This window comes from Pteropus medius, unplaced genomic scaffold (genome assembly GCF_902729225.1).
Source record: "Pteropus medius unplaced genomic scaffold, Ma_sr-lr_union100, whole genome shotgun sequence".
NCBI classification, from domain to species: Eukaryota; Metazoa; Chordata; class Mammalia; order Chiroptera; family Pteropodidae; genus Pteropus; species Pteropus medius.
The window spans coordinates 18,905,923-19,135,121 of NW_024342473.1; the positions used below are offsets into that span (position 1 = coordinate 18,905,923).

At 43.3% G+C, this 229,199-nt stretch overlaps 1 protein-coding gene, 1 long non-coding RNA gene and 4 pseudogenes across 3 annotated transcripts; 3 read left to right on the forward strand and 3 right to left on the reverse strand.

Annotated features, from left to right (window-relative positions):
* Positions 1 to 28,059: 28,059 nt before the first annotated feature.
* On the reverse strand, positions 28,060 to 172,319 carry CGNL1 (cingulin like 1). Of its 2 annotated transcripts, XM_039865488.1 has the most exons (20): positions 172,118 to 172,319; positions 168,226 to 168,339; positions 117,692 to 119,272; positions 116,837 to 116,931; positions 115,122 to 115,227; positions 112,154 to 112,255; positions 111,447 to 111,595; positions 110,158 to 110,293; positions 102,209 to 102,421; positions 60,148 to 60,354; positions 59,117 to 59,221; positions 53,810 to 53,962; positions 52,715 to 52,885; positions 48,949 to 49,110; positions 45,947 to 46,036; positions 34,700 to 34,783; positions 33,858 to 33,982; positions 32,783 to 32,891; positions 32,250 to 32,413; positions 28,060 to 31,174 (listed from the first exon to the last, which is right to left on the reverse strand). In XM_039865488.1, exons 3-20 carry the CDS (start codon positions 119,255 to 119,257, stop codon positions 31,045 to 31,047), a joined length of 3,867 nt encoding a protein of 1,288 aa, XP_039721422.1. In that variant the 5' UTR covers positions 119,258 to 119,272; positions 168,226 to 168,339; positions 172,118 to 172,319; the 3' UTR covers positions 28,060 to 31,044. The 2 variants fall into 2 exon arrangements, with proteins under 2 accessions (XP_039721422.1, XP_039721421.1); XM_039865487.1 differs by lacking the exon at positions 168,226 to 168,339.
* On the forward strand, positions 108,286 to 108,404 carry LOC120604703 (uncharacterized; annotated as a pseudogene).
* On the forward strand, positions 116,929 to 122,892 carry LOC120604598 (uncharacterized). Its single transcript, XR_005653382.1, has 3 exons — positions 116,929 to 117,031; positions 120,020 to 120,206; positions 121,510 to 122,892. It is a non-coding gene; the product is annotated as an uncharacterized LOC120604598 (long non-coding RNA).
* LOC120604686 (uncharacterized) lies at positions 152,061 to 152,179 on the forward strand (annotated as a pseudogene).
* On the reverse strand, positions 170,343 to 170,461 carry LOC120604797 (uncharacterized; annotated as a pseudogene).
* A 41,572-nt stretch (positions 172,320 to 213,891) lies between the features above and the next one.
* On the reverse strand, positions 213,892 to 214,010 carry LOC120604674 (uncharacterized; annotated as a pseudogene).
* Positions 214,011 to 229,199: the final 15,189 nt, after the last annotated feature.

The following is a 229,199-nucleotide window of genomic DNA, read 5'->3' on the forward strand; positions in this document are numbered from 1 at the left end:
TTTTCTTCAGGAGAAGACAATCTCTCTCCACACATCCTTCAAAGTCCAAATCAGACACTGCCTCCCCACCAAACTCTCCAGGATCCTCCTGCCCTGCACAACCACACTAGTGAACCTAGCAGCTCTTTAGGACTGTATATTTTGTAAGAGTCATCAATATGTGTGTGTGTGTGTGTGTGTGTGTGTGTGTGCGTGCGTGTGTGTGTGTGCTTGTGTCCCCTTCCCCAATTGTGAGCTTCTAGACCATTCTGAACCCTCAGTGTGGCACCAATATGAAAGACACTCAAGAGATATTGCTAAACAGAATTCCAAATAATCCTGTGAAACTTGCTCCTTCTGTAGATGAGGAAACTGAGGTCATAGTATAAAAGTGACTTTCCCAAAGTCACACAGCTTATACTTTACCATCTGTCATCATCACTGCCGCTATGCCTGCGTTCTAAGTGCTTTATATGTATTTTATCATTAAATTCTTGCTATTACTCAAAAAGGTGGATACTGCTATCATCCCCATTTGCAAATGAGGAAACTGAGGCCCAGGAACATTAAGTCAATTGATGAATTGCTGGGATTAGACCTCTAGTCTAACTCCAGGTCTACTGCTTTTTACTGCACTCCCCACTGCATCCTTCCATGCACTTACTTCCATGCACTTCTAAAAAGAGGTCATTCATGAGAGGTGTCTATCTATTTCCACACAGCCCCTACTCTTGTGAGAGTTTTGTAAGACTAAAATCTCAGTCTGCTCTCAGTAAAAGCAGTTAAAAAGTGGTTGTTGAAAGCCAACATGGTTTAGAAGTATCTGCATAGTTACTTCAATAGAAAAAGGCTAATAGTTATTATTGTTTTGTTACATTGCCATGAGGAGAAAGGAAATGAGCTGCTGTTCAGAATCAACATAACTTGGCAGCACCAACGTTTATTTATATTATGGCAACCACCCAAGTGACCACCCAAGTCGGAGTCATCATTTGAGAGGAAGTGTGGCCCATGGATTTATTTTTCTTCCATCTACCCAAGTTTTTTCAAACTGTTAATATAATATGTTTCACACTGTATTATGGTTCAATAAAGCAAAAGACTGCACATCTGCTTTGTGAGCTCTTTGTAAAAACTGGATCTTGTTTGCATCTCTGCCTGCCCAGTACCCAGAACAGTAATTGGCATGGTGTAAGTGCACAGTATATGTTGAATGAATGAAGAAATGATGTTACAGAGCAATATTCCAACTCATTCATGGTCAAGCTAAACAGAAACCAAGATCCATCTCAAACCAGCTTCTAAGGTAGGCAAAGGTCTCCAAGCTGGCCAGATCCCCACGATGGTCCCAGCCAGGAAAGCTACCCCTGACTGACTGTCACTAAGGGCTGTAAGTGGTGGGATTGGGTAGATGCCAGCCTTTGGCTTATGTCACCGCCCCTCTCTGCCAGACCAACACATGAAGAACTGCAAGAGATAGGAGAGTGGGGAGCCCCCAGAAAACGGGAAAAGAAGAATAGAAAGAAAAATGGGAAGACAAGTAGGGATTGAGAAATCAATGGAAAGATGGATCTAGAAGGGAAAGGAAAAAAGTAAAAACTAAAGGCATAATCCCACGTTTCTATGAACCGTTCTGGGAGAAGATAAAAAGACATAATCAATTCTTTTTGAAAGGCTGAGCATTTCTGCCCCAGCCAGAAATCCTCCGTGGTCTACAGAACTGAGAGTCAGAGGAGGCAAACGTGAGAGGAACAGAGATAGGGCGCTGGTTCACCCTGTTCTCTTTCGACATTGTTCCAATCTACCCCAGGCCCTCCCTGAGCATTGGTGACAGAGGATTGCCACTGCTCAGGCTGGAGGGCACAGGAGCTATGACAGAACTGTCTTAGCTGCCATCCCTTCCTATCCACAGTACTAGCCACAGATTTCTAAGAGGTGTCCTAAATTTCTTAGCTGTAGCACAGGTTTGTAGAAAATTCTAGATGTCTGTATAAACACCCTTCATTTTCTTGAAATTAATTACTAAATTGCACCTACTTCTCCCATCCCACTCATGGAATTCTCTCTCATATCCCCCCAGCCTCTCCTTCCGGAATTGTCCCTGTTGCCCTCTGCTGAACTCTGTCCAAACTCTCCATCAGCATCTTTAGCTAAAGAGCTTGTCAAGGAACCCTTTATCCAGCAAAGTCCTGAGTGGCAGACTATCGTTGTTTCTTAGCAGAAACAATCAGGAATTGAATCATTGGATAAGGACACAGAGTAGGTGAGCCCAAGCAATGCCCGGCTTCCTGATATTTCATGCCGTCTTCACTTTTACACCTCTGAGGCTTTCCTTTTTTCCCTCTTTCATTCAGGTGTCACATCATCCCGAAGTCCTGGCATGTTCTCCTATTCTGAATGCCAGAGACCAAACTTTCACAATGAAAAAAGGACATGTTTCCAACCCAAGGACAAGGGTATTGAATGACAAAGTTCCTCTGGATAAAGCAGAACAAGAAACACCCCATATTCATAGGGCGTCAGAGAAGCAGAGAACAGAACCTAGAGATAAGGAAAACAGACTGAGAGGAATCGTACACCCTGGCCAAGTCACCCAGATACACAGCGTTTATAAACATGTCTAGACATGGGGGCTGGAACCTGCTGCTGGCCCACACTGGGGAATACAAGCTCATTGAAAATAACCCTGTCTCACCAGTTAACCCATGGACAAATGAACCACTGACAGGGTAATAAGAAGCCAATACATTGAATAAATACGTACCAAGCCCCTACTATATGCCAGGCACCAGGGACACAGAGATGAATTAGACAGCTAACACAATCAATTTGGGAAGAAAACTATGTACTTAGCAAAATGATAGCTCACACTTATTCAGCCCTTACTTTGTACAAAAGGCTGAAGATACACCAACTCATTTAATCTTTCCAACAACTCAGTGAGGCAGGCACCATTATGTCTCCTATTTTGCAGATGAGAAAGACACATCACAAGGAAGTAAAGTGACTTGCCTATGGTATCAATGCTAGCAAGTGGTGGAGATAAGTATCAGCCCCAGGTAAGGTGGCTGCAGAGTCTGTGGACTTGACAGTTCACCTCCTATTCTAGGATAGGAGCAGACTTGAGATATGTCCAAGGCACTGCAGTGGGCAAAGGAGGAGAACATCCAAGTTCCTGCTGCAGCAGAGAACAGGAAAGACTTCCCAGGAAAGGCAGCATGGGAGCTGGCCTTAAATAATGAGAAGAAAAGGTCAGAGTATTTGGGGCTGAGGGCTCAGAGGAAACCGTGAGGTCAGAGGGTCTGGGAAACATGTGTTAGCCAATTAACCAGAGCTTCAGGGCAGGACGGAATGGCCAGAGACAAAGTGGGGTGGGGTTAGATTGCAAAGGGATTTGAATAAAGTTGAGAATCGATCTGCAGGTGATGGGGAACTATTGAAGATTTGCAAGCAGGGCGATGACATGATCAGCTAGCAGAGAGGCAAGTACAAATGGAAGGCAGAGACTACAGTTGACTCTTGAACAATGGGGTCTTGCCAACCCCACCCACCCACAAACACAGTTGACAATCTACATGTAACTTTTGATTCCCTAAAAATTTAACTACTGGAAGACTTACTGATAACATAAGCCTTACTGATAACATAACATAAACAGTCAACTAACTCATATTTTATATGTTATATGTATTATATACTATATTCTCATAATAAAAGTAAGCTAGAGAAAAGAAAATGTTATTAAGAAAATCCTAAGGGGAAAAAAACACTTATAGTTTTATTGAAAAAATCTGTGTGTAAGTGGACCTGAACAGTTCGAACCCATGTTGTTTTAAGGGTTAACTGTACTTTGGCAGCTACTGAAATAGTACTGATGTGAGATAAAGAGTCTCTAAACTAGAGCAGTCAATGGTGGTGGAAAGAAGGGGACAGGTGCAAAAGGTAGAAAATCAACAGAATTTAGTAACCAACCAAAAGTTAGAGGATTTTTGTGAATTGTAGGTCACCTTAGTGAGTAGTCAACCAATTCCTCTAGAGATCCTGAACGAATGAGAATCAATCAAGAAAATGGATGGTTAAAGGACAAGTGATTCCTTTCTCAGCCCCATGCAAACCTGGCCGCCTAGAGGAAGGCATCTGAATGACTTCTCCAAGTAGCTAAGTGGGCTTGTACTAGAAAACTTGCAGGTGCAAAGGCGGAAATCTAACGTACTTATTTTTTCAGGAAGACATCCTGGTGACTGTCTTTAAGAAGAAGCAGGCTCCACCCAACATTAAAAAAAAATAATCACAGAAGGGAAGGAGTAAGTCAGATGAGAAATGTTAAAGGAATTAGGGGCCTTCCTAGGCAGTGTGGTACAAAGAACACCGCCTTTTGTCACCCATGTGCTTCCTTGAGTAATTTAGGAGATTCATTCCAAAAGATACTGAATTGGTGACTGGTCAGTAAATCTCATTTGGACCAACTAAAACATAAGTAATACCTATATTGGAATTTATACCCAAAACAGAATAGCTAATCTATAAAGGGGAATTTTTTTTTGGTTTTAAAATATAAAAAAGTCATGAAATGTTTATATATGTATGTTCATGTAGAATGTCTGATACATCTTTTCATGCTATGACTACCAAATTACATCAGCTTTTCCCAGAAGCAGACTCTGAGTCAAAATCTCACGTGTAGAGGATTATCGAGAAGGTGCTTGTAGGAGAAACCAGGAAGGAAGTGGAGGAGATCCAGGAAGGGAAAGAAGTGAGCAAGGGCACCATCTTAGGAAAAGTTCTAGATCCAGCCTGATCCCATTGGCAGCTCTGGAGTGTAAATTGCCCCTCAGAGTCAGTCCTGCCTCTAGACAAAGGAGCTGGGCATTTACTCCTATACTAGTCAGCCATTCCTTCGTATGGAGGTGGAGGGCAGGGCTTGTATATCACTCCCAGGCACTGTGGCACTCCACAGGGGCAAGGAACATCTATATCCATGGAAAATCTTCTGAAGGTCACAGGTACAGGCTATTATCATCAAATCACAAAAAAAGCCAGGGAAACACAGAGCTGGTACAAGAGGACCAGGAAGATTTGTGTCCACTACATCTTGATATCATATCTATATAAAATCTAGATACACATACAGATATTATATATTATATCACTGCTCAGGGGCAAGATTTCTGGAATAACAATAATTATGAACCGCTGTGTCGCCTGCAGAATCTGGTATAAAACAGTGTGAATACTGACAGTCTAAAAGAGTCAGAGGAAGAAACACTCGATCTACTGATGGAAGAGTCAGGGTTCAAAAAAATCATGAGTCTGGAGCAAGGAGCAGAATCTGACAAGATTGAATCTGTCAGGAATAAATCTATGGTTCTAACTTGGGTCCAAAGTCAATAACAGCACCAGTAGAAGGCACAGGAGACCCAGACCCAGCTCAGCAGCGTCATGTATAAGGATATCTGTGGAACTCAGCTTGATCAGTAGCTCCACAGAAGCCCACCCTTCAGTGACCCAGAGCATCTCATCTAATTTCAAGTTGCATTCAGAGGAAGGCAGGTCTGGAACCAAAAAGGCAAGACTCCCTGCAATGTGGTGCTGGCCCCACCATGCCTGGAATGTGGACTTCAGTTCTGGATGTCACGATTTAAAAGGACATAGGCCACCCAAATGATTCCAGAAGAACATGGCACAGATGGTATAAGAACTTGACACTAAATAATGAGAGATGCAGATACATAACTGGGAATATTGTCTCTAGAGAGAAAAGATTGGGGGACACATTAAGTCACTTCAATTCTTAGGACTGTCACTGTGTCAGAGGTTAGACTTGTTCTGTATAACCTAAAGTATTGAGTGGGGCCCAGTAGATAAAAGCTACAAGGAGATGGAGTTCAATGCAATCTAAGGAATACCTTAATAGCCACGGCTAGGCAAGGAGAGGGAATAAAGAAAAGAAACTGGGAAGGGTGGAAATGATGGTCAAGGCTAACTCGAGAGGTAGGCAGGGCATCCCCCATCACTGGAATGTGGCTCTATCAGTGGTCCCCAAACAAAACTACACACCAAATCCACCTGGGGACTTGCTAACAATACTTTTCTGGGCCCTGACGCACAGACATTATGATTTAGTAGGTCATCCAGCATTTGTACTGTGACCAGTGTCTCGGACCACTGGTGAAGACATGACACCTGAAGACCTCAAGTGTCATGTGGGGGAGGGGCGTAGAGTAGATGTGTTTATTCCCTTCAAATTCTAGAATCTGTGGTCCTAGGATCATGAAATGCTAAGTTTCATATCAGAAGAGTCAGTCTGAGGAACACTTTTTAATAGAGATCGTGGGCTTTGGAGACAAACTAATCTGAGTGTATATTCAGGCCCTTCTGCATATTAGCTGAGAGATCCTGGGAAAGTTATTTCCACTTTCCAACCCTTCTTGCCCATAAAATGGGAAATAAGAGCCCCAACTCCTTGGGTCATTGTGAGGCTTGAATGAATATATAAAATATAAACCGTATGCCTATAGTACATCGTGAGGAATCTTCTAAAGAAAACTGTGAATTGTCAGGTCATTCTTTTGGCTAATTCTGAGTGTGAAAGAGGATGGAACACTCCTTTAGATTTGGAATAACTTCTTCAAAGCAAATATATTGACTGTTCCATACCAATGTTAACATAAGATATTCGGAAAAGAATAAAAGCCATTCTTTTCCTACTTTGATTTGCTCTATTAAGAGATTAATAGAAATAACTTATCTGCCCTTAGCATGGAATGGGAGAGGATCACATAACTTCAAAACAAAACAGCATTCATGTTTTTTAATTCTAAGAAGACCAACAATACTCCCTAACATTATTTTTCTACCTTTATACCACTAATGAACTCATGTAAACAGGCTTCCATTATAGCTGCTGGGGCAAATATAAAGTTCTCTATTAAACATGACCTAGGGATATGAACAATTACTTCTCTAAGTTCTGTTTATTCTGCCCCATGTATCCACCTGGCCCCATCCTGCCTGCGGGGCTCTTTCTAACCTGCCAATAGCCGCTTCAGGCAGGGCCTCTGTCTGCAGCACCAGGGCTTCGGGCTGGAAGGGCTAGTGATCCCTTTGACAAGCTGTGCCCCAGCAGGGGTCTGTGTCTACTACAGGAAAGGTTGTTGTTTCTAATTCACACACAGCCATCTTGACTGGTGTGGCCCTGCCTACAATCAGGCCGAAGTTATGGGAGTAGCTCAGAGACTGTTCCCTGGACACGTGGGCTTTCGCTGCCTTCCACACAAACATATCAGACAGCCCCTGATCCATCAACTTCCTCTCAGCCAACATCCCGTCACCATAACTCTTCTTAAGAGCCAGCTCTCCTTATGCCTGTCAGAGCAGAGTGGGTAAGGATACCCTGGTGCTCTGGTTACTTGAGTCCATTCAGGGTATGGGATGGGATGGGGTCAGGCTCTGCTCAGAGGAGCAGCAAGGAAACATCAGGGTCTGCCCCAACTGTGGGGCCACGAGGAGACCGAGTTTAGCTGAAAGGTGGGAGAAGGGGTGGGCATTTAAGCAACTTGTGGTCACAGCCCAGACCATTAATCTGGAGCAGAGAGTTGAAGGTGAAATAGCTGTGCATTCTACCAGGCGGGCGGAGCCCAGCAACAGAGAATCCCAGGAGAGGCCTGGGAAGCACCAGAGGCCAGGGAGCTGCGGGACTGCAGGCACGAAGCAGGGCTCAGGATAGATGACCAACATGTCCCAGTTTGCCTGGAATTTTCTCAGCTTTGGTACTGGAAGTCCTGCATCTCAGAAAAACCCATCAGTTCTGGGCAAACCAGGACTAACAAACAGGGAGCAAAGCCACAGAAGAAAGGCCAGATCCAGGTATGCAGAAGGGACACTGGGGACACACAGAACAATGACTCCAGGAGAGCAACCCAGACAAAAAGCCCAGTTGTAAGAACCAGGACAGAGGAAAGAAACTAGGCTCAGAAGGAGATTAAGGGGTGTTCCATGAATATCCCTTAATCAAGGAGAGTAAGAGGTGTTCCATGAAAAAAAAAAGTTTCAGTAGTCAAATAAAATTGAGAAAATCTGTTAAACAAAAGTAGTCAGGTTTAAGATAGGATAAGACTTAGAGCTCTAATGTAGATGGAGCATCTTCTAAAGACAAATAACTATGCAGGGTTGCTCTAACTTAACTGACTACAGGCCCCTCTCCAGTCCATGGAATAACTATTACATCTAGCTCATAGGAGGCTAACAAAACACAGATCCCAGCTGAGGAGACACTGCTCTAAGGCAGCTTAGGAACATGCCTAATCTGGAAAGAGAAGTTGACACCAGTCTGATTATGTGAGTTAATAATTGTTGAGCCGCGAAGTCAGATGGAAAGACAAAGTCTCAGTTCTAGACTGTTATAACAGCCCAAATGAAGCACTGCTGTCTCCAACACAGCAATGGGTCTAGAGTCACACATTCCTCAGAGGTTAATGTACTGTAGCTGAGGACTGTTATTTGTTATAACAAGTTCCCTGGCTAAAGGTCAGCGTACCTGATAACCCTTTTCGTAGAGAAGGGAGGGGCCGAACTCACCCAAGGAGTGTGGTGAAGAGAAGCCGCTGACCCCATAGGCGGAGCCGGCACCAATCACTAAACAGGTGTGCGAACGGGCAGAGCAGCGTGTGATTTCTATGGCCTCCACATTTACCTTGAGCATGGTTGAAGGAAAAGCAGCTGGATTTGATCTGATAGAAAGTAGGAAAGTGCAGAAGGTTCTGGGACAACGCTGAGCTTTTATGTGCCTGGCGCCAGCAAAACAGGCTCACTTTGTAGGGCCTTGTGGGGAACTGCCATAGTCCTTGGGGGATCTTGGTGGCAGTCTTCTTCAAGGGCATTTTGCACTCTGTGGACAAGTCACTGTCGGAGCACAAAGACAAGTGAACCTTCAAGGGCTTGAGTTTAAGTTCTTACTAGTATGAAGTATAGACCTACTGAGGAATGGCGGAAAGGCCAAAGAACTGGAGACCAGAAAACCTAGGTTCTGATGGTGCCTCTGACACTATCTGCATTGTCACCTCTCTGGGGCTTTATACTTCCACATGATAACTGGGGACCTTTGGACTGGGTGCACCTAAGGCTGATTTTTATCTTTGACATTCTGAAAGCATCGATAAACAAAATGACGCCCAAACATTTCTTTGTTATTATTTATTCAGGTTATAAACTGCCATTTCTCAAAATCATAAGCAGTGTACTCTTAGATTAGCTCAGGCCTCTGTGGCACTGGGCAGTTGTAGGCTGCAGAAAACTAGATACGGTTCCTTCTCTGATATTGAGAAGGAGCTGCCTATATAGTATGCTCTTAGTTCCCTTCCCCCACCTCCCCCAATTATACAGGTTGGCAGCCTTGAACTATTTTCACTTTCTGGAACATGCTGTATACCTTTTTACCTCCATGCTTCTTTGTATCTTGAGTTCCCTGGGATAAACACTCTGAAGTCGGCTTGTGTGCAGAAGGGTCTTGGAGTAAGCAGAACAGGATAGAGGGAGGGCTGACCTGAGATACAGTCACACTAGAGGACTCAGCTGGTCCCATGGGGTGCCCTGGAGCTGGATGGCCCTTCAAGAGCTGTGCTCGACTGAGGCAAGAGGCTGAGCTTTTGCACTCAGCTGCCCCTGGGAAGGGGGCCTAATATTGGGCAAGGCGCCTCCCTCCAGTTGAGGGCATTCTGGAAAGCCATTAGCATCCACCCCTCGCTGCAGCTGGAGAAGTGAGAGGGCTGTGGGCGGTATCCCCCACAGTGCCTCTGCTCAGGTCCTCCCTCATCATCCCTTATCTTCCCCCACCGTGAGACCTGTGTCCTGTTTCAGATGTCATCGATGTCTTAGCCCTTCATCAGGATGTTATATTCACAAAGATGTATGAAAACACTATCTTGACTCTATTATCTTCCCCAGACAACATTCTCAGCAAATAAGCAGACAGACATATCATAAATGCCAGGCATTTCCTCCCTCCTCAGTTTAGATTTTAGGACAATGCATTTATCACTGTTGCATCACATGGGCCACCACATATACCTCTGACCATAGGAAACAGCCTGAGCAGAAGGGGCTGCAGAGCCTGGCTCCCCTGCATCCTGTCTCCCATGGGGCCAGGCTGGGCCGGATACCCGACTGGAAGCCCACTTCCACACTTTCCATCCCCTCCCTCAACAAAAGCATCAGGAGAGAAATATTTTTCTGTCTGGGCAGAGAGAACCTTTTGTCCTGCCTATGTGAAGGTCAAAGGGGGAAGATACGCCATGACTAGACACTTTTAACTCTCCAGGTTTCCTTGCAGATTTCAACACAGCCTCCTCTAACATGACTCTGTTCAACATGTTTCTATGTGGATTGTGAGTACTTCATTTTATATTATGTTATTTTATTTTGCTTAAAACCCTACAGGATACAAACAAATCTGAACATAGCAGGAGTTATAACTCCATAGAGCAGCACTATTTGTTATAAATACTTGATCAAAATAAAGGCTCCTCAGTTCGGCTGGCCTGGCATATAGTTCAGGCCCATTTGAAATAGGGATCAAAATAGAACCCACCATCAGCCAACTGAAAACTAAAATAAATTGTACTGCTTGGCAGAACTATATACCTTTATCTATTCACTTATTTTGCCACCTATTCATTTACTACTAGTTCAATGGTAAATGTATTAAGTACATTACATCTGTCTGCAGTACTTTTAATGTGCCAAGCATTGTTCTAGGGCTGTAGGAAATTCAAGAGTGTGTGAGAATCATCCCCTGCCCTGGAGAAGCTTACAGCCTAGGAGGGGCGGTGGAGAACAGGAACAAGGCTGCATGAAAGAATTATTCATTTGTAGCCTAAGATGGTAGCAGACGATGTGAGGCAGGAGAATAGCAGGGAAGGTGGCAGGGATGGCTTAACACTAATATATACACAGAACCTTGGTTGCCATAAATTTTGCCATTAAATTGTATCCCAAATTTTAAAATGCCACTGAAGCGCATTAAGCAGAAGAGTTCCACAATGACGTGTCTCCATCAGATTGTGAACAGCAACTGGACACATAAATGCCAGGCATTTCCTCCTTCCTCAGTTTAGATCTTAGGACAATGCATTTATCACCTTTGCATCACATGGGCCACCACATATGAACAAATGAGGGATAAAGGCAAAGAGCATATGGCTTATTCGGTTGTATATCCCCAGCCATCAGCACATACCACACAAATGAGACCCAATAAATATTTGTCAGAGGATGAATGAGTGCATGGAGGTGTATCAGAATAGCAAAAGAGATAGAATCTCTGGAGATTAGAGAAATTGGGACCTTGCGAGTTTTGGAAAATGTTGGAATACCCACAATATGATTCCAAGAGAAAATAATCAATGATGGATGAAACAATTGCCAGGCTACTCAAATCATTAGCCATCCAGGAACTATAAATCAAAACCATAATAAGATAGCACTTCACGTATATAGAATGGCTATAATCAAAAGACACATAGTAACATGTGTTGGCAAGGATATGGAGATAATGGAACCCTCCTACATTGCTGGTGGGAATGTAAAAGGGTGCAACCACTTTGAAAAGTAGTTTGGCAATTTCTTAAAAGGTTAAACACAGCCCTGACATAAGATCCAGCAATTCCACTCCTAGTTATATACTTAAGAGAAATTAAAACATATGACCATTCAAAAATCTGTAACACGAATGCTAGATGAAAAATGGAAATGACCCAAATGTCCACCAATGATAAGTGAACAAACAAAATGTGGTATGTTCATACAGTGGAATTCTTAGCTACAAAAAGGAATAAAGTGCTGACATGTGCTACAACATGAACAAACCTTGAAAATATGTTAAGTGAAAAAGAAATAGTCAGGAAAGACCACCTATCATACGATCTAATTTACACGAAATGTCCAGAAACAGGAAGACCTAAAGAGAAAAACAGTAGATTTGTGGTTGCCTGGGGTTGGAGAAGCTTGGAGAAAAATGGAGACTGACTGCAAAGGGTGTCGGGTTTCTTTTGAGGGTCAGGAAAATCAGTTCTAAAACTGATTGTGCTGATGGTTGTGTCACTCTGTGAATACACTAAAAACTATAGATTTGCACACTTTAAATGGGTGAATTGAATGGTATATAAATTATATCTCAATAAAACTGTTACCAAAAAAAGACACACTGACACACATATTTGTAGATAAAAACTTTTACATGCACACACACACATGCGCGCGTGCACAAACACACACACAGAGATGGCTAAGCCATGGAATGGTCCAGATGGGAAGCATGGTGGTGACTGTAGCAGGGACAAGCAGTCTGATTCTTAAGCTTTCTCTGAGCAAGTGAAAAAGACAGAGCCAATAATAACTAACAATAGTTAACCGTTGCTGAGAGCATCTGTGAACTGGGCACCATTGAAAGCTCTAGCCACATTATCTCAGGATGTGCATATATACATATATGTAATTACATATCATATCCTTTCCAGTGAGGTAGGTGCTCTCCTAAACCCCAGTTTACAATTATAAAATTGTAAAATCTTCCGCAGTCTTATAGGTTGTAAGGAAGGTGCGAGGACACAGCCCAGGCAGCCTGCGCCTGAGCACATGCCCTCAACTTCTGGTCAATGCCGCCTTCCCTGAGGGTGAGGGCTGGAGACGTGGGTGAAGGTCAAGGAGAGTGGGATGTGAGCACAACGGGAGGGCCCAGGCACCTGTGGTCTCGCCGAGGGTGAAGAACTGGTTCTGTGAGTGTGACAGTGGTGCGAAGAGCTGTAGCATAAACTAAGGAATTTGTGGTTAAGACTCTGACTTTGTTTTTGGAGATGAGATAGTTTACAGCTTGGTACATTCCAAGGTGTGAAGTAAGTGGGCTAAACAAAGAGCATGGGGTTGGTTATGGAGCTTTGACTGTGATGACAGTTGCTCATCGTCCCAGATGGTAAAATAACTTAATGCACCCAAAATTCAAAATGCTATGAATTTTTGAGGGATATACATGCCAAGAACATATTCCTGGGGGAATGTTAAAGGGAATTCTGTCACTTACCGACCAAATATGGAGACAAAACATGCAAGAACTAGAACCTTGAAGACTACAATTCCTTCTGTCAATGGTTTCCATCACTGATTACATATTAAGGAATAATTAAATTGTTTTCAACATTTTCACTAATCAGATAGATTTATAATCGTGAACTAGAGCCTCTGATCAACTGAGACCACTCACCTTGCCTGGCTGGGTTGCTTAGAAACCCCAAGTCAAGAAACTAATCTTGTCAGCCGAGGCAGCCGTACTTGGGAAGCTGTAGGATGTATTTCTGTCAAGCTGTCCAGAGTAGTGGGATAGCCTACAGGTCCCCTGAGGGAACACGGGCCCGAAGTCAGAAGCATGGTCCTCACTCTGTCTCCTATGGTTAGGGCTGGCTCGTTGCAGGCAGTGCCAAGGGTTAGGGCAGCTGTGGATTGGGCCAGAGTTTGGGACCCTGGAGGACAAGGTGCTTAATTAATTTACTAAATGGAGGCTAAGGCATTGAGATTGCATTAACACCTCTCCCCAACTTTCTAGAGTAGTGCCACACTGTGTGATTTTGTATTTTTCAATAAAGGCAACGCATGAGGCCTAAAGTCTAGATTGGCGGCATTCAATTGAAATATAATGAGAGTCATTTTTGTAATTTTTAATTTTGCTAAGAGCTACATTTTTAAAACGTAAAAAGAAACAGATGAAATTAATTCTAAAAATATTTTATTTAACCCAAAGTATTCAAAATATTAATATTAATGTTACGGTCAATAATAGTGAAGTAGTAATGAGATATTTTATATTTGAGGGAGTTAAGTCTTCAAAATCCAGTGTGTATTTTACACTCACAGCCCATTGCAACCGGACTGGCTACATCTCAAGTGCTCAATAGCCCAACTAATAAGAGGAATCAGAATTGGAACACCTTCCTCAGACCCTAAGTCAGTGCCACCTCTGTGGCTACACAAGTCCTATGTTTGTTCCAACACAAGTAAATAACTTCTCTGAAGATCCCCTTAAAGATCCAGGATGTGGCTGCCAGTTGCAGCCTGGGGACAGTGTGGACATCCCAGCACAAGGCAAAGCCGCTCAGGGAAGCCAGCACCCAGGGACCTGAACTCCATTCACTAAATGACCCACTTTGAGCTCCAAAAAGAGCATGTGTTTCCCAGAGGGACCACCCTTCTCACTTTCCAGAACTTGGCTCTCTCAAGTTCTCAGGCCCTCCCAAGAGTCTTTCTAGCTGCTCCATTCAAGTACAAACTCAGTGGTTATTTTCTACTCTGAGGACTGAGAATTAGCAAAACAAAGCAGACATGGGCAGGGGGAATCACAGAGAAGCAGTGGAGAGAAAGAACTTTCCAGGTTCCCCATGGAACCCCAGTCCCTGATTCAAATTCCTTGCCTTCAGGCCTCTATGAGACACCCCTCTGACCCCAGAACAAGTTCTCCTTGTCACTTATGGTAATCCCAATGGCTTTAGGGTGCTTGCAGTTAACAACCCAGCTTTGCCAACAGACCCCAGAGCACATTCCTACCTGGCAGAAGTCACAGGCTCTGGGAACCTGAAGCCTTTGCTATGGTTCCTCTCTAGACAGCAGTGGGATCAGTCCAGATTCTCCCCACATCCCCTCAGCATTTCTGAGATTTTGTGAAGTCTCATTCCAAGCCCATTTCAGGGAGAAGGGCAGAAAAGGACATGTGAGCCCCCTCTGGATGGTCTGCAGGAAGCTCTGGGTTCTATGCTCCTGCTATGTCCTCTGCACTGCCATCCAGGACCCGAGGCTCTGTGGGCCTCTGTCCTGTCCCCCTCACACCTAGAGCTCTGTCTCTGCTGTGAGCCCCAAGCTGCCCACCAAAAGTCCCCAGTCCCCAGGGCGTATCCTATGCTCCTTGCTCTGCATTCCCAAACCCGTTCCATGTTTAGCTCTTATTTAGATCCTTCAGCTTCACTCTAATTGGGAAGACGACTGTGCACAGCCAGCTGCCTTACTTGGTTTGAACTCCTAAATGGCAAGGACAGCATTAATCACCTTTTATTTTCTCAGGTTCCTCCTACTGACCTCCCTACCTGTGCCTAGTAAATAATAGATGCTCAATACATGTTCATCGAAGGAAGGAAGAATGAGGTGGAAGGAAAAATGGAGGAAGGGAGAACCAGAAAAAGAGGGATCCATAGGCCAGTTATTTAAAGTAAAGACAACGTCTAGTCACATTAAATTCTGGACCAGGCTTGGCTCCAGCAGGACCTCTCCGAGGAAACCCAGCCAGCCATTGTTCCCATAACTGGAACTGCAGCCACCATGGTACAGTCAGGGGCAGCCCAAGAATGGCATCTTTTGGAGGGAAACCAACAGTGAGCCCCCGACCTTCAGATCCTGAGATTCCTTAGGGAATCCTGCAATTTCAATTTCTTTCTGTATATGCATCTGCTGTGATGCTCACGTCTGTATGCAGGACAGAGACAGCCTTTAAAAGGGGTGTTCAAGAATCAAAACCAACATTTAGAGATTTAGAAAATGGATCTAAAGCAAAGTAGATGTTTTGTGAGAGCCTACTTATTCCCGGTGGTCTGCTGGGTGCTGGGAAGACAGTGTTCAGTGAAATAAGCACAGACCATACCCTCATGGAATCTGAAGATCGCTGGGTCATTTGCATGAAGCAGACTCTAAAAACTATCAGAATCTAAAGGCAAATAAATATTAAGTATTTATTTTGAGAGGCAAAATTGAGATAATTGAAAGAGGTTTAGCTTCAAACAGAATCAGTTTCAAATATTGATTCTGTAAACAGTAGCTGTTGATTTAATTTAAAAGAAGTAAAAGTTATACATATACATGGTTTTAAAAGTCCAATGGTTCTACAAGCTTTATAATGAAAATGAGCATTTTCTTATTCCATCCTCTACACCCCAGCTGCCACTCTCTAGACATAATCACTTTTAACTCCTTTAGCTATTTCTTCCCTTATTTATCTCTAAGCTGTAGTCTCCCTCGCCTGCATAGAATTCTTTCCAAGACCCCCAGTAAATGCCTAAACTGATAGTACTGAACCCTCTCTATATATGTACTATACACGCATACATACCTATGATAAAGTTTAACTTATAAATTAGGCACAGTAAGAGATTAACAATAATAACTAATAACAAAATAGAACAATTATAACACTATATTATAATAAATTTATATGACTATCACCTCCCTCCCTCCCTTTTGCCCTCCCTCCCTCTCACTCTCTTTCTCCTCTTTCTCTCTCTCTCTCTCTCTCTCTCAACCAGTCCAATAACTAGAATGGCTATCAAGTGACTAAGAGGCATGTATACAGCATGGATATGCTGGACAAAGGAATGGAGTATACCTCAAGATGGATCACCTGCTTCCTTTATCTTATGTCTTCCTCTTTCTTAGATAACCCCTTAATTTTGGAGGAACATACCCTGGGGTAAACAGGAATTAGTTTTCGAAATTTTGCATTTCTGAAACTGTTTTGATTGACAGTTTGAATGTGTATAGAATTCTAGGTATAAAAAAATTTATTCTCTCTCAGCATTTTGAAGGTTTCCTAGCACCGAGTGTTGTTTTTGGAAAAGTTTGATACCATTCTGACTCTGATATCCCCTTCTCTCCCCCCAGAAGCTTTTAGGGTCTTCTCATTGCCCTTCATGGCCTGAAATTTCACGACTGCATGCCTTGTTGTGGATCTATAGTCATGTAACGTACCTGGCACTTTATAGACCTTTTCCATCTATACATTCGTTTCCTTCATATATAAGGAAATTTCCTGAATTATGTCTTTGATACTTTTCTCCCCTCCATATTCTCTATGGAACTCCTATTGTTTTGGGTATTAGACCACCTAGGCAGATCCTGTAATTTTTTTATGTTTTCTCTCCTACTTTCCATCTAATTTATATGATTGTTCTATTTTCTGTGTAATTTCTTTAACTTCATTTTTTAACTCCTTCGTTTTCTTTCTGCTCTCAAACGTTTAAGTTCCAAAAATTATTTCTGTTCTGTTCCCTTATTACAACCTCCAGCGTTTGGTATGTAAACCAATCACAGGCCCTTGTTTCTGCTGTGGTGGTCCTTTCTTTCAGCTGCCTAGCTTGCCTGCTAACACCTGAGTTCCTCTTTGTTTTTCCTTTCTCTTTTTTTTCTCCATCTCGGTTTCTCTCAAATGCCCAATGACCCTTGGCTGTTCACTTACATTTGAGAGTGGGGTACTAAGTAGCTGTTGGGTAGCTCTTGAGTGGGAATGGGGTCCAACCGTGGGATTCACCAGAATATATGACTGGGCACTTTCACTGGGGAACTCTCGACCCTCAGCACCATTAAGTTCTTTGCCCGAAGACAACCATCTTCTCCACAAAGGAATCCTTCGGGCTCCTGCCTGGAAGATATCAACGTGGCTGCAGGTGCGCGCTAGCATCCGGGTGGGGGCAGGGCCGGCGGTCTCACCATTCAGTGTATGGACTGTCACTCGGTCTCTGGGTAGCACAGGGCCCCTCTCCTTAGATATGTCACTGCCCAAAGCCAGCAGCTCCACGGAATTACTGTCTAGTCTTCTGCTAAGATGAGGGAGAAAATCTAGGGGATCTAACTCTTTCACACACACATTTTCAACAAGTTTTATTTTTAGCCCCATCTGGACCTCTTTTTCAGAAGATTCTGCATACTTCAAACTTCCCTCGCTGTCTGTCTAGGTTGCACAATTCTCTGGTCTGTTAAATTGACACTTGGCATCCATTTGACAAGAGTCTTTTGCAAAGGCCATCCTGAAGAAGCCGTGGTTGTGAGGAATGCTCTCTCAGGCATGGAGAACTGGTACATGGACAAGGAGTGCACATAAACAGGAACTGCCCTGTGGGAGAACTAACTGTAAACCCCAGAGGCTTCTGGATCCTGGGCTTAGCACCACTCTCTTGCTTCTTCCTTTACACATTTAAATATATAATCAATGTGTAGGATGATTAAAATAACATAAGCAAAAAGAAAAATTCCTTGAAATCCTGCCACCAATCTTAACTTTTTCATAAATGATCTTCATATACATGGAAAGATCTAGAAAAATCTTTTGGTTTGAACATGGTGCTGCATTCCTACAATAATGCCAGGCTTATGGCCTGGTCATAGAAGGGAAGTCTTGGAGGGCCAGATTTGAGAGGGCCTCAAAAGCTATGCTACTCTGTTGTAGGGTCTGGCACTCTCACCATCACACATTCATTCACACTAGCAAATATTAGAACTCAGTGAGACCACTATGAAAGGCCAACATCTTATTGCCCATTAACACACCTTAGTAGGGCTTACTGTGCTTTATAAGGCCAAAACCTTGAAAGCAGAGCACAAGGCCCTGAAGGAACAGAGAGCAGTACAGTGCTTTGTAAACTACAAAGAACTGTACACATTGCTATTATTAGTCTTAAGCAATAGGATTCTAGGTAAAAGTGTGATAGAGCCTCTGCGCTGAACTCATAGGTCACCAATGCCAATAAAAGTCAGATATCAGTAGGAAAACTATGAGCCACCAGGGACGATTGTCCAAACAACGTGTGCAATCATGAGACATGAAGATCTAGCATACCTGTCAACTTATATTGCAGAAAGGTAACAGCTGGGTTGAGACTTTCCTCTGCGCTACAGAATTGTGATCTGGGGATTCAGTGGACCAGGTGGCTTGTGACGGCCTGGCTTTTCGAGACTATCATGATAAGTACAATGGAAAATGCATGAAACCCTCCTATGACCCTGGTATGACTATAAAATTAGGCAGCCACTTTGGAAAAGAGTTTGGCAGTTCCTCAAAAAGTTAAACATACGGTTAGCTTATCACCGTATTCCATACCTAGGAATTCCATTCCTAGGTATACACCTAAAAGAATTGAAAACGTATGTTCACACGAAAACATTATTTATAATAGCCAAACAGCAGAAACAACTCCAATGTTCATCAACTGATGAATGTACAAACAAAATGTGATATATTCGATGCACAATGAAATATTACCAGCCATAAAAAAGAATGAAGTACCCATACATGCTACAACATGGATGAACATTGAAAACATCATGCTAAGTTGAAATCAGACACACAAAAAATGATACACTGTGTGACTCTAATTGTATAAAATGTCCAGAATAGGCAGATCTACAGACAGAAAGCTCATTTTAGTTGCCAGGGCCTGGAGGCCAGGGTGGGGGCCGCAGGAAATGAAGAGTGACTGCTTACGGGCAGGGAGTTTCTTTTGAGGGATGATGAAAATGTTCTGAAATTAGATAGTAGTGATGGTTGCACAACTCTGTGAATATACTAAACATCAGTGAATTAAACACTTTAAATAAGCGAATTGCATGGTGTGTAAATAACATCTCAGTAAAATTTAAAAGAAAATATGGAAAACCCAAAGACTGCTTCCCCGCTCTGCCCCCCGCTGTTTGGTGACTAGAAAAGTCTTAGCCTCCCTTCCAATATACCAAATGTATATCAGTAAATAGCCTGCAAGAAAGGATTGGGGTCTAGCAGAGTGGAGTAACCTGGGCGGGAAACTACTCCTTTGTGAAGTGGCCAACGCCATTTTTCTTTAATAACTAACCACGAACTTATGTAGACATTTTCCTTATAGACAAAACAGCAGAATTAGAGGTACAAAACCAGCCCCCCTGGTTTTGGTTGCCTGTTTCAGGAAGGAAGAAGGCCAACTCCCTGGCAGGTGTGTGGAGCAGGAAGAGAAACAGGGAAATGTTGATACTGATGGAAGAGACAAAACCACACAAAGCCAGATGCAGCTTATCTGCCACATGGCTGAGTTCCCCTCAGCCAGGTGAGGAAACAGAATGGAAAAAACCTGGTCTGATGCTAGGAGCCTTTCAGATGGGTCTCTTCCCAATCAATCCTACCTTCCCCTGACAATTTTACCCCTGTATACACGGTGTCAAGCAAAACACTCGGCATATGTGGGAGCAGCATGACTATTTGTTTAATGAATTAATAGCAACATCACTTATGACAGCAAACAAAAAAGAAACAACTTAAATGTCTCACGACAGACCATTGGTTTGTACGCCTTTACGATATCCCTATAATTAGGCAAGTTATTTAATCTTTCTATGCCTGAATTTTTCTTTTTGCTAAAAGGCAGAGAATAATGGTACCTATCTCATAGGGTTGCTGTGGGGATTTAAGTGAGCTGAGATATGTAACCTAGCATATAGTCAGTACAAAATAAATGTTAACTATTATTATTATTCCATGGAATACTGTGCAGTTGTTAAGACTGTGCTGAGGAAATACATTTTAGACATGGAAAAATTCATGGTAATTTGAAAAGCAGGTTAGGTAATAGTACAAACAGTATGATTCCAAATTTTACATAATAAACGAAAGCCAAGGCAACATACATAAAAATATTTATCTCTAGATTGTGAAACCAAGGGTGATTTTTCTCCTTCCCCTCCTCCTCCTCCTTCTCATTCTTCTTATTATTATTTACCTATCTTTATTTTTTTTAACAATGAGCATAAGTTATTTAAGTGAAAAAGTTAATAAAGATTCCACTTGAAAACAGAAAAGCGTTTGACACAATAATTCCAAGAAAACAATCCCAAATACCAAAGAAAATATTGCCTGTAAGAATTAGGTAAAGTATATTTTCTGTACATTATAAAATAATACATAGTGATTTTAAAAGATGTTCAGAGTATTAAAAATGTTCAAAAATGTTAGAATAATGCTTTAAAATATTAGAAAATGTTACCAATATTAAGTAAACTAACAAGGATAAAAATAATTGGTATCTGATCTCAAGCATATAAAAAATGTGAATAAATAGCATTGACTAGAAAGAACTAGAGAAAAATATTAACAGGGAAAATAAGTCATCAGCAGAAGGCATGTTCGACTCTCTGTTCTTTGTTGACTAAAGTTAACTCCATTTGTCACCTTTTGACCAGAACGGGTTGGATTCTTTCTGTGATTCACAAATTAACTTAGAAACCTCTAGACTTGTTAGACTGATTATTCTTCCTTGGGTGGAGGGTTGCCCTCTGATATAAAAGTAAAAGCATTAAATCTATTCAGTCTAGGAAGAGAAAGGTCCAGAGGAAATATGTTTTCAATTAACTAAATCATAAAGTTTAGGTAAATATAGTCCTGATCATTTATCAAAATGTGAGACAAATAAAAGTCATTTCGATTACATCAACATTTACGAGGTACCTCCTACAAACAAAGATGAATAATGAGACGACAGTCTTTGCCCTGGGAAAGCTCACCACCTAATGCTGCACAGAAAAACAACTATACTAAGTTAGCCACGACCTGGGAAGGGCTACGACAGAACAAAGGACTGTGAGCCCAGAGAAGGGAGCAATTTGAATTTGAAGGACCAGGGAAGGCTTCATATGGGTTCATATTTGCCCTAAGCTTTGAAACATTTGTACTGTTTGGGCTACTGGTGGATTCAATAGTCAGATCCCAAGCAGGGTTGACATCCTTCATTGAACAACTAATAGGCAGAGTGTGTAGCCGATCACTTTTAGGGCTCCTGAAAGGGTGAATGTCAACCAAATGGCCCTTGAAGCTGCTGACAGGGGCAATCCTTGCATGAAGGAGCAGGCATTGCAGACATCTGGGGGGAGTGGGGGTGGGGAGAGGATGCCATCTCACTTAGGATGGCATCTTGCTAATTCCAGCTTTATGCCTTAGTCAGGGGTGGTCTCTGCTGAGATGCAGTGGGCAGTACACCGTGAGGTATGGTTTGGGGACATCAAGAGGACCCTACAGCCAAGGCCTAACCTATCCATTCTGGACAAAACAGTTCCCTTTCCAAGCTCTAGTTCACCTTACACTCAGAAATAAACCTTGTTGGAAATGACCTTGAAGTTATACTCCACTCCTGGATCAGAGTTCTGAGAGACTAGCAGAGTCTTTGGGATAGAGTTGGGAGTGGGGACATCTGGGAGAAGGAACAAGACCTAAGTCACTAAGTGCTTCCTTCCACAATGCATCCTTGCATGTTGGAGAACTTGCTGTTGTGATGGTTTGTGAAGTCTTTTGGTAGCAAAGACTTGTATTGAAGGCCCCGGGAAACAGCGCTCCACTGCCTCTGCCTGAGGACACCAGGTTTGGCCCGTGTGGTGAGTGCAGTGCTCTCTGCTGCCACCCAGTGGATATACTGAGGTAGGTCAGGTAGGAGGTTTAATCCAGAGGTTCTCAGTGTGGTCCCCCAGCCCAGTTGTATCCACAACAAATTTTTAGCTATCCTAAAAATCCTGGAAGTGAAACCATCAGCCTTTGTTTCAACAAGCTCTCTAGGTGATTCTGATGCACACTCAAGTTTGAAGGTCACTGATTTAGACTAAATAGAGACTTGCACCCTGGGATGCTTAAAACAGATCATCAGAACTCTCAATTGGGAGATGATTCTCTTTATTGATGATCAAGGGTCACACTTTTATATAAAAACTAAATTTCACCACCACTCTAAAAAAATATTCATCTCCTTCTCAAAAAAGACAAAAAGGTACACAAGCCAACTCCTCTGCCTTTTTATCTAAAATCTCTTGCTTACTTAAGGAAGAACAAACCCAATAACACATGTCTGTGTTATCATGCGTTTGGAAGAGCTATTCCTGGGATGAAAGGGTTTCAGCTACTATGTTAGAGTTCAAAGCAAAGCTTACCAAATGAAATTCACACTCTGATCTTCAAGAGTCCTAATGGAGCACACCAAAATTACATGGCAACTAGCACCCAGCTGGCCCTGAAGGGTGCTCAGCACCTCTCCTTCCACATCTAACCATCTAAGGGAGGTTGCAACCTCAGGGCTCACCATGGAGGCAGCAGCCAAGGAACCACGGCAATTCCAGACCAAAGCTGGGTGTTTCCAAGGACGACCAAACATGCCACCACTCTTTGTTCTCCAGGGGAGCTAATGAGACCTTGGTCTTTGTGAGCCTGGAACTGGATGTGTGGGCACCTCAGGCAGGCTGAAAATGCCACTTCCCAAAGAGGCAACTAACTAGGCTTTCTTTCAAATCAATATTCTCTAATACTAGTTCGCCGCATTTGAGGGACAAGGTGAGCAGAATGCTGAGGTCGGGAAGGAGACGACATCTCCAGGCAGTGTTTGGGCTCCTCTCACTGTCCAGGGCATTTCAGCTCTGGACATCCCCGACTGGGACGTCCCAGCTCAGCCAAACGAAGACACTGCCCCGTCTGGTTCACCTTCTTTAGAAGGAAGCTTAATCATCATGCCCCTTGGAGTCTCACCACTCCCCAGTGCAGCTATTAAGGTATGGACTTCCCTTAGAGCAGGGGTCCCCAAACCCTGGGCCTCAGGCCAGTACCGGTCCATGGCCTTTTAGGAACTGGGCTGCAAAGCAGGAGGTGAGCGGTGGGCAGTCAAGCAAGCGAAGCTTCATCTGTATTTGCAGCCGCTCCCCAGCGCTAGCATCACCACCTCGGTTCCACCTCTGATCATCAGGCATTAGATTCTCATAGGAGCACTGGTCTCTAGTGCCAAAAAGGTTGGGGACTTCTGCCTTAGAGTATTTGTTTAAAACAATTCCCTACCTCTCATAGTGTCAGCCCCAGTCATTCCTCCACTTCATTTATCCTAGATGCTGATGCAACTAGGATAAATGCAACTGAACAGTGGTTGCCTTTGGGAGGGAGAAAAAGAAATGAGGCGGGGAATGGGGGACAAAGGGAGAGCCTTCCGTCTTACCCCTAATATTTTCTTTCTTTTATTTAAAAATGTGAAGCAGCTATGACTAAATGTTAATTGCCGTTAATTCTTGGTGGTGGGAACACAAATTCCTCCTTAAAACAAACCAAACGTCCTTCACTGGAAATTCTCAGAGAATGGATGCCATGCTGTGTTACCTTACCTACTTCTGTCTCCCCCATATTAGGTGCTCCCTGTCTTCATTGCTGATGTTGGTAGCAAAGTCACAGAGACTACCTTAACTGCCAGCCTCTTAACATCTGGGAAGCAAGCTCTGGGTATGTGCTGGCAGAGTCCACCCCCATGTGATGATGGGGGCAGGGGAGTGCAATGCTTCCTGCCTGCATGACTCTAACCATCACGGGGGTTGACTAATCTGATTATCTTGGGCACACTTAACCTTTCCATGGGGCCTCGGAAGGCCACGTGATTTTTGTAAACCCACGAGCATTTTAGAGCTTGATTTTAGAATCCAGCAGCAATGAAACCCACAGAAAAAAATTCTTTAAATTGCCATAAAGGGGAGGAGTAGTCAAGTGAGTTATACTTTTCAGAAAACGAAGCTGGTTTAGGAAGCCATGTGTGAATCAGAAATAACCACTATGCAGGAGGGCCAGAGATATGGATTATAGCTAGGCCAGACGAGGAGGCTGCGGACAGGTTGAGTGGAGGTCAGTTTTGTTTTGCAGTCCTTCATTTTCTAAATGCCAGGAGAAGTCTCCCCCCGGGAGGGTAGACAGAGACATGGACTATCTCTTGGAGGAGCCAGGAGCCCCAGAGGGAGCTTGTCGCCATCTTTTTTGGGTCCCATTTCCCTTTGGGTCCCATTTCCCTGTGCCTATCACCAGCGAGCACTGGCACCCGATGAAAGGCCCGGCAGCCTCGGCCCAGAGATGGAATTGAGAAAATGAAGGGGGTGGGCTGGCGGGTTTACCGGGCCGGTCTTTTCAAAGGCAGGAGGGCATTTAACTGGAGACACTTGCTTTATCTTAATCTACAAGCCCTTTCCTGGAAAACAACCCTGTCCTCGAAGGGCCAGAAGGCCCAGAGGCGGTGGGAACAAGGTTAGGCAGACTGGCAGGAGGGGACTCGTGGAGAAGAGCAGGCAGGCCAGGCCTGCCTTCCTTCCATGCACACCTCACGCTCCACTTGCAGACTTGTGATTTAGAGGGCGAGTGCTGTGACTCAGACAAACCACCCAGCTTTTGTGCCTAATGTCCTCAGCTAGTGGGGTCGGTGGTGGCTACTTTGGAGGAGCAGCAGGGAGAATGGCCAAGTTACAGGGAAACTCCAAGTTGGTAAGAGTAGCAGCCCAGGACTTCACCCCAGCCCCACAACTTACTGGTTGGTGGCTTTGGACAAGTTATGTCTCTTTCCACACATGTTGCCCTACCACCGCCCAACTCACAGGGTGCAGATTAAATCGGATGAAGTACAAAGATTCCTGGCCCACAGGAGTTTGCCCAATTGCAGCTGCTACCCCTGTTAAGGGATTTCTAGATGTTAAAAAAAAAAAAATCATTCCCCCTGCCCCAAAAGACCACCAGATCCATCCACAGGGCAACACTGATTTGTCTCTGTAGAGCCTCTGGGTAAGGTTCACAAGGGATGCCCTCTGTCTGTTGGGTGGATGGGGAGGCAGATGCCCATCACCTCCCCAATCCACACACACAATCCCCACTCCCAGCTCCCACACCAAGTCAACGAGGCCAGAAGCCTGGCTTCACAACAGGAGCTCTACTCCTCCTGGGAATGGCTGGGGCGGAGGGATCCCTTTCCTTCAATATGAACTTTTGCACGTGGCTCTAAGTCCTGAAACTGGCTGTATCCAGACTTTCTACCCCTCTGGACACAGGGCTCCCTGCTCACTCATAAGGACCAGAGCCCACTTTCACTGGGGCCACTCCTCCCAGCTTAGCAGAGACTCTGCTGCTGGCCCGGGAAGGAAGCCCACCACTGCCAAGTCCAGGGTTTCCAGACTCCAGCCCAACAACCCCACGTTCTAACGTGAGCTCCTCTGGGGTGCGGGGTTTCATTAGTGACTCCAGTTGATAGTGTTCGTGAGGACACTGCTGATTTCAGGTTGCAAGTGTAGTTTTGAATGTAAGGCTAATATAAAAAGTGCACTACACAGTGAAGATTATTATTGCCATATACTGTTCTAGAAGAAGGTTCTCATCATAACGCAGTCTGGGGGTTAGAAAGGTAAATGTTCCTGAGAACTGCCCAACTCAGGGGCTTGCTAATGTTGCCCAAAGACCACCTTCCATACTGTGAGACAGTGGGGAGACCCAATGATCATCCAGAGCAGCCATCCCAGCCAGCTCAGGCCCAGACAAGTCAGGCTAGCACAGCACCAAGCAGAGCATCAAAGATAAAATGAGAGAGCCAAACATCACAGCAGCCAATGGCACCAAAGACGGGTAGGTTAGAAGAGCAGCTAAAAATCTGTGATAGCCACATCCATGAGGTCTATGGCTTCGCAGGTTAACCCTGAGTTCCATCTGCCTTTGACTGCAGTGCTCAGAGTGGAGGCAGGTAGCGGGCCGTTGAGTTGCATAGAAACCCACAATTACAGGTGAGATCTGAAAGAGGATCAGGAGGCCTCTGGAGTCTCTAACACAGGATCCAGTGAAAGACCTTCGTCCCCCCAGGGAGGTGAGTGTGAGGCAGCAGAGCTTCCTGCTACAGAGTGTGACCCCCAAAATCAGGCCTAGGATCCAGTCCTGGCTCCCCCACCTCCCGCCATGTGCCCTTGGGCAGGTTAGTTCTCCCTCTGCCAAGTCTGTCTCACTTGTCACAACAGTACCTGCTTGGGGGGTGGTCAGAGAGAGCAAGTGAGTCAGCATGTTAGAACAATGCCTGATGTGTGGCAAGTGAGTGCTCCACACCTGTTAGCTACTGGATTGTCTATGGTCTCAGGAAAAACTGGCAGTACTGACTATAGACAGTGAGCTGGCCAAGCACAAAGAAAAATAGACAAATTTGGTATGCCATAATATGTGAAGGACTTAATATTTATATCTCATTTCCACTTAGTTTAATAATTATCATTTTTGTAATTACTCTGTAAGCTCTTAAAAGTCCTAGATTGTGGCTTAAACCTTCTATCTGCCACAGCATTTGACCCACAGTGGCAGGTTCTACTCATGGCCAGGCTACCTGTTCCAGATGTGACCTGTGATAAGACACCCAACTTCCCCAAGCCTAAGATTCCCTACCTGCTGAAGTTTCTGTCTGTCTTGATTAATTCTGTTTACCCAGAAAACTCTTGGAGTCACGCTCCTATCCCTGAGGAGTTGTTGACAATCTGTTGTGAGATTCTACTCGGTGGGACTTGCAAACCTCCCCCCACAGAATAGGTGCTATTGTTGAATGACTTTTGGAACTGCACTGCACATGTACCAGCCTTGATAAACCCAGCGTGGGGCACACACTCAAATCTTGCTTTGGATTTGGGCTGTTAAGCCCCTGATAGGAACTTCTTGTCAAGTCATTTCTCCCTATCACTTGAAAACTTAGAACACAAAACTTTCTGGGGAATGACCGCCTCCAACAAAGACAGGTTCACTGTAACTATCCTCAAGTTCAAAGTAGGAATGCTACGAATGTGGAGGAAGGAGCGGCAGGCATGGAAGGACCTGAACCACATTCCTTCCACAGGCCGGAGGGAGAAGGAACCTCTGTGAGAGAAGGATGCTTACACGACTGGGGGCATCGAGGTGACAGTGAGCAGTGGCAGCTGAGAAATGCCTGGCCTCCACCTGCTCCCATCAGCTGACCCCAACCAGAGCACTCACTGGTCTTGGAGGGCCCTGGAGGAGTCTATCTCCAGAAGAGGAGGTCTGAGCACAGACAGGAGCACTGCAGATCCCTCCTGTGGAGAGGCAACTTTCTTTTCTACACTAAGGAGATCTCGGTACCTGCTGTCAGCCTGCTGTAGGATAAAAGAGATTATGTGCAAACTGGATTACGAGAAGACTCATTTTAGTTTAAGAATAAGGAATACACAGGGGGTACTGTTTATTCTCAGTTATCAACATACTTCCCCTTTACCACTTTCTGGAAATGGGCAGGTCGGGCTCCTCAGAACATCACGACCTTCCAGGTACACCAATTCTCTCAGTGCTCATCACTGACCTGCACCCCACTCTTCTATTTCAGAAACTGGTCCCAGGCCTGGGATGCCACCGAGTTCCACTTCCTCAAGTAGCTTCCAGCCATTCGCCTTGGCTGTTTCTTGGCAGACATGGAGCCAAGCTCTGGAGAGCACAAGGGAGTCAAAATAATGGGGGAGTCGAGATTCCTGTTGGCTGACGCTGTTTATTGAAAGGCAATCTTGCTTTATCCAGGAGTTCATTTACATGGAGGTAGCTGCATAAGAATGACTCTTCCCCATGACAAACCGAAGCAATCAAATCATACCCGAAAGTAGAAATCCAACAGAATAAGCCTACTGGCATTGTTGAATGACACTCAGAAGCAGGAAAAAAAAAATTTATAAAGATATGATTGTCTCCTCAACATTGCATTTGACCACATACTTGTATATTAAATATTTTTTTTCAAGCTAGCTAAAGAAAATATTCTTGAGTAGGGTTAATTATTAAAGCAACAGAAAAAAAAATGTGTATATAATAAAATCAAAGAATGAGAGCATGTCAGAGCTGGAAAGGACCTTGGGCTCTAGTCATCTGGGCAATGTGTGGCTCTGACAGTATGTGACCCAACAAGGTCATTGGGGTAAGATGAATCAGGACTTGAAAATATCTCTTTTAACCCCCAGTCTAGTCTTCTTCCCATGCTGAATCTACACTGCATGTGTCCAGCTCACTGCCAGCTCCAATATCATGTAGGGTGGCACATTTTAACAATTAAAATGACCCATTTTTTAGGGTAAAGATACAAGTCTTCTGAATGGTGATCTCTGTGCTCTTTTTCATGGGCACCTTTGTTTCTTGCAGCCGGTCTCAGGGAACCACAAGAAACTGGCCAGCATGAGGGGCCAGGACTTTTTCACAAACCAAGACAGGTACTTACTCGTTTCCCAAGTTCTTGGGCCTCAGACTTTCCTCATCCCCAGCTGTAGTTATAGTGGGCTGAGGCATAACTAGTCAGTCTTCTTGGCAAATATCTAATGATGATGGAAATCAAAAACATATTGAGGGTCATAGAAACCCTGGGAGTTCCAGTGAGCTGGTCAACCAACCACAGGAGTGCTGCATCCCCAAGAGGACAGAGGGGCTCAGCCTCTGCATCCATTTTTATGGCTGTTGTCCATCACCCACTTTCCCCTGACTGTGCTCCAGGAGGGGAGGGGTTTTGATCCACTTTATGCAATGCTCTATTCCCACTGCCAAGGACCGTGCCTAACACATAGAGATGCCCAATAAATATTTGCAAAATGAATGAATAGCCTAAGGGAAGAACCTCTCCACATCCCAAATAAGTAAGCAGAGGCAAGAACCACTCCATCCAGCCGAGGTTTAAAAGGGCTTGGCTCTCCTGTTCCGGGGCCTCACCAGAGGCTGGGGGAAGGGGATGGTGGCAGTGATGCCTGCCCCTAAACCAGGCTAATCTATCTGAATCCTGTTTTGTGTGCTCTGTGACCTGGAGCAAATAGGGCACTGAGATTCTCTGCTCTCTCATGGCAACTGTCATGGAGTTCTCAGGTCTACCAGCCTCCCATCTTTTAGGATGCTTGGGGACACTGTGGAAGCAGCTTAACACTGTCATCTCTGTCCCATACATATTCACAACTCACAGGGTTCTCTCCTTGGGCCTGACCTATGGGAACCCAGTTGTGATAGGACCTGGCCTCTGGGCATGTCTGGGCACTGTCACAGTGGGAGGTGACCTCAGGGAGGCCACAAGGAAGCGCTGGGATACCCCACATCCTTCTAATGCCATGCTACCAGTCATTCTGTCCCTGCAATGTGGCCTTGCCCCAGGCCTCACCCAATCCTAGTCACTTCTTGCCTGGTGCTACCGATGACCCACTGTCCCAGGAGCCTTGCAGTTTGCAGACACATCTCTGTTTGACTCCTGTTTCTAGCAACCATTTTCTGACATAAACCTTAGATCCTGCTCAATCTGCCTCTTGTCTATAATCGACCCCCCAGCTTTCGAGAACTTCTCCTCTTCCTTCCTACTCACACCCACACACACCTGCTTATCTCCTCTCCCTTCTCCCTTTCCCTATGACCTTACTAGACACCACTCGCCTCATCCTCATCCCTAAGTCCATGAGCCTTGCCCCCATACCCTACTATTCCCCACTCAGCGACTACCCCATTCAGGGGCCAGGAGAGCCCAGGTCAGAGCCCTGCTGTGGGAGGAGAAAGGAAAGGACCAATAAGAAATGGTTGGAGGAGTCCATCCTTCTAGAAACCACAGCATTTGTCAAGCACCTACTTACAAGTCTCCCCACCCCCACCCCCGTGTAAAATAAATTGCAATTGGTGACTGAGAATTTATCTCAGCATGGTTCACAGGTTATAACAAAATTCTAGATAAAATAAGCAACCAAGGCCACAGATACAAGTGACTTTCTGACTTCCCCTCTATGGTAAACAAGCTGCTTACCAAGACCACCTGAATTTCTCTTCTCAGGGTTAACTGTCCCTTGTCACCAGAACAATTCCTTTTTTCCAACTCTGATGTCCAAAGTGGTCTTTATTCAACCTTCCCTCTCTTGCCTCTGCTCCTTAATACTTAAAACCTAGTAGCATCATATTTTAAAAAATAATACTCTATATAGATGTGTGAACTTGACAAACAAGCCACCCTAGGAAGCCTCTGTAACATTCCAAAATGGAACAGCAGCAGTCAGGACAAGGTCTGGTTTAAAATATGTACAGTCTGTACATCATTTACCCCCATCCCTGCACAGTGGCTATTAAATAGTAACTAGCATTTTGGACCCTTTTTCCTGACATGGGGAGGGTGGAGGGAGCAGGAGCAGCAATGCAAATGGTCTGGCAGACAGCTGTGCGGAAGGGACTTCAGCCTGCCAAATTACATTTTCCAAAACACCCCAATGGGTAGTGGCTTCTAGGCCTCAGGCATCTCAACATTTAAACTGCAATAGCTCCCTGTCTAAGATACAAGAGCTGCGTCCCCACTCAGAGATCTGAGTAGGAACGAAGCGTGGGGGAATCGGCTGGTTATGTGAAGAGGCAGTGATGGGTCTTGGCTCCAGGGGACACTGTCTTTCCTGCCTCCTGCTGCGGGCGGCTGAGGGTCCCAGTGAGGAATGATAGGCCACCTCCACTCCCTGGAAGCGGACTCAGATCTGGCTGGTGGCGTCCTTGGGGAAGGTGTAGCTCAGTGGCGCCTCGTAGAGGCTTCCCCCATCAGTGCTGAGGTCATCGTCGTCATCCATGTCATCGAGCACTTTGCTGGGCAGCTTCTTCAATCTGCTGAAACAAATCAAGAATGATTCCTGGCCCTGGACTGGGACTCACCTCTGATCTGGAGACGAAGGAAGGGTCTCGGGTTCCTGTCCCTCCACCCACTGAGTGGCATGAAAACATGTCTGCACCTGCCAGTCCCTGAGGCAACAGGGAGCAAATGCCCACCTCTCAGCACCGAGGCCAGTGTTAGCAGGGTGGGCTGGGCAGGGCTGGGACAAGATCAATAGTACTGATTTTTCTTTTTGCCTCAAGCTCCAGTATGGCTCATCAGGATGCTGTTATGGATACGGTCTTAATTTAAAATTTTGCTATCTTGTTCGCCATGGATTTTTTGCATTAATTTTTTAAAATTCTGCATTAAATATCATCTATTTTGATCACTGAGAGTTTTGGTGCCCCCTTAAATGTTGCATCCGAATGCTAGCTTTGGGGCCAGGCTCTTGATAGACAGGCCCTGTGTATAAGATTCTCAACAGGGGGGAGTTTTCTGCCCATTTATGAAAGAACTAGCTATGCTGCCAGCATAGTCAGCCTCCAAGAAAGGCTCAGCTCCATGGATGAGCATGAACCTAATTCGCCCCCTTACTCCAACATCCTTGGCAATGACCCTGGGGCAGGGAAAGCTGCTGCCCCTTAGGACCATGGTGGGGAAGCTTTAGAAGTGGCGCTCTCCTGAAACTAGGAATATCCTAGTTCTCTTGAGGATATGAATCAAAACTTTATCTTATTTCACATAGAAGCAGGAGTCCTAAGGGCCGATCCAGGAGCCTCTCTCTCCATGGTGGTGTGAGCTCGTCTTACCTACTCTGAGCCTCGGTTTCCCTTTATGGACAACAGGAATAATATTTGCCTCGTTAACCTGGGGCATTGGTATGAGAATGATACATGTGAGACCCTACTGAGCATGTGGGGTGACTGAAGTAGACATAGCCACTCTCAACTCTAGGATGGGACGATCCCCAAAAGGTGACAGCAAGAAACTGGCTTGAGACAACAGGACCAAGGATGCCCTGAAAGCAACAAGCTCTCCTCAAGTGCCGGAGGGAGAGGGCCGCTGTGCGTCCCCACACTTGCCCACCTGAAGTCCTTCTTCATGGCATGGAGCTGCCCCTGCAGCTGCTCGTTCACATCCATCTGATCCTCCAGCTCCCTCTGCAGCTTCTTTTTAGAACTTTCTAGTCTGTCGATTTCCTCCTCAGCCTCTTCCACCTGTCGCTTCATTGCTTTCAAGCGCAGGCTCAGCTGCATTGGGAGAGAGGGCAGGTTAGTGCTGGCCGATCACCCAGCCCAGCTGGGATGGAGAAGAGCATCCACGTGGACAGGCCAGCAGTCCAGCCACCTTCTTTCCAGGCAACCAGGACATGCAGAGGGGGGCAGCCAGTCTCATGGGAAAATGGAGATAAGACTCTGACAGAGTTTGAAGTTTGCTGAAATCCCCTACTAATGCAGCCAAATAGGCCCCATTCTATGACGTAACTGGGTAAAGTGGAAAGACAGGAGTCAGTCCACCATGAGTCCATCGCCTGCCTGCGGAGGCCTCGCCACCCTCTTGCTTCTCCAACCTGGGACATATAATCTCATCTGAGAATGAACTTGTAAAGGGTCCCTCACCTGGTCTTTCTGATCAGTCAGCGACAGGTGCTCATCATCCACTTGCATCACCAGCTCCTTTACCTTCCGTTCCAGCCGTCGGTTGCTGAGCTGGAGGCTGGCCCGGTCCCTGGAAGGGTGTGGGAAGCAGAAGGAGGACCCTCAACCCAGCCCCACAGGAGGCCCGGCCCAGGGCTGCCTGGTCCACTCAAAGCTGACGGTCAGAGAGACACACAAGTATACACAAGGAAAGGGCTACTCATTGGGCAGATGAAGAAACAGGGGCTCTGATAAGGGGAGTGACTTGCCCAAGGTTGCAGAGCCAGTGAGGGCCTGAGCTGGAACCAGACTTGCCCCTGAGTTCCTCCCACCCTGAGCTTTACTTTTTAGGGCAGAGGGTCACAGATTGCCAGACTATTAACGTGTGAGGTCTACTCCAGGTTGCTCCAGCCCAGCCCCCGAAAGTATTACTGATAACAGATAGTGTGAAATGTATGCACACGTACACACACCCACACCTCTTCAAGGAAGGAGAGAGACCACGAGTAAGAACTGAGGCAAGTCTAGTTCAACTGGGTGCTGGCTCTCGGGCTGCTGTTTGAGAGCCAGGGGCAGAGAATCGTGGTGTTGGAAGGAGTGTGGTCATCTAATCCTATATCCCTTCCTCCCACTACGGGGGCACCTACCCAGCTCTGACAAAATGGCCAGCAGAGTGATACACTTGGCCCCCAAGGCAGAGTTGGCCCCCTCGCCTCTCTACAGCTCAAGCTCAGTAGCTTATGAAGCAGCCTGTCCTATTGAGGGGACTTGGAAAAGAGCAAGGACAGTGGGAAAGGTATGGACTAAGAGCAGAAGTCTGAAGTTTTAATCCAGCCATACCTATATTCAGCCATACTACCTTCCTCAAGAACTTACTTGGATGGGTCTGAGTTTTTTTATCTGCAAAATGGAAATAACAACAAGGCTATACTTGCTCTGCCTTCCTCACATGAAGGCTTATGAAGATGGGAAGAGATACGAATGTAAAAGCAAAGCACTCTGTAATGTGACTGTCGCTGCCCATCAGGCCTCTGCACCAGAGCTGAGCCAGGCTCACCTCTCCTCACTCTCCAGACGGTCCTCCAGCTCCACAATCCTGGCCTCCAGCTGTACCACCAGGCCCTCTTTGCTGGACCTGTAGGAACCTTCCAAGTGGATAATCCGGCTTTTTAAGTCCTTGTTCTGGAATCAGACAGGGAGACTGTGAAGGGCTGTGTCTGCCATACTCTCTGTGCAGAGCAGAGTACAGATGGAGCCAGCGTTTGGTCAGTGGCTGCGATAAGGCCTGCTTTCCACACCAAGACGGGTGGCCCCAGAGGGCCCAGGGAAGCCAGGGATGTTGTCAGGGGAAGGCCTTGCACTCTGGCCCCCGGCAGACCAAAGAACAGATTCTATGACATTCCCTTGTAAGCCTAAGTGAAATCTTTGCCATGGCCTAGGACTCTTAGATATCAAATGGCCTTGGCCTTTCATAAACCTGTTAGCAGGAGAAATAGGCTCTTTTGCCAATATCACATGTCATATTAGTGAAGAATTGACATGGATGGCATGTACAAGAAATAATGATTCAAGTAAGCATCGTTAGCAACTCATATGTTTGGTGACACTGGTTCTTTATTATTCCCTTTACATTAGAATTTAGCCCTCCTTAGAAGGTTATCTAGAAGACAAGCCTTACAATTCCACCTTCCCCCAGCTGCTAAACTTCCAGGCATAGCTAATATTATTGGGAAAATCCTCTGGGAAAGGTCTTAGAAATACCTCTCTTGGGTGAGGTACACCCCAGAGTTCCTGGAGTGCTACGGGAAGGAGGCGCCGAGGGTTTCTAGTTCCAAGCCACGGGAAGGAGAGGAGGAAGGAGGGAGGGTGGGAGGGGCTCATGGTGCCAGCTGCCCTCACCTGTCTTTCCAGGGAAATCTTGTCACACTCCAAGTCTTGCCTCACAGCTCTCTCCTGAAGTAGCTCATTCCTCATCTGCTCCATCTGCACCAAAAAGAGCAAAAGCCCAGGAGTCAGAGGGCTTGTTCCTAGATCTTTTGTGCTGAACTGGTTCCGGATACTGAATTCCGACAACCGGCTCAGCTCTCCTTCATGATGGCGGCCTGCTGCCTTCTCTCCTCTTAGGTGCAGGCGCTGTTTCTTATATACTCTTGGTTTCTTGATGATTGCAAAGGTAATGATAAAAGTAACAACAGTAGTCATGGCTAACCCTGCTCCTGTGAGTTGAACTGTGTCATCGCCAAAAAGACATACTGAAACTACCCCCCCACCCCCCTCCCCACCCACAGTGCCTCGGACGTGACTTTATTTGGAAACAGGGTCTTTACAGAAGTAATCAAGTGAAAATGAGGGGGGCCCTAATCCAATATAACCGAGGTCCTTACAAAGAGGGAGAACTTGAATGTAGAGACAGACAAGCACAGAAAGAAGATGCTGGCCTTGCAAAGACAGAGACACGGGGAGAACGCCATGTGAAGACAGGTTTGCAGCGAGGCATCTACAATCGAGGAATGACAAAGGTTGCCAGAAGCTAGGAAGAAACAAGGAAGGATTCTCCTACTGGCCCAGAGGGAATAAGGCCTTCTACACTTTGACTTTGGCCCCCAAAACTGAGATAACAAACTTCTGTTGTTCTAGGCCACCCAGTTTGTGGTACTTTGTTACAGCAGCTCTAAAAAGTGATACACCTGCTTGGCCCTCCACATGCATTGAACTATTACATCCAGAACAACGCTGAGAAGTAAGTCATACTGTCTCCACTGAGGACATCAGAGCTTGGAGGAATCAGTCAAGTTGTATGGTGACCAACCATCTCAGCTGCTCAGGACCAAGGATGTGCTCAGGACAAGGGACTTTCAATGCTAGGACTGGGAAAGTCTCAGTCAAACCGGGATGGGTCAGTCACTAAACTCACCTGAGATCTACCAGCGGTCCCCAATCTTTTTGGCACCAGGGGCTGGTGCTCCTATGAGAATCTAATGCCTGATGATCCGAGGTGGAGCTGCTAGTGTTGGGGAGCAGCTGCAAATGCAGGTGAAGCTTCGCTCATTCACCTGCCACTCACCTCCTGGTTCCTAACAGGCCACGAATCTGTACTGGTTCAGGGCCCAAGGGTTGGGGACCCCTGATCTACACAACTAGTAATGAAGGAAGCTAGTATTCGCCTGAGCTCCTGACTGCTGCATCACAAGTTCAAGTTACAGAAAGGGCTTCCACAGTTAGCATATCTTAGGCATGGCTTGATTTCTCCCTTCTTATGTCAGAAATAGACGTCAGCAAGAACACTGGGCAGCTCCAGGTGACCTGGCAAAGGCCACATGTTACTGAGGATTTCTTCTATATTAATAGGAAATGAGCCTAGCTGAGCAGCATCTGGAAAGAAATTCAGTTGCCTGCCCTTTAGCATCTCCATTCTCCATCCCCAGTGGGCTTTCGGCCACAGTGAAGAAATAAGCCTCAGAGGTGAGGCCCCAGACCCTGTTCTCAAGACTGTTCTGAGGAGCCAGGAGGACTAAGGTGAGCCAGGAAAATAAAATCATCCTTCCTTCTTCAGGACAGCCCAACCGTAAGAGGTGTACACACAGGAGTCCACACTGGATGCTGGGGAAACTGTGTAACAGCCTCAACTGGCCTGGAATTCACTTGATGTTCACCCTAGTGAGTAAAAGATAAGATCACCCCTTCCCTGCCATGACTGCAAGACCTGGGGGTCCCAGAAATAATAAGAGGAGACACCACCATGCTGGGTTAGGCTTGCATCTGCTCTCATTTCCCACTCTCTCAACCACAGTGTGTGCAGGGAATGACAAGTGGCATGGTGTGGCTGGCCTAGAGTGGACGACAGGGAGTGGTAAGGAATGAGACTCAATGGGCAGGGCTTGGACAAGGAGGCCTCAGATACCACAGTGGGAAGCTGGGACTCTGCCTATAGGAGCAGGTACCTATGTGGTCCAAATAATAATGATGCTCACATTTTTGCATTTCTGCCTGGCAGGCTTCTTAAACATGGGGGTTTAGAATTGTACAGCAGAGGACACTGAGGCCCAGGACAGTTACACACGTAACTAAAGGGAGCAGGACTAGAACCCAGGCTGAACCCACTGCTCACTGCCCACGCCACCTGCTCTCTCTAGACCAACTCAGGGGAAAGACTTCAAACAGACCTAGGGTTCAAACACAGCTGTCACGTAAAAACCAAGACCCAGGGAGGCAGTCGGTCTCCCTAGGGCATCTTCGTGTGCACCAGAGGAAAAATGCCAGCCATGCAAAGAGTCAGCAGGCACAGCATATAAAACCTCGCCCGCAGCCAGCCCTCACTCCACCTGGCCCTAAGCCCCCGAGAATCACATGCTGCAAAGAGTGCGCAGGGACAACTCCATGGGTAACGAATGCGGGCTCACAGCCCACTCTGAGCGTGGCTGTGAACCAGCAGACGACACCACGCATGGAGGGCGTCATCATGGCTCAACCACGGGAGCGTGACATGCCTCCCGGGGGAAAGCGTTCTGTGCACGCCCCCCGAGCCGAGGCCAGGACTTCACTGAGGACACGGTTAAACTTTCACCGCGATGGGAAGTAATTACACAGACAAGCAGCAGTGGCCCAGTTTCCCTTCCTGGCTCTGTGTACACTTGCGGGTGACCTTGGTCATCTCGACTTAGGGAGGAAGACTCCTCATTTCTAAAACAAGGAACTTGATGAGACGGCCCGTAAGGGCCCTTGGAGCTGGCCTATGACACAGTGAAAGCACGTTCTGTCTCCTCCACCTTTCAGGATGCTGTGTAGCTCCCCTTCTGAGGAAGCCAGAGGCCCCTGCCTCCATCCTCCGGTGAGAGTAGCCACCCCACCTGCTCCAGACATTTAGGAGTGTCTTCGGAAAAGACCCATTCTATCAAGGTGAGAGTGAGTTTGTGAAAGCATACGCTTGTGTGCTGGGGCAGGCGTGGCCTGGAATGATGGGGTGGGTTCGTCCATTTGTTCAGACTATACTGTCAGCCCCACGACACGGTGACAAAAAGACCAACAAAGCACCCACCCTCATTATAGCCTCGTGAGGGACAATCGAACAAGTCCTGTGCATGCAGTCAGTGTTACTACAATGGAGAAGGACAGTGTGCTGGGGTAGAGTGCACAGCAGGGCTCACGGCCCAGACTTAAAAGGCCAGGGAAATTCTCCAGAGAAAGGGACCTTAGGCTGGGACCTGAGAGGTCAGTGTCAGGCAGGGCAGAGAACGGGGCAAGAGAGGAACTGCAGCTTTCTAAACTGGGGAACCACCAATGAGAGAGAGCAGGAGGTAGAAAGAGGAAGCGAGGGCTGGAGAATTAAAAGGACTAAGTTGGCATGTGGGGGGTTAGGGGACAGGTTAAGAGATAAGGTGGAGAGGCAGACAGGGAGCAGTAACTCAGGGCCCATTATAATATTATGACTGCACTCGCTAATGTAAGTCTTGAGCAGTTTTATAGCGTTACTCCTGTAATCCTTACCACCATCTGATAAGGTAGGTACTGTTTCTATCCCTATCTACCCCTAGGGTCCAGGAGAGAATTCAGAAACAAGTGGGGAGATTGGGAGATGCCACGTGAAGCCACGGGACAGATGAGCTCACCAAGGAGAAATGCATGAAGAACGAGGGGGATCTAGAACCGTGCCCTGGGGAGCCCTTCCCACCTCCACCCTGTTAGGAGAGACATAAAGAAAACTGGGACACTGACCTGTCCAAAAGCACCTGGGCTGGACAAGAAGTTCACTCTGGAAGGTTCAGTAGAGAGAGAACCAGACTACAGAGACTAGGAAAATTCTGGATATAAAGGCAGGCGAGGGAGATGCCTCTTCTCCAGCCCTCCAGTGGTGACAAGATGACAGCTACAACTGGAGGGCTAGGGACGTCACAGAGGGGTTGACAAGAGAGATGCCCTGCACCTGTTAGCAGCAAAGGTGAGACTCCTTGAGGAAGGAAAAGTTGATGTGATGAGAAGAGAGTGTGACAGGAAGGGTGAGCATCCAGCGAGGGAGGGATGGAATCCAGGCCCTGCACTGGGGTCAGCGTGAGAGTGCGAGAGAACCTCTTTCTCTGGGCCTAGGAAAGAGCAGGACCTAGGGGGAGGCAGTCTCCTGTAGCTTGGGGGCATGGGAGGGAGGGAGGGAGGAAAGGATGGAGAGGGAGAGAGAAGGAGAGAGGAAGGGAGGAAGGGAGGGAAGGAGGGAGGGAGAAAGAGAACTATTTTCCCAAAAGTAAAGGGATAAGGAAGAACTGGAGGCTTATAGAGAAAGAAATTTAGAAATTTAGTTGCTGCAGGATGTGAGGCCAAAAACACCAAAAGACAATAAAAGGCCAGCAGAGCAGAGGCAAGGGTCTCATTGCAGCTGTATAGCATCTGCTTTTACGGGGTCAGGTGGTGACTTCTGCAGCTGTGCTCCGGCCTGAGGACCCGAGGACCTAGGGAAGTACCAAGTATCACGAGCCCCTGGCGACAGGCCCTGAGCAACTCTGAGCGTCCATGTAGGAGCCCGTTAATCCTCCAGGCACCCTCTGAGGTAGATGTGAGCACCCCCACTTTCCAGGTGGACGGTTCAGGAACGGCGGAAGCAGTTTTGGGATTCTATCCCAGGCTTTCTGGCTGAAAATCATATATTCCTTTTCTCCTCTCAGCAAACCTGTAGGACCAGAGCCCTCAACGATGCACAATCCTACAAGCAGGGGTAGTTCTGGCGAGGACCTCGGAGCCCAAAAGGACGATGTGTCTACAGTAGAGGGATTCAAGGCTCACCAAACAGCACACAGCACTGGGCCCAGGACTCAAGACAAATCCTGCCACTTAAAAGAAGCAGCCACTGGCCAAAGTCTTCCTCGCTCATTGCCCTTGACTGGAAATTCTGGACCCCACCAGGAAATGGGCCTCCTCCTGGGGGCAGAGGCACTCTCAGGAAGCAGCATCCAGGAGGCCTCTGCAGGTTCAAGACCTCCCTGGACAGCCCCGGGCAAATGGTGACTCTCCAAAAAAAAAAAGAAAACAAAATAAAACAAACAATAAATATGTCCCCTTAAAGACGGCTATTAAAATGGAAGTATAAAATAAATCAGAGTGAAGTACAAGAAGGAACACATGTGTAACCATAAAACCTAACAGTTGCTGTGACCAGGCTGTCAATTTTTCGTGAGTCTTTTGGAAACCAAGGTTTTTGGCAAACATGATAGGCTTCCTTTAATTCTTCAATAAGGACAGCCTGACAGTAAATTATAAAATAAATCTGCCACATGGAGCCTTGTATAAGGAGTATCACATGGTTTTACAGAGACTGCTGCCAAGGATGGGCTTTACTGTAAACCAGGAGTATTTTAGCTGTGCCCAATATAGTGGTCCCTAGGACTAGTCCAATGACTTGAAAATATTCCAGATCAGATCCTTCTTATCCTGAACCCACACTGGCAAGAAAAAAAATAATAAAGCCTCCGGCTTGGCCAGCCTCCTCATTTGACGAGGAAAGTAAATCTGAGGCTGGCAAAATATTTCTTATACAAGCTTAGTGCTTTACGTGCCGTTTACCCTTCAGCTATATTAAATAGACCAAATAAAAACTTTCCAGTTGAATTAAAAACAGAACTGGGAGCTGAAGGCAACAGTTTATCACAGCTGGACTGAAAGAATGCGAAACGCTGAGCATTCTGATCAGAAATAACAGTATCAGATTCCAATGGGTTTTATGACCCGAGCCAACTCTCAGGATTAGAAGCAGCTGCCTTCTGGGTTAATGAAAAGCCAGAGATATTTATGATTGCTAATAACAATATTTAACCCCATCACCTGTATTTACCATTGGGCTATAAAGGGATTGGTGAGCATACACTCCTGGCTGGTATTAAAAATGATACTCAGTCATGAGAAAAGAAAATCATTATTAACCAACTGTACACATTGGGTTTTTGAACAACCAATATAACAGAAGGCCGTTCTGAGATTAGTATCATTTTAGGAAGGAAGGGAGGGAGGGTGGGAGGGAAAGAGAGAGGTAAGGAGGGAGGAAGGAAGGGTAGATGGAAGGAAGGGAGGAAGGAAAGAAGGCAAGGAAGAAAGAAATCCCATTTTGATCTTTCACTCACTGACTACAAGGAGCCTGATTTCCCAGGCATTCTGGTGGTTGCATCTCCCTGGCGCAGACTGAGGAGCCGGTGTGAACTGGCCACTGGGGAGCAATTCCTTAAAGTGACTGCAGAAGCCCAAGACTTTAGCAACCGGGATTTATCCTGCAGTTGCCAAGGCAACAGAGCAGTCTCCATCGGCCCCTGGAAAGACCATGAAGCCACCCGAAACTCTAAAGTTGGTATTTTTCATCCCAACCACCGGCTGCCTGGCTTGGTGAATTGTCTTTCTACTGGGCTGGGTCGTCTTTGCCTCCATGGCCAAGAGAACACCTCTCTTTACAGGCCCAGCTCTACTGTTAACTGTACTCACTCAACCAGCCATGACATGGCAGTGTCCAAGGAACTAGAACATCAAAACCATTTGAAGCACACCAAGCTGGGGCACTCTTTTGCTATTTAAAGCCTGGACTCATGAGGAGAGTCAGGAGAAAATCAGGTGAACGTAAATCCTCATCCATATTGAGAGACACCATGGCATTATTTTTAACTTGGCAATAGTGGCCCCAAATGGATTGGGGGTGGGTCTTTACTTTTACAGTCTGATGATGAGACTAGGTAGGAGGCAGTAGGCTTTACAGTCAAATTGTGGCTCCATCTCTTGCAAGCTGAGTTACCCTTGGCCTCTGCTTAGCCTCTCAAGCCCTTGAAAGCCTAAGCGAGGCACAGACACAGCACCCAGCACCTAAAGAATCCTCAGTAAGGTGCCAATTGTCATAAATGAAAACACAGTTTTGGAGAAAGAAAAGAAAAAAAGGATTCTCTGTATTTAAACATACCAAAAGCCAATAAAATATCCACTATTTAACTGACTTTTCCTTCAATTTTAAGTCAATCAGAAACCCTCTACATAAGGTGAAACTGTATTTGGGTGAGAAAACAAATACTCCTCACTTTTGTTTTGTAAAAGAAGACATCATTCTATCAAATAGAAATCCATCCTTTTTCCATCATATTAGCCAGATTTGAAAACAAATTCCAAGCATCTAAAAGTTTGAAAAATTTGTCTCTCTATTAAGATTCCCTGAATCTATCAGTCTGAAAAAATAATATCCTCAGCATGTGTGGGAAACAAAGGCCTTAGGAAGGCTGAGAACTCACAAACAGCATGGTCAGCATTTATTGAGTGAGCATCAGATCTTTGCACAAGGAAAAAAACCATGGAACGAATAGAATGATCTCATGCTGCCTTTCCTGTCTTCTCCCTCAGAACAGCCCAGCTGAGGCTTCCCTTCAGGTGTCTCCTTCTCCCAGCACCCACCCCCGGCCACGTTAATCTTGCAGACCACTGTGTCTGCTTCACTTCTCTGTTTAATAACTTTCTATGGCTCCCCACTGCCATCAGGATAGAGTCCATTCTAAACCCTCAACCTGCCTCTCCTGTTATTCCCTTATGGAAACTGGAAACCTGATCAAGCCACAGTAGTCCATCCATTGATCCTCAAAATACTGTATAAATCCTGCCTCCCAGTCCTGGTTCACACCATTCATTCTATCCAGGATTCCGTTCCCACTCCTCTTGGTTTGTCGAAATCTTACCCTTCCTTCAAAGCTAGCTCCAGGTCCACCTTCCTCTAAGAACTCTTTCACGGCACCCAGCTGTGGTCTTGTTCTCGTTAGATGCCTCAATCCACTTTGATTTGGTGTTTGCTCCTTTTTCTTGTTAGTTATCCATTTTTCAGTCATGCCTCATCTCTTCAAACAAACCGCAGCGCCTCAAGGACAGGGCCCACTTTTGATAATTTTGCAGCCTTACCGCAATGCTATGCACACAATAGGTGTCCATCACATTTTGCAAGCACTGCTAGATAGAACCTTGGGAGTCAAGAGACCTACAGCCAGCTCTGCAACTAACCAGCTATGTGACGTGGTGGCTCAGGTCCTCAGATCTCTCCTCCACTGTACCAGTCTGAGGAGATCAACTCGGAGGTCCTTGACAGATCCAAGATTCTGTGAAAGGGGCTGGCCATTTGCTAAAATCACTAGATACCCTTTTTTTGTGTATTTGTTTTCCTAACTTTTTCACCTGAGCCCTATCACTAAGATTAGGAAAAAGAATGGGAGATGTTTGGGGGAAGCAAAGATTCAGAAGAAGAGTTTGTAAGAAGGCAAAGTTTAAGTAGAGAGCCGTAACCTTTTGCTTTTGAATTCAAAGAGAGCAAGATCTCAGAAATGAAATTTCTCCTCTCTTCCCTTTTCAGGGAATAATAGCAGTTTGTTGAGTATCCAGGGTCAATGCTATAAACCAGTTTGGAGATAACAGAAGACATCATTTCCTACTCCTTAGGAGCTGTCCCCTGCTAAGGAGGTATCATAGGTCAGCATTTTAGGGAGCAGAGGGGAAGGGGTCTTAAGTTTGGAAGTTTCTCATTGTTCTGATTCTGGCAGGAAGGCAGCAGGCACACGACCCTAGAAATTAACATAAACAGATTGAAACAGCTTCAAAATTAGGACCCAACTGTCTACAGCCAGGGCCCTCTCCTCAGAGCTTTTACTTTAAGAGGCAAGAAATAAGTCTCAGGTTGACCTTGACTTTGAGTGAGAATTAAATGCTTTCCTATGAGCCAGGTATTTGGTCAACACCTTTCTCTACCCTTCCTCACAAATCCAGAGGTGACACAGGCGAGAAGAGAGGCCTGAGCACTCAATCAAGAGAGATCACTTTATCTCAGCGGTTTTATCGGTTGCTTTTGCAATTCCCTCCATCAATCAGAACATGTCAATTTCTCCACTTATAACAGACACCAGGCTTTACCCTCTCTACCTCAGAGAGTGCGGTGAGAAGAGAAAATAAAAAACAGAACTAATAGGGCAAAGAAGCTAGAGGCTGTGAAACTCATCTTTTTTTGGCATATAACTCAGACGCAGGGAGACAATAGGGGAAGTAAAGGGTGACTCAGATACCTCTGATTTGATACAACCGTCTCATAACATTTCAATGTTGGAATTTAAAAAAGCTTTCAGAAACCTCGTGGACAAATATAGCCCGGTGCTCTTTCCGGTAGATCAAGTTAGTTCCCATAACTTCCTCCCTGGGCTTACTGCAAGTTCTTGGCTCAGTGAAAATATTTTCAGCCTTGACCACATCATGGAGAGCAGTTCTATCCCCCAACGATCTAAGTGCTCAGCTGAGAGGAGTAAGAAAAGGCCAAAAGCAAACTAAACCAAAGGAGGCAACTACCTTCTGGTTCGGTTTGTCTGTGTTTTGTTTTGGGTGTAACATGTGGGTCCAGAAGTCTGTTTTAAGTGTCTGGTTATTGATAGGATGACATACTTTCCCACCATTCCCCCTTGCATAAGTCACAAGAAGCATTAGCAAAACAAATTCATGGCCACTTCTCTCATCATGAATGCTTAGCAGATCCCCAAATGCCCTGTGGTAATGTGTACTTAGCCAAGCTGGCAGGAACTGGTAATTAAACAGCTTTCACACTGGTGAGAGAATTTAGAAAATGCAGGCTTAAGTAAGAACCTATTAGGGCTCAAAGGTCAAGGTTGGGCTCTCCATCTGGACTTTTGGTTTCATGAAGGTCTTTCTCTAAATTTCTGAAGTTCAGGTCAGATGGAATGCCACCCTCCAGGGAAATGCGACATGCTGCACAGAACCCAAGTTCAGTGGGGATGGTAGATGGAGCCTCCTCCAGTTCGAACTTCCTTCACTCTCAGAAGCAAAGTAGCATGCCCATCTTGTTTGTAAAGAACCTGTCAACAGGGAAACAATGGCAGAAGGAAAAGAAACCATGATCCCCCTTCGACTTTGAGTAGGGGCTACCAGCTCAGACGGCACTGTCCCTGATTATTGGAACCTCCAGTTCTTGATTACTCCGAGATGGGAGAAGGTGGTGAATATGAAAAAGTAGAAGAGTGACCAGAGGAGAGTGGCCCTTTGCATAAGGAAGATTTTGCCTAAATTAATCTGTATTTCAGATTTTTTACGTCAATCCTTTACACAGATAATTTCCTAAATTTTTCTTAGCATCATCCAAGGTTTTTAGGTTTTGTTTGCAATGTTTAAATAAGAAAGTGCCCAAAGCAAATCAAGAGGTGAAGTTTTCTAAATGTCCATGTACAGTTTCTCCAGCACCATTTACAGGAGCTAGGTGTACAACTAAGTTGTCACTGAAAGTACATCCCATCAGAGGTTTCTACAGGTATCCACAGGTATCATGTAAGTGAAAGGCTGAAATTAATGACTATAAGTTCTTTTCAAAACTGCCACTGAGTGTTCTGAATCCTCGCTCTGTAATGTTTCCATATTTTTCTCTCTCAAATGGTTTGAGCGTATAGTAGGGACATGGCAACCAGGTAATAGTCCACCAATTTCTAGTGATGTGACAGCCCATCCCCAGGATGTGACTTAACCATTCTGAACTTTTCTTTGATTAAAAAATGGAAACAAAATCTATAAACCTGGGGATTTATATTAAGTGTAGTTTAATATAAACTACAGGACATTAGTTCTACTATCTATAGGACATTAGTTCTACTATCTACAGTGTCCAGACAGTGAGAACTGTTCCTGGCTGCTCCCCAGTGCTGCTGTAAGGGTCAAACGTAAGTGAAACTCCTTTCAAAACTGCAAAAAGCATTAACTTGGAAGGTACTGTTATCGTATTGTGAATGCCTCATAGGTTTATATATTGCTAATTAGCTTGTAAAGTCCTTAAAGTAAAACACTGCATCATACCACTTGCCATTGCACTAACATACTGCTGGCTACCAAATTTCACACAATTGCTTGCTAAACTAATGATTCTTAGAGCCTCAGCTCTGAACGCATTTTGCCTATTACGGCTAACAGACTTTATCCATAACTACTCTGGAAACTTCCACTTTATGCCTGATGTTACATATTATTCCTCCCTCCTAGTAACTTACTATGAAGACTATGTGGTTTCCATAAGGCATGAACTTTCTTCCCTGCTCCAAGTGAATCCTCAGGTTGGACCGCTCACATTTCCTTTCTCAGGCAGGACAATCTACTCACCACCCCCAGACAGTACTGTACCTGTTCCCTGCTCCGAGTGATCCTCTCAGACAGCAAATCCGAGTTGTTTCTTTCTTCTTCTAATTCCATCTCCAGCTGAGACACCTTGTCCTAAGAAAGAAGCCACAAACACAGCCTATGTGCACTGATCTGGGTTAGGAGCAAGGGCTGCCCTGTGCAAGGAAACCCCAGGGCACATCAGAGCTGAGTGTCATTAGGGTTTGGGGGAAAATGTGCCTATTTCTCACACCGCCCAAAACAGATATTTTTAAAACTGTGTTTTATTGCTCTTATAATATAAAATGTTGCTGAGCATTTAGAATATACATAAAAGGAAAAAAAATATTACCCTAAACCCTAACATAAGCACGAAGGATATTTTAGCATGTATCCCTCAAGTCTTTTTCTCCCTTTTGAATCAATAACTTTACAAAGACCTACCTTAGCCTAACGGGTATCTAAGTTACCTGTGGGAACTGAGATACCGTCCACGGCACATTTCTCTAAATACTCCAAGCTTGGGACATTGTTCTGCCTCCCTCCTGCTCAGGGGTTCCCAAGAGCCTTGCAGGAGTCAATTCTATAACAGCCTTTTTTTTTTGCACCTGCCTCTTTCTTCGAAGGAACCTCAGACATTTAATACTGTGCAGCCCCAAGTCTGCATTGGAATAACATAAAGACAGTGTCGGCCCATTCTGCTAAACCAACCATCACAAAAGAAGAGTAATTTCTAACTTCCTTGCTAGCTTCTAATGTAACATCATTGAGTGTTAAAAGAAAAGCATTGCAAAATAGCTTTGTGTACAAAAGAAAAAAATGAGGCTTCTGACACAAACCACCACACCTAGAGCTGGAGACGCTGTGAGTTTTGTGCATGTGTCTTTACTGTCACCAGCCAATTCATCATATATCTGGGTTAACTCAGAGCCATACTTACAAAAAAGCAATCAGTACTGTGAGTTTAAACACTAGTCAGCAGCACCTATACAAAAATATTGTCTCTGCCATTGTCGAAGTTGGCTGACAAGCTATGGATGCCTCTGTATGTGCCAAAAAGAAAATTCACAGAACTCATGTGAATGACAAAATGCTGTGAATGCCTTCCTTGTTACTGACTGAAATCTATAGGGAATCCAGAAAGTTCTCTCACAGAAGCCAAGAGTCCCAAAGTCCAACTCAGAATAGAGAGCCAGATGAATCCTGCACCAAACTTCTTAAATTTTCAGTGGTTCTTGACTCCTTCCGGGCCAGTTTTATCCTAGTCAGAAAGCACTAAGGATCCACAAGTGCTGTATTTGCATAAGATCGCTACCTGAGTTTGAGTTTACATAAAATGCCTGTTGTTGAGAAAGTGCTTCAGTCCTAAGAGTTAGTTTAAGTGCGAGTGAAAAAACAGGCAAGATATTAGTCACAACAAGACAGTCCTGCCAGCTGTCTCTCAGGGGAGGAACCGCCACCCCCCTCGCCGCCCCCCACACACAATGTGCTTCACAGGGGTGGGGCCTGGAGAGCTATTCATTTTCTAATTAATGGAGAAATCTCTAAAATATTACAGAGGGGCAAATGAAGCTAAATTGTGTCACTGCTTCTAGACCTTGAGTTAGCAAAAAGAAATGTTCTTTTTAGTAAGAATATTCTAGAAGGAGATGACCTGACAACTTAATGTTCAGCTAAAAGCACCTCTTCATAGGGCTCTGTTCCTGCCTCAAATCTGTACTGTACAGAATCCAGCAGGAGTGGTCAGGGGACCGGGCCAAAGGTCATTACATGCAAGGCTCTTACGTCACTGCCTAATGGGGCTTTAGCTTGCTTTTAACCAAATTGCGTGGGTCCTAGAATAATTATTTTCTAGCTAACTAGATTGAATTTAGCTTGACTTAAAATGACCCCTCCTAACGAGATCAGAACCAGGACTTTAGCAAAATATCCAGCAATCTTACAAAAGGAATAAAACTGTAACCAGGTTATTCTAGCCTCTAAAAAAGGCCCATCTAATAAAATCTTTGATGACTGAAACATCACTCCCTAGATATAAACTCCAACTAAGTCCCCTGGAGGTTTTAGAGGTTATTTCTATTTATTTGCAAAGTTGAATCATGAATTCCATTGATTTTAAATTCAAGCTATCTCTCCCTGGCCTTGAGCACTGTCTGGCTTTTATCAAAATCTTGACCATTTTAACATCTCTCATAGATATTTAGGTGTCTCTGCCCATTTTTAAATTCCATCGGGATGTGGGTGGTGAGGGAGGATGGGGGATGTTTCTAGTGTGGGGTTAGTTTTGTTCTTGAGGATTATTCCTTTTTGTAAGTTCAGGTGGGCTCATGTTAAGGTTCTTCCTATCATTTTCAGAGGACTGTTCATAACTAGATTCTAGTACTCGATTTGCATTTTTCTAGTGTGTTGTGTTTTCATCCTGTGAACAGATTATCCCAAGCTGATGACTTCCCTGAGCACTTTCTCATATACTGTCTTGGACTGTGTATATACTGTGTGTCCAAAAAGGAATCACGCTATAGTTTGCTGCTAGCTTTGGCAAAGCTGGATCATCTGTAAGGAAAACCGGCCAGAATCCAGAAACAAGAATGGAGCACGTGGTGTGGCAAATGAGCATTGGATGCCCCTAGGAGTTAGACAGTTTGGGTTCAATGCATAGCTCAGCCCCTCTCTGGATCGCAATGGTCTTCTCTCCTTTGTAACTGGAAGCACCGCCCAAAGCAGCAAACAGAAAATGAACTATCAGTGTTTGCCCTTACATAAATGTCTCAAACCTCATTGGAACTCTGTTCTGCTTCTTCATCAAGATAATGAGGACACCAGGCTATATCTCCATCATTCCTTCTAGCTCTGATGCCTTATGAGTCTATTAATTAGCAGCATCTTCCCCACAAAGAAATGACCTTACTATCATCCAGCAGTTTGAAAAAATAAAAACCAGAGACCTCCAAGAGGCTGAGGTGTGAGCAAAGAGGCTGCCCGCCTCGCATTCCACACTCGCTCTCCACAGGCCCTGGCCCACAGACCTCCATCTGCTTGACGAGTCTGCTGCGGTCATCTTTGAGGTGACTCTTGGCCTCCAGCTCGTACTCCAGGTCCTTCAGCGTCTGCTCCAGAAGCTGCCTCTTTGTGAGGGCTTCATCCTGAGCTCTCTGGTAGTCTCGTAACTCTTCCTCCATCCTGCGCATCTAGAACGAGAAGGGGTTTGGGTGCTTAGCTAGGGCATGTGAGGAGCACAGAGAACTTGGCAGTGCACAGGAGGACCCAAGGAAGATCAGGTGGACCCCCACTACATTGGAGATCAGCGGACCTGAGCAAATGCCACCTCCCTCCGGGCCTCAGTTTCCTCTTCTATAAAAAGAGAGGGGTTTCCAGCTACAGGTAGCAACCTTGTGTGTGTGTGTGTGTGTGTGTGTGTGTGTGTGTATAGAACATATAAATTCAATATCACAGATCAGCATTTTAAAATTAAGCATAACTGAAAAAAAAAATAGAGTACAAGCAAATAATGTTTTGTGACACTTTTGCACTAGATATTTATATATTTAGTATGTATTTACTACATATAATATTTTCTACTAAATATTTATTGTAAGGATGTATGAATCACTGGGTTGCAATGCAAGAGGTATTTCTTACCTGAGGTCATAATCAAAAACACTTGAAAGCTACTGAACTAGATAAGTGCCTCCTAGAATATAATTGATTGCTCGCCTGTATCAGCATCCTCTCAACAGAGGTTTAACGTTAGGGGGAAAAAACTAAATTAATGACCCCGAAGCAACCTGCAGGCACAAAATTTAATAAGATAATAATCCACATTGAGTGAAAACCACTGCTCCCTGGAAGAAAATCGTGTCCAGCGGTCACAACAAACAGTGTTCTTTTCATCCACAAGGTGGCACTGAACTAATAATTTTGAAGACTTAAACAAACAAAAGTGCTTGATTCACAAGGGATGGTCTGTTTTCCACTTCTCTGGAACCTCCTGAAGGGACTGAGCCACCTCCGCGCACAGTATGTATTCCTGAAACATCTGTGTGGACGGATGTGATGAAGCCCAAGGCTGTCTGTTTTGTTCTCAACTTTCTACCCTCCTGGGGATGGTTGAAAGCATAGTCTTAGAAACAGACTAACTACACCAGGAGGGTTTTCCTTGAGAAAGTATATGACAGTGAGTGACAAACTCTATTAAATACTGTCCTTTGGGGGTGATTTTCACAGAAGAGTTAGAGAATCCCCAAAGACAGGCTTCTCAGGCTAGTTTAGGAAGAAAGTGGAGGCTGATGGGAACATCTGACATTTCTATGAGAACAGCAAGCCTTGAAGAAGACCACTCCAGATAAAAACCCTAGGGAGGTTTTGGTGGCAACTGAATGAAAGGACTGTGAAATGAAAACTGAGTGAAAGCACAAAGTGAAAATCACCTCATGGGAAAAGGATGATGGCATGATCTTTGGCCACACAGGGTGCACTATACTCCAGAGCTGTCAAAATCTCTTCAAAGAAAGTCTTAAACAAACAAAAATTTTTTTCCATGCCTCAGTTTCCTAATTTGCAATACTGAGATAATTATAAAACCTACCTAATAGAGCAGTTACGAGAATCAAATGAGATAATACCAAAAAAGAACATGGTTGGTTTGAGAGTCAGAAAGACTGACAGGCAAATGTACAGCCTGCATTTCCTTGTTGGTGTCTTTCCTGATGCCCGGCTCAGTCCTTTGTCCCACTACCCAGCACATTCCAACCGTCAGATGCCCAGGATGTTCCTCGAACACCTCCCAAGGGCTCTGGCATACTAAGAGTACTTGATATGTACAAGAGGATAACCGTAGAGTGGAATCACAAGCAAATAACTTTTGAACCTACTAGTGCTGCCTTTACATAGTTAAAACTGCCCTTAGCTAAGTGGGATTTAGAAAATAACTGAACAACAGTGAACTCTAAGTCTTAATTCGCTAAAGATTACCTACATCAGAACTTTCCCAGCTCCACATCAAAGCGAAAATAAGTAAAATGTCTTATTTTTCTCAAAGCAAAGAAAGCGAGTAAAACAGCACTTAGGATGGACTCCTGCAACTTTTTTTACTCAGAGTTCAACTCAGCTCAACTAAAATACAGGTTGGGGTGAGGGGCAGTGAACAGAGCTGAACTTGAGTTTTTTAAAGGATGCAGAGAGGCCCTCCTGGCTTACTAATTCACTTTTGTTTTAAACAATTCCATGACTTAAGCAGCTTGATTGACAGGGGTATTTGTCATTTTCTTTTAGAATGATGAGGTGTCCCTTTCTGACATTTAAATGAAAACAGTGTCTCGTAGGGCTTCACTTCACCACTGAGAAAATCTAGGAAGGGCCATCTTTGTTTTCATCATAAGGAATCCTTTACTGAATTATTGGTCTTTCATAAACAACATTGGTCGCCATCTGGCCTTAATTAATCTCTCTGGACCTCAGTTTCCTTATCTACTAGAAAATCTCTAAGGTTCCTTCCAATCTGTAGATTCTAGCAGAATAACCATCATACAAAAAGCAACAGGAAGCTCTTTGTAGGGGTCACTCTGACACTATGATTTTCTAAGATCAAAACAGCACAGCAGGTGTTTGTTGGTGCCCTGGCAAATACCTGAATTCTCCCACCCCCATTTGCTGTAGAAATGGAAATAACCTTTTTTTTTTTATGCCTAGAGAACTGTGATATCAATAGGCTAATTTCAGTTTTTAACCAGAAGGGATCTGTTATCAAGGTCCTTTAAGAGCTTGAAGTCTGTAATAAATAGCCATTGTTCTTTCATTGCTGCAACACTGACTCATGGGTGACTTTTCTTTGATCATCAAAGATATTAAAAGTTTGTTTTATTTTTAAGAAAAACTTGTTTTCTTGTAGAATCTTAGGTGCTCTTGGCACTGCTTATGATAAAAAGTAAGCCTTTAAAAACAAAAACAAAACCATAACATTAGTGTCCAGAATATACAGACCCATAGATCCTCTGCTATAAAGTCCTGAATGTTATCTCATTTAATTATTAAATCATTATTATTTTGTATGTTTTTAAAGAGGTAGAAACGGATGCTCGGAAAATTGGGGTAATGTGCTCAAGGTTATCCAGTTGGCAAGATGGATGCTAGAAATCAGCATCCACTGTACTTGCATTTTACAGGCTTCAGTTTTCCATTAAAAGAATCAGAACCACTCCCTTTATTTTTCTCAGTTCTTTAAAAGTCAAGACTGAAGGAAGCTAACATTTAGGCTACTTTGTTCTATTATTCTTCACTATAAACCCAAGAATATGTTTTAATAATTTCAATATTCATAAATTCCTGAAGATTTCTTTTTGTCTCCAATACTGTTGTTCTGAAACTCTTGTCCACCATTCCCACTCCAGTAAAAGTCTATATTTTCTAAATGAATGAGGAAAAAAAATCCATGGTTACTATAATCCCTATTCTAGGATTAAATGAAAATATGAATAGATATAAATCATCTGGACACAGCTAGGCACACCACTGGTGTTCCATATATGGCAGCTTAACTTTTTAAGCCAAAAATCCTGGATTAATCAAGAAAACAGTCAACTTAAAGTTCTGTCAATTTCATCTCAGAGTCCGTGGGTCCTGTGTGTCTTAGAATGCCATTTGCCCCATGTAATCATCTCGAGTGCTAAGACCCAGGAATCAAACACAAACACTGTCTTAAGAATCTACCCGAGTTTCTCCTCAAAGAGTTTCACAGAAGTCTGGAAGGATACTTTGAGTAAGGGGGGATCCAGGAACGATCTGGCCAGGTATTACCTCCTCCTGCATTTTCATGGCAGTCAGACGGGACTTTTCCGCCTCCAGGGTTTTCTCTTTCAATTGCCTTTGCATTTCTGCAAACTCCCTCCGATTTTTCTCCTTGTACTCATCCAGCTGGTTCTGGAGCTCCAGTGCTGACGTGCGGGACACCTCGACAATGTCAGCCATCTGGAAGAAGTGATACAGGTGTGAGCCCACCCTGTGATGCTCTATCTGGGGCCAAGGAGCTAGGTTTGAGTCCCATGTAAACATGTCACACATCTCCTTTTCCCTCTTCTACAACCTCCCCAAAGACTTTGCAAAGTGTGTGGTCATAAGCTGCCCAGGTTTAGTCATCTCTAACTGGGAAACAGCATGGAGGAATGAACAACTATGTCCTCTGGAGCCAGATACATAGCTGGAGTCATATCTTTGCTTGGCACATAGCAGCTATATGACCTGGGCATGTACTTACCTTTCTAGGCCTCAGTGGTGTCCTCATTACAAATACTGAAATCATAATATCTACCTTGCAGGGTTGTTGTCAGAATGAAAACAATACACAGAGAGAGATAGATTTCAATTAGATATAGAATAGCTAGTGAAGTGACTGGCTAATAGCAGGTGTCAGAAAATGTCAGCTGCTAGAACCCAAGGAGCCTATCAGCTTTGAGGCTTTTCCCTTCTGGGAATTTTAGGGCAGAGGTGCAGAGTTGCAGCAACCACTGGGCTATGCGACTGCCTTTCACCCACCTGGACAAGAGAGCTGAGTGCAAAGGCACATATTTTGCTCAAATGCGGAGGTTCTGATTCAGGTTACAATTAAGTCTGCATTTACATGCCAGGTTTCTTCAGGTAACTGTTGGGGAGCTGGGCCCGGAATCCAGAGGGTCTTGGCACATTCTAGGCCAGTTTCTCTGTATCTGGGATTCTCAACAGGTCTAAAGAGCTGCTTTAGGAGATCTGTAAACCGCTGACAGATTGGTGCTTAGATATAACTACAGGTTTCCTTAGCTTCCATCAGGCCCTCAGAGGGGGCAGGGGCCCAACCTAGGGCAGGTCTGCCCCACGTCCTCTCCTCCTTGTGCTCCCTCCCCACTCCTGCTCCCTCACCTCCTTCTGCAGTTTCTCAATGGTCTTGTCAAGATGCCATCGTTCGTTCTCCATTTCATTCTTCAGTCTCCTTAACTGTTCCTTCTGCTCCGTCTCATCTTTTAGCTTCTCGGACAACTGCTTCTGCTCCTGGGTGACATGACTCAGTTGTCTCTGCAGATGGCAGGGAAAGGACAGTGCTGTCATCTACCTACCAGGTCAGCCGCAGGAACAGGCAATTTCACAGCCACAACACAAAGCAATCAGACCTGTTACATCGGCGATAAGGAAAAGGATCAAAATAAAGCCCAGAGACACAAGGGCATTGTTGCTTCTGAAATTCTGGGTCCAAAATACAAGGGTGACTTAACCAAAAACTTACGGGGGCAGACAAAGGGTATGTTACAGAAAGACAGAAAATGGCCAAGGCTTCGGCAGGTGGCGATTTAGGAGAGTGTCCGCAAATCTGAGGTAAAGTTATACATGAGACCAACCTAAACCTACGTAGCAGTTTACATCCTGTGATATACACCATTGCACCCAATATCCTAGAATTTGCTCTGCTATGCAGATGAGTCTTATTGTTAAAATAGCTAAAATGGAATCTATATGGATAGAGAGCACTGTCCCATGGGTTAGGGTTGAACTCAGACACAGAAGAAAATGAATTTGGCAATCCACAGGTTGATAAACTTGATGAGTAGAAGATGTTAAATGGAAGAGACACTAGTCAAAAATGTGCATATGAGTGGTTATTTGATGAATTAGCACCAAGTACTAGCACTTACTATAAAATGCAACCATCCTGGATGCAATATTTTCCCTGGGTCCCCCTGGAGCTCTCATTTCATTTAGACTGATGTCCTTTAGGTAAAAAAACATGAAATTCTAAAATAAAATCCTAAAATATCTTTGGAAGGTTACAGCGGTTTCTTTAAATGGCTGTATGAAGACGACTGGTGTGAGATTATCAAGAAGGGGCTCAGCTCAGAATGGGGCAGCAGGACTCAAACATGGGCTGGGTCATCTAGAAAATGTCAGGTGTTGGGAGCTGAGTGTGAGTTAGTGCAGGTACTGCTTAGGACGAACTCGGTCCGTGTCCCTGCTGAGGCTGGATAAGGACGATGGTTTATATTTGTACAGTGCTTAACAGTTTACAGCTCCTGTCACAAGTAGTAACTCTGGCTTCTTGAAAACACTCCCAAATCACTTTAGGCACACCTGGTTTGCAGGGTTAACAAACAGCTCTGCTGGCCAACCACGTGGCCTGGGGCCAAAAAACCACCCCCTCAGAGGCCCTCCTGCCCCTCTGCTCTGAGGAACTGGTTGCTGGCAGCACTGGGTGAACCAGCTGACCCAGCCAAGTGGCTGAAGTTAACTGCTGTGGGGAACCAAGGTCAACAAAAGCGGTTTAGGAAAAGAAGGTGGTAAAAGGTAGGTAATCAGAAGATCGGTGTGAGACAATTAGCAGGAGTTCTTCCCACCACAGCCCAGCTGAGCACACCTCAGAGACAGGGTCAATGCCTAGGATTTGTCCGTGGTTGATTTAGTAGTATTGCGGGCAAAGGGGAGCCCCTAAAGTAAGGTAAGCGATGTATGGTTCTATTGTGTGGGAGAAAACTCTCAGAAACATGTATCTCAAAATGTAAATTCTTGAAAAACAACACCACAAATACAGAGGGAGACCAATGGCTTCCCATAGAAATTTCAGGATTGAACTCAACCCCTACCCCTACTGATCCCCCAGCCTCTCTTTCTCTTCCTCCTGAATCCCAATCCCAGGGGCTCCCAGCCAGGAGACAAGCCAGACCCAGCTCCATTCATTCTCCATGTGGTGTGTGTATTTCAGCTTCACCCTTGGCTCGGGCAGGGCTCCTAGCCTGGCCCTGCTCACCGGTGCCACCGGAGACAGCACAGACCTACCCACTCTGGGCCTGGCGCCCAACCAACACCACCAACCCCCACCCTCTCAACACACACACATTTGCCTAGAAGTACAGTTTTGCTAAATTATTTTTAAAATATTTCTTGTATGCTTGCCTCTCTTACAGGGCAGTATGATCTGTAAAGGTGAGAAATAGATTTCCTATGTGGGTATGTCTCATAGCTCAGATTCACTGTTAGGCACACTATAAAAACTCAGTGGGTAAAAATTAATACCTATCCTCAAAAGTGGTCCAAAGACTTCTTATATCAGAATCATCAGGCAAGGGGGAAGTACTCCTTACTTAAAATGCAGATTCTAGCCCTCTCTGATGAAATCATAATTTTTCTTAGAGTGGGACCCACAAAATAGCATTTGAAATTAACCAGATACTTCTAATATACTCTAAAGTTTAGAAATGCTGTTTAGCCTTTTCAGCTATTCAAGACATATCTTCCAATTAGTCACTGCTGAGAAAACATGTCCCGAAATCACATGAAAAGCAAAGCTGGTAACTTTGCATTTAGCGGTTAGGTGTGAAATGCTCTATAGCCACTATGACTATATTTCCAAAACCAGCAATACAAGCCCACTAATATTGGGACAAAAATGGGGGGAAAAATTCATCGAGTTGCAGAATCCAAACAACAAAGTTGGTAGATGTATAATGAGTACTTGAGCTTGGGGACCATGACCTGTCAATGGGTGCAGAGCCTTTTACCATATGAGTAAGGCCCCAATTCATCCAAGTGGCAGGTGAGCCTATGGGCTTAAGGAAAGAGAGGCTTGATCAGAAGGAAGCTGGTCTTATCAGAGCCTTAGCCACACAGGAGCCATGGACTGCGACAGTGAAAGCACTGGGGCTCTTTAATTCTCTTGTCTCAATACACAGAAGTCCAGTTGGAGGGAAGGTGAAGGCACACAGAATATATACCATTACTCCTCCCTGAAGGAAAGAACTGTGCCTTCTCCGGAAAAGGTTCCTTCACTTTCCCAATGTAGAAGCTGTTTCTCAAGGGAATCATGGACATCTCTGCCTTAAATGCAGTTCAAGTTGATCTACATAGCAGCGCAGTCCCAAACCAAGTGCTAGGGGTCGAGCAAACCAAAAATAACATCTTTGGGACCCTTTGCGACTTTCTGACTGAGTCATAATAAATCCGACCTAAGTTTACTTGGTCTTCAGCTACTATGTAAAGAACTACATTTATCATACATGAAGATGCAAAAGATCGCGAAAGGCACAAAGATTTTGAAATGTAAAATGCTCGTGTGAAAAAAAAAGTTACTCTTTCCTCTTCCTCCTAGAGTTAAGCTCCTATTCAGTTGCCAGATTTGGGAAGAGAAGCACGCAGAAAGAGGTATCGAACTAAAGGAGGCGACTATCTGGTCCCAGATTTTAGAGAAAACAAAGTATTTTAGGGTCAGGGTTATGGTGCACTTCTGATGGCACTAATTTTGAGGCCACATAATTCAGATAATGATGGTGAGATGCTGGGCCCTTTTTAAATTCTTGCCAGATTGTGTTGCGGTGGTTAGCATGGCCACACACTGCGTGAAGCACTCTTACGTCTCAACACTGCTGGAAAGCAGGCCTGAACAAAAGTAACACGTGAGGGATAATTTCCAGGGCAGGGACGGAGATCCGGAGGTGGGGTGGGGATTACATTAAGATCTTTAGGCCCTGAGGCCCTCATCTGTTCTCTCTCCAGAAGTAACTGTGGGCCTGGATTCACAGCTGGTGAACTACTTCCTTATGTGTGAAACTTTCTGGTTTTACCAAAGGACGATGAAAATTGAGAGCCTATAATAGCTGCCCCCAGCGCTCCGTGTAGACGTGACTTGAAGGTGCAGATTTTTGTCCCTGTAGAGTACAAATGTTTTTCCTCTCTTTCTATCCCCCACTAGCTCACAGATTTAAACCTCACACTTTGGCAGCTGGGTTGCAGCCGTCACAAGCCTTAAAGAGCAACACAGTGAAGTTGCCATCCACACAAAACCAACCGAACAAGAGTCTGTAACAAAGATGGACTAAAGGGAGGGAGGGTGCGGGAGAGGGAGGGAGGAAGAGGAGAAGAGAGAAGAGAGAGAGAACAGACATCAAACTCAGAAAAAGACGGGGCTTTACTGTGTGCAAAAACAAGGTCTCTGTCCAAAGCCAGAGAGAATATGGAGACCGCTGAGGGGCTAAGGGGTCCCTGACTGAATCCTACTACACTCAGGCTCCTCTCCTCTACTCCTCAGGAGCGGAAGCCTCTATTGAAAGGAAAGCTGCCATTAGGCCTTCAGGAATCTGAATCCTGACTGCCTGTCAGCTCTTACCACGGTTCATGTGCCCCCTCCCCCAACTACCCTCAAGGTCCTAATGGAAAACTTTAACAACCTTCTCTTCCACAACTGCTCAAAAACACCCACTTTCACCTCCTCAGAAACACGCCTGAGGGATGCTTGGTGCTGGCTCTTTAAAAACCTGAGAGCAGGTACAAGGAAGGACATACCTAGATCATGGGGAGGTCACTGTGCAAAGTCAATTTAGAACTTCAGTGCAGACTTTTTTTTTTTTTAGAATGTACTTCACACAGGCTTTCTAACCTTCAAATGGGAAAAATCTAATTTTCTAAGAATCTACTGACTTTGAATAGAGATGGCTATCTAGTTTTAAGGAAACAACTTCCTCCTGCTCCTTTTAAAAGCCATCTTGAAGGACTGTACTCTCAGGAGTATATTTGCCCAGAGGAGAAAGGAAATTGGCTTCTGTCAGACAGCTGACTCCACACTGCCTTGGGGACCAATCCTGTCACCCTTCTTACACAATTCATACTTTATCTTTGGAAAACTGTCAAGCCCTTTAATGTCTAGGCCAGGATTTCTCAATCTCACAGCCAACATTTGAGGCCAGGTAATTCACTGCTGTGGGTGCTGTCCTGTGCTAGGATGTTTAGCAGCATCCTTGGCCTTTACCCACTAGATCAGCAGTTCCCAAATTTTTTGGCACCAGGGACCAATGCTACTCTTGGTAGCATAGGTAGAATCTAATGCCTGATGATCTGAGGTGGAGCCCTGGGGAGCAGCTGTAAATACAAATGAAACTTCCTTCACTTGCTCACCACTCACCTCCTGCTGTGCTGCCTGGTTCCTAACAGGCCATGGACCAGTACTGGCTGGGGACCCCTGCACCAGACAGTAGCATCTCTGTTGTGATAACTGAAAATGTCTCCAGACATTGCCAAATGTCCCCCAGTTAAGAACCACTGGTCTAGATGCACAGTTTGAAGTTGGAGTGGTTATTATTATGAAGGAGCTATCTGGAAGAAGAGGACCAATGACAATCTGTACATGTCCCTCCGATTTTGCTTTTCAGGCTTCCTGTGTGAGGAATAAAGATGACAGCTCTTAGCATTTACCTGAGCATCTTCTAGCTCACTCTCCAGGGTTCTTCTGATTGACGTGGCTTCTTTTTCTTCCTTCCTTACACGCACTAGGGCCTCCTCTAATTGCCGAATATCCCCCTACAATGAAACATAGGGTCAGTGTGCACTCAAATGCGTGCTGTGCTTATGAAGCTGACTTGGTGGTATGAAAGGAACGAAGGAGACAGCCACAGACATAGGCTGTGCTGTGGTCACAGCAAGCCTGCCATGGGTCCAAGATGGCACACAACAGCCATGTTCTCGGATGTGTGTGCCTGTCTGCAGCGCTATACTTAGCCAGATGTGAACGTCTGAATCACTTGGGATGGTTTTTTGAAAATACAAATTTCTAGCTTCATCCCTGGGATCTTCAGAAACAGCAGGTTCTAAATGGACTCAGACACACGGAGTTTTGGAAAAGGCTTCCAGGAGAGTCTGATGGATGACCATTTGGGGAACCTCTGTTGGCACACATCTCCCTTTACATTTCTTTTGTCCCTTCTTTTATTGTCAGGTGGCATTTCTCACAGCTATTTGGTCCTGTCTCTTGCAAACAGTCTCCTGCTTCTAGAGACCTGGCAAACCAGAGAATCGGTTTGTTAACACTTGTGTGACTTCAAAAACCATCAACTATGTGTTACAAAAGAATAAACGGTCGTGAGTGAGAATGGGCCTGATCTGATGGTGGTGTTGAGATGGCCTTTTCAGGCACGTGGAGGCCCCTGCTCAGTGTCAAAAGTTAAGTGTGTCTAATATTTGGGTGAGTAGGGATTCCCGTGCCTACGCCTGTGTTTCCCTCCCTGACTTCATCAGCCCTGTGCCCAGCCTCTTCGGAAGCTTATCTCCCATTCATACTATTTGCAGAGAAACAAAAGGAATGGTTTTCAGAGAGAGCATATTCACTATTGCTCTGACCTTTCCTACTAAATTATAATAATGAATCCCTTCCCACTTCTGAAACCCCTCACACAGGAAAGAAGGATCAGCAGCTGTCAAAGCTGGGTGTGTGGCCCAATGAGCCTTACCTCATATTTTTTGAGAGTTTCCTTCGCTTTGGCTTCATCACCTTTCATGTCAGCAACCTGCCTCTGAAGCCGAGCAACACTCCGCTCCAGCTCTCCAAGGCTTCTCTGCAGCTTCTCATTCTCCTCCTGCAGAGCCTTCACGCGCATTTCGGCCCCCACCTGGGTTTGCACCGAAGTGTTGTTCCGACTGGCCAAGACCTCGACATTCTGTTAAAAACACGGGAACCAGTGTCAAGGGGCAGTCTCCAGCTTTAAGGATGGTTGACATTTATATAAAAAAAAAAACCACGATGTGCCAGGCACAATGCTAAGCCAGGAGTCGGCATACGAAAGCCTGTAGGCCAAGTCCGGTCCGCCATCTGCTATTAAAAATAGTGTTCCTGGAACACCGCCACACCCGTTCACGGGCACACTGTCTATGGCTGCTTTTGTGCTATAGCAGCAGAGTGAGGAGTTATGGCCAAGACCACAAGGCCTACGGTGTCACAAAGCCTAGCATATTTACTAATCTGGCTCTTTACAGAAAAAGTTTGTCAACCTTCACCTGGGTTAAATCTTGACATGGAATTTCAACCTGTTAACAACTCTAGGAGGTGGGTACTACTCTTATCACTATTTTAAAAACAAAGAAACTGAGACTTGGGTAGATTAAGGAACCTTAGCCACATTCGCTCAGGAGGACATGCATTCAGGCAGACGGAATACAGAACCTGTTCTGACAACCACTGCCTTCTGGTGAGTTCACTCCCCTGACCCTTCGCCATGTGCAGGGCTCTTGATGGAGGACAGTTTCTGGGTATAGATATTTTCTAATGTCCAATACTAAAAGCAAATTAAGATTTGCTTAAATTATGATATAATTCATTGTGTAAGCTCCAGGCACTATCATCTCAAATAAGCTGGTGCTAAACACAATTCCTAAGATAAAGGAATGTCAACAATTACAGGGCGGTTATTGTTAATTCCGATACCACGTGGGATTTTTATTTTTTGGCTCAGTAACTCGACGTGATGATAAGTGGCCTTGTCCAGAATTCCACCTCTTCAGGCAGATCTCTCGCCTTCCATATCTCTACTACTACAATGATGCCAATATCAGCAAATCGAATGCTCATGGAACAGTGCTGCAGATGCCTGCAAGGAAAGGAAGGCCCAGCGAGGGCAAGGTTTGGCTTTGAAGACTATGTCGCAGCCCACCTGGGAGAGCTATCTGCCAGAATTGCTTGCTCGCTTGCGTTGCCGTTCAGAATGATTTTTAAATCTTTTAACAGTACAGTAAGCTCTATTATCCTGAACTTAACCAATTTGAGAGTTTCAGAAACCAGAACATCTTTTCATGGCCCAAAGTTTAATTCCATACATCTGGGAAGCCTTTCGGAGCCAAGCTACTGAGTCTGAATGCAGATATTACATGGAGGAAACTAAAGGGCCCAACAGCTGGGATTTCTCAGGACTGCTTGGATTTCATCTCCTACTGAAATCAACAAGACAAATGAGAAGAAATAAAGTGTGGCTGAAAGCTTGAAGAGAGATCTAAAGAATCCAATAACTAGTCAGATCAGGGAAAGAAAACGTCTAGATTGCCCATTCCTACCTTAACTTTCCCATGAGAAGATAAGAGTCTACAAAGCTACGGTTATCAAGAGCATGTGGTACTGGCATAAGGGCACACTTATAGTTCGATGAAATAGAATTGGGAGTCTAGAAATATACCTAACATTTACAGTCAACTGATTCTCAACAAGAGTGCCAAGATAATTCAACGGGGAAAACATAGTCTTCAACAAATCCTGCTAGGACAACTGGATATCCCATGCAAAAGAAAGAAATCAGACCCCTTCCTTACACCATACAAAAAAAGTAACTCAAAATGAATCGTAGACCTAATGGTAAGATCTAAAACTATAAAACCCTTAAAAGGAAATATAAGGGTAAATATCTGTGACCGGGTTAGACAAAGGATTCTGACAAAATTCCAAAAGCACAAGTGACAAAAGAAAAGATGGATAAATTAGACTTAATCAAAAGTTTAAAACTTTTGTGCTGCAATCGATACTATCAAGAAAGTGAAAAGATAACACAGAGAATGAGAGGAAATATTTATAAATCATATACATGATAAAGGACTTATATCTAGAATATATAAAGAATTCCTCAACTCAAATAATAAAAAGATAAATAAGCTAATTAAAAATTGGGCAAAGGTATCTGAGAAAACGGAAATTTTTCCAAAGAAGATAACAGAAGTCCAATAAATGCATGAAAATATGTTCGACATCTAGTTAGTAGGGAAATGCAAATCAAAGCCATAATGAGGTGCCACTTCACACCCACTAGGACGGTGTTAATTATGAAGACAGATAATAGCAAGTATTGGGGACAACGACGAGAAACTGATGGGAAAGTAAAATGGTATAACCACTTTGGAAAACAGTTGGCGGTTCCTCAAATGTTAAACAAAGTTATCATAAACAGAGCACTTCCATGTCTAAGTATATACCTAAGAGAAATGAAAACATATGGCCACACGAAACCTTTACAGCAGCATTATTCATGAGACCCAAAAAAATGGAAACAACCCAAATGTCCACCAACTGGTGAATGGATAAACAAAATGTGGTATATCTACACAATGGAATATTCGGAGGGCCTAAAAAGGAATGAAGTACTGATACGTACTGCAAGGTGCATAAAGCTTGAAAACATTATGTTACATGGAAAAAAGCCATTCACAAAAGGTCACAGGTTGACATTTATGTGAAATATCCAGAAGAAGCAAATCTAGAGTTGGAAAGTAGCTTAGTGGTTGTTTAGGGATGAGAGGGGACAGGAGGATTGGGAGATGACAGCTCGAGGTTACAAGGGTTTTTTTTCAGGTGATGAAAATACACCAAAAGTGACTGTAGTGATGGCTGCACACTCTGTGAACATAAAAACCATTGCATTGTGCACTTTACACAGCAGAATTTTATATGATATGTGAATTAACATTCTCAGCTGCTTTTTTTTTAAAAAAAAAAAAAAAGGAAAAACAGGCAGAGGGGACATGCAGGTGAAGTTGGGACTGAGAGGAGAGGTGACACATTTGCCCCAGTAGTCTGAGGTCTGCAGATGCACCAGTGAGAGGAAGGAGAGACTAGGGATTGCTACCTAAATCTGTTGGTAAAGTGGAGAACACTCACGTGCACGGCCAACGCTTGTACGTTCACCCAGAAATCTCAGGAAGAACAAGGACACTGAAAACTAAATCTGGTTTAATCTGGATTAAAGCCTCACTGGCATCCTGACGTGCTAGATAAAGGAGTTTGCACTGTGTTTTGATGTTTAGAACTTGATATTTTCTCTTTTTGCAAGTTGTGGGGCACATTCTGAGTTCTGAGATTTTACCTGCTGGAAGGAATGACCAGGCAAACTGATCACCCAGCTTATGGCCGGCAGGGGTCTGCTCCAACCCCAGTTTCCAGTTTCACAGGTCGAGTGAGTACAACTCTAGGGAGCTTGAATGTGTTGAGATACTTAGTTCTGTTTTGACTGTTTGAAAAGTGATATTTTTCTCTATGTCTTCATAGTGTGGTAGACCACATTATGTACACAAATAAATTAACTTAAATCTCGGTTAGAAAACCTTCCCAGAACCCCTTCCCTGTCCCCACATTGCCACACACACTCATCTACTATTTTACATAAAGCCCATAAGACAAACTTCTTTTTTCTGGAACCATATCTAATTCATCTGCAGCAGTCCTGGAATCTAAAAAAACTAAAAACCATATTCCTTTGTTCAAGGCAAGTCTTACATACAAATTCTTCTCTACGACTTCCCAGTGAAAAGAAAACTGGTCAGAAGGGTTTCCAAAAGCCCTCCACCTCTGGACTTTGATCTATGCATCATCTTCCCCAGATGCTTACGTTTGTGTCTCATGAGTGTGGCAAAGGTAGCAGAACTCCTCCAAGACCAGAACTGGCAAAAATCTACTGAGAGAAGATTACTCGGGACAAATACTGCTCACACCTCACTTAAGCTGCTGGAACAACATTTCAGTGATTCTTTGATCTTAAGTCCTATGTGTCAAAACAAGATTAGAGAGGAGGTTCCATCATAAATAAAACCAAAGAGCACACAGTTTCTAACAATTCCTTCGGCATGTCACAACACCTGTGCAATATCTATTTTTAAAAGGATTAAGTCAATTTGCTTTGTAATATTATTCATTCATACAGGCAGTCATAAATAGTTAGCAAAAATCAACTCCAATTCTCTGCCATCCCAAAAGGTTGAAAACACCATGCTAGGTCATCACCACAAAGGCAAAACTAGCAGATGTGCTGTTCCATCGTTTTTCAAGATCAGACCATCCCCTAAAATTGCAGTGAAATCATTTCTTCACCTGTCAGACAGCCAAGGTCAAAAGGCTATATAACGCGACATGTGGGTGGTCTAAAGAAGCAGGTTCTCCCATCCACTGCTAGTGGGGCTCGACACTGGTTTGAGCTCCAGGAGGGCAATTTGATAGCATTGATCAAAATGAAAATGTATGCCCTTTGACCTAGCAACTTCTCCTCAAGCAACTTCTCCTCGAACCCTTCTCCTATATGTGCAAAATGACATATAAACAAGATTATTAATTGTAGCACTATAATAGCAAAAGATTGAAAATGACTCATTGACAATAAGTCATTTGTTGAATGAGTTACATCAATTCAATGATATCCTGTGCAGTTAGGGGGGAAAAAAGGAACAAGAAAGTGAGGATAATGCAAGGAACAGAATAGAACACATGGCATGCTTCTGTTCGTATAAGAAGGTATAGAAGATAAATATGTATGCACTTGACTACACAAGAAACTGGTACACTGACTGGCAGTGAGGAATGGATTGGAGTTACGGAAAGAAGCAGAGGAAAATATTCCTTCACAAATCCTCTTGTAACTTTTGATTTTTGAACTATGGGAATTCAACGGGTATTAAATTTTTTAAATATACATTTTCTTTGAAAAGAATTGACTATCAATAGCCACAGGCACTTGGAAGACAACCACCTTTGCAGCCCAGTTCTCATCTCCGCCAGCCTCTAGAGATCCTTCCGGGCCCTGAAAGATAGCAGTGCTGGAGCCTAGGGGGCAGCTGTACAAACAGAGCATGGCGCCAACTCTCCCACGCTGGTTTACATAGTTAAGAAATTCCTTTTCACCACATATAGCTGGGAGAGTGGACAGGGCCCAGATGGCCTTGGACTTGGACTTGCACTTGCATGAGTGACTCTCCAAATTTTCCACCCAAGCAACCCTAAGGCAGAAAAGTCCAATGTGGGGTGATGATAGACACCCAAGAGACTATAAAGAACTGCCTTAGAGGCCTGAATTTTTCCATCAAAAATGCATGTACATTTTGCATTCAACACCATAACATTTTTCATTCTACTCTGTGTCTTTTTATATCACACTGGTGTTCTGGGAAGATGCGCCACTTCTACCCTGTAGCTTTGCCAAGCGCTCTCCTCCCCACCCTCCCAAGACACGTACACAAACACCAGCCCAAGTAACACAGACATAAATCATCTCGAGAATGGAATTCTCACTTTTAATTCTAAAAATGCATATCCAACAGTGTCTAGAGGAAAAAGCAGTCTCAAATCCAAGCTGTGCCTCTTTCTGGGGCCTTTTGCTTGGCCTGGCCTCGCAGAACCTTAGTTTCCTCATTTGTAAAAGGGTGGGGGGAGTTACCCAGCTCGTATACTATTGGAAATATCTAGTTAAATGAGGAGACAGTACTTGCAGTAGCTGTTATTATTCCAGTGCAGTGAAACCTGTATGCTTCCCAAAAGGCCAAGACTTTGCACAGCTTACCCACTGTGGTTCTAAATCCTCGAACTTGGCTTCAGATGACAATCTGCACATCTTTACCAGCTAAATATCAGGCCCAGATTTCTCAAAACAGAGAATCGAGATCTTCGAACAGTCTCTCCAAGGAAACTGCACCACACCAATTAGATGACCCCTTTATTATTTCAAGGGTGAATCAGGTTTTTCGTTGGCTAATTCATTAAAACTTTAGCCCCATTTCCCATTCGAAGATGGTCTGGTAAACTGATGGCAACTAAGAAAATTCCTCCAAAACAGACAAACAACATGTTTCAACATGCTGAATTGCTAAATTTCCACTACTTGTAAAATAGTTGACTTTTAACCATATGCTCCAATTACTGATTCAAAAGAGGGTGGGGGGAGGAATATATAATTGTATCTATCACACACACACAAAAAAAACAAAATTGCAGTCTTTGTCAAGTACCATCATTCATTGCAAATAATGACCTGCTTATAAACTGACCCATTTTCATGAGTTAACACCCACCCACATTTAGAAATGTTCACACTGCCCCTTGGGTCCACGGGAAACTTTTATCCATGACAAAGAGAAAACTCCCAAATAGCGCCACACTTGGCCACGTCTGTGGGTTTTTCCTGGTCCAAAAGCACTGACATGCCTTCCTTAGAGGAGCACAGACCTGACACCTTGGACAGGTTCACTCCTGATGGATAACAGATAACCTCACAGGACAAGGCTCTCCTGGCTTGTCCTAGTACATACCCAACACACAGACACATCGGGTCTTACTAATTAACAAAGCTTCCGCCGGAGCTGGCTTTTGTTTCTTTTCTGTCTCCCTTTTTTGCTGAATGAGTGAAAACAGCTGAGGCGTGGAGGCCCAGAGTCCAGGGAATGGAATGTAGGTTTGTCAGTTCCATGCCACTGGCCACCCCCACACTCCAGTGTGTGGAGGCTGCAAGATCTCAGCTGATGGGTACCCAAGGAGTCCCCTAGGTCAGGTCACCTGCTGGGAGGTGACTACCTTGTCATCATCGCAGCTGTGGACATCCACTTTCATTTCTACAGGGAGGACCTGGGTCACAAATAATGAGTGCCTTTCTCATTCCCAATGTGTGGAGAACCGGGTCCCCTGTATTGTGTCTTCTACTTCCCCTTCACCTGAGCAACAGTAAACTTTTTAGGAATAGAAACAGCATATATTTTAGTCATAAGCTGCTCACTTCATCTCTTTCCCTAGTCATCTGTGAATTTCAGTGTATAAGGCCTCTACGCCAGAGAGCTTCTCACGTTAATGAGATCTCATTAAACAAATGCTCATTCTCAGGAAGGAAGGCGCAGGGACTCTTGTTCTAACAAGCTTCCAGGTGGTGCCAATAATGCCAGCCCTGGCTCCCACTTTGACCAGTGAGGTCTGCTCTTAGGAGAGGCTGCTCCGACCGCAGGGCCTTCCTGCAGAGGTTCGAGCTCAGGCTCCGAATGTCAAGTCCTTTACGCTCCTTGGTTTTGGGTGCCAGGGATTGGGTGTCAGGCAGCTTGGGTGCTACTGCAAGCTTTGCAGCCAGCTCACACTGTGACCTATGCAAGCCCTTGATCCCTCTGAGCTCAATTCACATCCTTAAAGAAAATGTAATTGGTAATACTTGCTCTAAATGAGTCAGAAAATCCAAAAAGAAAGAAATACAAAAGCTTGAAAAAGCAAAAATCCCTGCACTGATGTATAGTGATGGGTTTTTCCTTCCTCCTTTCTGACTCTGCCTGCTTACTGTTTAGCCGAGTAGAGGGGCTGAACCATTGAAAAACATCTTTTTCAAACCTCTACTCTAAGAGCGACATCGGAGTTTCCAAAAATCCCCTCACTATATTTCCCAAATGCCAACACTATTCCTTTCTAACATATTTGCAATTCAGAACTGATTTGGTTATACAGTTGGACTTCTCACTGATAAGCTCTTTTTACTTGTATTTGTCTGTTTGTTTGTGTGTTTGTTTTTGGCAAGGGAGCAGTGCATGGAAGAGATGGAAATAAATGTGGCAAAGTAGAAGAGGATACTCATTACCAACATCCCAAGTATTTTCAAGGAAGAGTTGATTCTAAAACCAAGAAGAGTGGAGGTCAATATTCAATTTCCTTTTGTTAGAAGATGTGGATTCTGGGCCAAACTCTACTAATAATTTACAGTATGCCCACTTCAAGTAAGTCATTTAACCTCTACCTGTCTTCAGTTTCTTCCTCTGTAACATGAGATGGCCAGTCTAGCTAATTTCAATGTCCCTGCCAGCTCTAAAGTCTGGGATTCACGAGTGAAGCTGAAGAAACTGGGCAGCAGTAGGCAATCATGGAATTCAACAAGTTCCCGAGGTTTTACTCCTGTAACATCATGTCTCAATGTCATTTTCCAATGCTGTCAGCTGAACTCAGATCGTTTTAACCGGTGTCCCTGCCACAGCATCTAGAGTTGAGGACCATATCTAAAGACAGGCAACTTCCTGCCATTGAGCAGCGCAAAGCACTGCTGGCTCATTCTCTTCCCCGCAGTCACTAACTTACCACAACTCAGCAAGTTTAAACATATTGTGCTTAATGAAGATTTTGTTTACATTGCTTTTTTCATTGCCCTCGTGGTGATTTTCCTGCTTACAAAACCACATAAAAGATACCCCTTTTAATTATATTCGATTACCTAATTTTTCCTATAGTAATTTGGTGATTACATAGGTTAAAAATTATCACTGGTTTTCTTCATAATCTCTGTGAAATAAGTCAATAAACTTCCCTTTCCATAGTTAAAAACCAGCACTGTTTGCTCTCAGAGTGGCCTGTAGTTCAGACATAGGTCCAAGACCAAAGTTATGCTAATAAAATGCCTCATTCTTACTCATAGAATATATTTGACATAGGTTCTCATTTAAGCCATGCAACAAATCTATAGACACCCACAGTGGGAATAAAAATACCTTCAATAAAAATACTCTGCATCTAAAAAGTTCAAGTTATTTTCCCAAGAGGCAACATACTCAGTAGTTCAGGCCTTGACATGATTCCACTGCTATGAAATGTCCAGAATAGGCAAATCCATAGAGAAAGAAAGTAGAATAGTGGTTGCCAGGGATGGGGGAAGTGGGACTTCATTTGATGTAAGGGACTTCATTTAGGGTTAATATTTTAGACTTGAACAGTGGTGATGGCTGCTCAACACTGTGAATTATATAAACCACTAAACCGTACATTTTAAAATGGTGCATTTTATGTTACGTGAATGTTATCTCAATAAAAACAAAAGAAGAAAAAGACCTCAGGCCTTGTCATTAGCCAATCTGAACTGGCCCCACTTGTTTCTAAGCCTTGATTTCCCCGCCTTGTTCTAACAATGAATGGAGACATGCTAAGTGTGTAGCAATGTTTCAGGCACACGGTAAGAACTTAATCAATGATAGCTACGTATTAAGGGAAGAAAGCCAAAAGTTGCATAACTAGGACTTGCACTCAGATCTCTGTCTGTGATTTCTGCTTCTTGCTACTAGGTTCTTCTGAGTGGGGCAGCATCGTTTGGGAAAATTCCCCAGTCAGCCAGACTAAAGGAAGATCCACACCTGCCGACTGGGGACTTTAGCTACTTCAGTCCATGAACACTGATTTAAAAGGGTTAAAAAGAATGCAATTGTATCATAAAAACTGAGTTTCATGGGGCTTCTCTGAAACAGAGCTCTGGGTTACAAACTTTTAATTATGCTTTTGCATTTGTTTTTGTTTTTGTTTTTTAAAACCACTCCTTAAAAAAATCTTACAAAATTTTCCCCAGTTTCCCATGGTCCTCTCATTTTCAGCAGATAAAAAGAGCCTCATGTCATATTTATAAGCTACCACTGCCTTCACCATGATGGCCCTCAGTCTAAGCTAATCTGTGAACAGCATGTAAGAGTTCTGTTAACAGAACCCAACATCCCCCACCATGCAGTTAGCCTTTCGAGGAGCTGCCGGCTGGCGGAAGGGACTCCACCCAGACAATGGCATGTGTCTAGAGCCCTGCATCACCAGGAAAATATTGGGGGGGGTGGATAAAGGCAGGAGTGAGACACTCAGATTCACTTTGTCACTGACAGACCAGATGGCTTTACAAATGGTTAAAACCAGCTCATAGTCAGCATACACATGTCCAACAGGTTGAACAGGATTTTTGAAGACAGAAGATAAACAAGCAGGTTCTCCAGAGCATTGCCTACTCAGGAGTTGTGGGGACCCCTCCAAGATAAACCAAAGGCTCAATCTGGAAGCCAACAAGTCCTAATAGAGTCCACAGTTCTATACTGTTCCCTTCCCAGAAATCTTGTTACTTGTGAAAGCTGATCCTTCAGCTTTCCCATTTTGCTGCTCCCCTATTTCCGTAAATGATGAGAAAAATCAACCCTAAGCTGTAGAAATCATGCTATTTAAAAATTTTAAACAGACATGCTTAGACCAAAAAAATCTCAATCCAATGAGCATACTCATTAGCACCTCTTTGCACCCCTAGACTACCAAATTTCTACGCAAAAAATTGTCAACTTTTCCACGTGTACCCCCACCGCTATGGCTGCAGGAACAATGCTCATAGGAAGTGGAGAAAGAAAAGTCGAACTGACAACATGGTTGGCAGGCAAGAGGCTGAGCCAATACTCTCACCAAGCTTTGAGTCTGGTTCCCAGTCCCCAGAGTTAAGACAGACAACAAGGGTGGCCTTTATTTATTTCTTCCTTCAAAGGCGTTAGCTGTTCCTTGGGACAGAGTTCAGCAGGCTGGGCTCCTGCAAAGCCCACAGTCTCCAGCCCCCTCCTTGAGGGCCTGCTGGGGTCAGCGGCCAACTCTAACTGATGGGCAAAGGGAGAAGGGGCAGAAATCAAAATGTCCTAATCCAGGTATGGTCACCGGCCCCCTCTGAGCTTTTGTGCAAGCAAGAATTTCTCTGAATCGCAGTTCCGTTTTCTTAAAAACAGGGGTGGTGTTATGGATCCACTCACTGCATGGATGGAGAAAAATGAAACGTAATAGTGCCAAGTGTCAAAACACTAGTCACTATATAAATAGCAAACAGTGTCCAGGAAGGAATTAGTATGTACCACCCAGAAGTTACAGAACCTAAATCACAGATTTCCTTCTAGACAGAGGCTTGGAGGAGGCGTGGTGACGTTTTGGCCTCCGTCCCCTTGGATCAACTGTTTCCCAGCCATGGCTGCTGGCATGACTCTCACTTAGTCCCTCAGTTTCTGAATGAAGGGAGAACAAAATGTCGCCTTCTCCCCTCCAAAATTCTGGGAGATCCAGAGGGAGACGGATGGAGTAACCAGGCCTAATCAAAGACCTGCCCCACGACTGCTTGAGGGCTAAGGCCCAACAGTTTTTTAAAAGCTGTTGGGGGCAGCTACAAAAGAGGCCCCCACGAATCACCAAGGTGGTCCTCAGTGCCGCTCACCAAATACTTCAGTCCTTCCCTCCTCCAGGCACATGTATGATTGTACTTGCCTGCCTCCTTGAAGTTAGATGTGGCCATATGACTCGCCCTGGCCAATGAAATGTGAGTGCAAATAACAGGTGTCATATCAAACCCAAGTACAAGCCTGTGTCATATCCAAGTACAAGCCAGTCAGTGATTCACCATATGCCTCTTCCACGGCTGCAACAATCACAGATGCGGGGGTCCCCCAGTGACTCTAATGAGCAAAGCAACCTCCACCCACATGCTGCCATGACCCACATGAGAAATGTAATGTGAGCAAGAAATAGTTTTTCTTAGTTAAGCTACTGTGATCTGGGGCTATTTGTTACTGCAGTGTGACCTAGCCTATCACATCGTGGAAAGATCTATTACTTGCAGGTACTCCCATTCCACTACGAACTCTGAATATATCACGAGCTTCATCCCAAAGAGCCAGCGGGGCTGTGACAAGGAAAGAGCAAGTCTTCCAGAGTCACGCAGACTTGAGTTCAAATCTTGACTCTGCCACCAATCAGCCACATGACTCTGGGCCAGTCAATGTTCCCTTACTCAGCTGCAGTTTCCTGAAATGGCGATTTCGGGGGGTAAAGGGGATAGAGGGTAGGATTAAAGGTAATACGTAAATATGTAGCAAGTGACCAGGTGTGCTGTGTGCACTAAAGAAACAGCAGTGATTGTAGTGACCCTCACCACTCTCTTCACCCTGATTTAGTCACTCACCAGCTGTGGAACCAGAGCCTCTGCTTCCTGCTCTGCAAAATGGGGAGGTGACGCTGTGTCCACTCTCAGGGGGGCTACAAGGGCTCAGCGTAAATGACTGCGAGAGCAGCCAGCACGGTGCCAGGCACATGGCAGCTATTCAGTTAGCAAGAATCTCCCACTCTCCCCTCTATTCTAAGCCCTTATCCAATCTGCCCTGAGCAAGCCCTGGAGCACCGAGGGCCAGTGAAGGGGCAGTACCCCCATAAACATGGAGGGCCCAGTCCTCGACAGGCCTTCTGCTCTGGGCTCCAGACTGCTCTCCAGGCCTTATCTGACAGGAGGCCTATTCTCCGACCCCCTGCCAGTCACTGGCTGAACCACTGGCATTGTCTCTGTCCAGGGACTCTGACCTAGGGGACTCCATACACCAACCTGATCCCTGAGATACCCACACCAGCCTAGGTAATCCACGAGTTTGAGAAACCCACCTGAATATTATTTGCAAGGATTTGGCCCATCCCTGGGGCCAGCAGTGCAGGAGTGGGAGAGGCACTTACTGGAACTACTAGTGAGGATTCTGAGAGCCTGGCAGCCCCTCACAGCCCAAGCTCTGAGAGTTACAGCATTTGGGTGAGGTTTTGGGGAGTCGCAGATCTCACATCTAGTAAAATCTGCCACTTGCCATCAGACCCCTAGCCGAACACTAAGAGCATCCTGAACTGTGTGTCCTTAGGTGGCAGCTGAATAAAAGGCTGTCAGTGGTACCGAAACATTCCAACTGCTCGCAAACCTCTGAGAATGGCCTACATAGAAGGAACACTGGGGGCAGGCTGAAGTGGGCAACCTAGTCCCAGGGCAGCCCCTCCCTCACTGTTTGACCTGAGGCAAGTCACAACCTCTCTGAGCCACATTTTCACACCCATCAAATGTCAGGGGAAAGGAAACACAAGTAAGAATTTTCATGTTCAACATTGATTGTCTACACTCAATAATTACACACACTGGTCCAGGCATAGCGCCATTCGTAAGGAGTTTGAAGTCCCACAAGAGTTAAATATGTTCACACCTGAAAAATAACATATACCTAGATACTTAAAAACATGGAGAGCCAGTTAATGTAAGTACTTGCGGCCTAAAGAGTCGTGAGTACAATGTTCCAATGGCCTCTAAGCTCGTGTCCATCTCTGTGATTAAGAATCAGGCACCCAAATGACGGATAAATGTTATTTCCTTTTTCTTTTTACCAAAGTTTTTTTACCACTTCTCCAGATAAGCTCAAACAGACCTAGATATTCACTCACTCACTCACTCACTCACTCATTCATTCATTCATGTCTCGCATACTCAAAGTGATAGAACGCTATTTGGGACACCAAATTTCTCTAGTTTAAACCCAAATATGAATTTCCACTATCCCTCCATCTCCACCCCTCCACCATATCTTTGGCAGATAAGCAGCCATTCACTGTCTGCTTCCAAGGCCTGGAAAACACACTACCTCTCAAAACAGGCCTTTCCGTTTTCAGACAGGTCTCATTCACGGAAACGTCTCCTTCATGCTGAGCTGTTATCCGCATTCCCTCAACTTCAATGAAAGCAACCAAGGACAGTACAGTTCTGCCTCCAATGGACAGTCTTTCAAACACGTGAAGCCCTCAGACCTCCCTTGTATCATCCTATCCTGTCTTTTCTTCTCTAGGCTACACTTCCAAAGGTCCTTCCTCACCCACCAGGACGCAGTATCAAGTACTCTCTAAAAGTGCGGGGCCCAAAACCAAAACAACACTCCCTGAAGAGTCTGGTCCGCCATCATCCTAATTACTAACCACCCCAGAATGGAGACAAAGTCTCCCAGCAAATAAAATCCCTCACAGATATATCTCAGCATAGAGGCCGAAGACAAAGCCTGGTGCTTTAACCAAAGTCCACAAGCCAAAGAAAGCTTCAGCCACTCTGAGACACACTGACCTCTATCAGACCCTTTGCAGAACCCCGCTCTCTTGTGAGCAGTACTGTAGGAACCATGGTGACAGCCAGGGCATCGCTGCTGGGGTCTTATTCTTGCTTCTATCCTCTCTTCAGCTGCCAATACCTTTCCTTTCCCTCCTCATCGGGGTACCTCTGACATCCCTCTGGCTTGCATACATTTCTCAGATAGCTCCAGGAGCTCAGCCTGTCACCCAACCCCATTCTCTTTGCTGGTAAGTTATACCTTAACTCTTTTGGGGAAAAGAAGATGTCTTTTTCCCTTAGTCTCCTTTCTAACCCACACTTCTCTTTATGGCCAATGCTCTCCACCCCATCTCATTCCAGGCCTATACCTGGGGAACTGGACCAGGGGCCCAATTGCCTACTGGTCCCAGGTGAGCTGCTGGTTGCACCCCCCAGGGCCAGGCTTCAGGCCATGACATCTACTGAGTGCGTGCTCTATGCCAGGCATTGCACTGACTTCCATGGGCATGTCACTTCACCCTTAAGTTACCCCCTCGGGAAGGAACTGTTATATCCTTTGGTTATAAATGAGGAAATAGAGGCACTAAGAGATTAAGTAACTTGCTCATGGTCTCAAGGCTAGTTAGCACTAGAGCCAGGATACTGACCCACACGGCCTGACTTGAGAACCCGACAGGCTGAAAACGAGACAGCGAGCTCTTCCCGGGCAGGACCTGCATCTCACTCTGGGCCCAGCCCAGTGCCTGACACACGGTGCACTCACAATTCAAGTTTAGTGAGTTAATTGGCTCTCCATATGTTTTTAAGTGTCTAGGTATATGTTAATGTAACCAATGATAGTCACCGAATGTACACACTGCCCCATTGCACACTTATTTATACTATTTTTTTAATAGTCAACACACACTACTGCTGTGTCACGAGCTAGGTCAACTTTTGTTATCTGGCCTGAGAACCTAACCCCAATTTATTACAATGTCTCTGTGAGAAAATTCTTTCAACTTCCAAACACCCCACATAAAAATAAAATGTTAGCACCTTTAGTTCCTAAATTGAGTCCCCAATTAGCAGATATCTTCATTAAGATGCTGTTTATCTTTGCATTACTAAGAAGTCTGTCTTGACTAAAATTTGCCTTACTTTGCCGCATCTCTGCCTCAGAAAAGATGCATGAATTTCAAAGGAACGTGCGAATTGGACACTTCTCACATTTTTTACAAAGGCCTCATTCTCGATTCAGTTTTTCAGTTGCCTGAGATGGATGGAATTTTCAGCTTTGGAGGAGCCTGACATCTGTTCTAGTGACTCATTTTCCAGACGAGCAAACCAGGACCTGCAGAGGGTAACTTTTTCTAAGTCCCACAGTGGAATTTCAGCCATGGTGGGCACTTGATGGACTTAAATTTCACTCCCTCCTTAATATTATTAATTTAAGTAATACCTTTCCTGTTCCCTGACAACAACAATGCCATTCTGAACACACACCTTCTCTCCCAGCACTGGCTGGGAACCCAAGGGCCCCAAGGAACTCCTTGTGCTTCTCTGGCCTCAGAAAAACACAGAAGAGGTTCTTTTAGCCTTCCGCTGCTGATAGTGGCCTCCCGCCAAGGGGAAAGGGTGTGAAGAAAAACATCAAACACATCCTTCTCAATCTGAAAGATGTGTTTTCCCATTCCAATTCCACCAGCCAAGCCTAGGTTCTCATTTACTCACTTCTAGGAAACTAGGATACTCAATTCTAATATCCACCTCACTGCTCAACTCATTTACAGCACATCTTCCAGAATAATCTTGCCATGAGGACACTCCCACCATGACACAGCTCAGATCAGAGCATGATACGGCTCAGCTCAGAGTCCGGAATGACTCCAAACACAGAACTAATTGAATCCAAACTCCCTGTAGCTTGGCCTCCAAACCTTTCTAAATTGACTTCTGTCTACCTAGTCAATCTGGTCTTGCCCAAGTCTTCAAACTCTGTGTCAAACACATTTCTCTCTATACATGTGTCAGGTTCATTACCAATTACAGGCTTGAATATAGAATCCAGAACTCCCTGCGGAAAGTGGCCCCCAAAGAGGAATAATGTAATACAGTATTTCCCCAAAAGTATTCTATAATACAAAAATATCATGGAAGGTTCTTTGGGGAGGAGGAGGGGGGAAGAGTTCTATGGTCGTATATTTCCAAAAAATTCTTATAGTTGTATCCTTTCTTGGAGGATCATGAGATTTAGCCCATATATTAAATGCTCTGAGAAGTCCTGTAATAAGAAAACCCATTTAACTTTATCCTAGGAGTTCCTAAATTTATCTCAGATCTATTACTATCTCCATATCCACTGCCACCACTCTAGTCCAAGCTGCCATCCTTTCTTTCCTGGACGACAGCAAGAGCCTTCTAACAGGTCTACCCACATCCCTTCTTCTACCCTCTCCAATCCACTCCCCACACACTGGGGCAGGAGAGCATACTCTGAATCTCAAATCAGAACATGTTACCCCCACTTAAGTGTTTCAATGGTTTTCCTGTGCTCTTAAGGATAAATGCGAAAGCAAACAACAAATCTTCTTAACTCGGTCCATGGGGCTTACACAATCTACCTACCTTCCCGGCTCCATGGCACATCACACTCCTCCTCCTCAATCACCCCATCCTTCCACTGGTCCTTTGCTTTTAATTTTCCTCCTGTACCATGTTCCCCCACCCCATCCCAGGGCCTTTGCACATCTGCCTGGAAGACTCTTTCTCTGACCCTCCACCTTATTAGCTCCTGCTCAGCCCAATCATCACCTCCTCAAGGAAATGGTCCCTGACTTTCCAGAGTAGGTCAAATCTAGCCCCTCCATTAGCCATATCACAGTTGTAATTTGTATTTACCTCTATGACTTTTTTCCCTCTTATCCTCTCCCACTAGACTGTAAGGTTTCTGAGGGCAAGAAGCATGTGTCCATTTTTGCTCACTAGGTTTTTTTTTAATCCAATGTCTGGCCCAAAGTAAATACTCAAAAATTATTGAACCAATCATTCTAAAGTATGAAAAAAGAAAGTACAATACAATATATTCCATAATGGAGATATAAGCCAAATATTATGAGAAGAGATAATGGAGCCTTAACCCTACCTGCAGGAGGTGATGGGTAATGCTGGTGCCAAGCAGAACAGGGAAAGGAAAGGTAGTGCAGAGAGGAAAAAGAGCGCATGCCAACGTATGAAAGCTTGCAAGGGCTGGCTGCCTTCTGCTTGATTCTGCATTACATCCAGACCATCCCCATCTGTGATCCTCAAGGGAAAGGAGAATGTCTTTTAAGGTCTCCTCTCTAGTATGAAGCCAAGGGCACTGGGGGCACAGAAATGTCCACTTTGAGAAATGAACAACTTCCTATATATGGATAGGGATCCTAAGGGCCCCCACCACCACGTGCATGTGTGCCAGCCCACATCTTTGCTGTACAGCATACATGCTCAGCTTGCCATGGCCTTGACATTAAAACCACCATTTGCAGATTCTGCAGGGCCTGCCCCTGTGCTTGGCCTACCCTAACCCTCCATTTCTGTGGAGCTGGCCCCATTTCCAGAAACTGTAGGCCCCTATTTAATTCCACTCTGTGGCTGGCAGCCATCTCCAATAATATTCCTATTGATGGCAAATAAGAAGCTGGGATTAAGGGTGTCGGGTCACTCAGGACCCTTTTTGGTGGGCTTTGACTTCGCTGAATGAAAATTTAAGCCTGTGTGTGTATGTGTCATTATTCTATTCCCCATTTCCAACAGAGAGATGCAGGCCAGACCCTGCTCCTAGAGTTTGTTTTAACTGAGAGGAACCCTGTCAGGAACCACCCTGCCCCTCCCCACTCCACCCCTCACCCTTCTAACCAGGCCTGTTCTTTGTTCCACAAAACAAACAGCTAGTTCCGCCTGCCAAGGCAGACGAGGTGCACACACACAGGAGCAAACAAAGAGGCCCTCTTACCCAAGACTTTCTTTCCTGTTGGATGACAAGGTCACTGGCGCCTTTTGTTGGAAGTCACCAGATGCACCAGGCACCCACAGAGATCTGCAGCTCTGGGATTATCACTCCCTGACCTTTTATTTCCACTGCCACCCTCACGCCATCCAACCCAGTAGGATGTGGGGCCGGAGATATCTGCTGCTCTGTTCTGGTTAGTGACGTCATAGGCTCAGCCCCTCACTCTCCTCTCCTCTCTGGCCTCAGACTATCTATCTGGCAACAGCTACAGTGCCAGAGACTGGGCCGCCAAACAATCCCATTTTCGTCCTCACTGCAGCTTTGTGGCTCTGTTATTATCCCCATTTTACTGAAGGGGAAACTGGGATTCGGCCTAGCTAAGTGACGTGCCCCAAATCACACAGCCAGGGTTCATCCTGGGTCTGTGTGACCCGAGCACAAGCCACCAGCCTCTTGCTTGAGGGCCCTGATAATTCTTTTATCTTACAGACTTGATAAGGAGTGGAAGGCTGTTCACCCAAATACCAGGTCGAGTGCAACTCTCACTCTGTTCATTAGACAATTCTGTTGATAATTGAATGATTTTCTTGGAAACAGTCGCATTTTGGTTTTAAGACCCTATGAGGAAGGAAGGAAGGAAGTTTGGGGTTTGTTTTCACTTCTGGACATATCGGTTGCCTTTGTGAGCACATCCAATTGCACTTTCAGAAGCACCCTGTGAATATTTTCCCTGAAAACACACACTTCCCTCCTCCTGTCTGTCACATATTTATCTTATCTCCACTCCCCAGAGTTCATGAGGCTCCATTCCACAGTCACTCCTGGTTATCAGTTTTGCTTTCACAAGCAACATTTATCTGGACTGCTAAGACATTCTTGGCCTTCTAGAAATATACTTTCATTTTTCTTGTCAATTACTCATTTTATATACTTCCAAAGTTATGCTTTTACATGAAAATAGATGACTTCCTAATTCCTTCACCCTTCATATGGCTTTAAGTAGAGCTACAGTGGAACTAGGACACCAGTGCTTTATTAAAGTCAATCTACATTATGGAGAGTAAGGTTGGTCATCATCCAAGTCATACTAAACACCTCTCAAGACAACGTGGATTAGTTTATCTTTCTGTGTTTGTAAGAACCTCCTCAAACCGTTCATCAAAGCTTTACTATATAGAACCCGAAAATGGTATGATGGCTACATCATTGTATTTTCCCAGACAGGCTGACAGTCTCTAAGGCTGATATTTACCATTATCCATTCTTTCTCCCTTTAATGGTGGTCCTAGGTCAAAAGAGCAAAGGAGGCCTTTTCAGAGAGTCATCACAGGTATAAAACCAGAAATTCGGGTTTACAGTAAGTTTGATTTTAAAGCAATTAGCAGGTAATAGGCATGAGGAATTCCTGACATGGAAGGGAAGCCTTCTTTCAAGACACGTCAAAGCATCTTTGAGGTATGAAAGCCAGCAGAGGTTTCACAGCCACGGCATCTTACAATCCACGAGGAAGCTGGTAACGAGACCAACACAAGGAAAGCCTGGTGGTTAATGAGCTGAGAAAGCAAAAAGGATGATATAATGCAAACTAATGATATAATGCAAACGAGTTGCTGACAGCTGGTTTCTGGGTTACACATGCAAGCTATTTCAGTGACCCTGCAGGATAAACTTCCTATAGAAACTACAGGAATGGTCCATGGTTTAAGAACCCACAGGGTATGACCAAGTTATGTGAACTGATCTTCTAACCTATGAAGCCCCCAGAAGAATGTAAAGAAAAAATAAAATAAGACCCTGCCTTCAAGGAGTTTCAAGGTGATGACAGCCATCTTCACAGCTCCTGTCATACAAGAAATGGGTGATAAATCCCTAGGGAAAAAAAGCACAAAGAAAGCTATTGCACCAGGAGAAAAGAGGAGCTACCTTCTGGCTTTACAGTCAGTATTTTACAAGAAACACACGGAGCTATTTAGAAGATGGCAAACATGCTAGTGTCTGAGCTCATGCCTAGACACTCAAGTTTCCAGGGAACACCCTTGGCCAAAATCTGTTGGACGGGATACCAGCCGAATGCTGTGCACCATCACAAGTGGCCGGGGTTCAGGAATGAACAGAGAAAGACATAATCCAGTTGTTATGGGATGGAAAATGTAATACGCACCAGTTTGCAATTAGTCTAAAATAAAGAATCAGGACTATTTAGCCCTAAACAAAGAGAACAGAAAGTTCATGGAATTGGGTCCCTTCCCAAAATATAATCCATCCTTCTTAATGCTTTTTAATTTTCTATTTCTATTTTTAATGACCTAACCATATATGAGTGGTTTATCATAAGCCGCTCACAAGAGAAGGGTGTTAAATGCTGAATCCAGGGGCAGAGAGGAAAAAAGGACCAAGAGAAGGGTGGTGGCAGAGGCGGACTCTTTTGTATCCTGAATTTCAACAGAACCACAGCAGGGACCTAGAAAGGAAGAAAGAAGAAAGAGAGTCCTTTGTATTTCCATCATAAATAAAGCTTTTTGGCCTCCAATTCAGAACACAGATACTTCTCAAACCCCTCCTTCTCATTCACACACTATCCAGTTACAAATATTCGTATGATGGCTACGCCTTTAAAACAATAAGTCACTGGATGAGCCTATAAATGTAAAATTTTTAAATGGCAAGAGCACAGGCATATAAAAATGATTTCCTTGCCTTGGGAGATTTATTTTTCAAGTGGTATTCAGGTTGATATCCCCAGTCAGTGTTCTCACATCTCTCTGAGTGATTACTGTTTAGCTTATTCTTCTGAGTGCTGTGGGGTACAGCAGTGGTGTATGGCTTCATCCCTCAGCCACACATATTTAGGAAAAGCCTGAGTTCCTTGGAGATCCAGACCATGTCTCACTTCTTAGTTACTGTGTCCGGACCAATGTCATATATACAATTGGCTTAATAAAAATTCGCTATTTGCTGAATGTCCCTGAGTAAAGAAAGTTACAAACGTCGATTATAACCACAGCAGATGGAAAGAATAAAATTTAAGAATTTGCAATCTCACTGAATCCGCTAAACGGTACTTCAGAGGATCCTAAAGTTTGATAGTGTGTTCATTTGCCCATGAGTAGATCTGTGTGCTTGCCAGGGTTGACATAGTGGAGCTTACGGTCAATCAAAAGTCCTAGTAAACCTTGAACTCTCCATTCTATTCTTAATCCCTAAAAATGAGAGAAAAAGAAACAAGAGATGTCACTTATCTCTTTACAGTTGAATCAAGTTGATTTTTAACCCACTGCTCTGCTTGTCAAGACCATTTTGAATCTTGGGTCTATCGAGTGATAGCTGGTTTCTCTCTGCCTGCTGTGAGTCACCTACAAACTTGGTGACTAAGTATGCTTTCTGTATCTTGATGTCATGGAAAACAAGTTGACAGGACAGGGCTAAGAGTCCTGTCATACACCACTGGAAAACTTCCAAATCTGTCTGTAATCCCAATCTCCTTGCCTGGTAACCCAGTCAAAAGAAAGAGAATATGATCTGAATAATTCTGGATGAGTTCTTGCTGACTTCCAGGAATCATCTCTTTCTTCAGCTCTTACTTGAACTTTTAATATTTTCAGAAGAAAGACAAGGGGATCAATATGATTAAACTCTATCACCACTAACTTCACTGCAAATTTCAAATCATAAACTTATTATTAAAAGCTTTAGTTCTGGTCTAATATATTTACTTTTTTTGCCGTCTTTATTGCTGATGTCAAACCAGACCTCAGAATCATAAATACTCATATACCCATATATGGCTACCTGGTTAGCCCCCTTTTTCCCACCAATGCAGAAGGGCAGCTGTACTCCCATAATTTTCAATAAGGAAGTAAAATGTGTAACTAAAATGCCTATACCCAAAAAAGCTGGTCAAGACTCCAGGGTAATGACTTATCTCTCTCAATAATATGTGAGCCTGGGGCATGTACAAATGACAGTGGCATGTCTGGATCTTGGCGTCTACTTTCTTTCTCTGCTCATGAAATCTCCATTCCCCCATATTAGGTAAGAAGCTTGGCTATAATTTTTTAAATTATATGCTAAGAGAAGTTTTACTTCCCCTAAAGAAATAGTTTCTTAGTTTTCTTATAAACAGTAAAAATCATGAGGATGATCATGGTTTCTTTTTTCACTTTGACTGCTAGGAGTCTCAGGGACACATTTGTAATTCAGGATCTTCGAACTACATGGTTTAAACCAGGGGTCTTCGAACTACATGGTTTAAACCAGGGGTCCCCAACCCTTGAGATGCAAACCAGTACCTGTCTGTAGCCTCTTAGGAACCAGGCCACACAGAAGGAGGCAAGTGAGGAAAGCTTCATCTGTATTTGCGGCCGCTCCCCAGAGCTAGGATCACTGCCTCGGCTCTACCTCAGATCATCAGACATTAGATTCTCATAGGAACACTGGTCCCCGGTGCCAAAAAGGTTGGGGACTGCTGGTTTAAACATTCTTTTTTAGATAAATGCTCTGATTTCCTAATATCCAGACCTCACCACCAAACCTGAAGTCTGGGGAACAACGTGGATGGTAAGCACACCTTAACAGGAACAGAACAGTGCTAAGGTCATTCAGTGGGAAAGAACAGTCTTAACAAATGGTTTTGAGATAACTGACATCTATCTACATGCAAAAGAAAGACGCTGGACATCGAACTCACACCATACTCAAAAATTAACTCAGAATGGATTACAGACTTAAATGGAAGAGCTAACATAATAAAAATCTAGAAGAAGAGTAATTCCTCATGATCTTGGTTTAGGCAATGGTTTCTTAGATATGACACAAGTAAAAAAAAAAATACATAAACATCATGAAAATTAAAAATGTCTGTGCTTCCGAGGTCAGCATCAAGCAAGTAAAAAGAAAATTCAGAAATGGGAGAATATTTTTGCAAATTATATATGTGATGAGACTGGTATCTAAAATATATGAAGAACTATTACAACTCAATAATAAAAAGAAACCAATTAAAAAACAGGCAAAGGATCTGAATAGATATTTCTCCAAAGAAGATATACGAAGAGCCAATAAGCACATGAAAAGATACTTCATATCATTAGCTATCAGGGAAATGCAAATCAAAACCATGATAAAATACCATTTCATACCCAATAGAATGGCTATCATTAAAAAGATAATAGCAAGTGCTGGAGAGAATGTGAAGAAATTGGAAACCTTATACATTGCTGGTGGGAATGTAAAATGGTGCAGCCACTTTGACAATCAATTTGGCAATTCTGCATACAGTTAAACATAGCCTTACCATATGGCCCAGAGACTCTACTCCTAGGTTTATGCCTTAAATAAATAAAAACATTTGTTCACAAAAAAACTTGTATACTTCATATACTTTGAAACTATGCCTAGACAGTATAGAATATTGGAGAGTCTTTTCAAGAAAAGCTATCTTAATGCTTCCCCCCCACACACACACATAGCATTACCTGGCAGCATATGAACTTGTACCCAAATCTATTTCATCTAGGCAGAATACATAACCTCTAATTCCAGACCTGCCTGTTATGAGAAACAAAGAAGCCAGTAAAGGCGAGATTCTCAATAAAAGCAATACCTACAAAGCTAGAAATGAAACATAGTTCTTCTCATCACCCAGTCCCACAAAGATATCCGCCTCAACTTGGGCCTTTTAAAAATTATAAAATAACTTGAACAAAAAGAAAAGCCAAATATATAGATTTATTTAGTAAAAAACAATGACACTTATATTACCAGTATCAGAGAACACCCTTAAAATTCCTAAAAACACTTGTGAAAAACAAATGTATTCTACCCGACTCTGCCAGTCCTGGCCAAATGTTTTCAATAAGTATCATTTTTTTTTCCCCAGAAAAACAAAAATGAACCAATCTTCCTCTTTGATAACTTTTTTTTGGCTCTATTCACCTGGAAAAAAGTAACGTTAGCTTAAGGCAAAATAAAATAAGAAGCTAAAAACTTTCAAGAGAAAGAAAAATTGTTCTTCGGAACCCACTTACCATCTTGGAAAAACTCATCCCTCAAGGAGAAGCCATCCTAATCTCATAATAAACATAAATTTGCGAAAACTCAACCCATCTCCCCCTAAATACACACATACAATAGAGTATCTGGTCTCAGTCTTTTCTAATTGCTGTGCAATTAGAAGTTAGTGTGATTGTGCTGGTCAGAAGGCTTTTAAGTCTCTTTCTGTCCACTAAAAAGCTTTCCTCCACCAAAAGGCAGGCCATCATCAGAACATAGTTGAACAGAGTTGGGGAAAACAGAGCCAAAGAATGGATTATCTCCACAGTACCTCAAGTATAGCTGACAAGGCCAGACCTACAATTGCTGTGCCATCACTGAGAAGTTCTAGAACACGTCCTCTCAATGAGAATGCTATAAAACTAGGGCACAATTCAAACAGCCTCTTCCTTAGGATCATTTAAGTATTTTAAGTGCCCACTGGGGCCAACTAAAATTGGTGGCTCCAGCCCAGCCACTCTCTTGGGTCAAATACCTCTCCTTCGATGTCCCAAAGGCCTCTCAAACTCAACACAATCAGACTCAATATGAAACAAAAAGTCCTCAACCCACACAACACTCTACCAAGACCTGGACTTCCTCTGGATTTCTCATTGCTTCTAATCATTCAGTCATTTGATGTAAATATCTAAAGGTCACTCTTGACACCCTGTTCTCACCCAATCAAACCACAGCTGTGAGCAGAGACTGCTGTTTAAGGGCATAAATGGCAGAAGGGAGGCAGAAGAGCGGGCAGACTTAACTGAGCGGCAGGAACAACCAGACTTGGTTATAAGAACAGTTTACTTCTTCCAGAAGGACCCAATGTCTGTCTTGCTTTTCCAACCCGTGTGTCTCTCTTCTTCACTATTAGTTATTCACCTCCCTCTTCCTTTCTCTCCTCAACCTTCTCCCTGACCCTTTACAATGATATCGTTCCCATTTCCACAGAGATAAACAGGGTCATGGGACCCTAAAGTTCGGTTTACATTTTTATGACATGTAACTTAATACGGGGAAGGTGGAGAAGCTTGACCTGGCCACATCTGTGGGAAATGAAGTTTCAGGCTTCAGCACAGTTGAGCCTAACCCTGCGCTGAAGCATTGGGAAGGCACATGATTCGACAAGGTCACCACCCCGCCTAAGTAGCCGGGAGGGGGCTGTGGTGCCTGGTCCTGACCCATCCTCGCTTTCGATTCTAGTCCCCTGAGTCAGCTGCTCATGAACTCCTGAGTTCCTGGCCCTCCTGACCCTAGCCAGGTTTGCCAACTTACCTTGGCAGGCTCTTTCATTTCTCTAGAAGGAGAACACTAGACTATTAGGAGAGCTCAGTGGGACTGAGGCACCAGAGGAGATGGCAGGTGGCTAACCCCTAATAAATCATTGTTTCAGTGGGCTGTGCTGCTGCCACTAAAGAATATGAGGACACACTATACACGCTCATCTAAAGAGATGCTCCAAATATATCGTGAGAGAGGAAAAATATGTGTTGTCAATATTCCAAAATATCTGTTTTCCTCTTATATTCTTATGCATTGTCCAAATTATTTTAAAACAACCTTTTTCTATCATTTCTTTTTACTACAGCAATTATAAAACAAAAAATTCCACAAAATTATGATTTGAATGAAAAAAATCTCAATAATATGCACATATCCTCAACCACTTACATTTAACACGCAAATATAGTTGAACTTATAAACCACTAAAAAGGATGCATCTCATTTTGTAGATGACATAACTAAGGCTGAGAGTGGTTAAATGACTACCAACAATCTTTCTACTGCCCAGGGGGAAAAAAACCATCTAATTTTACCCCTGAGATTGACCTATATTTACTAATTTAAAATCCATTTCTAGGAAAATATACATGTTTTTTAAGAACCCACAGAACATATATCAAGAAAACCAGATCCTGGGCCATAAAAAAAAACAAATTTAATAAATTTGTTAAAGAAATAATAGAAATCACACAGAATATATTTTCTACTCACAATGGAATCAAACTAGAAATAAGGAAAATCTCCAAACACTTAGAAATTAAACAACACACTTCTAAATAGTCCATAGGTCAAAAAGGAATCCTCAAGAAAAAATTTAAAAAGAATACATTGACCTCAATGAAAATTAAAATACAACATATCAAAATTTGTGGAACATGGCTATATCAGTGCTAAGAGGAAAATTTATAACACTAAATATTTACATTAGAAAAGAGCAAAAGTCTGAATTCAATGATCTGAGCTGCCATCTCAGGAGCCTGGAAAAGGATGAGCCTTATAAATCCAAAGCAAGCACAAGGAAAAAAATAATAAAGAGAAGAGAAGAAATCAATGAAACTGAAAACATAAAATAGAGAAAAAAATCAATGAAACAAAAAGCTGATTTAAAAAAAAAATTAATTTTCCAAAAGCTGATTATTTTTAAAAATCAATAAGATTGACAAAACTCTGGCAAAACTGAATAAGAAAAAGAAAATATAAAATGCAAATTACCAATATCAGAAATGAAACAAGCATATCACTACAGACCCTGCAAGCATCAAAAGAATAAGCGAATACTACAAACAACTCTATACACATAAATTTCACAACTTAGATAAAATGGACCAATTCTTCAGAAAGCACAAACTACCACAACTTACTCAATATGAAATAGATAATCTGAATAGTCCCATAATTATTAAGGAAATTGAATTCATAATTTAAAAACTTTCAAAATGAAATCTCCAGGCCTAGAGGTTTCAGTGGAAAATTCTACTGAGCATCTAAAGAATAAACACCAATCCTACACAATCTCTTCCAGAAAATAGAAGAGTAAGAAACACTCTTCAGTTCATTTAATGAGGTCAATATTACCCTGATACCAGAACCAAACAAATACAGTACCTCCCCCCAAAAAACACTACAAACTAATATCACTCATAAATATAAACGCAAAAATCCTTAACAAAATATTAGTGAGTAGAATTCAGCAATATATGGAAAGAATTATACACCATAACCTAATGGAGTTTATTTCATGGATTCAAGAGGTGGTTCAATATTTGAAAATCAGAAGAAAAATCACATGATCATATCAACAGATGCAGAAAAAGCTTTCGATGAAATCAAACACCAGTTCATGATTTTTTTAAAAAATTCTCAGAAAACTATAATTAGAGGGGAACATCTTCAACTTAATACAACAAAAGACCCACAACATTACATTTAATGGTAAAATAATGCTTTCCCCCTATGATTAGGAATAAGGCAAAGATGTCCACTCTCAGCACTCTTAGTCAACAAAGTACTAGAAGTTCTAGCGAGCAAAATAAGGCAGGAAAAACAGCAAAAGCCATATAGATCAAAAACAAAGAAATAAAACTATCCTAATTTGCAGATGATGTGGTTGACTATGTAGAGAATCCCAAGGGATTTACCAAAAAAAAAATTGTTTTAGAACTAATAACATATTATATTGGCTTATCTGATAATGTCTAGATGCAAACAGAAGGCTTTTAAAGTTCTGTTCATCAAGGAATGATTTGGAAGGAATAAAAGAAAAATTCTAAAGACATATTAAAGAAAGTAGTTTTCAAGAGGAAGGGAGATGGCCCCAAACCAACTGGTAGGAGTAACAAGGTCCTGGACCCACAGAGTACACAAGTTCACAGATGGATCAATGGGAACCAAGAGTGTGCCCATCTCTTCTTTAAAAGGCTATATAAATTCTCAGCTAGAGTATACATTTTTTAAAATGAATATTAGTTTTATTATCAAGGATGGGCCCTGAGTCATTTACATTATTCCTTCGATGTCTTTCCAATGGCATCTCTTCAAACTCCCACCCAAAGACCAGAAGAATCTTATTAAACTATGGTCCTATTTTGCACAGACAAACAACATTTGTAACTCTTTTAAAAATTAAATTCAATGCATATTTTCATACCCATGCTCAATAATATCAACAGAGAATCTCTAAAAATGGGAGGCAAAAAGAATACCCATTTTAGGTGACAAAAGGTACATTTACCATCTTCTAGTGTCTCACACTTCACATTTTATTTAAAAAGTCATTTATTTAGTAACCATGTATTTTTAATATTGTAACAACACCAACACTGGCTGCTCTTTATCTAAGATAACTGTGGGCCAATCCCCCTCGAGCAGATACCTCACCTGGCATAACACAGAGCTCACGACTTATCCTCCATCTCTGCTGTCTCCCTCTTATACCTCTTACGGCCATCTTTTCTCCCTTTACCCTCTAGATCTTTGGCTCAAACTTCTGACTCCTCTGCCTTCTGATGCTCCAGTTTCCCTCACTTCCTATCCACACCACCTCTCACCCTCATCTTCCCCTTCACGTCTTTCCTCGTCCTACCTCACCATGCCTACCACACCTCCAGCTGCTATTGTCCCCCTTGCCTGTTTAAAATGTTGATTTTCTCTGTGCCTGAGCACTAGTCCCAGTCTCCAGTCCTCTCCCTTTGAGCTCCTGTCCTTCCTCTTCCACTTCTCCTTTTTTCTGGCTTGTTCTGTGTTACAGTCCCGTCCTCCACACACTCCCATCTTGAGCCAGGTGCCTTTCCAAAAAGCACATGTATATTTACAGAGCATGTATTTCTTGCCTGAGTTAAAGTGACAGCCAGTGTACTAGAAAAAGCACTGACCAGAAACCCAAAACCTATATGCTAGAACCATTCTAACCATATCTAACTTGGTTAGAGGGGGTAGCTAGACTTCTACAGCAGCTCTTGACAGGGACATAACTGCATTGCTATGTCAGAGAGCAAGAGCTCCTAATACATCATCAACTAAGTCACCCCCTAATAAGTAAGCATCTACCTTTGGACCACCTTCATTAGCAGTCCAGGCTCATCCAACAGGTAACCAGAACTTTTCATCTTTCTTTCTTCATTGCTCTGACGCTGGTTTCATTTCAGGGAAGGGAAAGAGCAAATTTTATAGTGAGAGGGCCCCTCTCATTAAAGTGCCTTCTAGAAGCAGCAGGGCCGTTGACTGTACTGCTGAATTTTAATCAGCTTAACCTTCTCTTAGCACCAGAGGTAAAAGATTCAGAAGTGCTCAAGAAAAAGGGCTATGGATTTAAAATAGAGTGGGGTGAGGGGAGTCTCTTCACCTGTCATACCCACCAAATCCAAATGCCGTTCTACTGCCTCTCCTACAGGGCTTCTCCATCAATGTGGCTTTTGTTCTCTGACCACGACAAGCAGCTGCCCATAAAGCCAGTACCCCTGACCTGTGTGACATCGTTGTCTCATGAAAACTATGAATACGGTGAGCAAACAGTTCTCCACTGCTGGATGCAAACAGCACCGGATGTATAAGAATGTCAACTATAAATTCGGAGACAGAATTAACCTCTCAATAAGAAGTTATTTCTGAGTCATATTTTCCTATTAGTTAAATGCCAGGAGAAGCTTGACTAATTTCTACCAGAGTTTTGTCAAGGTCAACATTGGTGACTGCACAGAGGTATAGTAAATTATTAACCCCAGTTCTCTACTGGGCCCGAATCGTCCAGAGTTCACCGCCTGCCAGCCACGTTTTCTCCCTAGTTCAGCAGCAAGTTCACGGTACACAGCACAGACGTCTGCTTCTGCCTTGAAAGGTCGCTAAGGCAAACGCAGGAAATGGCAATGAGTTGGGGCTGCAAGGGAAACGGTTCACAACAGGATGGGTAGAAGGAAGCCCAGCAGGCAGGGTGGGTGCCTGGCATCCTGACGTCTCAGAAACCAAATATCAAAGAAGCAATGAGAATCTTCTCACACAAGGTCACAGGCTTAGAGACACGGATGGAAAATGTATGACCAAGCAGAGAGGACCCTGTGGGTTTCGCCTGTGCTGAACTCAAGTTCAGGGTCATATGTAGAAACTCAACTGGCTCAAAAGACTTCTCCACATGGACTCTACAGAACAAGGCCACTGCCTATTTTCCAGAGCTTATTAATGCCTTGGCTCTTGCTCTAAAGCCATGAATTACTCAGTGTTTTCCAACTAAATTTGCAGGCATCTAAGTCTTTCCTGTGCTGTCATCTAGCCAACACTTTGCCTGGTACAGGACAGACATCTTCAGGCTCTTGGACAATTTAGAAATGGAAAAGACAAAGTTGTCACATCCTCCTATGCCGCATCTGCCCAAATACTTTCAGATTCATCTCTAATGCCACCTCCCCAGTCTTATTCCAAAAAGTCTTTGAAGCACATCCAGACCTTTTTTCTAACTATAAGTGGACTCAGAGTTTCCTAAATCCAGACACAGCCAGTATTTCCTCTCTCTGGACCACACACTTGAGAACATGTGCAGAAATTTAAAAAATAAAGCAAAAAGAAAGAAAAAGACAGGAGTGTTAGAAGAAGAAATATGTGCGCTTGGCCATATTCTCTCCTTTGTCTGTAAGTCCCCAAGGATAAGGCCGATCCATGACTTTGGAATTTCCTAGAAAAGGAATAAACCTCTCTCTTAGACCCAACCCCACCGAACTCCTATTCATCACTGACAAAACATTACTTTATTCATTACTGTAAAAACCGCTGCAATCAGCCTGTGGAACAAACACTTTGCCCTTTATTTTCTCTTTCATGAAATTGACCTAATAATGCCGGCTCAAACGAGTTTCATTCCCTAGTGGTCACTAGGGCAGGAGGAGTTTTCCACTATATCTGCCTCTGACTTATTCCTACACGCATTTCCAGAATCCTAACATATGGTCATTACGAACACGACTTGATCTGCAGCTCAACACTCACTAAACCACATCTGATCACTGCAGAGCTACCTACTACTCTAATGGTTTTTATCACATTATCCATCAGCCACCAGCAATGTGCCTAAATCCACATATCATCAGGTCAGTACCTCAAATATAGAAAGCACTCAAAGATATCCGTCAAATGAATAAGTACATGACCACACGAACAAATCTATTAACTATAGGGTAAGACTATGAAGCGTACAAAAATGAACAGGAAAAGGGCTACTGATGTCTCAGAAGAGAACAATCCAAAATGTCTCATGCTCTGGGTTATGATGTTCCCTCTGTCTGGAATGTCCTTTCCCACCCCTAGATCACCTTGTTAACTCTTGCAGCTCCCAAGACTCAATCCGGGCCTCATTCTCACTTAGGAATTTTTCCTGAATAGCCTACATGGAGTAAAGTCATCCTTGTTTGTACTTCTGCTTGATGTGCTATATAAAAGCCTCTCTAAGCCTGGATGCCATCACTCAGCAAGCCAAATCAGCAGCATCGACGTTCTTGTCCTGGGACTAGGCAGTGGGACAGCAGAAACCAACTTGTCCATCCCTGCACCCCAAACTTCACACAATGCTCCATGTGATGAGTGAATAAACAACTGCTAGATGCAAAGCAAAACACAATAACTGCTACAGGAGGGGCAAATGGCTCTGGGGATCTCAGGGAGAAAGGATAACAGCTGCTGGACCACCCGAAGAAGAAGGCATCTGAGCTCGGCCCTGAAGCACAGGCAGGATTTTAACTGGCAGAGACCAAGGCACAGGGGATGGTGAAGGACATTAGAGCTAGACATCTAATATGAGCAAAGAGACAGAGGAAAGAAGGCAGAGGGACCACCCAGGGGACATAGGGAGAAGTCCAGGAAGACACAGGAGAGCAAGCCAGAAAGACAGACTGAAGCTAGAATGTGTACCACCTGGGAGGCAGGCACTGTTGGCATTATTTTACTAAGGAGAAAAGAGGATTCTGGGATCGCAGAGTGGCTTGTCAAAAGTATTCAGTTATTCGGTCTATGCTAACCAACTATGTTTTAGGTCACACAGCAGGCATTTGTGTAAAACGAAAAGAATACATATATATCTCCACACATACATGCCTACACACACACACACACACACACACACACACACACACACACACACACACACACACACACACACAAATATATACACAAACTTGTATATACAGATCCCAGTTTCAAAGAGCAACATTTGGGAGGTCAATGGGGGAAGGATTGTCCTGTGCATTGTAGGATGTTTATCAGCATCCTTGGCCTCCACCTACTAGATGCCACCCCTCTCCTCCAGTTGTGACGATCTAAAATGTCTCCAGACATTGCCAAATGTCTCCCAGGGCGAGTGGACAGAATCACTCCCAGCTGAGAACCAGCGACACAGATTATCTGCCAAAGAATATGTGAAGGGGTTGCCGTGATTGAAAGGAGGAGAGAGAATTGGGGGATCCAAAAGGGATCTTCCTGCCAGGAAGCAGTGGAAACAGGCCCACAATTTCTGACGGCAAGCCTCTACTCTGGTCTGCTGTACCACACAGAATTCCAGATTGGAGGGGACTGCAAAGCGAAGGCCCAGTGTAGCAAGCATGGGGGGACAGGGTGCACGTTTCTGTGTACGGAAGCAAGGGGGAAGCTACAATGTCTTTTATGACCTAGGCTTGGAAGTCGCACTCCACCATTTCCTATAGTTACAGGCCTACTCTTCACAGGAAGGAACTACAAAGGAGAAGAGTACCAGGAAGCATGGGCCATCTCAGAGGCTGGCTCCCATAAGGGCCTTATCTATCCTGATCGTGCTTTGACACCGTAGATACTTCTGCTTCTCATCTAATGGGGTTAGAGCTTACGACATGTTCCATTTTCTGCTTAAAGTGATCAAATAATAGTGCCAAAATTTTCCACCAGGTAGGAATCTACTTAATGATCTTGGCAAGCCTTCTTTAGAAAAAATATTTATCAGGCAGAGATTAGAGGGTCAGAGAGAAAATAGAGGATCAGAGAAAACACAACACAGATTGAGTAGGATTTCTGATAAAAATTATAGCGTTTTTTCGTTTCAGATGTTAAGAATTCAACGATTTGCAATATTATAGAGGCTGTAATCATCCTTAGCTGTTTAAAATAGCCTCTCTCATTATACTGCCCAGTTCCGTGGGTTGAGTATTTCCATACCTGGAAATACATCTGATTACTGGCCCTTAGTGGCTGCCACTCCTGCCTAGCCCACACTTTCGGACTCTGGATGGTGTCCACGGATGGTTCAGAGATCTCAGAACATTCATTCCATTTGGGGAGATACGCAAGCACCCCCACTCAGTTATTCTCTCTACTTCTATAAATGTTTAAAGGTATTTCCAGCACTAAGATATTATAACAGCCTTATTAGACAAGAAACAAATGAAACCTTTCCTCCTACAGACCTCACCACCAACATACCAAACTTTTCCCCTCATCCAGGATCCCTCTCCACCCTCATCCACTGGCTCACAGATACGGTTTACAAATTCAGGCAACTGGCATCTAGCAAAGAGCAAACCCTCGCAAACAAAATGGGGCCTTCCATGACCCTGTTCTCTTCCCTTTCTGCCCTTCAGAGAGGAGGCAATTCATAACCCCTTTAAAAATGGAACTGCATTACTGAAGAGATCTCAAGAGCTCGTGCCTCCATCTTAAGTGGCAGCATGAACAAACCAGCCCAGGGCATTCCGCCTTACTCGTAAAGATCAGAACAGACTCTTTTTTTTTCCCAGAGAGAAATCTGCTCAAAGTCCTGCACACACACACACACACACACACACACACACACCTTGCCTGCATGCATGCCGCATACACACACACACACACGCACACTGTTGAAAAGTCTTTCATGACATCTATCACTCTTAGAAAAAAGAACAAAAACCTTAGGATGCACACAGGCCTGCATGAGCTGCTCCCTACTTTCCTCTCTGTTTCATCTCACACTAGACTTTCCATCGTCCTTCACAGCTCATCCTCATTGGCCTCCACGTAACATGTTGAATTGACAAGCTCCCTGTGAGGTTTTCTTTAAACCTAGTAATTCCTATTCATCCTTCAGAATTCCATCCTCATTTCCCTCAAGGAAGTTTCCCAACCTTCCTATTTCAAAGGGTTTATCATGGCTGAATGACACATTTATACATATGATTAAATGAATAATGTCTCTCTCCCCTCTTTTGTCCATTTATTTCCACAACCCAGCACAGTGCCTGGCAAAAGTGAAATGCTCAATAGATATTTGCTTCATTAATTAATGACTATAAGTGAACTAGTTCTTAATAGAGATTTCAAAACTCTGTATCAAGAATTCATTCCCAACAATTGAGACAGAAACTATTTAACGTCAGATCTCCTGAGTTATTGAAGCCTCATCCGCTTGTCATTCCCCATTACAGGGGGAAAGTGGCACTCACTCTCTTCCCTCTTCCCAGTGGCCTTGGAGCCTGTGTCCGGCGAGGCACAGACAGCATGAGCTTGAGACCAGGCCGTTCTGTTGCCCTTCTTAAGGCCAGGGCAAAGTTTTTAACTTCCTTCTCTACCCAGTTAAGTTTCAACACTTTCTCTTCACACTGCATGTGAATTTGCTGTGATTTTCTGAATCATCTGAGAGCCCTGTTTCCACCACCTCTCACACTGGCGCTTCAGGAAAATGCCCTCCTGCTTAACTGCACTCCTGAGGCTTCAAGGTATCATCATTAAAACCTGTCAAATGTCCTGCCTATCCCTGTGGGAGGAATCTTCCTCATGGGAATTCACCATCAGTTCTCCCTCCTTCACTGCGATGCTCTCCACAAAACAGCAAGAGCTAAGTTTACTCACCTAAAGCCATGGCAGCAGACCCGAAAGGACAGCTCCTTCAATGCTGTCATCCTAACCAGGAAAGGTAGAGGCCAGCCTCGTACATATTTCCTTTTATGAGATCCTACCCTCCGGAAATCTTAACTATAACTGAAATCTAATTGATTTTTTAAATAAATGGAATCTATTTTAACTCGTCACCCATATCAACATTCTTTTTTTGTCTTGCTTTAAGACCATTTAAACTTTCTAGCAATTCGACTTGTTAACTCTGAGTTTACCAAAAGGAGTTGGGTAGAAAGGTATGATAATGTGTATGATTTCTGGAGAGGTCCTGAGAAAAGGAAGTATCTTTGTCATTTCTAATTCTCACGTATTTGGGACGAAAAAGCCACTTAGGGTGTCAAGCTGCAGAACTGATGTGCTATTTCTCTCCTGAATTTCACTGTCTAAGCCTTTTCCTGAGCTCCTACACTGCGCATGCCTCAACCACAGCACCTATAACTTTATCATAATTTGTCTTTCTTCCCACAAGACTGTAAAAGATCCTCAAAGCTGGAGACCACAGTCAAACGTTTGATGAAAAATAAATGGGCATGTCTGAGACTCTTATTCTGTCTTCTACAACTCACAGCAAGTGGCCAAGGCAGCTCGGTTAAATCATCAAAAGTGAAGTACAGAGATGTCCTGTTTACTTTCACTCAGACCCCTAACAGGCTGATATCAGGACCCAGGCCCCTGGAATCAGAGTCACAGCAGGGAGCAGGCTTATCTAGGGCTTGGATGGAGGGTTCAAAAGAAACATCCTAGGACATCACACAGGCCTCTTATTTAGCTACTTTTAAATCAATACAAAATGCAGAAAAGCGATGCAGTTATTAAAAGCTGTAATCATTAAGAGAGTCATTTCTGGGGACAAAAAACTAGAGAGAAAAAAAATAAAAGGAAGGAGACCTTTTTTAACCTTGAATCTTTCCCATTTTACTTTTGCCGATGAATAGTGATGTGCCATTCTGGGCCCAAGTGTGTCTGCAAAGTAGAGATACTTTCCTTTACCTGGGCACCTGACTTCAAACCCTGCTGCTTCTCCCCCTTGCAACTGTCGCCATTCAGAGTAAGTTGATTATCTGAAGTTAAAAGCCCGAGGAAATAAGAATTTTTTTAGTTTCCCTCGCTAACCTGGCTCTCTTAGAAGAGACAAAAATGAGATTTTCCACTGAATTGCCCTGTCTTAAGGGAGGTAATTCCATTGATCCTGAGATTAGCACTGGTTTTATCACTTGACCCTCTGTTGACCTAATGCTTTGAGAAAAAAAAAAAACTTCTATTCACAGACTGGCAGGAAAGAGGGAAGGAAAATTCTAGAAGTGATATGAGAAAGGAACACCCAAGCACATATTCATCTTTATAAGATTGAATGACATTTCCAAATTGTTTGGTGAAACACAAACATACAGCCATAATTTGAACAGTTTTGGAGGGAAAAAAAGTTTCAACATTATTTAATTTGAATAAAATTCCTATAAGAGTTATAGACTATACGACACGGGTATAATGTTTGAATTTACACTGTGAGAAGCAGAACAGGATAAAAGTACAGAGACTCAGTATGTAAATGTATAATGCACAAACAGGCTGCTTTTAGAAATTTCTCAAATATATAATTAATTAAGCCAAATATAATGAATGCTCTTCCCGTTGCTTTCCTGTTTCTGGACTTGTCTGCTTCTCTTCAGGTCTCTACATCTGTGTCCTACTCCTTTTTCCTATAATTCTAAGCCCCTGTTTTCTTCTCTTTGTCCCATCAAAGTCCCCCAGGAGTGTCTCCCCACCGTCGTGGACTCGCTCGCCACCCTCCCTATGACAGGGCCACCCTGCCTCTCACTAGCCACCTTCCCCCAGAGGCCCCACTGGAAATTCCCATTCCCAGCAAGGCCTCCTTCCAGGCACCCAGGTGCAACACCTTGGGGCACCCTGGACTCAACTTGTCTCTCCTTTCTCCCTCACCCCAGTCACCGTGCCCCTGTGGGGTTTCTCAAGCCAGTCCTGCCTCTCCCCAGACCCTGCCTGATCCCATGCCTTATTTCTAACCATTCTTCAAACTTCTAACTTCTCCTACCTCCAGGTCACACCACTGCAAAGTCATGTCCCTATTAGGTCCCTAATAGAAAAACATCAAGTGCTCCCTCACCAGTTACAAACCTCTCATCTGACACAGTAGTATGGTATTTAAACCGTCTTCACAATCTCACTCCACCTCATATTTTCTATCTTAAATCTTCATGGGTTAAAAAAAAAAAAACTTTTTATTATTAAAAAAATTCAAACATTAGGAAAAGTAGAAAGTATGGTATAACTAATTCTTACTTATTCAGCACCCAGTTTTAACACTTTAACATTCAGCACATGGCTAATCTTGTTTCGTCCATACCCCCACTCACTTTCCCCGCCAAGTGCATTATTTTAAAGCAAATTCCAGATAGCCTATCATTTCGCCCATAAATCCCTTAGTAAGTTTCTTTAAAAGATAAAGACTCTTTAAACAATACTATCACCCCTAAAATTTTTTTTCATTATTTCTTAATATCATTAAATATAGAGACAATGTTTAAATGTTCCCAGTGATCTCAAATATTTATTTACAGTTGGTATGAATTGGGACCCAAAGATGGTACATGCTTTGGATCTGGGTCCCTATCTCTTAAAAGTCTCTTTTAATCTGTAACGACCGTAATGTCTATGGTTCCACAAGGCTCCAGCCCAAACACACATCTCACTTTCCCACCTACAAGGCGTTGCTCATTGCCCATACCCAAAACGTCCTCGGCCTCCGTGCTCACCTGTCCAAATACCACTCACTGTTTCACAGCTCAACCTACACATGCCCCCTCCATGAATCCCTTCCTGTTTGCCATCTCCTATAGACTTTTTTCCCACCTTACTTGGGGCCTTTGTTCTTTCCTACTCTGTGATCAGCTTGAGTATTACTGATCTCCCCTTGGATCTTCTGGAAAGTAGATTTATCTGATTTATCGTCACAACCCTCATATAACTTGGCACGATGCCTTGCACTTGGCACTTGTTCAGAAGTAAATTTGTAAATGCTGTATCTCATACATCTTCATCCTCTCTCCTCTTCTCTTCTCTGTCATTCATTCACTGAAGAGATACTTATTGCTTAAGTGCTACATGTTGGGCACTCTGAAAGTGCCCAATGGTCCAGAAAGGATATCACCCAAAACAAAATCAAGCGGTTCTTTTATCATCTCCCAAATACCTGCAGCTTTTAGACGCAAAAGTGTCTTTCCAGGATCAACATTAACATTATGATATTGCTCCCAACAGACAAGATTTGTTCATTTTCATGAGAAACAATTTTAATTCATAAATGAGGCCCAAAACAGTCTAATGCCTGTCCTTGGAATTTTCGGGACTCAATCCATGAATATATACGGAATTTTCAGGACTCAATCCATGAATACATACGGAATTCCTCTAATCCAGGAATATTTATGGAACACCTGTGAAGTGCCACACACACTGGAGAAGCCTAGTGGAAAAACTATGATGGTCCTTAGCCTGACAGGGAAGAGAAAACCGAGAACAAAATTTTCAATAATACCAGGTCCCTGGAAACTGTAAGGTCCTCGAGGGAGCCAAGGAAGCTCCTGGAGGAGCTGGAATTTGAGCTAAGCCTCCTCTCTGAGAAATTTGAAAACAATAGAGTCTGCACTTCTCTTTTGCACAAGAGTTGGAGAAAGAAAAGGGTAGGGAAGAAAAAGACAGGCAACAGCTATGGATGGTCATCACTCTATTCCCAGGCGGTAGTCATGAACATCCCCATCGACTGTCCGGTTCTGCATGCGGATTCCAGCCACAGCCACAAACCCAAGGAGAAAGAGATACTTTTTAAAACTGGAAAAAGTATAAATGGATGTAACAAAGAAAAAACATGTTATGAAATAAGGTGTTACAGATCGAATCCCCTTTGTAGCGGACTATGAAGATCCATTTCTCTGTGGGAAAGGAATGAAAGTAGCTCACCTAATGAGCAAATGGGACCTGCTCTGCAGAAGAGGCACAGCTCATTCTGCTGCACGAGGAAGCCCCACACAACCAAGGCGCTCACAAATTCTCTGTTGAGCGACCAATCTGTTCTTTAAAAAGCGAGGCTATTTGGGTCTACAAAAACCACTTTACAAAGTATCTGTTTGGGATACCTATAAAATGTTCTTAATATACTTTGACAGATTTCACCAAATGTTCTAGTAATTTAAAACTGTTAGTGCTCAAGCTCAGACCAGGATGAAATACTTGTTATTTGACCATGATAAAATAGCACTTTAGGGGTTTTTGGCCCTGGGGCAGCGGAAAAATTTAGAAAAATTGATGACAGGAGGTTGGGCTGCCTCCTAAGACTTAGCAAGGAAATAAACTTTGTAATGCAACGCAGTTCCTTCATGAAATGTCAGCTTTTAGTCACAGTGTTGGGTGAGTCCTTTCTCAAGGCAGGAAAAGCATAAAGGCTAATGTACAGATTTAAGAAACACTCTTTACCAAGTTAAAAAATTATATTTAATTCACTCTCTTCCAAGTAGTTAATAGAATAATCTTAAAATTCTATTATATAATACCCACATGTAAATAATATAACAAAAAGGCAGCATCTGTCTACTAAATTGACATAATTTTTTCCATTAAATATGCTTCTGCTACATTTGTTCGGTAACCACCTTCAGAAGCAAAAGCTAAGGTGTAAAAACACAATCATGATCTTCTTTAAGAAACTACAGGAAAGCTCAAAAGTAAGGCACAGAGATCCCAACAGTAACAGTAGAGTTTCTAAAAGACCCCTCAATTCATCGTCAGAGAAAATCCAACAGGAATCACATGACAGGGCCTGACAGCCAGTTACGAGGAGAATTTGTCCTCCATTTACTTTCACTCATTAGACATTGTACAATGTGACTGACTGTGTGCCAGGCACTGTGCTAAGCTCAAGGGACAAAGATCACACACTGTCAGCCTGCAGATGGGCTTGTCTTGGTCTATGTGATTTTTTTTTTTTTTTAATTTAAAGCACTGCTTACAAGTCAGGAGATCTCACACCAACATCCAGATATCTGGCTTCTCTCTCTAAATATTGAAATACCTAGCAACATGGGCCCAGCATTCCTACACTGGCAACTCTGAGCTAAAGCAGAGAAACAAATGACCTTACACAAATGACCAGCTTGTTACAGTGCCCACCATGCCCTACTGTCACCCCAACAACATACCTAGAGCTTCATTCATTTATGTCCTTATCTGGGTCCTGAGGTATTTGAGTTTGCCACTCCCAGTCTAGGGGGAAAAGAGGGTGGGGTTAAAAATGGCCCCTGTGCTTAAAAAGCTCAGTCTAATGGAGTCCTCAGACATGATGATAAATTACAACACAGTATGATACGAACTAATCACTCCTGGTAGAGGAATAACCAGGGTGCACCAGAAACCCTAAGGAAGGTGGGCTAATTCCACCAAGGAGAGTGGGGGTATCTGGGGCACCTCCAAAGAAGCGGGGACATGTGAGGAGGGCCCTGAAAGATGAGAAGAGGTTGGTCAGGCGGAAAAGTGGAAGGAAGTCACTCCTCATATGCAAAGAGGTGAGAGAACTAAAATAATATGGAGTTTTCTGGAGACAAGGTTAGGAAGAGAAGGACTTTTATTGCCTCCCATGCTAATAATTTTGAACTTAAGTCTAGGGAAACAGGAAGCCAAACAAGTTGTTGAAACAATAACAACAAAAATAGATGCTGGCAGCAGTATAGACTGTGATCTAGGGCAAAGAGCCTTGCTGGAACGCACCTCCCTGGATGTTAAGGTGAATTTCTTTGTGTTAGCTTCCTGGTGCTCAGAAACCTTACATTCTCTACCAGTGATATATGCCTTGGCTAACTCACCTGTTACTTCCTTCACAGACTGATGTGGGTCAATGCAGTTTTCTTTCTTAAACTGACATAACAAAAGTGCTGTGAACCAACATATAATACTGACCTTCAAAAGGGTCAAAATGCAATAGCCTACGCCTCTACAAATTATCTCGACTCCTATAACAAAGATACCCTCTTTCATCTACCATGTTTCCCTTCCCCACTTATAATATCTGTGACGGTGGAAGACACAAGTTTAATTTTCCTTAGAGTCAAATCACTATAAACATGCCTGAACACCATCCTCCGCTACGGCCAATGAATGAATGTAGCATGTTAACTCGAGCTTTGATGCAGTGTCTGGAGGTGATACAGACATGAAGGTCTCAAAGGAGAATCATTTTACTCATCAGCTGCTTGGCATGTCCCCCATGAAGCAACAGCACATAAAGGCCAATAGCAAGGACATCGAGCTGTAGCACAGAAGGGAAATGAGGTGGAAAAAACATACATCCCCTCAAAGCAATGAAAATTCAATCAGTTTTGCTTTTCTCCCTCAAACTAAACTATATCTCAAAAGAAGCTAAGATAGGCAAATCAAACTTTAAAAAAAAAAAACTGTCTCAGTTATAATAACCCCAAACAGGCTATTTCCCAGACTTTTTATTGTTATAACAAACAAACCCATCTTTCACTTCCTGTCATTTGTAATTACTGTGCCATAATTGAAAATCAGTGAATCACTATGGAGCTTAGCGGAGGGAGGGCCTCCTAGCTCTGAGCTGTCACTGAAATCATCACAGGATAAACAAACAATATCGAGAGTTCTTAAACATCATCCTTGACCTATACATTGCAGAGACTAAAAAAATTATACTCTGTAATTCCCCTCTATCCCTAAAGATGGCATGATATTTCAAAGCATTTTTCCCTTCAAAACTGCTTTTCTCTTCTTCAACAGCCAACATGAGCCCTGCACCAAAAGACTTCAACATAATTTAGAAACTATTTGTAGGAGCCAAGAATTCAATTAAGAGAAAATTTATCTTGCAAGGGTTTGGGCAATTCAGCCAATTAACCCTCTCGTAACTTTGCTGAGCAAAGAACCTAGATCGTCTAACAAAAGGCTTCACAAGTTAGAAGGAACAGGCTAGGGCAGGGGTGAAGGATTCCAGAAATCTGGGTCCTGTCTGCACTCCTGCCCCTTTAGCAAAGCCACACGATGCCCCAGGCCTCTGACCTGTAGGAACACCTAGAGCAGTCCAGATCTCTGCTCCTCAAGGGGCTACAGAACTTCTAGAGTCCACTCGTGGGCCTGTAACTCCCACCTTGCATCACAGCATTTAAACAATGTCCTTAAAAACGTTAAGTTTACAGACTTAAAACAGCCGACAGCAGCGCCGTCGAGCTCAGTCTCTGTGAGCAGGCCCTATTTCCATGATCTGATGAAACCGAGTTTCACTCTGTAACGAACAGGAAGGAAGACAACTGGCATCGGTGTGGGAGAGGCGGTCCCGCGCTGTCACCTGTTCCCAAGCTAGCGTCTCTTGCCCCATCCCGACTCCCGCTATGGTCTGACTGACCGGTTGGGTCAACTCACCTTGGTCGCTTCTTCCACACTCTCCCTCAGGGCCTGCAGCTCGGCGTCATACTGCTCCTTCAGCTTCTCCATCTCCTGGTCGTGACTGGACACCTCTTCCTTCAGCGCTCCCTTCAGGGCGGTGAGTTCGCGCTCCCGCTTCCTCAAAAGGTCTTCCTGCTCCTCTTTGGCGATAAGCAGATCTTGAAGGTCCTGTTTTGACTGTAAGAGTTCCTAAAGAAAAGGAACAGGACCAGGGGGGTGGAGATTAACCATCTTTGCCAAGCGGCCTTGCTCTCGCCTCCAGTTCAGCCGCCCAGATGAGCGGCCATACTGTCACCGGCCCTCGCCCTCGCCCTCGCTCCTTCCTCACACTACACATCAGTTTAGGCCATCTCTTTCTCTCCCCTTTCACTCCTCGGAGGCCATCGTTCCCCTTGATTTGACTATCTTAGCTTTTTTGAGATTTGAGGGGGGAAAGGGTAAGTGATTTAATTTTCATTGCTTTGAGGGGACATGTCTGTCTCTTCCACCTCATTTCATTTCCGTGCAATGGCCCGTGGCCCTTGCTGTTGGCCTTTATGTGCTGTTGCTTCATGGAGGACATGCCAACTTGCTGTCCTCACTTACTTCACACACCCCTGGAACCCTTAATCCATGATGCTAGTGCTGGGGCTGACCCTGCCCCATTCTCCTTCTACTTGAGCAGGGCAAAACAGTCACATTTATTCCTCAGCTGCTAAGAGTTCATCAGGAAAGTCCCAAAACTGGGGCAACGAGTTCCACAGCAAATCGCATTACCTAGACCCAAGTGTGTTCTGCCAAAAGCTCAGCCGGAATTCCTTTCGCTTCGCCATCCTTGTCCTAGACCTCCTCCAGCTCACAACCCACCCTCTCTTGCAGACACCCTTACTGCACCCTCAGCCAGGACTTGGGCACAACTGCCTCAGCTTCCTCCCACCCCAGTTCTTCCTGAACTTCAGGCCTTCTCCCCAACACGAAGCCACTTTGCAATGAGCTGTCTGTCCCTTGCCAGCCTGCTCCAAGTTTTTGCTCTATCAGTTATCTCTTTTTTTGTGTGTCATTTTGTTCTTTTGTTTCCTTGTATCTATAGGATTTAAGAATCCCCTAAGTCAAAGGTGAAAAAAAAAAAGAAAAAAAGCTTTACCACCAAACTTTTTAAAAGTATAATTTCTACTCCTTAATCTTTTGCTTACATGGCTTTTGTCCCTACTCCACTAAGACTGCCCCCTCCAAGGTCATAGTGACCTCTTAATCACCACATCGAATAGTCTATTCTCAGTCCTCACTTTTCTTGACCCCTCTTTGATCCTCCCCACCTGTCTCCTTAATATTCCCTTCTGCCTGGAAGTTCAAAGACACTACATTCTCCTGTTTTCTTCCCTCAAGCTGCTTTTTCTGTGACAATCTTTTCTGGCTTTTCTCTCTCTCTTCCCAAAAGCTAAGATGATCCCCAAGAATGCAACTTTGCACTCTTTATTCTTTTTTGGCAGGCTCATCTATTTTTCTCCAACTATTAATTTTACATAAAATAACTCCCAAACCTTTACCTCCAATTCTTACCTAAATTCAGACCTGCACTTCTAATGACCTGCTCGGCACATCCAGCTGGATGCCCATGGGCACCTCAAATTCAGTAGGTTTTATTTTTCTTTTCAGTGAATTCATCATGTTCTTTCCTTTCCTATTCCTTTGTTTTATTATTCCTGTGAATGGCACCACCTACTCAGGAGCTTAGCAGCAACCTTGACCTCTTTTGTCTTTGTCGCTCAAGACCAAAATGTTAGTTCTGGAACATCTTCGATTCTTTCCCTCGCCTCCCTGGTTTAGGCTCTCAGCACCTCCTGCCCGGGTGGTTTGCAATAGCCACCCAACTGCTCCCCACATCCAGTCTCTCACCTCTGGTCTCTATGACATTGTCCACATGGCAACTTCTTCTCTCTCAATTCCCACCTCTCTCTGCCTTTCAGAAAATCTCTGAAGACTCAAATATAATATGACCTCCTCCAAGAAGTCTTCCTTGAATCCCCTTCTTGAATACCCATTTTCTTTAGATGTACTTAGCACAGCACTTAACACTTTTACCTTACAGTCTATATATTTATTTTCTTATCTCCTCTGCTATATCATCGGCTCCCTGAAAGAAAAATATAGATCTGATTTATTATATTTTTGATTAATGGATCAATGATATCGGGAATGTGTCTGTTCTGCATATAAATGTATTAACATGTGCAGTACAGCAGGAGTCTGGAGATACCAGAATTCTAAACCAGTCTTTTTCACTGATGGCTTTTGAGTAAATATACATCCTGTTCTCTGGGAACTCCTGGGGAATCGGAGGAATGGTTGCCACCCAGGAAACTGAGCCCTCAGAGATAAGCTACTTTCCATTCAAGAAGTGTGTCACTGATGAAGGGATAAAAATATTCATATCGATTTAAGTGTAACTGACAGTGCAACTTCTTTCCTTTTCTTTAGGACGTTCACATCCAATGAATCAGGGGAACCTCTGCAATCCCAGGGTAGAGCTGCAATGCACAGACCAAGATTTAGCCCTTCAAAAATCTAGCTACAAGCATTGATTAATAAGCTCAGATGAAACATCAAGAGATTCATCCAGGTAGCTAGGGCAACTCTGGCTTTTCCAAAGGACCAAACACAGAACACAAGCAAATCTCATGAAAATACACCCCATCTTGATTTTATCAAAGGAGACAGTCCTGCTGTCACTGCCCAGCCTCCCCCCGCCCACAATCCCCCCAGTAATAGAGACTCCCCCCGTCTCTGTTGCTATTGGCTCCTCTTTTAGGTCTTCCTGAAGCCTCCTGCCAGCCTCTTCACCACAGCCCTTGTGAATCTAACCCTTGTTTCCTGCTCTCTCACACGTTTCTCAATTGTTTTGACGATAAGGCAGTTCCTCTTCCCACACTTATCTTTTCCAGAACATATCTGTGTTTTGAGTTGCCTTTTGTGTTCCGCTGTCAATGCATGTCAAGAACCTAGGTTTCTATGGTTCATTCTACACTGACATGCTATTATCTGGGGCTGGGGCTGTTGCTTAAGTGGACTATGTTGCCTAAATCCAATCAGATTACACCTCACCGTATCACTTAGTAGCACTTGAAGTTTCCCAAGGTAGAGACCAAAAAGTGCAGATTTCAAAAATTTCACTTCACTACCTCAATGGCTTCATTAACAATTATACCAAGCCAAAGGAGGAAGAGAAAATATATAAAGTTAACACCATTAGACATGCACATGCCTCTATAGACTCCAATTAAAGAAAACAAAGAAAAACTTGGGCCATTCAGAATCAGTGCTTCTAAAACTTACACGCATCCAGGTTAGTTGCTTACATGAAAACAGCCAGGAGATAAAAACTCAGTGTCCATATAAAAGTTGACTGCATTTGGTACTCGCTACATAATAAGACTTGTGCTAAACATTTCCCAAAATCCTGGGACATGAATATTATTATTCTCGTTCATAAATGAAAAAAAACAAAAACGAAAAAAAACTGGAGCTCTGAGATGCTATCACGCCCAAGACTTCATAACTTAATAAGTGGTATAACTTAACAGAGCCAAGACTGGGACCCAAATCAGATACCAATGGCTGTTCTCTTTAGCGCCCAGCCTCTGCAGGCCTGACAACAAAATTACACACTCGGGAGGGGCTGCGGAGCAAGCAGTTACACTGTGCTCAATCTCTCAGATGCAAACAGAACAGAGACCTGTGTTTGTCTGGAAGTGCCTGTAAGAAGGTCCACGATTTTAAACTAAAGCAAAGAAACATGACCAGAACCTAAAAAGACAAGAAGGAAGAAAAGTTGAGAGGAAAAAGAAGGTGCTGTACACTCTGGGGCTCGGCTGTTATTAACAGCAGCTATAAAACACTGGACGACAGGTGCACTGAGAAGCACACACCAGAATGTCCAGAGCAGCAACTTACTTGCCCACAGAGAGCTTTATTTCACACACCATCTATTTACAGCATTCCATGTCAAAACGAGGAAAATACTGATCTAAACCCTCTTCGGCATAAATGCTTCCCAGAGGTTCTACACAGGGTCCCTATCTCTGGCCCATGCTCAATGAAAAGGTAAGTAAAAGGTTTTACAACAAAACTGTAGCTAACTAAGAATTATCCATCTTTTTCTTCCAGAAAATTGGCCTAGAAAGGATAACAGGGTTGGTGAGAAATGTGATTTTTTTAGTTGCTTTTTCATTAAAATTTGTATAATGTTCAGTAACATCACAACAGGTGCATTGAGAAAAAGTTAATAATTTATGTTATTTTAGAGACCTCATTTTTGAGCACAGTCTATCCCCAGATCAATACAATTTCATAACCAAAATATTTTACTGATAAAGACTTGCATCTTGGCAAATGCCAGGGATAAAACACCACATGGCTGCTAGAGTGAGGCCCAGCTGTCAGTACTGCAGGAGCCCATCAAAGATGATGGTCAGCAACTGGAAAACTCCACTATCATTTCACTTAGACATCTGATGTTTTTACCCATTTCTTTTGGAATAGAGGCAAACGCATTTATGGACAAAGAAGTTGTTCTATAACCACTTTTGTAACTTGAGTTAAAAATAAAAATTCAGAACCATCAACTGTTTAAGAATAAAAAAATTGTCCTACTGTTAGTTAGTCAACTATATGGCTCATCCAGAGAAAACTGTTTCTTTCTTCTTTCTTTCCTTTTTTCGAAATTATTTTATTCTCTCTTAATGTTACTTTACTGGTTCCATATAGGGGCCCGATATTATTTAACAAAATGTAAAGTAGTATTAGAAGAGATTTCATGAAAACTCTTGTGCATTGTTCATGCCTCACAAAATATAGGGCCTTCAGCCTTTTTCAGACATTCAAAAGCACAAGCGTTTAATGTTCATTGCGTTTAAGTGTCTGTTCTAAGCCAAATGCCATGAAAACTTGGCCACAACTGTACTCTGTTATCAGATTCCCCAGACCACTTCTTATTAAGATATGAAGAATAAATTGAAAGTGATAAGGAGATGGAGTCTATTTTATTAATGATAGAGAAACCACAGAACATGTTTTAATATTGTTGACAAGTCAAAGGAAACTGATTAAAAACAGTGAGACTGACTTTCCAGAGGGAGAGTATCCCACTTTGGCATAGAAAAGGTTATTGAGCCCTAACTCAGTCTTCAGAAAGGCAGCAGCAAATGATGTACTTCCTGTTACAGGACGAGACAACCAGAAAGCCAGTAGTATCAGGAGTATGTTTAAGAAAAGATGTGTTCTGTTTCTCTTTCCTGCTCTCCTTATCAGCCTCTGCCTGAAAATACGTCACCAAAACCAAGGCCCACCTCTTCATCCAATTACCACTATAAAATGTCAATAAACTAATTAATTAAATTTTGTTCATTAATATAGGCACAGTATAGTGTGTTTAAAGAGGCAAAGAAGCATATAGCTCATTTCAGAATTATTTCCTTTTCTTAAAATAGTGCCATTTTTAAAATAATATAAATGCTGAAATTTATTCATTTGCTCTGTTGCCTGGCACTGGGCTAGTCAATAAATGAAAGCAGCAGCAAAGACAATATGTTATTGAATCAGCTGGCTAGTAGAAGAAAGAGAGATACAAAAATAGAGTAAGGTAAAGTGTGCTAAAATAAGGAATTTTAGTTTTAAAGTTATTTAAAAGAATAGAGGGTATTGAGGGAAAGGGCTAATAACAATCATAAATTGAACTTACTGGGAAAATTGGGCAACTTAAAGGACTTCTCAATAGCTAACATAACATCTTTCCCTTTTAGAATCAATGAAGTGTACCCACAAGGAATCATAGAATACGGCAAAGCCTTACCTTCTATTTAAATTTGTTTCTGAAGCTACATTTTTATTAAAAGCCATAAACTGCACAGTAACATCATTTCTGGAAAATTATCCTTAGGATATTCTTCTAAAGAAGTAAAAGGATACATGTAAGAAATGTTCACCATACTTTTTCATAACTTAAAAAAAAGAAACAACTTAAATACAGGAGGATGGTTAAATATATTGTGATTTATCTCCTTAAAAATGAAATTTCAGTCTATGGCCATGCCACCCCGAACATGCTCGATTTCATCTGATCTTGGAAGCTAAGCAGGGCCAGGCCTGGTTAGTACTTGGATGGGAGACCACCTAGAAATACTGGATGCTATAGGCAAAAAAAAAAAAAAAATTTAATTTTTTAAAATAAATAAATAAATGAAATTTAAAGAATACAAGGTATCCTGAGAAAAAAATATTTCTGACATACTAACTTTTAAAAACAGGTATCAAAACTGCAGGGACACTGTAATTGTTCCTTATATGATACATGGGTAGATGAAACCGATCAGAGGGTAAGGAGGCAAGTAGAAAATGTAGAAATAAAAATAGTCGTTAAGATGTTAGAAAAATATGTTTTTCCACCCACCCCATTTTTAAATTTCAAGTTATGTTGTTTTCATATTTCAGCGATAAATGTATATATTCTCAAAGCCCCATTCTAATACACCTCATCTTTGTAACTCTAAGCTCTGAGAAAAAGGCAGAGCCATGAGAAGCAGTATAATATCATGAATATGGTGGTTTTTAAGGAATCCTTGGATAAAAAGAGAAACACCAGGTGGTAAAGAACAGATCTGATGCCTTCTCAGGCGAAAAGGTCTAAACAGGGACAGAGAAATGGTTGTGTGGGGAGAAGAGAATGATTCCCCTAGACCCATGTGAAAAACAAATTCATGAGAACTCCCGTGGGCCACAAGCACTGTGCTCTCTGCCAAGTCATAGGGAAGAGAGGCAAAGTTCTAAAGAGCAGGAACTCAAATCCTTCCTGAGGAGTAACTTCAAAACTAAACAAGGAAGGAGTGAGAAAACAATTGACAGCTGACACTTAACAGGGAGCTACAGGGACTTAGGAGCCAGCAGCTTTTAACCCCAAGAAAGGGACATAAAAAAGACCTAAGCCCTTGGGGGAAAGCAGCAGAAAATGAAAGTTCAGTAATGACAAGGTACCTTTAAGTCTTGATTTTTTTTGTTTTGTTTTGTTTTTGTTTTGGTCTAAATTGAGTATCATTTATTTCTTGGGCTGTTCCTGCAAACCAAAGCTCATAAGGAACTAAATTTCAAAACTCTGCCAAAAATACAGGTGATGGTAATGTTATAGCAAATACCAAAATACCGAAAAGGATATAGACATAAGTTCTGTCCCCCTCCTCCAAGCGAGAATCCAATCAAGAATCCCACACTACCTTCATCGATCTCTCTCAGAGTTCATTTATCTTAGTATAGCCCCCATGCCCCCCTACCCCCTACTCTCTGCTCTTTTTTTCCCATCCCATTGATCTTCTGAAAAGACTAGAGCAATGCCCCACAGATTTGTCTGATTATTTTCTTATGGTGTCCATTAACTTGTTCCACTATCCTCTGACAAAGGGCCACGTATTAGAATTATTGTTATATATAATACATTTTAGGAATTATTAAATTTTTTAGGCGACAAGAACCCTTAATTTTTCAAACATGCATACTAAAGAATTTAGGAGTAAGGAGTAGTATTATCTGTAATTTACTTTGAAATGGTTCAGCAAAGATGAATAAATGGATACATGAAAAAAAACGGATGAATGAATGGACAAATGAATAAGTGGAATACATATGGCAAAATATTGACAACTATTGGATCTGGGTTGGGGCTCTATGGAAATTAATGCATTAGTCTTTCTACTTTTCTGCATGGTTAAAAATGCTCCTAAGACAATGTTTAAAAGCTATTATTTACAATGCTCTTACAGAAACTAACCATAGGCACAGGTGGAACAAATGCACAAAACAGAATATGGCTCGTAGCACTCAGTCTCCACCCACCCTCCACCATCTCATCCTCTTCAAGCAGATGGGGCCTATCTTGTCACCTGACCCCACAGTCTCCTTACCTCAATCAGAGCCCCCTTCTCCCTGTCCTCAGATTGTTTCGCACTGTCCAGTTCATCGTGCATTTCTGAGAGCTGGTCCTGGAGATCCCTGATCTCAGTCTGATGTTGTTCCCGTTCCATCTTCACCTGAAACAACCTGACGAGAAAGGAAGTCTGTCAGAGAGACTCTCCTGGGCTCTCCTTATTTTCACCCAGTCTGTTTTCAGACCTTCAGAGGGTCAAGCAGAGTCATCTAAAGCCCCGAGGAACCTCTCCCATTCTCTGCTTCCTCCCTGTACTGTAGAACAAGAGTCAACAAATTATGGCCTATAGGCCCATCTGGCCCACTGCCTATTTTTGTAAATAAAGTTTTATTGGAATATAGCCATGTTCATTCATTTATGTATTGCTTACAGTAATTTGCAAGATACAATGGCAGAATTGAGTGGTTCCCACAAAGACCACATGGCTTATAAACCATAAAGTATTTACTACCTGACAAAAAGTTTGCCAACCTCTGCTCTAAATCAAATTCACAACTATTCTACCTTTTTATTTTGTAAAGTCTCTACTATATCTAAATTTTCTGATCTTTTTTTTTACCAACTTCTTTTCTAAAATTAACCTCTAAGAATGTTTTAAAATCAAAAACTACACCACTGAAACTACAAAGGCAATTAAATGCTTTAACTACATAATATCCTATTTTTCTTGAATTTCCCTCTAGATTTCACTCCCACTTAAAATTTTGTTTAAAGTTTCCATCACATCCACAGGGCTTCACAGCACTGTACCTTTTCGGACCTTTGTTTCATTCAGATCCTTTTGTCACAGATTATAATATAACACAATGGCAGGGTCCTCTTGGGCTTGAATTTCCATCTCTGAAGACGCAACAGGAATATAAGCTCTGGTCAGAGAGACCAGCACCATCCAGGATAAAATTCACAAACTGGGAGATTATGGAGGACAAGTGACAGGTGCTTTTTGGAGGCTGGGCCCAGGCCCCTTGAAATCTAAGTCTTTAGATACCACCACTCGATATTCCCTGCTTCTCGCTTACCTGCATGAGATCCATTCTAAGGACTGCAACTTTACAAGACATGCTTTAAGGTGTACAAAAGGTTTTTTTAAATCATTAACCTTTCTGCTTACCAGTCTATACATGTTATCAGTTTTGCAATTTTACAAGGATAAGAGGGAGCAAAGGAAGAGTCAGAAGCCCCTCTAAATATACTAAATGAACAAAAAGGTTTGGCTACATCGGATGCAGAACACAAGAAGGACACAGGCTCTTTGTCAGAACTTACTCCTCCAAGTTTTTCCGGAGCTCCCCTTCACTTTCTTCCAGTCGCTGCTGCAGCAAGGAGTTCTCTTCCACCTTGCTGTCATGTTGGTTCTGAAGCTCTTCTAAGTTTGCTTTCATCCTCTCTCTTTCTTCTTTAATGTTCTGTTGATTCTAATATGAATACATGTGATTTTAAAGTACTTCACTATACATTAATGTAACCCTAGAGAAGTCTACTTCTAAACTCTGAATGAAGGACTCCATATCTTTGCACTTATATTATTAAACAACTACATTATTATTATTCACACTACATAATTAAGGCATAGGAGTTTGCAACTAGAAAGATTAAATATTTAACGAGTTGTAATACTTCCAAAAGAGAAATATTAATACAGCTATGCCTCATAGAGCTATTTCTATTACTTAGTTTAGATATTTTTATATGCACTTAGTTTCCTACTGGCCTGCCTGAATCCAACAGTGTTTCTTTGTTTTTTGAGTCTGTCAAAGCAGTCTCAATATGCTGGTTATTTTAAAAAAAAAAAAAAAATTCTTTGGATAGCAGGAGCCAAAAATACAGGAATTTACTTCTGTAATGAGAGGAATATTTCTTTTGTGAAAAAAAATTGGCTTTCACTTCACTTGGACATCCTAACGTACTTAATATATTCTTTATTGATCAAGATAGAAATGGAAAAAAAAAAATAATCCGAAGGAAAAAGATACCTTGACTTCTAGTTGAAGCTGTCTCTGAAGTTCAGCTACTTCTGTGGTCAACTTGTTTTTCTGTTCCAATAGATCCTTGACTTCAGATGAAGAATTAGAAGCCTGCAATTAATTGCAGAGAGATGCTAATTTAAATGTTCAGGTACTTGATTTTAATTTTCTTTCCCCCAAAATATAATCAGAGCAGTAACACTAAAATCTTAAGACCCAATTCTAACATAAACCCCTACGGAGAAGGGGCACGCAGAAAGTTTCCAAGATGATGGAAGAGTCTTGTGTCTTGATCTGGGTGGTGTTTACATGGACCTCTTTTTAAAAACTCAACAAATTATGCAGTTAAGATTTGTGTAGTTTACTGTATGTAAGTTATACCCCAATAAAACAATGTAAAAAGATAAAACTAAATATTGTTTAAAATTCATCTAGCACATGAAATTATACCCAAAGTCCATGTCTCTGTGTTGCCAAGGCCCTTTGTATATATGCCTGTTACAGAATATTCGCCATATTGAGAATTACTTCTCCATAACCACCAATGAAATTTTTATCTCTCACTCTCTGCAGATCCCTGTATGCCAAGTAGTAAATAAATGTATGCTGGCTAAATTGGCTTTCTTCTTTCAAGAGTTACATTTCCATAATGGAGAGAGATATAATGAAAGGGGATCTGATTAAAGAGAGTCTATTAGAAAATATCACATCTGATCTGAATATGAATATTAATGGATCTCATTTTTTTCTTCCATGGATATAACAATAGGATGATGCTCTCCAAAGGATTTGGCTAAAATCCTAAAGCAAAGTAGTTAGAAATCTACAAATAGGAGAAGGAAAAAGAGAAAAGCAAGAATCGAAGCTAGAAAAGGCAGTATCTTGGCTCAAAGCACTTAAGTCCAGGTGTGAGCTGTGCATGACGAACCTGGAATGAGGTACTTCCTCACCCACTCCTGTGAAGTTAACCAGAACCCCCCAGTCAACAAAAACACAGGATTTCCAATTTTCAGACAAAATGGGAACAATCCAGTTTAGAAATCTAAATCCACCCGCATGATGGTAATTGTACACTGTTCTTTCCCACACAAAAACTCCGTTTTGCTGTTTTCCAGCATAGTCTTAGTCCATGTGGGAGAAGGTTCTTAGATTCTCTCACAGGAAATCACTTAACTGACACCAAAAAGATGAAACTCCAAAGCCTTTGCCAGCGAATAATCAGATTCAGAAAAGAAGAAGGAGATAAAGAGAGTAGGAAAATACGGGCAATTAAGCAGTCACGGCACTGCGATTGTAGCCTTCATTCAACGTCTCATCATCGCTCACTTATTCAGCACTGCTTCTTAACTGGCCTCCCTTCCTCTAATCTTATCTCTCTCAAAAAGCTATCAAAAAAAATAAATTTTTATGAATACGACACTACTCATTCCTATTTAAAGTCCATCAACAGTAACCCATCATCTTCAGCCTGAAATAGAAATTTCTTATATGATTTCTAAAGTGGCATATTGTCCCCACATGCTCTTAGTTCCAACTACACTTCCATCCCCTAAATATAGCAAACACACACTCTTTACATTTTATATTTGTTTGTGCTGTTCCCTCTACCTTCAATGCCCTGCCTTCTCTTCACCCAGAGAATTCTATCATCTTTTGAGACAGCATCAGTGTCACTGACTCTAGAAGGGCTACCTCGACTTCCCCAGTTTGGGCTGGATACTCCTAGTCTGTGAGCCACAATGACAATCTTAACATCAAGAAGAAAGAATATAAAAAAAAAAAAAAAAGACCAAAGGATGTGTTCTCCCCAAGAATATGCAGGTAAATGAAAAGCAAGAGTCAGAATGATAATTTGGATTTAAGAATTTTAGCAAAAAACTCTAAACTAAATTTTAAGAACTATGTAGAGCTCATAAAACAAAGTGTATAATCTAAAGATTCCCCAGTGGGAACAGTGTGTGAGTGTATGTGTGTCTGCATGTGTACACATACATATATGTGTGTGTACACATTCATGTGCATTATATGTATGTGTATGTGTATATGTATATGTACATGTACATGTATATATTTGATGCCAGAGTAGCAGTCATGGGTTAGCTGAGTGCTAGGAGAATACTGAACAGTACAGAAAAGAAGGTTAATTAATGCCTAAAAATATCCTCTATACATTTTTCCAAAGTTGAAAAGAAGCTATAGGCAAACTTCCTATTACCTGCTTCTTGGTATCTTCTCTTTCTTCCCATGTGTAATTCACCAGGGAGGAGAAAGGGAAGATTCACAAACAAGAAGTGGGTCCCAGTTCAAGGTGGTGGAAGATTGAGTAACAAGTTATTAGTCATCTCCCTGCTGCTTGCTTTTGAGAAGGGCACAAGATATTTCTGGCATATAGTAGATGTTCATCAACTATGAGACGACTCCTTTTTTAACAAAAAGATCTCCAAGTCGCAACTCAAATTAAATACAATTAAACAGGCAGTTTTTAAAAAAAAAAGAATTGGACACCACTCCACGCCTTCCTTTCCATTCCACTGATGCTGGTCAGCTTCACCTGTCTCTACTCTTTATTCTCTTGTTCTCATCCTCTTATTTCTTATTCTCCGAAGTTTCAGAGCTTGGGTCCAAGCCAGTTCACACTAACCTTCCGAATGTGCCTATAATAACACTACGGTTCTCGATCCATTATTTTGTTTCATTCTTCCAGTTCTTATTTCCCTTTCTAAACTTCACCACCTATTTGTTACATCCTGTTATGGTTTATATTTTTTTAATGAAATATCTTAAAACCTTTCTGAAAAGGAAAGGCAGGGTGCACATTAATAATATTCAAAACATGATCTTCCATCTTCGGTACGGCTCACTGCTCAGGAACTTTCCCTCTCGCTGCTACAACCAAACATACAGACTGAAGAAACAGCAATTCGTTTGCCACATTCCATGTTAAATGCCCTCTGCAAGACACAAAACTTCAACTTACTTGACTACTTCCTTGCGTGCTCCCTGCTGCTCGAGACTTTAACGTCTGGATTTTCTCAAAGACCAGGTTGACTTTCCTTTTAGTAGCATCGTCATTATCGGTGCTTCTGGAAAAGAGGCAACAGCAAACGATGAGGGCACAGCCACCGGTCTCAGAATATGTTATGTGCCATGGCACGCAAACAAGGGGCCCTTTAAGAAGACAAATTGCAGGAGGTATGAATTAATTAAGGCCACAGACAAAACCAGGGTAAGAAGGGCAGATGGATGGTGTATTTTTTGTCAAATAAATTGTTCTTTGTTACCGCTCAATTTGGGACGGGGGTTCCCATTTCTAAACATGTGAAAGATATAACCATGTTCTAAATAAGCTTGGAGAAAACATCCAGTGAAAATTTACTAATTTATTGTTTGATTCAAATGAATACCATTCATTCCAACAAGGAGTTTCTCCTATGTGTGTGTCTCTCACACACATTTTACTTTTACATTTTATACTAAGAATGATCTGCAGTGATCTTAACTTGTTTAGCCGATGTTTAAAACAATAAATCCCCCAAGCGAAGGGTGTCAACACAGCAGCCCTTTGTCTAGACTTTCACAGGTAATGATCGGATAAAGTCTTATTAACCTCTATCGCACCATCCATCACACATATCTGATAATTATGAAAAAAAAATTTTTTAAGTAAGTTTTCTTAAATAAAGGCCTCCTGCTAAAGTGTCTCACCAGTCTCTCAATAAATCATGAGCCAAAATAAGAATAATAAGAGGAGGAGGAGGAAGAGAAGGAGGAGGAAGAAGAAAAAGGGGAAGAATTTAGAGAATTTTAAAAATCAAAATTTCTTCTACCTTAACCTTAATATGGTAAAACCTTTCACAGAGAGATTGTAATAACTATTTCTTAACTAGAAGAATCTCTTTGGTTACTTTTTTTTTTTTTTCAAAAGAGCCCCTATCTCATACTTTGAACCTAACTATTTTGTCAACTCTATATTACTGACAAATAATTGTATGACACAATACAAACACGCGAAGTGTTTTGAAACAAACGAGTATTTGCCAAATGACTTTCAGTTATGTCAGGCTGTAAAGCTTTTTTTTCTTTTTAATCATATCTGATGAAAGAACTGAAACAGAAACTTCAAATTCCTGACCTAGAATTCCAATGCAATTAGTATCTAAGTAAGACTGAAAACCAGATTACTCAAGCTCAACCTCCAAGATAAGTATGCGGAAAGCACCGCTTTTAAATGACTCATACATTCTTTAAAAATAATGGAAGAAGGGGCTCCTGGCCAGTGTCAACTCTGGGGAGGGAAGCAGGAATTTTTATTTGTAACTTCCTACTAGGGATGACAGAGGACTATTGTGCGCATAGAAGAACTCAAAGCGATGGCAGACTTAATTCAAAACTGAATAAGAGACATTCATCCCATTTTTGAATTTACTGCTTTCAAAATAGTAAAGGGTCATTTAAAAAATATTCATTTTTAATTTTTAAAGTATGATGTCCTTCCCCACATTCCCCTCCCTTGCTCTTCGCTCCCCACACCCAAGATTAAGATGCCGTTGTGAAAACTCCAGCCACTGAATCTTAACCCTAAATGGCTCACACAGGGCAGGGAGAGAGAGCAAAACACAAGGTCCCAGAAAAGGAAATTAAGAGCCCCACCAGAAATGACAATACTTAGCTCCTTTAAGGAAAATCACTAACCCTTCTTTGAGGTAATTGTAAAGTATCTGCTTGGCGGTCTCCTCGTTGGCCTGTTGAGTAAGCTCTTGCTGGCCTTTTAACAGATCCGGTGTGGCCTGAAACGTAATGTCTGTTATTAGATCACAAGATGATGTTTCCAGGAAGAAGGCAGAAGCTTCCAAACACATTCCTACTTTCCAAAAAACGATTCCTCAGGTAAGGATCCTCATGACAACTGGCCCTACCACTTACTAAGTAGCGCTGTAACCTGGGGCAAATTACTTAGCCTCACCTCAATTTTCTCACCTGTAAATTTAGGTTTATAGGACCTACCTTCACAGGGTGGGTGCCATCCTATAACAAATAGTGCCTGGCACTTACTAACCTTATTATTATTTTTATCATTATCATTAATTTTTTATTGTGACTACCAAAACACTAAATGTACCACTTAAATAAATTCCATCACTTTAGGATTAACCTAATTTTTCAGGCCAGAAATTAACCCAGTCACTCAAGTTCATGAGGAAAATTTATACATCTAGACAAATCTAAGCATTGAACTCCTGTGTGGAAACAAATTCCACAAACTTTCAGATTTCACATCTATACAAACAGAAAAGTCGAACCTCTCTATAGTGTTTGACAAGTTACTTTACAGATGAGACCCCAGTGGGAATCTAGTTGTACTTGAATTAATTTAGAAAACCATACAATTGGCAGTAAGACATAGCTGTAGGGAAAAACTCTAAAAAAAATAGAATGTGCAGTTACCCATTCCAGATGGAGGATATGTATTTCTTTAATCTCCTGCAGCATGAAGCTGCAGGATTTAGATCATTTAGAATTTAAAAAGACTCACACTAGTAGTATTACCTGAGTATCTGAGGTGGAAGCAAATGTCTTCACAGAAACCTTCTTGGCACTAGAGTCAGGAGAAGTTGCTAGACCCCGGTTCTGTAACATCAGCGTAGCGGTGGCTGTTTTGATTTCCTCCTCCTTTTTATTCTGTGCTGGGAGGGAGGAAGCTCGAGCGGACAAATTCTCCTGACCACCTTTGCTTTCTGGGACTTTCTCATCTTTGCTCTGCTGGGGAGGCCTGGGGTGGACTCCCTGCAGCCTGTCAGAGGGACGGCCGGAGCTCTGTTTCCCACGGTGCTCGAGGGCCAGCGGCCTCTGCGGACACACCTGTGATGGACGCAGGAGGTGCTCGCTGGACTTGCCCAGGTTCCTGCTGAATTCGTTTAGGTACTCCACGTTGCCTTGGAGACCAAAAGGAAAGGCACTGTCCACGCTTCTGGATCTCTTCCTGTCTTCTGGATTGATTCTGTTTCGCTTCCCAGACCTTCCTCTTCTCTGCAGCCCAGGCTTTTGGTCAAATTTTTCAATTAACTGATCCACACCGGGAATTGATCCCGTATCAATATCCCGCCCAGTTCCTGGCAAAAAGGGGATATACCTTCTGTTTTCATGACGATTCACATTATCAGCATGAATGGCACATTCTTGATCATCAAGTAAAAATCTGTATAAGGAGTTGGCTGAAGTGGGCGTTGTTGACGACGAGGAGGATCTCCGCGAGCGAGCTCCGTCCAGGACAGCACTGGCTGAATCTTGTCGCCGGAAGGGAAGCACATCTGGCCTGGTTTTCTTGGTTTCAGGGTGGATGTGTGGACTCTGAGCAGTTAGGGGCCTCCCGATAGGGGAAAGGGCCTCCTCTGCCAGCTCCTCGGTGCAGCTCTGAACATTCACGCACACTGAGGTCTGCTTCTTGGGGTCATCTATGACCACCGAGCTGCATAAACGAATGGCTGTCACGTTGGATTTGGCCAGGTCTTCCAAAGGCTGGGAACTACTGGCTTTGGGAAAGCAAGTCCAAGCTTTCTTATTGTTGGTGCCTTCTTCTGTTAAGGTTTTTAGCCAATTACTCTCAGGAGGTTGATGTTTTTGTAAGTTCAACTCATTCTTCTCAGGGTCATAGGGCTGCAAAAGCTCTGGATGCCTCTGAAAGTTCAGCATGTGGGATGGCTTCATTGACTCCTCTTTGCATTCTAGAACTCCATTCTTGCCTTCAAAGAGAGAGGATTGCTTCAGGTTTCTTACTGAACTGGGTTGGCCATATGGGTTTTCTGGAAGCTGCAGTTCTTCTGAACTGTTCTCTAGCACACCGCCATTGCTGGAATGCACAGGCAGGTTATTTATCATTGGAGATGGAAATGATGGGCTGTTTTCAGAAAAAGATGTGCCTGGCAAGCACCGCTCTGTGTTGTTCAGGACTATGTAAGGGTGGCCATCGATTCCCTGTACCCGAATACTGACACCATAGGAGCCTGCCTTAGAATGCTGGGAATTCCTTGATTTTTTGGTTTCATCACTTGCGAGTCTCAGATGGACGCCGTATTCCTGCTGCACGTGTTGATATTCACCAAAATACAGCTCCATGGTTCACTGTTCCCACTACCAGGGAAAGATGGGGTAAAAAGAGGATGTTAAGTTAGAATTACATCTGTTTAAATGAAGACAATGTGGGGAAACTTCAAAGTTCAAAGAAAACAAAACACTTTAAACATCAAGGAAACTCTAGAACCAAAGGCTCATCCATAAAGGCCTTTCTGGATGGCCCTGGGTCCCTGTGACCATGGTGGCTATCAACACTGGACTTGAACCCTGGCCTTAGAGTGGATGACTGCTGTAATGACCCGACACCTTTGGCCTAACTTCATGATTCTGTTTCTAGCTGATGGGCTAGTTCTGGTTGCTTCGGGTTTTTTTTCCTTAATTGGTTTCCTCACACTCCATGCTATTTATTTTTAACCAACAGGGATGTTCCAGTTATCGGACAAGAGAACAAGGTACTTTTCCATGATATTAATTCAGAGCTATGGTGTTTTGATGTGTACCTCATCTCCTCTATAGCTATTGATGTCAAAACAACCCTTTCAACCTTTTTAATGCACAAACCTGCTTTGAAATCTTTATCATTATTTATTTAGATATACTGTTTAAAACTTTTTTACTTTAAAGAATCAGTTATTTATGAGACCGACAGTGAGAGTGACTAAAAATAATTTTCAATCATTTTTTCTTACCAAAAAAGACCGAATAACACATTGATCTGAAAGGTGTTATAAAAAACTGAAGACTCAGAGCTCTTTATTTTGTGATGGGTTCTAATGCTAAGAATCACTGCTTTCACCTTTCCAGGTGGGTGGCCACCCTTGTCAGAGACTGCACATGGATCACCAGGCAGAACGCCCAGCCTGCCCCACACTTGGAGGTCTTCTCACCAAAAATTCACTTCTATCACTCTGAAAAACTCCAACAGCAAAGGAGATGCAACGAGAGCAGTTAACAACTGGTCACAGATGACAGCTGTCTCGTTTCTATCACGGTTAGGGGCCTTTTTCAGTCTCTTTCTATTCTGGCGTCAATCTGGTAGCATGTTGATCCACATTTTCAAATTTATTTGCACAGTTTTACAAAAAATAGATGATCTCATCTCCTCTATAGCTATTGCTCATTATCTAGTTTTATTTATTTGTCTTTTCTTCACCATTTCTTGATTATGCAGGTAAAATATATGCCTATATTTTTTTAAATTGTTGTTCCCCTAAAGAACTAGCTCTTAGATTTATCCTTCCTTTTCTATAATTTTCTAATTTCTTGAATTCTGGTTTGAGCATTATTTCCTTTTGCTTTCTTTTATTTTGTTGTTTTGTTTCCAATTTCTTGACTTGTATGCTTCATTCATTTATTTTCATTCTTTAATTATGTTCCATAATTTGTGATATGTGACTGTGTCAGTTAGGAATTTTGTTGGTTCCTATTAACAAATAGACCCAAAATAGCAACTTAAAAGTTAGGATTTCCCCGCCTCCTCCACCCCCCCTCCCCAAGATAGGAAGTCCAGGGTTGGAATGGATCCCAGTATATTTTTGAGGAAAACCTCTTTTATCTTTCCACTTATTTACCTTTAGTATGTATTAGACACCGTATGATTATAAGATGGCTGATCCAGCATCACATATGCCAAAGGCTTATTAAACCAGCTTAGTCAACCTTCTTTTAAGGAGCTTTCCTGGAAGCCCCACCCAATAATCCCTTGCATACATAGTATTGGTGAGAACTTAATCATAGCATGCACATACACACACACACGGACTCCCCTGGCCCTAATACCCATAAGGGAGGCTAGGAAACAGGATTTTTAAGCTGGTCAATGATACTCTCAAAAAAAATCAATGTTCTGTCAGTAAAAAGTGAGAAGAGAATGCACATTGAGAAGATAGCCAATAGTTTCCAACACAGTAATGTTTCTTATTATTTTCTAGATGGTTTCAATTTGTGGTTTTGATTTCTTCTTTGACCCAAGAGTTGTTTTTGAGAAAATTTTTCATATCCTGCATGTTTGTTGTTGTGTTGTTTTGGCTTGAAGGGTCTTTATTTCTATATGCTGTCAATTTCTACTTGCATTATAGTCAGAAAATGAAGTCTATATTTCTTCCTTTTTAAATGTATTGAAGCTTCCTTAGCAGGCAACTATATGGATAATTTTTGTCGATATTTATGGGTGTTGAGTATAGTCTCTTTTTTAAGGCATGGCATTCAAAGTATACCCATTAATACAACCTTACCAATCATTTAGTTCAACTATAGCATATCCTTACTTATTTTGTCCTTTTGATTTGTCTTAGGTCTTCCTGGATACATCTGTTGCCTGCTACTAGCATGGTGCTGTCAGTTTTGCTTGTTGATTATCCTTTTAAATATAAAACATGGTCGATATCATCACCTCCCATTGTACAGATAGGGACAACTTGGAGAGGTATATTCTTCTGCAATTCACCAATTCCAATTATTTCATCATGTCTACTTTAATTTTTTTCCATTATATTAACATTTTTAAATAATTTTATTTTTAATCAAAGTAAAATGAGATATAATGAAAACCTGTACTCTCTAGCTTCCCTTCCCCTATCCTGATCACATTCTCCAAAGGAAACCATTTGCAAATTGTAGCTGTTTCTTCTACTATTTACCACCATGTTGCTAAGTAATATGTATAGGTACAATTTCTTAACCAGTTTAATATACAGTAGATGACACAGCATATAAAGAATTTCTCATTTTGCTAGCTTCCCAATGATAAAATCAAGAGCCAACTGTTTATATTATTATGACTATATAAATATTGTTCACCAAAGAGTCAAATCGAAGACTCTGGCCATCTGTCCTTTCTTAAAAAACTTTAACTTTTCTAGAGTTAATAACTGAATGCTATTTTTACTTGTCTTGTTTTATATACACCCGTCCTTGAATCCTTTCATCGGCTAGATCTCAACTATCAGATGCTTACCAGTATTAATTTCCAGATGATCAAAATATTAGACAATTTGGTGATCTTTTCCCTGGTGACCCCCCTGCTGCAGCTTTCCATCTTCCTGCCCTGGTTAGGGTCGAACTACTCTCTTCCTTTTGTGCTATGCTGTTTCTCAAGTTTTGTGTCTTCCTCTTTCTTGGTTTACCCTATTGGTCTGATAAAGCACACTTGCAGTAGGGTTTTAAGAAAAGGTACAAAGGAGTAAATTTTTTGAGTCCTTGTATTCTGAAAAATGTCTTTATTCTATGCTTACTTTTGATTGATAGCCCAGCTGGATTTGGAATCTAGGTTAGAAATAATTTCTCTCATAATTTTAAAAAGTATTTACTGCATTATCTTCCAGATTCCAGGAATGCTATTAAGAATTCTGATTCTATTATATCCTTTCCTCTCTGTGTGCCCTGATTATTTTTCACTGAAAGTTTTCAGAAATTTTTCTTTGTCCTTGGTGTTCTGAAATTTCACAATGATGTACTTGAGTGAGGTTTCCCTAAAATTGAACACTTTTATGAAACACGGCACTTAATATATTCCTTCAATCCCTTCAATGTCTTAAGCTCTATGACATGTTCTTGTGTTATTTCTATAATGTTCAGAGCACCAATTTATTTTGTTTTTCACTTCTGATCTAAAACAGTAATGCTGAATCTCGGATCGAATTTTAATTTTTCACATCTTTTCTTATCTACTTTTCAACTCCACCTTTTTTTGTTTTACTTTTGGAAAAATACAACATTAACTTTTTTTTTAATTCAAGTATTTAATTTGGTATTTCCATTATCTCTTTCTTGTTCTATTTCTTTCATAAGTGCTTACCTCATTTTAGACATGAAATGGCTTCTCTCTCTTTCTGAGAATGTTACCATAACTTTTATCAAAAAGTACATTTTCTCTGCTGCCTTTGACATTTCCACTTTCTGCAATGTTTCTGTTTTCTGGTTTGTTTTGGTCCACATCTTCTGTGTTGAGGTTTTTCTAATATGACTTAGATCCTTCACTGCCTGATTCTATTTAAGACCAAAGGGCTAAAAGCAGATTGGAAGGCTCTAGAGATATTTGATTTCTGAAGAGAAGAAGACTTCAATCCTTGTTGGGGCTACATAGGCCTGGCTGTTGGCATTATGAGGCAGAGCAGGGGATGAGCATGGAGGTCCAGCTCTCATTCAATCCTTGTTTTCTGTCACCCACACCCCCTTACAACTTCCAGTTCAGTTTTTCCAGAGAACAGACTCCCACTCTGCTACTGCAGTGTGGAGTGGAGGAGAGGTAGGTGGGTACCCAGATATCCAGGGTGCAGAAGAGACCCTTAGGTCTAACTGCTCCAGTTCTCATGGCTCTTAAATGACTCCCTGGGTGTTGGTCCCTCGCCTGCCTTCTATGGTGACTGGCATCTTCCATTTCTGAGCCTCTCAGCAGTTCTGCAGGCAAATCACTTCGTTTCTATATGCCAGCACTTCAGGCTGAGGCATCTGTCACTCTGCTCATTCAATTATCACACCTCCATTTGCTTCAGAGCTCTCCTCTGCTACGCCCCCACTGCCATTCTTTGTCTTTGTAGGTTTAATTTTTATTCCTTTACTATCTCTTAAGTGAGATTTTGAAAACGAGAGATCTAGCACCTAGCTTGATGAGGCTAATAATATTTATGAAATGCTTCAATACTAGAACAAGAACAGCTAATGTGCCTTAGACTGATAAAGCAATGCACAAAGGCCAAGACCAAAAGGACTGGGTGTGTCCTGATCCCTTGTTTCTGAGCTGCACTGGCATGTTTTATTCTGGATCTCTCGAAGTGTTCGTATTCATTAAAGTTTATTTTTAAGAATTTTAACAAAAGAGCTTCTGTACAAATTTATTCACTGTGATGCTTTTTTTAAATGATATTTACTAAATGAGGTCATTTTACTCATCAAAAATCTCTTATGCTGGCTCTGACTTTTCTATAAAAATATTTCTTCTAATATTAATGAAATTATTTTCTAGGGTTTTATAGTCCTTTTCATTAGTTGGTGCTACTATAGTCAACACTAATTACATTTCAATCTTTTGGATAAGGCCACTTTGGTTTATTGCAAACTTAAGCTCCCTGTTAGCAAATTAATCCGCATATTTGAATTTCATGAAATGTCCAAAATTTACATTTCCTTGACAACGAACCTCAATCCAACATTTTCACAGTATGACATTTCTCAGCTGGGCAATGGTGTCTTAAGCAAATATGGATTTCGTGCCCAATCACAGTATAAACATTGAGTTAATGAATGAATTTAAGGACAGCTGTTCTCCGTTTTCAAACACAGGGTCACGTCACAACCCTAATGCACTCCACAGACACACTCGGTCAGCCGGGGACTAAACCCAACCAAGGGCTTACATAATTTGGCAGTATATGCTGACCAATTGCCAGGATGTAACACTGTGGCACTTGGCAAATAAAAGTGGTGTTTTGGAGTGGAAATAATGCTTTTGGAAAAGACCACTAAGTGATGATAATTGCTTTAGTTAGTGAGATCAATGAGTATGTTTGTGAGTAAGAACAAAGAGCTCAGCACTTGGGAGAACTAGGAACATATGCCAGATAGAAACACTTCCTCTTTCTAGGCCATCACATGTTATCAGCTGAGCACGGAGCTGAATCACAATGCTGGGCTACACATCCATTCTAATTCCCAGGGGTACCTCCAAGACCTAGAAGCATATTCACCAGCCATTCTAGAGGCCCTCATGGCTACCATAGAAATGCAGCCGAGCAATTGAAAAGCTTTTCGCTATGGCTTGCCATCCCTCCTGAGGACAAAGGCCCCCACCGGCCAGGCCAGGCTGGCCCAACCACCAGCATGGCACCTGGCATGGAGGAGGGACTCCAGGTATGTTGACTTGGAATGAACCATTCTATTTTATCATACCAGTCATTCAAAAGAGCATCTAAAGCAGAAGTGGAGAGCTTGTGAGCCTCAGTGCAGTCTTGACCTTAATTCCAGGAAATAATAAGGGAGCCACAAACCAAAAGTAACTTCTCCTGAGTGGGATTCAGTGACTGTATCATTCAGAAGGAAGCCACTGCTGGTCTGATGATACACACAAGTTAAGAGTGGACAAAACGTTCACTCCTAAAGACTTGCCTGTAGGACTGGTGAGAAGGTATTAATTTTGTGTGGGAATATACCATTAGAACCTCAACTAGGTAAAAGTGAAAAATCAGAGTATGGAAAACCCAAGGTCAGCAAAAATGCATACTGGTTTTTCCCAAACATATATTCCCAAACACAACAGAAAGAGGCAGCCTTACCTAACTAAGTTTTCTTTTCGTTTTTTTCTTTCTCCCTTTCTTCCCATCTTTCTATCTATCTATCTACCTATCTATCTACCTATCTATCTCCCATTCTTTAATGCAAACATAGAAAACTGATCAAACTTTTAAGATTTCAAAGGAAATGTCTTCCCACACAGAAGACATTTCAGAACTTCCTGGGAAAACAATTTCAAAAATAATTTTTAGATTTGCAAATGACAGCAGACTTGCAGACTACTTTACACAGTCCAGTATGGTTTGAATCTCTTCAAATGAACATGACAACCATAACTTTCCTATTTGCGGCGGGGGCGGGGGGGAATATAAATTTTTAATATTGAGTGCCACAGCTTCCTCTTTAACCCACTTCATACAAAAAGGAGGTAGCAAAGAGAAAAGAACAGCCTGTAGGAAACTTCTTTCTATACTAGGGTTGGAGACCCAGGAGAACCAACCAGGGGTGTTAACTCAGGGGTCACCAGGACTAACCTGACCACACTCGGATTGGCGCGCAGGCGCTAAACTACTTTGCTGGGGTTCTCCACCTCGCCTCTAGAAGGGCACCCCCTCCTGTCCCCATGATGGTATCCTGCCACTTCACTCTCTGTTCCACTTTTGTTGGTTTTGTTCCAACTCCTCTTTCCTTACTTGATTAGAATGTGTATTACCGCTTAATTTATGGTGCTCTTATATCTCCAACCTCAATTCTAAAATTCGTGATTGAATTTTATATTTTACATGGTCTCTCAAAAAAATACAAAATTCATGTCCACAAAACATTTAAGAAATGTTATTGGTCCTTTTTCGCCTCTTGACAATGAGACAATTTCTGAAAGTTCTACCAACACAGAGCTAAGACATAGAAGTCTGTAATTCTGAAGATAAGTAATGGGGCACAAGAGCCAGGTGCAGGGTGAGAACCATGCCTACCATTTGACTCAGGTCAAATCTGGCTCTGGACAAGTTCTTTAACTCCTCAGAGTGTTTTCCTGTCTCGAAAGTCAGATTATTAATGAAGACTTCAAAATGTATTAGGGAAAATTAAATCATATATTGTCTGCCAAATGAAATGACAGGAAATAATAAATGAAAAAAATTCAATGTGGTATTTTAACACAAGAAAGCTGACTTTGATCATAAAACGTTTTCAAATACTTCTGAGGCAGAGGCTAAAAACCCCACTGGTTAACCAAACAGCATTAACCACCAACAACCTGAAATTATTTATCCAATAGTTAAGAAACCAGAGGGCTAAGATTCTAAAGTACAGTGCTATGTCCACAGTGGAAATTTAATAAATAGTTGTTAACTTGGTAAATGAATGTGTTTATGTTGCCAGAGACACAGAAAAGCTCTTAGCTAGAGATGATGGATCCACGACATCTGTGCTGTACTTTCCTGTATGGAGTCTAAGCCCAAAACATATCAATTCAGGGTTATCCCTGCCTTTTCCCCCTAAGCCCAAAACCTAGCTTCAGAATCCTTAACACCACAGCTCTGCAGTTCACTGCCAACCAATCGGTATAGGCACAAAATAAAACCTGTTTGCCATCCTTGACGTATTTAGGATACTAACCAAACTTACCTACGCAGAAGCTAAAATGGCCAAGAAATAAATTACCTCCTAAAACTCAGTGGAGTTGCCTCAGATTTCTCAGTCTTGTCACTCATTACATTATAGTCAACTTTGAGCACTGAAAAGCTCATGTTCACATAACTGGCATTAATACAATTCTATCAGGCTACCAATAGGAAGGGAACATTTTTGCAGGTACCCAGCAAGACAAGCTTCTATTCTCATACTATTTTTACATCACTTACTTTCAACTATTTTTCCCCTCAGTAAAAAACTATCAGCTACAAAAATCCTATTCTTTCTTCCAGGCTCATCCATTCCAGCAGTTTCTGACCCCTCTGGCATTCCGGCACCCTGTCAGCTCTACACAGCTCAGCACAGGTTCTCTGTTTTGTCTCAACAACCACATTTTAAGTTATTTCAACTGATTCTGAGTCAGACACGCACGTCATCCCTCTGTGGTGCCAGGCCAGTGCAAGGCGCTTCCTTTATATCATCTGGTTTGGTCGATTCTCACAGCCCTCTGGAGTGAGGGATTCTATTTTTTTCCTCTTTAGAGGTGTGATAATTTCCCCCAAGGTCTCACACCAAGCTCAGGCAGAGGCTAAAAACCCCACTGGTTAACCAAACAGCATTAACCACCAACACTCTAAGCAGTGATAATTTCCCCCAAGGTCTCACACCAAGCTCAGGGCCAGGACCAGGATTTAGATCCAGACCTTCTGTCCCTAAAACCTGAGCTCTGTCTTGAGCAGGGACAACTTTTTTATTTTTCTGCACCCCACTGTATCTGGTATAGTTATCCTGACATAGTTATTGGGATGGCTGTGGACCAAAATGTGTCACTGTGTCCCACTGCGTTGGCATGCCAGAAAGGCAGACTCTTGTCTATCAGATCTCAGTGCAAGTGTCACTCTCAGGGAAGCCTTCCTCTTTGCCATATTCTGGAACCCAGCAGTATCCTGCACGTAGCAGGTGCTGAATGAATAAATGAATGAATGAACTAATAAACTATGTCTGATGCATGTAGCTCTCTGAATCTCCTTTTAAAATCTGAACAATTTAAAAAAAGTCAAGGGTTTTCATAACAAATCTATGCCCATCTCTCCGTAGTGTGCCCGCCAAATCCAGCTGGAATATGTATCACTGTTTAAAACACTAGAATCTGATCATCAGCATCACTGTGGCTTTTCTTCCCGCCTCCAGCTGCCACATTCACAAGATATGTATGTTCCAAAAGTAGAAAATAGGCCCTGAGGTTATCAAGCATCTCCTAAGGGGAGCAGAAGGACACTGTGGAATTCCGGCAATGCCCGCTGTAGATTCTGGCACCTCCTCAAAGAGGATTTTTGCAAAGTGAACTCCAAAGCTAAACATTCTCCTCTGGAATATGTAATGTTTTCTGCCAAGTAGCTCTACCTGGTCACTGAAAACAAGATCGAACCAAGGAAACCTTTCCATTCTTGTCCTTATCAGGGGAAAGACTGAGGGAGTAGGCATCATAAGTAAACTTAGCTAAATAACTACAAAATCCAGAGCCACCTAGGCAGGGTCTGTGCCTTGTATGCAGCCTTCCCATCTCCCTGCAGGTGTCAGTTCACAAAAATGCAAGTCTCATTAATGTACCCATCAGCTCTTTGCATGGGACCCAGAAAGATTATGCTATAAATAAAAGGCGCCTTGAACTATCCATAGAAACCTACTGAAATCATACAGTGTGACTGATAAAAACAAGCAGAAGATAACACTGAGGAGTTGCCCAAAATATTAAAATAAACCTAAACTAGAAACCTAACAGATTCCCATATGTGTATATTCAGGTTATCTGTTGTTCAAGACAGATATCACCCCCAAAGTTTGATGACACCGGGGACTTTGTTGCACAGTTCAATCTTTCTCTCCAAAAGTCTGGACATCAGGGGAAGGGAAACTAGACCAGACCCCAAAAGTCATGCCAAACATGCTGCATCTTGTTCTTGCCAGGTACTTGAGTAATTGAAGAACGGATTGTTATTTTAGATAATCCGAGCCTTTCTTTCTCGAGTCCCCTTCTTCTTTCCTAAAATACTGCCACTGCCATCCTCATTTTCTTTTCACATTTGCTCTTTGTCTTCTCTCCCAGTCTCCTTGGTTTCATAGTTCCACATTTCTGGGCTCATCTGTATGACAGCCTCAAATTATATTCAGAAGTTGCTATGGTCTGAATATTTGAGTCTCCCCAAAATTCATATGTTGTAATCCTAACTTCCAAAGTTGATGGCAATAGGAGGTAGGGCCTTTGGGAGATTAGTGCTCTTATAAAAGAGACCACATAGTAATCCCTAGTCCCCTCCACCATGTGAGGACACAGTGAGAAGGCTGAGCTATGAACCAGGAAGAGGGCCTCACCAGAATGCCACATACTGGTGCCTTGATCTTGGACTTTCAGCCCCCAGAACATGAGAAATAAATTTATGTTGTTTATAAGCCACCCCGTCTACAGTGTTTTGTTAGAGTAGCTCGAAAAGACTAAGACAGAAGCGAACAGGATATAAACAAACACATATTCTCAAATGAAATGTGAATGAGACGACCATTCAAGTCTCTTTTCAAAACTAGAACTTGTCTCCCTGTTGGGCCCCAAGTCCTTAGTGCAAAACTGCTTCCTCTCTGGTCTCTAGGAGCCAGAGGATGGCAAAGGGCTTGGGGCAAATGTTAGATTGGGAACTTGTGCCTGCGTACCTTCCTCTAACGCAGGCCCTAGCATTGATGGGTAAAAGGCAGCAATTCCATTATCTTTATTTTATATTTTAAAATCTTTATTTTATACAGATGACTCTAATAAGGAAGTTTCATAATTCATGATGTTTTTCAACAATCAGAAATTAAATCAGTAATCAGAAACAGAAGTTTCAGTTATATAAATACAAAAAAGTATTGTCTGTTTTAGCCTTTTAGGGTTTGTCAATATAGCCTTTTATATTCATATGAATATGGAGATGATTAAATTACAGTCTCTTGAAAACATGCTAAAATGTAATAAATGTGTTCAAAAGGTAGAGACTAGGCTCTGGGATTATCAAGTATCTCCTAAGGGGAGTCGGTCAGAACCTGTGCTATCCTTATTTTGTTAAACATAGCTTTTCAAGACTGCTTTGAGAAGTTAAGAGCTATTCCTAGGTGCCTCTGGCCTCAGCTGCATCTTCAGTACTGATTAATTCCCATTTTAGTCTTTCATAAGCCTGTATAATGTACAGAAGCCTTTAAAGAAAAAAATTCTCAAAGTCCTTTAGTGTTCACTTAATATACAAATATAAAACTATTATAGTTTTTGTAATGCCATAAAACCAAAACAAATCTGCACATTAAATACAAATACAATTACAAAACCATACAATTCAAATTCACAACATGAATTTAATGTGAAGGATAATGTTAATTTTGCTGAAACTGAATCACCATATGAGATGTGAACAGGAAGACACCAATCGCTATAATGCAGGTCTTCATGATTTCTTCACACACACATTACCTTGTGCAATTTTCTGCAAACTTTTTTATTGAAACAACTATGACACCTTTATTTGTGCAGTCTCCCATAAAAATCTTCTGTCTTCACATGGTGTGATGGCCTCACTTATGCATCCAACCCATCTCTGTTGTTTCCAACAGTTTATGAAAATTAAAATACTATAATCTGAAACCCAAACCATTATAAACATAGGCATTGGGATTCAGTGGTAGTGACCAGTGGTCATCCAGCTCATTCAGGATATGCAGATACAAATGCTTTATTCAATCACCAATTTCTTACCGAGAGCGTACTACCATTCTAGGCATTATCCTCCAGCCATTACATGGAGAGACACAGTCCTGCCCCCACAGAACTTACACTCTAGTGGGGTGAGAGATAATAAACAAGTAACTCACATAGTGACAACTGCTATGAAGAAAATGAAGCAGGGTAAGGAGAGAGCAAGGTGGTGGTGGTAAAAGTCTGTGTTAGATACGGTAGTCAAGGAAGACCTCTCTGAGAGGGGAACGTTTGATTTGAAAGAGATGATGAGATCTTTGCAAGCTGTGTAAGTGCCAGGTAGGGAAAAAAGCAAGTTCAGAGCATCTAAAAAATGAATGTGCTAGGCAAGTGGGAGAATTAGAAAGAAAGCCAACTTGGCCGGAACAGAGTAGAAGATGAGGAGGGGAAGACAGGAGTAGAGCAGAGCAGTGGACAGGAACCAAATCACGGGATCTTATCTCTGGGTCTTATCTCAAGTGGGCTAGGAAGTCACCAATGAAAGTCAAGATGTTATTAAAAGCCAGGGGGTAGATGAACTCAGCTAGGAAGTAATGCACTTACAGAAGTTGAGGACAGAGCTCCAGAGCCTCACTGCACAGTGTGTTCCATGGACTAGCAGTAAAAGCATCACCTGGAAGTTTGTTAGAAATGCAGAATCTTAGGCCCCACCCCAAACACACTGACTCATTATCTTCATTAAACAAGATTCACAGGAGGGTCTCTAGGCCTTAGCACTCCAACACTGAGAAGTCAAGAAGAGAAGGAGCAGGCAGAGACAACTGAGAAGTAGCCACTGGGATGGGAGGAAACCAGGAGTGTGTGGTAGTTATCTAGAAGCCAAGAGAAGCTGGTGTTTCAAAAAGGAACTAGTCACACAAGCCAAACACTCCTCAGCAGATGAAGACTAGGGAGTAACCATTGTATTAGGCAGGATGGAGATTAAAGGTGACCATGACAAGAACTTTGTCACTAGAGTAGAAGGCACAGAAGCCTAACCAGAGTGTGCTAGCAAAAGAACGGAGTAAAAACAAATCTTTCAAGGAATGTTAATTATCATAGAAATTAAAACATAAAAATAAAAAAACAGTCATGGAAAACTCAGATCCCACCCATGCACTAAATCTCTGCTGTATTTGTTTCATCTTCCCAGGGATGTGTTTGCAGTAGGGAAGGTAGAGCGAGCGGGCATGCAAATGAAAACCCTTAACCTGGTACTCATGCTCAAAGAATTCTGAGCCAGACTTTATCTACTTATGGAATATTACTTTTTTCCTCCCTCTGGCAGTTGCCTATTGCCCTGAGTTGCAGTTGAACCTGTAAGGGTGTACCAGGAGCAGCTGAAGAGGTGCAGTCTGTGTTTAATTAAGACCACTTGCACATGCATACGGAAATACCTTTTTCATGCTGGGAAAAACAGAAGACAGTGATGAAAGAATCCAATCCAGGGAAAAAACACTCTTTTCCTTCTCTTCTATAGAAACCTTTTACCTATTAATGTGCATGCCTATCTCCACCTCCACCACTGTCCTACTCCTGGTAGAGGCGAACCTACAGAGAATGACATTCTAAAGGTAGAAAGGCTTTCAGAGACCATGTAACCTACCACTGACATTCCAGCCCTCTAGTTCCAAGTTTTTAGACCCATTTCCATCCCCACCATCACTTCTCCTGCACCAGTAACAGAGCAACAACAATTCCAGTTTACTGTTCTGCACCTATACCCAATACTGACATTAGGTCCCCTCATCTTTGTCTTACTGCCCCGGAACATAAAACATAGAAGCTATTCTTTAGTTTGCGATGAAAATAAAAATGTAACAAACGCATAAGTACTGGCACTATGTATCAAGTATTCTTCGAAATGCTGGTATACTGAACATTAATCTACTCTGAACTGTCACGTCCAGATCTGACCTCTGGACATTAGCCTAATGTTGAACATTAACACATATACTTTAATTTGGGTGGTTAACTGATGACCACATAGAAAAAAAAAAATTGCAAAACGGAGTATTAACTGTCTTAGTTTTCTCCTAGGGGCTCAATTTAGAAAGGTTTTGTATTAAAAACCAAAGTGTAATTTGTTTCCTTGGGTAGATCTTTCCAATGGGAGCCTCTCTGAGCCACAGCAGTGGAAATCATGGCATGACGCTCCAGACAAATTTACGCCATGCTCTTTGACTGTCTCCAGGCAGCAGGAAACACATAGTCCTGTCAAAACAGGTGCCAAGTTGTGAAATGAAATAGGCGATAAAAGTAATTTTTTTCAAAAACCCTGGACATGAAAAAAAATCATTACAAAGAAAAGAGAAAAAACTGAAAAGGAAAAGGAAGAAACACAAAAGGGAAACAATGAAAGGAAGTCCCTCCCTAGAAGTTAAGATTGTTTTCAAAAAAAAAATGAAGAGCTACACATTTCCCCAGAGCTTCAGGCTTCTTTTTCTTTCCTACATCAGTGACAGCTCCCATGACTTCTCTCCTTGTCTGAAGTAAGCAGACAGTTGTAGGGAGAAGATATGCTGACCTGTCTAAAGAAACTAAAAATACTAAACAATAAAAGGACACATATTAAAAACATACGATCAGCATCTGAGAGAAAAAACTTCCTTCCAGGAAGCCGAGGCCTTTAACTTGGACCTTTTAACAATCACTCACATCCACGTTGTGATGCTATGGTTTACAAAATGCTTCCACATTCACAGTCTCAGGCAGAACCCTACTGCTGGCCCCTGTCCACACAGGAGCACAGGATGCTGCTGTACAGCTGACGGCACTAAAGAGGCAGGACTCGAATCCAGCTCTGAGCCATCCATCGTGCACTCTTCCATCCTTCTCAGCATGCTTCCTGCTTTTAAAACCAGGCTCTCCTGCTCTCACAAAAGCTCAGGATGCTTGGGGAAAGAGGTTATATTTTTCTCCCAGTAGGTGATTATAATCTTTTCACTGGGAAGCATTCCCTCATCCTAAAGTTTGCCAAAAGCATCCCATTAAATATCCTCAAACAATTCCAATAAAAAGGACTTAACCTGGAACGCTCACATCTAAATGTATCACTAAGAACACCACTTGGACCCACCTCCAACCCCAGATGCATTGGAGAAAAGAGGGGTCCTTTTGTTATTTAAAAAATAGAAAGGGAATTGGGGAATTTGGTTTAAGAAAGTGCCCCCTCAACAGCCCAGGGGGCCTATCCTGTTTCCATATACAATGGTGTCTTAGTCTGCTCAGATACCAAAATACCATGAACTAGAGGGCTTAAACAACAGAAATTTCTCATAGTCCTGGAGGCTGGGAAGTCTAAGATCAAGGTGCTAACGAATTTAGTTCCTATCGAGAGCTTTCTTCCTGGCTTGAGAATGACAGACTTCTCCCTATGTCCTCACATGGCCTTTTCTCAGTGCACATGCATGAAAAGAAATCTTTCTCTTCTTCTAAAGCCACTAATCCCATCATGAGGACCTCACCCTCAAGACCTAATCTAATCCTAATTACCTCCCAAAAGCCCTATCTCCAAATACCATCACAGAACAATGAGGGTTAGGACTTAGACATCTGCACTTTAGGGGGACACAAACATTCAGTCCAGAGAGAAGGGGTAGCAACAAAAGCAGAGAGAGAAAAGATAACAAGAATCCTATCATCCAGCTGTACAGAGCCACTAAACATTTGATATATATAAGAAAATTAATTGTTCACGAGCTTTTTCTAATCGGTTCCCTGAGGGCTGAGTTTTCATCTTACCACTTCTCCTTTTTAAGGAGTCATCAAACCAAAATACCCTAACTGTATTACAAATATATGAAACGATCTTACTGAAGTGGGTGAGGGGAAAAAGTAATGATTTAAATAATTCTGGAAATAAGTGGAATCTCTAAAACCAAAAGCAAAAGGAACTATACATAAGTATTTTACTGTGTGTAATTGATAAAAATGCTTTTCACAGAGGGATGGGTTAACGATTCTGAAACCACTATACATGTATACTGGAATTAAATAAGTAGATCGATGGCAGATGTAGAAGCCTGTTGGAGTGAGAGGTTATAGATATGCAAGAGAAGAAGCCTAGAATGATCTACGTGATAATGGATTAGAGCTGGAGACATCTATATAAATTCATATTTAGCTTAATATTGATGCAAATGGTTACATTTATATATACGAGTTTATATATAGTCTACACATGTCTTTCCTTGCTCTGTCAGCCAAAGGGGCTTAGAATTAACAACACTCCAATGAGCATACCTAGTGCCCAGATTTAGGTTTCTAAGACCAACGAATTCTTCAATAAAAGGAACCAGGGCCTCTTGAAGAAATGGCTGATTCTAGGATCAGAGCAGGAAATATACAAGATGAGCCTGGAGTATCTTGTCATGTCATAAAGTAAGGAAGTGCTTAAAAAAAAAAATAACCCACAATGATGGAGGTATGTCAAAGAGACATAGAGCTCCCAAAGGCCAAAGCTGGAATACTTTGAGCAACAAAATAAGTAGTATTGAATTAGAAAGCAAAGTGTAAAAATAAATATCCATGAGTACGTACTAATATAAGCAAATGATTGAATAAATACATAAATGGGGAAGAACAGACAAATTTCCCATACAGAATTCCAAATAACTGACTTAGATACTCTGCCCTAAAGGAAGGGGAGAATAATACCTCACTAAGTGTAGGCAGCATATAGTGACTTCGTTCCAGAGAAGACAATATTGAAAGGATAAAAAAGAATAACTTTACAGTGGAGAAACCTAACACGACCTCATCCAGGTCCATACTTTATCAAGATCAACATCAATAGTGTGATAAGTCATACTGATACTAAGTACTGTGATGAAAATGGCACTTTACCTCCTGAAAAGCCCTAACCCCAGTCTTATCATGAAAAAGACATATTCCAATAGAGGGGCATCCTGTAAAATGAGTACTCCTCAAAACTGTCAAAGTCATCGAAAACGAGAAAAGTCTCAGAAACTATCACAGCCAAGAGAAGCCTACGGAGACACAACTAAATGTAATATGGTCTTCTGGCTGAGTTCCTGAAACAAAAAACAGATATTAGATAAAAACTAAACAAATCTTAATATAGTACGGACTCTAGTTAAACATAATTTGTCAACATTTGCCCCTTAATTGTGACAAATCGTATCTCTGAATAATAGAAGAAACTGGTGGGGAGGAGGTGATAGGGAAACTCTGAATTATCTTCATAATTTTCTTGTAAATCAAAAACTATTCTAAAATAAAATTTAAGTAACTTTTTTTAAAAAGCCACCAGGCAGTCAAACCCACTGCTGTGGTCAGTAATGATTCACTTCAGTAAGATCGTTTCATATATTTGTAATACAGTTAGGGTATTTTGGTTTGATGACTCCTTAAAAAGAAGTGGTAAGATGAAAACTCAGCCCTCAAGGAACCGATTAGAAAAAGCTCGTGAACAATTAATTTTCTTATATATATCAAATGTTTAGTGGCTCTGTACAGCTGTATGACAGGATTCTTGTTATCTTTTCTCTCTCTGCTTTTGTTGCTACCCCTTTTCTCAGTGTGATCACTTCAGAGCCAACACTTGCAATTCTTGACACAATCTACACCTCCAGCCTGTTGGGCGGCCAGAATGGAGATACTCGCATCCTTCAACAGATCATCGGGCACCTTGTCCTGGTTAGATCTCAAAACACTGCTCCTGGATTACACCTCTGCCAGGAAGAACAGAGCAAACAATCTTCCAGGCCCTAGTGAATGCAGAGCACCACATCGCAGGTACCCGAAGAGACATGCAGCAAGATCCCAAGCTCATGTACTGCACAAGGTGGGTGTGACTATGTTCTACATGGTGATCACTGATGAGCTGTGCACAGTTTTCCACGAGCTTAACAGTAGAACTAAATGACTAAGAAACGTGCAAACTGTGTCTTGTGGAAGGAAAAGGAGTAAAGAGAGAGCTGGGCAAACGTGAGATGTATCTTCCCCAGAGAACGTAACATTGGAGCACAGTTTATGGGAACATTAAGCAAAACCTACATACCAAGTTGCTCATGTCAGAGAGAACTCTACCCCCTTCTCCTCCATCTCAGAGTCACAGAAAATGCTTCTCCAAAAGAGAAACATAAATTGGATGAAAAACAAAAGAGCTGAATTAGTTGCACAGCAGAACAGGAGAAATTGAACAGGAGGAAAAAGAGAAGTAGAGAGCAGAGCAAGAAAGAAGGAGTGAAAAATGAGAAAGGAAATGGAGACAATTACAGGGAGAAAGATGCTAATTAACCTTGCTTTGTGATCAGAAGCCGCAGTGACAGGAAGCGTGGACTGGGGTGTTATTTGGGTTGAATATAAGGCGTGGCCAAGTTAAAGTCCCACTCAAACCAATCCTTAATAAGCAGCACCTGAGACTCAGCACCCTGACTAGAAAGCAGGACGTCTTTCCTCTCCAGCAACGCTTGTCTCTGATAAGTGTCCCTGATGTCGCGATACCTGCTGGAGACCCAGCCACCACCACTCCGGCTTCGATCTGAATCCAGTGCTGCCCAAGTCCAAAGCCACCCAGGTGAAGACAGTGTCTGCCACCCAACGACCCAGATCCAACCCAGAGGCCCACCAGATACCTGGCAGCACCACGTCCAGCTCCGCTCCTCACGGCAGCTGTATTTTTGCATTTCATGATGCTTTGATTTTCATCAATGTCTGTCTCCCTCACCAGACTGTAAGATCCATGGGAACAGGGACTATCTTGGTCTTCTCACCGTTTCGCCCTCAGTGCCCAGAGCATACCTGATATAACGCAATTATTTATGAACTGAACGAAAGAAGGAAGGAAGGAGACTCCTCCTCAGCTCCCCCAGCAATCTGAGACCGCCGGAAGGAAAAAAAAGCATTTCAATGAGTCGCTAACACAGAGTTTGACCTTGGAGTCAGTTTACCCACAGAAATGGCAGCATAAATAATGATGAGGTATCTGATGCTATTAAACGAACTAAACACATAATTAATAATACAGTAATAACTAATACTGACCATTCACTGAGTATGTGCCAAGTACTATGTTAAGCACTTTTTATACATTATTCAGCAACCCTGCCAGGTAGGTATTACTTATCACCATTTTGCAGGTGAGGCAACTGAGGTTTAAGGAGGTTAAATCACTTTCCCAAGGTCACCCCGATAGCTGTGGCAGAGCCAGAACTCACCTAGGCCTATCTGACTCCAAAGCCTATTCTCTTCATGACTCAAGAGTCTGGCTATGCCACAAGTACAATAGATGTTGGCTGTGGACCTGGAACCCAACCACCAGTTATGACACTGAATCCCCAAGAAGATGCATTCTAACTCCAAACAATCAACTAATTACAAAATAAACTTTTGGAACTCATCCAGTTTGCAGTTTGGGGACCACTTGCAGAGGATTATGAGGCCGAGTATGAGGACAGCGCCCAGCCAGCAGCAACTGAGTATGCTGTGTGTGCCCCGACAGGAGACATGAGATAAGGCCCCAGAACAGGTGCTGATCTGGGAGGCCTTTCCAGAGTATCTCCAGTTCAAACCAGAAGGAAGATGGCCAGCTGACAGCTACAGGCCCAGATGGCAAGGAGGCCGTGATAACAGCAGGGATGGAAGAAGTCACAGAAGGGTGCCAGCTTAATGAGAAGGGAAAGTAGAATTCAAGGGGCTTGCAGAATTATCAGGGGAAAATGAGAATGTGCCTGACAACTCTGAAGAGGTGGAGAGCTGTGGTTCCAACAGCCTGGGGAACAGAAATATCTCCTAATCACACAAGCAAGACTGGGCAAGTCACCACCTTGAACTCTGACCCATGAAAAGCATTGGTGGGTTTCCAGCTCAACCTTGTAAAGAGCGGGGATATCGTCACTCCCATCCTCACAAGAAAAACGCTTAACAAACTGAAAAGGGGCTGGCCACTTCAAGGGCTACCATGGAGATTAAATGAGACTGAAGGTAGAAGCACATTTTCAACTGTAGTACATTAAAGGAATAGAAGGCATCAAACCATATTTCTGTAGGTTTTGTTTTTTTTTTAAATTCAATCTCTGATATTTGAAGAGTATAAAAACATGGCTATAGTTCAGTCTCCAAAAGCAGGTGGATCCACCACACAAAGACCCTAGAGCAGGGATTCCAAGCGTGGTGAAAGAACACTTAGGCCATCTGCAAGCCTGCTCAGAAAAATTACCAGGGACTGGCCTTGTTCCTTTTCTGACAGGGCTGCTGAGCTGCAGGGGCTGGAGGAGGGGGGTGCGGAGAACTATAAAAAAATCACACAGCTGGATTTTTGAAATGCATCATCAGGTTTCACTCAAGCTCTCTGGTTCCAAAGACATTTACCAAGAACTCACCCCATAAAGGGCCTGGACCAGGCCCTGAGGCAGACGATGGTGATGAAGGAAGCGAGAAAGCAGAAAGAAACCCCAGGGCCTCCAAAGTGCTGGAGGAGAGAGTTCATTATTGCAAGAGGGCAGGTGACATGGAGGAAAACTTCAAGGCAAGGAGATATTTGTGACTTAGTGGCTTAAAACAACACACGCTGATTTTTAATTTAATGGAGATCTCACTAGGCTGAAATCAAGGTGGTGACAAGACTGAGTTCCTTCTGGAGGCTTTAGTGGAAAATCTGCCCCTTTGCCTTTTCCGGCTTCCAAAGGTAGCCTGCATTTCTTAGTTGTTGGCCCATTCCTCCACTGTCAAAGCCAGCTTCCATCCTCTCTCTCCCTTTTCTAACTTTCACACTCGTGCCTCCCTCTTTCCCTTCTAAGGACCTTGTGATGACACTGAGCCCAGGAGAATCTCCCATTCAAGGCCCTTACTTTAATCGCATCCCTTTTTCCATGTAAGATGACATAGTCACAGGTTGCAGAATTAGGGTGTGGACATATTTTGGGTAGGGGGCATTACTCCGCCTACCACATAAGCAGACAGGAGAAGTCAGCCTCCAGAAAAGAAAAAAAATTTTTTTTAAATGTTCAGAGAGAAGCAGGGATGAGATGAGAACGTGTTTCAGTGTCCCTGGTTCTGATTTCCTGAGGCTCCTGCCTTCTGCTCTTGGGTTCCTTGAGACACCACTCATCTGCTCTGTCAACTGTCTCAGAAGACCCTTCACTATGCTCTTGCCCAAAACCAAGCATCCAGTCGGTGGAGGATGTAGAATTTACACCCATGTCTCTCTCACCCTACAGCCGGTACCCTGGACCACTAGAACCACAGGAGACAGAAACAGACAATGCATTGTGAGAGACTTAAGGAGCCAAATAGATCAGCAGACTGGATCAATGGGTCAAGCATAACAAAATGAAGTTTAATGGAAAGAATCAAAGGCCCTGAAGAAACCAACTATTTGACTATAGGATAGGTGAGGCACAGAAGCAAATCTTTTTTTTTTTTTTTTAAGGCTTGGCAAGCACTGTTGATGACATGTTCATGGTGAGATGCTTGTCAAACACCACTGTGATCTCTGGAAATTATATATCCAGATTCAGGGCAATTAGCCATACTGTAGATGCCCCTAAAATCAAGAACAACTTCCCCAACTATCTCAGAATAGCTGCCTTTTCACCTAAGCGCATAGCCTCAGGGGAATGTGCAAGGGGTCCTGAGGACAAAGGGGCCATCAGCCTTGCAGCCACATTAGCCAAGTGAGTCCTGCTGCTCAGCATGCTCAGGTCCCCTCCCTGGTGACTTAGGGAGCCTCCTCTGCTTGGGGCTGATCAGCAAGAGTCTGGCTTAAGAAAAGAGTGAGTGACCAGGATGTTTCAAGACCAAGAAGTTAGGGTAGAGAAGGCACCAGGGTAGGGGAATGAAATGGGTTAAGAACACAACAAACTGTAATCAAATATAAATACCGGAAGGGCTGTCATGTGACTTGACAGGGGATTAAACTTGCTCTGTGTGGCTCCAAAGGTTAGAACAAGGGACAAATGTGCCAAGAACACAAATTCCAATTTAATTGTGTGTGTGTGGCGGGGGGCGGGGGTCTAACAGAGATGCCTAAAGATAAAATAGGCTGCTTCAGGAGATGATGAGTTCCCCATTAGTGGAGGAAATCACTCAGGGGCAGATTTGAGAAGTAACTCTAGTGTCAGCCCCTCAGTATAGGCAGTTTCTTCCAAATCTGAGAGTCTGGGATTCCATTTCATACTTACTTGGTAACTATCATCCATTTATATACTTACAGAAAACATCAAAATAATCACACCAAAGATAAGACACACAGAGGTGAGCACAACCAGGAACAGTCGTTAGAGGGAAGGATAACAAAACAATCAAAGGACAAAGTTTTCCCTAGATCCTATCCTTCGTTTTTCTCTGTACGGAACGATTACTTGAGAACGAAAGTCTTGTGAATGAGTGAAGACACTGCAGGCTGGCATTAGGGGTGTTCTGGACCTCACTGCCTAAGGGACTCCAGCCAGGACCAGCAATGAATGAGAACCTCAAGGATTACTTTCAGGCACATCCCTGACATCGGGCTGATTCCAATGCAAACTTAAAACCGTCACTGGCTGGTTGCCCTCCTGGCAGCGGAAGGAAGTCAACCCAAACCTGTCCCAAAGGAAACCTAGGGATGTCACATTAAAAGGCTGTGAACGCTAGTGGAGCAATCAACAGTGAACTTGGAAAATATGAGCCTTGATGGAATTTTCCAAGAAGCACTTAATACTCACGGCTTAAAATATATAACTTTTCAATACTAGGAAAGAGGTGGAAAAGCAGCATGAAGTCTCTCAGAGAGGTATTGCAAGATAGGAAGAAGCTCCATATAGAAACCGAGCCAAAGGCCAATGAAATTATCCACATCAAAGAAGAGAAAGAAGAAAAGTGGGGAGAGCTGAACAGTACATGGCAGAAATGTCAGAATAGCTACACTGTAAGGTCCCTGAAGGCAAGAACAGCCAGATCTGGTTTTGACTCTCCAGTGACAACATAGTTGGTGTAATAAAAGACTGCATGAATGAATGCTGAGCCAGCAGCACTGAGTGGGTCCAAGAGGCTGAAGACGGCCTCTGGACAGCTTTGATGAGCTAGGCCTCCTGGTTCTGGTAGAAGGTAAGTTCAAATTCTAAAGAAGGCTCAGAAACTAGCTCATGTCAGAAAAATTTCTATCTATGGCTAGAGCTCCTGTATAGGAGACTCTTCTGTAATGTCTTGATTTGAGAAAAATATTGCCAATATCACTATCCAATAGAGTATAAATTTGGTAAATTTTAATAAATTCCTTCAAAAGTTGGGCTCTTTTAAACTTGGTCTTTGTGGTACAGTATTAATTGTGTTCTCTAAGTTGTTACAGCTTATTTTCAGACTTGTATTAAAATACAAATACCACAGATGTACTATCTTGTCATTTTCAAGTAAGCCTGATTTTCTCCACTGAATCTGATAAGACACCAACGCAATAAATTTCACTCTCTTAGTAAGAAAAAGATTGCATTTTATCTTTTTTTGACAAAAGAGAAAAGAAACTAAAGCCCACAAATGCATCATGTTTAATGCAAGAATAGAAAAGTACCCTCATAAGCCATGATAAAATGAGGGAGCGAAGGTCTGATATTTTGAAAAAGTAGTTTTGCTAGGTTCTGTTTTCAGTTTTTCTAATAGTTAACATAAGCTGTTTTACAGGTTTTTAACAGATGATACAGCAACAGATGTATTTAGATTCATTTTTTCCTCTTTCAATTATTATTGAGCCTCCTTGTATTCACTCGCCCCACCCCAAAACACACACATGCACGTGTGCGCGTGCGCACACACACACACACACACACACACTGGCGCCACACAGTCACAGTCAGAAAAGTCTGCCTAGGAAGAGGCAGGAAATAATGGGAGGGTTCTCAAAGTCCTCTCCCATCTATTGACCTAACCAGCTGGAAGGGAGTAGAAGTGGAGATGGCTTTCTGCCCAAGGGACCAAGCATCATTTAGGTCATAAGCAGAAAGCCAGGGTTCCCATCCAACAGTAATATAAACAGCTCTCCTGTCAACTCAGTCCACATTTACTGTTCCTAACAACCTTGTAAAACAGGTGAACTGAAGAGAGTTTCAGTAATTTGGACAAGGTCATAAGTCATCAGATGACAGAGCTGGGATTCTGAGGGCGTCTGGTCTGTCGCACTCGAAGTCCTTACCAGCCTACTTTACTAGACCATGCTACCTTGTAAGCATGCAGTCACATGTCCCCAATGAGGACATTTTCTGCCCACCTGAATGAGTTTCACTGGAGAGAACCACAAACACTTTCCAGGCTGAGGGCTGAAGGCGTGGCACGTGCCTTTAATATTCCAAAATGGAAGAAATCATCGCCACTTGTCAATCTCCAAAAGGGCAAGGCCTTGATACAAGGTAGCAGACACTGAAGATGCTCTGGAGGGAACTTGGTTCCTAGGTCCCTTCTAAGAGTTTGGTTTTTCAAACCACACAGGGTTTTATTGGACTTGTTTCTCTACATTTTTCTCAAAAGAAAAACAGCTCTCTGGTCCAACAACTTAGAACCACACCTAATCTTGTTGTAGTAACTTTCAACAGTCTAACAGCCCTAACAGTCCTGGGACTATTTAGTCCTTTCTAAAAACTCCTGACTTACCCTGGAACATGCCATCAACTCAATGCCATCCCCTCTCAGAAACCCAGAAGCGTCCTAGATTCTTCCTCTCCTTCATGTACCACATCAGCGAGCGATTGCTTCTTGTGACCCCACCTCCAGAATATCTCACACCTATCCAGTTCCCATGCTGGTATTCTAATTTGTGCCATGTGTGTCTCACCTGGCCATCAGCGATGGCCTATTAAATTGGCCTCCAGTCTTATTTTCTTCCAATCCATGCTCTGTATGACCAGTGTGATCTTTTCAAATTTGTCCACTACATTTGTACTTCAGCTTAAAAATTATTCAATGGTTTCTTCCTTTATGGTCAGGATAAAAGTAGAAGCTCTTTAGCATGGCACACAAAACCACGTCCCTAACAACCCTGGGCCACAGAAGACTCCCCAAGGGCAGGCTAGGGGCCTCCAAAGGCACCATGCTCCATGGCTTCCATGAGCTTGCCTGGCCAACGCCCACTCTTCTCATGTCTCACCTTCCCTACCTGCCGTAACCAGGTTTCCTGCCTTTCGACCCCCCCCAACACCTCACACACACACATGCACCCCAGTGCTCACCTCAGTCCGAGCTCTCACCACAATTGTCCACTTTTCTACTTCTCTACTTCCCCATTACAGACTGCAGGGTCCTGGAGGGCAGGGCTAATCCCTTAATCTCTACAATGTTTAGTTCCTAATGTCCCTTGTTTAGTTCCTAATGTCCCTTAATGAATGGACGCATGACAAGGGGTTGGAGGTCAAACAGCAATTTTAAGAGCATTCCCTCTCATCAAAAAGGAGGCCAGAAGGTTGTATGGCGACTGGTGGAAAAGTGCACAGTCTCCAGAAGGTCAGCTCTAGGAAGACTGCACAAACTTTGCTCTGGGGCTTGAAAGTGACATTTCTGAATAATTAGCTCTGTGAGTCCAAAGGGAACAACTAAGCAGTGCACATTTGAGAAAAGAGATTCACCTCTGAGGAGGCACTCGGGACAAAGGTCTCCATCAAAGGAAATGATTTCAGCTTATGAATGTATGTATTCATCGGCCCTGATGCTTGAGGTCCCATATAACAAGGTGTGTTCCATCCTCAGTTGCTTTTGGGAACCCACTTCTTGGGATACATTCTTTCTGAGCATCTCTGTTACTGTAAGATTTCAACAGGACATAGATATTTAATTTAACCAGGTCATTAACTTCCACCTCACCCTCTCAGCTCCATGTCTTTGAAGATAGTAAACAGAATAATAATACTTTCAGACATGGAACAAAATGTCAGAATCCCTTTTTTGGGCTTCATTTAAATATCTAAAAGGGGCCTTTTGTTTTCAGTAGCAAAAAGGCTATACATTTTTCTACTGAGCTTTCTGATAAATCTCACTCACACTGGGCCTATTTTTCACAGTTATTTCTTTAAAGATTTTTTGGGGCTGTAAGACTAGACACAATTCGGAAATGAAGGTGATCAGGAACTTTTTTTTTTTATCGTATTTGCCAAAAACAGAGAAAGAGAAGAATAGACCCAGACATCAGGAAAGGTATAGCAAAGTGAGTCAAGATCTCCTATAAACACTAAAACGTAGTTCTCGCTGCAGTAACAAAATGTCTTGAAACTCCTCACGTATATAGAAAGCCACTTGGGAAGTCCACTCTTCCGCAGGGGCTAATGACTGGACTCTGCCAGCAGTAAGGAGATGATTCAACAGGTACCAATTCTACCCCATCAGATAACAAGAACACTCGTGTCAAAGAGACAGATGGCCCAACCTTCCAAGTGGCATGGGAACTGACCAGGAATAAGACAACGGTCATAAATTCTAGTATCGACTAGTACAGTCAGTACTGGCTTACTATTTGGTGAGCACTCAATATTTCGATACATCAATGAATTAATTTAAAAAATTATGTTTCAGAATGTATTCAGAGCGCAGCACTATGAATAACTCTGGCCATTAGGTCAGTACGCATACTAATTTTTTGGATTTACGCAGCATTTTCCCGGGAGTTTGATTACTATGCTCTTGTGTGTGTCACATTTTTAAACACATTTTTGAATGAGGACCCATGGGATGAGGCAGGCATCTGGATTCCTGAGATGTTCATTCCAGGCTTTTCACTCCTACCGTCAGGGCTTTGCCTCCTTCCCTGACTCTGCTCTATCTACCACATCAACATGCCCTGGCCGCCCTGTAATGACGGCAAGACAAATTCCACAGAAAGTCCTGAGCTACTGCACGAGGCTCCTAACTGGGCTGCCTGCCTCCTCCCTTCTCAAAACCCTTAACTGGCTTCCAATTCCCATTCGAATAAAATCCTTAAGATGACCTGCAAAATCTGGCATGCTCTGCACCCCCATTTCCCATCATCTCCTCTCAGAACACTCTCCCCTCACTCACTCCCCTACAGTTACATGGCCTCTTTGCTGTTCTCAAAACACGCCAAGCTCCCTCCTGCTCTTATGCCTAGTGCCTTCGGGCCATAAATGTCCTTGTCCCCTTTTCTCAGTGCCCTTCTCCCAGGTAGCCACACTCTAGATTTTCCTTCAGGTCTCAACTTCTTACTGCCCATCTTTTAGAAAAGACCATCCCCATAAAGTAGGATTCTCCACCATCTTCGCAATCCATCGTATCTTGCCACTGGCTTCTGAGTTCTTCTGAGCTGCTATCATGCACTGACATGTCTTTGTGTCTTTACTGGCATCTCCTCCACTAGGTCTCTACAATATAAGCTGCCATAACCTTAAGGTAATGTATGACCTGGTATACAGTGGGCTCTTGGTAAATATCTGTATTGAATGAATGAATGAATGAATGAATGAAAAGTATGCATATTATATACAAGTTGTAGCCCCACTAGGTTAAAAATGGCCAACACCTTCTAAGAGCTTTCTTGTCTTCTCATAACCCTGGGGAAAGGGACGCATCTACGCTGACGGAGAGGAATGCGCAGGGAGCACAGAAAAAGTCAGACTAATGGATCACCTTCTTGGGGGTCCCCAAACCTAAGAGCAAAGTCAACCCCTCTCCCCTCCCCACACACCCTTCAAAAATAGGAAAGAGCCAAAGATGGCAGATGACAATGCAAAGAATGCTACAGAAAACAGGGAGCCTAGACAGAATAGATTTGGGAAGAGAAAATCTTGCCTGAGAGCAGGAAAAGCAAAGGTTGCGGCTCCCAAATTAGGAGGAGAACAGAATGGCGACCCACTCAAAGGCACTGACACAGCAGGAACAAGACACCATGCGAGTATGAGAGACAAAATGTCCACTCCAGTGATGGTGGGAGCAATGAAGGCAACAGAATGGGTGAAGTGAAAGAATCATCATCTTGATAAGTGATATTTTCAGAGTATTTTACAGTTCAGAAACCATCAACACAACGTGCCTTGTTATTGATGCACGTAAAAAGATACTTAGAAGATGCACACCCAAAACTTCACTATCCCTTCCGTGCATGGAAATCTTGACCCAAAGAAATGGGATGTAATCATGAGCAAGTTTCATTTAGGCTCTAACTGAATACAGATGACCACTGACCTGCGAACCAGAGCTCTCACGTGCAGCAGGTTTCTTTAGTCATCAACTATGACCTTCCCAAAAACCACATCCATAGAGTTGGTCTTGGTGGATGTTTTGGCCATAAGGATATGGCTATTAACATGGTGACAGAAGAAGAAGACTCTTCAAGACACTGAAACTCTCTACAACACCTCCATTGAGAATGTCCCTCAATGTCGCTGCCCTCTTCTCAGAGGGGCTGGTCTGCCACCTCACCCCAGCTGGGTTCAACCCCTGGGGGACTGACGAGGAGCAGGAACGGGGCAGGAAGGGAGACAATAGATAGACATCTTGTCATTTTTTTTTCCTTTGAATAAATGTCACTTTTAGAGGTAAAGGAATCATATAAAAAAAGAAAGACACTGGGTTGGGTAGTATGATTTTACAGGTAAGGAAACTGAGGTTCAGAAAGATCAAGAGACTTCTCATCCAAGATAGCACAAAACACAAGTGGCAGAAGTGGAAGTTCATGGGACTTAGGGCTCCAAGGTCTCTCAGCTCTTTTAACCCCTTGAACCAAAATGAGCTGCATTCTTGAGTCCCCTCTAGATGTGACGAACAGGACTTTATCCATGTCATGCTAACGACTATTTATTCAAAAGCAGATAGCCCTCTTGAATTCCTATAGGGATTTATTCTATGACCTCTTGACTTGTGAAGAGATTTGGCCTTCTCTAAGTCTTCCTCGAGTGCTCGAAAGCTGAAGAGACCAAAGAGAAGTCAAATTCAGGCCTCTAAAAATGTTGCCTGCAGTCTCTGCAAAACCACAGCCAGAGGCTGCAGAATCAGTGAACAAAACTGCTACAGAAAGCATTTTTATGGGAAAATGCATCCTCTGCAAAAACTTGCTCTAAAGGCCCATATTTTCAGTAAGTTCCTTCAAAATGTCATTACCATAGCTTTGTATAGAAGCTTGGTTTCAGAAAATCCATGACAGATTCACTAGATTTATTAGAACTGCATTCTTGACTTGAAAATATCTCACATGCTATAAAAAAAGAAAAAAGAAAAAACCCTCAATGGTTATAAATCCATGAAGATGCTATTCTGCTTTTGTCACCAGCTGGGAGAGGCAAAATCGAAGAGGAAAAAAAAGGGGTTGGCTCTGGGGTTTCAAGAATTCCAAAGCCGAGCCCCTCCAAATGTGGCAGGGAGAAGGGACTGTGAGGGAAAAGCTACTTTCCTGGGAAAGCTGTGGAGCTCCCCCCGCGCCGCTCCCCCACAGGTTCTGGACTGGGTCAGTAAGAACAAGCACATGGCTGCCTTGAGAAATCACTGAGTGAGCAGAGACATTTCTAACCATCTAAATCAACACCTCAAATTGCACTGGAAGCAGATGACAAGTCAAGGCTGACCACAGAGCACTGGCCCGGGATATGTTCCCTCGACAACAAACACAGCTTGGCTCTGGGTACCAGCCGGGGCTGTGGGAGGCCCCTTTCCTCCATGGAAGCCTCAGAAGGGGAGGAGGCTGGTAACTGGGCTCTGGGCTCTGCATCTGTCTCTTAGAAAGACAGGGGTGACCTGCAGCTCCAGGGAAGAAGTCAAACCCAGGAAAGGACAGAAGTGTCCTAAAAGTCACTGGCCGTTTTCTCAGGCTTCCTTACTTCTGCACAATGTCACCTCCATCTATTTAGATTGAGTATCTGCCAACTTGCCTCTGTCCAGCCAGATGTTGCCTTTCAGGGATTGCGTATTTCTATAACTATTTCCAGGAGAAGCAAACACTTTTGAGCCACTGGGGTTTGCCATGGAATTCACTGTTTCCCACAGAGGGGTGTGGCTCCACCTCCCCCTCCTCCTCCATCCAAGTCCCTGTCGTCAACGAAACCTGTTTTGAAATACACTCCTTGGCATCCGTGAAAAGCCAATTCACCTCCCAGATTTTGCTTTTTGGTCGTTTTTTGTTTTGTTTTGTTTTGTTTTTTAACACTGTATTTCTTTGTAAGGAGCTTTCCTGTTGAGGGAGTTTTAAATATGCTCCCATTAGTCCATACTTGCAAAAACAATATCATTTTCTTAAGGGCAGAGTCTTAGCCTAAACGCTTCCAGGAAACCAGCATGTTCTCCCGGGCCCCAAAGAGGGGCATGTCGGCCTGGCCGACAGACTCTAGCATGCGTCAGGGACAGGCTGGTCTGGCCAAGACCACCTCCGAGGTTGCCACTGAGAAGGCAGACCCCTTGTCAATAGCTGGCAATCAAGGCTCCTTAACAGTCACTTTCCAAAGACTCCCCTGACAGCAAGTTTCTGGCAGGCGCTGTGGAAAGTACAGCCTCCAAATGATAGCAAAAGATTCCATGGTGGCCTTCACTGACATCATTCGAACCACCACGTCCGGTTTCTTGAGTAGATTCAGAGAAGTGCCGAGCCTTTAGATTTTCCTTTGAAATAACGCATGCATGTAGCTGGAATCTCAAAGGCCTACTGTCCACTGCTTTGTCAAAATATTTGCGCCTCCGGCCCTAAAGTCCCGCACAGACGACTGGGAAATTCCTTCCTGGCTGTTGGGATACAAAAAACAAAAGGTCTCGAGTAATTTAATCTACAGCAGGAAGGGCAGAGGTCAGAGCAGCTGACCTCTAAATTCGCCACCTCAATGCCACTGGACATTTAACTTGTCGGACATTTACCAAGTACCTAGTATGTGTAAGTCACCTTCAAGATGGTGTGGAGGACACACTGTGAAGCCTCCACGCAGCAAGGGTATCAGTTAAGTTCAGCTGCATATGTTGGAAAACCTGAAATAACTTTGACCTAAACAGTCAGAAAGGAGTGTGGAGGTAAGCAATCCAGGGCTGGTATCATAGCGCCACAGTCATTAGAGATCCAGGGTCCTCCTTAGAGAACGGCTTCCATCTTCACAGTTACCTCATGATCCAGGATGACTGCTGGATTTCAGCCACTGTGTCCATGTTCCAAGCAGTAGGTAGGAAGACAGAGAAAAAGCAAAGGAGTGCATTGTCCATACAAGTCAGTCCCTGGAACCTTCCCATAAGCCCACACATAGCATTCACCTTTCATTCACTAGAGCTTAAGTCACTGGCCGACATCCAGGTGAAAGAGAGGCTGAGAAATAGAGTCCTTTATCTTGGTACACTGCTATACCCTCAACAAAAAATAAATAAATAAAAATCAGGCTTTTGGTTACAGAAGGAGAAGATATGAAACTAGCAGCCTTTGCAAAAGAATGCATAAAAGGAGAATTAGAGGACGAGACCATTTGGAGTTGTACCTAAGTTCAGAAGAGCTGGTAAAAAAAAAAAAAAAAAAACAGTCCTCAGAGATGAAGGTTAAAATGACATTATTCTTCAGGGACAACTAAAAACTTTATTAAATTGAAGTTGTTTTGAACAAGTTATAACACCAATTTTCCAGAACCATTCACCTTTGAATTGTACGTATTTTATAAAACATGAAAGCTGGTAAGGACATTTCTTAGGCATCCTAGGACTGTGGCTCCATCAAAATTACCAGGGAGCTTTTTAAAAATACAAATCCTGGAGACCCACTTTTGGAAATTCTGATAGATGGTTTAGGAGTGAGGCCTAAAATTCTGCGCATGCACACACACACCACACACACACACACACTCATGCACGCGACCCAGGTAATCTTTCTGATGGGTGATCTGGTTCAAAAACAGTGATTTCACCCAAACTCTCATTTCAAACATAAAATAATGTAAAACAGTTGTGTGACTTGTATAGAGTTTCTATTAGTTGTTCTAGGACTATACCCTAGGTCTCTTTACTCACAGTCCAAGCCTCCATTTCCTGAAATCCTCTCTGAGGAACTTGAATTTGGTCCGTCAGGTTCCCAAACACAGATAATCAGACCATCCAACCACCCTACCCAAGTCTTCCTGCTAAACGGTCTTAGTTTCAAGACTAGATCCAACCTCCTAAATTACACTTATCTGGCCACCAGAACACGTGGTACAACTGTCTGCAGGATCCTAACCCCAGCAATTAGACCCAACATCTTCAAAAAAGTGTGCTTCTTGGTGCTGTAATGCCACCTAAAGTGGGGAGCTTAAGGAGTGATTTTAAAATATAAGTGTGCATGGACCTGTATCTATATATCTACATCTATATCCACTTTCGGAGATCTCAACCTACGGAGGGAGGCTAGAGATGATCCATATTTCAGTCGGCATCTGAACACAATCCCTCCCTGTGCTGGGGAATCCTCCACCACGCATAGGAGTCTCAAAGTAAGGCGGGGTCCGCCATCAACTGGTAGGAATGAAAATACCCAATTCTCATCTCTGCCCACCTCCCCAGCAGCTAGGGAGTGGGGCTGAGTCCCAAGTGCAGCCTGGCCCCAGAGGCCTGTCCTAATAAGAGTGTGCCTATGGCGGAACCAGGCTGTGGTCCTACGTACCTCGCTTCCCTCGGTCCCTGCCCATTTCCACAGCCTGGTTCCCACTTTCCCAACAATTCTGCGAGCCTTACAATATCCTCACAGTATACTCTCTCCACTTAGATCTACCAGGGTTAGTTACTATTGCTAAAAATTAAGAACAGTGATTGATGTCTTCGTGAAAACAAGGAGGGTTCAAGTTCCCCAAGAATTATCCTGAAATGGTCCAAAGAAGGACAAAGATTTAAGGAAAACCTTTGGGCCAGGCCAGACGTGACCCTTGTTGAGACCAGAGGACACAGGAGAGATTGCTTCTGGTAGAAGACTAGCATTTTCCCTGGTGTCTTCTTTCTTCTATTTGTTCCCCCTCCTTCTCCGAGCCCTGTCCACCTCTCTTCTTGACAAAGATAAATCCATATCTCCTCTTGCTTCTCACACCCTGGAAAAAAGGTCTCTCTTTCTACTGAAAACTGAAACTCAAAAATATCTCACCTGTTGCTTCTGACTCTGTTCGTGCTTTGAAAAGACAAGGAAATATGGAGAAATGGCTTTTGATACGTATTTAGGAACAAAAGTGAAATTGGTACATTTATGGCAGACGATATCCAATTTTAAATATACACACCATCTAATCCAGCAATTTCAGTTCTAGTAATTAACCCCAAACAGAAGACTTATACAAACACACTTCTAAGTGCATAAATATTTATATACAAGGTGTTTATGTCTACAGCCACGCCACCCTGAATGTGCCCCATCTCGTCTGATCTCAGAAACTAAGAAAGGTCGGGCCTGGTTAGTACTTGGATGGGAGACCACAGAGGAATACCAGGTGCTGTAGGCATTAAAAAAAAAAGGTGTTTGTAATAACTTCAATGCCCATTAGTAGGTTAGCTAAACCATGCTACATCCATATCACAGAATACCAGGAAGCTATTAAAAAAAAAGATTTATATACACAGCCATGGAAAGTATCAAGATACGCTGTTTTTTAAAGTATCAAAATAATTTATGTATAGAGTAGCCTCATTTCTATAAAGTTACTCATATGTATAAAGTTACATAAAAATCTAAAAAATGTTTACAGAATTCTTAAAGAATAGTTATGACTGGGGTGATAAAATAGGGTGCTTTCAATTTAAATCACACATTTTTGTAATGCTTTAATTTTTATTACAATGTTATTATAATGAGAAAGAAAAAATAAATGGAAGCTGATATGGCCATTGAGCATGTAAAATGGTGTTGCTCAAAAGCCCACAGTTTCCTTTTAGGCAACAGGCTGTCTCTAACCCAGCATCCAACACATAATAATTCAACGTCAGCTTCCTTCTTCCTTTTCTTCTTACATACACCCCTACACAGTTGGAAATTACAATCCGTAACCCAAGGCCAAGTAGAAGCAATACATAGAAGTGGAAGCTGCGGTGGAAGCAAACAGGTCTTATCAGTTACAGACGCTGACAGGAGAACCACAAAGAGCAGTCATGAGAATTAGAAGCACAGCAACTTCCACAACTATTTCATATAGGAATGAGACAACTTTGGCACTTAAAAGATATCTCCATGATAAATGAGATCACTAAGAATGAAAAAGGTAAATTTTATTCACTGTCTAGGAAATGTGTCCCTATTGAAATCTCAATTTAAAAGCTAAATATTTAGTCTTACCACTTGAAGAAATAAAATTCCAAAATCAGGAAAATGAACTAACATGAAATATCTAATTGCCCAACATGTCATACAATTAAGCTATTATTTTTACTTAGTTTGTATTTACTGAATAAAGTTTTATGAATTCTGATGTTTATTTTTTTAAAGCCATTAGATTAAATATTCGTTATTCTTAAAAGTAATTCCCACACGCACCCAAAATTAATTATACTCATAAGAACTTTACTCTAGGTCAGCAATCCTGAATAGAAAGATTCCATACCTTCTTAGGAGAAAACTAAGAGATCTCTACTGATTGTCATGAGGATTTCAGCCAATAGTGCAAATTATTCAAATACAGAGTATACTTTGGATTTTGAGATTAGATTCAATGCTGAACAACAACAAGCAGTTGGATTAAATGCATTTGAAGGAAACAGGACAATTGTTTAAAATACGAAGACTGTGCACCAGATAATGAAGTAGGTATTCTCCATTCAAAGCGCTGTTTGTTCCCTGTGTGTTAATGTTCAAGTGGGTTAAAACAATAGAGGTGTGTGTACTTTCCCAACAAGGCTAACAACCTACCAGTTTAATTAAGCTCAATTTATACTAAAATATGAGCCTGGTTTTCCAACACGCTCAGTTACCGGGTACGAAATAGACTTATTTTTCAAACATGCCATGCATCATACGAGGCCACGCGGGTTTACACTTTCACACTGCACTCAAGTCTACTCGGAAACAGTTCAGCACCTCCCAGCACTGCAGTCCCGGGACACGGCAGGCACACAACAAATGCCAGCGTCCTCTCCCCTTTCCTTCTTCCTCCAAATATAATAGGAAAATAGAAATACGGCGCACACTTATAATATCATTAAGACTATTCTGAGCATTCCCTTCACGGCTTTCCTATGCCATTATATGGGCACGCAAAATACACCCATTAACAGTATCTTTCCTGCACAAAATAACTCCAATTTTGTATGCAGCATACATATACATACATATATACTGTGGGAAAAAAGGAGAAAACACACCCAAATATTAACAGTTATACAGTCATGCGCCACTTAACAATGGGCATATGTTCTGAGAAATGCATCAGCAGGTGATTTCGTCATACAAACATCACAGAGTGCACTCACACAAACCCAAATGGTACAGCCTCCCACACGCCTAGGCTACACGGAACAGTCTATTGCTCCTAGGCCACAAGCCTATACTGCATGTTAGAGTACAAAACAACACAAGATTAAATAAAACACAAGAGACATGATGCAATCAAGAGATGCAGTAAACACAAGAGGTATGAGGCTACTGCCCGCATAACACAGCATACTATTTTACAGAAAGCTTTTTTTACAAGTAGAAAGAGTACCCTCTAAAGTATACTCTTTAAGTATACTAAATACATAAACAGTAACATAGTTATTATCAAGTATTATGTACTGGACATAATTGTATGTGCTGTGCTTTTATAGGACTGGCAGTGCAGTTAGGTTTGTTTATACCTGCACCTACACCTGCACCATCACAAACGCGTGAGTAATGCGTTAGACTATGATATGACCATGGCTATGATGTCACTAACAGAAATTTTTCAGCTCCATTATAATCTTATAGGACCACCTCTGTACATGCAGTCCAATATTAACTGAAACGTCATTATGCAGCGCATGACTGTGTATCTTGATTGTATACTGAAATGTTTTTAATTTTATACTTATACTTTCCTGTACTTTCCAAGTTTTATAATAAGCATCTATTGAGTGACCAAGTTTGGTACAATACAGTTCCACTACACACTCACCAAAGTGACTAAAATGAAGATGATACACAATACCAAGTGTTGACACTGGAGTCACTGAAATTCACATACTGATAGGTGAGAGTGTAAACTGATACAACTACTTTGGAAAACTGTTCCACAGTATTGACCGCAGCTCCACATATATGAAAACCCAGCAATTCTGCTCCTAGCTACATACCCAAGGAACCTACATACATATACAAGAATGTATCACTATTAATAACAGCCAAAAGCTACAAAACAACTCAAAAGCTCAGCAACAGGAAATAAATCAATTATCGAGGTATATACTTATACAATATGAGAAATGTAGCAATATATTTAGTAATGAGAAAGAACAAGTTACTGCTTCATGCAAATCCATGGATAAATTTCAGACATGTTAAATGAAAAAAAGCCAGACACAAAAGAGTATACACTATAGAAAAACAATTCCATTTTTATGATGTTCAAGAAAAATTTACATGTAGTGATAGAAACGGGATGGCGGTTATCTTTGCTGAGGAATATGACCGGGAGGAAGCACGAGACAGCTTCTGAAAGATTCTGTACATTTCTACTTTTAAAAAAACAAAAACAAAAAAAAACTGGGTTTGTACCAGAGTTCTACTTACTAGCTGTATGGACTTAGGTAAATTTCTTAACCTCTCTAAGCTTCCATTTCTACATCTGTAAATGGAGATAAAAACAAAAACATCGCCTACTGGATGGGAATGTGATGAGAATTAAATTAGGCAATGCATGTAGTGTTTACCACAGTGCCCCGCACCAAGCAAAAGCACAATAGTAGCAGGGACAAACATCTCCTGAGGTCTTCCTAGGTGCCAGGCACTGCTCTAAACTTTAAGCTCTTAATCACTTTGTGACACCATCTCTCCCAGTTCCTGTTCTTATCTATCACTCAAGGCCAGAAGCACAGGCTGTGACCTGGGCATTCAGAAGTCATCTGTAGGACACCAACTACAGCACTTATTTCAAGAAGGGTGAATCACTACTTTTATTGCTGCTGAGGTTTCAAAGAGAGGAAACTGGCAGGAGTCATGCCTTGGGATTAATCACAGACTTTTGAAGAGAAAAATGACTTTAGCTTCTGAAAGCAGTAGCTGCTTTTTCTGCAGAAAAGAATATTTTATTCTGGTGGAATAATTCATTTTAAACTGAGGAGTCATGTGGGAACTGAAAGAGCTCATCTTTCTTCCCTAAGGAAAGAGAAGAGACAAAAAACTCTCTGTTAAAAGTTTTTCCTGTTGACTAGCTAAATTTACTGTCTTTAATGTATTTCAGATTTACAGCTTAAGCAATTTTTTAAATATATGCTTGCTGTATAAAGTAATGTAAAATGTTGGTCATGAAGCAAAGGATTTGGATTATATAAGACCATTTTAGTTAAATGACACATTAGCAACACTGGAGAATAGTCTCCAATTTACAGGATTAACCTGTAGATTTAGGCATGACTCATGTCTCACAAATTTTTGCTTCAATTAAATTTTAATTGCTTTCAACTTAGGAAAGACAAACTGCCTGGCCTTGAACCTAGAGCCAGCGCTTACTAGCTGTATCAAGTTACTTAAAATCTCTATGCCTCAGTTTCCTCAACTATAAAGTGGGATAATAAGGACTAAATGAGTTAATAGATATTAAATGCTTAAAACAGTGTCAAGCACTACTGAGTGCTTTATTAGTATTATTATTAATTTTTATTGTAATTTGTGATGTAGATGCAGAATTTGTCTAAAATTATATTAATCACATATTTTACAGATCTAGGACAGTCTAAAAACCAGACAAGGATGTGTACTAAAATCATGTCAAATGAGCATGAATATTTGGTTTTATAGGCATACACATACACACACACAAACTCTCCCTCTCTCCTTTCTCCTCGTCCTTCTTCCTCTCAGTCTCTCCCTCCTCCCTCCCTCTCTTCTTCCTTTCCTTCCTTTTTCCCTCCCTCCCTCTCTCTCTCACATATAATTTAAATCACTCTAGAACATAATATACCAATGATCCCAGGTTCTCTTGATCCCAAAATGATTCCAATAAGGTGTGAAAAATTACCCTTCTCCAAATATACTCGCTTTTTGTATTTCGAAAGCACGCTGAGCCACAAAGTCGATGGTGTTCAAACATGGGCTCTTTTCAACCTGTAGCAAAGGAACCCCACTAAAATTTTACATTTTCCTCCAATTGTGAGCACAAAAAGCTTTTCGTTTTGTTCCAAAGGAAATGATCTTACCATAGCTCAACGATATCATCATTGTCTGAATAGAGTGGGCATCCGGTAGCCATTACAGAAGGACTAAATGCTAAAACCCAAGGGTATAAAAGTTAAAAGCAACTCAATGAAAATGTCAGTTGCAACATTCTTTCTCTGATTTACAAGAATCAAATTCAGAGAGAACCCTCAAGCAAGGGAATTACGAAGAAAGTCAACACAACATAAGGTAGCACCCTAGTTCCCCTTCCCCCTACCCTCTCTTAGAAAAAAGGCTTTTTAATACCCATATGCCTTTGTTTCTCTATGTGGAAGAGAATTATATTTGAAAATATTACTACATATTAATTCTTTCATTTCACCAACAGGCCCATCCACACTTTTCTATCAACACTGGCCAAAAATCAGATCGAAAATCCCTACTCACTATTATCTGTGGTTTTTCTCTATTATCAGAGTGACTCATCATTAACAGCAACTTTCTGATTAGTCCAGGTATCAAAGAACCTTATTTTGCTAAAAAAAACAAACAAACAAACAAAAACCATAATAATAATAACTGCTCATTCTATCCTTAACAGAGTTTAGGACTTCTAGATACCTCTTCATTGAAGCCACATCTATAAACACAGCTAACACACAATGGTCGTTCCTGTCTTTGCTTACCCTTAGTCGTAAAAACGTTCAGCTTTATTATTCAGGACGTGGTGCAGTGCCCTTCAGTATGAGATGGATGATGAATAGAAAGTTGCATTCTAGACTGATTCTTGGCAACGAATTAAACCCTGGGAGTTCAAAGAAAAAGTAGGAAACAGCAGCCATATTTTATTTACAAAATAAATTTCCAATAAAATCTACTTTCTTGCTGACTTGAACTGCTTGGTTGAGTTTTGGCACTTCATAAAGTTGCTTTGCGTCTTTACCGAAACATTCATTCATTCTTCAGATGTGACTCTGCTTGCTATGTGTAAGACACTGCACCAGTTAATGGACATAAAAAAATGTCCTTAATTCATTTCTGAACTTTTTCTTTCCACAAATTCCCTTCACTCTGATCGCGCACAGCCAAATGGCACTTCCCCCCCCCCCCCAACGCCACCATTTTTGACAATGTTCACAAAGGGCCCCAGTTTCTTCTCCTTAAGCCCCTGTAGACACTAAGAAAATACCTATCATTTTCTCTTTTATTATAAAGGTAATACATGCCATGATTTTTATAAAATTCAAACAGTCAGGAAGAGCACAAAGTGAAAAAAAAAAGGTCTCTCTCAACCACACCACCAATTCTCAAAGCCTAGAAATAACCGTATTTCTTGGGATATCTTCCAGAAATTTGTATTTATAATCAAGAATTAAGACTATTTTTAAAAACAAAAATGAGATCTCAGAAAATATTCTGATTTACACTTTATTTAAAAATATTTTTTTTTAATTTTCCTTTATTGGTACTTACAGATTTGTCCAATCCTATAATGTGCTTATACCTTAATTTACTTAACCAGACCCCTGTTAAGAGATATTTTAACAAGATATTTAGGTTATTTCCAGTGTTTTGCTATCATAATGACGTAACAAACACCTTTGTATATGTGCCAGCACATGCATGCAGTTATATTTGTAAGAAAAATTCCTAACTGTGAAATAGCTGAGTTAATCTATATATCACCTTTCTTAATTGTGAGAGATAATGCTACGGCCAATACCAGTGGCTACCTACCCACAGCAACTGTCCATTCCCTCCCATCCCTGGCCAGCAAAATTCCAGTGTTGTCCCCTCTACCCCAGTGTCCGTGTGCTTCAGGGAAGGCTGGGCCCCCATCTAGGCCTAAGACTGACTTAAATAAGCTATGGAAGCCTTATCTTCCCAGGCCAGTCATTGGTTTAGAAAGCGTCGGACCCATTTTTGCCAAAAGGACGTGAAAGTTCTACGGGGGTAATCCCAGCAAAGATTTCTCTGCTTTCCTCTTTTCCTGCCACTGACCATCACTGTGGATGAGGATACAGGTAGGAGCAGCTACAGCCACGTAGAGACCATGAGGAGACAAGCTTGAGGACTACTGTCGAACACTGAGTCTGGCAAAGAGGAAAGAGGAAATGCACCTGGTTTTCCATTAACCCCAAAACTACCCGAACTTGGGACTCCTGGTTTCCATGAGATAATAAATGTTCTTATATTTAAAGCACTTTTAATTGAGTTTTGTTTTCTTGTAGGTGAAATATCCCCCACTGCCAAACTGCTCTTCCAAAAGAAGTCCACTGGATTTATAATTGCATCCACGGCACATGTGAGAGTGTCTGTCTCCTCACACCTTCAGCCTCAGAGGGTTTAAGGCCCCATCTATTCTCAGTGCATCTTCCCTTAATGGCCAAACCCTTTTCTTCCTTGGAGAGTATAGCAGCTCTTCACTAAAAAAACAAAGGGTGGGGGGCACACTTCAGAAAAGGCAATACAAAGGCTGCTTACCCTTGGCCAACATTTCACTCTACTTCTCCTGAAGCATTGCCCCGAGGTACAAGGCTCACTTGGCTCCTTCAGGAAAGAAGATGCCATCATCACAGGGCTGGGATATAGCAGTCACAACTCTGCCTGGGTGTGGAAGGACAAGCCCTAGACTGACAATTGGATGACTTAGTTTGGATCTGCCACTTATACAATGGGTAGGTGGCTGAAGAGAAGTCATCTAACTTCCCAAGGCCTGTTTCTTCAGATGTAAAAGGAGGACGATGGAAACTGAGGCCCAGGCTCCTTATATAAATGAGGACGGAATGTATGATCGCCCTGATGAAACACTATCACTGACTTCTCATAGACCTATGCCAAGAGGTAACCATGCAAAGGGTAAAGCCAAGCCCCTGGCCTCCCTGGATACTTTGGCCTTCTTTGTCCTCTTTGCTCTCTCTGTCACGCTCCTGCCTCCACGGTGGGCAGCATGTCAGCTTATGCTTGAGGACCAGAAGAAAATCCAGCCCATCACTCTGCTCTTCCCACAGATGAATAGAACCCCCAGAACCACTACACAGTGAATAAATACACAGTGACATTCAGCCAGCCAAGAGTCAGAGCGTGCCAGGCTAATTTATAGTCCTACCAGGGCCTAGGCTGGTACCTGAATCAAACATGTATTCTTCACGCAGCTGTTCTAGGTTTAGCAAGCTCCCAAAAGACTGGTTTCGCCCACATTTCCCTCTTCCCTCTCACTCATTCTCTGCAACTGTGGTGGATTAAAGCACTGTTCCCATATAGGCGAGTCCCTCACTCCCCTATAATGTGGTTGTATATCCACCTTCTTTGCCATGTGACTTTGCAGGATCTCTCTCTAGAATAGCCAGAATATACTTCCTCACCCCACTGATACTGGGCTTGGCCATGTGACTTGTGTTGGCCAATGGAATGTCAGAGTAGCACTTATGAGCCAAAACCTTAAGAGGCATCGTGCATTTCCATTTGCCCTCTTATGCTGTGATCTGCCACGAAACAAGCATGCCCTAGGTAACTGCAGCCCCTTCAGCCTAGGCCTCAGAATAAGCTCATAGGGAAGAAACCTGAGGCCAAATGGAAGACTATAGTCCAGCCTGGGCCAGCTAAGGCCAGCCTAGGTCAAGCAAACCATACCCAAACAACAGACAAGCAAGTGGGAACATAAATATTTGTGGTTATGAGTCACTGAGATCTGGGACTGTTTGTTACCCAGCAATATTATGCAGCAAAAACTAATACAATCATCCATTGTAAGAGCAAATATAATAGTAAGTTTGCCTGGCATGTAATAGACATGCAATAATAAAATATTTGCGCTTAAGATCTTAATTCATTTATTGTTTAAACACATACAGACACTCCCACACATGAAGCACTATGCTAGGACCACAGGGAGCTAAGCATAATGAAAAATACAAAGGCAACTAACTCCTGCATGTGTTTTTTTTAAGTCTAGCAAAACTCCAAGCCTTCTAAATCCCACTGGGGGAAAGGGTTCTGTGTTGACAAAGCTTCTAAATTCATTTCATTCATTCATTTATTGTCCTGAGTCAAATCACAGAAGGGATGAAATTCAGTATTTATGCATTGAAGTGAGGTGATTCTGATATTTATTGATGGTGAAATTTACTTCCTTCTACAAATGTACTATTTACTTAAAAGACAGGCACTAGATTTTTTTAAAAGACAGTAAGAACTTTTAAAGGTAATTCAGAAGACAGGTTTTGGCCATATTCCTTCTTACGTTTACCTCCACACAGAGTTGTGGGAGGCTCATACATTTAATAACCTTTGGCATGAAGTCTTTTCAAAGGCCTTTTGAAAGTCTAAATAAACTATATCCACTGGTTTGCTCTCTTTCCCACATTTATTTTCTCCCTCAGAGAACATTAATAGATTCATCAAGCATGATTTCTCCATCTGCATGTCATGTTTTTTTTTAAGAGTCCAGTGATATAACCCTCTTCCAAGCCAGCTGGATGTAGACGTGGATTAGCTCTGAAAACAAGGAGCATTTCTAATGATTCTAGCTGGGAATCTGCAAAAGCGAAGTGTCAGAATAATAACACACACATATACACCTTCCTATGAAAACTTTGTTTTAAGCACTTCAGACAACATTAACTCATATAATACAAGATGAGAGTGCTAATGAACTAACTGTTGCCTCTTCAGGGAGCCAGGATTTGGACCTGGTAACAGCCAGGCCCTGAAGCCTCTCTGTCAATCCCAACCCAGCCAGAGATTCCGGGTTTCCTTCCCTAGCTTCCTGTCTTTGGCCACGCAATGAAGATCCCCAGGGAAGCACAGAGGGAAGACCATTCTACAGCATCTTTTATTTCAAGACATGGCTTTTCCCTGGAGTTTCCTCGAAGGGACTTCCGTAAGCCCCATAGAGCTGCCAACATCCTGCTTCCTCTTGGTGGGGCCTACTCACCTCCCCAAAATCAGAGCAAAAAGTAGAGCCTCCTCAGCTATAAAGCTCCTGAATCCTGGCTGAAACCTCAAGCCTCACCCACCGGAAAAACTCAGGATCTCAGAAGCCCTAAGCTGCTCTCCGAAATGCTTTAATCATTTCTTATTGAACTCCCCCCGCAACCTTGTTACTAAAGTCTGAAAAGGGGGAGGTGTTAGGAGGGAGCACATCACCCCCTTTCAGTCTCGACTCTCTCCAAAGAGCTAGTTTTATATCTCCAGGCCTCTCTAAATCTTCTACCAATAGTGGTTGGAGGAGGGGTAGGATAAAGTTAAGATTGTCTGGGTCACTGACAAGCTGCAAATCTGGCCCAGGCCTCCACCTGGAAATCTAAGCAAAGGATATTATTAAAGTCACAGGTTAAGGATCACTCACTCCACAGCTCTTCATTTAGAAGCCCGCAGTGGCATTAAATGTAAACACTTCCCAAGAATGCTTTAAAACAGAGAGAGCTTTTTATTAAACGACTTAATTGAGGGCCACTTCTCATTGTGGAAAGCTTTTAGACTGAGAAATAAAAGGAACCTGGTAGGTGTTTTCCAGACACTTGTTTTTAAAACCTGCCACGCTGTCCTGGGGATATGAAGCACAACTCAAGGCTGCTATGTGTGCTCCTGCTGCTAATTCTTCAGCAGAAACAAAACACTTAATAAGACCTACTCCAAGGCAGTACCAAGAACCTGGCTTGAGAGCTTCATTCCAATATTCATTTCAAGGGTCATTAGAATCACTGGATGGGAGAAGTGGAAAAAATAAGGCTGGCCAAAAAGGACCAAAATAAATGAAGAAAGACATAACATGGGAGAACAGGCCTGATGAAAAAGGTTTAGGGTTGCTCTACAAAGACATCAGGTAAAAAGGAATGAAGTGCTGATACTTACTATGATACATACATGAACCTGGAAAACATTACACTAAGTGAAAGAAGCCAGACACAAAAGGCCGTATGTTGTAAGATTCCATTTTATAGAAAATATCCAGAACGACCAATGCCACAGACCAAAAGTAGACCAGTGGTCGTCAGGGCCTGGAGGGAAGGAAGAATGAAAAGCGACTGTTTAATGGCTACAGAGCTTCCTTTGGGGTGATGAAAAGTTATGGAATTAAATAGTGGTGATGGTTGCATGATGCTATGAATGTACTTAATGCCACCAAACTGTATACTTTACATTGGTTAAATTGGTCAATTTTATATTTTGCGTATTTTAACCACAATAAAATAAGAAATAATACCAAGAGCCCTAGAAAATTCCTTTTCCAGCTACTAACCCAGGAGCAATGCCTTCCTCAACTGAGTAAAAATATACATGCTATTGGCCAAAATACTAAATAATATTTTACTAACAACTCCTTGATTAAGCTAAGCTTTCTACGTGCACCATGCACTTCTCAAAGACATGTCACTTCTCCCTCCCCACACCTGTTGTCAGGTGGGTAGTGTTGTTACCATTAGCCTCATTTTACAGGTGGGAAAACTAAGGTGCAAGGAGGTTGAGGAGCTTGCCCAAGGTCACACACAAAGAAAGGAAAAGCCGAAGGATGACAGGAAGTAGGGTGACCAGGTCGCTCGCACCCGCACTCATGATCTCAACCATGGGCTGCACGGCCTCCAAACCACGCTCTCTGCGGCAGGTATGTTTCCTGGGCCTAGTTTACCACTTTGCCCGCGACCCAGATATCCTTTAGCTATTGAGCACTAATCCTTGTTTAGTGGCATTTATTGAGTGGCTACTCATGAACAGTCTTCTCTGAAAAAACATGTTCAAAAAGCAGGCCTTAGGAATCATACTATACCTTCACATGTGTAGCACTATCTTCACGTGTGCAGCTCATCTGTATTTTTGTCCTGAAACAATGTGATAGGCTAGGAGGGTGATGTGATTACCTGTCTTTTTACCTAGAAAAGAAGCCCCACGAGGTCTGTAATGGGCCACAGGTGGGTGCTAGCACCTGGCTTCTACTCCAGGGTCTCACTCTGCTGTGTTCATTAAGAGCCAGGCTTAACTTCCCTGAGACGTTAAGGGATTTCTTTAACGTATAAGTTATTTATACGTATTATTTATATATAAAAAGATTCGAGCAATTGCAAATGAAGTGAAGGAGCACTTAAGGGAGAGGAAAGTAATTCTCTTCCACTTGAGGAGCACCTGTAGGGTAACCCGGAAGCATCAATAAAAGGTTAAATTCCATTCTCTCCTCCCTACTTAAGAAAGCAGGGCTCTTAGTCGCTAGCCAACAGCTCCCTTAGAGGGGAGATGTTGAAAACAACCATTGCTGTCAGAGGTTCCACCCTGCTAGGGCTCTCAGACTCAGCACTGCTGACATCTCAGCTGGATAATTCTTTGTTGTGGGGGCTGTCCTGTGCACTGTAAGGCAGAGGTCCCAAAACCCCGAGCCACCTACCAGTACCAGTCTATAGCCTGTTAGGAACCAGGCTGCACAGCAGGCGGTGAGAGGCAGACCAGTGAGTGAAGCTTCATCTGTATTTGCAGCCACTCACCAGCGCTGGCATCACTGCCTCAGCTCCACTTCAGATCATCAGCCATTAAATTTTCATAGGAACACTGGCCCCTGGTGCCAAAAAGGTTGGGCACCGCTGTTAGGCAAATAGCAGCACCCTGGCCTCTACTGACTAGATGGCACTGGCCACCACCACTCTCAGTTATGACAACCAAGAATGTCTCTAGATATTGCCAAATGTCCCCCAGTGGGGCCCAATCCAAGTTGGTGAGACCCTAATCTCTTACCCCCCTCCCCAGTGTGAAGAAGGAATGAGAGCACAAGAGAGAGAACTACTATTTTCTACCAGCTCATGTACTTTTATGTCAAACCGTGCCTTGCCCTAGGAAAATGGATGGTGGGTTTGAACCCTACAGATATTTGGTCCTCAACTCCTAAGAAAACACACTCTGCTAGCAAGAACAGTCCCAATAGTGCCTGGAAGTCTGAAAGGCCTCTTTTACTCACGAAATAATCTGCAAGCTGGGGGGTATGCATGCCCTTTGAATGATAAATGCTTTAAACACAAATACACACAAAAGATCGCTGGCCATGAGAACTCGAAATACATTTTTTAAAACACGCATTTATCAAGAATTCTCTAATTATTGTTGTGAAACATTCCCCCAACACTCTCACCCTTCTCAGTGCTCGTCTGTTTTTGTTTAGAAATCACTATGGCTGCCAGAGAGAGAAAGATGTATGAAATACAAAGATGTCAAGTCTCAAAAGGCTGGCTGACTTCCGTCTTTCCCTAAGACTTTATTGAGCACCTATTTTCTGCTAGACAGGAATACAAGGTCAGTGGAGAGATCTAACCTCTTTACAGATTTATAGGTTTGTGGGAGTTCAAACGTGAGACACAGGGCACTAATGGTGTTCTAATTGCTGAGATAAAGGCATAGACAAGCAGTCAATAATTTCTTGAAGAAATGAATGAGTGGGTGAATTGAGGAAGTGAATGAATAGCGGGTGCACCAACCAGAGCTCTGTTGAGGCCATCTTAAGTTGTTAATAGCACAGCTCAGGGCCAGACAAGTTTGAACTCTGGATCCCACCACTGGGTAGCTGCTCAACTTGATAAGTTACCCCGTTCCTCATGGCCTTGTTTCCCTCACCCGTAAAATGAGTTTAAGATAGTACCTATCCCACAGAGTTGCTATGTTAAAAATTCTCGGACAGGGCTGGAAGTAAATGCTCTCGGAGCATTTGCAAGTGTCTTTCTCTCTCTCTTGCCCACCCAGGGGCTTCGCACCCAGGAAGTTGGACTCATTGCAGGTACCTGGAACTGTAGTGCCAGGTGCTCATGCCCTGAGCAGACCAGTGTAACCAGTAGCTCTAAACCTACCCCCCAACTCCCCTACTTCCTCTCTCCCACCCTACACCCCCCACCTAAAAATAAAAAAGAAGAAAAAAAGCTTACAAGTGGCCCAGGGCGGCAGAGACAATTAGGGCTGAGCAGGTCTGGCTCTGTCTGGAACAAAGTGCTCAAGCCCCAGACCTGAAACTCGCAAGTAAAAGAAATCTTAAGTTTTGGTAAACTCCGCCCTGCAGTCCCTTTGCAAACTATTCTCTTATCTCTCTCTTCATTCTTTCTCTATCAGTTCCTCTCCAACTCCTAAAGCTTTCACAGTAATCACCACTCTCAGTAAACTTTCCAGGTTTTTGATATTTGATTAGGGCAAGGAGAGAGGCTAATCAACTTTTCAGCTGTAATTCTGAGTAAGTCACTGTTTCTAATAAGAAAATCGCATAGGCAAAATTAATGAAGCAGATCTTTTTTTAAAAAAGTTATTAGTATAGCTACCATGAAGCTCAAAGATATAGATTAGTTCATAGGATATATTATGAATTTGAAAACAGGGCCATTTCTTTTTCCTTTGTAATAAAATCAAAAGAAGGCAACTATTTAGAGTCTGAAACTGAGCTGGAATCCCCAAACTCCCACATAGTACGAACTCCAAACCTTACCAGATCCTCACCTGGAAAATGGGACTATCACCATTGCTATCACAGGATCACAGGATCCACGGGAGGAGTCATGGTCACGGCAGGTCCTCTTCCCTGAATGGACTATAAATTTTCAAGGGAAAACAGAGTTCCTGTTTCAAATGCAATAAAATACAAGGAGAGAAAGCCAGGGGAAGTCAGAGGAAAAACTAAGGGAATCATTGAAGCCAAAACTAGAAAATCTTGGTCATTTTGCCTCAATTCTCTAGCAAAGAGATAAGCAACAGTAAACGATTATTAATAATAAAGGGCCTTTATAGACCTAAAAACAAAAAAACAAAAAAAAAAAAACTACAAAGCAACAGCCTGAACCATTATGGACTTTACCTAAGCCAAGCAGAGATCACTGTGATTGGGTGGCTGGGAATAAAATCCACCCTATAAACTAAGAAGCCAGCAGAAATAGTCCACGTTCATGACAAATACCCTGTGCTCTAAATCTAAACACTCTTAACTCCATGACGACCCTCCAGAGTCCCCTGGAAATGTTCCCAAGAGCTGACCTTCCTCAGGTTGAAACATTGAGCCAGAACCCACTGCAGTAATGAACGCACATTCAGTAACCCTGTCTTAAACTCATCTTTACTAATTATAGTTCCATTCTGCCTCTAAGCCCTTCCTACCTGTAATTTTAAGAGCTCGAGGTAATTACTATGCAGCAAAGTTTTGTTTTTGTCGCAAGTACCACATAAATAGGAATTGAACGTGCACGGCTTCATTTTGCTCCACCATGTTCAACATTGAATTTTGTTGTTAATCACTCACCCAGCAACCAATTATCTACAGAAATTCAGAAGTTTGCTGAGCTTGAAGAAATGTGGAGATAATGTCTCTCTAAGATTTGGAATGCATTCAGAGCCTTTCTGAACAGCCCAATCTACGCTGTTAAAAAAAAAAAAGTAAGATTTCACAAAATTTCCCTTGGGATGACAAGCCCGCAGTGATCTTCAGTTTAATATTACACATCGTCTAGCAGAGGAAAACAGTAAGTCAATCCAGACCTAAAAGACTGTGATGTTAGAAAAACAAGGCAGTGAAAATTCAATTTCTTAATCAGCTCTGCTTACCAGGAGCAAGGAGCAGTGGAAAGAACTTAGCTTTGTATTCAAACAGACCCGAGCACTCTTCAACCCTCAGCTCTGCCACTTCTTCTGAGCACTGTGAGCTGCCACAAGATCCTCTTTGGGCCTCGGTTTCCTCATGTATAAAGTGAAGCCACTGCCACCTGCCTCTCAGGAACATGTGGATTCAGAGAATGAAGGACAAGTGCTGAACACACTACCTGGCACTTGAAAGGAGGTCGATAAACAAATGGGAACTATTCTTACAACCCTGGGGTTATTAGCCCTGTAGGTCAGGTATTTGGAAACCACCTTCCCAAGGGAAGTACAGTATGAAGCCCAGTTTTTAGTCCTTCCAAGGACACCTGAGCCAAAATGACAACCGTCGTCCAAAGACACCTGAGCCAAAATGACAACCGTATGATAAAGAACGAATGTCCTCACACTGGAGTCATAGACACAGACCAAATCACCTGCACTAAAAGTACAAGAGCTGCTGCTTTAACGTGGCACTTCGTGCTCTCCTCCCAGCTCTGGTGCAGAGGTAGCCACTACTAAGTTTATTTTGCCAGTTACCAACATGCCAAAAATGGGTCCAGCCACATTCTCCACCAGCTTCCCAGCCCCAGGTGACACCCTTGCACAACTTGGTTAAGTACATACTCCTTGAGCAATATGTACCTGCCCGAATCTGGCCTCCTTTCTTCACTCCCCATTTCTCTGCATGATCTGTGCTTCCCTCTCTTCTGGCAGAGAAGTATCTCAAATCAGTCATTTAAAACATGGTGCAGGGACCTAATAAAAGAAATTCTAATTTAAATTGGAGTAAAGCTTTTCTCGTGCCAATGAACTGAGTAGGTATCTATCCAGGTGACACCTGACCTCCCCCACTCCACTCCACTCCACTCTACTCCACCCCACCCCCTCATTCCCCGCCAACGCACACAGTTCTCTGTGCCCATCATAATTCTAAGAGTTCCCAACTTACTGTAACCCACGGTTTATACTTCCACAGGCTGTAAGCTCCTTAAGTCACAGACTGAACCCTGTTAACCGAGAACTCAGTGCGGCATACAGAGCTTTTCCAGGAGTGGGGCCTTTATAAGAATTTGCTAAATGAGTGAGTAAAGGAATGAAACAACAAAAACAAACAAGAATGTGGTGTGAATTTGAGATGAAGCACTCTTCCTCCCAGGGATAGTGGTTTGAAGGACTAAGGGCAGGGCACGAGGAGGAGGCTGAACTGGGGCTTCCCCTACGTAAGCTTCCCCTACGTAAAAGCCGGTCGGCCTTGGTGCTTTTTCCATCAAATCCTTTTTTTTTTTCCCATTTTCAGAGTTTTCATGTCATAACTTGTTTCTTGAGAACAGCTATGTCACGTGACAGAATGAAGTAAGTGCTTGGTCATTCAGGGAAAATAAGCTAATTTTCAATTCCCCTTGAACTTTGTTTTCTCCTGTGATGCCAACCTCTCAGCCATTTCGCTGCCCTTTAGTGCCAGGATCAGAGGAGAAAAAGAAAGGAAAAGTTCAAGATCAGCTGTGTTTTTTAAAAAGGTCAATAGCATCTCTTAAATAAATGGGATTCAGGGAGAAAGGGAGTTAAGGAGGCCATTAAATTTCTTTAATCACCCCTCACCCTATTGGCACAAGGAAATTAACTGTCCCTACTTGAAGGGGGAAGAAAAAAAGAAAAAAGGAAGCCAATAGGGCAATCTATTCTTCACGCAAATCAAAGATCATCCTTTCTCTAAACAAAGAAGCCCCTCACAAATTATTCTTATTTTTCTTCACTTTCTTCTAATCACTTTGGAATAGTAGAGCTGCTACTGCAAAGTGAGAAATGTTCCAGTAAATCTTTTTAGGTTCATATTTACATACATTTTTCCTTCCTTCCTTCCTTTCTTTCCAAAATGTACTATTATATTCACAGCATAACTTTTGCTGTTCAGGTGGAACTTTTCAGACACCAAGAGTTCAATAACATCCTCAAGTAAACATTTTCCCATAAAATACAGACAAGATTAACAAATTAACAAGCCATTTAGTAACATGGCTTCATTCTGTTGGCCTAGTCCAAAAAAAAAAAAAAAAAAACTAAACAAACAAAAAAACCAACAGTAGGAAAACACTTTCCATATGGTATGGCTCCCCAAAGGTTGAGGATTCGGCTCTGGGGCCACCCTGTGAGACCATGCACTCCACATAACCTCCATTCTCAAGCCAATACAATTAAGAGGGCTCCTACGGTGGCCCCACTTCCAGCAATTGAATACAGCGACGGGAGCAGGGCATGGTAGTGGAAGGTGGGAAAAAGAGAAAAACCAACTGGGTAAAAATTCCACAACTTTTTATTTTTCAAAATGAATGTTCTTTTGACTCATGTTCAGAGCTAGAAATGAACGCAAATGTTCCTCTACTTCTGGAGGGCATTCTCTTGAAAGTATGTCACTCCACTACTAATAAAAAATGCAATACAGAAGCAAGCACCCAAAAAAATCAAGTCCACTGGTTTGTGGCCAGGTAGCAACATCTAGGTAGGAATCTAATACAAACATCATACTTAGGTACAAAGTAAATTAACTGAGATCCCAGGAGACTTGTCACAATAACATGGGCACTGCAAACATACTTTCTTAATAAGATACATATGATCAAATATATATTCAATTTTTCCTTAGTCTTATTTCTCTATCATTTTTAAACTTTCTTTTTTTTTTTAGGAGAGGCAACCCTTGGTTGACAACACAGATTGCAAGGACCTTGTCAGCTTACAATCCCTTATTTTTTTCTTTTTTATGCCTACAGCACTTGATCTTCGTAGGTGGTCTCCCATCCAAGTACTAACCAGGCCCAACCCTGCTTAACTTCTGAGATCAGACGGGATCTAGCTTGTTCAGGGTAGCATGGCCATAGACTTCCTCTATCATTTTTAAGATCTTTTGACAAGTGGCTAAAGTCTTACCTCAAATGTGCTATGCTACTGTAAGGCACTAATTCCCTAACTCCATTATTCTATCATAAGAAATATTCACCGTTACACCTGCTGGGCTCAATCACACATCAGGAAGAAGCTTACCCAACAAATGCACAGGTATTAACATAGTATCAACCACAAAACCTTAAGGATCTTGTTAGCTTGCTTTTTTGAAGGAAAATTCCCCACAGTTATGCAAAATTATTTTTTGGCAGGGGGTGTCCAAAAGCTGCTGGATTCCTGAAGTATTTTTCTTCCTTTTAACTTGAAATCCTTTCCAAATAGGACAAGTCAAATTATCACTATTTCTCTCAATAGGACAAACCTGTATGATAACCTTGACTTCATGACTTCAATTTCTAAACTCCCACCTCCTTGGCAAAAAGTGCTCCGGCGATATTTACTGTAAACAGAGAGGTAGAAACAAAAGGAACGCCAGGAAAAAAGCACCCTCTGCAGTCTCAGGCTGGAAAGCTCCAACGACCAGGCTCTTCAGGTGGGGAGGTGGATTACAGAAGGCAGTCAAGAGTGCCTGATCAGGATTGTGCTTTCAGTGAGCAACGAAGGAAACTTTTTCTAAAAAAAAATTTATAAAGAGTGGCTGAGATGAGTTCTGTATTAGGGCTGATCTTCTCTAGGAGTCCAAAAAGTGGCTGTGGGAGCACACCCCAAAGCAGAGGTTTTCAAATGTGGCGGCACATTAGAATCACCTGGCTTTTTAAATCCCATTGCTCAGGCTGCACCCCAGCCCAGCTGAATCAGGCTCTCTAGCGGTAGGCCTAGGCATCGGTACTTCTAAAAATTCTGTAAATATACAGCCAAGTTTGAGAGCCAATGCCTCAAGACAATTCCCAACGTGACTGAACACCGCGTTGTGAGTAGCGTTGGAAAGACGCTGCATCCCTGGGGTGAGGGGGTACACACATAGTAAATATACAAAGTTTTTAAAATCCTGTGTAACTAACTGCGACATGACATCCAAGCACCTGTCTAAAGGCCAAACAGTGATGCAACTTGGAAAAGTCCCTTGGAAAGCTAGGACACATGCTGTAAGTGAGGCGGGGGCGTTCAAGGACTACCTGCCTGCACCCCGAAGGCCAGGGAGAGAGGGGCGGCCACAAGCCCTTTCTTTTCAAAGGATGGTCTAGAGTAGACGAGCACGCTGGGAAATTAAGTAAAACAGGGTAGGACAGAGACTGAGGTGCTCCGTTTGGGTCCCGAAGGAACCGTGGTTCCTTCCTAGCTGTCATTCGAGCCGGAGGGTCGCGGTAGGGGTGCGAAGGCTGCCAATCCCTCTTCACTAAAGGGAAGTCCTGGAGACCATCCTCCCACCCCCGGCCCCGCAGCAAGTCCCCCCCGCAATCCCCACCATATGTTCCTGGCGTCTTCCCGGCAGGGCGCGGCGGGCGGGCACCAGGAGCGCACCTTCCAGCGGGAGGACCCGCGAGCCTGACGCGGGCGCTGCCAGGTGCTCCGAGGGCGGACGCGCGGGCTGAGCTGAGCCCGAGCCCCTCCGGGCCCCGCCGCCCTCGGCGACATCTCGGCGCTCCAGGTCCCCGCACACACCCAGCCCCGCTCCGGCGCCGGGCTCACTTACCCACCACCGCCGCCTCCGGGTCCCGCTACCGCCGCAGCCCGCAGAGCCGGACGAGTGCAGGGGCCGCGGCACCGCCAGGAGGCCGGGCCAGCCCGGCCACGCCCCCCACCCGCCTCCTGGGAGGAGGGGCAGGGGGCCGGTGGAATGGGGGCGACCCGCCGGAGTGGCCGCCGAACTTGCGGCCCAAGCTGGGATGGCCCAAGGTGGGACAGTGAGGCGCCGTGACGCCCCGTCTCGGGCGGGCTGTGCCACCCTCTCCTGCCGCGTCCCCTCGCGCCGTCACCGGCCCCTGGGGACGCGTTTGCCCACGCACCCCTCCGCCACCCCTACTTGGCCTCGCCAGGCCCGTGCGCTCCCTCTCCTCCCTTCCAACCCTCCCCCTCCCGCCAGCGCCTCTTCCCCCGGCCAGCACTGCTTTGTCCTCACCCTTCCCCAGATCGGAATGTCCTCCCACCCCACCTCCACCCCCCACTCCCCACTCCCGCCATCGGGGTGTTTTTCTTCTCCAAGCCTAGGCCATTCCAAATTCCCGGCCTCCCAGAAGCCTCACCTATTTCGCACCCCTCCACCCCTGGTCCCTCCCCCACAGCCGTTGGGCCCAGTTTTTCTTACCCTTCCGCGCAGCCTTTTACTCCCCAAAGAATCAGAAACTTAAGGTATAACTTTTCTGCTACCACAGTCAAATCTACAAATATTTATTGAGCACCTACTATGTCTAGACACTGGTGGAGAGATATAAGTTTATAGTCGCCACTTGCAGTACTAAAAGTCTGTGCCTGTTTGGCAGGGAGGGAGGGAGTGAGGGAGGGACCCAAGGCCACACAGCTGGTGGCAGTAGGGGCCGTAATTAGAAGCCAGATTCCTGGGATCTGGTTTAGGCCCATTCCAAAGGAAACTGCAGGATGCTGCTGACCTGCTGTTAGAGCTTGAGCAGAAAACCGTGTCCTTTCCTTATCTGTGAAATGAGTAAGATTCCTAGCCCACCAGGTTATAAAGATGGCCTGAACAAACGTTTGAGACTCTCACACAACCTGTACTTAATAAGTAAATGTTTACTGACATAGTGAATGATATGGTTGAATATTCAATAATTCAAAATAATGTAAAGACTTTAAAAAGTAATAGCGAAAAGGAGAAAACATCTGTAAAGCATATATCTGGTAAGTGGTTAATGTACAAACATATAAAGAACTCATAAGGCTCAATGTCAAAAAAATACAATTTAAAATTGGGAAGAGAACTGGAATGAACATCTTTTTAAAAGAAAATACACAAATGGCCAAAAAAATACATGAGAAGGTGGTCAACATAACTAATCATCAGGGAAATGAAAATAAAAACCACAGTGAGAGATCACCTCACACCTGTTAGGATGGCTATTACCAAAAAGACAAGAAATAAGTGCTGGTGAAGATGTGAAGAAAAGGGAACCTTTGTGCACTGTTGGTAAGAATGTAAATTGGTGCAGCCACTATAGAAACAGCATGGAGATTCCTGAAAAAGTTAAAAGTAGAACTACTTATGACCCAGCAATTCTACTTTTGGGTATTTATCCAAAGAAAACAAGATACTAACTCGAAAACATATGTGCACCCCCAAGAGATGGAAGCAACCTAAGTGTTGTCGAGGTAAGAAATGTCCAAACCTGTCGAGAATTCTATTGTTTATTTGAGCCAAACTGACAACAGCTGTGAGGAACTAAATCTTAAGGGACTGAGAAAATGCTCTGGAGGATGGCAGTTTTGCAGCTTATTTTACACATTAGAATCAAAGGAGGAGTTTAAGGAGGGTTACATGACATCCATTGGTGGTGGATTAAGGGGGCAGGAAAAAAAGCAAAGCTGGGGAAATCTCTGGGATTGGCTAAAAAGAAAAACAGAGAGACCTGTACTTTTACATTGGTGGGTACAGATAGTTAATGCCTAACATTTACAGCACATAGGGATGGTATGCGGAGAACAAGGAAACAGTGAGGGGCTCTATGGTCTCGTGCTCTTGTGTGGTCAGTGTGCCCTGAGAAGGTTGGAATAGAGGATTATTCTGACATTTCAAAGGCATTTTATCTTAGATGCAAAAAGACAATAGACATGCTCACTTAAGGTAAAGATTGACCTTTGTCAAGGAAACTAAAGGCCCAGGACATGACTACCTGCCATGACCTGCTTTTAGTTAGGAATTTTTATGTTCAGATCATCCTATGTAGTTACTTTCAGTCTCTGAGTTTGTAGAGCTGCCATGCAGGTGTCCCTGAGCTTGTCAGGTTTAGTATTTGGCCCCTTTTTTATTCACAGCGTCCATCGATGGATGAATGGATAGAGAAGATGTGATATACATATATCTATAGATATACATATATATGTACATATATGAGAAAGAGATAGCTATATCTAGAGACACACAATGTAATATTGTTCGGCCATAAAAAAAAGAAGGAAATCTTGCTATTTGCAACACCATGGATGAACTTTGGAGGCATTATCATAAGTGAAATAAGTCAGACAGAGAAAGACAAATACCATATGATTTCACTTATGTGTAGCATCTGAAAAACAAACACTCAAAAAACACATATAGATGCAGAGAACAGATTGGGGGTTGCCAGTGGTGGAAGTGGAGGGTGGGAGAAATGGGTGGAGGGGGGTCAAAAGGTACACACTTCCAGTTTTAAAATAAATAAGTCCTGGGGATATAATGTACAGTATGGTGACTGTAGTTACTAATACTATATTGCATATTTGAAAGTTGCTAAGAGTAGATCTTAAAAGTTCTCATCACAAAAAATAAAAAAAATCTTTGTAATTGGATGCTAAGTGGACCATTGTGGTGGTCATTTTATAATATATGCAAATATCAAATCATAATGATATATACCTGAAACTAATGTTACATATCAATTATACCACAATACATAAATAAATGTTTAAAAGGAATAGTGGTGGGAGAGTGGGAGGCTGCTACTTAAGAATCCAAGAGAGGCAGCAATGGTCAAGAGTCTTTTTGGAGGAAGTGGGGTTGAGCTGCTCTAGAAATATTGGGTGTAGGTGCTTGTGTGTCCAGGAGTACATTTAAGGTAGATGGGGTGTGGGAACAGTATTCAGAGGTTGGTCCGGCATTCCTGAATGGAGGCTGCCTGTAGGGGGTCATGAGATGCATACTAGAAGAGGGGGTGGGGCCAGATGGCAGAAAAACTGTCTAATACCAAACTGAGGGACTCAAGTTGACCAAAGTAGTACTTGGACACCTCAAAATGGAATGGAACCTGCATCCTACAGTAGGAACTTTAAAGGCCCTGGAGACCTAGGATGGGACTGGGAAGAAATTTCCAAAGATCCCTAAGACTTGCGGACTAGATGTGTACAGTGAGGGAGTGGAGAGGATAAAGACATAACTGAGACTCCCAGCCTAGTGGCTTGGAGCCCCAAGTAGAGGGATGATTTGTTCTGAGAGATGATGAAGGCTCCAAGCAGTATGAGGTAATGATGGCACTTTTCAGTGAACATGACCCTACAGGTAGCAGGATGTGGGAGTTGGGATGTGGAGGGCCAGATGTGGGCAGCATCCAGGTGGAGGGAGAAAGGAGAGTAAGGGTCAGACCAGGTGCCAAGAGATGAGAGTGAAGTGCCCTAATTTAGGGCTCAGGAAGCAGAGGGCACCAGCCAAGGGAGAAGGAGAGGGGGACATGAGAGCTGGCAGGAGTCACTAATGTACGTCTCCCAGAGACCCTTACACAAGGAGCTGTAGAAATTACACACTTTGTAAATATTTATTAACTGTCTTAAAAGCATTTAATCAGCAATTGCACCTGCTTCCAAGTAGATATTTTGCTGATAACAAAAATAAGGGGACAAGGAGAGAAGTAAAGTAGAGATTCGTTTATCAGAGGAATTGCTTTAGACACTGCTATTGTCAAGATGCATGTTCGAGCTGCTTCAACCTCAACCTAAAGTAAACATTTTGCCCCAGGCAAAGCCTCTAAAATTTTGAAATACATCCTTCCTTTATTTGTATTCAATGCAAGTCTTGCTCCCTTGGTTGTTACTGAGCCTGTAGAAAGAAGTTATATATATATATATATATGTGATATATATATCATATGTCATATATATGACATATATATATGACAATGGAATGGACATATATATGACATATATATATATATCACATATATATATATGTCATATATATATGTCAATTGAAGTAGCTTGCCACAAGAGAAATTTTCAGGAGGAAAAGTTTGTGTACATGGAGTAAATAATGCAGAAATATTCAGAGAAATGCTGTGATGTAAATGACATACAAGTCATTATAGAATGTGGAACACCAGAAGGGCCACAGAAGGAAAGCTGCATCTGGAACACTTCCTGTGGCTCTCACCGTGAGGATGTAGTGGATGTGAGTAACAAAGAGGGAGTTGGAAGGGCATTCATAGAAGGTGTGAGCAGACACACAAGACAGGAAACAGGAGGAAGTGAACAAAGCAGAAAATAATACAGTGGTTTATTTGGTTGAAGGAGAAAAACTGTGCTTGGGAAGAAATATGGGGTTGGCAAGGGCACCTGGAAGAGGTTGTTTGGTTGGAGGCTTTGAAAGAGGCTGCCTTAGTTTGGGTTGCCCCGAAAGCAAAGCCTGAGATGTGACTAGGGGCAGGTGGAGTATTTAGTTGGGGATCCCTGGAAGCAGAAATGAGGGAACAGGAAAAGTGAGACAGGGAAGACAGAAGCCATGATCAGGGTATGTTAGTGAGATGGGTGCTGTGTGCAGTGAGGCCTCTTTGAGAAGCTGCTTAATGCTCCCCAGAATCGGCAACCTGTAGAGCAAGGACTGAAGTATTTTTCCAAGGCTCCAGACAAGGCCTGCCCCTGGAGGGTCACACTCCCCATCCCAGCTTCCATCTGAGAGGGCTCCCTTGTGCCGAAATGCTCACTTGAAGTGGGAAGCTGTCAGCAAGCACTAAGGGATGCTGAGTTTGCATGGAGCTGTCCTAGCCCCTACAACTTGTCTGCTGCCTAGGCTCTTGCATTGCCCATGGCTCCTCCAGGCCCTACCTCTGCTGCAACCTCTGGTTAACTAGAGGGTTAACCTGAGGCGGGTGGGAGGGGGCGTGGAGGGAGGATTAAGAAAAACACAGAGACATAAGATAGGAAAAGCTGGGGCCGTGTGGGACACTGCACTCTGTTCAGATACAGTGACCTCGAGGAAAGCTCAGCGCATTTATTATATACTTTTGAAGGTCAAAGAGAGGGTGGGAGTCTTCTTCTCAGGACTCGAAATTTTGCTGGCAACAATAATCTCTCAAAGGCCTGTCTGTACCCAGTTATCTATGCTAAACCACAAGCAGCTGTCTGTTCACTGTTTGCTTCTCTGCCCTTGGCAGATTACAACACAGTCAAGCATGGCTTTACCAATGCTTCGACCATAGGTCCGGGCTCAGATGTGGCTCTCTACATGCCTCCTAAACCATATGGCAGATGGCAGCTTCTCCCAGTACTATCCTTCACTCATACCCTTTCCCAGCTGTTTCATAGTGGAGCGACTCTAGCAAGACACCTCCTCCCCTTGAACAGGTTTCCCTAGAACCCCAGAGGTCAGACTTCTAGCGAGTTCCATGGGCCTGGCACCACAGCAGCTTCTCTGCCATCCAGTGAGACCCAACATGCCCTCTCTGACAAGGCCTGGTTGAAAGCCAGGGTGGAGGGGAGGCTATTCTTTGGGTGCCTCATCTCAGTTTTAGACCATCAATGCTTCCCACCTAAAGCTGAGAATCTCTGTCTTACATTACTCACTTTTCAGTGTGTTACCTCATGTAAGTACTAAGGAAAGGGACTTAATAAAGAAAACAATTATATTAAGTTTCTCTTTGAAGTTCTAGAGTCCCCTGGGCAAACAAACTTGCCAGGTCTTCCTTCTGCCTTCAGAAAAAAATCTAACTCCCTGGCAAAGTATGGAAAGCCCCACATCATCTGGCCCAGATTGCCAGAAAACTTAACTGGGGACAATGCTTCCGCCCACTCCACCTGCCACACCCTGGGCCTGCTCTCAAGGCTCCTTCGTCTAGAATACCCTTCCCTCTTGCTCTAATCTTTAAAGATTTAGCTCAAGTCCCTCCACCTCTAAGAAATCCTCCTTTGTTCTTCATTTGCCTCCCAGAGTGTTTTATCATAGCACCTCTTTATTGGAGTTTGGCCTTCTCACACACTGTGAGCCCCTTGACTACGAGGAGAGAGTCAGATCCCTCCTTGAGTCTCTAGCCACTAGCACATAGCAGGTGTTCAGCAGGTGAACCATCAGCCGTCAGAAAATGCCACTGAGAGCAAGTTCTGAGCTCATGTCTTATGGACAGACTAGGAACTGGCCCAGCCAACCTGAATTCTAATGCAAACTTGCCCATGTCCTTGGACTAGTAACCTAATCTCTCTCTGGCCTGCATTGCAGGGTCTGTAAAGAAGGTGATAATTATGCACCCTCACAGGGAAGAGGGAGAGTCTAATTACTATTTAAAGGTCCTAAGTAGCCTTTGGAAAAACATGTGTCTGTGTACAGTATGGAGGAAGGTAATGAAACTGAGTGTACCATTAACACATTCTTATTCTGTGGGAGATAGGAAGATAAACTATCACTTTATATTTTACTTGTTCTAAAGGTAGGACATCCTTATCATATAGGTGGGAATGTTGAAAGAGTGAAGTTTCTTGATGGCAGGGGAGGCGGCGGGGACGGCTGGAAGCAAACAAGGCTTGAGATTGACTCTCTACTTCCCACCCAAGATCTGCTGTAAAGGGACCACGGACTTTTCCTTACAGGTGTTTCAACTCGCATAATCGATTTTAAAAATCAACAGACAATAAACAGCAATTTTGGAGGGATCCAGCATAGTCAAAAGACTTTCATATACAGTTTATGGAACCGTTGGATCCAAGCCAGGCTGGACTTTCTAGAAGCTTGGCCTGCCTGCCTGGAGGCTGAGAACAGGGCTAGAAATGGCAAAGCTCAGCCAATCAGCCAAGGGAGGAATTACCAAGAAACAGGACAAGTTTATAATCCCTATCTCCTCACTCACCCCCAAACCACCAACTGATACTAATTCAAGGAAAATGTATTTCTTAAATATTATCCCCAAATATTCCTAGTTACATTGAAACGATTCCAAGATATGAAGGGCTTGCCTTTTCCACCATCTTTGGCCAAAGTCAGGATAGCTCAAATTCAAGACTACAAACAAACCTTTTTTAAAAATTTAAAATTTGACTCTGTGAGCCACATTTTCTCTATAGTAAGTTAATTAACCATTATGGGGGGTTGAATTATTTGGTCGTAGATGATCTAAGCTATCTTGAGGGCCACATTCTTAGACTGTATTCAGACCAACTGGGCAATAGATGAGACCTGAAACACAGATCAAATGTTTATAAATGCTGCATTTTTGTTCATTTATGACTGCCAAAGCCCTCTAATGAGGAATTTCTCCTTCCAGAACACATTTTTCTTGGATATGTCTGAAGCAAAAGTAGCACACTGGGACTATTTGGTGGTTAGGCCTGAAATAATAAAATTTAGAATTTAGTTTATCTTACAGAAGTGGATACAATTTATTTTCTAGATCTTAACTGTAAGGAGTCACCATAGGGCTTGTGAGTTGGTCTACACAAGAGCAAGTTGAGGTCCACAGACTGGTGATTTCCTCTGCCAACAGTCTCATAGTCAAGGCAGCAGTGATTACATCAGAAACGTGGATTTCTTTGGCAATTTGAGTAATTTCACATTCAACATTTTAAATTTCATGACAACTGGGGAGATTGATGTTCTTATCTCCATTTTACAGATGAAGGAGTTGAGGCTCAGAAAAGCCACACCACTTGTCCCAAATCAAATTCTTAATACATAGGTGGGGGAGCAGTCTCTACGGCTCCTGGGTCTGTTGGAACCAGAGCTTTGCTGTAGAAGCACATGACGGCAAACTGAAAGGCATCTAGGGATGCTTAATCCCAAACCTTCCTTCCCTCGTTTCCCTCCTAGCCCCGAGTGCCCTACATGAAATTCAAGGTCATGGAAATTGATGTCCATAGGACTTTCCCCTGCCATAAGAATTCTGGAGTTTGTGACAACATGCCAACAGAATAATTATATTTGAGGATATTAAAAATATAGTCTTGCACGGGTCCCTTTAATACAGAAGCTGTGTTGTGTTATAACTCCTGTGGGCCCTGGGCACTTTTGCATTGTGGACTTCTTCTATAAAAATATACTTAAAATATATTTTATGAATGCTTTGGTATAAAGAAAAATATATTTATATTATATGCTAAAACATGTCTTTCCACATAAATATTCATTTTTTCCTTTAATTTGAAAAGAAATTCAATATTTTGTAGGCCCCTGAAAGTATCGTGGGCCCTGTCACAATGTGTAGTCTAATGGATGAGGCAGCCCTGCTCATATACTGAGAGTTTCTGTCCTACACTGAATTCCTGGGGAACTTTGAAAATCGCTTTGCTTGGAGCCCCACCCCAGGCCAATTACTTTAAAGTCTCGAGGTAGACCCAGTATCCTGTTTTGAGCATTTTAAAAGTTCTCCCAGGTGAGTCTAGTGTGCAGCCAAGATTTTAATAATATTTTCCTCGTAGGGCCTTAAATTTCTCAATAGCAAATTCTCTTATTGCTCTTTTTTTTTCGGGGGGTGGGAAGTAGAGACTATCCTTTGAGGCTGGAGAGGGACCACTGTTCTACAGATCAACTTTCCAAGCAGGGAACCTGATTGTATCCTATTTCTATCAGAGGAAATCTATTTTCTTTACATCACAATAGAACAATGTTTTTGCACTGTTAACAAAAAATCTGTCCCTCCCTCCCCACTTCTGTTCTTTGTAGGTCTACCTCTCCTTTTCAAACCCCTGCTGTTTGTTGCCTTGAGGGTGAGATTTAACTCGAAGAAATGAGTCTCAGAGAGGTAGTTTCAAAGGCCTTTGGACTAATAAGTCTCTAGGCTTAACGTCCGGGAAATGTGAGATTTGTTCTGGAGGACTAGAAAATATTTTTCTAGGCTAAGGGGAGAGGAGACTAAGGTGGAGGTTTGGTGGTAAAGGAACAATTCAAACAAGAATGAGAAAAAATAGATGTTAGGGCCACTGTGAGGGAATGGAGGGAGCACCTTGGGTGCTAGGCAGCTCTGTGCCGGCCTGCCCCAGACTTGCCAGCTGTCCCTCCCTTCCTTTCCTTCCAATCCCTTTGCCTATCGACCACCCAGGTGGGCAATGCCCATTCATGCCAGAGACTTTGCACACTCCCCTTCTCCTGATCCTGGATGCTCCAGTCCCACTTTACAATATTCTAGAACATTCTGAAACCCATAGAAGGAGAATGGAGCTCTGAACGCCACACTCTAATACAATGGCCAGGCATAGTTTCATAGGATTACAGAATTTTTAGAAAATGCAGAAGACATGAAAGAGAACTCTCATAAATATAGTTCAATTTATGTTTCAGTGCCTTAATACTCACATTTAACATCAGAAAAAGATTTATCCAGTCAGCAGTAAAATTCAGACAGCTCAGAATAATTATAACTTTCTTAATGGATTTAAAATAGCAAAAAGAATTTTAGGAAGGAGAGTGACCTACATTTGATATTATTTAGACAGCTAAGAAGTATGATACCAAGGAGCATATAAAAGAACAGTACAGTGTAACGAACTGTATGCTCAGAACATTCTCTGGTCAGGGAGCTCTTAGGATCGCACACCATCTATCTTCATTACATAGCTGTCCAAAAGACAGAACACAACAGGAAAATTGTAGTTTTAATGAGCTTGGAGGACTATAAAATAGTTGCCTTGTTATAAACTTTGGTTGTTATATACCAGCAGGAGACAAAGTATTTGTTTTCTGTTTTAAATTTTGTTTTTATAAAGTAACATTACTATGGATTTGCAAGGAACGATAAAATGGGAAGAGATTTTTCAAAAGGGGATACTTTATTGCTTCAAAAATGTTGCAGCTGAGAGTGTAGATGTTGCCCAGGCTACATTTCTTTCTTCAGCTGTTTCTATTTGAGCGAGAGGTACTTAATAAAATTGATAGTTTTCAAAACATTGTGTTTCAGTGAAAATTTTCTGGAGATGGATGGTAGTGATGGTTGCACAACAAATGTGAATGTACTTAATGTCACTGAACTGTACACTTGAAAAATAGTGTGCATAGTAAATTTCATGTTTGTAGGTTTTACCGTAATTAAAAAAGAATAAGGAGTCCCTGGGTCAGATCACAGTGGAAAAAACACACAAGAACATTGTGTTTGTGCTTTTGATAGTGTGTGTATGTATATGTGGTGTGTGTGTGTGTGTGCGTGTATACAGGAAAAAGAAGAAAGGAGATTACTTATGTGTATTTTAAAAAGAGTTTTCTATTTTTTGGCTAATGGAAATGTAAACTAAGAGTATCAGTGCATGTTTAAGACTTTGTGACTAATAAAAGCACCTGAGAATGGACAAAATTTGTATCTGGGTCTTATTTTATAAAATATTACAAGTTAATTAGCTATGTTAAGAAAAGAAATTAACAAAATTATTTATAACATTTAGCATCTTATTCAAAACACCTACAGCCAGGAGAAAAAAAAATCCACACAAACAAACAATAAATTCATCTTATGAAATCTCCAAAAATTACCAACATATTTTGAAAATTTTTCATATTCAAATGAACTGTTGAAAGGGCAGCAACAATTACAGCAGGTCCTCCAAAAACATCCTTTTGTTCAACGTCATTTCATTATACCATCGATGAGATGCTGTGAGAATTTAACTCTTGTTTATATCAATGAGTCTATAGTAAAACTGGTTTCTTTCTATATTGTTTCCATTAAAGTCACAGACCTATTAATGATGTTAAGTGAGGATTTACGGTATATAGACCTGGATATTTTAATAGTTTGTCAAAAGTGTAATAAGTGATGATGTGAAACATTACTTTTTGGAAAGATATCCATTACCTAATATTCCCATTGTTCTCCAATAACTTCACCAGTAATAGAAATGCCAGTTCGATCTGCTCTGTCTAATTATGATGTCTGTTTCAATTGGTGAAGACCTGGGAAGTGGAGGAGGGAGGGGCTTCCATGCACCTGTGCTGGGCCTTTCTATGCCCTTTCTCATTCGGTCATGATAATAGCCCAGGCAATATGCCATTGCACAAGGAGGAAAGTGGGACACAGAGATTTTATAGTTTTCCCAAGATTGTGCAAATAGCAATGGCATTCTGTCTGACTCCAAAATCTGTGTGTTTCATCACTGTGATGCATCACATGCCCATAGGGCAAGCTCTTTCATACATAATGATTTTTTTAGAATGTATATTTTTTTCATTAAAAATTAACTCAGACCTTCTGTATCAAGAGGGCTGAGTGAATGCAGACTGAAACTACTCTCTTCCAGTATAAACACAGAAATACGTGAAAAATAAAAGCCCCCAAACAGAATGGAAACCTGTAGCTATGAGGTCTGCCACTGGGAACTCATGGAGAGCTAAGGTCAGATATGAGTTGGTGGCCAAGTCTTCTGAGCCAGCTTGAGAACAGGAGCCATATTCACCTATTAGTCAGGATGGTGGCAGACTAAACGGAGAGCCCTGGGCGTGAAGCCAGGCCTAAAGATCATGCTTTCCACTCAAGAATAGGGACTAATATAGCTTAGATTTAGAACCAGTAATATACCTCTTGCCCACAACTGGAGAATAGTACAGAAGCATTTGCATGACTAGAAACGGACTCATATCCAATATCTAGAATTTAGTCTCTGAGTTCCAGAGCAGGAACATTAGGCCACTAACTGAGATCAAATCTAAAGAACGTACAACCAAGAAACTAGCTAACAGTGAGGAAGAAAACTCTCTGCAAGCAGAGCTCTCAGACAAAATGATAATAAGTGAATTAGTCTAGTGTTATGAAGGACAGTGAACAGTCCAAGAAATGAGATAACTCGTACTGGTGGAAATGTAGAGCACATCATGAAATAATTAAATATATATATACATATGTATTAAGAATATATATTTTTTAAATCCTCAAGAGAAAATAGAGGTGGTATTCATAAATCAAGAAGAGGAAGCTATCAAACAAGAACAGGAAGATGTTGAAAAGAACTAACTGGCACTATTAAAAAGGAAAAACAACCATTTAAATTAAAACCTAAATAAAGGAATATAGCAGTTTGGACACAGCGAAAACTAGAGTTAATGAATTATAAAATAGAACTGAAACAATTACCCAGGACTCAGCCTAAAGAGGTAGAGATGGAAAATATGAGATGGGAAATAAATCGAGATTGCCAATTGTAAAGAATAAGACTTCCAGAAATGGAGAACAGAGAAAATAAGGAAAGATTTAAATGCTTGAAACTATCCCAGCATTGAAGAAAGACATGAGTCCTCAGGTTTAAAAAGTTCTATTGAGAATTTCAAGGATGAAGAGAAATTATTAAAAGGTGGCAGAAGGAAAAGACTATTGAGATTGACAATAAACTTTTCCTCAGCATTAATAGATAGGAGAGGATAATGCAATAATTAATGGAATGGGCTGAGGGAAAATTACAGCAAACTTTTAAAAAAGAGCTCTATACCCAGATTAGTTATTATTCAAGAGCAACGGTGAAATAAAGACATGTCAGACATACAAGGACTAAGATATTTTACTTCTTATAGATCCTTGCTAAGAGAAATATGAACATATTATGAAGAAACAGAATGGCCAGACAAAACAGTAAGCGGAGGAATTGATAAAAATATGTTGAAGAGCTAAGTAAATATCGACTGTACCAATAATAGCAACAATTTTTTGTTCAGAAAGTAGAAGCAGAGAGAGTACTTCTTAACTCATTCTATGAGGTCAGCACACTCTAATAGCAAAACCACATAAAGATATTACAAGAGAGGAAAATGATAGACCAATAACTCTCATATTCATAGATGCAAAAATTATTAAATTCAATATTGTATTAGAAAAATTATATGTTCTGACTAAGTGGAAGTTATCCCAAGTATATAAGGTTAGTTTAACATTGAAAATTTAGTTAATCTATCACATCAACAAGCTAAAAAAGAAAATTATATCATCGCGCTGATTGATTTGGAAAAAAAGATTTGACAAAATCCAACATCCGTTCATTATTGAAAACGCTCAGCAAAGTGGAAATAGAAATTTCCTCAACTTGATAAAGAACATCTACAAAAAAACCTAGAGCTAACATCTTCATACTTAGTGGTGAGAAACTGGATGCTTTCTCCCTAAGATCAGGAACAAGGCTAAGATGTTACCTCTTACAACATCTGTTCAACATTGTACTGGAAGTTCTACCTAGAGCAATAAGACAAGAAAAGGAAATAAAACACATAGAGATAGGGAAGGAAAAAAAAATTCCTTTGTAGATGACACATTTTCTATGTGAATGATCCCAAAAAACCAACAAAACTCCTAAAAATAAGCAATGATGGCAAGTTCAGAGGACACAGGTTAATATACAAAAGTTAATTGCTTTCCTACAAACCAGCAATGAGCAATTGGAATTTGAAATTAAATGCACAATACCATTTTTATTAGAACTTCTCACACAAAAAAGGAAAGGCTTACCTATAAATCTAACAAAAATATCTTTAGGATCTATATACAGAAAACCTAAAACCAATGAAAGAAATCAAAAAGATCTAAATAAATGGAGAGATGTTCTGTGTTTCTGGATCCGAAGACTCAATGTTATTAACCCGTCAATTCTTAACAACCTGGTCTAGAAATTCAATGCAATGAATACACCGCTAGAAACATATATGGTATCAACATTGACAGACCTCGAAGGCATTATGCTATGTGAAATAAAATATCAGAGAAAGAGAAGTAGTAAATACTGTATTATCTCACTTTTATGTGGAATCTAAAAAACGCCAGTCATAGAAACAGAGAGTAGTATGGTGATTGCTAGGGGCTGGTGAGATGTCAGTCAAAGGGTATAAAACTTTCAGTTAGAAGATAAGTAAGCTCTGGAGATCTAATATACAGCGTGGTGACTATAGTTATCAATACTGTATCATATATTTGAAAGTTGCTAAGAGAGTAGATCTTACACACCTCACCACATGCATGCAAAAAAAAGTAATTATGTGAGGTGATAGAGGCGTTAACTAATCCTTTCATGGTAACCATTTCGTAATATATATGTGTGTGAAATCATTGGGTTATATACCTTAACTTAAACTGACACAATGTTATATGTCAATTATATCTCAATAAAGCTTGGGGGGAAAGAATTTTCATAATCCTTCACTCTAACCTCTAAAATATTAACATCTTACCTCACCTACAGTACATTTATGAAAATCAGGAAGTTAACATGGATACAATACTACTATATAATCTCCTCCAATCTATCACGTTTCTTCAATCTTTCCCTGTCTTTCCTGGTCTTGAAACTTTTGAATAGTATTGGTTAGTCACTGCGTAGAATATCCCTCATTTTTGGTTTATTTGATTTTTTTTATAATTAGATTGAGGTTATGTGGTTTTGCCAAGAATAGCACAAAGGAAATGAGCCCTCAATGCATCATGTCAGGGGGATATTATGTTGTTATGTCTTATTACTAGTGCTATTAAACTTGATCACTTGGGTAAGGTGGTGTTTGCTGGGTTTCTCCACTGTAAAGTTACTATTTTTCCTTTTATAGTTAATAAATATCTTGGGGGAGCTTATTTAAGGCTATACAAATATCCTGTTTCACCTCAAATTTTGCCCACTGATTTTAACATCCATTAGTGGATGATGCCCATGATAATTTTTACTGTGATATTTGTCTAAAGGGGATTTCTGTTTTCATCATTTATTATTATTATTATTATTATTGTTGTTGTTGTTGTTGTACAATTTTCTCATATATTAAGTAATTGAAATTCTCTGTACAGAAGAGCAGTCTTTTCTCATTCATTTGTTTGATCGTATGAGTATGAACTCATATATATTTATTTTATTATGTGGGTTATAATCCAATACTATTATTATTTATTTTGTTACCCAAATTGTTCCAGCTTTGGCTATTGGCAGCTTTCAGGTTGGTGCCTATGCCCTTTAACATGTTCTCTTTTTTTTGAGCACTTCCTTACTCTCTGGCATCTTAGGATGCTCCAGTCTCTTCTTGCATTTTCCCTACCCAGGGCCAGGAATCAATGTATTTATTTATTGACTCTGCCCTAGTATACACACAGAGTAGTTTCAAAATTGCTAACCCATACTCCTGTGAGAAGCAAATTTATTAGCAGTACAGTATTGGTGTACTTTTTTTTTTTTGGTCTTTAAAGAGCTTTACAGTTTTAAGTCAAAATCCTCTTTTCCAGAGGTAATTAGCTTGGTTCTTTTCTTCCCCATCCCCTGCAGTGTGATGTTATGAATCAGTATTGGTTCATTTGCAACAGTTTATGTTATATTTGGGGAACACATAACCTGGTTACATTTTTTAAGTATACAGATGGTACAATGCACTCTTCTAGGTCTGCAGTTCTACGGGTTTTGACAAATGTATACAGGCATATATCTACCACCACAGTTGTGAAACAGAACAGCTGTATCACCCCCTAAAATTCCTTCTTGCTGCCCCTTTGTGGTGAACCCTTCCCTACACTCCTTATTTCTGACAACCACTGATCTGTTTTCCATCTCTGTAGTTTTGCCTTTTCCAGAATGTCAGACAAGTAGATTCATGCAATATGCAGCTTTGAGGATCTGGCTTCTTTCACTTATCAAAATACATTCATTTTACTCTACAGGTCATGATCCACTATTATTGTTATTTATTTTGTTGCTCAAATTCCCCACTTGTGGCTGTTGAGAGCTCTTTCAAGTTGGCTTCTGTGACCTTTGGATATGTCCCCATCATTTTTTGAGCACTTCCTTTCTGGCACCATAAGCTGGTCCTGGCTTATTTTTACTTTCCCTTTCTCGGTCCTGAAATCTCAGCTCAATTTTCCAAGGAGCCATGTGTACCTGGAGAATCCACTCCAGTGGGCCAGGCAGCCTGTCCTTGGAGAAGAGGGCTTGGAAAGAATCTTACTCATTCCCTGTAATGCCCAAGAGTGGGGAGAGAGGAAGGACTCTTCTCACCAGAAAGCACTGAGGTGGCAGAAAGGAGGGGTTAGGTGCAGACGCGGGTTCACCGTGTAAACCCAGGTTGTTAGAAGGCGCATACCAATATTGACACCATCCTTCATCTATGACTTCTGTGGTTCCTGCAATGTCTCCAAACAGCATTGTGCATGGAAGTCTGTCCAGATTTTCAAAAGCCACAGTAAGCCTAGGATGTCCCCTCCATCGGATGCGGTCTCACTGCATTTACGCCACTGTCCTGCTCCCACTGACAGTCACATCGTAGTAGTTGTAGCCCGTTTGACCAGTGGCTTTCTCATCACGTTACCTTAGCTGAGGACTCCTTGCTGTCCGCCTAAAATCTCTGTTTGAAACACGTTTTTAAATATTTGATTTTTTTTTTGAAACCCCTTGCCAAAGCAGCTGTATCAGGGGCAGTCTCTGATCATTCCTGGGGGTTGCTATGGGAACTGGTGCCTGCGAATTTCAAGTGACACCTAGTTAGCAGCTGGCTGTTTGCGGCTCTTTTGGGAGCAAAGATGTTTCTCCCCTCTTTGAAAGTGGGACATTTCTTCCTTTGCACTGTGAACCATTAATCGTGGGGAGTTATACTCGGGAAGGAAATGCCACTGTGTGACTTAACTCTCACTTGGCTGTGGCAACCCAGCAGCGGTGAGGGGTGCCAGTGCGAACCGGCTTAGACTTGCTCTTGAAGGCAGACACACCAGCTGAGACTGCCCTTCTCCAGCTGAGGCTAATGTCTCTGGTAGAAGCAGACAGCCGTGTGGAGCCCGCAGGATGGGTGACCGTCGTGGGAGTGAGGGGAAGCTGTAGGTAGCAAGAACCACTCTGGGTGCCACAGTGCCTGTTGGGGTCCCCTCCCTGCACAAGGGCCAGCACCAAAGACACTTATATTCCTGACCCTTTCCTGCTTAAATCTTGGGTCACAGTGTCTCTGCCTGTCCCCAGGTCCCCTCACAGCCATTAATAAGTCATTTCAGATGAGTTGTATCTGTTGGCTGAACTGATCCCAGTATGTTTCCATGTTCTAGGTGTGACCCAGAAGCCCTTGCTCCCAAGAGCTTGCCCCCGTGTGGCCCATATGGGTCCAGATGAGACTTCAGTGCCTGGGACCAGCAGACCTTCGTACGCCCTGGCCCTGGTCCCCGCCAACTGCTCCCAGTATTCTGTGGCTGGGCTCAGTGAGCCTCAGAGCCACTCCTGCAGGTGCCAGTCTCCCTTGCTGATTGGGTGAGGAGCACCCAGTGAGTTTAAGAGCAGTGTCAGCAGGGACCCTGGGAGGAGGCGAGTGAGGATTACACCTCACAGATGCACCAGGGCTGAAAAGCTGTTGGAAAAGCATGAGGGAGTCAGGGAGGAAATGGGGAGATGGGTTGGATGGAGGGGTGACTGCATAGAGAGAGCAGCTTTCCTGAACCAGGGCCTGAGATATCAGTGTAAGTGCTGGGTTTGTCCTTTTGGGCTCCCAGGAAAGAGTCGGCTAAAAGATCCCATGAGAGTCTCCTCCACACTTCCAGAGGACTTTGGATGCTGAGCTGGCCAGAAGACCCAGGGCTGACATTCCTGGACTACCTGAAAGTCTCTCTTGGTACAAAGAGGGGATTCAGGATTAGTTAACACAAAGCATCATTAGTATAACAATCAAGGGTACATGGATATCGTCGCTCTTTATAGTCATTATTAAGTAAACTTGACATGTAATAGCAAAGGAAAGAACAGGAGTAATTACTGTCACCTGAGGCAGTGGTTCTCAGCCCTGGCTACACATTAGAATCATCTGGAAAAGTGGAGTCACTTTCTAAACCAAATGATTTAGAGCCCTAGAGCCAGTGATTCAATGGCTCTAGGGTACAGCGAGGCTTGGATTTTTTAAACACTCCCTGAGTGATTCTAATGAGCAGCCAGAGCAGAGAAACTTCTCTAAGAACATCTGTAAACTAAAAAAAAAAAAAAAAAATTAGACCATGTGATTATGGCAAACTTAACCATCTCCTGGAGATAGCCATGGTATAATTTGGTTCAGTTCTTTATTAAACGAAAAAATTTCCTCTAAGTTGAATCTGCACTTAGACACATCATTACCCTCTGAAAACAGAGGTAAGAGGGTTAAGAAAACAAACGTCACTGTGAACATCTTCCTACACTTTGACATAGCTCTTACAGTTGATAATAACACAAAGCTTTATTTTTTCTTTTCATCAACTCAATGATTGTCCCCGTCACTGAATAAGAAAGATAAGCTCAATCCTACATTTCCTCATAGCCACACACAGCTATGAGGAAATGCAGGATTCCAATTCAAAACTCTACTGAAAGCAGCATCACAAGCCAGGGAAATGTCCCGGGCTCTGACCTTGAGCAAAATTGTGAAGCAGGGGTCCCTACCACAGACCTCATGGCTGAGAATGGGGAGGGTGGTGTCCTAGGATCTGGAGGATGAAGGACTATGGGCGGCAATGTCTCCCATGACCTCCACATTAAACCTTTGGACAGGGGCCCCACAAGGGAAAAGGAAGCACGGGGAACTCCTGAGAGGGTGGAGAGAACAGAATTGATGAAGGCCACAGGTGCTGACTAATTAATGACCTTGGCACTTGAGAACGATGGTATTAAACTTTGTGGGTGAGACCAGTAGGAGAGGGGAGAGTCACCCAGTGGTGGCTGTAGGGAGAGAAAAGCAAGTTAAAGGACCCTTCTGTGAGTCAACTCAAAGGTCACTGAAACCCTGGAGGCCATCAGCCGGACTTCTTCACTTAAGAGACAGGGAAATTGAGTCACAGGAAGGCGAAGGGACTCACCCATGTCACAGAGCCAAATGGGGTCTAGAGAGACCAGTTAGTCCTGTCCATCCTGAAAACACTTTCTGAACACTGGGCATATGACAACATGTGCTAGGTGATGGGGTTATAGTAGAAACCTCCGTCCTCAAAAAGGACACTGTCATCTCTACATCCTGTCTTGGTTTTCTATGGCTGCTGTAACAAAGTACCACAAACTTAGTGGCTTAAAACAACACGCATGTATTATCTTACGGTTCAATGGTTCAGAAGTTCAAAATGGGTATCACTGGGCTAACGTCAAGGTGTTAGCAGGGCTGTGTTCCTTTCTGGGATCTCCAGGGGAGAATCCACTTCCTTGCCCTTTCAGGCTTCTGCATCGCTAGCTCAGGGCCCTATTTTTTCATCTTGAAAGCCAGCAGCAATGGTGGGCAGGGTTCTTCTCACACCACCTCGCTCTGACCTCCTCTTCCATCTCCCTCTTCTCCTTTTAAGGACCCTAATGATTGCATTGAGCCTATTTGGATAATCCAGGATAGCTTCCCTATCTTAAGATCAGCTGATTAGCAACCTGAATTCCTTTGCCAGGCAACAACACATTCACGGGTTCCGAGGATCGGGCCTTGGACATCTTTGGGGTACCGTTATTCTGCCTGATACACTTCCAGTGAGGCTTTGTGACAGCCAAGCTGTGATGGGAGAAGGGCTGCGGATCTGAGAGCTCAGGAGGACTGAACCAGGTATCAGAAGAAGAAAACCGCACCTAGTGGTTAACCTAGGATGGAACCTTTGTGCATTAAACATCAGAGAAGGAAGGTTCGAGACAGGGAGGATTTATGTATGCTTCCCTTACCTCATCACACATAGGGTTTGTTTCCCAGAAATGTGAAATGTTATGCAGGGTCAGGGAGGCCAAGTTCTCTCCCAGGGCCAGAGGCGTAGTATCTGGAGTGAGCCAGAAGTTTAAAAGCTAACCTGGTATGAAGTCAGCCAAGAGCAGGGAAGGGCAAAGCTCCCAGGCCCTGCCCCCACTGCACACTGGCCTGCAGAATTCTGAGCAATCAACTGAGAGGGTTTAGATGCTCCAGAGAGTCTCCCCATTTCAGCCAGTGGGTGGGTGGCCATAGAAACTTCAATCTGAAAGGATATACTTGGAATGGAAATAGTCTTCCAAGGGTCTCCCTTGTCTTCAGCACTCCCTCCACCTCCCTGCTCCCTCACAGAGCTTCTGCAAAGGCGAACCTGAGCAGAGTCCAGGTTGAGCCCTGCAGGGGCTTCGAGTGTCCTTCACAATAAAGTCCATGTGCCACTGAAGAGCCGACAAAGCTTTGTCACCACTTGGAGCTGGCCCCTCCCTGCAAACAGCTCTCTTTCCTGAAAATGCAACCATCTGGACTCCCTCAAGGTCTCTGGAAAAAAACTCCCTTTCTTCTCTTTCTGGAAAACTCTGACTCACCTTTCAAGATCAAATATCACTTCCCCAGGATTCCCACAGGAGCCACCTGAGTGGCCATTTCCTCTTGCCTCTTCAACCTGTTCACAGCCCTATTCTCTGCTGTGTGGAGCACCTGGACGGCAGGAGAGCTGTCGATCTCTTATAGTTCCCAGGGTCACGCTGAGCAAGGGATCTGGCACAGTGAGCACTCTGGAAATGTTCATCATATGAAGAGAGATTATAGAAAGTTGGCATGCTCTGCTTTCTTAGTTCCCTAGGAATTAGGAATTTGTAAGTAGAATTTGAATGAGTTTCATTAACGTATGAAATAGGACTAAGTCTACAATTAAAGGAAAAATCATGTTGACAGCTCTGATAGGTTGCTGGCATTCATGACCACAATTAATGGCCTCCCTGTAGTCACGCCCTTGGCCGCCTGACTTCACAACTCCTCCCATTAAGAGGTGGAGTGTGTTTTCTCACCCCTTGAATAGGAGCTGCCCTCTTGACTTGCTTTGGCCAGCTGAATGTAGCAGAAGTGGTGATATGTCATTTCAAGACCAGGGGGCCTCTATTGTTTCTACTCTTTACTTAGAACTCCAGCCTCAGCTATGAAAACAAGCCTGGATTAGCCTGCCAGGCTAGTCTGAGAAGTAGAGCCGATTCGGCCTATCTGAGGCCATGCTAGACCTACCAGCTGCCAGCTCAGCTGGCAACTGACCACACAGTAAGGCCAGCTGAGTTCAGCCAAGCCTGGCCCAAATCACCAGAACCACCTATCCAACCTGTAGACACATGAGTAAAATAAATGATTATTGTTTCAAGCTATAAAAATTGGGGGGGGGGGGGGTAGGAGTTTGTTACACAGCATTATTATGGCAATAGATAACTGATACAGTTGATGGCAGAGAAGCAAATGAGAAATGAGTGTTTGGCTGTTGTGGGAGTAGAAAGAAGGAAAGGAAGGGAATCCATCCTCTTTATTATTTTAATTACTGAAGTTTCATTCTAAGGAACATGAGGGCCTCTCCTCCTTTGATCTACATGCTCTAAGACTGCTTTTCATTTGCTTCTTCCTGGAGTTCACTTGGGGACTAGAAGCAGGAATGGGTTGCAACATAATATTTTCCTGAGTGGAAATAATTAATTTGATGCTTCCTGAAATGAGGAAGCCATCAGAGACCTATTTCTTAAACCTGCCTAATGGATCTGGTATTTGCATTCTGGGTGCTGGCTTCAGGAAGAAGTTATGGGCCTGCTGGAAAAGATCACTTGAGAAGGCTGTACTCGGAATATCAAAAATAAAAACAAAGATAAGAGCCAATTTGGCCTTGCAGTTTTGACAGAAGTGGAAGGACAAATCAGGTCAGAGAGCGGAGGGCCTGGAATCGAAAGGAATATAGGGCACTTGTGGTCAACCAGAGGCATCCTGAAGACCTGGAGATGTGATTATCTATTCAACACACCCTGAGCACATTTATGTGTGTCTCAGATGAACTTGGCTTTGTTCCTAACATTCTCTTATAACTCACTGGGCCTGCTTGAAGTCTAATTTAGGAACTGCACCAAAGCATACTTCGGAACGCTTCTTAACGACGATGAAGAAGGAGGACAGAGGGGTTGCTCCTGCCCCTAGAATGTATCCAGCCACTCCAAGATCAGCTCGCATCTCACCACTTCCCTGGCCTCCTAACCTGAAGGATGCCCTCCCTCTTCTGAATCCCACTAACAATTCCTGGGGTCTGTGGCCTAACTTATAACACAAGTGTTATCTAACTTGCCCAAACTTTAAAATTGTCTTAGCTGCTTCAGGTACAAATGTTTGATATTTAAACTGACTAAACAAACATCTGAGGGAAACTTAGGATCCCAACTTTGCATATAACATTGCTCCTGTAGGAACTGTGTTGGGGCACCAGCCATTTCCAAAGTGGTCATCTTTGAGCAAAGGAGAAGCACATTTCCCTGAGGGCTTTTTAATTTTTATTAAGAAGTACATTCGAAGATGTTTCACATGATTTATCCTTCTCTCTAGTTCAGTTCATTCTTTTGATCAGAATTTTCCCCTACCTCTGATCCAGAAATCACCTCCCTCTTTGCTAAACTGCAGTGAGCTCTTAGCCAAGAAGATTTCTTACCTTCCTTCTTCTCATATGCATCAGCTCTTTGTTTTCTAAAAAACTGAAAGAGAAAAATCATGTCAAAGTAATTGTCTGAAGTGGGGTATCAGGCCCCATCCGTTGACTGTTGACCACCAGGCTTACTTGACTGATCTGCTGGCTACACCAGGGTGTCTCCATTCTCTGATTATGGAAGAATCATAGTTTAGAATCATTGTTCCCCTACAGCGGTGGCCACATGTGATTGCTTACTCTTCCCACCTTGGTCCACAGAAGCCAACTTTCTCTCTCCAGAAACAGCTGTGAGACCAGGCCCAGATGGACACAGTCACTACGAGTGCTCCCTCCTGGGAAGTGCCCAAGGGACAGTGAGGGAGGGATGAGGGTAGAGACACCTGGTGTAGCCAGCAGATCAGCCAAAGTAAGACTGGTGATCAACAGTCAATAGTTGGAGCCTGACACCCCACTACAGACAATTACTTTGCCATGATTTTCTCTTTCAATTTTTTCTTATTTATTTTAAAATAAATAAACATACAAATAAGGAAATTTTCAAGTATTCAAAAGTCAGAATGTATAATGAAGTCCCATTTACCTGTCATCCAGCTTCAACAATTATTTACTTATGACCAATCTCATTTTATCTATACCTCCACTCATTTCCCTCCTTCCTGATTATTTGAAAATAAGTCTCAGGTATCACACCATTTTTTTTCTGTAAATATTTCAGTGATTCTAAAAGATATAAACTCTTTTACAAAAAATTTAACAAAAAACTATCATCAAATCTGAAAAGATTCAGTGTAATCCCTATCAAAATTCTAATGGCATTTTTCACAGAACTAAAAAGTCCTAAAATTTATATGGAACCACGAAAGACCCCAAATAGCCAAAGCAGTCCTGAGAAAGAAGAACAAAGTTGGAGGCATTATACTTCCGGATTTCAAACTATTTTATAAGAATATAATATTCAAAACAGTATGGTACAGACATAAAAGCAGACACATAGATAGATGGAACAGAATCAATAGCCTAGGAAAAAATAACCTATGCATGTACAGTCAACCAATATTTGACAAGGGAACCAAGAGTACTCAGCGGAGAAAGGATAGTCTCTTCAATAAATGGTGCTGAGAAAACTGGATAAAGACATGCAGAAGAATGAAATTGAACCCCTGTTTTATACCACTCTCAAAAATTAACTCCAAATGTATTAAAGACATAAACATAAGACCTGAAACCATAAAACTCCTAGAAGAAAACAGAGGAGGAAAACTCCTTGACATGGGTCTTAGCAACAATTTTTTGGATAGGACAGCAAAATCGCAAGCAACAAAGGCAAAAATAAACACCTGGGGCTACATCAAACTGAAAAACAAATGCACAACAAAAGAAGCTATCAGCAAAATAAGAAGACAACCGATGGAATAGAAGAAAATATTTGCAAACCACATATCAGATAAGAGGTTAATAATCAAAATATATAAAGAACTCACACAACTGAATAACAAAACAATCCAATTTAAAAAAAAGAACAAAGGAAATGAATAGAATTTTTTCAAAGAAGACATAAAAATGGCTATAGGTACATGAAAAGGTGTTCTACATCACTAATCGTCAAGGAAATGCAAATCAAAACCCCAATGAGATACGCCTCATGCCTGTTAGAGAGGCTATCATCAAAAAGACAAGAGATAAGACTTAGAGAGGATGTGGAGAAAAATAAATCTTTGTGCACTGTTGGTGAGAATGTAAATTGTTTAAGCCACTATGGAAAACAGTATAAAGATTCCTCAAAAAATTAAAAATAAAACTATCACATGATCCAACAATTCCATTTTGGGTATTTATCCAGGAGAAATGAAATCAGGATCTCAAAGACGTATCTGCACTCCCACGGTCATTGCAGCGTTGTTAAGAATAGCCAAGACATAGAAACAACCTAAGTGTCCATTGGTAGATGAATAGATAAAGAAGATGTGATACACACAAACACACAATGGAATATTATTCAGCCATAAAAAAAAAAAGAAAATTTTGTCATTTGGGACAACATGGATGGGCTTTGAGGACATTATGCTAAGTGAAATGAATCAGATGGAGAAAGACATCTACTGGAGGAAACAGGGTGATATTGGTTAGAGTACAAACTTCCTGTTAGAAGATGAGTAAGTTCTGGGATCTAATGCACAGCATTGTGATTATAGTTAACAATACTGTACTAATTACCTGAAAGTTGCTAAGAGAGCAGATCTTAAATATTCCCACCACAAATAAGAAATGGCAATCATGTGGCCTCATGGAGGTGTTAACTAACACTTTGATGGTAATGATATTGCAATATGCAAGTGTATCGAATCAACACTACATACACCTTAAACTTACACAGTGTTATATGTAAATTATATCTCAGTAGAGCTGGAAATAAATCTGAAAATAATTAACAATAATGCTTCAATATTATAAATATCCAGTCAGCGTTCAAATTTCCAAGTATGTCAAAACAAATTTCATAATTTTTTGAATGGGTTGTTTGACTCAGGATCCACATTTAGAAATTGATTGATTGGTCTCTTATAATCTGCAGGTTCTCCCAAAGTCTCTCTTTCTCCCATTTGGAATTTGTTTGTTGTAGTAACTGAGTTGTGTGTCCTATAGTTTCCTGCAGTCTGGACAACATCCTCTCGGTGTCATTTAACTTGTTTATCTGCCTCTCTATTTCCTGTAAGTATGTGCTGGATCTACAGGCTTGGTTGGATTGGGGCTCACTTTTTTCTGGCAATGCTCCTTCTTAAGTGGTGGAGCATTTTTCCAATAGGAAGCTCATACTATCTGGTTGTCTTTCTTTTTACCATGTCAGCTTGTGTTGCTATTTAGTGCCTACGTATTTAATTCATTAGGGCTGCCTGTGTTTTTTGTTGTTGTTGTTGTTGTTGTTGCTTAATTGAGATGTAATTCGCATGCTATAAAATTCACCGTTTTAAATTGTGCAATTCAGTGGAGTTTTAATATATTTATAAGGTCGGGCAATCATCATCACTAATTCCAGAACATTTTCATCGTCCCTCCAAAAACCCCATTCTCATTAGCAGTCACTCCCCATGCTCCCCTCCCCCCAGGTCCTGGCAACCACCAATCCACTTTCTGTCTCTATGATTTTTCCTATTCTGGACATTTCATATGAATGGAATCGTTCGTGGTCTTTTGTGACTGACTTATTCATTTAGCATAGCTTTTTCAAGATTCATTTATGTTGTAGCATATATCAGTACTTCCTTCCTTTTTTATTCTCAAATAATAAGCGATTACATGGACAGACACATTTTGTTTATCCACCCATCCGTTAATGGACATTTGGGTTGTTTCTGCTTTGGGCTTATTATGAATACTTGTGCTATGCACATTCATGTACAAAGTTCTATATGGACATATGTTTCCATTTTTCTTGGGTATATACCCTAAGAGTGGAATTGCTAGTTCATATTACACTCTATAGTTAACCTTTTGAGAAATTGCCAGATTGTTTTCCACAGTGGCTGCATCATTTTTTACATTTCCACAAGCAGTATTTGAGGGTTCCAATTTCTCCACATCTTCACCAACACTCATATTGTCATCTTTTTAATGATAGCCTTCTTAGTGGGCATGAAGTGCTCATGGGTTTTGAACCACTCCCCACCCAAGTTTGGGCTGTGCACACTTAGCAGTAAAGCTCAAACATACCATATTTTCAAGGCAGGCAGGCGGGTAGCTCTGGATCCCACACACACTCTCCCTGCTATTTCCCATGGTCAATGTTGCAGGGAATATGGGCTGAGTGTGACATAATCTCTGACCTTGAGGTGCTCAAGAAGATCCAGCCAAGAAGCTATGAACTAGCTCTTCCATTGACAGCAACAGAGGCCCTGCAGCGGGCTCCAGTAAAAGGCAGGTTTGCTACAAAACCTCCTAATGGGTCTCACAGATGAGGACCAGAACCAGGATGTCCTTAGGAGCAAGGGTCTCTCCACTCTTCTCTTCTCTGCTCTGCTCTCCTCTCCTCTCCCCTCACTCCCTTCATTCTCTCTGTGCCCTTCCCATCCTCCTCACTCTTTCGCCTTTGCTGATTGACTTCCTCCGTTTATCCAGCCTCTGTACCCCTCGCCGCCCAATCTTGACTGACAAGTGGCTCCCAACTCCATGTGGTCTTCTGCCCCAGCACCAGCCACAATCACAAAATGTCTGTGTCCATTCTCAATTCCCCATTACCCAGCTGTCGTGTGTTTTTACGCCAGGCTGCAGAAGGCCCATAAAGGCTCCTCTGGTCCATCCTCTGTGGCCAGGGAGAGGAGCAGAGGCTTGCAGAATGCGAGACAGCCCTCCAGCCCTAGTGGTCAGGGCAGACACATCCCCATGGAGCAGGGTGGGATCTGCACCTGGCCTTCAAGCACAAAGAATTAGAAAGACAGATAAAGGAGCCTTCTATTCCGGGCACGAAGGCAAGAAATAAGATGTTCTCTGGGCCCCTTGGGTGAGTGGAATTGGAGAGACATAGGAGTGGATTAGCAGAGAGGTGGCCCTTATTGCTTTGTTCTGGATTATAGATTCTATTGTACAGATCAGTGGTTTTCTAACTTATTTTTAGCAACAGAAACTTTTTGCTTTCACATCAAATATCTGGAAGTTTCACGCATGAATTATGGGAAAGCAAGGCTGTTCAGGTCAAAGCAGAGGTGAGAACAGAGTAGCTTGCTCTGTCCCCTCTGTCAACTCATCCTCATCTCCGAGGTCTCTCCACCAATTTCTAGAGCTCTGCGGAACAAGGACAACCTCCAATGGGCACTGGGGGGCTACTGAAGGGTCTTCGCAGAGGAACAAGAGGGTCATTTGGAAAGGGAATGGATTAAGCCGGTCGAGAGGAGAGGCAGAGCCTCAGACAGAAACGTGGAGGGCCTGGACCAGGGAGAGGCGATCACAGAGGTGGAGGGGTCTGAGAAGGAAGATGACACAGGATTTGGTACAGTTTGAGGGGAAAAAAAGAAGCTTTTTAAGGGTAGTTCTGAACCTGGGAATCTGTGGATAGATGTGAGGCAGGGGACCCAGGGTGGGTGGTAGGTGACAAGCTTTGTAGTCATGTCGAGTTGGCAGTAATGGCGGGTTTAAAAAAAAAAAGAAAAACAATTCCCCCTAAGCTGTTGAGCAAAGGTGGGTTCCCCGTCCCCCGCCCCAGGAGGGCGTCCGAGAGGCTATGTCCTAGGAAACACCTAATCCAAGCGGTTTGCTGAGGGCCGGCTTGACCAGGGAGAGAGGATTGAGGCCAGACACAAAGTTAGAGTTAATTAAATTATACCAAATTACAGTAAAACCTCATTACTTCAATGTCGGTTAATTATAAATGGTGACTTTCAAAGCCACTGCTAGTCCCCAACCAACGAGACATCTTTTATTGCTGTTTAATAAAAGTGCTGAGAGAAGCAGAACTCAGTAAATGCAGAGTCCAGTGGGGGATGCAGAATTTTTCTTTTTGTTCTTTGGATTTCAAATTAATATGGTTTTGTTGTAGAAAAAGTTCAGGTACCTGTATGCAGCAATGCCAGCAGGATGCTGACTGCCAAGTAATTTAGCTCGAAAATAATTAATTTTTCTCCTTAGCCTGACAACCTAACACACCTAGAGCTATAGATTCTAGAGTTTTTTCCCCAGAAAATTTCCTTTGTGTTAAGAGACTCTAGCTCATCTATACAAAAGCAATTTTTGAAAAAGCACCGTTCAGACCATCAACTGTTTATTTTAAAAACAGTCTGTAGTTAGCTATTGTCTTCAAAATAGAGCACTGGCCTGTGTATGGCCACCTGTGCCAGGTCACCAGGCTCCTGATCCAGGTCTGGGTCAGGGACCAAGCACTCCTATATGGCCTGTTCTCTGTGACCCGCTTTGGCATTTGTTCCTGCCCACAGGGGTCTCCTGCCCAGCCCCAGCTCGGGATCCTTGCCAGGCTTACTGCGGCCAGCCTCACGGCCCTGGAAGTCACCTCGCCATCTAGCTGGCTCTGCCCAAGTTTCCAGGGCTACCTGGGCCAGCAGCCATTTCCCGATGCCCAAACTCGAGTTCAGCAGTGGCGCAGGGGCCAGGTGAGTCCGTCCATTTATCTTCCCAAACTGGGGTCCATGTCTGGGCAGGGCTCTGGTTAGCACAAGCCGTTAGTCCTTAGAAGACAGGGGACTTTCTCAGAGAAATGACTGTTGTTTTTATGCCATACACAGTTGCATAGAAACAAATGTGTTTGAAACCTGAAAACTCATGATTCTCTCTTTAGGTGAAAATAACTACTCTAAGAAGACAAGTACAAATTATTCTGGGAAAAGGGATTTATCACTGAGAGGAGCGATGGTAGCTTCCTCTATCTCTATTGCTTCTTCCTTGTTAGTCTGTGTAACTCAGTATATACATTTGCTGGTGCTGTCATAACAAAGGACCACAGACCGGGTGCCTTAGATAACAGAAAGCTATATTTTCTCACAGTTCGGGAGGCTAGAAGTCTGAGTTCAAGGTTGTGGCAGAGCTGATTTCTCCTGAGTCCTCTCTCCTTGGTTTGCAGGTGGCCGTCATCTCCTTGTGTCTTCACATCATCTTCCCTCTGTGTGTCTGTGTCCACATTCCCTTCTCTTATAAGGACGCCAGTCCTATAGGATTAGGGTCTGCACTAGTGACCTCATTTTAACTTAATTAGCTCTGTGAGGAACCTGTCTCCACAGACGGTCACATTCTGAGGCACCAGGGTTAGGACTTCACATATGAGTTCTGGGAGGGCACAGTTCAGCCTGTTCCACTTGGAAAATGGCATCATCTCTCCATGGAGTAGTATTCACATTAAGTAGCTTGAAGGAGCTGCTAATTGTTGGTGATATACAGAACCCATAAAAATATTCAAAGCCCTTTAAATCTAAATTATTAAATAGAAAACAAGTATTTCTACAGTATATAGAGGTTATGCTGTGCTTATTAGTCTTATTCGTTGATCTGCTTTTAGATTTTCTTACAGAACAACTGCTTCTGACGTTTTATGCTTCCACGTAAAAAGTCGTTCGGAATGAAATTTTTTTCTGAGTTACACAGCAGTGATACTTGAATACAAATTGTGTGGTGAACTTCCTTTGTAACTATACTTAAATAAGTCATAGCAATTATTTTCATAGGACATTTTAAAATACTCGTTATTCATTCTTTATGGATTTTGTGCAGTAGTTATAAAAATAATTGATACCTGTCATCATAAGACAATAGGTTAGTAAAAAAGGCATCTCTTAAGCTGTCATTCCCAAAGTCTATCACAGCACTTTCAACATACCAGAATCTCCATCCAGCACCCCAGATTTCTTCCAGGAGATTCTCTATTAAAGGTTAAGGTTTCAGGGAAAATAAAAGCTAAAAGATGCAGTTGGAAAGCTTTGGGCCTGGCCTCACTGAGGCAGCTCATTCCCAGCAGGTCAGAAGTCAGCACTCAGCACTCGGCTGTCTCTGAGATGTGGCCCAGATCCTGCCTGGCCCCTCGGGAGGAAGCCATTCTTCATCCTGCCTCTGAAGCGCCTTTCCTTAGGCAACAGGCTGCCTGCACTGCGTCCAGTTCACACCCAGGTCCCTGAGAGGCCCCTAGGGTCCTCTCCAGGCCCCTTGCCCTAAACCTGACCTTCTCCATTTATGGGGAACAAGTGTTGGGAGTTTGTGAAGACTGGTAACTCCTCAGTTTCTCCTTCACCCACTCTTCGAAGGTAGTCTTGGGCTTGTCGCACTAGGAGTCGTGTGTTCCCAGTGTAGGCACCACTGAGGGCACTGATTGCCCTTTTATTTCTCTTTGTCAGGAAAGACTCATCCCCTCTCCAACTGCAAAACTTCTCAAGTTCCTGACCCCTAACAGAGGCAAAGAGTAGACTATGCAAACCCGCCTGCCGGGCCCTGAACACTGCGCAAACCTTGCTGCTGTCCTTGAGTGACCTCTGAGTCCTCCATCTTCAAGCCAGACCCCACACCTGTCCCCACCACCTCCTCAAGCCAAAGGAGGACAGCATTAAAGAATCCATCCTGCTCCCTGCACCTCCAGACAAGGAAGTACAGACCAGATTCTACTTAAAGATCTAACAAGGTCAAAATATTTTGTTAGTTACTAGGTACAAAGGATTTTTTGCTAAATAGATGGATTAGTAAATGGACAGGAGCTGAGTTCCTTATTCAGACAGCAGCTCTACTCAGGGGGATCATGAGCAGTGGCTGGGCGTGGACACAGCCTTAGACTTATCAGATGTTAGAGTGACTTTTCAGGCCACTCCCCTGGGGGGCATTGTCCCATTCCGTTCAGATCTGGGCCGTTGAAGCACACAGCTGTTGTGCAATGATGCCACCTGGTGGTTCTTTATAGAATAACCGCTGTAGTCACTTCTATCCCATACCTAAATTCCTGAGACTGAAATGTCTGTTTTCCCCATTGTTTATGGGCCTGTGTGTCACCACAAAAGAAAAATATGGATACTGACATCCACCTTTCTTGATTTTATCTAAAAAATGGAATTTCTCAGCTACATTTACTGATATATTATGGAAAGAATACAGGATTTAAAAATGAGAGATTCAGGTTAAAACCTACTTTGGCAACCTACTAGTTATAAGACTTAGGACAGTTACTCAGCACCCTTAGCACCCACTTCCTTATCTGCAGAATGACAATAATAGGAGTCTTGTGAGGATGACATGAGATAACACGTACACCAGTAAACACGGTGCCTGGTCCAGGAGAGGTGCTTAAATCAAGCACAGGTGTTAAATCAAGCACAGGTGTTGAGGAAACCTAAGTCATGGAGGGCGCAGCTAGCTCCGTCTGCAGTGGCCAGAATGTAATAGTCCCACCTAGTCTCTGGCAGCGGCCAAGGTTGTGATGGAGGTCGTGTCACAGCCCATTTGTAACTATCTGGGGATCTGTGGCCACAGTGCCAAGCAGCACCCACCACTGTGCCTGTAGGTTAACGGTGGGGCTCTGTACACTTTCATCCAGGGCCAAGTGACAGCCCAAGTAACCCTTCTAAGCCTCGGTTTCTTTGTCCATAAAATAAAGCTAATATAACAAGGTAAGCTATTTAGTAAAATGAAAAAATTGGTCTTTGGGTTTGGTTTGGTTTGGTTTCGAGGGGGGAAGTGAGGCTGGGGGATGGAAGTATTATTTGGCTAATGATGCTTTTGCTGGATTCCCAAAAGAAAAATAAAATATCTTTCTTCCTCTTTCTGCTTCCCTATTCTAGGAATGAAGCCAAGTTGTGTTTCTGAAGGGCTGAGCTCTCTCACCTACCCAGGTGACTTTGCCGATAAAGAGCTCTTATGCTTAAGCCCATGGGGGAGTGGGCAGAGGAAGTAACCTGGGTGGTCTTGGAAAAGGAGGGGGTGAGATTGTTATCTTGAGTTGAAGAGGGGGAGTCGACAGTGCCAGGATAGAGCAGTAGGGTGGCAGTCTCAGCAAATGTCGAGGAATCAGGGTAGTAGTGGGGAGTGCCCAAGATTGCTCACAGGGATGGGGAGTGAATACCCGGTGGCTGAGCCTGGACTCAGTGGTGCCGCTGTCCCTGGGAACCAAGATGGCAGTGTCCATGGTGTCCTGGAGAACAGAGCGCCACTTTCTCTGAATGTTGCAAGACCCTCTCTGGTCCGAAGGACCCCAGATTATGGAAAGGTCTTCAAACACAGCAGACGGGATTTCTTTCCAAGCCTGGTAGATAAGAGCCAGAAAACTAAAGGAAACTGGTGACTTTCACGCCTGAGTGTCGTGGAGCAAACCCACACCCACTACTCTGACCCACCCTGCAGGCAGGGCTTGATGGCCTGCAACGCTGCTCAGTGACCATTGGCTCCCTTTCCTGCCCTTTCCTGCCCTTTCCTGGCCTCATCCATTCGTTTTTATAGACTCTAAATCCAGAAGAAGAGAAGGCTCAGAAAAGAACTTTTACGATGTACTTCCTGAGGCTCTGCCTGCAGGAAGTGCTTTTTCACACCAAGAAATTCCAGCTCCAGGGTCCACAGTTTTAGTGGGAACGTGGCCAGTCGACATGCATCCTGCAAGCCGGATATGGACCAGATGCTGGGGAGAAACACATCCATTGAGTCAGAGGGAGAAAGCCAGGCCGTCTTTGGCGGTTCAGCTCATGACAGGGGTACCTGCCACTCCACAGGGGGAAAAAAAGCCACTTCTATCAATTTCAGCCAGGAAAGTGCGGTGACACCTGCCTCTACAAGACTTATGGGGACTATGGAAATGGGCCCTGTGCCCACTTCAGCCTCCCTCCTCGCAAGAGAGGACTTCAGGCCCTTTTGGTGGATCAAGTCCTTTTGTTATGACCTTCCTGCTCTCTGGTTCTCAGAGCCCCAGCTGCCCTGGTCTGGAGTTCTCTGAACCCCTCCACTTTAACAAGTGTAGCATATAGAGAGGTGATGGCTGCCCACGGCCCCCTAATCTCCAACATTAAGATCCCAGTGAGCCCCAAAATATCCCAGGAGAAAAATGAATTCTATCTCAGAAACACAGAAAAACCACAACAGAACACAAAATCACCTTCATAATCTGGGAAACATAAACATAGTTCAGTTTGTTCTGCAACACATTTTTCACAATCAGGATGTGAGAACAAAGAAAAGATCTAAGAATCGCATTATGGGAGGACCTCCCCTCTCATCATCTCAGTCAGGCTGGGCCTCTGTCTGTGAAACCCCCCAGGTTGGTCTCCCCTGCAGGGCTGCTGAGTCCACAGGACCAGTGTCCTCCTTCTTTGCTGCAGAGCCACAGTAAGCCCATGGCTGGCCCCGAAAATCCAGAGGCTGGTCACAAGCAAGGAAGGTGAAGACCTGGGTGCCTGCCCCCACCTCCATCACCTCCCCTTGCCAAGGAACTTGACCTCCATCCTAGGGAGAGCATCCCTGGGACAGTGACTGGGGAGGACAGAAACTGGCGATGAGGTTCCCTGTGCAGGGTCTCGTTCCCCCTCTGTCTAGGCTGAGGTGAGAAAGGCCAGGAGCCAAAGCTCTTTCTCAGGTGTTCCCTGCTGAGGGCTTCAAGCATCTTCCCTTACCTTGTGGTTCACAGACTATGCGTATGAAAGAGACCCCAATAGAGATCTCCCTTTTGGCAAATGGAGAAACTGAAGAACACAGAGGTTATGGGATTTGCCTCAGATCACACAGAAGTTAACTGCAGAGCCAGATGGTTCCTCTGTCCCCAGGCCAGGGTGCTCGTGCTATTTGCACTAGAGCAGTCAGTGGTTCTCAGCTGCTTCCGCCTGTTAGAATCACCCGGGGACCCTTAACTTCAGCTGCCCAGGCCCTGCCAATCAGACCCGCTGGAGCAGCACCTGGGGAGTTGGCAGTCTAAAAGCCCCCCACCGTGATTCTCTGTGTGGCTAGAGTGGAGAATCCCTGTAGATTCAGGCGAGAAAGTTCCACCGTGGCTGCAGATCGTGGGGCTGTGTGATCCGAAGCAAGTCACAAAATTACCTTTCTGAGCCCCATTTGCAAATAGCTGTGTTATGATGCCCATCCTCCTGATAAAGGACAAACAAGGATTCAGACACTGAAGCTCCTCTGAGATCAAGCAACAAGGCATTATGAAATGTGGTCAAATATGGAAAGATTTTTATAAGCTTGGTGGGCTCTGGTTATTAAATTCAAAAGAATGCTTTTCTGTTTCTACAAGTAGTCATTTAAAAAGTAGCGAAGGCCGTTCACAGAAACATATTTGGAATAAGTTCCTCCTACAAGAAGCACCTTCAAGCAGTAAGGCCACAGCACAGTGGCTGGCACACAGTAGGTCCTCAATAAATGTTAGCTAAGTGAGTCAAGATGGGGTGGGAAGCCAGTGTTTTCTGAATGCATGCTGCTCTGTTAAAAAGCTTGTGCATGACTTGACAGTTGTCTCTTCTGATAGACCAGTCAGTGAGTGTGGCTGTCCCGAGTAACTTCATTTGGTCTCTCTGAGCCTGATACATCCCGCAGGACCATAAGGCACTCTTTAAGAGACAAGAAAGCCAAGGTAGCACTGGCTTTGTGGTTTAGAGAATGGCAGGAGTATCATTTTCTTGGGGGAAAAACATTCATTAAAGCAAGTCTTTCCTTCTTGGCATAAAATAAACAAGTAATTTCCTCCAGAAGTCTTAGTCAAGATATTTTGGCAAATAATCACTGGACAGAGGAACCTGAGGGGCATGAGTGATTCCCATGGCAAAGGGTCAATCGAAGAACAGAACAGGCAATAGGGAGCCCCTGCAGGTTCTTGAGAAGGGGAGGGGCATGGTAAACCCAGGCCCAGCAAAGAGGAGCATGCAGGATGCAGAGCAGGTGCTCAGAACATATCTATTGATGAAATAAAGTAAAATGTCAGTGTGTGGGTCAATCACTGGTACCCCTGGAGCAGGGGCCCGGAGCCTAGATGCATGTATGTATGTGTGAGTGTGTGCCAGTGCGTGAGCATGCATGAGTGTGTACACGTGGGCGTGTGTGAGTGCCCGTGTGAGTGTGCCTGTACAGGAGAGAGTTTGGGGCTCTGGAATCCGAAAACCTTGAGTCAATCCCTCCTCTAGCACTTCCTTAGGCTTTCATCCCTGCAAAAGCGAAGAGTGAGATACCTTCTTACCGTAGCGTAGTTGGAAAGACAAATGAGATAGTGCGTGTGAAAGCAGAGGGCACTGACTGGAAAAATAGAGGTTTCGTTTCCTCCCTCTCGCCTTTTCTTCCTTCCCTCCCTCTCTCTTTTCCTTCTTTCCTTCCTTCCCAGTTTACAGGCATTATGAGACATTCGTGAACATTCAGTAAGGCAATGCTGTCATAGAGCCCAGAAAACAACAGCCTTGTGTGACCTCTGCATCACTCACTCATTTGGTTGTTGCCCAGTGGACAGAGTGCAAATACATGCTCATAATACACGTCCACCCACTGTTGTCCCCAGTTCCTAGCACAGCACCTATACGGACATGTAATGGGTGTAAATATTTATTGAGCGAAGGAATGAATGAATGAACGAATGAGCGAATGAATGAATGGGTGTGTGGGAGACTGTAGCCTCTGCAGTGCTTCCAGAAACCATGGGAAGGCTGCCACCTGTGGGAGAGCCTGCGCAGGGCAAGCGGGAAGGGCCCGCCCTGTGTCAATGCACTGCCCTGCGCCCAGGCCTAGCACGCCATCCCACCTGAGTCCCAGACCTGGGCAGCAGTGATTTGTGCCAGGGGACAGTCTCGAGGACTGCTCATTCTCCCTGCTCTAAGGGGCGTGGTTCTTCTGAAGGGCAGGTCCCATTCCTCATTCTTATAATGTTTATGCCACAGAGAGAGGCCTCAGGCGTCAGTTGTCTTTGGAAATGGGTAAAAGTCATCACTCAGATTTGTGTCTAAAATGAGCCTGGAAAATGTTCAGGGAAAGATTTATTTTTGCAAGTGGGCTTCTGCCAGACACAGATTGTATCTTCTGGGAAAATGCTAGGTCCTGGCTAATGAGAGAAGACAGCTGAGAAGTCAGGCTGGGTGTTCCAGGCTGAGGCCATTGTTAGGCAGGGCCGAGGGCCATGAGAGCACCTCAGTGGCCCAGGACAGGCTGGGGGCACAGCTGATTAGGGCCTCAAAGTGTGTAGCTTAGCAATTTTCTCCCATGGAGAAGCTCCCTCTCTCACTTCCAGCAATGGGGCCACCCTGCCACATACACAGCTGCCCCAACAGCTCTCTGCAAAGACAGGTGGAGACTAAATTGCAAGATACCAATCACCCTTTCAAGTGCACCAGGTAAGTCTCTACTTAAGGAGCCCGTGGTCACCCACCATCTGAGGCAGAGCTACGTTATGCCCGCCCACTTCCTACAGGATCGGGAGCAGGGTCCGCTAAGCCAGGACAAGCTTGGGCAGAGGTTCTCCTTCAGGGTCCAAATGCAGAATGGAAGGCAGGTACCTCAGGGACCCTCAAGCCTTCAAGGGCTTCATCAACGCCCAAGATGGCAGCAGAATTGACTTCACTCACCTCCTAGTGGCTCAAAAATGAAAACTATCAAGAAGGTCTGGGGAGAGGAGCCTGCGGCCCTGCAGAGCCCCTGGCTTCTCCTGGTCCTGTCCCCTTCCCCAGCTCCTTTCTGGGGGACCTGGGTGAAGGGGGTGCACAGAGGGAAGACACCGTTGCCCAGGGTCTTACTCATATTTGGGGAGCCCCATGCTTGTGTGTTTGGCCAGTGCCTTCTCATCTGTTCACTGGGACCTGGACCCCCCCAGTCCAAGGACCATTGGCTTCATAGCCACTTAGTGTCTCACTCCCCATGCTGTCCAGAGGCAGCACCATAACCACCACTTCCCTGCCTTCCTTCCAACCGTGTGTGTACTTTTTGGGTATCCACCCACAGTCCTGCTTCCCCCCCCGCCCCCCGACCCTGCATTCTGTGAAGGCAGCGAGGGGGGTCTGCAAACTATTTTCAAAATTTCAAAAAGCCCAAAGGAAATCATACATTTACCTCAATGAGGTTCCCAGACTAAATAAAACATTAAGTTTATTTGCTTTGGGCTGGAGTCATATCAACTCAGTGTGGTAACAGTGGTTATCTTGAATGATCAGAAGCACTAATTGGCAGTTATATGTCTTTGATGAATAAAACTCAAAGAAACAAATTATTATTCAATAAATGTAGTTCGTTGGGTAGATAAAAGCTTTAAAAACATGGAATCCCTCGAGGAAAGAACTAAAAAGGATCTTTCTTGGTGAAAGGGTGGGAAACTCTGACTTACAGAAATGTCATATTTTTGTTAAAGCCGAGCACACACATTCTTCCATCTGGCCTTTGATGCCAGATTTCTCATTAGTGAATTTTGACTTCACAGCATTTCTGCAAATAATACATTGTTTATGCCAGCTTTCCCCAAAGTGATTCACCAAACTCTAATAGGTTCTCCTTGCGAGTCCATAGGAAAAGGTCCATAATCAAAGTAAGTTTGGGGAAAAACTAGCTAAGCAAAATGAGACCATTCATGTGGGATTTTTCAGAGCTCTTAATAAATAATATGAATCAAGAGGCCCCAAGGGGAGATGGAGGGTGCAGAGTTCCCTGCCGTTAGACATGGGATCCACTTTTTGAGGCACATTTTTACGTAACAGGTGTTCCGCAGAGCACACCTCGGAACACGCGAGAAGGTGATGACAAGGGCAACCCAAAACCCCACTGAGAGCCATAAAGACGGACAAAAATAAAGGGGAGAAAGAAGGGTGAAGAGATATGCAGCGGGGAAGAAGGGAGGGAGGCAGGCCCAGGGTGGGTGAGGATGCAGAGCCGCAATGATGCCAGCACTTCCGGAATCAGGGCTTGCGGAGTGGGGCACATATGAAACAGGTGTGGTACAGGCCACTGGGTTATCCCAGTGCCCTGGCTTCAAAAGGAATAGCTCAAGTGACTTGGGAAGCGTCTGCCATTTTAATTTCCAGCACTCATAGTGTTGACTCCTGTGACACCCGCGAGAAGTTGGAAATTTATGAGAAGTGTCTCAACAGCCATTAGTGAAACCCACTTAATAAGATCCTACCTGACTCCTCACATCTTTAGGCCCTTTGAGTCCCTCTTCCTTTCTCTGGGACCACCCCAGCAGCGACACGGAGACCGCACAAAGCCGACTCTCGGCTTGCCAGCAGCACAGATGACACGATTCTCAGTGTGTGGTGGTGGTTGTGGCTATGTAACATGTCCAGATGCAACACGGAAAATTAAGTGACTCATCCAGATGTTTTCCTCACATAACTCCAAATGTGAAGAATCTGCAACAGTGCAGAGAAGGCCAGTTTGGGAGGGAAGAAGTAGCCTTGTGAGGGCTTCTCTAGGCAAATACACAGACATGGGGCCAAATTTCCCTTCCTTTGCAAAGAGAGAAAAGGAACCCCTATTCCAGAGAGAGGAGACAGTGCCTTGCAGGCAGCTGACTGGAGAAGGAACAAGGAAAGAAGAAAAAAAGGAAAGAATATATATTCAGCCCCTATGATATGCCAGGCCCTTTCGTCTATTTTCTTTTAGTTCATCCTCACAGATACCCAGGAGAGTAGATTTATTATTGCCATTTTACAGATGAGAAAACCAAGGCTCAGCAAAGTCCGTGGATAATTAAGTGACCTGTCTGACCCAAAGTCCCAAAGCTGCCCCTGTGCTAGGCTGCCTCTAAGAATGAAAGAGACTGACTTGGTTTAAGCAAAGTGTCTGCCTAGCCAAGAATTCTGTGAGAAGACTCCAGAAGACACAGTGGAGGAGGGCAGTTTCAGGGGGAAGCCAAGAGGTTCATCTGTGGTCCTTGTTTCCTCAGTGTCACAGGCAGAGAGTGACAGAACCAGCAAAGTAAGGCTGACTCCCCAAGGGTAGCTTGTGCATGAAGAGAAGAAACCACTGACCATCTGGGTTGTGACATCTGAACTCACATAATTTGATCAACAAGGATGTGTTTAATGAATTCCTAAAATTATGGCTGGGAATGATTGAAAAGCTTCATCAGAAAGAAACTGGACATGATGTTTACTAGTGCTTTCTATTTGTGTAGGACTTCGAACTTTGTGAAGTAACTTCATATCTATATTCTCATCTTATTCATGCTAGCTGTCCTGGGAGGTCAGAGGTGGGTACATAATAATTAGTGTTTCCACCTGACAGGTAAAGAAACTGGGGTTCAGTGACAGAGAGGAAAAGGCAGCCTTTATGTCTGACAACTGGTGATTGACAGAATTTCTTATTTTTCTACACTTCTCCATACAGTGCCATACCTAATCTAAAAACATCTGTAAAATGAGCCATTCATGACTCGATTTGCCAAGCCCAGTTAACTTCTGTGGCAGAGCTAGAACTCGAGTCTCCTGTCACCAGAGTAAGTGTCTTCCTCTCTTGCCACCCCATTTCTAGATTTAACATAAGAAGTCACCCTCTACAGATTTCAAAGGCTTTACACACCAAAATGGCATCCTGTCTCTGGAAATGCTTTCTGGTATACTGAGAGTTGGTCACCAAAAGTCACCTTAACCAGTATTCGGTGACTTCATGTGCAAGCTATCTTCAGTCCAGGCAGTCTCTGGAGTTTACTCAGAGGTCTTCTGGAACCACAAGCAGATGACTGTTTAGCAAACTGACCCTGGCATTAACGGTAAATTTAACGCCAGCACTTCTTCCCAGTGACCTCATTTGTTGAGTCAGACTTAATTCTATCACAATCCTCTGAGCAAGGATCCAAGTCACTGGATGGCGGGTCTCAGAGGCATTCTCGGACTGGGTACTACACTTGATCGCCTTAAGGGATGGGAAAAAAATTCTATCAATCAACAGTTGCTGGATTTCAGTGACGTATCGGTTTGGCTGCGTTTTTTGTTTTTGTTTTTGTTTTTTAACATAGTGAATTTGACCAGGTACTTCGAAATGAGGACATTAACGCATCATTAATTTGCAGTTAATCTTGTCCTCAAATGTACGGGTGAGTGAAATTGAAATTATTCTGAGAAGACCATTCTAAAATCTCTGCTAGGGACAAGCAACCAAGTTAGGGCAATTGAATTTGGAGGCTCTGCTTATTATTGACACAGCTTCTATTCTGTGGGAATAGAAACAGGCTGATTATAAAGTTCCTCGTTTTGTTCCCTTGGTGACAGAGACAATGCACATTTTAAGATAGGAGAACAGAGAGTTATAGAGTTATCAAGTCACTGGCTAAGATAAGGGGAAAAGGAACAAGAAGATAAGTTAAAATAAACAAGCACTTTCAAGCCCACATCAGGTAAACAATTCTTTTTAATTAAGGAAGAAATTCAAAGCATAAAAGAAGAAAAAAAAGGGCTTAAAGACAATTTCTGTCAGTATGAGATATTTTCAGGAAAGAATTAGGGCAACCAAGGATTATTATTTTCTTAAGCTTTTGATTGAAATCTCAGACTTTCATCCGTTCTGCAATTAGAAAATCAAGAGACAAGTGGCCCAACCTCCAGTGAGGAAAAACTAAAGGCCAAAAATAACCTGGGGCTATTGAAATTCTTGGGGGCAAGTAAAAAAGAGGTGGCTGCTCAGCCAATCCTTTGAATAACCCCACTTTTTCCTACTTAACTTCATGTCTTGGCCACACAGCCCGTGAGATAATTTCCAACCTCTGCACTTTCCAGCTCAAGTTTTCTCCATCGGGGTAGTCCTCTCCCAGGGGTGTAGTGGGAGCCGTCACTCCTGCAGGCACACCTTCCAGCTCGCCTGCCTACAGCTGTGGGGATGGCTGTCTAACGCCCGCGTCCTCTCATCTCCCCAGGAGGACAGCAAACTACCTGGGGCAGAGCCCATTTCTCCGTCTTTACCAAGAAAGCCACGCACAGGGCTGCTGGTCTTCGCTTCTGAACCATACAAGTAGTTTCGCTCCCTGTCAAGTAAAAATAACTCATTTGGGTCTCCAGCATTAAACAAAAATCTATATCTATTTCACCATGGCGAAAAAAAAATCTCTTGGCTGTGTGGGAGCGCCCTATTAAGCCCACACCACGGATTATCACACAGCGTGAAAAAGAATGAGTAAGATCTCTATCTGCTCACGCAGAAGGATTTTCATGATGTATTTATTGTTCATTGTGCAAAACAAGTGGCCAAGAAGTGTATCTAGTATGATCCAATGCTAGTAAAACTAAAAGTGACAGAAAAGGAGTGAAATTCCCTACGTGTGAACATGTGTGCATGCGCAAGGAGAAAACAAGGACAAGTTTTCAACTGGTGATAGGCCCAGGTAAAGAGACTGGAGGCATGTACGAAAATCTGTTGAGAAGAAACCACTAATAAACAAGCACAAAAATGTATGTTAGTGTAGTCATTGCAGGTTCCCATACAGGAGTCAAATGAAAAATGAAAACAACTTGAAGTTCAACCTAATTTTCTTTTTCTAATTTTTTTTTAGCTAAGTTTATTGGGGTAACATTAGTTAATACAATTATATAATTTTCAGGTGTACATTATAATTTAACATTTGTATATTCTATTGTGTGTTTACCACCCAAAGTCCAGTTTCCTTCAGCTACCATATATTTGATCCCTTTTACCCACTTCACCCTCCCCCCCAATATTTGACCCTCTTTACCCCATCTACCTCCCCTCAAAGTTTTATTTATTTATTTATTTACTTATTTATTTATTTATTTATTTTTAGGTGAGGCAGCCCTTGGTTGACCTCAGAGATTGCAAGGACCTTGTCAGTTTACAATCCCTTATTTTATTTATTTATCTATCTATCTATCTATCTATCTATCTATCTATCTATCTATCCATCCATCTATTTTTCTATTTGTTTGTTTGTTTATAGCACCTACAGTACCTGGTCTTCCTAGGTGGTCTCCCATCCAAGTACTAACCAAGCCCCACCCTGCTCAGCTTCCGAGATCAGACCGGATTGGGCTTGTTCAGGGTGGCATGGCCATAGATGAAAAGTTTTAAAGTAACTGTGGCACAAACTCTCCTGCCTGTAGGTAAAATCGAGGGACGTGGGGGCAGGAGCTCTGGTCTGAGGAGAAGGAGCTGTCTGGGTCCCCGCGAGGGACTGGATTTCTCCTCTAACTCCTCCTTCCACCTCCTTCCATGGTTTCCCCACTTCCCCCTCTCCCACCCCTTCCTCTCCGCCCTCTTACTCCTGGAAACTTCTGGGTCTGCGGTATGGCTTTTCACCCCGGGCCTGCCGTAAAGCCAGAGCCGGCGAGCCTGTAGAGACGGCAGGTCTGGGTCTTAGTCCTCCTATCCCTCCCAGGATCTGGCGAGATAAGTGACTTATCCAGGGTCACATTTTGTCATTTCCCCCCCTCAAAACAAAAACAAAAACAAAAACAAAACTGCCCTAGGACCCAATACCCCAGTTCCAAGTGGAGTCCTTCTCCCCGGCTTCAGGAGGCTGGAAGGAGGTGATGTGGACGAGTGCGGGCGCGCGGGAATCCCTGCGAGGGAATCCGGTGGGCCGGCGGCTGCGTTCCTGTCCCCTGCGCGCAGGGCACGGTCCCGGGTGCCCCCCTACAGCGCCACTGACTGCCGAACCGAGCGTTCATTTTCCTGCACGGAGGGGCCCGCTGATCCGGAAGCAGGTAAGAGACCCACTGACACCCGCCTAAGACCCAGGGATCACTTAGTGCCGTGACTGTGCTTCAGAAAGGGCTGTTTCCAAAGCAGCCCTGTTCTGCCTTTACTGTAGGCCGGGCTGCCTGGCGCCCTCGGCTGGTCTCTGCGGGCCTGGGCGCACCCTGCCTCTGGGCCTCCCTTACATCTTCGCTGGAGGCACCGAGCGAGGGGCGGCCAAGCCCTGTCCCCACCCACCTTGGCCTCTGCGGGTGAGAGCTCCAACCGAAGGGGAAGGGCCCGCGAAAGCAAGGTCTCCTCAGCCCTGCGCAGGCGCGGAGCGCTGAGAGATATAGACCGGGGGCGGGGGGACGGGGGTGGTCTCAGGGGTCCTGTTAGCTGTGACCCGCTCCCTTACCCCCCAACGCCCTGTCTCCCACATGCTCTCGGTCTTGGTGCATGCCACCCATTCTGTCTACTTGCACAAGCAAGAAACTCTGGGGCTGAACCTTGACACTTCCTTCTCCTTCATCCCATGGGAATTAATTGCCAAACCCTGTCAATTTCATCTCCTAAACATCCCTGAACCCCTCTGCTTCCTGCCATTCCTGTCCAAGGTGCTCTCATCTCCTGGCTGGATCACTGCAGGGTCTCCTACGGGGCCTCTTTTTCCCTTTGCCTCCCTCCAGACCAACTGAATGGGATATGTAGGGGCGAGGCAGGGAGAGGCGGCTGAGACCAAGATTTGGGTCCCTCTCAAACTCCTTGGTGCAACACATCTGAGGCTGCAAACCACTGCTCCAGGCCATTCTCTGCACAACAGCCAAGATAATTGTTCTGAAACACAAATTTGATCTGTCACTCCCCTCCCTAAAACCTGTCAACGGCTCCCCAGATGGCTCCTCTGATCAAGACAGCCCCGCATTCCCCAAGGGCCAGCCTCTGCCCACCCATCCAGCAGCTCATCCCCCTCCCCCTGCTCTGGGAGTCCTCCAGTGATCCTGCTTCCCTGCAGCCCTTCTCATCCTTCACATTCCCTTCCACACGAGTCACATGCGCTTGTCCCCTCCTGGGAACATCTCCCTTCCAGCCCGCCCTCTCCTCCTTCCCAGATACCAGACAGGCTCTCGGGAACTGTTTCTCTTTCTTCTCCACACCTCTTTGTTTGGAATTACACATTCATGAACATGATTATTTGATTAATGTCTCCTTCTTCCCCCCATGGAGGCAGAACTATGTCAGAATTTGTCACTGTCATAGCACATGCTAATCATTCGGGAATGTTTGTTGAACTGAATGACTAGATAATTACAACACGTGTTCAGATGAAAGCAGTGATGGTGGATACAGGATTAGAAAGATCATGACCCCAAATTCAGGATTCCTGAAGGAGGTGGCATCTTAACCGAAAGCCGAAGGACTAACTGGACTTCTTCAGGCCAGGGCGCTGGGTTGAGAGGAGGTATGTTTGCCAGTAGAGGGTGTGAACCAGGACATGCAGGGTGGATGGATGCAACAATAAGTCATCCACAGGAAGGAGCAAATGGGAGATAAGACTAGAAAGACGAGCTGTGACCAGATCACACAGAGCCTTGAACTCCAGGCTAAGGAGTTTGGCTTGTTGCTATGGGCCACAGGGAGTCCTTGAACATGAATTTTAGCATGGAGAGACCCTCACTAGTATTTTCAGCATTAGTGCAGTATGGGAGCATGTCAGCACTGGAAGAGATCTGAGCTCATTCAAAACCAGCTCCTTCATTTGGCAGGTGAGAAAACTGAGGCCCAGCGAAGGAAAGTGACGTCCCCAAGGTCACATAGCTGACTCCCAATGTATTGCCCGTTCCAAAAGAAAAGAAGGATAATCTCAATCAGATGTCAATCTAATTTTAACCCCTCATTATTCTTTTCGTTGCTCCCACCAGTCAACCTCTTTTTCTTTGCCCATTATTAGAAAATATGTTTGTTCATAAAAGTCTTTCTCCTGGCTCCTGCTCTGCCAGCCACAGCTGCTTAGAAGGCCTGGCTTCTGTGCCTGTCACACGGCGGGTCCTTGGGTCAGTTCTTCCCCTCTATGGATTTCAGTTTCCAGTCTGCATTGCTAACCCCAGCCTTTCCAGACAGAGTCAATGTAGGGAAAGCCCTCTCCCCAGCCAGTCATTATGCTAATGGATGTGCAAAGGCCCTGTGGCACTCTCAGGCTAATAACTTCCCAGAAGTGGCCATGAAGACCCTTGCAGAGACCCTGACAATAACTCCCAGGTGAAGCTACCTGTGTGTTTCTAACATGATTTTTAACTCCTGCCCTCAGATGTTGTGAAGAGGCAAAGGGAGGTGTCAGGCATCAACTAGAACTCCATGTGCAGAGTGAGGCTCAGAGGAAGATGCTGGTGGGCCCCAAACATGCACAAGGATCAAAAAGGAAAAAAGTACACAAACTGAAGCCAGTCATAGTTCCTCTTTTAAACCCTATTACATCATGTCATCCCCAAGGACTGACTCTGTTCCTCATGAAAGAATTTGTGAATTATTCTTTTTTCTGAAGACTGTTACTCAACAAATGAAGGAATCTCCATAGCAACTATTTTATGTCCCCAGAGGCTTAAGAAGAAAGTACAGTGAGAGTTCTTGGCATCTTCCTAGGATCTGAGGCCTCTCGTTTCCGTAAGTCTGGGAGACACAGAACTTGGCCTAATCTTAGGTTTCAGCTGAGGAGTCTCAAAATGAAAACAATAACCAGGGATATCAGTGCAAGAGTAAGATTCATGTGCCTTCTGAAGAAATGTGGGGACACAGAGGTGGGGTCAGGAGAACCCATGCTGCCCGGTGTCCTCGGGCAGTGGCTGGACCTTGGCTGTGCCCTAGGCCTTTTCCCAAGCTGCTCTGGGGAGACCGCCTTGCCTTCTCATTCTTCCTTTTTGACCTCCCTTTTTCCCCTTGTGTCAGAAAGCATCCCCTTCCCTTGTTGACAGAATGGGAAAGGAATTAGAAAAACCACCTCAGGTCAGTCTGGACCTCTAACACTCATTCACAGGGAAGAAACCAGTCTGGGCACTCTCCTTCCAGGCAAGCAAGAATGTACGGGGCTGCTGGACCCGGGAGTGGAGTGTGGGCGTGTGTGTGTGGTAATGTATTATTATTGATAGTAGTATTGTGTGATGTGTGTGTGTGTGTGTGTGTGTGTGTGTGTGTTTAAGCAGGTCCTTAAAATTCCAGGCTTCCTTCTCACAGCACAAGATGGGCGGTGGGAAGAGGTGGGGAGTGGACACCACCTGCTGCCTACTTTCCTCTCCCCTAGGACCGACCCTCACCCACAGCCAGGCGGTCCACCTGTGGGGCTAGGTTTGCCTACCCCTGGGGTCTCCAGGGAGGCTGGGGAGTGGAGTAGGAGGGAGGGGAAGCCCAACCTTCCTCGGGGAAGGAATAAAACCCAACAACTGCTGTACCTGTTTCCTGCTGGAACCCCTAGAGCACTGGCAGCAGACCCTAGCCCTTCTCAGCTGTTTCCCCTGTGGACAGCTGATGGCCACACCTGGACACGCTAGGCCAGGCGCACTGTCAGTAGCAGGTCAGTTGGGTTCTGTTCTGGGTGCTGATCATGTGTGCTGGGTTCTCGTGGCACGCATCCTAAAGAAAAAGAAAAACGAGGCACCCTCACATCCCATCCATAGTTCAAGGAAAAAACTGTGGGAAGGACTTCACCTGTGCCTTCATCGCAAGCTCTAAGATCACTGCCCTTTCTTCAGCATCCCTTCCCAAGCATTCACTCATTGCACTTTTCCCTGGAAACCCCACTCTACACTAAGGCCCATGTTTGTTGCCGGGAAAGAGACAAGTGAGACTGTTGTTGGGAGAGGAATAAACCCCTTGAGAAGGATGTCCGTCCGTCCGTATGCAGATGGTGTAAGCCCCGCTCTCCTAATGCTTGGGCTGCCTTTATTGTCTGGATCGCAGTTTCACAGTAAGGTTTATCAGATGGTGAATGTCTTCTGGGCAGACTTTGCCCTTGGGCTATGATATAAATAGATGTTCATACATGTTATTATTTATTATTAATATTAACAATACTACTATTATTGATTCCCTCAGGCTGAGCACAGCTTTCTCACCCTGGTGGTAGACTGCCTTCCTCGCTGGACGGAAAGCCATTTGACAGTTTCCTCCCCCTTAGGAGCCCCAGGGATTAACCCAGGGATTAACCCTGGCACATTGCAGATTCACAGTAGAACTGACCTGATGGGCAGAAGCAGCTCAGGGATGAGGAGCTGGTCCCTACAGGCACCTGGGGGGCAGATCCTGGCCCTGCCACTTCCCACCTGGGCAGGCTTCGTCCCGAACTTCCTCATCTGTAGAGCAGGAATAGTAATGCCCACCTGGTGGCATTGCTGTGAGGGTCACACACAGTGCAACCAACAAAAGGTTCTCTAGGGAAGCTCTTAAGTATGGAGTCACATTTTCCAAGGAAGAGGTCTTTTGGTCAAACATTTTTCGAGCAGCTCTGTGCTAGGTGCTGGGGCACCTATGAGTGCCTGCGGACAAGGGAACAAGGACCGAGGGGCAGGGGAAGCCATAAGCAGAATTAGGTGGGCACGAGCTGGGCAGACAGGATCCAGCAGGGCCAGATGAGGAGCTGGAGACGTGGCTGCTTACACGACATTTGCCCCGACCCAGGCACTGGGGAGTCATAGAAGGGCCACATCTTCTTTTCTCTGAGGTGGGGACAGAATTGGGGCAGAAGGGCCATGAGGTGATTCACTGATAGGCTGAGGCTGGCAGGTCATGGGTTCAATTCCTGTGTCTGCCAGAATGGCTGCTTTGACTTGAAGCCAAGGAGGGTAGCCCTAAGGCTTAAAGGGGAGACGTACTCTCTCAGTAACCCAGGGAGATGGAAAGGGGAGCTAAGCCAAGGGCTGGTCAAGAAGTTCCAAACCCCACACTGGTTCCCTAGAGCAGAGATGCAGTACCCCCCCAGAGATGCCTTAGTGTGGCCTAAACAAGGCAAGGCTGGGCTGAGGCCACCGTGGCATGCACATGGTGGCAGGAGTGTGGGACAAGTTTGAAGGGGCGCTGTCAGGCCCTGGAAGGCTGGGGGCATTGGACTTTCAGTTGAGCAAAAGCCTCTTCTAGGATGTAAATTTGTGATATGTCCTATTCACACACTAAGCCTGAGGAGAGATTTTCCTGCTCCCAAATGAAGTAAAGTCATGTTTTTGACCATTGAGAACTTTTAAATGGGTCCTAAGCTCTTCTTTAAAAAGATGACATGCTCCAATTCAAATGTCCATTGATGGATGAATGAATAAGTCATACAGTGGAATATTATTCAGCCAGAAAAAAAGGAATGAAGTACTGATACATGCTACAATGTGAATAAATCTTGAAACTCTTAAGCTAAGTGAAATAAGCCTGACACAAAATTATGTGTCATATATGATTCTATTTTCGTGAAATGTCTAGAATAGGTAAATCCATAGAAAAAGAAAGCAGACCGGTGTTTGCCAGGGGCTGGAGGGACTGAGGAATGGAAGTGACTGCTAAATGGTTTGGAGTGATGAAAATATGGTGAGACATTATAGGCAGTAGCTGCAAAACACTGTGAATGTACTAAAAGCCACTAAGTCATACACATTAAAATGCTTAATTTTATGATTTTATGTTGCGTGAATTTCACCTCAATTTTTTAAAAGTTTGCAGCTGAAAAAAGAGACATGGGGGCTGTCATGGGTGCTATGAACGTAGTCAGTTCCCACTTCAGGAAGAAAGTACTTACTCCCCGAGCCGCTGGGATGCTATCCTCAGCCAGGCCTGGGTTGTCAGCCCCTCATCCCCAGCCACACACCCCTTCTGGAGGCGGCCACACTCAGTGCCTGATGCGCAGGGTATAAAGGCCCCACTGTGGCTCTGAGGGGTCACCCAACTACAGAACATCCAAATGTCAACTGAAACTGCACCATAGCTCAACACTTCCTCTGCCCACCCCTGCCGCTTCTCACTGCTTCCCTTCCCTTGCCAGGTGTGGATCCCAAGAATCCCCCTAACAGGACCCCTACATGCTGACCACCATCTTTGAGTTGGCTTCCCAGCAACCCAGAATAAGATCCCATACGTGAAAGTTTTATGTTATCCACACGAAGCAGGGGAACAATAATCTCCAAGTGGGGATCCAAGCCCAGATAGTACTCCTCATCGTCACGTAGAACTGACTGAGAGTCCAGGTCCCTTGGGTGTTTCTGTTTTTATCGTCCGAGGAGCAGATTGGCAGCGCGGGCCCTGTTGTGGCATTTTGGTTTCACAGTTGCTTTGGGACTCCCGCCAGGACAGGGCTTCTGACCAGGAGAACTTTGGAAAGACATTCACCCAACCACCGTGATCCTCTAGGTTACTCGTTTCCAAGGCTTTTAAAAATAGAAGTGTGAAAACCATTTAACTGCCAAGAAGCTGTGGGGTTCTGTGCTTCTGTGGCCACGGTCAAGTTGGAGTGCAGCCTTGAGATGCATGAGGAAAACAAGTCCCTGTCTTTCCCCCGCGCCTGTGACTCAGATGCTCATACACCTGGGAATGTTGTCAGTGCCAGGCCAGGAGTCACGTGCCAGGCAGCCATCACTGGACTGGCCATGTTCGTGCTATACTTACATGGGGTGGGAGAGGTGTCGAGAGTAGCCGTCAAGCCCTGGGCTGTGACCGGAGGGCATTATTCCCGGTAAATGAGGCAGAGATGGCAAGTGAGGAGCCAGGGCCCTGGGAACTCAGGCAAGTAATGAAGTTGCAACGTCAACATTTCTGTGACTTATCTTCAAAAAGAAACGATCAGAATGGCCTATTTCCACAGGTCCAAGCGGGTTTCTTTTAAAAAGCACTTTAAGAGCATGGGATAAAGCAAGGTAAGATATCAAGAATTCACTTAACCGCAGCAATTTGAAATGTGTGATATTTTACAGAATCAGGGCTGACATTCACTTGGGTGGAAATTACGAGGGCAGAGTCAGCTGGGCAAATGATGTTATAAGCAGATTGTCACTGCAGTGGAGAATGAGCAGGTTTTTCCAGAATTGTGAAAATTTTCCATTTCCATACGGTAACTGATAAGCTAACAATACACCGTTTTCCTGTCTTCATTAGGGATCCCGAAGGAGTTTTCCTGCCTGAAATTTATCTTGCCTAAACGTCTACATGCACTCGACGCAAAAAGCTGTTTAATTTCAAAGTTGTAATTCAGATTTCATTTTACTGATTTGGTGAGCCTTCCCCATCTTGAGTGAGATAGTAGTTGGTAAAATGCTACACCAGTGATTGAAAATAATAATACATTGATGATTGTGAAAATAATATAAATGACATTAGTTCGGATAAGGAGTTGGGGGTCAATATTGTGGATGAAATGCCATGCACACTGGGCTCTCTGCCCTTGGCCATCTACTTGGAGAGTCACACTTTGTCCTGTTGCCCGTGTCAGTACATGTGCACACAGATATTGTGTCCAGCTCCTTGTCAGGACCACCAGAGCTGGGAAGGAGCTCCAAACATAACCGCAGTTGGGGGCAGCCCCAGCTGAGCCTAACCCTGGGTTCTGGGCACAGCCACATCCAATGAATCTTGGGCCAGCAGCCTCTGGGACTTCTCTGTTTTGTGTGGGGAGGAAGGAAGGAAACGAGAAGAAACGTGTTTTGGGTGAAGGTCCCTGGGAACAACCGCCTGCCCCAGGAACTAAGTCTGTCCCCTGTGGAGGTTTCTTAAGGGTCCTTGTAGGGCACAGAGCACTAGTAGAGGCTGCAGGGTTGAGGTGAGAGAGCGAGACACCGACTGGGAGGGGAGCCTTTGTAGCCACAAGGAGCACAGTGTGGCCCCAGCTTGGGGCACTGAAGGAGGCCCAGCACCATTTTGGCTATTCAAGAGGTGTAGGCCCCAAGGCGGCACCTCACAGAGGCCATGGCCGTGGGGGACAGCACTTTGAGTGTTTCATCATCAACACATGGCACCTAGGAGCTCTAGTGAAAGGACAGTTGGTGGGCCCAGGTGAGATAGTGTCTGGAGGCTCCCACAGGGCCTGAGAGATATTTATGGGGAGCCTCTGAGGTCCTGAGTTAAGCAGAGGAAGGTTGGGCCGAACTCGTGGAATGTGAACATTTATGCTAATGAAACTGTATGGGCATGAGTTTGAATCGTATTGGGTTAGGTGAAGAGGAGAACAGGGGCTCGTTAGTGTGCTTAGAGAGGTGAGACTAAAGGGAAAGCAATGCCGTTGCAGAATCTCTTGAGAACATCTTACAGAAATTCCCAGGAAGGCTTTTCCAGTTGTTCCAGGCTCTTCCTGAGAAGGCAGGCAGGAGAGGAGGCTGTGCTTCATTGTGTTAGCAAAGGCAAGTCAGCGAAGACCGCGGCTCACTCTGTGTTTAAATTCTGCGTCTGGAGTAGTTGGAGGGGACATTGTTATTCTGTGCAAAAGACTGCGGGCTGAATGGCAATCTGGATGGGATTTGGTGTTCCTCCGAAACCCGGTCGGCATCTGGAGACCTAAGCAGAGAAGTTTGCTTTGAAGGAGATGAGACAGCTGTAATAACGTCTTCCACCCCCAGGAAAAATGTGGGCAGGGTTAAGGGAGGGCCAGAAAGGATCCCGGCCAAAATGGGTAGATTAAAAGTGATCCTCCAGTTATTTCTTATTTTACTAGCAGGAGAATTGATGGGCTCGGGACAGACACCTGGAACTGTAGGAAGGGAGAGGAGCACCAGCTCCGAAAATTCCAAACAGTATTTTTTCTTAAAAAAAAAGTATATATATATTTTTAAAATTTGTATTTGGCTTTAGAATACAGGGAATAATTCTTTTTCTTGAAAAAATTAAATCTTCCCACTTTGCTCCTCTTTAGCTTTTTGAATAAACTTGACTTTGTTGAGCATGCACCAGCTAGATGCGTGAGACAAGAAAATTAGAGTGTCACGGAGGAAGTCCTTCTCGAAGTTAGTGTCTTTCCAAGAACATTATACCCAGCAACTGGATAAGTGTAGACTAGGTTTCTGAAAGATTCCCCTAACAAAAATAATTCTTCATGAGGTTCTTCATAAACTCAATTCGTGAATTTGGAGCTATAGTCGTTGAGTAATTATTGGAACAAAGATCAGACATTTTGGTTAAGAAGGCAGGTAATGTCTAGGTCGATGCATGTGGTCTAGGTAGGTCTGCAGGTGGGGGTACTGCTAGTTTCTACTGTAAGCCTGGAGTAAAAAGAGTATCCATGGATTTAGAGCTAGGGGCACTAAATCCTTCCCATTGCCGACAATTGTTTTTACAAGCATCAGGAGGCAGTCTTCTGAAGCGCTGGCCAGGTGGACCTACTCATGGAGAAGCCCCCTTCGCCCCCAGGCAAAGTGGCCGCTCCTTGCCTTGATGGCATTTTGCTGTTAGCAGCTGTGGTTACCGGCTTCCTGGCCTGCAGCCCTCAAAGCTCTCTGTCTTGCTTTATTACTTGTTGGATTGCCGCCCTTCTCAAGCTCACGTTCTGTAGCTCTGGCAATTGTTTCTGTGCATGGAGGCAGAGGTGGTCGGTGTTATGGACTGAATCGGTCCTCCTTCTCCCCCCGCCCTGCCATTCATATGTTGATGTCCTAACCCCGTGCCACAGAATGTGGCTATATTTGGAGATAGAGACTTGCACGAGATAATTGAGTTGAAATGAGGTCCTTGGGGTTAGACCTTAATTCGATGACTAGTGTCCTTCTAGAAAGAGGAGATTGGGACACAGACACACACAGAAGGAAGACCATGCGAGAATATAGAGAGACGTTCATTTATAATCAGAGAGAAACCAACCCTTGAGTTTGGATGTTTAGCCTCCAGAGTTGTGAGAGAAGTTTCTGTTTAGCTCCCCAGTCCGTGGTACTTTGTTATGGAAGCCGAGCAGACTGAAACAGTGGGGGAGGTAACAAAGTAGATATGGAAGAAGTTGCTGGAACCCCTGAGAAGGCCAGGGCTGAGAACACACAAGAAGGGGCCACTGCTGGAGCGGGACGGAACTGGGAGTCAGTGGACTGCCTGGAGCAGGGCTGGGCCCCAGGAGGAAGACCACCTGGAAGGCAAAGCAGGGATTTCAGAGAAACCAATGCAGGGGAGAGCCTGCCCTCTCCACCCTCGACATCCTGATACACCGCTCTTCCATTCTGGGGGGAGTCCATGCTATAACTTCCAGGAACACGAAAACACAGCCAAAAGTACACAAGACCCATTTCCGAAGATGTGAAACACAAGCCAAGGTTCTGTTTGTTCTCTGACAATGTAAACACTACACATTTTTATTAAGAGAGCAAATAAAAAGCAAAGATGCCACATGAGGCTCTCTAGAGAGCTCCCGCCACTGTCACGTGCAAGGAATCAGGCCTTTGCCAGCAGTTGAGCCCTACCAGCTCTCAGGTGGCTATCCAGGTGTACAGGGGCACTTTAGGACTTTGGTGTGTCTTGGGCACTTTTGCCTTGGGAGACCCTTTTCTCCATCAAAATAATATTTAAGATTATACTTTATGACTATGGGTATGAAGATGAATATGTTAATGTATCTCAAAACATTTTCTTCACCCTAAAAGTATATTTCTTCCTTTTAATTAAAAAAAAATCATTTATGTATTTATTTATTTGTTTTTTTAATGGTGACATTGGTTAATGAAATCCAGTAAATTTCAGGTGTACAATTTAATAGTAAGGTATACACACACACATACGGCATTATGCGTTCACTTCCCATAGTTAGATTTCTTTCTGTCACCTCGTATTTGGCCCTCTTTTACCCCATTTACCTCCCTCTTTCCCACTCCCCCCTCTTCCTTTTGATTTTAAAAGAAATTGAAAACTTCCCGAGCGCCCGTATGGTGTGGGGGGCCTAAGCACTGAGCCACCTGGGCCTCCTGGGTAAGTCAGCCCTTGTCCTGGTGTGAGGGGCCCAGGAGCCCAGAGGCCTCACAGGCTGGGCAGGAGGAGGGTGGGGAGAATGGGCTCTAGTCCTTAGAAGATGGAAAACCAGACTTGGTTCTTAGGAGAACAAGGGCAGAGAGTAAGGCACAAGGGACAAGCTCGGGACCCAGTCGCTGGCCATTGCTCGGTCCCCAGAGCAAGGGAGAGCTGGAAGGGGAGCCGTGTGGGACCTGCAGAGCAGGTGCCCTGAGGTGCCTCTCCTGCCCTTCTTTCCTAGGGGTCTTTGACATCTTTTAAGAGGGCAAGGCTGGCCCAGAGCCTGGTGTCTGGCTAAAAGGAGGGTCAGGTAGCCTGGGGCCAGTGTGGAATCTCCAGGCAGGAGTTGGGCAGGGGTGCACAGGCCATTGTAACCTTGGAAAAATGGCCTGCCTCTTACAGTGTCCTCCACAATACACAGCACAGTGCTGGCCTGAGGACAACTGAGAAGTTCATTTTGCCTGTGTGTTTGCCCGTAAGTTTGCGGCCCAGGGAATGTGAACCCAATCAGACCCCAAAATGAACCTCTGCCCAATGGTCATGACAATTTCGGGCAGCAGGGGGCGCCCCAGCGCCGGAAGTTAAAGGTTGACGGAACCAGCAGCACCGAGCCCCGGCCTCGGTGACTAGAGAGGGTGAGGGCTCTAGGAAAAGTGGCCACAGAGGAAAATGCCAGAGCACTGGGAGGCTGGATGGACCATGACGCCACGGAAGTGGCCTACAGAGGCAGCTGAGGTCTAGAAAGAGCCCTCCTAGGAAGGAGAGATCCAGGTTGAAAAATAAATCTCATGTTAAAAATAATTCATCATCTCTCTCTCCCATCCCCACCTCTGAAAAGCCCTTTGCTGTCTGATCTCCCTCCCAGACTCCGTGCTTCCTCTGAAGGGCAAAGAGAACTGCTCTACCCGGGTCCAGGAATACTTGGAGTAAGGTCATGAATGATTGGGGTCAGCTGAAGGCTGTGATCTGGAGAGCTCCTTCATCACTTGTCTTTGTCTAAAAATAAACAGGGAGGAAAGAAAAGGAAAGACTCACCTTTCAGAGAGAGGCAGGTGGGGCCACCTCTGAGGACTGCACAAGGCGGTCCCCCACCCCAAGCGGCCCACTCAGTGATCGTATTTGTAATTAAAACAAACGTGGCCTTTTCAGCAGCTGAGGACAAACATGAAGTGATAACAGTCAGGTTGAGATGAAGAGAAACAGGGAGTGGTGTGTAGGAAGCACAGAACAAAGCAGGCAGAGCAAGTGTTGCAACAGCCCTTATTGCACACGCTGACAAGCTTCCAGCTGACAATGCGGGGTCCTTTGATAAGATCGCAGCATGTGCTTTGATGGTGCAGTCGGGAGCCCCACAGTTAGGCTGGGTCATGGAAAGTGGGGTGACAGAGGGAGAAGTGGGGGTCAGTGCCTTGCCTCTGGAGCCTGGATCTAGTCTCTGTTTCTCCTCCACTTCCACACAGTTTACATATGTGGAATATGAGGCCCAGATGAGTTAAGTAACTTGCTTAGGGTCACACAGCAAGTTTGAAAAAATAATCGAGTTGGCGTAAAAATCTGGAATGCAAGCCCCAAAGAACTGGATTCCCAATCTAGTGTTCTTTGTTTAGTTTTTCACTGAGCCATTCAATCAACGAGTCACACTACATGGTAGGCTCTATGCATCCTGTCTGTAGGGTGGTATCTCAGAGGTTTGATTCTCACCATCCTTTTTGTATCTTTCACCCAAATCCAATCCATATACCACATCGCAGTCCAGTGTGTGGTTCTCTCGACCCGACCTGCTTCCCTCTCTGCCTGTGCCTTTGGTGGGCTTTCGGCATTCTGTCTCCAGACCTACTCTCTCATCTGCAAGGCTCACAGGAGGAGCAGAGAGCTGGCTAACACCAGCCTGGCCCAAAGATCCCCTCTCAGAGGCCGACACTCTCTGGGTCTGCAGGAGAATACCACCAACAGGTTTGCACAGTGGGCCTAGAGGTAGATGACTCCTGCAATAGTTTGATCATAGCATTTAGCCTCTGCTACTGCTAAGTGCTTTCCACACATTCTATTATTTAAACTTTCCAAAAAACCTCAGTTGAGTACAGCCATTATCCCCATTTCGCAGATGAGAAACTGAGGCTTAAAAGGAGTAAGCAGAATGAGGAAGGAGGGACAAATCCTCCTGACAGAAGAATTCCAGGTACAAATGAGAATACTCCTTCCTCTAAGAGGTGTGGCTTCATTCCTCTGTACTTGAGGGTAGCCTGGCTGAATGACCGACTGGCTTCTAAGGAGTAAAACATGGAAAAGGAAAATAATAACTTTGCAGTGGAGAAGACAGCAGATACCACATAACCGAGTGAGCAAGGTTAACATTGCTAGTGACCAGTCATGTGGATAGCATGTACTCCTCACATGATGTGAGAAGGCACTTCGCCTCTGTGCTATTCTTCCCCCAAATCCATAACCCCAGTCTAATGATGAGAAAATGCCAGGAATATCCAAATCTGGGTCTATTCTACAAAATACCTTCTCAGTACTCTTCAAAATGTCAAACTCATGAGTACACAAGGAAAGATTGAGAAATGGTTGTAGATTGAACACAGTAAAGTGTATTGTGGTATCGTGGATTGGATCCTGGAATAGGAAAAGGACATATGTGGGGAAAAAACAGTGGATTCTGAATAAACTCTGTCATTTAGTTACTAATAATGTACCACTGTTAATTTCTAAGTTTTAATAAATGTCCCATGTTTATGTAAGATATTAACATTAGGAGAAGCGAGGTAAAAAATATAAGAAAACTTTCTGAGCTATATTTGCAACTCTTCTGTGAATCTACAATTATCGTAAAAAAAAAAGTTAAATCAAAAAAAAAAAAAGATTATGCCCAAGGTTACAAGCCAAGTCAGGATTCAAATCCAGACCGCCGACTCTCTCTAAAGTCTTCTATGTTAACTTCCTTCTTGGTTGTGTCTTTAAAAAATGTTCCTTGCATTTTATTGAGTGTTGTGTTCCAGGCACTTTTACATAATTATGCCTAAAATAAGTCATTCTTTGTTTTATAGGTATTTCCTGTTTTTCTCTTCCTGTAGATGATACACTTTTCAAGGGATGGAGCCTTTTCAGTAGGAGTAATGGTCCTCGCATCCAGAATCAAACGTCAGCACTTCACAGGCACACACAGACTCACGTACACACTCGTACACTCACACACACTCATACACTCACACTCACTCAGTTAAGCATTAACCCAGATGTATGCTTAGGATGGTACATTTTCCCTCTCTTGATTTCTAGTGAGTCCCGCTGCCCAGTCAAAAGATATAATGGGGAATTGTCCCAGTCCAAGCTACAAATAGGGACAATTTCCTCAGAACTTTTAGTTCACTGGAAACGTATGATCATAACTTTGGAAGAGCCGCAGACAATAGTCACCTCAGCAGCCCCTCCTGTCAAATTCAGGGCCTGACAGGCCTGTGGGTGAAAAACACTCCAGGAGCATTCTTTCCAGCCCCCAGCTTATATGTGCTGCTGACGATATTGTTTGTTTGATTGTCAATGCGCTCCATCCTCCCTGACACCCTCTCTTGTCTGAGTTAACTGCTCCCTCCTCAGATCCCTGAGCCCTATGTCTGCACCCTGAGGAACACATGTTGT

Excerpts from the sequence above, each read along its gene's own strand:
- CGNL1 (XM_039865487.1), bottom strand. The coding sequence starts at position 119,257 with ATGGAGCTGTATTTTGGTGAATATCAACACGTGCAGCAGGAATACGGC. Across the intron at positions 52,886-53,809 it reads TTGAGAAACTGCAGAAGGAG|ATGGCTGACATTGTCGAGGT; the intron begins GTGAGGGAGCAG and ends CACTTCTTCCAG. Across the intron at positions 34,784-45,946 it reads TCACTCGGAGCAGGGAACAG|ATGGAGCAGATGAGGAATGA; the intron begins GTACAGTACTGT and ends TTTTTGGTGCAG.